The following is a 259460-nucleotide window of genomic DNA, read 5'->3' on the forward strand; positions in this document are numbered from 1 at the left end:
ATTGTACATTTTAGCTTCCAGACCCCTAATCCTCTTTGTTGCTCTTATCTGCACTCTTTCTAGAGGGCTTCCAACTTGACAGCTTTCAGACTGGTGGACTTCAACTCCCATAATTCTTCCTCCAGTCCATGTTAGCTCAGGAATTCTGGGAGTTGAAGTCCCACAAGTCTTAAACTTGCCAAGTTTCAAGACTCTTGAGATAGGCTCTCTTTGGTAATGGAGGTTTCACTAAAGAATTTGGAGGAGTAACTGAATCCCCGACCTTCATAAACCACTCTCAAAGTTGAATCTATAACAAATGTGTGTTTTCTCTATTACTTATGAGGGGGAAAGGACCCTTTTTGAGTGACGCCAGAGGGAGAATAAATTCCTACTTGGGCCGGCAATTCTTTTTGGCAACTCTACTCCCAGACAGAAAAATGAAACAGAAACGAAACAAATAAACAGCAAGCCTCAAGGCTTGGCAACTGTCAGGCATGAGTGCTTCTAAAAAGACCACCCAATGTGATCCCTACCACAGACGTCTGCCTCTGTGAAAATTTCGAGCTTTGGCTTAAAAAAAATAAACACATTTCCATCCCTTTTGATTGCAAAGATACCTTCTCCTGTGCAGGCAAGGATGCTTTGTTCCATTCTCTGGGCTTGATGCGACTGATTTCGGCTCTTCTAGAGCAAGGCTCTTCAAACTTGGCAAGTTTAAGACTTGAGGACTTCAACTCCCAGAATCCCTGAGCTTAACATAACTGGAAGAGGAATTCTGGGAGTTGAAGTCCACAAGTCTTAAAGCTGTCAAGTTTGGAGACCCCTGTTCTAGACGAGGATCAAGATGGAGAGTCCAGCTGGCCAGCATCTGGAAGAAAAGTCAGAGAAAAGTTCAATTTAAGACCCGTAATAGAAGTAGCAGGGAGGTATTGGTGTGTTCGGGTCTTTTCCCGTGTAAGATTCTTATATATATATATAATATATATATATACACACACACATGCATACATACACACATTCATTCTTGGCACATGTAAGCCTGATTTTATATATCAATATATATATATATATAGATATATATAGATATATATAGATTCTTATATATATATATAATATATATATATACACACACACATGCATACATACACACATTCATTCTTGGCACATGTAAGCCTGATTTTTATAAAGCCATCAATAATTTATATTTACTATGACTGACCCCTCAAATGCTGGGCTATGGTGACAAAAAGATTACCCCGTGTTAACAAGTTTGTGTGTCACTCGGGGTTCAGAGAAAAGGGTTCCCAAGGATGAAGGGTGAGGATTAAACAGCACGCCCTCTGCTGCCTGTAGCTGTTTGAAGCCTCCCCTGTGCTAGAGTTGTCTGATCTGGGCCCAAACACCCGTTGCAAACACTTGGAATGAAAGATGGTGTGGCCTCAGGGTCTCGTTCTAAATGTACCCCACACTGCCCCTCACAAATCTGGAGGCCTCCAAGGAGGGAGGGTGTGTGTGTGAAACATTTGTTCTTTGTTCAAAGGCATGAAAGGCTCATAAAATCACCGTCTGTAAAAAGAGTCCCTACGTAGAAGCTTGGGAAGAAGACCGTGATGGTGGGTCATATCCAAGTAAATTTTGGAAGAATTTACACAAGGCAAATTCCCAGTATGTTTTCCAAACCTCCTTGCAATCATGAGGGCTAGAAACTTGGCTTGTTTATAAATGCCCGGAGGGAGTCCTTTGATTGTTCCAGCATGAGGCACTGTCCTGTTATTCCCCACCCACCCACCCTGGATTGATGAAGGAAAGGACAAATTTGAAGGATAACAGATTAACAGAGTTGGGAGGGACCATGTAGGTCATCTAGCCCAACCCCCTGCCCAAGCAGGAGACCCTACACCATTTCTGACAGATAGGAGTCCAGTCTCTTCTTGAAGGTCTCAAGTGATGGCGCGTTTCTATTCAACAGCGGACAGATGAGACAGACTGCCTAATATTTAAAGGCGGTGTCCATTCTTTATTCTTTATTTTTTGGGAGGTTTTTTTTTTTTTTTTTGTGAGCAGGTTCCTGCCAAAAAAGCACATAATAAAATCAGCAGCTTGTCCATTCCAAGGCTGTTTTCCAGCTGCAATTTACAAATCGGGAAGACGTTGGAAAGAGCCGCCATCTGTATGGGAAACGCCTTTGTTTTTTTAAAAAGAGCGGTCCTCGAACCATTGAAGAGGAATTTGGAGAACTGGCTGGAGTGGGGCTCAATATCTTGCCCCCAGATGCTTTGTCTGGGCTGGATCTGGGGGCCTTTGCTGGGGTTGGGCCAAAATAATCCATGGGAAACTTTCTGAATTTGCAAAGCCCATATAAACGTCAAACTAACAATCCTCCTTTAATGTTCTTTAGCTCCTTGGATGAGCTCTGGGGAGGAGAGAGCCAATTAATTTTGGCGGTTGGGGCCTCTGAAGTCCACTGTCTTTGATTTATTTCCGGGATTAATCCAGGGAAGAAGTTCCCTTCTGGACAGTTGGTCACACAAGGATCCTGAGAGGTAAAATAGCAATTGCTCTGGGGTTCACCTACACAGGTAGTCTTCAAAGTACGACCACAACGGAGCCCAACATTTCTGTTGCTGAGTGAGACTTTCGTTAAGTGAGCTGTCATGCCCTTGTTGGAGTCTGATTCTGAGGGGGAGATGGAGCAGCTGACAGGGAGTGGGAGTGTGGCTCTGGGAGAAGGGCACAGTCCGGCTGGGCATTCAGAAGAAGACCCAGGGCCATCCTTTCTTCATCCTAGGGCAGGCAGGGAAGAACGGAGAAGGGACCAACATGGCTTATGGGAGAGAAGAAGGCCCTGATCCCTTTCATTAGTTGCAGCTGGGACAACAGGATATAAGTGGGGCGTTTGCACAGAGCTCCTTGCTGGAAGCAAAGCGTGCATTATTTTTTTGTCGAGTCCCAACCATGGGTGGTGCGTTATTCTTTGGAAGTCTGTAATTTATCATCCTGGCCCGCCGTGTTAAATACTTCAGTGTGGTTTGTGCTGGTTTTTTTAAAATTTCTAATTATCTTTACTTTGGGTTCGGACTGCATTTCTTTCCTTCGTAGACTGTTTGTGGAAGAGTTTGATCTCCAGCCGATGATAATGGGACATTGGGGGCCAAGTTGGAGGCATTAAAGGGAATATATTCTACTTTTGTGACTTTGTTATTTTTGTGTCATGCCCCAGGTCATCACATGAGCTTTGCCCCATTTTTACGACCGTTCTTGCCATAGTTGCAGAATGAATCACTGCAGGTTGTGATGTTAGTAGACACAATTATTAAGCAAATCTGGCTTTTCCGCTGACTGGTCAGAAGGTCGCAAAAGGGGATCACTGCAGCCGTCAGAAATATGAGTCAGTGGCCAAGCATCAAGCAATTTTGACCAGGGGGATGCTTGCAATGCTCGTAAGTGTGTGCAAAACGTCTGTAAGTCACTTTTTTTTCCAGTGCCGTTGTAACTTTGAACGCTAGCAAGTCGAGAACTACCCGGACTCAAATGGGAGTCTAAAACCTCACCCAACCATGAATGTTAGCCAGTTTCACCTGTTGTGCTAAGCTGTGGCTTGCGTACTTGTGGCCGATTGGAAAGCTGACCTCTAAACCTGCATGTCAGCAAAGATACTAGCTTACCCAGAGTGGCTTATAGGCAAAAGGGGTGTGGGTGGAGGGGCAGAATCCCAGTTTGTTCCCCATTTCAGAATCAGAATAGAGCTGGAAGGGACCTTGGAGGTCTTCTAGTCCAGCCTGCTGCTCGAGCAGGGGAGCCTGTACCATTTCAGACAGGTGACTGTCCAGTCTCTTCTTAAAAACCTCCAGTGATGGAGCGTAGTCCATGATTTCTGGTGGCAAGCTGTTCCACTGGTTAATTGTCCTCACCGATAGGAAATTTCTCCTTAATTCTAGGTTGCTTCTCTCTTTGGTTAGTTTCTATGCATTGCTTCTTATTCTCCTCTCTGATGCTTTGGAAAATAAATGGACCGGCTCTTCTCTGTGGCAGCCCCTCAAATACTGGAATACCGATATCACGTCCCCCTTCTACCCAAATCCTCCAACCGTTCTTCTTCGCCTGCTTTAGCCTCCAAGGCCTTTAATCCTCTTAAAGTTGCTCTTCTCTGCGCTTTCCTTTCCGAAGCTCCTCAACCTCTTTATTTTTGGGGTCCTTTGGACCGATTTTACTTCCTCCCCGGCCCCCCTTGGAGCTTGGAAGGATAGGGCTGGCCACCTCCTGGCTGCCATCTAGGGGAGGTGGGGATCTTTGCAACCCGGATCGGCGCGAGAGGCTCCCGGGGAAGAAGCGGGGCCGGGGGGGGGCTTGGATAATAAGGCGTCTCCCTCCCCTCCCCAGCCCTGGCCGCCCTTCGGGGGAGGGGGAGAGCTGGGCGGCCCCGGGATGATCTGCGCAAAGGCGGAGGAGGGCTGGGCGTCGCTGGTAGCCGGAGTTGGCCGACGCTCCCTGGGGCTGCTGACAGCTCGGCTCCGCAGCTCTTCTCCTGCCCACCTCCACCCTTCCCCACACCCCAAACCCAACCTTCCCCGCCTTTCTTCCAGGCGGCCAGCCGTGCGCCAAGGCGAGAGCGTGCGCGTTGCGCAGGGCGTCCCCGGGACCCGGCTGGCTTCACCGCTGGCTTCGCTGCAGCTCCTTGGGCGCGCGCGGTTGGAGATGCTGCGCCTCCCCGGCTTGTGAGCGGCCTCTCGCCCCGGTCTCTTCCCCCCGCCCCCCCCGCCCCCCACCCTTAACCCTCCCTTCCCCCGTCCCCTCTCGCTCCCTTCCCCGACGGCCAAGATGACGGTGGAATTCGAGGAGTGCATTAAGGATTCGCCCCGATTCCGGTAAGGCGCCCTTCGCCCCGTCCCCGCCTTTTGCAAAGCGGAGTGGGCGCCCGGGGAGGGAGAGAAAGGCGTTTTGCCTCGCCTGCATCGTTTGAGGTTTGGGGTTTTTTTGGGGGGGGTGGGGGGAGAGACACGGAGGGTGGGAAGGGCTGCGGGTTCCACGCGCAACGCAACCCCCCCCACGCGCGCCCCCGCCGCGCGCTCGCCCATTGTTAAGCTCCAGCCTCCGCCGGCTTCGGGACGACCTGGCCGCCTCTGCAGCCGCCGGGTTAGCAGCCGCGCCAGGAGGAGGCGGAACGGGGGCCGGTTAAAGAAGAGACTCTCCCCGTTGGGCTGCCCCTAAAGGTGGGGGGGTGGAGGGGGGGGGAGAAGGGGTCCTTTAGGGCTGCTTCCCTCCCCCATTGCTCCCTGGGGGGGAGAGGAAAGGAAGAGAGGCGGGAGGGGGCCCCGTTGTCTTGCAACAGCCGAAGCCTTCTAATAGGTCGGTTTCAATCCATCCATCAATCAGAAGGGCCCTTGGAGGTCTTCTAGTCCAATCCTGGGGAGAGTCCTGGAGGCCCCATGAGATCTAGTCACCTGGCTGGCGTCTCTATCTCTCTCTCTCTCTTTTTTTTTTTTTTTTTTTGCAGAGGGGGGCTCTGCTGGCTTGATGGACCTTGGTTACATTGGCTTTGCTGGAGGGGGGCAGAAAGGGAGAGTGGCATGGCATGGCATTGCAGGAGCCCCCAAGCCAGATGGACGGGGTGGGGTGAGGAGTGTCGTGGTGGAGGACCAGGGACCCTCCGTGTGTCTCTGCAGCTCTCTTGTCTGTCTGGCCGTGTGAGAACAAATAAAAAAGGAGCGGGGAGGGAAGATGGATGGTGCAGAAGCATCCCTCGAAAGCCAAGTTGGACCCTGTCCAGTGTGTGTGTGTGAGAGAGAGAGAGAATAGGGGGAGCAGCTTGGGTATTGACACACACACCACTAGCTGCAGGTGGGTTTTGACCCTCTGCTCCGAGACCTGTGGTGGTGACTTAGCAGTCGGGAAGGAAGGAAGGAAGGAAGGAAGGAAGGAAGGAAGGAAAGGAAGGGAAGGGAAGGGAAGGGAAGGGAAGGGAGGGAGGGAGGAAGGAAGGAAGGAAAGAAGGAAGGGACTGCTGCAATCTCCCCCTCCCCTCCCTTGGTCACATCAAGGTCGTCCATGGCCACTCGTGCATGCATGTGTGTGTGCTAGAAGGGTGGAGGCTGGGAGGGCGATACAGAGAGGGGTTGCCTGCCATTGTGATGCACATGGGCTGCTACATGGACAGGCCGGGGTGCGTACGCTGGCTAAAAATACGCTTGAAGGGCAGGCAGGGTGGCGCAGGGAAGGGGAAGCTGGAAGGGGAGCGATTGAGTGTGTGTGTGTGCGCGTGTGTGTGAAACGCTTGCTGGCGGACATGGAAGTGTGCTGCTAATGTATGTCTGTGTGTGTGTGTGTGTGAGGACCCAGTATCTATTATTTATTAGGCATTGATTGAAGCATGACGTCTGCTCCGCTTTTCAGCCTGAAACGTCCCCAGAAAGGAAGGAAGAGGCCTTGGGATGACACTGGGGAAAGACACAGCAGCAGCAGCAGCAGAGTAGTAGGAGGATCAAAGGAGGAGGAGAGGGAAGAGGAAGTCCCTGAGCCACCCTTCTTGAGAAGGGAAGGGAAGGCCACTGGGTCGCCTGAGAGCTGTAATTTGCTGTTCCTCCCACACACACACACACACACAAGCACACCTGTTAGTTTCCTCCGAAAAGGAGAAAAGCAGAGAAACAAGTGGTATGTAGCCTCTGAGCATGATGCGCTGAAGGCTACCAGAACTGGGCTGCCGCTGTCCAGATGGCTAGTTTCCTCTTTTTCTCTTGCTAGCTTTTTTTTTTGGCCTCCCTGTTGCAAGGTGCAAGGTGATAAAAAGAGGTGGGTTTTTGGGTTTTGTTTTTTGCTTCGGGCCCTGCCATCTGGATCAAATTTTATTTTCTCTCGGCGGTGGCTTCCCCTGCGGTCCTCCGGGATTAAGATTAAATATTAAGCACTGGAAGCTGACATTTGCTTATTTCAGGGTTTAGGCGCTTCTCTTTAGTACCTTGGAAAGGTACCGGATTAGGTAAGATTTGAACGCTCTTAATTCCTTGAGTCTCTCCATTGCCTCGGTTCCTTCAGCAGTTGGGAAACAAGATATTTCTTTCCTCTCTCTCGTCCATCCTCTGCTTGCATCACGAGCCCAAACTATAAGAGTTCTAGTTTCGTTTACTTTATTGCCCTTGCCCCTCGTACAACAAAATCAAGCACCATTTTCAGTGCACATCATGACCATGAAAATAAACACAAACACACATCCTTCACACTCCACACATTGAACCGAAAAACCCCGACACCACACCGACACTGTACTATACGGCAGAATTCAACAGAGCTCCTGCCCTGGGAGAGAAGCTGTTTTTCAGCCTATTTATCCTCGTTTTTATTATCCTGTACCGTCTGCCAGATGGTAATAGTTCAAACAAAGGGTTCCCAGGATGAGATGGACCTTTAAGGATGTTTTGACCTTTCTTAAGGCAGTGAGAGCTATAAAGCTCTTCCAAAGTGTGGAGAGGGCAACCAATGATCCTCTGGGCAATGACGTTCACCCTCTGGAGTGCTTTCCTATCTGCCACTGTGCAATTGGCAAACCATACAGAGGTGCAGTAAGTTAAGATACTCTCTCTGGTGCAGCGGTAGAAGGTCACCAGCAGTTTTTCATTCAGTTGTTGTTTTCTGAGAAGTCTCAAGTAGTATAATCTCTGCTGGGCCCTTTTGACCAGGGCTGCAATGTGGGCACCCCAGGTCAGGTCCTCTTTTTGGGTAACACCCAGAAACTTAAATCTGTCCACTTGCTCCACTCGGTCTCCATGCAACAGCAAGGGCTGGATGTCTGATCTGTTCCTTCTATAGTCTACCATAAGCTCCTTGGTCTTATTGGTGTTGAGGACCAAGTTGTTGTCTCCACACCACGAAAGCAACCGGTCCACCTCATCTCGGTAGGCAGACTCATCTCCCCCGGATGAGAATTTCTAGAACAGGGCTGGGCAGTTATGGCCCCGTTACCACCAGTGGACTTCAACTCCCAGAATCCTGAGCCAGCCATTCCTGATGAGCCACTCAGGAATTCTGGAAGTTGAAGTCCACAAATCACAAAGAGGCCATCGTTGCCCACCCCTGTCCTGGATCATTATTTAAGGACAACTTGTCACTGACTGTCGCTGTCCATGGTACTTGGGGTAATCTCCTTTGGATCCCCAGAATTTGGAGGTGTCCCCCTTCTTTCTCTTCAGGTGTGGCCAGCTTTCCCAGCCATATCTTACCAGGTGAGTTCGCAGAGGATGGTTTGAGTCTTGTGTGGGGTTTATTGATGTGTTCCAATCCCATTTTTTCAATAAGGCCAGGACGAATTGAATTTGCATGCTTCCACATATCCTGATCCATCCATGAGCTTGGATGCAGGCACAATTCTTTCCTAGCCTCACCTGGAGGCCTATCGCAAAACGAAATTGTTGAATCTCACATTTGCGGTATATGACTTGACTTCTTGCGGGTGTGCAAATATGCATTTCTTCCACAAGACAATTGTGGTTCGTCAGCTCTTGGGTGTCTCTGAAACAAGAGGTCTATTTGAGTGGCTTGGAGCCTCCGTTTTGCTCTGTTGGTTTGGAACAGCAAGCCAAAAGGATGGCAGGGCTTGCCTAGAAAAAACTGCGTTATACTTTTTGAGGGATCGGGGAATTTCTGAAAAGGAACCAAGAATTGGACAGAAGGCAACGTATCCGCTAGAAGATTGCACTGAAACTAACTTGACACAACTTGCTTGAGTGCAGTTTGGTTTTCCTTTCTGGTCACTAGACATAGCTGTGCATTGTTACTTGTTCTTTTCCCCTTGATGTTCAGTTCTTTGAATATTGGTTTGGGAAGTGTCCTTTGCAAACATCCAACAACAACAAACAAAATATAGGCCTGGATTGGGAAAACCGCATTCCGTCGGGATTACCGAGGCGCTCTGGATGTAAGTTAAGAGACGCTGTTGGCCCTGATGAAATCTGGAGCTTTCGGAGGGGCGGGGGGATCCTCCCTCGGCTAGTCAGAGTGAGCCAGGCTGGGGAGTTGATTTGCTAAACCTTTTGGATCTTGCTTTAAGCACCCCCCGCCTTCTCTCTCCTTGGGAAAGGAAGTGTTCTGGCTGTTGTTGGTTTTTTTGTTGTTGTTTGGCAGCTGACCTACTCAGAAACCAGAGATGCTGTTCTTACCTTGACCTTTGCACATTGCTACCTTGGCTGTGTGGCTTGCCATGAGGGGCCAAGCAAAAAAGGCTCTTTGCGAGGGCAAATCGGGGTTGTCATGGGGGTACGTAAAATAAGAGATGTAAAAAAATTAAAAAAAATAAGAGAGCATTTGGAAAGATGTCCTTGCATCATGTTGCTTTTTGCATGCATTTGAAATTTGGAAGCGAGATCTACACACAAGGGTGGTGTGAAATGGGGTGGGGGGAGGGATTTGGGGCTGAGTTTTGACCTTCCCCCCCTTCTCTTTGTGACCTTCGACAACCTAACCTGCCAGATCCGTGGTTGTGTTTCAGTTCTGTTACACAGAGGAGGGAGGAGGTGGGTGGTGGATGGGGCTGGAAATGCATCCTTGGCCTTGGGCCAGATGGGTGACCTCACCGATCAGATAGCCTCCCCACCCCCCCTGTGGCCGTGACTCTTTGTGGTGGGACTCGGAGGCGGAGCTTATGAGGCTTTGGGGTGTGTTTGTTTAACGCATCCGCTTGTGGGGGGGGGCAGCCATCTTTGTGGGATGTGAAAATCCCAGACTCCCTGGTGTGTGCGGTGGCAGCTACCTGTTTGTGCTGAGCTGTCCGCAGTCATCTCTTGAGTTCAAAAGGCATGGCAGGGTTTAGAAGGGTCTGCTTGGAAATTGGGTGGGAGATCAACAGGAAAGCTCGGGGCAGACAGATTGGCCAGGAAGTTGAGAAGACATGCTAGGAAAAGGCAGGCAGGAAATGGCTTAACACAACATCGTCGAGAGAAATGTGAGGGACGGGCGTCCATAAAGCCACCCAAGAATTAAACTTGGCCCAAAGGGGGACTTCATATTTATTAATGTTAAGGGTTGCCTGCATGGTCCCAAGACAAATTCAGAATGGAAATCAGTTGGCTTGGTTCAAGATCTGTGGATCTTTCAACACTGGATTTCAGGTTTTTGGATCAGATCAGGGCAAAATTGGGTTGTTAAATTATTGTTCCTTAAACTTTTTCCAATGATGGAAGACTGAATAGTTATTTCTTTTTTTCTTTTTAAAAAATGTGGAATGCCTGTGGTTGTTCTTTTAAAAAAAAACCTGGGGGAGTAAACGGAATACTGAAAGAAAACATGTTTTAATGATGCTCTGCTTTTTCCTAGCCTTAATGCACCGATGATAAATTTCAATAGAATGAATAAGTGTGTGTGTGTGTGTGTGTGTGTGTGTGTGTGTGTGTGATGGCCTCATTTCTTCTTGCCGAGCTTGTCAGTTGTCCAAGGGATAGTGGTTTTTTTTTTTTTGCAGTTTATGGATCATTTGGCCTGTTGGAAAGTTGATTTAAATGTACTGTGTGTGTGAAAAGCTTTGCAAACTTGGAAATCGGCTGTTTTCCTTATGGAAACATGGCCTGGGAAGGGAGTGTATCCATTTTAAAGTAGAAGTTAATGTAATATAGCAAGTCCTTGACTTATGACCAGAGTTGAGCCGGAAAATACCTGTTGCTTAAGCGAGGGACGCATATAAAGTTAATTTTGTCCCATTTTACAACCTTCCTTGCCACATTTGTTAAGTGAATCACTGCAGTTTGTAAGTTCGTTAAGTGAATCTGGCTTCCTTGTCAACCTTGTCAGAAGGTCAACCAAAGGGGATGACGTAACCCCGGGGACTCTGCAACTGTCATAAATATGAGTCGGTTGCCGAGCTTCTGAATTCTGGCCAGGGGACCATGGAGCTGTTGCAATGGACAGAAGTGTGAAAAATGGTCTTACTTTTTCCAGTGCCGTGGGTAACTGTGAACGGCCACTAAATGAACTGTCGTAACTCGAGGACTACCTGTAATGATTTGCTTTCTGGATGCCGGGTGTCTGAGAAAAGGTTTTGGAGTCGAGACGCTGTGGAAGCATCCGTGGAGGGTGAAACTGCCAGAAGCTTATAAAATACCCAGCCTCCTTTTTGAATTTAAAAAAAACAGCCTTTCCAATGTTCCATTCTCTGTTTCTGGTTTCTCTGCATATCATTTGCACTTCTTTGGGCAGATCTGGTGCTTGGGAAAAAGCCCTCCCTGCAATGGTTGAATTTTATTTGGAAATTTATTTGCAGGGCTTTGTGTGTGTGTGTGTGTGTTTTGTTTTTTTTGGTCCTCCCCAAAATGGGCTGAACCGAAGCCCAAATGAAAATGTTTAGAATGAATAATGTTTTTTTTAAATTAGACAAAAATCAACGTTTTTCTTTAACTGTTCTGGGTGCCTGATTTACCCTTCGCTTCCTAAAGCATAGCTTTGAAGGAAAATGAGCTTTTTGGGGGGGGGGCTTTTAATTTAACTCTTTGGTAGAGTCGGAAATGGTTTGGACCCTTTCTTGTTCTCTCCTTTGGTTCTGCAGTTTTGGCAGAAAGCTGCCCCTCCTTCACCAGGTTCCTCGCTTTGGAATCTGCCCCTTATTTCCTCTGATCTTTTCAATGGGTTGGAAATTGATTTGCAGACCTGATGCCAACGAACTGATTTGAGCTCAGAAATCACATGGTTTGCTTTTGGGATGGTTTGCTTGCTGCAGAAAATCAGAGGTTTGGAGGGGTATCTCCCTTCCTTTCTCCCTCCCTCCCTCTTCCTTCTCTCCATTTTTCCTTCCTTCCTTCCTTCCTTCCTTCCTTCCTTCCTTCCTTCCTTCCTCTTCCATGACCTTCCTTCTCTCCATTTTTCCTTCCTTCCTTCCTTCCTTCCTTCCTTCCTTCCTTCCTTCCTTCCTTCCTTCCTTCCTTCCTTCCTCTTCCATGACCTTCCTTATCTCCATTTTCTTTCTTTCTTTCCTTCCTTCCTTCCTTCCTTCCTTCCTTCCTTCCTTCCTTCCTTCCTTCCTTCCTTCCTTCCTTCCTTCCTTCCTTCCTCTTCCATGACCTTCCTTATCTCCATTTTCTTTCTTTCTTTCTTTCTTTCTTTCTTTCTTTCTTTCTTTCTTTCTTTCTTTCTTTCTTTCTTTCTTTCTTTCTTTCTTTCTTTCTTCTTTCTTTCTTTCTTTCTTTCTTTCTTCCTTCCTTCCTTCCTTCCTTCCTTCCTTCCTTCCTTCCTTCCTTCCTTCCTTCCTTCCCTCCCTCCCCTCCCTCCCTCCCTCCCTCCCTCCCTCCCTCCCTTCCTTCAACACCGGCTGAGATTTGTGAAAGGCCCAGCTCTGTAAAATATCCAGCAGGTGGGTCAATCTGAAGATAAACAAATCAAAGTCCTATAATGGCCTATTTGCAATTCAGGACTTCCCTGCAGCATCCAGGTCTCATTTCTCTCTCCTAATCCTCTTTCTGTTGTAAATCGGTTTTCAAAATGTGTATTAAAATGGGAACAACAAGGGGGGATTTGGTTAGCAGAGGGAAGGAGGCCCAACTCCTATAAGGACTGGGAATACACAAGGCATGGGAAGTAACATTTGTGGGGTTGGTCTGTTAAGAAAGAAAAGAAAGAAAGGAAAGAAAGGAAAGAAGAAAGAAAGAAAGAAAGAAAGAAAGAAAGAAAGAAAGAAAGAAAGAAAGAAAGAAAGAAAGAAAGAAAGAAAGAAGGAGAAAAGAATTGGCTTAAATCTGTGTTGATCCTACCCAGGTTCTCTTCCTGGTTGGTGCAACGTGGACCTTGTAGAGGCAAGTCTAATTTCAGGAAAACAAACCTAATTACCTGGAAAGACCTGTTTTGGAGTGCATTTTCCCCCCTTTGGTTCTGCTGGGTGCACTCACCCAATCGGCACGCCTGGTGCAGGCGTCACGGGCCCCTGACGTCAGCTGCCACGGAGCGGCTGGGCTGACTCAGTGTCACCTGTGATTGGGGATGCCGCTCAGATCGACTTTAGGGAAAAGCGGGAGGAGGTGGGTGTGTCCCTCGCCATCCCCGTCATACCAACCCCACCGCTCGCTTCGTGGTGGGCCGGTCCTGAAATCCATTACCTTTTTAAAAAGACACCCAGCGTTTTATGAGACTCTTGAAAAAGTGCAGAGAAGAGCAACCAGGATGATGAGGGCACTGGAGACTAAAATTATATGACGAACGTATGTTTTTTATTGGTCAAGTGTGATTCGACACCCAAGGAATTTGCATCCTTTGATCAGGGCTTCTCTGTGGATGTTCAGCCTCAGGGCTGGGTGTTTGTCAGAAGCATAATGACAATCCAGCAGAGTCCTCCTGCACCGAATGGCCCTTCCAACCGGGGTAGCCAAAAATGGCTGCCCGTTGAGCAAAATAGGGAGTGAGGGGCTTCTGGTTAGGAGGCTGAAGGTTAGGAGGAAGGGGGGAGGCTGTGTGGATTGGCCCAAGTGAATTCTCAGCTGCCAATCCCTGCTTCTTTAGCTGGGCCTCGGAAGCTCCTCCGAATTCCTGGCTGGGGGATTCTGGGAGTTGAAGTTTCCGAGTTGCACCAGTTGAGAAACGCCTCAATGCAGACCACAGAAAGCCGGACAGAAGTTACCATCTCCCTACAATCAGGTCTTTGTTCTGGGTCATGAGGACTGGGACTTTCACTTCCATTTGAGAGACGTTTGTAGGGGAAAATGTTTCCGTAGCCTTTGTCCGCGTTACATCGCTTTTTTTTTTTTTTTTAAGTTGCTCTCCACTCTGGAATTGAGCCAGGCTCAAAAAACTTAAGCCCTTTCTGTCAAAACCAATTGGATGGATTTAATTCTTGGGAAAATAAACACAAAAGCTGTCTGTCTGTCTGTGTACATTTGTTCCCCTGCTTTGGATCCCATTTTCAAGCCGTTCTCTTCAAAGAAAAAGCAGTCAGTAACAAAAGGAAGGAAGAGGAGCAGCAAGTGGATTACGGTGGGTTGCCTGAATTCAGAGGTGGCAGCCCCAGGGATGAAAACAATTGCTTGGCTGTTAAATAAGCACCCGGTTAGCTTAGCCTAAACAGATTTATGCGGTGTTGGCCTGTGAGATAATGTGCCTTCTTCACAGGTTTTCTGTAAGAAAGGATGCAGGTCTGGTGCCAATGGATAACCAAAAGGCAAAACTGGGGAACTTTGAAGGAAGAAAAGAGAGAGCTGTTCTCAGTACTTTGTACATTGATTTAATTGTTATAATGCAACCTCAAAAAGAAGAGAAGAGGAGAGAAGAGGGAAGGGGAGGGAGAGAAGGAAGGAAGGAAGGAAGGAAGGAAGGAAGGAAGGAAGGAAGGAAGGAAGGAAGGAAGGAAGGAAGGAAGGAAGGAAGGAAGGAAGGAAGGAAGGGGATTGTTTCAGTATTGAACTTTATCAATTTTTCTCTGGGTCAGTGTTGGTATTGTGCAATGGCACCCTAAGGTTCCAGGTATTGTGTGAATCCAGAAAATGGGTTAATTCCTAGAACTAACCTAGAACTACTCGTCTCTGACAGATGGATGCTCCAGCCCGACTCTCCAGGACAGTGAAAAGATTTCTAAAATAGTTTTTTGTTTTTTTTAAATCAACCCTGGCTGGGCTGATACATTGCTGTGGTTATAAACCACGGTTTGCAGTGAACTGGGTACCTATTTAGTCACGGGGTGTTTGAACCGCGTTCCATCGACTGCCTCGTGCGTTCAAAGCTATGGCTTGTTTGGAAACATGGTTTACTTTAGGGGGATAATTTGCAGTCGGATGAATTCAGGGATGACAGGTTCCTAAAAAGGGAGTTTTGTGTTCGCCCAGTAGAGGCTGACCAATCAATCACATCTAGAGGCATTGTGTTGTGTGTGAACTGAACTTGTTTGCTAGTCCCCTGGCGCTGTTTTCCTTCACCGGCAGTGGCTCTCTTCGGGCCAAGCTCTTAATTTTAATTTTCAGAGTCGGAGGAGTCACCAGAGGATTGCCAGACAGTTTGACTTTGGCGGTGCCGGTTGGGAAGCTCTCGAAAGTTTTGGGGTTGCCGTTTGCTTTGACTCTTGCTTTGGAAAGGTGTAGGTTGTCCACCCGGAGAGCGATTCTAAAGGCTCTTCCTCAAGTCCACAGTGGGTCCCTGAGGTCTCAGCCAGGCCCCTGTGTTTGGGGGGGGGGGGGCTTCCGTGGAAATTTCTAGCCAAAGCAGACACAACACCTGCTTTGTTCTCCCTGGGAATCTCTGGGGCCGGCAGGAAGTGGCGGCGGGGGGGCTCGCTCCTCCACCATGGCCATATCCTAAGGGTGCATGAAATGGCCTTTTGTAAGAGGCTGGCCAGCAAAGGAGAGGCTGGCTGAATACCACAGCTGCCCCCAGTGGCTGGTGGTTTGTACGGGTGGTCCTTGAATCAGCCCCACGTTTCTTGTTGCCAAGCGAGACACGCTTTACGAGCTTCCTCGTTGCCATCGTTGTTAAGCGAATCACTGCAGTTGGTGAAGTTGGTGAACGCGGCCGTTAGGTGAATCTGGCTTCCCTGTGGACTTGTCCGAAGGTCGCAGAAAGGGGCTCTCGTGCCCTTCCATAAATACGAAACAGTTGTCAGTATTTGCCACCAAGGAGATTGGCTGAAATGTACCCTAACATGAATCCGACATGATGGATATGCAAACAGAACCAAGGTACCTTCTATCATATGTGGTGGTCATGCCCAGAAGCCCCCCCAAAATGCTGGACTAAAATATGGAGTTGGATACAAGAAAGGGTGGAAAAATCGAATAGAGTTTAAACTGGAGTTGTTTCTATTGGGAATAATTCAAGGGAAATACAGGGAAAAGATTAAATATATTATATTACATATATTGACAGCAACAAGAATAGTATACGCACAATGCTGGAAACAAAACAATACGCCCTCAGAGGAATTAGTAATTCAAAAAATTACAGATTGTGCTGAAATGGATAAATTGATGTTAAAATTAAAAGATAAAGAAGAGTCGAAGTATTACCAAATTTGGGACAATTGGTATAAATGGTTGAAAACAGAAATAAGGATAACGGAGATAAGAAAATTATAGATAAATGTATATAAATGTAGATATTTACACGAGATTTGTTTATAATAATGATGGCACAGTACTGTTACTGTTCAGGTTAAAAATGTGTAAAAGATGAAAAAGAACAATAAAAAACATTTCAAAAAACCCAAAAAAGTTGTCAAACCATGGAGGTGCTGCATCAGTTGTGGGGAAAACGATAATGACACTTTTGTCACGGCTGTTGTTAACTTTGAACGGTCACTAAATGAAAGTGTTATAAGTGTGTGCATTTTACAGCCCTCTGTCGGCCTTCTAGGGATCCCCAGAAGTTAAAAACACCCCTTTGCAATATTCAGTTCTGCTCAGCTGCCATCCCAGAAAGGACCAGCAACAAGTGACAATGCTGGAGTGGGATGCACATTTATCAGAAAGAAGACTGGACCGGGGCGGGGGGGACGACCAGTGAGGAGAGGGGAGTCTTGGGGTTGTGCTTTGTTGTGTTGACCCCCTCCGGGTTTTTCTCCACATACCACAACCGTCCTCAAAGGCTCCCCTTGTTTGCAACAGCCCCTCCAAGAAGCCCTGGGGGCTGAGGTGCCTTGGCACAGGCACCTCCATTCACTCCTCTCTTGCCACTCACACGGCTCAGTCGCGGTTTTGAAATTTCTTCACGGTATTTGGCTTTTCGTCCCCCTTCCCGCCACCGGCCACAAATTCCTTTTTTCGGGGGGGTGGAGGAGAGAGCTGCTGATCAGCTCCGGGGATTGGATCATCTGGCCGGGTTGGGTGGGTGGGGAAGTTGTGCGGTTGCCGACTCTCCCGGGACGCCCCCTCTGACGGCCGCAGGACGAGGAGTGGGCATTTTCAAAAGCGGGAAAAGAGAGCGGCTGCTCCAGATATCTCCCGAAACCCCTCATTTCCACAACATCTTTGACAGCCCTCTGGTTCTCATGTGACCGTCCATCCGTCCACAGAACAAGCAATTCTTTCACCTCCCTCCCTCCTTCCCTTCCTTCTCTTTCTGCGTTAATAGTCATTGTTAGTTGCGAAATTGTGTCCAACCCATCCTGACCCCATGGACAACGTTCCTCCGGGCCTTCCTGTCCTCTACCATCCTCTGGAGTCCATTTAAACTCACGACAACTGCTTCAGCCCCCTTCTTCTCTGCTGTCCCCTTCTTCTCCTGTTGCCCTCCATCGTTCCCAGCGTTAGGCTCTTCTCCAGCAAGTCCTTCTCATGAGGTGGCAGATAACAGATAATCTGAGTTGGAAGGGACCCTGTAGGTCATCTAGTCCAACCCCCTGCCCAAGCGGGAGACCCTACACCATTTCTGACAGATGGTAGTCCAATCTCTTCTTGAAAGCCTCCAGCGATGAAGCTCCCACAACTTCTGAGGGCAACTTCTGTTTCATGGGTTGATTGTTCTCCCTGTCAGAAAGTTTCCCCTTTTTTCCAGGTTGAATCTTTCCTTAATCAGTTTCCATCCATTGTTCCTTATCTGGCCTTCGGGTGCTTTGGAGAATAGCTTGACCTCCTCTCTGTGGCAGCCCCTCAAATATTGGAAGGCTGCTCTCCTGTCTCCCCTGGTCCTTCTCTTCCCTAGACTAGCCAGGCCCAGTTCCTGCAACCGTCCATCGTATGTTTCAGCCTCCAGTCCCCTAATCCTCCTGGTTGCTCTTCTCTGCACTCTTTCTAGAGTCTCAACCTCTTTTTATAGTGTGGTGACCAAAACTGGATGCAGGACTCTAGGTGTGGCCTTACTCAGGCTTTATAGAGTGGTATTAGTACTTCCCTTGATCTTGACTGTATCCCTCTGTTAATACAATTTAGGATTGCATTAGCTTTTTTGGGCTGCTGCTGCACACGGCTGGCTCCTATTTAGCTGGTTGTCCACTAAGACTCCAAGATCCCCCTCACAGTTACTGAAGAAAACAGCTTTGGTCGAGTCCTTCCTATGAACCAAGTTAAAAGCCCAGACACACCATTTTGCTCTTTGCCAGGCGTCGTTGGATTCAGGGGGGTGAATCTGCTGTTTGGCCTTGACGATTCAGGCCCAACACCCATTTTTTTCCAGCCCTGGTCTGAGCTTGGCATGGCTTGAAAGGTCTGATCCTTCTCAAAGCGGGTTTTGAAATTTTCCTCCATCCTCAAGTCTTTTGTATCTGAAGCCACAGAACGGGCATAATGACAGCTTTGAATGGGAAGGAGAACGGCCAAGGGTGCGGGTGGATTTTTTTCCTTCCTCCATCCATCCTTTGCTTAGAAGTTTTAAAATAAAAATATAGGGGTGGGGAGATATGGCTCCAAAATGATGTGCACGGGCAAAGAAAGAGGGATGGTTTTTGTGTTCCATCACCTGTCTTCAGGAGAGAGAGGGGGAGAGAGGGAGGGACAGAGAGAGAGAGAGAGAGAGAGAGAGAGAGAGAGAGAGGCAGAAAGGGAGGGAGGGAGAAGGAGAGGAAAGGAGGAGAGAGAGAGAGAGGGAAGGAGGGAGAGAGGGAGAGGGAGGGAGGGGTGTGGGCTGAGTGGCTTGACCCACATATAGACTGGGCCATCCCCCTGGCCTTTCTTTGCCCTTCTCTTCAACTCAGCAAGGAAATCCCACCCCTCCTCTTCTTTTCAATGACCTGTCCTTGAATTTCCCAGGGATGAAATTACAGGAGGTGGAAAAGGGGAGGTTGAGGTGGGGAAGGTCTCCCTGCCAATCTGTCAGGAGGAGAAGGAGGGGTTGATGATGGTGTTGGTGGCTGCCAGTCCTCTTGGGAACCAGCCTTGTTTTTCCAAACAGCTCTCGCTCTCTGGGATCCAGTTGTGGCAGAACGGCCTTCGGGGAAGGGGTTGTCCTTTGCAGGAATTCCCACAACAGTTCTGTCGTTTTTTAAGGTTTTTAAGTATGCCCACCAGCCAGCCTGCCCCTTTGCAGAGACCCCGTTCCATGCCTCCCCATGGGGTCTGCACCCACTCCCGCCTTAATACTTAGCATTTGGGTTGCATTGTTAGGAATGGGAACAAATAATCTAGGTTTTAGACTGGAGAGAGAGAGAGAGAGAGAGAGAGAGAGAGGAGGGAGGGAGGGAGAGAAAGGGAGGGAGAAGAAAAGGAGAGGAGGAGAGAAAGAGGGAGAGAGAGAGGCAGAAAGGGAGGGAGGGAGAAGGAAAGGAGAGGAGAAGGAGAGAGAGAGGGAGAGAGGCAGAAAGGGAGGGAGGGAGAAGGAAAGAGAAGGAGAGGAGAGAGAGAGGGAGAGAGGAGAGGGAGGAGAGGAAAGGAGAGAAGGGAGAGAGAGGGAGAAGGAGGGAGGGAAGGAAAGAAAGGAGGAAAGAGAGAGGCAGAAGGGAGGAGGGAGAAGGAAAGGAGAGGAGAAGGAGAGAGAGAGGAAGGGAGGAGGGAGAAGGAAAGGAAAGGAGGAGAGAAAGAGGAGAGAGAGGCAGAAAGGGGAGAGAGAGGAAAGGAGAAGGAGAGAGGGGAGAAAGGGAGGAAGGAGAAGGAAAAGAAAGGAGAGAGAGAGAGAGAGAGAGGCAGAAAGGGTGGGAGGGAAGAAAAGGAGAAGAGAAGGAGGGAGGAGGGAGAGAGAGAGGGACAGAGTAAGGGAAGAGAAGAGAAGGAGAGAGGGAGGGAGGGAGGGAGGGAGAGAGAGTGAGTTTCTGGTGCTGCCTGCATCCCACAGATGGGGCTTTACTTCTTTGCACGGCCCAGTTTCTGGCATGCCACGGAAGGGTTCCGATCCATGGAAGGGTTCCGGGGTTTGGGGAAGGGTCCCCGTGGCCTGGCTGCGTGAAACCGAGAGTTGCAAACCTTGGATCGAGTTGCCACAGGCGAGGAAATTTCTGTACAGAAAGGGGAATTGTTGGGAGGACCCAGCTGTGAGTGTTAAAAAACACTGACAGTTCAGTTCCTGCAGCAGAGGCTGGGGAGAAAAGAGACAGAATGTTGTCTGGCAAAAGTTTGGGGTGGGGTGGGATGGAAAACCCTCCAGTGTTCCTGAGAAAGAAAGCAGTGAGCCACTCGGATCCCGTAAGCTTGAGGGGAAAAAAAAAAAGAGAGAGAGAGAGAGAGAGAGAGAGAGAGAGAGAGAGAAGGAAGACGAGGATCTGTCCCTTTGCCAAGCTGCCTCTGTTGAGCCGGATGATGGAGTGATGTGTAAGTCAATTGTTGCCCGGTTGATGAAGTCCAGCCGGGGGGAACAATCTCCCAAGTGTGTGTATGTGTGTGTGTGTTTCAGAGTGTGTGTGTTTTGCCTGCGATTTGTGAGCCCGGGCGTTAGTCCCTGCCCAAAGATCAGAAACACCTGCGAACTCTCTGGCTGGGAACCGCTGGGCTTGGGAAGGGTTAAAAGGCGCTTCCGCCACGGCCTGGCTGGGTTTTTTGAGCCGATGCCAGCTGCTGGCACGGTTTATGAATGAGGCTGGGCACAACTCCTGCCAAGGACCGGAGAGAAGGAAGTTGGCGTGAAAGCATCGAAAGTGCAGCTGTCGAAATCAATGGCCGGGGATCCTCTTCTCGCCCCCCCCCCTGCTAAAATAAAAAGAGGGGTGGGCACCTCAGCCAGAAGGAACTGGCAAGGACTCCCCATCGCTGGAGCAAACGCCAGCTGCAAATAGCCCCCCATGAGAAAAGAAGAAGTGGGGAAAAAAAAAAAAGAATAGAATAGAATTCTTTATTGGCCAAGTGTGAAAGAAAGTTTCTTTTCTAGTTTTAGGAAGAATCTCAGCTAGTCGTCCGCTTGAAGTGTGGAAAAAGCCCCGTGCTGCCTGGGGAATTCTGGGAGTTGAAGTCCCCAAAAGTCTTAAAAAGTTGGCAAAGCGGGACACCCCTCAGTCCCAACCAACCTTGCCGCTTCTCAATGCTCTTTGAAGAAAGCGGCTGAAACTCTTAATGGACCCTTCGCTCCTCCAAAGTTCCCCCATTTCTTTTGGCTTGGAAAAAGTGCACACCTCCTGCCTCCCGTGTGACATTCCCCTCCGAAAATTTTTTGGCAGGCTTCCCCCGTAGGCCTTGGCATAATTTAACGAAGGGGAAGGGGGGATTCTGGAAAGGAAAGGAGATTTCCGGAGCGCAGCTGACTTTGTGTAAACAACTACCCTGTTTCAGGAGAAGGGGTGGTTTTTTTTTGGGGGGGTGAATATTTTAAGAATTGCTTCGGTTGTGTTGCTGCACAGGGCGATTTTAGCAACGGCCTTTTCTGGGCTATGATGGGAATTTAAAGCATTGCTATTTGAAGGGCATCTGGCAAGGCAGTTGGTTTTATTTTATCTTTAAAAAGAGAGACAGTTCTTTCCTCCTGCCCTTTCGGTTCCAAACACTCTCCTCCCTGCTCAAGATTTTAGAAACTTAAAAAGCCACAGTTAAAAAGAAAGAAAGCAAAGGGCAGGCGGGCCTGGAACACACACACAGCATTCCATTTGAGTTTGAGTTGGATTGGTCGATCATCTAGTCAAAGAGGAAGTTAGGAAGCATTAATCTTTGTTGGCTGGTTTGTGTTTTGGGCTAGGGTGCAAATGGGGCTGGAGCTGCTGATCCAGTTCTGCAGAGGAATGATGGAGTCTGTCACCTGCACCTCTATAACTGTCTGGTTTGGTTCTACAACCCAACAGGACAGACACAGACCCCGGAGAGTAATTAGGACTGCAGAAAATAGCAATTGCTACCAACCTGCCTTCCATGGAGGACCTGTGTCCTGCAGGAGTCAAAAAGAGGGCTGGGAAAATATCTACAGACCCCTCACATCCTGGACATAAACTGTTTCAACTCCCACCCTCAAAACAAGGCTATAGAGCCCTGCACACCAGAACAACTGGACACAAGGATGGTTTTTCCCCCAACATCATCACTCTACTAAACAAATAATTCCCTCAACACTGTCCAACTATTTACAAAGTCTGCACTACTGTTACTATGACTCTTCTCATCACTCCTTATCACCCCTCCCCTCCCACTTATGATTGTATGACTGTAACTTTGTGGCTTGTATCCTTACTATTTATATGCACTGTTTCCTGGTATGATTTGATTGCTTATTGCACCCTATGACTATCATTAAGTGTTGTATCTGATGATTCTTGACTCTTGATGAATGTCTCTTTTCTCTTATGGACACTGAGAGCATTTGCACCGAGACCAATTCCTTGTATGTCCAATCACACTTGGCCAATAAAGAATTCTCTTCTCTTCTCTTCTAATTCTATTCTATTCTGTTCTGTTCTGTTCTACTTCTATTCTATTCTATTCTATTCTATTCTATTCTATTCCTATTCTATCCTATCCTATCCTATCCTATCCTATGTACACAGAGCATTTGCACCAAGGCAAATTTCTTGTGTGTCCAATCACACTTGGCCAATAAAGAATTCTCTTCTCTTCTCTTCTCTTCCATTCAGCCCAGCCCACTCCACTCCACTCCACTCCATTCTATTGGTAAATTTGCAGCTCAGTTTGGACCTGCCCAGAAAAACAGGCAAGGCAAGAAAGAATGGATGGAAACTAACCAAGGATAGAAGCACCCTGGAATTAAGGAGAAACTTCCTAACAGGGATGACAATTAACCAGTGGAACTGCTTGCCACCAGAAGTTGTGGGTGCTTCATCACTGGAGGTTTTTTTTTTTTTAAAAAAAAGACTGGACATCCTGTTGTCTGAAATGGTATAGGATCTCCTGCTTGAGCAGGGGGTTGGACTAGAAGACCTCCAGGGTCCCCTCCAGCTCTTTCCCGAATGATTGATTGATTGATTGAGGTTAATTCAGTAATCGGGTTTCATACAAATGCAGTCAAGGGTTGAAGTTCTCCATTACTTTTGATTGCAAGGTCAGTCAAAGGTGTTTCTAAAGACACTTTCATGAATCTGTGTCCATACACACACACACACACACACACACACACACACACTTTCTTCCATTGAAAAAAGAGATGCCAAAGCTACCTCATCCCATCAGTGTTGCAGTTCATTTACAAAGCGGTCTGTCTGCAGGTACTGTCGTCCGCAACTAAACGACCACAATTGAACCCAAAGTTTCTGTCGCTAAATGAGGTGGTTGTCAAAAGTGAGTTTTGCCCCGTTTTATGACCTTCTGGGTCGCAGTTGTTAAGTGAATCGCTATGGTCCTTGAGTTAATAACACGGTCGTTAAGTGAATCTGGCTTCCCCATCGACTGTGGCTTTTGGGGAGATCATAAAAGGGGAATCACATGACCCCGGAACCCTGTGACTGTCGTCATAAATACGAGCCAGTGTCCCAATTTTCATGACGTGTCTTATATGGGGATGTTCCAACAGCTGTGTGAAAAATGACCGTTAAGTCACTTTTTTTCAGTGCCGTCGTGACTTTGAATTTGTCACCAAAAGCAAGGTTGTAATTCGAGGACTCCCTTTATTCATAATATTGCAAGTCAATCTTTATTCTGTCTTTTTTTTTCTTTTTCTTTTTAATAACAACAGTTGAGATTCTCTGAAAATGAGGGCAATGCTCTGGAAATCCAGTTTAAATATTTGCCTTAGCTTGGAATGTTTCAATCCCTGGATTTTTTCTTTCTTTCTTTCTCTTCTTCTTCTTCTGCCAAAAATAATGTGGGGGGGGCACCCTGGGTGGGAAGGATCGAGTTCCCCGTTTTTCTCATGTGCCAAATGGGGTCTGATCTCGGGGAGGTTTTGCTTGCACACGCGTGGAGGGAGAGGAGGGTGATGGATTTGTGTATCTTGGCTGGAGGAAGAGAGCCACAATTAATTCTGGGCTGATCTGTTTTGTCTGCCTCGGCCTGTTTTATGTTCCCACTAGCCTGCAGGAAATGGAGTAATACTGTTCCACTCTGGGGTGGCTGATGGGAAATAATCCCTGGCTTCATAATAACTAGGGAAGGCGTCATTATCCCATAATTTGGAAACAACTAGCTATTTGGAGATACGGATCTTTGACCAACAGCTTATTGGAGCTATTGTGCAGTGATTCTTCAAGCTTGGCAACTTTAAGATGTGCGCACTTCAATTCCCATAATGGATGGATGGATGGAAGGATGGAAGGAAGGAAGGAAGGATAAATGAAGGGAAGGAAGGAAGGATAAATGGAAGAAAGGATAAATGGAGGGAGGGTTTCTCAACCTTGGCAACTTTAAGATGTGTGAACTTCAATTCCCACGATGGATGGATGGCAAAAAGGAAGGAAGAATAAATGGAGGGAAGGAAGGAAGTATAAATGGAAGAAAGGATAAAGGGAGGGAGGGAGGAAAGAAGGAAGGAAGGAAGGAAGGAAGGAAGGAAGGAAGGAAGGAAGGAAGGAAGGAAGGAAGGAAGGAAGGAAGGAAGGAAGGAGCCTCTAGGATGGAGGCGCAAAGGAAGTATTGGGATGTGTGCCAAATTTTGCAGGTTTAGGTAAATTTTTAAAACCTTGCCTTCCTCCTTCTGCACAGTACACTGAAACATATTCCTATTGCACTAAATGAAATTGATTTTTCAATGAATGCTTACTATTACATTGCCTTTTGTGTGTTTATACACCCCAAAGTTTTTTTTTATTTCCAAGTCAGGATAATAGAAGAAGGATGCCTCACAAATGCAAAATTCCGGTTTCAACCGCCAGGGAGAAATCTTCTGGTTAGGTTCTCTCTCTCTCTTTCTCTCTCTCTCTCTCTCTCTCACACACACACACATACACCCCGATGATTTGCAATTTTGACAGCCAGGTTTATATATATATATATATATGTCCCTGGCTGCTCCTGGCAGCCTCGAAATCCCAACGCGACGAGCTGGGTGCCACATTTGACATGCCACGCAAAATCTTAGAGCCTCTTGAGGGATGGGAGCAGATGCCAGCTGCGGTGGCCGGGCCTGGATCCCCTGAGCATGGAGACGGTTGCCATGGTGAAGGGTTGCCATGGTGCTGTTTTCTCACATGGGGAGAGAGAGAGGGAGGGAGGGAAGGAAGTGAAATGATGCTGCAAAGGTGGGGAAGAAGTTTTTTGCGAGTGTGGGAGGTGTGTGGAAGAAGAAGCAAGGTTGAATTTGTGTCAGCTTTGTGTTGGGTTGAATTTGTGTTGGGTTCTTAGGGACTGCAAGAATTCCCTCGGCAGATTAACCCCAAACTGCCCGGGTTTTCCAAAACATGCTTGAGAAGCACAAATAGGCTAACATGAGGGTCGATCCATGTTCCTTGTCAGAATTACTTTATAATTTTAACTTCCTCGCTCATGGTGGGCTGTTCCAAGCGATGCGAAGCCAGCATTAAGCTGGAGATCAAAGCGGGAATAAATCCTGGAAAGATGAGCTTTGCTTTGAACCCGAGCAGAAGCGGAGAGTGGAATCTGTTGCATTCGGTGGTTTCCATTTGCTAAGAAATTAGAAATTATTGCAAGGGTCCGTTTAGTGACAGAAGTGACAACAGCCCTTGAAAAAGCAACTGGTGGCCATTTTTCACACTTAACGACCGTTGCAGCATACTCATGTTCACGTCCTCAAAATTCGGACACTTGCCTCATATTTATGACGGTCCCAGTGTTCCGCGGTCGTGCGGTCTTCTCCTTTTTTTGCAACGTCCTGACGAGCAAAGTCGGTGGGGAAGCCAGATTGGCTTAACAACCGCGTCACTAACTTCACAACTGTACCGATTCACTTTTAACAACCATGGCAAGAATGGCCGTAAAAAGCGGCAAAACTCGCTTAACCAAGTTCTCACTTAGAAAATTTGGGCTCTATTGTGGCTGTAACTTCAGGACTACCTGTAATTTTTGTGTCTGGTCCCTATTCTAGTGAGGGTATCGGGTGCTGGTTATATTTTTGGCTGAAGGGAACAAATAACAGATTCCGTGGTCGGAGACAAGGGAAGATAACAGATAACCAGAGTTGGGAGGGACTTTGTAAGTCATCTAGGCCAACTCCCTCCCAAGCGGGAGACCCTACACCATTTCTGACCAAGGGCAGTCCAGTCTCTTCTTGAAAGCTTCCAGGGATGAAGCTCCCACAACTTCCAAAGGCAACTTCTGTTCCATGTTCTCACTGTTAGAAAGTTTCTCCTTATTTCCATAGTTGAATCTCTCCTTGGTCAGTTTCCATTCATTATTCCTTGTCTGGCCTTCGGGTGCTTTGGAGAATAGCTTGACCCCCTCCTCCTCTCTGTGGCAGCCCCTCAAATATTGGAAGGCTGCTCTCCTGTCTCCCCTGGTCCTTCTCTTCTCTAGACTAGCAAGGCCCAGTTCCTGCAACCGTTCTTCATCTGCTTTAGCTTCCAGTCCCCTAATCATCCTGGTTGCTCTTCTCTGCACTTTTTCTAGAATCTCAACATCTTTTTTATAGTGTGGTGACCAAAACTGGATGCAGTCCTCTAGGTGTGGCCTTACTAAGGCTTTACAGAGTGATATTAGTACCTCACTTGATCTTGAGTGTACCCCTCTGTTGATGCACTTGAGCGTTTAAAAACTTGAATTTTTAAAACTCTTGAGGTGAGAAAAGGGGAATGGTGTAGCCATTCTTATAGAGAAGAATCAACGCAGGGGGAGAAAAATGGATTCATGTCCACTTTTGGCCCCAAGAAGCAGAAAAAGCTACATTTCTAACGGTGAAGCTTGGTTGCTTGCTTAGCTGTTCCTTTCCTGCGTCTCAACTATTTTATATGCCTGATAACGCTGTAAGGCTTTCACCTCTAAATGGGAAGGTGCTTGATTTATGAGGTGCACACTCTGGTTAAGTTTAGTTTTGTGCCTTATGCTCACTCGTCTTCACTGCTCGGACTCTGCCCGCTTTCAAAGAGGGCATCCTTCCTGCCACTGATGAATTTCAGGCCAAGGCTGGGGAAAAAAAATTGTGCCCCTCTAATGAAGGCAGAGACGATGTTTTGCTCCGGTCCTTTGTGAGCTGGTGTGTGTGTGCGCACGCACGTTTGAAGTCATAAAGCACCGTGCTTTCATCCTTCGGCACAACGGGGCTGTGAAAAATTCTGCCATGCTTGCAGAATAAATTATGCAAAAAGAAAGTTGCAAGACTTGTGCAGTTGGAAAAATGGTAGAGATGACTGGTCGGATTTGGTTTTACGCTGGGCTCAGTAGAGTTACAATCCAATCCTGGTTATTTTATAGACCTGGGGGGGGGGGGATGTCACTTTTCCATGCTGGCCAGGTGTGGGGGGAGGAGGAGAGGAAGCCACAAATACTCCCTGTGATCCAACCAAACTCTCTTGTCGAGAACCATTGTGTTCGACGTGGTTACGACTCATTATTGGTCTGTTGGCCAAATGCCACCATGGCTCACAAAGCTCACAAAGCAATTTAGCCAGTGTTAATGTGCTTGGCGTGTGCCATCCCGTGGGTGGGTGGGTGGGAGGGAACAAGGCAACCCTTGGCAGGCCAAGAGGAAATTCACAGCCTCGCCCTCCTTCTTCCCCAGCCCTCACAAAATGATTGGGTCTTGGAAGCGGTGAGGTTTATCTTTGGTTGGGTTTTGCATCATTGGGCTGTGGTTTGTTGTTGTTCGTGTTTCTGCTCTGCTACCTCACTGAAACTTTGGGGAGAGAGCTCTGGAACTGGATCCAGCTGACTGAGGTGAAGCCCACGCGGGGAAGAGATTGTGCGGAGGTGTGGCGGGGGAGGGAAAGCAGTCCTTCAAATTCCCAATGAAATGTCTCAAAACAGAGATTTCTCTTGAATGACTTGAAATGCAGGAACATTGGCAGGTAAAATAAGTGCAAGGACATCATGCGATGCCATTATGCGAATTTCAGCACTGCCCATCTTGTCGTCCTCTAAAAAGTCCTTCCTTCCTTCCTTCCCATCCCTCCTTCCTTCCCATCCATTACTTCCTTTCCTTCCTTCCTTCCTTCCCATCCATTACTTCCTTCCCTTTCCTTCCTTCCTTCCTTCCCATTCACTTCCTTCCCTTCCTTCCTTCCCCATCCATCACATCTTTCTTTCTTTCCTTCCTTCCTTCCTTCCCATCCATCACATCCTTTCTTTCTTTCCTTCCTTCCTTCCTTCCTTCCTTCCTTCCTTCCTTCCCATCCATCACTTCCTTCCTTTCTTCCTTCCTTCCTTCCTTCCCATCCATCACATCCTTTCTTTCTTTCCTTCCTTCCTTCCTTCCTTCCTTCCCATCCATCACTTCCTTTCTTTCTTTCCTTCCTTCCTTCCTTCCTTCCTTCCTTCCTTCCTTCCTTCCTTCCTTCCTTCCTTCCTTCCTTCCCATCCATCACTTCCTTTCTTTCTTTCCTTCCTTCCTTCCTTCCCATCCATCACTTCCTTTCTTTCCTTCCTTCCTTCCTTCCTTCCTTCCCATCATCATCCTTCCTTCCTTCCCCTCACATTTGCGCCTCTCTCTTCAGCCCTTGCAGCTGAGATAAAACCTTCACGGAAGCATCGCAGCCAAAGCAGACAGGGAAAAGATTTCCATGCGGAGCCCACGTGACTTCCAGGCCAGGAGAATAAAAATAGCGAGAAGGAATCAGCCCAGGAGAAACACGCTCATTATTGTATTTCAGAAAAAGCCAGGCCTTGCCAACAATACAGGCGGGGGGGGGGGGGAGGAGGCTAAAAAAAGGAGCAGGCAGATGCAGAATATATCTCTTTGGAGCCAGATTCAAGAAGGATGGATCGGGTGGGGTCCAGATTATGGCTCTTCACTGCCAGCGGACAGGGGGATAACTCCTCAAATAGGTTTCTGAAGGAAGGAAGGAAGGAAGGAAGGAAGGAAGAAGAAGAAGAAGGAAGAAGGAAAAGGAAGGAGGAAGGAAGGGAAGGAAGGAAGGAAGGAAGGAGGAAGGAGGGAAGGAAGGAAGGAAGGAAAGAAGGAAAAGGAAGGAAGGAAGAAAGAAAAAGGAAGGGAAGGAGGGAAGGAAGGAAGGAAGGAAGGAAGGAAAGGAGGGAAAGGAGGAAGAGGAAGGAAGGAAGGAAGGAGAAGGAAGGAAAGGAAGGAAAGGAAGGAAGGAAGGAAGGAAGGAAGGGAAAGGAAGGAGGAAGGAAGGAAGGAAGGAAGGAAGGAAGGGAAGGAAGGAAGGAAGGAAGGAAGGAAGGAAGGAAGGGAAGGGAAAGGAAGGAAAGGAAGGAAGGAGGAAGGAAGGAAGGAAGGAAGGAAGGAAGGAAGGAAGGAAGGAAGGAAGGAAAAGGAAGGAAGGAGGAAGGAAGGAAGGAAGATGAACCAAACTAGAGGCAAATTATTTCAAACACCACCACCACCCCCGCTGCTTCACCTGGAAACTTTCCAGGTGCTTCACTTCAAATGATCCCAGGTGGGCTCAAAAGCTCATGAGAACTAAGTAGTCCTCGCCTTACGACCCCAATTGAGCCCATTGCTTCTGTTGCTAAGCGAGACGTTTCTGTTCAGCGAGTTTTACCCTGTTTTGCCAGTTTGTTATTATTAGTTGTTCGCCGTGGTTAAGTTTGCAACGCCGTCGTTAAAGTGAATCTGGTCCCCCCCCCCACTTTGCTGGTCACAAGGTTGCATGGCCCCAGCCGTCGTTGTAAATCTGAGTCAGTTTGCCAAGTGTCTGAATTTCGATCACGTGACCATGGGGGAGGAACTCTACACCGGTCGTTCAGTGTGAAAAATGGTCGTAAGTCCCTGTTTTCAGTGCTGTTCTAAGTCTGGGCGGTCACTAAATGAACTGTTGTAAGCCGAGGACTATATATGACATTCCAAGATCAAAAATGTCCGGCAGATAGAAATCTTCTTTTATCCCCTTGTAAGCTAGCAGGTATTTCTGCCCTGGTTTTGTGGGGAAGGGAGCTCAAGGCCAGCTGTCCTGCCTGGACCTCGTGGCTCCTTCTTCTCTTTGGCATCTTCCAGTTTGCTCCCTTGTTGAATGAAACCAGATCTCTCCTGTCTTATGTAATCCAGAATATGGTGATTAACAGCTTGGAAGTGTTTCCTCCTCTGTTTCTTTTTCTTTTTCAATAGTTTTGGTGATGGTTTATTTTATTTTATTTTTTCTTGGAAGTTGGGCTTAATGTGTCTGGAAGCCAAGTTGTCCGGGTGTGAGGGTCTCTCTCTCTCTCTCTCCCCTCCCCTTCTCTCTCTCCTCTCTCTCCCCCTCGCTCCTCTCTCTCTTCCCCTCTCTCCCCTCTCTCTCCTCTCTCCCTCCTCTCTCCCCCCTCTCCCTCTCCTCTCTCTCCCCCCTCCTCCTCTCTCTCTCTCCCCTCTCCCTCTCTCTCTTCTCTGTCTCCCCTTCTCCTCTCTCCTCTCTCTCCCCCTCGCTCTTCTCTCTCCCCCTCTCCCTCTCTCTCTTCTCTCTCTCCCCTTCTCCCTCTCCTCTCTCTCCCCTCTCTCTCCTCTCTCCCCCTCTCCCTCTCCTCTCTCTCCCCCTCACTCCTCTCTCTCCCTCTCTCCCCCTCTCCCTCTCTCTCCTCTCTCCCTCCTCTCGCTCCTCTCTCTCTCCCCTTCTCCCTCTCTCCTCTCTCTCCCCCTCTCTCCTCTCTCTCTCCTCTCGCTCCTCTCTCTCTCCCCTCTCCCCTCTCCTCTCTCTCCCCTCTCCCTCTCTCTCCTCTCTCTCTCCTCTCGCTCCTCTCTCTCTCCCCTCTCCCCTCTCCTCTCTCTCCCCCTCTCCCTCTCTCTCCTCTCTCTCTCCTCTCGCTCCTCTCTCTCTCCCCTCTCCCCTCTCCTCTCTCTCCCCCTCCCTCTCTCTCTTGAATTCTGGCACCCTGTCGTGACTCCGGGGGCTGCTGCCAACTGGGCCGCGGAAATCAAGTGGTGACGGCTTGTGCCCCGATTCCTTCTCTGACGTAGGAGGAGGAATTGCGGGCATCCGGCCCAAACATGCAGCAGGGTGCCAAAATCGATCTGGGTGTGAAAAGAACTCTCGGCTAGGTTGCCTAGGTCTCAGGGAGCCAATCTGGGCCTGCTGTGTTAGAAGACCCAGCCTCCAGAGCCTAAATGGGTACCGAGCTGCAATGGTATACAGTGATGGGATTCAATTTTTTTTTTACTACCGGTTCTGTGGGCGTGGCTTGGTAGGCATGGCAGGGGAAGGATACTCCAAAATCCCCATTCCCTCTACACCCAACTAACCTGCTTTCCAGCTCTGTTCTCCTGTGCAGGGCAACCAAAGGAGACCCCGCCGATCTGCTGGGACTCGATGGGAGGCAGAGAATAGATGGGGTTGGTGGGGCCAGGCGGGGGTGGCATTTGCCGGTTCTCTGAATGACTCAAACTTTCTGCTACCAGTTCTCCACAACCGGTCAGAACCGGCTGAATACCCACCTCTTTTAGTAGATCACTTGGGAAGTGACCAGACGCCTTACCAGAATTCAAGATAAAGATAATTTCTGACTTATGGTTTGCGAGGGTTCACGCGCAGACAAAATGGGCCATAAAGCATTTAGAAGCTTCCTTGAGGAGTCAGTTTCCAGGTTTTCTCGGGTGGCGTGGCTGTTTTTGACCTCAGTTGCTACCTCTGAATCTGCTAAGGCAACAATTTCTCTCTGTAGTACGTCAGGACAGTTGCGATTCCGGGATTCCGGAAGGCTCACGTCATGGACTATTTTTGACCGATAATGTGGCCAGGTCATGTTGGCACCTGGTTTCTTGAAAACGTCTTCCTTCGGGCACTGGCTCACCGTCTCTGGTGTTCCAGTCTGCTGTTCTACTTAAACTTAATCGTTCTTGGAAGCCTCCGCCAACTTCAACGAAAGGCATCTTCTCCAGCGTGCCAAAGCTTGTGAGGGGTTGGGGAAGAGGTCACGCAAACTCACGTGCTTCTTATCTCCCTGCGGATGCCGGGATAATGATGGCGGTCTCTGACTCACCTTCACGAGAGCTTCCAGGCGGCGTTCTTCTTGCCCCTGGGCCCTTGTTCATGTCGATGGGAATCGTAGAGTTCCCGGGTGCCAATCAGAACTGGCGTCTTCTCCTGAAGGAGTCCAGGTTCTTTTTTGTGTCTGCTTCTGCCCATTTCTCCCCCCATGGATCTTCGAGGTGCCGGTGGCTCACTTGGGATAACAAACTAGGATCCAAAGCTGGAGAGGTGGTTAGCTGAATCAGATGGGAAATGCGTTCTTCTGCACGAGGTAGAATGAATCTTTGGGGGATAATTGGGGGTGAGGTGTTTTGGAGGATTTTTTTTCTGTTCGTATGTGTGTGTGAGAGAGAGAGGGGGGAGGGAGAGAGGGAGGGAGATGAGAAAGAGATATGTGGCTTCTTCTAAACCTGAATTCAGGTGGAGAATGCCAACAGAGATGACAGACATAGAACAGAGAGACACATAATGTTCTACGGAACAACCGCCTAATCCAGAGTTAGCTTATGTACCTCTCTCTGCTGGTTCAGAAAACAGATCTGTACCTACACAGTTTCAACTTCCAAGCATGAAAACATCAAACAGCGGAGAGAGAAAGAGACAGTCCCTGAATCCTAGTTTACTCCTTGCCCAATTATCTTCTGTGGGGTGGATGGAAGTTCTGGATTCACACCACAAATGAGCCAGGAAGGGGCTCTGGGCGGCCCTTTTGTTGAACTGTGGACTTCAACTCAGGAATGATGTTGGCTCGGGAATTTTGGGAATTGAAGTCCACAGGTCATCAAGGGCCATAATTGCCCACCCCTGCCATAGCTCTTCCTACCTTGAGAGGTTTTCGTCTGCTTTGATGCATCCCTGCATTGTTCGGACCACACAGCCCAAGAGGTTCCTTAGCTCTCCTGGGAAATTGAAATAGAAAGGGGGGAAAACTCTACCTGGGAAAAACGGACAAATGGTTTGGCTGGGTGTAAAGCAAGGGGTCTTCAAACTTGGCAAGTTTGAGACTTGTGGACTTCAACTCCCAGAATTCCCGAGCTAACATGACTGGAGGAGGGGGAATTCTGGGAGTTGGAGTCCATAAGTCTTAAAGCTGTCAAGTTTGAAGAGCCCCTGAATGAGAGACCTTCTAAGAAAGCCAGCCCTTGGGACTCAAAAGAGACCCATCCACGGTGATGGCCCATCTACTCAACGGTCCTCCCTGTTCTGCTACGACAGATAGTATTTCTATTTAAATTCCTGGTGTGTGTGTGTGTGTGTGTGTGTGAATAAATCCAGAAAAATTGATACAGACTTCTTGACTTGGTTTGGCCAGTTTGAAGGGAGGGAAGGAGCCAACCCCCTTTTCAGCGGAGGGAATTATGCACTCGGGCGAAGCAAGATGGAGTTTGCTGAGAAGAAGAGAAAATAATCACAGGGTGGAAAGAAGAGGCGGTTATAGGATGTCGGAATACTTGGAAGGGAGCAAGCCAAGACATTTCGCAGTCTCTCCCCCTCCACCCGCTTTCTCTTCTGCGTCACAAACCACACAATTAGGAACTGCAAACCCCTGGGATCTGGCCAGGCTGGTAGGTGGGTGGGTGGGTGGATGGACAAGTTGGCCCCATGGTTTGCTGCACTTCCAGGAAACAGCTTAAAAGAACCATTGTCCTGTCCTGCCACCAGAATGAGCTCCAGAAGAAACATTTATTTTCTGTCTCTCTTTCCCCCCCCAACCCCTCCCTCTCTTTTTGGCTCACCCCTACTTCCAGATTGACTACATTGTAAGCTCCGAATCTTGGCTTATTCATATTTTTTTTCCCTCTTGAGTGCCTGGCTGTATGTGCGTAGTTATGGGGCCGGGGGTGGGGGGGGGAGGGCGAGTTAGCCTGCTAACTTATGCTGGAGATTATCCTGTACTGTATTTCTTGAAAAGCAATGTCTTTCAAACAGAGGAAAAACAGACCTTGACACCATGCTGTGGAACTCTGAAGCCATGGCTAAAGCCTTACTGTTAGACAGTGTGAGATTTGTGCGGTGCAATGTGAAATGAACTTCAGATACAAAGTGGGAGGGATCGTGGAAAAGGAACTTCCTTCCTTCCCTTCCCTTCCCTCTCCCTTTTTCCCATTCCCTTTTTCCTCCTAGTTGACTCAGTCTTGCATCCTTCCAAGGTTGGTAAAATGAGGACTCAGATTGTTGGGGGAAAGAGATGCAGTATATAAGTCTTAAGTACTATTGATATCTTCCTTCCTTCCTTCTTTCCTTCCTTCCTTCCTTCCTTCCTTCCTTCCTTCCTTCCTTCCTTCCTTCCTTCCTTCCTTCCTTCCTTCCTTCCTTCCTTCCTTCCTTCCTGTTAGAATGCAGTATTGCAGGCTGACTCTGCCCACTGCCAGCAGTTTGATCCTGACCGACTGACTCAAGGTTGAACTCAGCCTTCCATCCTTCCGAGGTCGATAAAACGAGGACCCAGATTGTTGGGGGAAAGAGGCTGACTCTGTAAACCGCTTAGAGAGGGGGCTGTAAAAGCACGTTGAAGCGGTATATAAGTCTATTAGATGCATTGAGGTCAGAGGACTGATGGGCAGGGGTTGGCGTTTGTGCACCCTGCTTTCTGCACTTGAGGCTAGAGCTAGGTAGATGACCTCTAAAACCTCTCTCCCTGGGCCTAACTTACAAAACAAGCCTCCAAATCGATGGAGAAATAGTTCAGAAGTTGACCCCGGGATAAAAGCAATGAGATGAAGATGCTAATTTAATAGTGGTTATCTGGAGACTCTCCGAATGATAATGTAATGTAGACTTCAGGCCAAAGGATGCTCCCATTCCTCTGCTCCCACCCTTTTTCTTTCTGCTGTTTTAAGTGTCACTTTCTCCTGGCTTAGCAATCGATGCTTCTGTCTGGGATGACAGGCTGGTGTTTTAATCTCCGTTTCCTCCCCCCCTCCCTTTTTTTTTTTTGCAGGGCGACCATAGATGAGGTAGAAACAGATGTTGTGGAGATAGAAGTCAAGCTTGATAAGGTAAGAAGGGAAAAAGCTCTTCTCAAGAACCCCAAATCAGTTGGTTAATTAATCAGAATAGAGCTTGAAAGGGACCTTGGAGCCCCCTAGTCGAGCCCCCTTCTCAAGCAGGAGAATCTACCCCATTTCAGTCCGGTCTCTTCTTAAAAACCTCCAGGGATGGAGCCCCCATGATTTCTGAAGGCAAAACTATTCCACTGGTTGATTGTCCTTCCTCTTAGGAAGTTTCTCCTAAATTCAGGTTGCTTCCCTCCTGGATTAGTTTCCATCCATCGCTTCTTGCCCTGCCCTCTGGTGCGTTGGAGCCTCTTCTTTGTAGCAGCCCTCCCAAATACTGGAATACTGCTATCATGTCTCCCCTAGTCCTTCTTTTCTCTAGGCTGGCAAAACCCAAATCCTGCAGCCCTTCTTCATATGTTTTAGTCTCCAGGCCTTTCATCCTCTTAGTTGCTCTTCCCTGCACTTTTCCCAAAGTCTTGAACGTCTTATCTGTAATGTGGAGACCAAAACTGGATGCAGTGTTCCAGGTGTGGTCTTTCTAAGGCTTTTATAAATCCTTGCCCATAAGCCTTGGCCAAGCAGGAACAACCAACAACCAGAGGTGGGATCGTCCTAAACGTCGAAGACGGGAAGGTTCAGGATGGGCTGCACGCAAATGATGATGACAATGATGATGTTGTGTGTGGGCAGTCAGGAAACACTTATGCGCTTAAGTGCAAATTGTGTGTGTTACATGTGGTTCTTCCAAACAGCACACCTCTGCCAAGCCTCTGTTTTTTGGGTAGTGGGAGATGGAGGTGCCACAATTAGTGTGAAGATCTAATTGCATTTCGGGGCTCCCACCCACCGCCCCACCTCCCAGCCTCAGAAGAGCTCCTGTTGCAAATAACACACACACACACACACACACACACACACAGCTTCGCTTAGCTTTTGGTCAAAACCAAACCGCATTGCAGAAACTGCCACGTTGCAAGAAGGAGCTTGCCTCCTCGCTCTTCCAGAGGCTGACTCCTCGGGAGCCTCCCTATTGCCCATCTGGCTGCCAGATGTGACCGGGAGCTGCATCTGTTTGCTTTTGTTCCCTGGAATCCGATGCAATAGTGCAGAGGAGGTTGCCAGCAACCTAGCCTTGCTTTGGCAGATGCTGGGAACAGAGCGAGAAGGGGGTCTATGCTCGTGTTTTAGTTCTTGTCTGGCCATCGCAAGTCCTTTTGTCTAAAAATCAAAACTTTCTGGAAGATTCCAAGCACTGGGGTCTTTTCCCCTCCGTAGTGGAATTGCAAATCTGCCTTTACCCCCAAAACACAGGACACAGCCGAATATAATTTCTGGTATATTTTGTCACTTATGCTCCAGGGGCAGTCACTAGAGGTTGAAAATTCAATTTCCTTTAGCAAGGGATTCTGGGAATTGTAGTCCAAACATCTGGAGTGCCGTACACAGGCATTGGCTGGGCAGTAAAGAATTTCAACCCCCATTCAGCTGCAAGCTTATCAAATTTATGTCAGGATTCCGGCATTTAACCCCAATTAAATCATGAGTCTCCAGTCAAACGTCCAAAACTTCAAAAGGATTTATTGGGAGATAACATATCCGGCACTGCCTGGGTGTAGCCGACTCTGAGGCACATCATTCCTGGTCACCCTTGACCCTAGTTTTTCCCTATCCCCTGGGTGTATCGTAATTCATATTCTCCAATGCGACACATCCATAGCCAAGAGTCATCAGTCACGCTCTCCAGTTAGAATTTTGTGTGGCAGAAACTTCAGTCACCTAGTTACTATCTTTGAAAACTATTTATGGAATGCACTTTCGATTTCCAAGCTGCCGCACTGCTTCCCCCTCCCTTTCTGTTGGCAACTCTAAAAAGGCCATAGAAATATTTTATGAGTTGACATTCGGCTCCCCTCATTTCTTGAAGGTGACCTGTACAACACAAAAAGAAAACTAATTTATTGCAGGTATAGGACTTAGGGTTGCGAACTCCCCCAGGCTTCTTCAACTGATGTGGGAACCGATGGGCTGGATGATGTCATCACCAGGTGATTTTCTTTCCTTTCTCAGCTGGTAAAGCTATGTAGCAATATGGTAGATGCCGGGAAAGCGTACATCATCACCAACAAACAGTTTGTCGGCGGCGTCCGTGATCTCTCCCAGCAGTGCAAGAAAGATGAAATGATCTCGGTAAGAAATGAGAACATGGAAATTTTTGAGGGTGTACGAAAGGCTGACCAAACTCAGCATGACTGAATTCAGACTTGCCTCTGCAGATTTGATGATAGGTTGTCTTTCTCACGGACTAGGGTGTCGATTATTACTCTATATAAACAACAACGGAGTAAACCTGAATGCTGGCTGGGGAATTCTGGGAGTTGAAGTCCAGACAACTCAAAAGTTTGTCAAGTTTGAAAAACGCAGCTCTGCCATTTCTGTCCTCCCAATCTCGCTGGTTTTTCTCTCTCGTTCCGAGGCAACTTTTGAATTTGGCAATACTGTGTTTGGAAGTGACAGAGCATCTCATTTTTAGCACAGAGAGACATTATTACATTGTGGTGTGTGTGTGTGTGTGTGTGTGTGTATCTTTTTAAAGAAACTTTGGCCAAAAGTGTTCACGAAAACACATTCTTCCAATGTGAAATCACAGGAGCTAAGAGCCTTGAGATCACCTAAGATTTGCTGATCTTGCAAGATTTGGGATTTGGTTCCATTTTGTCTTTACTGGAGAATACAGGGATAGAAAAAGAGGCACAACATGACAAATGGAAGATGGATGTTGAGATAGCCATAGAATAAAGGTATTTTCCCGCTATTGTTTCGACTGCCTGAAAAAGGATGGAATAATGTTATCTTTTATTCCAGAGCAGGTTGAAATTGCTACAAAAAAAAAAAAGATATTTTGATTAAGTATTTTAAAGGAGGTCCTCAGGTTTTCAGTTCTTTAATGGCAGGACAGGTTCCTTAGAAGCAGAGGGAATAGATATATTGCAGGAGGGTTCAATTTTTAAGTTCAACAGTATAGCTGTACCCACTTACTGAATTTACTCATTTCCTGTGTTGGCACAATGCAGAGAAGACAGATGGATATTTTTGAAGTGCTAAGCTACTAAAGATTAACTCTGGTTAGTGCAACCAAGGTTAGGGTAGTGGGTGAAAGCACCTGCTGGGTTAAATGTGTCATGTAAAAACAACATATGATTTTATATCTGAGGAACAGATTTGATGTTTGGATCGTATTTGGAATTGTTTGAACACACCCCCACTGGCCAAAATGAAAATATTATTCGTGTTATTAGTAAGCCAGCAGTGACTTAATAAGCATATTGGAAGCTTCTGTTTGGGATGAATGTTAAAAATGTTCTAAATAAGGGCACCAAATCAGACCTGAGAATTGTAAGCAAAAAATAACAACAACGACAACAACAAAAAAGGGTGGGGAACAAATCCCACATAACCACTTCTAGCTCCATGCATTTTGGGCCCAAAGAATAAATAGAAATGCAATGTTTGGCTTTCGTAACTCACAATTAAGCCACACACGCACGCACACGCAAACACATCCACAGATTCCGCACGTAGCTAAAAATATCCGAGGCATTGGATGTCTTAAGACATTGTGTTGTTTTTCTAAAAAGGCAGAACGCGGAGCTGCTGGCGGCTCTGAACTAGGTCAGCGAGCATCCGTTATTTGGGAGAGGGGAGACAGGCACGGGGGAGAAGAGATGGGCTGCTGGTGGTGGGGAGGTTTAGGACAAACAGTTCAGGGGAGGCTGTAGGTTCAGGTGAAATCACACAACCTGTATGGAACAAGCATTTGCAGCAGAATCTGTCCCATCGCTTGATGGAGGGGACCAAGTATGCCAGAGAGGAAATAATGGGAGCCGTACATCCAACACCCTATGGCCTCTCTCAGCATTGATTCCTTGCTTTTGTACCTGGACTGGCTGGGGATCAGTTCAGCAGTGTGTCTTCCCCTTATGTCTTGCCAGAGGACACCTCTATGGAGATGTTCAATCATCCAGGTCATGGTTGTCCTAAAGGTGTCTTTTTTTTTCCCAAGAGGCAACTGGGCTTTCCAGTTTTTTAGCCAATCTCATCGTACACTGTTGTACTCTGACAATAAAGGGAATAATAATAAGTTTTTCTTTGAAGAGGTTTCACTTCTCATCCAAGCCGCTTCTTCAGCTCTGAAGTCCCAAGAAGCTCCTTGGATGAGAAGTGAAATGTCTTCAGAGAAAAACAAGAAAGACCAGTTGCCCCTGGGGGGTGGAAAAAAAAGCACCTTTAGCACTGCCAGAAGAGACCTAATTTTTTTTTTTTTTTTCATACACTACAACAACTAGAAACCAAAGAACCGGCTAGGCAATTCTGGCCTCGGTTACGATCCATCAGTTCTACCAGGGATGTGCAAATAATGGTCCTTTCTCTAGATATCTGATGCGTGGAATTAAATGCCCTTGTATTTCCTCCCCCCCCCCCTTCCTTCTGCAGGAATGCTTGGATAAGTTTGGAGACAGTTTGCAGGAAATGGTCAACTATCACATGGTAAGTGGCATCCTTCCCCAAGTTGCTTTTCTGTGCAGATCAGTTCAGTGGAGGTTCTTGAAGTCACAAAAACCACACCTGGATGAGGAGTTTCCAGCACCTTGCTAGCCAACCATGAGATAATTTGGAAGGTGGTGTGTAATAAGAGATTCCCTTTGATCTGTAGCATTGTCCCTAGCGGAATTTTTCGCATCATATGAGGGGGGGGGAAAATATCCTACAGTCTTAAAAACCATCCTGAGTCTTGAATTTCATTCGCTGGTGTGGTGAGGCAGTAAGTTTTGAGTGTGGAAATATACATTTTTTATGCAGCTGTTTTAAAGAGATCCACTCTACCCCACCCCCATAAAATTGATATGGCCAGAAGATCGGCGGATTTTTATTTATTTTTTGCTCGATCCTACACTGGATCCTTTCCAAATCCACCGTTGAAATCAGTGAACCCACATTCTAGGTATGGTGAGAAAAGGATGAGGGAAAAGGAAGGTGATCTAATATTTTGGGTGGACAAGTGGAGAGAAATCCTCTCCCCAAATAATTTTAATAACATTCTCCTGGTTTTTTTTTTTCTCAGTGTCCCAGCCAGTATTCTAAACCAAGGGTCTCCGAGCTTGGCAACTTTAAGACCTGTGGACTTCAACTCCCAGCACTCCCTATGCATGGCTGGCTGGGGAATTCTGGGAGTTGAAGTCCACAGGTCTTAAAGTTGTTAAACTTGGTGATCCCAAGCTGTATAACCACAACTCTTTTTCTGCCTTTTTTTCACGCCCAGATAAAAAGGAAAATAAAAGGTGAAACACTTGGGATATTTTTTTCCCCCTTCCATCATTTTCCAGATTTTAATTAGTAGATTAATTAAAAATGAAAACCTCTCACAACCTGCTGAACTGTCCCCATAGTATGTTCCCACCTTAGCGCCTCTTCTTTGAAAGTTTGCCGCCGCCTTCCTCCTCTTTTTTTCAAACCCTTTGAATACTATTCCATAGCCTTCTCGGATTGAATTATTATGTGTCATGAAGCCAGGTGAGGACTCTTAATGACCAAATAAATAGGGGTTTTTTTTCCCCCACCCCCAGGAGAATCTGGTCCATCCGCTCTCTTCCCTTCTCTAGAGATGAGATATTTCTATTTATAAGTCAACATTTCTGCAGTGTCAGGAAGCCCCTCCCTCTTGATGTCATGGGGCATCGTCCCCTTGATCAAAAGATGCATCGCTTTTTATGGTCTAGGAAAGGGAGGGAGAGGGGAGGGAAATCACATCTAACTTTGGAAAGGGAACAAACAAAAAAAACCCCGCACAAAAGGCACAAAGTGTGTTGCATCTTGAACCCGAAAAGAATATTTGTGTAACTCACCCGTTAGTTCATCGGGGCAGGGCTCGATGGTGGTTCCATAGAAGCTGCTGACTTAGCCTCAGGCCTGGCCAAAACTTTTGCTTGCAGCCGAACTCATGACGGAGGGAGTGGATGGAGGGATTACGATGATGCTCCTCTCGGGAAGGAGGGGAAGAAGGAGAAGGTTTTGCTCCCAGGGAGTTGCTACGGGGAGAAGCCACCGAGAGAAGAAGTGGGATGGCGAAGAAGGGGTTTCCTTCTCTCGAGCGGATGCTGAAAGGGAAGGGAAATGCAAAGGAATGGGAGGCTTTTGGGAAAAAAAAAAAAAAATGTCTGCAGGCCTGTTTCTGTGCTCGCTGTCCGTTTTCCTCTTGCGACGGGGAGGAGGAAAAACCCGAGTTGAAAATTCTTCCCCCCAGGAGGAGTCCTGAGCATCTGTCATGGCAACAGTGGAGAGAAGCAGAATGCAGGGAGGGAGAGTGAGGTATCGGTAGCCCGCAGGGTGTTATGTGGGTGCATGGGTGAGCGCAAGGGAAGCCAGGATATTTCTTTTGGAACTGGGGGGTGGGGAAGCTGCTGCAGGAGGCCCCTGCCTCCTCCTGCCTCGGGCAAAGGCCAGCCATGCCGAAGAAGAACGAGTTCCGCTGTCCCCCTTTGGAGATACTGGTCCTACAGCTTTTCTTGCAAGGCCTCTTGTAACAATCCCTGTGGATAGCTTTGCTTGGTTTGCAGCCGTGGGAATTTTAGCAGGGAAAAAAAAATCTGGCCGCTGCGGTGAAAGGACAGGGCACAATTCTTCACACACACACACGCACACACCCTGTCGCTCGCTCACTTAATTCCACGAGGGGCCGATGTGCTCTTAGAAGAGGTCCGTAGGTTGACTTCGGCTTTGAAAACACTTCATTTGATTAGCTTGGGTGGGGCTCCTGCTTTTCTGGGGCTTGCTGGGAGGTTCTGCAGCTTGGACGTTCATTTTGCTCGTGGCAGCTGCTGGGATGAGGAAGGGGCTGGAAATGGAGAGAAGAGAAAGAAAAGAAAAAAAAAGAGACCTTAGCAAGTCCGCTCTGATATTGTTGGGCCTAACATTGCCAAGATGGAACCCAAAGATTGATCGGATGGGGAATTCTGGGAATTGAAGCCCACAAGTCTTAAGGTTGCCAAGGTTGGACACCCCTGGTTTAGACAGTAAAGTGGGAACCTAAAGGTAAAGGTAAATGTTCCCCTGGCATATGCGTGCTAGCCGTTTCCGGCTCTAGGGGCGCTGCTCACTTCCGTTGCAAAGCCGAAGAGCCAGCGCTGTCCGAAGACGTCTCCGTGGTCATGTGGCCAGCAGGACTAAACGCCCGAAGGTGCATGGAACCCTGTTACCCTCCCACCAAAATGCTCCCTATTTTTCTACTTGCATTTTTTTTTTTAACATGCTTTCCAACTGCTCGGTTGGCAGAAGCTGGGACAAGTAACGGGAGCTCACTCCGTTACACAGTGCTCGGGATTCGAACTGCCAGCTGCTGACCTTCCTGATTGACAAGCTCAGCGTCTTAGCCCCTGAGCCCACCGCGTCCCTAAAGTAGGAATCTATGACCAGATTTTAACTCTGGCTTGAGGAGAAGGATAGCAGAAACCTCTCTTTCTGCACTGTTGCTAAGAAAATCTTCCACTGAGGGAAGATTGGTCATTTCTAGCTTTACGGGCTTTTGCAACCTTGGCAGTGAAGCAATGCTGCGTGAGACATCATCTCGGAAGGAAATTTATGCTTCTTGTTCGTCTTCTAAAGCTGAAATCACTAACGCCGGGGACACACACTCCCAAAAGAATGTAAGAAACATGGAAGACGAACCATTACTTCTACAAAACAACGAGGGGTGTTTTGTTTTGTTTTGTAATGGAACAGCAAGCTTTCTAGTTAATTGGTTCCACTTTCAACACCACCACCCCACTAGAAAAAGGTTATGTGATGCAACCCTGAAATGTTGGCACCCCCCAAGACTGGTTAGGTTGACTTTATACTTGGGCTGGTCTTGGAACAGAGGCTTAACCCGAGAGGAAGATCTCCATCTAAAGTGACCAGTGATTCACATCCTGAAATCTTGGTGATTACTTTGGAGCTGGGTGGGCAGAAAGAGGCAGACTTTCTGGAAACTTTTATTTTATACAATCAGCTCCAAGCCTATTTGGGAAGCCAAGAAAACGACTTGAGAAATTTAAAATTACGGGGTTTTTTTTGTTTTTTTTAAGGTGAAGCCAAGTTCTGTTTAAATATAAATATTTCATTCTTTTTTTGGGGAGCGGGGGGGGGATGAATTTTGCACCTCTCTGCAAATTGTCTCTAGGTCAGGGCTCTTCAAACTTGACAGCTTTAAGACTTGTGGGACTTCCAACTCCCAGAATTCCTACTCCAGTCATGTTAGAACTCAGGAATTCTGGGAGTTGGATGTCCACCAGTCTTAAAGCTTGCCAAGTTTGAAGAGCCTTGCTCTAGGTGATCTTATCAAAGTTTGGAAGATGATCTTTCAAATAGTTGTTCATGTAACTTTTATCTATACGATGGATGGGAAATAGGATTTTTTTTAAAATCCCAGCATTTTTCACAAACCACTTTTATGAACTGCCCAAAACCTCCCCTTGAGCTGTCCCAGAACTGAGTTGAACCAAAGGACATCTTTACCCTACTTGCTAGTTTAAATCCTTCAACCTGGATACCATTCATTCCATTGTGGGATGGAGAGTTCCAACAAGTTGACTAAGAAGTCTAGGTTAACTGTGGTGTTCTGGTATTAACTAGGAAAATGTCCTCAGTTTTATTTATTTATTCATTTATTCCATGCCTAGTTGAACACTTGTGAACTTTTTCCAAGTCACCGTTTTCTTGAATTGTTGTCAAGTGCCGGGGAAATCAGGAGGTTCAAATGAGTATAAATATTTATTGCAAACTTAAGCTCTCTACAACTACTAACGGTCCAGGGAAATGAATGGGAATTAAGAATAGAAAGGAATTCAAGGTGGGCTGGACTCAGATCTCTTGTGGGCACGCAGGGACTCATGACTAATGACGCATTTGGCCCCTCCCTCCTGCTCAGCATGGTTGTCCACATCTGTCTTTGAATTAATTTAACATGGATCATGTTCCAAGCTCCACCATTAAAACCCCTCAAAAATGGAGTTATTCTCTTGATTGAGAAGAATCCCAAGATGGACTTTGGTAGAAGGAATCGATTCTGAGTAAGAAGAAAGGACTGGGAATTAGTGTGTGGAAGCAACAGGAATTTTTGCCTGGTGTCAGCCCGCCCGTTTTGCTGCCTGAAGCTGATGGATTTGTTGAAATCAAGACCCGCAAACAACAATTTTCTGCCCTTTCGCAACATCTTCAGTCTGTTGCCAGTCTGTGGTCTTCAGCAGCTAAGATGGGAGCTATAGATGTGGCTGTAGGTGGGTTGGATCCTGGGCCTCGAATCCTCCAGAAATGCAGGCCGGTAGATTCTCAATTTGCTTAATCTCCATCTCAATCTGAGCATGGAGTCTTCTGGAGAGGTCTCAGCCAATGTGGCTTGCCAGAAATCTTCATCCCTGGGAGTGAAAATGGACTTTCTCCTTTACGGTTGCTATGAACTATCTTGCAATCGTGTTATGCATCCCGGTGCTGTTGGAATCTTTGGGCACACACTTTGTGTATGATTTTTCGTCTGCATCACCAGGGCAAAAAAAAAAAAAATGGCAAAATGGCAAGAGAAGGCAAGCTGGGTGGTCTTTCATACTTCCCCAATGCTTGCATCTGTTTGCATTTAAAACCCACTCAGGACCGTTTTCGAGCTGGTACGTCCCCTTGGCCGAAGGCACCAATGGAGCTAAAAGTCTTCAAGGCTGGGTACCTGTTTGCCAGCAGGATGGATGGGGTGCTTCAGTCCTCTGCTTGCAAAAGGCTGCCTTTTGCAGGATTTTTCAAATCATATCGCAGGAAAACCACTCTTGGATAAACAAAACATTTATGTTATTTCAAGTGTGGAGGATGTGAATGCCAGGGCTGTGGGGCACGGGAGAGGAAAGTGTATGCGTGCACCCAGGGGATTTTCAGAAAGTCAAAGTATTTGTGGGAGGAGAAAGAAGATACTTTTCCTCTTTCTCTGAAAAAAAACCCCACAGATACAACTCGGTGTGGGTACTACCTCTGCGGCCAAGTTAGCCTCAAAAAAGTAGGACTAAAGGTTCAGTTTTGGGATGGAAAGCCAACATGAAGTCCCAAAGCTGCCAAAGAAACAGCTTGGAACAAGGCAGCGGGATACCACTTCTATCCTATTGCCAGACAAATGATGGGAGCCTGATGTGGGGGCTGGGGGCTGGTGGGAACTTGAAACTGGAGAATTGCTCCCACTTTCTTACAAAAGTTTTTTTTTTTTTTTTAAAGAAAGTAACGTATTAATATAAGAAGCAGAAGAAGACAGGATGGGGTAAATAGCCTTTGAAATTGCCTAGAATGTTAAGATGCTGAGAAAAGGTTTGATGGTCGAGTGGTAAAAATAATAACAATGAAACGGTATTAATACATAGTCAACGCAGATTTCAATAAAATAGAAGCAGCTGCTAGACATGAGTTTTCATGTTGGTGCCAGCAGAGATATTGGCCTGTTGAGTGAGGGTGCCCTCTAGAGGAACAGGTGAGGAATGCAACTGGTTTCTGTCCCCGTCCCCCCCCCCCTTCAAGTTTCTTGATTTATTTTTGTTTTTAAAGCTACTTTTTTTTTAAATTGGTACTTTAATTGGAGGCTTTGGTTTATTAGCTGGTTTGGCTTGCCTTCCAGACAGAACAGCAGCCTATCCTTCTTATAAGTAGACATACAAGTCAAATAGTTATCCAATGGATTGGGGGTATCATATATTTTGGGGTATGATACCTTCTTTTGCATGATTAACCAACCTATGGCTCTTCTCTTGTGGAAGGCAGAATTGATGACTGTTAGGTCTGGAACCTCCAGCCTTAAGAAGTAGTCTATCTTTTCAGTAATGCTGTGGGAAAATAAACCATGGAGCACTGCTATTAATTGTCCTACTTGGGGACTAGATCCAACAGGACATTTTGGGTGTTTTAGCTAATGGCTTATGTTAAGAATCCTCCGTTTAAAAAGTCATTGGATTGCTGGAACGATCCAGAGTTTTGATGGTCTTATGTGCTTTTTCCCCTCCCTTCTCTGCTTGCTCTCCCCTCCCCCTCCGTCTTTAGATCCTTTTCGACCAAGCTCAGAGATCTGTCCGGCAACAGTTGAACAACTTTGTGAAAGAGTGAGTATCTGGATTCCTGGCAAATAATTAGAAGACCCTTCCTCCCTTCCACGATTCTATGATTCTGTTCCTCCATCAGTTAGAAACTTCAGTCACCTAGAAACTATCTTTGAAAACATTTATGGAATGCAGGCTGCCCACTGCTCCCCCCGTTTCTGTTGGCAACTCTAAAAGACCATAGAAATATTTTATGAGTTGACAGGTTGTTGAGATGTTGCCAATGGCTGGACACACCCAATGAAGACCAACCTGGCCATTTTTGGGTGTTGAGCGGGCTGCAGATGTCAACAAAGCTCATGCCTGCCATCTTGCTTTGCTTGGCAGGGATGTCCGCAAGTTCAAGGAGACCAAAAAACAGTTTGACAAAGTCCGAGAAGACATGGAGATCGCTTTGGTCAAGAACGCCCAAGCCCCACGGCACAAACCCCACGAAGTAGAAGAAGCCACGGGCACGCTGACCATCACCAGGAAATGTTTCCGGCACTTGGCCCTGGATTACGTCTTGCAGGTAGGTGAGACTTTTTTTTTAAAGGGGGCTTCCTAGAATTAGGTGGAAAAAGCAAAGCCTATCAGATCAGATAATCAGAGTTGGAAGGGACCTTGTAGGTCATCTGGTCCAACCCCCTGCCCAAGCAGGAGACCCCTATGCCATTTCTGACAGATGGGACTCCAGTCTCTTCTTGAAAGTCTCGAGCGATGGTGCTCCCACAACTTACAAAGACAACTTCTCTTCCATGGGTTGATGGTTCTCACTGTCAGAAAGTTTCTCCTTATTTCCAGGTTGAATCTCTCCTTGGTCAGTTTCCATCCATTGTTCCTTGTCTGGCCTTCAGGTGCTTTAGAAAATAGCTTGACCCCTTCCTCCTCTCTGGGGCAGCCCCTCAAATATTGGAAGACGGTTATCATGTCTCCCTTGGTCCTTCTCTTCACTAGATTAGCCAGGCCCGGTTCCTGTAACCGTTCTTCCTATGTTTTAGTCTCTTCAAAGATGAGTCTGTTTTGGTTTCTCCTTGAATTTTCATTCTTCAGATCCACATTTGACCTCATTGGGCATTCGGTTGAAAATGGATTTTTTGGGGAGGAAAACCAAAGTGTTGCTTTGAAAAGAGTCCCATCTTTTTCGGGAAGGAAAAGTCCCCAGTTGGAAAATCTCCACTCCAAAGGTTGATTGAGCAAGGGAAAGGAAATAGGGCAGCGGGAGGAACACATTTTGCTTTGAATTGGGCTGAATTGGACTTCCTATGATTGCTTTACTTTCTCACTGTGTTTCCTCTTACATGGATGTATGTATCCTTACCATATCTGAAACTGGACTGAGCTTTCTTTTCCTGACTTTCCGCTACTTCAATCAAACCCCCCCAAATTCCAGGCTAATATTGATCCAAGCTGCTTCAGTGCCCTCCTTTACCCCACCTCCCGCCTTTGCAAACTGGAGCCATCTGCCAAGACCTTCTGTCTCGTCCTGGGACAGCATATGGAGTCATATCCTGTGGATTTGTAGGAATGAGCAGAAGAAGCTGGCTCTTGGGGGAAACCATTGGGAAGCCAAGAAATCAGAAACCTTGAACCGTTCTCTGCATCTGATGACCTGCTGGTGACCAAAAGGGAAACAGCTGTTTTAGCTCCTGGAAGCGTTTCTATTTATTTATTTATTTTTAAAAGTCCAATTTAAGCTTAGGAGTCAGTAGCTTGCTGGAAAGGGTTCCACTACTCCAACTGCCATCATTCTAGCTATTATTGGCCGTGCGGGCAGTGGCTTAACGGAGTTGTATTCTAGCTGGGTGGTTCCCTTTCCCGTTTTAAAGGCAGCCAGAGTAGAATCGATTACAATCACGTCCTCCTGCTCTTTGTGTGTAGTACTTGTTACTTAGATGTAACCTGCCTTTTAAACAGGAGGCTGTGCTATTTCTGCTCATATTTAATAGATGTTGATAGATCTGCCCCTCTAATATGAATTGCTCACTTCACGGCTCACACGCACACCTTCTTCACAGTTCTGCAAAGCCAGGAGGTCTTACGAACTTGGCCATAAAAATGTTTGTGTAGAATCTGTCCCCTTTGCTTCCTCCGGCTCTGTTCATTATAAGCACCCAAGATGGTATAGTGAAAACGTGGAACTAGTTTTTTTTTATTTTACAGATGGGGTATTAACATTTTTAATTTTATAAGAGTGATCCGACTCGCTTGTTTCAGATTTGTTAGTCGTGAAATTTAGCTCCACCCGTGTTTCTTTCGTTCTAGATCAACGTTCTCCAGGCCAAGAAGAAATTTGAAATTCTGGATGCCGTAAGAATTTTACTTAATTTCTCCATCCTTCTTGCTTCCCCGCCCTGCAACTAAGCTACAAAGGTTGATGGAGGGCTGATCGGTGGGGATGCTGTAAACCAGGTTAAATTTATCCCACACATGCAGGAGAGGAGGATAGTTTGGGTTGCCTTCTCGGAGAAGAGGGACATCCTCCGTGTCCTGGAGGGAAATCTTCTTTCAGCCTCACTTTAAGAGTGGGGGTCTCCCTTTCCCCCTTAGGCAGAGAAAGGGAAATGTCTCTTTTAATCCCTCTTGGAAGAGGCCTCTTCATTTCTTCCATGTACAGAGAAGGTCTCGGGGACACAGAAGTGCCCCAAAGGGCCCATAGGGCACGCAGGAGTGGCTCATGAAGGGACTTTCCTGTCTTCCTTCCAGATGCTCTCTTTTATGCACGCCCAGTACACCTTTTTCCAGCAAGGTTACAGCCTCCTGCACGAATTGGATCCGTACATGAAGAAACTAGCCACGGAGGTGAGGAAGCAATTGAGTCTTGTGTGTGTGTGAGTGAGAGAGAGAGAGAGAGAGAGAGAGAGAGAGAGACAGACATACAGAGACAGAAAGAATGTAGAAACCCAAAGCCAGGGAAAGGAGATGGGGAGGAATAAAAGTGGGTCAAAGCTGGGAGAAGGGTGAAGGGAACAAAGACCAAAAGAGAGTTGTAGAAGGAAAGAAGATTAGGAGACTCATAAAATCTCATTGATTGTTGAGCCGACCCCTTGAGACTGACTCATGTTCCTCACCTGAGTTCAAGGGAAGACATCAAGAAATCTTGAGTAAGATTGGCCTGGTAGTTTTTCCTTGGCAGCCGCCAGATAGGGTTCCTGGATTGCGGTTGTGGTCTTTGGGGGGGGAGGTCACCCAAAGGACAGCTCAGCTTGTTGGCATGCACTTACTTGGCTCCTGACGTAGTTTAATTAAATGGAAGCATTTTGCAGGAGACTGGGGTGTGTGGGGAAATCCAGTCAATGTTAAGTTGGTTGTTTTTTCTTCAAATCATCTATTTGTTTTGAATTATGAGGACTAGAATCTAAACTTTCTGACTGATGGTTGGTTTGTGATGCAAATATGCCTAAAATAAAGTGTGGCACTTGGTCTATTTTCCAGATGTTGGTTTGAGTTTGAGTATTTGCTTTTCTTTCTTTTCTTTCTCTTTCTTTCTTCCTTCCTTCCTTCTTTCCTTCCTTCCCCTCACATTTGTGCCTCACCTTTCTTTCTTTCTTTCTTTCTTTCTTTCTTTCTTTCTTTCTTTCTTTCTTTCTTTCTTTCTTTTTCTTTCTTTCTTTCTTTCTTTCTTTCTTTCTTTCTTTCTTTCTCTCCTTCCTTCCCCTCACATTTCTTGCCTCTTCCTTCCTTCCTTCCTTCCTTCCTTCCTTCCTTCCTTCCTTCCTTCCTTCCTTCCTTCCTTCCTTCCTTCCTTCCTTCCTTCCTTCCTTCCTTCCTTTCCCTCCCTACACTCTACTGCATGGGGGGAGTGAGAGAGAGAGAGTGTACGCTTTGGGCTAGCCCTACCTATGTGACTTTTAGCCCTGCCCACCATGTGGTCTCGTGTGGCCATTGGGAAAAAGATAGTTCTCTTTGGCCTCAGAGAGAGAAATTGAAAGCGCAGAAAATAAGCCTCGGCCTTAACGTGCCTTCTCATTCACCCTTGAAGCTGGACCAGTTGGTGATCGACTCGGCTGTGGAGAAGAGGGAAATGGAGCATAAGCACGCCCTTATTCAGCAACGGGTGAGTCTGAATCCCGAAGTCACACAAGCGGAGACGAGACACAGCATCCTGCTTTCAAAACTAATCAGCCCGGTGCCTCAAAGAAATGCAGCCAAGCATGACATGAAAATTCCGCGGCTCCCTCTCGTCTCAGGCCCAGGCATCTGGTTAGAGAGATTGGATCGTGCTTGGATAGGGAAAGGTGTTTGCTTTCTCTCCTGAACTAGAAGTTCCCTCTGGGTTAGAATCCCCTTTCAGACAAGAGCTGGCCTCGCTGCGCCAGGGAAGAATTATTTTTTTTCTTTGTCGTCCCAATATATATCAATGTGTTCTGACCCAAGCCTCGTTCAAAGCAAACAAACACCAAACAGAGATAAAAGCAAAACCTTTTCAATGCTTCTCTGTGAATTCCGTTCGTTCATTAAAATGCTCTTAAAAACTAATTGTCCCAGATAAGAACAAGCCTTTCCAAAGTTTTTGCAAGGCTGCCAAGAACACCAGGTTTAATTGCAAGGAAATAATCAAAACCAAAAGTCTCCAAACACAAACCAGGACAGTCCGAACTTCCACAAGACTTGAAGTGCAAGAACTTCCTTGCTTCCTGCAAAGAATCTCACCTCTGAGGGCTGGCTTTTATCCCTTAAGGGAGGGGCCATCACTTTGCAGCCTTACTCCCGAGTCGCCCGTGCTGCTGCAGCTGCTCTTTCCTTCGAGCAGCCCTGCGCGCATGCACACTGGGCACAGGCTCCTCGGGGTCCTCTACATCACTGCTGCCAGCCTCCACAAGCTCCGAAGGCAGCACTTCACTCCCTGATGGTCCTGGCCTCATCCCTGCATCACACGCAGGCCCCTCATTCGAGTCCTCGCTCTCCAAGACCTCAATGCTGCCAGCAAATCACAACACAATGGCTCAGTTGAGCTCCAAACGAATCTACTGTATATTGTCCATTGAGCCTCCTGTCCATAAAAAAATTAAAAATGTAGGCCAGAGGTCTCCAAACTTGGCAACTTTAAGACTTCTGGACTTCAACTCCCAGAATTCCCATGCTGACTGAGGGGAATTCTGGGAGTTGAAGTCCACAAGTCTTAAAGTTGCCAAGGTTGGGCACCCATGGCCTAAATATTCACCTTTGCATCCCTGAGGGGTTTTTTGTTTTTTTTTACAGACAAGCAGATTCCAATAACGCTGTTTCATTTTCTTCCTTTTTTCCTCGCTCCTCTTCAATGTTCCACCCAGACTCTTCTACAGGTGAGTACCAGGTGAAGAGTTCTGTTTCGTTTGGCTTGGGGAACTTATTTCAGATGAATCGAAACGCCTCACATTCTTTTTTCCTGTTCTGTCTTCAGTCAGATGCCGGTTTAGTTTATTGTTTCGGGGTTGAACAAGGGTGGCCACCTTAGCGGTGGAAGTTCATTAAATGGCTTGAGACCAATTCAAAGAATTCAGCCTTAAACGGATCATTTAAACAAGATGCAGCAGCACTGGCATCGTGGAGTTACCACAGTAATTGGTGTCGGTTAGCATTGTGTTCCGTTTGTAGCTTAGTGTATTTTGTGAGCTTGGAAAAAAACGGATAAATTTAGCACGTTGAGTGAGCGCAAGCTGAGTCTTTCAGCCTAACCAACCTTATGGGCTTGTGGTGGTAGGGGATACGTTGCTAGCTAATCTGCCTGGACCTCTGCGAAAAGGCAGGATGTGATTCAATGAAGGATTATCGAGTTTAAAGTGATAACTTCCAGGAATGGTAAAAAAAAAAAAAAAATAGGAAGAAACATGGGAGCAGGAGAATTGGAAGGATTGGCGATGCCTTAACGTTTGCCTACCAGGTAAGCGCCCTGTTCTAGACTGCATCTGAGCGCCGAGGCTGTATTTGGCTGTCGCAGCTCATACTACAATTCACTGCACCCAGCAGAGCTCTTGATGTATCCGCATAAATGTAGAACCATGATCAGCCATTACAAAATCCCAACACTGAGCAGCAGGGGATTCTGCGCCTCCCTTTTTTTTTCCAATTCCCAAAATTGCTTAAGGAGAGGTGCACTTTGATGCCAATAGAATCACACACACACACACACACACACACACACACACACACACACACACACACATAATAGGGGAGTTGGAGACCTGCCCGGCATGTGAAAGCATAAGGTGGGGAAAAAGAGGGAAAGAGAGAGAGAGAGAGAGAGAAGGAAAGTGAGGATACGAAAACTGGGCCTGTCACATCGATTTAGAAGAGAGAAGAACTGGGAAAGAAAATCAATATTGCCGGCCGGCCATATGGCCTGTTGCAGAGCCTCCAACTGGGCAGGAGTAAATTTGGGGGGGATCTGGGAGAGAAACACCCCCATGCTTGCAGGAGGCATAACCTCAGTAGGAAGCGGGCAGCCTTAGGGGCCCTTCACATCTCTGGCAGGGTCAGAGTTCTTTTTTTTGGGTGTGTGTGTATGAGAAGGCATGATATATTTATTTATTTTAATGGTGTGTAGGCTCTGCCCTGCCTCTCTCTCTCTTTCTCTCTCTCTCTCCTTTCCCCACTTCCATCCAGAGGCGACAGCTATATGGAAATGAGCTAATGCACTAAGCTGATTGATTCTGAAAGGGGAGCCGTGGGCCCTGGAGGGGAGGATCGGGGGAGGGTGGGGAAATGGGGAAGAACACGGGCAGGTGGTCCTCAGGCCAGCTCTCCCCTTGGTTTCACTCTCCCAGCATCTCTGGCTCCGACAGGACGCAGTGGGCCAGTCTTTGAGCAAGGGAGAGGGGAAATAATGATGATAATAATAATAATAGTGATAAAAGCAATGTAAGGAAGATTTTCCAGCACGCGCAGCGGGTGCCTTGAGGGTGGGCGGACGGAGGAAGGCAGGAGAAAACACACCCTCCTCACTTAGTAACGCCATGTAGAATTACCCGATTGGAGCGGGGCTGCTTATACACTTGGCAGAGCAGGAGCACACGGCACAACAGGGGCGTCATGAAGATTTTTGGAAGACTGGAGTATCTTCTGGTAAGGGAAAGGAGGACAGGGTGTGTGTGTGTGTGTGTGAGAACGGCATTTCTTGGGGTTGGGAAGAGGAGGAGGAGGAGGAGGAGGAGGAGGAGGAGGAGGAGGAGGCTGGGAAAGGTTTGGCCCCCTCCAGCTGGAGCTGCAGAAACAGCAGACCGTGTGACTCGATTTGGGTTTCGGAACGATAGAAGGGGCATTAGTGCAGTTGAGTTGGTTGGGTTTTCCACCCCTTTATAAATGGATGGCATGGTCTGGGGGCTTGGAAAGCACACTTGGAAAGCATGTGAGAAACCAGAGGTGGGCCCTTCCTGGGGTGCCTTTGGTTCAGGGGCTGCCTGTCAAAGGGGTGAGAGCATCTTTGGATTCCCTTTGGCAACCTTGGATGTGGGAAGACTTGGGGCTGAGAACCAGTCCCACCGAGCCAAGGTTTCTCCTTTGCTCATCTGAGGCCCTGGGCTTCCCCAGTTCCTCCCATTTCCCCAGGTTGGATTGGTCAGCTGGTTTGACTCTGATCATCCCGGCGGCCAGGGGAAGTCAAGAGGAGAAACAAAAGGATGGTGTATTATGTCGTTGTGACGTCCAACAGCGATTGGGGGTGGGGGAGGAAGTGAGTGAGAAGGGGAGCTTTGGCTCATATTGTCCCAAAGGTGTTCTCCCCACCCACCCCCAAAAAAGGCAACTGGACTTTCTTGGTTTTTTTTTTTCTCTTTGAAAACGTTTCGCTTCTCATTCCAAGAAACTTCTTCAGTTCTAACTGACTGGTGTGAAATTTTTCAAGGGGGAAAAAAAACAACCCAGAAAGTCCAATGGCCTTTTATTTTATTTATTTGATTTGATTTGTCAATCGCTTACAAGAGAATAGGTTTAAGTATAAACATGAGCAAGAATACAGGAAATAGGTACAAATAAATGGGGACAAAAGGACAGGGATGATGCCCTCATGCACGCTCCTTACAGGCCTCTTAGGAAAGGGGTGAGGTCAATAGTGGATAGTTTGAGGTTAAAGGAATGGGGGGGTTAGAGGATGTGACAACAGAGTCAGGCATTGCATTCCAGGCATTGACCACACTGTTGCTGAAGTCGTATTTCCCTTAATCGAGTTTGGAGCGGTTTACATGGAGTTTGCATCTGTTGTGTGCTCTTGTGTTGTTGTGGTTGAAGCTGAAGTGGTCATGGACTGGTAGGATGTTGTAGCAGATAATTTTGTGTGCTGTGCTTAAATCCAACCGTAGGTGGTGTAGTTCAAGGTTGTCCAAGCCCCAAATTTCAAACCTGGTGATATATGGTATTCTGTTGTGAGCAGAGGAAAAAAACAACAACAACACCTTTGGGACAATCCTGGCCTGGATGGTTGAGTATCTCCATAGATGTTTGGCTTACGTTTTGATCGCATCGAGGGTGCCAGAGATGATTGAATTGCAAGAATAAAAAGGAAATGCCAATTCCTCTTTTTCCAGGACATGGAAGGTGGAGAAGCTAGCTGGATCCTGTGCGGTCTCCAGATCCCTTCTTTGCAATCCTAACACAGAAAACTAGCAAACCAGGTCCTCTGCAAGGCAGGGTTTTTTCTCTCTGACAAGATCTAGATTTCTAGGTGCGAGGGTATCCCCCCCCCCCAATATTGGGAGGTGGGTAATATGCATGGTTACAACTGAAACCTACAGCATCTTTTTTTCCGCAATAGTAAAAACTTGGCTGTGCAAAAGAGCGCTAAATATAAAGGATATGATATACAGGGGGGGAAAAATACGGAGAGAACAAGGAAGCCCTCAAAAGTCACACCGCTGATTTTTGACCCCAGGGATGAAAAAGTCATCCAGGCATTGTTTTCCCTCTCTGACAATATTTCTCCATGGCCGGAAATCTCTGTTTTTTGTTTGGTTTTATTCTCTCCTTCATCATTTTTTGACTGATAACAGATTCTGTACTTGAGGGTGAAATTGGAAGGGAGAGGTGAAACTCTGGCAGAGGTGAAGGGGGGGACCAGAAGGGGGAAAAAATTGTGTGTGTGTGTGTGTGGGAATCATGTGTTTTCCTGCTAGTGCTTGAGGGGAAAACAGTTCCCTGATTTTTCCTCCTGTTCCTCTCTCCTTGAATTTCGCATCATCTCTGTCCTCTGGTCGCTCTCTTAGAATTTGCGGTCTCTTTGTGTTGGCATTTGATGTTTCCATAGAAACAATTGTCCAATATGATGGAGGGGGGGGGGCTGGAAACCTTCTCTATGCAAGACTGTTATATAAATTCAAATCAAACAGGAAAGGGGAAAGGCACTGGAAACGGCTGAGGCTGGGGAATGGGGTATTTAGTGCCTGTGATTTAATGACGTAGTAGGCAAAAAGGACTCACAAAAAGAGCTCTTAACACAATTCTTGAGGGTGCTTGTTATGGCCAATGTCCCTGAGCATATTGTGGCTGCATCTGAATTATCTGCAATTTTGGCTTCCTTTCCATTCGACAAATATATTTTATTTTACACCGAGAGCATCTGCACCGAAGACAAATCCCTTGTGTGTCCAATCACAACTGGCCAATAAAGAATTCCGTTTTGCAATGGAGGCTCCCTGCCTTCCTGTCAAATCAAGCTTGGTTTGTTCATTTCTTTTTTTTTTTTTTCAGTTCCCCAAGATAGTTTTACATCTCTTGCTTGTCTGAGTAATAAAACAGTTTGTGGGTGTGCAGAAAAAAAAAACTTAAAAACTTCCAGTGTTGGAGCATTCACAATTTCTGGAAGAAACTCATTCCACTGATTAATTCTTCTTCTCCCTGGCAGGAAATTCCTCCTTAGTTCTAGGTTGCTTCTCTCCTTGATTAGTTTCCACCCGTTGCTTCTTGTCTTGTCTTTGGTGCTTTGGAAAATAAATTAAGCTCAAAAGGCTGAGTTTATTTTTATTTTATTTTTTATTTTGCCAAACATCCAAATCCCCAAACGCTAAACTTGGACCAACTGCTTGTGGGGGTGGGGTGGGGGAATGAAAACTCGGTTTTAAATGTTCCGTGTTTGGTTTGGTTTGGTTTGGTTTTGTAAACGGCTACAACCAAAACAAAGCAATCATTTTCCCGCGATGTGTGCAGAGAAACTGATTCCAGGGAAGTCGGAGCTTGGTCGAAATGCCAGGAGGTTCCAAGCATCCCTCAGGAGCATTGGGGACACCGGTCATATTGCTCTGATTCTCTTTAGTGTGACATGAGCCGGAGGGAGCCAGCTTTATGGGTTGAGTGTGTGTGTGTGTGTGTGTGTGAGAGAGAGAGAGAGAGATGCACTCATCCTAAGCAGAGAGGATGGTTTTGTTGCCTAGCAACTGTGCATGCCGGAGGCCACGCTGCTCCCAATGAGCGAAAAGCCTTGCCTTGCAACTTTCTATTGCTTCGGCCTCCCGTTTTTATTTGTCGAGCCACCAAGATGGTTTTTCGTTGGGAAATGGGCAATGAATACATTCAATAAACAAACAAATCAAACGCCTGGAAAGGAAGAGGAGGAACCCCTGCAACGGGAAGGAGAGGCAGGAATGGATGCAGCCAGGAGGGAAGAAAGTAGTAGAGGTAGTCCTTGACGTGCAACGGTTCGTTTAGTGACCGATCAAAGTTACAACGGCCCTGAAAAAAGTGGCACTTACAACTGTGGCAGGCTCCAATTTTTCAGCAGCCCAAAATTCGGATGCTTGGCAACTGGTTCATATTTATGACGGTTGCAGTGTCCCGGGGTGATGTGATCCCCTTTTTCAATCTTCTGACAAGCGTGTCTACTAGCTTAACAACTGGAGTAATTCGCTTAACAACCTGTGGCAAGAGGGGTTGTAAAATGGGGACAAAGTCACTTGACAACCTTTCTCGCTTAGCAAGAGAAATTTGGGGCTCAATTGTGGTCGCAAGTCAAGGACTTCCTGTGTAAAGGGCTCAGCTTCAGTCTTCCGGGAAGTTTTAATTTGGAGGACTAATTTCTTTGAGATAGAGATTTGCGAAAGAGAGGGAGGGAGGGAGGGAGAGAGAGAGAGAGAGAGAGAGAGAGACAGAGAAAGAGACAGACCTGTGTTTTAACAGCATACACTGAGCAGGGTTTCCATATTGCTTTAAGCCATGGTTTCTAGAATAAATCAACTTTGCTTGGGTAACCACACTAGGCAAGATCATATATTGTGGTTTTCAAATGTGTGGTTTTCAAATGTGGGATGGCTGGATTCACTCAACACATGGACCCTAAACACACACACACACACACACACACACATACACATAAGCTGTTTATAAAGTAGGACAGACATTTTAGATGTGGAAACAAAAATAAATCAAACCAAACAAGCCACAATGTGGCTTAAAAAGAACCACGAAGCCCTCTGCTGGCTTTTTGATTTGCACATTTGGATTGCTCGTGGCTTCACTAGGATTTATTGAAACAAACCCACGCTTAATTAGATCAACATCTATTTTTTAAGGAATGGGGCATCTGAACCTTTCGTAAAAATGCATTTTGATAGAGAGTCATGGCTGAATGTTTTTTGCAAAATGAATGAGGCTGGGATTTTCCTGTTGTTGTTGATGTTCCCTTCCACCATTGTTGTTTCTATTGTGTAGACTTATTGTAGGACTATGGCTACCATTTTTGCATTTCCCTTCCCCCCCATGTGGCCATTGATTCTCAGCAATTGTGGTTGGGGGTTCCAATTTCCTCACTAACCCCAAACCAAACAAATCTGATGATGGCTTAGCATATAATGGATGAAGGTGGCCAAAGGGTTGCAGCCTGCTTCATTAACGGACTGGCTCAACGTTCATCCAGATTGTGGCTATGATCCCTACTTACTTGCTCAAATCAAGACAGCCTTGTTAGTGTAAAGATGTGGAGGGTTGCCTTGTTGCATCCAAGCAGCCCCCAACTACCTGGCTCCCTTTCTTTTTCCCTCCTCCCCGTACTTCAGGATTTCTCTTATGATGAATCCAAAGTGGAATTCAACGTCGACGCTCCCAACGGAGTAGTGATGGAAGGATACCTCTTCAAGAGAGCCAGCAATGCATTCAAGACTTGGAATCGGTGAGCTATGGGGAAGAGGCTCCAAAATGGAGGCATCGTGGATGGAGGGGGGTGTTTAGAACCAAGGATGGGAAGAATCAAGTCAGATTTTAAAAAAAAATCCCTTGTTATGGACTAATCCATTTCACTTCCCTGCCCTGCCCAGATCTATATTGAAGCTGAACCCATTCAAGCCATCCTTTTCCACTCTGGTTCCCCCTCAGATGGTTGCTGGGAGTTCTAGAAATCACCACCTCATCACTTGTAAAGACCTTATGAGGTTGTCCAGACAGGAAGCAAACAACCCCAGAAGTGCTAGCTCTAACTTTATTATAAAGGGTATATTAAGAGTGTAAGGGTATATCAGTTTCTCCTTCTGATAGCGCAATCTCCCCCCATAGCTGCCTGAGTTTCTCTCCACGCACCCCAGATGTTGGGGAGCGATCGGAGAGGCCGGGACCCAGAACCCCAGTAATATTGATTTATTATGAGAGTTGGCTTGCTGTCAGGATTCCAGCAATTTGCCCTAATTAAATCATGATTCTCAAGCCAAACTTCAAAAAACTTCAAAGGATTCATTAGAGGCAACATACTGCCCTGGTATGAAGCCAACTCTGGCATACGTCATTTACAGTCCCCTGTGACCCTGTTTCCCACCCCCCCACCCCCGCAGGTATGTCATAAATCAGATTCTCCAATTGAGCAGCTTCACAGGCTGGGTGTCATCATTCACGTTCGCCAATTAAATATATTCCAGGGCAAAAACTCTGGTATTTTAGTTACACTCTTTTAAAGGTAAGAGTTGGAATGTACTTTCGCTCCCCCCCCCCCTTTTTTAATGGCAACTACTAAAACAGACATCGGAATGTTTTATGAGCTGACGCTTTGCAAGTCTGAAAGTATATCTCCTTCCCCCCTTCCGTCATTGAAGAAACCTACTGAGATTCTTTTCTGCTGGCTCATCTGGTTATTGCCTGGTCTGTGGCTCTTCTTTCTGTCCTCCACCTACCATCACACCAGGTGGTGGAAGGCCATGCTAAATGGATGTGACAACTGTCTGTCGGAGCCAACACTGTACCGTACCGCAGCAGCCTCTAAAAGCTTTCTAGTTGTCATGTTCAGAATCTTTTCCAAGTCTCCCGTTTGTTCTGAAAGGCCAGAGGATGGCTGTCCATCCTCTTTCAAAGCTATTTTTGTTCTCCTTTGTTCATTTCTCCTCTGCCTGTTTGTTTCTCTTTGCAGGAGGTGGTTCTCCATACAAAATAGCCAGCTGGTGTACCAGAAGAAGCTCAAGGTTAGTTTCTTATTTTCAATGATTAGGGTTATCTGAGCTGATTGGTGCAATGATCCACAGGACTTAAGAATTCTATTGTATGGAGGAGGGCCATGAATCCCGTGTTTTGACTCACTATTCCAAAATATATTTATAATAAATGGACACTGTTTCAGCGCCTACTGCTGTCTTTAGCCATAGGAAATCCAGTTGCAGGGAGCCTTAACCCAGATGTTTTGTCCTTCCCCTTCCAGGATGTCCTCACAGTGGTGGTGGAAGACCTCCGCCTTTGCACAGTCAAGCCTTGTGAGGACATAGAACGGAGGTTTTGTTTCGAAGTGGTCTCTCCCACCAAGTAAGTGACGGGTTCCTTAGAAGAAGATGGGGGCGGGTGGGGAAACCCTTGTGTCGTTTGCTCCATCATGTCAATAGCAGTCTTGAAAAGAGGGAGATGGAGGGGAAACAGGGGGAGGCAGGTTTCTTGGGAAAGCTTTGGTGTTTGATGACAGGTAAAGTGGCCAGAGGGGCCGTGGGAGAGAAGAAGAAGAATGTCTGCTTCCTTGTGCATCCCTCTGCTTTTTTTTTGCTTCACAACAGTTTCTCCAGCTAAACAAGAAACCATGTCTCTCACATTTAAAAAAAGTCCTGATGGTCCTCGACCTATCTTGATTCTGTTTTAGTCCTTACACAAGAACTCATACGACAGGCAATTTGTCAGAAGGATGCCTTTAGAGTCCAGTGGCTTCTCCCTTACTCCCTCTGGCTTGGCTTGTTACAACAAATCATGATTTCTTTAACCATGGCTTGTTAACCAAGCTGTAATGGGATACATTCACACACTGCTCCAGATCCCAGTTCTGGAGGGGCACGGTGTAGGCATTAACCGTCAAGAGCTGTTGTGTTTAACCAAAGTAACCTAATTTGCCTCCAAATTTTATTTTATTTTTATTTGCTTGTCAAATATGTGCAAGATAACAAGTATGAACATAAACAAAAACAAGGGAGTAAATACAGATAAATGGGGACAGTGAGACAGGGACGGTAGGCACGCTGGTGCGCTTATGCACGCCCCCTTTAAGAACCTCTTAGGAATGGGGTGAGGTCCATGGTAGACAGTTTGAGGTTGACGCTGTGAGGGGCTGAGGCTGTTACAACGGAGTCGGGTAGAGCATTCCAGGCGTTGACCACTTTGTTGCTGAAGTCATATTTTCTGCAATTGAGCTTGGAGCGATTTACCTTGAGTTTGTAATCGGTTGTTTGCCCGTGTGTTATTGTGATTGAGGCCGAAGAAGTTGTTGACAGGCAAGGCGTTGTAGCAGACAATTTTGTGTACCAGACTTAGATTGAACCGCAGGCGGCGCTGCTGCGCCAGACGTAATCGATAAATAATAAGCGGAGGGGAAATGAATTAATCTTCTGGTGTCAAAACAGGACAGGAGAACCTCATTGGACCAGACTTTGATTCTCTTTCTCCTGGTAAGCAGCTTCTTCTCCTTTTTCCCGCTGCAGGAGCTGCATGTTGCAAGCCGATTCAGAGAAACTGCGCCAAGCATGGATCCAGGCTGTCCAAGCGAGCATCGCTTCCGCTTATCGGGAAAGCCCTGATAGCTGCTACATTGAAGTGAGTACAGTGGCCAGCCAGAAGGCTTGTAGGAGTCATACCCATAAATCTCTCACAGAGATACTGTCAGAGTAATGATGCAAGAGCTTGACCAGCTGTTATGATGGTGTCATGCTGGGAATGAGTCAGCAAGGTTTGGGGGCTGGTATCACTTTAAGAGCCTGTAATAATGAGAGGCCCTGATGGGCCATCTCTCTCTCTCTCTCTCTCTCTCTCTCCCCCTGTGTGCTTCTGTGCTGTAATTGCTGATTGCTGTTTGTTTGAGGTCTGACTAAAGTGCGTGTCTGTATATATTCTTTGTAGATAAAACCACACTTTAAATACAAACCTGTTTACTGTATTTGCTCCTGGGTTGTCTCACATAGTCACTGTCAACTAAAAAGATACTCCTTTGGTCTTTTTAGCTGCCAGCAGAAAGGGAGTTGGGGAAAACAGTGCATTCCTCAAGTGCCTAGATAATCGCCCTGGCAGCCCAAAGTTGTTGGAGCGCAAGAATATTACTGGAGACCATGATTGATGACTCTTGGCTATGGATGTGTCCCATTGGAGAATATACATCCATGTTTTATGAACTGACATTCGTCTCCCCTTGCTTCTTGAAGGTGACGACGCACATAAAAAAACAAATTGATGGCTAATTTTATTTTCTTTGAGATGTGGCTAGAGACTTATGATTTGAACAGGGGTGGATTTGTTGGAGTCGCGACGGTCACACTGTGCGCACTCTGACACATACTCATAAAATCTTCCTAGAAATTAGACAACAGATATGGGGCATCCCTTTCCATTTCAGAACAACGGGAGGCATTTGCATCCAATCAGCGTCCAGTTTGAAAATGAAACCAAAATATTTTTTTGGTTGTAATTAAGAGAAATCAAAAAAGCAAAGGAACTCCCCTTGAGAGATGCTTGACAAGCCGTATCCCTGCTTGGTATTTCGATTTTGGCTTTTCTCTTACTCCAGAAATTGGATCGAACAGCTTCCCCTTCGACCAGCAGTATCGATTCCGCCTCCGATTCCCGGGACCGAAGTGGGAAAGGGGAAACGATCCTGCAGAGGGTGCAGAGTATCTCGGGCAATGACCAGTGTTGTGACTGCGGGCAGGCCGATCCCCGGTGGGCGAGCATCAACTTGGGCATCTTACTATGCATTGAATGTTCAGGGATACACAGGTATTTTCCACACTATATAAGAGAATATTTGTAGCTCAGGGTTCAGTTGTGGGGTCCTTGGTGCTCTCTTACAGACGTTTCATTACCCAACTAAGTAACATCATCAATGCTAGAAAGGAGCGGAGTGTGACAGAGTGGAGGAAGAGGAGGACTGTGGGGTCCTTGGTGCTCTCTGAGTTTGGTGGTTTTCTTGCAGACGTTTCATTACTCAACTAGATAACATCATCAGGGCTAGAAGGGAGTGGGGTTGGAGGAGTCTTGTTGTTGTTGGTGGTCATGATGATAGTGATGGAGGAGGAAGAGGAGGACAGTGGGGTCCTTGGTGCTCCCTGAACTTGATGGTTTTCTTGCAGACATTTGATTACCCAATTAGGCAATACCATAACTATAAGGAAGTGTAGGGTTCACACCAGAGGTGGTCTTCAGCCGGTTCTGACCGGTTCTGGAGAACCGGTAGCGGAAATTTTGAGTTGTTTGGAGAACCAGCCAATCCCACCCCCGACTGGCCCCGCCAACCCCATCTCTTCTCTGCCTCCCATTGAGTCCCAGCTGAATGGCTGGGTCTTCTTTGGTTGCCCTGCACGGGAGAACAGAGCTGGAAAGCAGGTTAGTGGGGTGGGGAGGGAATGGATTTTGCAGTAACTTCCCCTGCCATGCAAGCCACACTCACAGAACCGGTAGTAAAAAAAAATATGAATCCCACCACTGGTTCATACTGATGAGGTTACTTAGTTGGGTAATGAAACGTCTGCAAGAAAATCACCAAGATCAGAGAGTGTCAGGGACCCCACAGGTACTTTCATGCATGCCTCCTTGAGTGCTAAGAAGATCAAAGTTCCTCCAGCTTCTTAGCTGGCCCAGGAGGCTGTTCTCTTGCCACGTGAAAGAGTTATTTCAGAACGAACGTGCCAGTTGAATCGTCAATTAGAACTTGACTTGGCTTAGCAGCAGGGGAAGCTGACCACTTCTCTTCCATTTTTGCCCTACAGGAGCTTGGGAGTTCATTGCTCCAAAGTGCGGTCGCTCACGTTGGATTCTTGGGAGCCAGAATTATTGAAGGTAAAGACCAAACCCCCCCACTACCTAAAAGGGATGTAGTCAAAAGAGGGAGAGGGGGGGAAAAGAAGGTCCAAGCCACACCTTGAGTAGAACAACAGTGCACAGATGCTCTTGAGGAAGACACTCCATTTTGCATTCACTTCAATAAATAAATAAAAGGAAACCATCTTGGCACCTCGAAGAAGCTGTAAGAAACCTGGGAGTTTGAAGTCCGCACCTCTTCGAGGTGCCAAGGTTGAAAATCACTGCATTAAGTCTTGCAGCTTCGAGGAGGAAAAAAAAACGTAGCTTAAGAACTACTATTCTATTTAAGCGCGTTGGGTTTGAACCGGGCAAAAAAAGGACCAGTCCTGAAATCAAAGAAAGGCACCAGAGTGAGCCCCTCTAAGGGGCACCATCCCAGAATGAGGGCATCCCCGACTGAGAAGACCCCATGATGTGATTTGAAACAGGGTGTTGTTGTATCTCAAGGGTCTTCAAACCTGGCAAGTTTAAGACTTGTGGACTTCAACTCCTGGTATAATAAAGGACAGTTTGAGTAAAAAAATAAATCAATCAATATATCATACTCCAAATGCTGAGGGCGGCCAGAATTGTTTTTCGCACAACAGTGGAAACAGACCAACACCCCCTACAGAAGATATGGTGTGCAGAGAATGTGCAGAGATGGATAAATTAACGATGGAGTTAAAAGACGAGGAAGAAACAGTAATATTGTAAGATTTGGGACATGTGGTGTGAGTGGCTAGAGGAGAAAAGTAAAGAATATGTATAAAAATTACTTAAAAGCTGCAGGAAATGTATATAAAAGGTAAATATAAATGTAAAAATATTAGAGAAATAGACCACGAATTGAGAATAAAAATGAAAGAAGCTGACTCTGAAGCACTGTCAGAAATGGAAATGTGGTGTAAATGTTTGAAAAATGTGTAATAAAGATTATTATTTTTAAAAAAGACTTGTGGACTTCAACTCCCAGAATTCCTGAGCTAACATGGACTGGAGGAGGAATTCTGGGAGTTGAAGTCCACCAGTCTGAAAGCTGTCAAGTTTGAAGCCCTCTGCCTTAGAAAGAGTGCAGAGAAGAGCAACAAAGAGGATTAGGGGTCTGGAAACTAAAATGTACAATGTCCAGTTAAGGGAACTAGGTATGTCTAGCCTTACAAAGAGGAGGACTAGGGGTGACATGATTAGCAGCCTTCCAATATCTAAAGGGGTGCCCCAAAGAAGAGGGGAGGCGTCAAATTATTCTCCAAAGCCCCTGAAGGCAGGACGAGAAGCAATGGATGAAAACTAACCAAGGAGAGAAGCAACCTAGAACTAAGGAGGGGTGTCTTAGAACGGGGGTCCCCACACTTGACAGCTTTAAGACTGGTGGACTTCAACTCCCAGAATTCCTCCTCCAGTCACGTTAGCTCAGGAATTCTGGGAGTTGAAGTCCCACAAGTCTTCAAGCTGCCAAGTTGAAAGACCCCCCTGACTGTACGTAAACGGAGAAGCCGAACGAGCAACTTCAGTTCACACGCTGTCCTGTTTTTTTTCTTTTCAACGTCCTGTTCAAAAGCTGATGTGTGAGCTGGGCAACGCTACCATGAACCAGATCTACGAGGCGCAGTGTGAGGAAATGGGGCTGAAAAAGCCGACAGCTGGTAGCTCAAGGTAAAGCTTTTCCTGTCTCTCCCTGCTACCCATGTTTTAATTCCGCCACGTGAATTAGCAGGCAAGCCTGCTTCCCAGCTTACAGCCAAACCAGTATTTTAAGTAACTCAAGTTTGTTGCGGGGGTTAAAGCGAACCAACTTTCCTTTCCTGCATACGCAAGTAACCCTCGGCTCATGACCACAACTGAGCCCAAAATCTCCCTTGCTAAGTGAGAGAGTTGTTAAGCGAGTTTTGCCCCGTTTGATGACTTTTCCTGCCATGGTTGCTAAGTGAATCACTGCAGTTAAGTTAGTAATGATGGCTAAGTGATTCTGGCTTCCCCATTGACGTTGCTCATCGATGGGGAATCTGTGACCCTGGAAGTCTGCAACTGTCATAAGTGTCAAGTCATAAAATATTTCTATGGTCTTTTTAGAGTTGCCAACAGAAAGGGAGGGGGGGAAAGGGGTTTGAAAGAGCAGTGCGGCAGCTTGGAAACCAAAAGTGCATTCCATACATAGTTTTTCAAAGATAGTAACGAGGTGACTGAAGTTTCTGCCATGCGAATATCTAACTGGAGAACATAATTGATGACTCTTAGCTATGGATATGTCCCATTGGAGAATATGATTTATGACACAACCAGGGGATAGGGAAAAGGGTGACAATGAATGATGTGTCCCAGAGTCGGCTGCACCCAGGCAGTGCCGGACATGTTAACTCCCAATAAATCCTTTGGAAGTTTTGGAAGTTTGGCTCGAGACTCGTGATTTAAATGGGGGTAAATGCTGGAATCCTGACAATAAGTACATGCCAGTTGCCAAGCGTTTGAATTTAAATCATGTGATGCAGGGATGTTGCAATGGCCATGGGAAAAATGGCTATAAGTCACTTTTTTCCAGTGCCATTCGTAACTTCGAACGGTCACTAAATTAACAGCTGTAAGACGATCTGTGCTGTTGCTGTGTTCAGACAACACACGTCGTGGATTAAACTGTTTTTCCTGGGGTATATCGAACCGTAAGTCGCCATGCCCAGTGACCAACAAAGAGATCGAAACCCCTAACCTACGTTCCCATTGTGCGTGTCGGTGTGCAAACTCAGACTTTGAGTGACATGAGGAATGGTTTCCTCACAGACAGGACAAAGAAGCATGGATCAAAGTCAAATACGTGGAGAAGAAGTTTCTGAAGAAGTTACCTTCTGGAGGGCCCCTGGCCGACAATGAGCAGAAGCCCCGTCGCTGGAGCGTGAAGAAATGCCAGAGGTGCAATAGCACCACCAAAGTGCCCACGACTCGTAGGAAGTATCGGCACGAGGCGGGAAACGCGTCTCCGGCTGCCCACTCCTCAGGTAGGGCAATCCACCTCAGGAGAGACTGATGGATGGTTCCGGCAGTGGGGCTTTCCCCTGATATCCCTAGAGAGAAGGGTGGGAAAAACAGGATTATACAATTATAGAGTAGAGTAGAGTAGAGTAGAGTAGATTAGAGTAGAGTAGAGTAGAGTAGGGTAGAGGAATAAAATAGAATAGAATGCAGAATATAGAATAGAGTAGAGTAGAGTAGAGTAGAGTAGAGTAGAGTAGAGTAGAATAGAATAGAATAGAATAGAATAGAATAGAATAGAATAGAATAGAATAGAATAGAATAGAATAGAATAGAATAGGTTTATTAGCCAAGTGTGATTGGACATACAAGGAATTTGTCTCAGTGCAAATGCTCTCAGTGTACATAAAAGGAAAGATACATTCGCCAAGAGTCAAGAATCATCAGGTGCAACACTTAATAATAGTCATAGAATACAATAAGCAATCGAATCATACTAGGAAACAGTCAATATAAATTGTAAGGATGGCATGCGGGGAAAAACTGTTCTTGTATCTATAGCCTTGTTTTGAGGGTAGGAGTTGAAACAGTTTATGTCTGGGATGTGAGGGGTCTGTAGATATATTCCCTGCCCTCTTTTTGACTCCTGCAGGATGCAGGTCCTCCATGGAAGGCAGGTTGGTAGCAATTGCTATTTTCCGCAGTCCTAATTATCCTCTGGAGTCTGTGTCTGTCCTGTTGGGTTGCAGAGCCAAACCAGAGTTATAGAGGTGCAGCTGACAGACTCCATCATTCCTCTGTAGAACTGGATCAGCAGCTCCTTGGGCTTTCTGAATTGGCGCAGAAAGAACATTCTTTGTTGTGCTTTTTTGATGACATTTATTATTGATTTCATCCTGAAATATGCGGAGCTGAGAATGCGGATGTGGCCCTCAACATACGGCCACGATTTGAGCCTAAAATTTCCATCACTAAGCGAGGCATGAATCTGGCTTCTCTCACTTGACTTTGCTTGTTGGGGGAAAGTTACGGACAGTGTTTGCACTGCAACCGTCACAGATACATGCCAATTGCCAAGGGGCTGACTTTTGATTACATGACTGTGGGGACATACTGCAACGGTCATAAGTGTGAAAACAGGTCATAAGTCCTTTTTTTTTCAAGTGCCGTTGTAACTTTGAACAGTCACTAAAGCCGACAATTATCTGTAATGTGATTTTTTTTTAGCATATTTAAGTTTATAGCACTTCCTGGCATACATACGACTCCTTTTAAGTCCTGTAGCTTGTTCGTCCTGATTTCAGGATTTGCCTTCGGTTCTTTCAAACATATTGACACTTAGTGAAGATTAGAAATTTGTTCTTACATTGTATTGGCAAGTAATGATCTTTTGACAATGCTGGATGACAACACGAACACAATAACGCAGAGTTCTTGGCAGTGGCATGGAAACAGAAGCAGCTTGCTATTGTTTTCTTGAAGAACGTCTTTTTTTCTTTTAAATTTCCAGTCTTGCCTTTGTGATTGCCTAGAGGTCTCTCATCCAAGAACTAACCAGGTTTGGAATTAGCCAAAGTCACTCCATTGCAGATTCCTGAAACACAAGCTGAAGTGGTTCACATATCATGCTGTGATCTAACGTGGTTTGGATATGGCTTGTTGGGCTCTGTCAGTAACAAGTCATTGTCAGCAAGCTACCCTAGCATTGTGATTTGTCCAATAAACCACAGTTTAAAAAATCCTGGCTTTCCAATTATTTCATAAATACAGCTATTTGTATGTGTCTCTATGTTAGAAAAATAGTAATCAAGTTATTTTTCAAATAGCTGCCACTTTGGAAAGGAAGTTCCGGCGAGATTCCCTCTTTTGTCCTGACGAACTGGATTCCCTCTTCTCCTATTTTGACACAGGAGCCGGTCCACGCAGTAAGTGTGGTAGATTGATCTGTGGTCCCTCGATGCTCAGCTACGAGAGGGCAGCAGTAAAGGGAGAAACGTGGATTTTTCTGGACTTTCTCAAATTCAGTAGCTGGGATTCCCCTCCTCTCTTGTTTTGTGCCGGATTTAAGCAGCTGGTTAGCTTTCTTTCTCCCTCTCCCCAAACTCCCTTTTTCTCCCTCCGCGAAGAACAAAATCTGTTTGCTGCATTTAAAAAAAGGGGGGGAATATAAATTGCAATACGGTGAAAATGGGCTCTGGATGCCCATAGCCATGTTTCTGACCTCCTTCTCCCAAGGTGGGAATCCGGCGTCAGCTCAACAGCCCGTGGGAGCCAGCCCATGGAGCGAGACCAGCAATGGCCCTGGAGGCAGCGCTTCACCCTTTCTCCTGGATGGAGGCAAGTGCCGCCTGGCTTTGTCACCGTGGATATCTAAGATCTTACTGTATGTCTGGCAACCTCAAAGCAAGAGGCTCTGAGGCCACCTTCCCAGAAATGCCTGGCTTTGAAACGGCTTCGGGGGAATCCATCTCTGGTTGAGAGACAACCCTGGTCTTTGAAATGTGCCAAGATGGGCAAGTGCAGCCCAGAGAAATGAGGGGGATCGGGACAGAAATTTTGATTAAAGTTAAGTGGAACTGTAGTCATTATAACCAGGTTGAAAATCTGGATGTTTCTCTCCTAATAACTTCTTAGCTTGCTAATTGGCCTCCTACCCAGACAGCTGAGATTTCCCTGTGGGACAAAACCAGGGGTCGGCTTCAAATTTTTTAGCAAGGGGCTCTCTGCCCTAATGACTAGCTGGGTGGGCATGTGGCTAGGTGGTCATGTGACTGGGTAGGTGTGGCCAACTCGATGTCACTTCTTTGCCCTAATTAACCCCCAAAAAAAGATAATATACCAAAAAGATGTTTTATTATTTTGTGCATTTAATACTTAAATAAAAGACTGGGTGAAACCAGGGTTAATAGCAGTGACTGTGAGAGGGATCTTGGAGTCTTAGTGGAGTTTCTGGCCAGTTATGTGATTCTTATTATTTGGGAATTAGCCCTCGACAAGCACTTTATCTAGCTTGACACTTTTACGAGGTGTGAAATGCTCTTGGCTAATCGCCCAGAAAGGAAAAATGCCTCGAAAAGGTGCTGGGTTTTTATATTATTCTACTCTTTCTGAGGTTATTGGGGGCACTCTAAGCCCCACAGAGTCTCCTGAGCCCCTGCAAGCCCCCAGCAGCCCACCCCTGGACAAAACTTAGTTCCTCTGGCAGATTTCTCTCTTCACTCATTAGTCTCCATCCTGATTATTAAGGAAGTCCCTTGAGGGGAAGGGATAACAGTAGTCCATTGCTCATTTCACTGATTTAAAAGGACAAACCAAGTACTCTTCTATATGGTGTCCCTGACTGAAACTCTTTCCTTTCAGTCAAAAAAGGTGTAGGGTCTTCTTGGGCATTGGGGGGTGGGGAGTTGAAGTCCACCCATCTTAAAGTGGCCAAGGTTGGAGATCCCTGGACTAGATGACCTACAAGGTCCCTTCCAACTCTGTTAACCTGTCCATCTTCCTGGCTTTCCCCCTGTTCCTTCTCTCTGCTAAGGACAGTTGTTTAGGGGTTGTTCGCCTGCCTGGATCCTTTTCATGAAGCTCCCAGGTTTTAGCACAATCTACAAATCCTTCCGCAAACAAAATCACACTGGTGGAAAGGGATTTCAAACGAAATGTGCGGGCCTGGGGGAATTTGGAAAAGATTGGTAGGAGGGTGAGGGGGAAGGAAAATGTTTTCAGGAAAGAGGTAGAGGTTCTTTAGGGCAGATATGTGGAGAACTTCTGGGCAACCAGAAGAGTTGACTAACCAAAACAGTGAAAGACTGGTAGTTTTATGGTACCTATATATATATATATATTAAAAGTTTAGTTGGTCCCTCCTTTGATTCCCATAGGTCTAAGCAGCGACAGTGGCCTGGGTGGTAGCACTGATGGGAGCACAGACGTCTTGGTGTTTGGCTCGGTGGTTGATAGTGTCACAGAAGAAGGTGAGATCTTCAGCCGCAGAGGGAGACGGGACACAGGAACTTCTGCCTTTGCCCAAGGCAGAGCGCAGCCATAGCATCTGCTGCCACATCCAACAGTCGTGGCCGCCAACTTGAGATCAGAGAAGAGGGATGATCCGATCAATAGCAATTGGCCACCGTGGCTAGCTGAATACCTCGCGTAGCAAAGTCGTTTTAACCTTGCTGGGAAGATGCAATGCTTCCAGAAGTCTTGGTCACCCGTATCTCATTCTTCCAAAGCTGGTTTTTTTTTTTTTTCCCCCAAAAGGCAACTGGGCTTGGTTTTTTTTCCCTTGAAGACGTTTCACTTCTCCTCCAAGAAGCTTCTTCAGTTTGGTTCGCTTCTCCTCCAAGAAGCTTCTCCAGAATGGATGAAGCTTCTCAGACACGGGAAGCGAAACCTCTTCAAGGGGAAAAAACAAAAACAAAAAGCCCAGTTGCCTTTTGGGGACGGGGGTGGGGGAAGCGGCTTTGGGAAAACCGTGACCTGGATGACTGAGAATCTCCCCCGTAGACGGTATCTCATTCCTTCCTCTTCCTCCTTGGCAGAGTGTGAAGTGTCGGAGGAATCCAGCGGAGAAGTCGAAATTGAACAGGAGGCCTCCGATTTGGAAGACTTGAGGGAGCTCCATCCTGGGTTGCTAGTTTACAAGGCTTCCAGGGCCAGGAACCTGCCAGTCATGGCGGAGGCCCTGGCCCACGGCGCCAACATCAACTGGGTGAATGAAGAGGACGAGAGCAAAACCCCGCTGATCCAAGCTGTCATGGGGGTGAGCGATATCCACGCATCGCCGGCCCAGTTTCAAGAGTGTGCCATCAGGGCAAAGCAGGTCTGAGCTGTCTTGGGGGGGCCATTAAGTGGCCTTCATCAGCTCCAGCTAGATTTCGCCACCTGTCGCTAAGTGTAGGCCAGAAGATCTACTCAGATGAGGAGAATCCCAAGTGTATCTCCAAATTTGGAGCAGAAGGGGATGGACTTTCTCCTTAAAACGATGATATATCAATAATCCTCGACTTACGACCACAATGGGGCCCAAAATTTCTGTTTCTAAGTCAGAAATTTGTTAAGTGAGTTTGCCCCATTATACGATCGTCCTTGTCACGGTTGTTAAGCAAATCTCTGCAAGCTGTTAAGTTAGTCCCAAGGTTGTTAAGTGAATCTGGCTTCCCCATTGACTTTGCTTTGTCAGAAGGCCTCAAAAGGGGATCACGTGATCCCAGGAGACTGCGACCGTCGTTAATATGAAACAGTTGCCAAGCATCTCAATCTTGATCACATGACCATGGGGATGCTTCAAAGGTCATAAGTGTGAAAAATGGTCATAAGTCACTCATTTCAGTGCTGTGTAACTTTGGACGGTCACTAAACGAACTGTGGTTAGGTTGAGGATTGCCTGTATAATGTAAGAGACGTCCAAGGCTCCAGAACTAACTTTTTCTTTCTCTGCTTCTTTTTCCAGGGCTCACTAATAGCTTGTGAATTTTTGCTCCAAAATGGGGCAGACGTTAACCAAAGAGATATCCGAGGGAGGGCGCCTTTGCATCATGCCACATATTTGGGCCACACTGGGTAAGTCACCTGCTGTGCCTTCAGCTCCCCCACCCGCAAAAAAAAGAAGGTGGTAGTTCAACATTCTGGACCCTGAGGAAGTCAACGGCTGTTTGCAGTAGATGTTGCCAAGGATCTTCAAACTTGGCAGCTTTAAGACTTGTGGACTTCAACTCCCAGAATTCCTCCTCCAGTCACGTTAGCTCAGGAATTCTGGGAGTTGAAGTCCACAAGTCTTAAACTGGCCAAGTTTGAAGACCCTTGGACTAGGGCCTCCTGCTTGAGCAGGGGTTTGGAATAGATGACCTCCAAGGTCCCTTTCAGCTCTATTCTGTTTGATTGATCAATTGAAATGGTCTAGGGCAAGGGTCTTCAAACTTGACAGCTTGAAGACTTGTGGACTTCAACGCCCAGAATCCCTCCTGCAGTCATGTTTAGCTCAAGAATTCTGGGAGTTGAAGTCCACAAGTCTTAAATTTGCCAAGTTTGAAGACCCCTGCTCTATGCTCTTGATTCTCTCTGGAAGGTCTGAGGCGCAACAGATGGGATATGCCACTTAGCTGGTTTTCAAGGCACTGGAGCGAGACCCAGACCCGTGCCAACAATAGGACCTGTGAGTAAATGAGGCGGAGAACACAGCTACTGACCCGGGTTAGTTAGAAGAGCAACTCCTGATGTTATCTGACCCAGGTGGTAGTCCTTTGCAGGTGGGAAGTCTAAAGAGAGGAACCAATCCAGTGTAACAGATAACAGATAATCGGAGGGGACTTTATAGGTCTAACCCTCGCCCAAACAGGAGACCCTATACCATTTCTGACCAATGGCAGTCCAATCTCTTCTTGAAAGTCTCAAGTGATGAAGCTCCCACAACTTCCGAGGGCAACTTCTCTTCCATGGGTTGATTGTTCTCACTGTCAGAAAGTTTCTCCTTATTTCCAGGTTGAATCTCTCCTTGTTCAGTTTCCATCCATTATTATTCCTTGTCTGGCCTTTGGGTGCTTTAGAAAATAGCTTGACCCCCATCCTCTCTGTGGCAGCTCCATAAATATTGGAAGGCTGCTCTCCTGTCTCCCCTGGTCCTTCTCTTCACTAGATTAGCCAGGCCCAGTTCCTGCAACCGTCCATCATGTGTTTTAATCTCCAGTCCCCTCATCATCCTGGTTGCTCTTCTCTGTACTTTTTCTAGAGTCTTAACATCTTTTTTTTATAGTGTGGTGACCCAAACTGGATGCAGTACTCTAGGTGTGGCCTTACTAAGGCTTTATAGAGTGGTAAAGTAGTTTCCTATGAAAGTCTGGCCTGACACATTCGTGCTTCTTAGCCTTGGTGTCACCCATCCCTTCAAACTCTCCTTCTCCGCCCCAGCGTGCTTCTTGGCCTGACCTACGTTTCCTCTCTCTGGTTTTTTCTCTCTTCCTCTTCCCTTTCAACCTTTGGCAGCCAGGTCTGCTTATTCCTAAAGAGAGGAGCCAACCAACACGCAGTGGACGAGGATGGGCAGGACCCCCTCAGTATCGCTGTCCAGGCTGCCAATGCGGACATCGTGACTTTGTAAGTGTGTCCTTCCTCCACCGGAGGTGAAATGCATGTTGGGGGATGGAAGTGGCTGACCTTGGAAACTCAACAGCCCAGGGATAGATTGGGCCAGTTATGGCCAAAAAAAAGAAAGAGAGAATTGTGGCTTAGCTCTGACAGACCACTGTCTTCATTGAGCTGCGGTGGCGCAGGGGTCAGAGTGCGATACTGCAGGGCTCCTTCGGCTGACTGCTGACTGCCCGCAATTTGGCAGTTTGAATCTCACCAGGCTCAAGGTTGACTCCGCCTTCCGTCCTTCCGAGGTGGGTCAAATGAGGACCCAGATTGTCCCAAGTGCTAAAGAAGGAAAGGAGAAAGTGGAAGGGGAGGGAGGGAGGGAGGGAGGGAGGGAGGGAGGGAGGGAGGGAGGAAGGAAGGAAGGAAGGAAGGAAGGAAGGAAGGAAGGAAGGAAGGAAGGAAGGAAGGAAGGAAGGAAGGAAGGAAGGAAGGAAGGAAGGAAGGAAGGAAGGAAGGAAGGAAGGGCTGGGGTGGCACAGTGGTTAGACTGCAATACTGCAGGATATTTCTGCTGCCTGCCGGCTGCCTGCAGTTTGACAGTTCGAATCTCACTGGCTCAAGGTTGACTCAGCCTTCCGTCCTTCCGAGGTGGGTCAAATGAAGACCCAGATGGTTGGGTGTTGACTCTGTAAGCCGCTTAGAGAGGGCTGCAAAGCCCCGTAAAGCGGTATATAAGTCTAGGTGCTATTGCTATTTGCTGTTCAGCCACTGTGCTGCTTCCCCAGTGCTGAAGGATTTAACTCCCGACTGCCTGTGCCATCCCTGTTTGAGCCAAGAGCCCGTTTCCACCGCCCCCACCACCCTCCCTTGGCTGACTAACATTCCTCTCTGGTCCTCATTCTACAGGCTGCGTCTGGCTCGGATGAACGAAGAGATGCGTGAAGCTGAGGGCCCCTATGGGCATCCAGGTCAATATACCAACAATAGCCCTACAGAGCTTCAGTACCGAAAATGTATACAGGAGTTCATCAGCCTTAACATAGATGAGTGTTAGTGAGAACTTCGGCAAACCCCGCTGCCTCGCCTCCGCATTCGGGTCAAAAATTTTAAGGAAGCTGAACTGAGCCCAAGGAAAAAAAACAAAAACAAGGAAATTAAACGAACTCTAGACGTGTGTTTTGGGAGAATGGGGAGGGGGGGGATTTGCTGACTGAAGAGCGGATGGATGGGCTGAATGCTGCACAGCGAGAGGAGGAGGAGGAGGAGAAGCGAGAGAGGACCCTTAAAAAACCAACTGGGATCAGATTTTATTTTTTATTTTGCATTTGGTTCAGGTGGAGTGGGTGCATCTGAGCTGAAATCGGCCCTTCGGTTTTCCCTCCCCAGCCCCCCTAAAAAACAGCAATTGACTGTCTAAATGGTCTCTCCAGGCCTAAAAACAGGAGGTGAAACCTGCTTAGGAAGGTGGGAGGAAGGAAGCGAAGCTACATTTGGAAAGCGATCCCAAACCGAATCGGATGGAGGCTTATTCTTAACCTCTCTCTCTCTCTCTCTGTCTCTCTATCTATCTCCCTGCATCTGTCTCTTTTCTTTGTCTTGGGTGCACTCTCGGCAATGCAGAACCGGCTTGCAGTAGGAATCCCAGATCAGATTGGAGGGGGGAAACGGACGCACGAGACACACAAGCGTACACGCATAATACACAGTTAACACATGGCCCGGAATGAGAGAGCCCCGTTTTGAGCGTGGACCAGGCAGGGGTTAAGTTCAGCTGGGCTGCCAGTTGGGTGTCTTCTCAGCACATGCTGCAGTTCGTGGATCAAGAAGCGTTGGGGAGGTGAGGGGGGGGTGAGAGGGACTTCCCTCCCTCCCTCCCTCCCAGGTTCCTGCAAGCCAAATGCTTCCTCTGGTGAGGACTGATGGGAATGAGGTTAGCTTAGCTGGTTCAAGCCATAACTCAGCCACTTCCAAGATGAGGACGCAATCCTTGTGGGGTGAAGACAGAGGTCAATTCAGGCTAATGTTGGGGAGAAGAAAACTTGGCACGTGCAGTACATGCTGGCCTTTGTCCCTGAGGAGGACAGAATCCTGCATCTTGGCAGGAAAGGTTGGCCAGTTGGCTGGCACCAGTGAAGCCAGTAGATCAGATGGTCCATCACAGAGTGTTCCTCCTCCTGGAAATAACAGAATGGGTGTTTGAGGTGAGATGACTTCTGAGATAACTTGATTTGGGCCTCTGTGAGATACCCCTTGGTCCAATCCTCAGAGCAATTCTCATCAATGAAAGACAGAGAGATGAATAAACCCGTCAGGCAGCTTGAAAGGTAACCTGATTTGGGGCTATTTTTTTGCTAGAGGCAATCAATTTGTTTCCAATGACTATCTCACCATAAAACACACCTCCATATATTTAAAAAAAAAAAAAAACCCTGCCCATAGAAAATTAGCATGTCTGGGACATCTCTTTCTTCCCCAAATGCTGGTTTTCTCCATCCTTGAATTTCCTTTCTGTATTGGAAGGAAAATGCTCCAATGTCATCATCAGTGGATATGGAGGAGGGAATACAGACCTCTTGTCTTTTATATACTGTCTTTTGTGCTACACACTCGGAGGGTGGGACGCCAACTCAAGCGCCTCCAGTCAGGGGACAAATATGGCCGCATATTCTTGAAAGAATACCTCTGTCTTTGTCCTTCAACCATTTGCGCTTATCTTCACCCTTGACTTCCAAAAGTGGTGAGGCTTGGAAGAACGCACTCGTCGCCGGCGATGGGTTTCCCCGTCCCTCTTTCTTTTTCTTTCTTTGTCCCCCCCCCCTTTTTTAAAAAAAACAAAGCCACAGCCAGGGAGCAGCGTAACATTTCTCTCTTCTCACTTCTTGAAGCAACATTTAGCTAGATAGTTAGATCAAACCTGGGGGTGGGGGAAGGGGGGTTTGATATCCCTAAGTAACTGAATTCCCTTGATCAAATCTCTTGGGAACTGGGAAAATTCAGAAATTGTCCCTTTTTTTTTTGCATGTGCACTCTTAACAAAGGCTGTGATTCCCCTTCTCAGCAATGCATGATTGCAGAGGGCTCACAGAATTCCAGAATTCAGGTTATTGAGGGTGGGGCGGGCACTATTTATTTTATTATGGGGTGGGGTGGGGTTTTTGTTTTTGCTAGAACAGGAAACAGTTGTTCTCGAAATCCACTCTGGGTTTTTAGATGGTCTTGTTCAGAAGACAAGATTTTGCTTTATAGAGTTAGAAAGTAGGCAGTTTCTCTCGAGGATTGGAAGTAAACTCCAAGGCAGGCACTGGTTCAGTGATACTTGGGAAGGGAGGAAGCAAGAAGGATGGAAAAAAGAGGTGGGGATGTCCCAAGGCATTGGACTCCACCTCATTCTGCGGCATCAAGTCATCGCCTTCTCCTTTTCAATCTTGTGCTAAGCCATAGAGGCAGGTTGCTTTGATTTGTGCAATTTGGGATTCTGCTTTGGGAGCCCTATGACTTAAGGAGTCTTGCATCAACGGGTGAAGTCAGCCATGGCTATGAATAAGGGTTAAGTCCAGGTGGGATTCTCGGAATTCTTCCTTCAGATATCCAGCTGGAATCTGGTGGTGGTGATGGAACCAGGGAGATAGGAAAAAGCTGGTGCATGGGGTGAAAGTGGAATATCCTTTTTTTCCCCTGAGGGGCTTTTAGGGCACTGAAGGGGTCTGTACTTGCTCCTTACCCCTAAGGAGGAATAGGGTCTAAAAGAAGAGTAGAACAGGAGCAGTTAGAAAGGCGTATAAAAGTGAGCCCTCTTGTTCCAAAGTTGGCAAATTGGGATATTCCAGAATGTTGAGTCGGTTCAAATGTGAGGCTAAGCTTTGGGGATTAGGTCCCTTGAAGAAACAGAGAATCTACTGCACACAAGGGTGGATTCTTTTGACTGGAATGCAGCTTTTTCAATTGGCTTGGCTTCATCTTGCTCGTCAATGCATGCTTGCTCCAAGCTACATTGTTCTCTTTTGCTTCCTTCCATCTGCAGCCACCATCCCTTGGCCAACTCAGGATCACCTGAGCATCCGGGTCTCCTCCCGTCCCTAAGTTTTCTTGCAACATCTGACTTATCCCATTTGTGTAATGGCGGTGGCCTCCTTCACGCGACTTTTATCTGATCATACTCAACCTGGGTTATGTAAGTCGCCAGCCTAGCGCTCTCTCTCTCTCTCTCTCCACTAGGAGGTAATCTTGTATGCGTCAAAAGAGAGAGAGAGGCGTTCTTTTAACCATCTGTCCTCTCAACTCCATTATGTGCTTGATCTGGGCTTCCGATTCCCATTTGCACCCCTTCTCCAGATAACTAGTGTGAAATGTAGGGTTAGCTGGCATATATTTATAGAATAGCCATACATGCATGGTGTCCGGCCCTTACGCCTTTTCCCTTCATGTACAACTTACCCTTGATCTATTTTTGTAAAAGCAGGAAGCCAGACGCCATTTGCGTTCCATTTTTGTGCTCAGGGAATGGTAGGAGGGGGCCTGCATTTTCCTCACCGCCATCCTGCAAAGTCTAGTTAGGCTGAGCTTGTGAAGGTTTGGCCTAGAGTATGCAAGAAGGTTCATTGCTTCTTCATCACTGTGCTTTTTCCAGTGGGTTCTTCTTTTTTTTTTTTTTTTGAGTGGGTTTTTTGGGGGACCATCATCAAAATTTTATCAATCATTTGATAAAATAGAAACATTCTTTACAAGAACAGTTAGTTCAGTCCTCCATCCCAAGTGTCTCTTCATGCTTTCTGTTGAGTTTGATAATACTTTGCTTATGAATTCTTGGTTTCTCCCATCTCTTGCTATTTATTTCCTCTCTCGATTCTTATTATTCCCTGATTCCAAGTCATTTGAGATCTGGTCTATCACAAGGTTAGATTCTGCTCCATTCCAGCCAAATAGGTAGAATCCAGGAGGAAATATTCCAATGCATTCTTTACCTAATCATCCCGCTGTGAAGTAACCCTTAGATATAACTTTTTTTTTAGGGGTTATATTTCTCATCTCCTGGATTAGGCTGTCCCAGTGCTTTGGAGATCCCCCCCCCCCCGCCAAAAAGAGTCTCATGGGGCACTTAGGCCCCCTTTTAGAAACAACAACGATGAAATTGGCAACTTGGATTTTTGGGATGGTGAGATGCTGTGTGGAACCCACAGTTCAAGCAAACTGGAAACCCTAACATCTTGAAAATGCTGTAAGCAGGGAAACAGAAATGGACGTTGTTGCAAATTGTGATGGCCAGACCAGCAGGCCAAGCTAAATTAATCCAGATGTTGAGAAGATGCCTTCCTTTTCAAGGCAGAAGGGGAATTTTACCATTTCTCAACGACCGTTGTGACCTCTGCTCGGGAAATTTGAAGGAAGATGAGGGATTTTTTTTAACCAGAGGTACCATTCTGGGTGAAAAGCAACAAGTTTCCCCTATGCTTCCAAGCAAATGTAATAATGCCTCAGGATTAACAGCTATTGCATGGTATTATTAAAGAGAAGGATCACAAATGAGAGATGACCAATGATGACAGATGTCCTTGGTATTTTAGGCCAACCAATCAAGAGGGAACTAGTTGCCCATCAGTTACAAGGATGTATATTCCTATTAATGATGCTCTTATTTTTCTCAATCATTTCATTTCCTATCTGTCCAAAACCAATTCTTCCAAATCTTGCGGTGATCCCTGTTTGAAACTTCTACATGACCAGATGTTCCTTCTCACCCAAACTCATCCAATTGCAATTCCCAAGATTCTTGGAGGAGGCAGGTCCCAGGGCCAGCAGCAGTGATTATTTCACTGGGTCCAATTCTGGCCTAACTCCGTTCGTCTGGCAAAAGTCTCTTTAGGAGCGATTGCGCCCACGTACAGGAAATGGTCGAAAGCAGTTTGAGATCCTCCAGAAATGACCTCTCTGGGAAAAATGTCTATGCTGTATGAAACTGTGCTGTGACTGGCCTGGTTGTCTTTCTCTCTGTCTCGCGGTGGAACACATTTCTTCAGTTTGAGATTGGCAAGAAAAGGCCCTGTGTGTAGAAAGGCGAAGGAGGACAGAAATGGCATGAGCGAAAGGGAGGGAGACCCCATCCTAGGGGCCCCTCTTCCAGGCTCTCCGTTCTATCCTAAGGCAGGACTTGATCTCTGCTCTTCTGACATGGTGATTTATGTATTTAAGATGTACTTTCTCTAGATGCAATGTATAAAATTGACTTTGTGCACTTTTTCCTATTTAACAGTATTGGGTTCTCTTTTTTTTTTTAAAAAAAAAAAAAAGATTTTTAACGTTCTTTTTATTATGAGTTATGTGCCGTCTTTTTAAAATGGGTGACATTGTTAAATATTTAATTTATTACTAAAGATGGCTGGGTGGACCATTGCAAGTATTTTTTATTTATTTTCTTCCACCCACCCTACATTCAGTATCCTTTTCGGTGTATTTAATGTCAGGAATTTTTTTTCCTTTTCCTTTTGTACAGTTGCTAGGGAGTGTATCTTTTACCAAAAGAAATAATAATCAGCCAATTTGCTTCATTCCTTCTCCCCTCTACATATTTATATGTAGAGGAGAGAAGGAAATATATGTATCATATACACACACGCACACCCCAAAACCAAAGAAAAGTTTCAAGAAAATTATATAATTTTCTTGAAACTTTTCTTTGGCTTTGGTATAAAGCCTTGGAGTACCAGGGATGAAACTGCATCACTACAGTTTCCAAAAATTTTCTGGGTTGCCTCTCAATTAACTTAGTTCATCCTTTGAAACTAAGTAGGATTTGGAGCCGTGCCTAAATGTGCGTGCACAGCTCAAGTGGCTAGTGGTTGTGCATTGTCCACTGTGACAGGTGGATGTGATTTAAGTTGGAGACAAAATGGCAGCTGTGCAGGGAAAACAATGAGAAAATAACACTTTAAGATTTGAAAAGTTGTGAATAATAGGCTGAGTGCTGTTTCCATAGGAATTTGGAGTACCCAGGGATGCTTTTACCCATAAGACTGGATTCTCACATGCCCCAATCCTAGGTCTGCAGGAAGTAGAGGATAGGTGAAACTTATGGCATAGGTTCCGTTATGGAAAGTTGACCCGAGTCAAGATAATTGGACCCGATTCAAAAAATAGGTTTTCTCTACAGGGAAATGTCGAAATGCCCCAAGCGTTGCAGATCTTCTGTTCAGCTGGGTGAGTGGATGGATTAAATCTCCTAATCGGGTCTCTGAGTTAAAATAAATAAATAAATAACCCCCCCCAGTCCTCTCTTTAGGACAGCATTGCCCCCATGGCTCAATGTCACTTTCCCTGGCTGCAGTGCAGAACTGTTACCACCGGGGGGCAGGAACACGGGAGTGTTTCAAGGAAGAAAATAAAGGAGAACGAAGCCAGCGTGGTTTTGGGTTGTTACACCTGGCACCCAAACCCCTACAGTGATGCAAGCTGGGAAAAAGTTATTTCCCTCCCTGGGGAAAACCAGGAATCAAGCTGCCCCGAGAAATGGGAGGTGCCGTCATCCACTTTCCCATCCCAAAGCGGAGGAAGAAGTCGGACTGAGTCAGACCTAGCATCTTTTCACTTTGCGTGTCTCAACCTTAACGCTGAGATCTTCCGGGGGATTTCTTCTTTAGATTAAGATTCAGATCCCGCCTCTCTTCAAGGAGTCCAAGGCAGCAGGTTCGACATGCCTGATTCGTGGTTTCCCCCATAACGAACCTTAGGCGGAGGGGCTGGACCGAGAGAGGGACGGTGGCGGGCCCTAAACCCATGGTACTTCCATAGCTGGGGCTGAATGCAAATTGGGGTCTTCCTACCCATTGTCCTGTGCCTTAACCGAGTGTTTCTCAACCTTGGCCACTTTTAAGACAGGTGGACTTGGAAGTCCCAGAATTCTCCCAGCCTACCGTGGGGAATTCTGGGAGTCGGAGTCCACCTGTCTTAAAATGGCTGAAATTGAGAAACGCTGCCTTAACCAGTGCAGTACGGTCAATCCCGTGGGACGGCATCGGGTTTAAAACCTGATCGGAGAGGCACACGGGGTTGTGCTTAAATTCTTTCTTTAGGAACTAAGCTGGAAACTAAACTTAGGAAATGACAGGTGGATGGTTTCTGCAACGCTGGGCATCCTCACCTCAAGGGAAAAACGTATTTATTTTTATACTAGAAAAGGAAGACATTTTTGTATTTATAAAAAGTTAGAGCGCCGTATATTGAATTCCGGCCCTTCCCAAGCCAGGAGTCCTACACTTCCTATTTCAACAGCACTGAATTAAATAAAACGGGAGCGAGACATGTAGTTGAGTTGTAGTTCTTGCTTTTTTCCACCCCTGAGCTAGGAGTTATATATATATTCAGCCAAATCACTCGATGATATTTGATGTCTTCGATACCAGGGGAGATTGTGGGAATAAACCTCGTAGCTTGGGAGAAAAACAGTAGTTTAGTGGAATAACTCAGTGGAGAGGGATGGAAGGGAATAATTTGACGTGCAGCTTTCCACCCTTGCACCCCAAAAGTAGCCACCTGTTTCAGTTGGATGCACAGAAACCTCTGAAAGCCACCAAATGTACTGCTCTCGTTTTCAAGTTCCAGAAATGGTGGGTTGAGAAACTGTAAATACATTCCCGCATCTTAATCCCTCCTTCTATCTCTTAGGCTTGCTTTGAGGACAGTCTTTGTAATACTGGTTCCTTTTTAAATTTTATTTTTTATTTTGCTCCTCTTTCTTGGGGAGAAAAAAACAAACAAAAAACCCCGATCTCTTATAACTTCCTATCTTCCTCTCTTTTTTTTGCCCTACCTGGTCTGTCTGCTGAGTGCTGCTTTTGAACTTGAATTCTCTGTACGTTGTTTACCTTTGTATGATTTTTAACAACAAGGAAAGAAAAGTTTGGCACCTACAGAGAAAAAGCCAGGGATGGGGGCAGGTGGGGAGAGAAAAAAAAATATCGGATGCTCTAATGTCTTACTTCCTTCCTCTTCTTCCTTTTATTGTCTCTTGAAACACTGTTAATAAAAATCTAGAGTAAACGCTTTTATCTCCTCTTCTTCTTGCATCTTGGTGTTTATTTTGTGATCTGTCACTTCTTCCCCCTGCCTTGCACCTGCATATTAACGCTCAAGCTTTGGGACCAAAAAAGAAAGAAAAAAAGATTGGCATCAGCCACAATGCAGATGGTCATTAGTGATGAAGCAGGGAGAGGCTTGGATCTTAATGGAATTATTAAAGCACCCCTCTAGAATTAACTAAGCTGTCCCTTCTATTGTTTTCTCCAGCAATTATTTGCTTTAATTTGATGAAGAGGTCTACCTAATTTGCAGCTGGAGACATGCGTAACTGGGAGGGGGCCTTCACTGGGAATTGCATAGCATCGTTTAATGCCACCAGAGGTTTCTGGGAAGCAGAGATGTTGAGGCTCCTGCTTTCCAGAGTGACTTCCATAAAGATGAAGGGTTTTGACTCTTCCCATTCGTTTTAATATCATCTAAGCAAAAGGTCCAGAGTCTATCTTGGCTGCGCTTCAGGGCTAGAAACCAGTGACGCTTGACTAGGGGGAGGTGTGTGTGTTTGTGTGCGTGGCCTGAGATGCAGGCTAAACTGGGCAGTCAAGAAAAATCTCCCAGGGACCTCCAACGGCAAAACTAAATTGCACAGAGGTGAAACTCAGGGGTGCCATTCTGGAATTAAATAGTCTGGAATTGGTTACGATTACGTTCCAAAACGTAGGCTGGGATTCAGATGACATTCTTGGGAAGAGTCCTCAAGTTTTTGGGAACTGTTATCTTCCAAAATCAAGCATGGACTTGCAGGACTGCTCTGGGACTCGCAGCGCATCTCACCTGGCCACAGTTTCGCCACAGGTGTAGTTTACGGCGACTTCTTTTTTTTAATTAAAAAAAAGGACACTAGGTCAAAAGGTTGAGCCGGGCCAACTGAGTAGTACATACCGGCTTTATCCTCCAAGGAATCAGCTGTAGACATGACTGGGGGCTACACTTCAAAGGAGTGTGAGAGGTGAAATAGTACCTCACCTCTCCTGCCAGCTTCCCCAGAGATAAGACATAACAATCTGGGCAAAAACTCCCCATTGGCAAGCAAGCTGCAGATAGCAGTTGGGAATGAGGCAAAGCCAGCCTTGAATTGAAAGCTCAATGCTAGGATGATTTGCAAAGAGAGCTAGCAGGGACCAGCCATTCAGAAGCTGCTTGTAACAGGGCCAACGGGTAGCCCTCAAGGAAATGCCTTCAAAAGAACAAACAAGATCGGTGGCCTTGATAAAGACCCCACTTTTTAATGCACGGCCCCTGTGTCTCCTTTTGCTCAACCCTGTCACACGAATGGAAATAATTTCAGGGCCTGGAGATAAGGTGGAAAGGAACTTCTGCCTACTTGAATAGCGGCAAAGACACTGCGCAACCCCTTCCACTTCGGTGTGAACTGAAGCTCCTATGGTTGTTAACCTGAAAATAACAGGAGTTTCTCCTCGGGGGGGGTGGGGGGGGGAGTGTAAAGATATAAGTTGAAAGGATTGGTGGCGATTCCTAGAGCCAAGCTCAAGGATGATGATGATGATGATTTGCAATTAGCCAAAGCTTCCTGCTGGTCACTGGGTGGAGAGCAACGAAGAGAGATAAATTTAGTTTTCTCTGCACCTTGCCTAACATTTAACATAAGGAGCTCTCTCCTCTTAATTATCTCTCTGCCAATTTAATCTTCTTGCTGCATAAACTACAACTGGCGCTATTTCCTTCGTGGTTCCTGGCTGCTCTTAAAAAATATTCTCAAAAGTGCCAGACCATTAGATGTGCTTCTCTTTCGTTCCTGCTCTCTAATGGGTCACAACAGGCCTGCTCAAATCTGTCCATTTCCAACAATGTGTTTCTGCTCCAAACTATAAGCCGAAAACAGGTTGTGATGTGTAAATTACTGTCTTTTTACAACGTTCATTGACGGTGATGGGGATATAAAGAAAGGTGAAGAATTCACACCTCTTTGGGGGCAGAGTCTAGCTGAGTTCACTCTGCAGCCAGAGATGCTGGGGATTGAAATTTTTGAGGCATTCCCGTTTTCCAAAAATTCTTCTGAAGCGTGGAAGTTCCATATCATTTGATCTTGTTTCCAGCTGGAGAGTGGTTTCTTAAAACTCCTGCTTGGTTTCCATTTCCAAGTTGTATGCAAAATTAGGGCTGTAATCATCTGGACGACTGTAACAAGCTGTTGTGTATGAAACATTTTGCTAATATGTTAAAAGAGTAACTCCAGTAACAGAAAGAACCTGCATGCACAACAAAACGTAGCTTTTATTCAAGTTTGTTTTCCCTTTTGCAATGTTTGAACGTTGTGGACATATGCATCACTGATAAAAATCTGAACTGGGAGATTTCAAAAGGAAAACAAAAAACCCTGCAACAGAATGCCGTGGGAGATACTTGCAACTCTTCGTTTGGGATTTAATGCTTGAAATATCCTTTTGATCAAAATTCAGGAGGAAACAAGAGCCAAGAAGAGATGTTAGGATTTCTGGAGAATTTCCCTGGACATTGTAACAACCTCCAGGAAATGACTCCAGGCTCTTGTGTGTTTCTACAGTCCACGGTTTTTCAGTCTTGCCTTCAAGATCTTTTGCATGTGCATGTTACTATCAAGTTCAGCTTTCCCGCTGCCCGTAATTTCTGCCTTTTCCACCCAAAGAATGGTTGGGATCTGTGGACACCCTGAAACAGAAGTGCTAGCGTGCTGTGCAAGAGCTTTTGCGTTTTACAACCTGGGTGGTGTGTGTGTGTGTGATGGGCCCCCGTCAAGAAAATTAATACTACTCATTGCATTAGTCTTAGATACCATACTTTCCGCCAGAGAGATTTACAAGCCACCGTTTACCATTTAGTATGGGACACAAACCCAGTCAGTGCAGGGTGGGATTCAATTTTTTTAACAACCGGTTCTGTGGGCGTGGCTAGGTGGGCGTGGCTAGGTAGGCATGACCATGTGACTGTGGGCGTGTCTTCTCTCTCTTTTTTTTTTTTTGCAGTACCTACCCCTGGTTTTTTTTGCCTTCTGGGCCTCAGGGAAGCCTTCCCGGGGGGGGGGGGAGTGATTTTGCTCCCAAGGAAGCTTCCCTGGGGCCCAGGAAGGAAAAAAAATGGAGCACCGGGGGTGGGTGGGAGGACGACACTCAGGGAAGCCTCCTGGGTGAAGCAGTACGACAGCGAGTGGGATTCTGGCACAGCTGATCAACGGAACAGCTGATCGTTGGGAGGAGGGAAAAAAGAAATACCTTAAGGCAAAGCTGGCTGAGGAATTCTGGGAGTTGAAGTCCACAAGTCTTAAAGTTGCCAAGGTTGGACACCCCTGCCTTAAGGAGTGACTGGGCGGGGAAGAATGCAGTCAGGATGTCGCGCATGCGTGGTGAGGACTGACTGGGCGTGGAGGGGAGTGGCGGGAGGAGAGAGGCGGGGCCAGCCAAGGGCACCATTTGCCAGTTGTCCGAACTGCGCAGAATTGTAACAACCGGTTCCATTGACCGGTGGAATCCCACCCCTGAGTCAATGTGGTTTTTGTACTAAATCACGCAACCTTCACGGGATGTGTGAACACGGCCAGTATTTTCAGGCATCCTCCCTTCTTCTTCTTCTTCTTCTCCCAAAAAAACTGAGCTTATTTGCCAGGAGGAAAACCAACATGCATGAAATCCCACCTTCTCCTTAAACCTGGTGTGATCAATGCCATTGTTGTGTTTTTCTTTCTCCCACAGGAGATACCACTTACCTTGACATCTTCCGGGACTTTTCCCACATGGCATCCAACAATCCTGAGAAACTCAACCGGCGTAGCCTTCATTTCCATCCTTCTTACCGATAGTTTTCGCCTCCGGCGTCTACTTCTGATGGTAAACCCAAAGGAGTAACCGAGAGATGAGGGTTTTTTTCCCCCCTGTGTGACCAAAACACAAAAACGAGGAGGGATAACTTGTAAAGAGCTGGGTCTGTCTGAGATGCGACGTCTCTACGCATCCTCTAAAACGCATGCCAGTTTCGACACACCTTCCCCAAGGAGGTTTTTCCCTCCATTCCCCAGACTTTCTGAACAATTAATGGCACGTCCTTGCAAATACATCTGCCAGAATGATTAGCCACAGAAATGGATCAACAAAAAACTAGAAGGTTTTTCTATGGTTTTCCTCCTTGCTGGCCAGGGAGTTGCCTTCTTCGCTAGCTCTTCGCTTTCTTGCTGGCAGCTGGCTGCCAGTTGCAAACATAAGACAAACAAGGCCATAATAGCTGCCTGACAGGGTCTGATAGGGAAGGATTAGTCCCATCTATTACTAGTCTTGGCTCATCAGGGGTTCAATTTAATTGCAGCTTATGAAAGAAAATACAGTTTGATGGGACCCATTCCAAGGGCAGTGCATTATGGTTTAGCCAACCAGCAGGCTGGGGACCACTGGTGGTCCATGAGAACATTTTGGTAGTCCACAGAGAGATGTCACCCCCAAACAATTAATCCAGGCTGCATGGGAATACAAGGCTGTGCCTCCCAAATGGCCCACGGGAACTTGCCCCACGCGCCTGGCCTGGCCACCGGGCTGCTTCTTTCCGCTTCTTTCTTCTTCTGCTTTTGGCTGCACACAAGGAAAGCAGCAAAAGTCTTTCTTTCTCTCCCCCAAACTCTGCCAGAAATGAGTCTTTGGGACCCTGCAAGGCATCCTGCTCCAAGAGGCTGCACCAGCGCGACAAGTCTCACAAAGACTCATTTCTGGCGGAGTTTGTGGGACAGAAAGAAAGACTTCTGCTGCTTCTGCTGCTTTCCTTGCATGAAGTCAAAAGTCTCTCTCTCTCTCTCTCTCTCCCTCTCCCTCTCTCCCTGAGAACGGAGCTGGAGATGGTATCCTGTGATCCCCCAAAAAGAACGATCAATTGTTAGGAAAACGGGGTGGGGAATTTTCCCAGGGTCTCTAATCCGCAGGATTTAAAATTATGAGTTTGGTGGTCGGTGAGGTCCAAAAGGTTGGCGACCCCTGGTTTAGCATGAAGTCCAATTCAGACAATTTGGGATCATTTCCTTCCTTTTCTTTCTGAATGGATGGATGGGGTGAATGGTTGGAAGAAAATATTGGTGGACTAGAACTCAAAGTCTGGCTTCCTGGCTAGCTTGTTGGCAGATGAAAACTTCGTCCCAGAGCTATGCCTTCAGATTAAGTCATTGCCAGGTTTCTGTCTTTTTCAAAACTGGAAAGGGAAATGTTAAGGCAATGTCTTCCAGGAACTAACTCATTGGCAAAATGGAACCTTTCTGGCGAAATCTGAAGTTTGATTAGGGGGAATTTGAATTTCAATTATGCACCAGAACACTTGATATAATCTTATTGTGGGGTACTGTGGGAAATTGAGACGGCTGGCCCGGTTCTCTTAGCCATAATTTGGCAAATGTGCCATAGTCACCCCATTGCTTGCTAAAATATTTTGATATCTTTTCTTCCTTCTCTTTTTTTAAACAACAAAAATTGATGGAAAGTGTTATTTTTATAAAAAAAAAATACTCACATCGTTTCATGGTTGTTGTTTTTTTAAAAAAACAAGGTTATAGGGAAGAGTTTGTACTGGTACAGACCTCTTCTTGGAAGTGCTTAATTTTTTAGTGTGTATAGAAGTCCTTGTTTAATATGCTAAAAATGTAATATATCTCCAAGCAAAATATAAGTATTTGTAAAATCTTGGTGGGGGGTGGGGCAGAAGAGAGAGAGAGTGGGAGAGATGGACAGCAATGCCTTATTTACAAGAGTATAAATAAACTTGGGGGAGAGATTTTTCTTCCAATAAACCAACTATAGTTTCCTTGTAATTTTTTTTCTGGTTTGCACCTTTTTTAAATTGATGAGAAATTATGTCATGCTATATTTTATAGGATAAAATTTATTGGGAACAGTTTTATGGCCTGGAAGCCAGGTGGCTTCTTTTTTGGTAAGCTAGAATAAGTACTTGGTGTTCTAAGGTTAAGAAGCCAAAATATTTTCCTTTGAAATGTTTATACTTCTGCTTTCTTAGTAATGCTATTAAATTATATGTTAGGGAGGGATTAATTGCAGACTTCTAAGAGCAAACAGTTCTGATGCTTTAAAAAAATGCACACTGCAACAGAAGACGTACGTAGAGGTAGTTGTCGACTTACGACCACAAATGAAACTGGAATTTCTGTTGTTATGTAAGGTGGTTGTAAAGAAATGTGTGCCCAGTTGTGTGACCTTTTTTTGCTGTGACTCTAAAGCAAATTGCTACAGTTGTTAAGTAAATCGTGTTGTTAAGCAAATCCCACTTGCTTTATGGACTTTGCTTGTCGTAAGCCAGCTGGGAACTTTGCAAGTGGCAATCACCTCTCTCTCTCTCTCTCTCTCTCTCTCTCTCTCACACACACACACACACACACACACACACGGATGTTGCAGCCACTGTAAATGTTTCCAATGGATGGAAACTCACCAAGGAGACCTGGAATTAAGGAGAAACTTCCTAACAGTGAGGACAATTAGCCGGGGGAACAGCTTGCCACCAGAAGTTGTGGGTGCTTCATCACCTGGAAGTTTTTAAGAAGAGACTGGACAGGCACCTGTCTGGAATGACAATAGGGTCTCCTGCTTGAGCTGGGGGCTGGACTAGAAGACCTCCAAGGTCCCTTCCAGCTCTGTTCTGATTGATTGAAATACATGCCGGTTGCCAAGCACTCAAATGTCGCATCACATGGACTGTGCCAGTTGTAAAGGTGAGGACCGATTGTCAGTCTTTTTTTTTTTACAGTGCCGTTGTAACTCGGAACGGTCACTAAATGAATAGTTGTAAGTTGAGGACTACCTGTTCAGCCGTTTTTCTTGCACCTTCTCTCTCTCTCTGTCATTTCTCAACCTGCAAATAGGGGAGGTTCTGCCTGTGAGGCTAGAGATGTGATGCTATATGGGTTGCACATTTGTTTATGTGTGTGCAGGTAGTCCTCGACCTACAACAGTTCGTTTAGTGACCGTTCCAAGTTACAAGGGCACTGAAAAAAAGGGACTTGCGAACCATTTTTCACGGTTACGACCTTTGCAGCATCCCCACGGCCATGTCTTGGCAATCGATTCACATTTATGACACCGAAATACAATTTTACCATATTTTATCTATGTCTCAAATTATTGCATTTTATTTCAATTTCATTTTAGACCGTGTTTTATTCCGATTTCATTTTACATTGTATTTTATTCCAATTCCATTTTAAATTGCTTTTATTTTAGTAATCATTTGTTTCTGGAACTCTGCACTTCGATATGGCCCAAGGGCTAATCAATAAAGAAAGATACTAAAGCCTCACGTTTACAACCGTTGCAGTGTCCTGGGGTCATGAGATTCCCTTTTGCAACCTTCTGACAAAGCGAATACAATGAGAAAGCCAGATTCACTTAAGAACAGGGTTACCAATTCAAGAACTGCACTGATTCACTTAAACCACTGCGGCAAGGAAGGTCGTAAAACGGGACCAAACTCACTTAACAACTGTCTTGTTTAACAACAGAAATGTTGGGCTCGATTGTGGTTGTAAGCTGAGGACTATCTGTATTATTAGATCTTATTTCACACCATGGGGTTTTGGAAGGCCCAATCCTGGACTGTTCAGTTTGCTTTTTCGAATCCTTTTGTCAGGATTCCAGCATTTAACCCCATTTAAATCACGAGTCTCGAGCCAAACTTCCAAAACCTCAAAAGGATTTATTGGGAGTTAACATGTCCGGCACTGCCTAGGAGTAGCCGACTCTGAGACACATCATTCATTGTCACCCTTTTCCCTATCCCCTGGTTGTGTCATAAGTCATATTCTCCAATGGGACACATCCATAGCCAAGAGTCATCAGTCATGCTCTCCAGTTAGAAGTTTGCGGGGCAGAAACCTCAGTCACCTAGTTACTATCTCTGAAAACATTTATGGAATACGCTTTCGGTTTTGCAAACTGCTGCACTGCTTCCCCCTCCCTTTCTGTTGGCAACTCGAAAAAGACCATAGAAATATTTTATGAGTTGACATCCTTCCCTTGAATGGGAATGGGAATGCCAACACACAGTCAGCCTTCGTTTGGCTCCGTTTCATGTTTGCTCAATCCCGTGTCGGCTTCAGTCTGGTGTTTTTTTTTTAACCAGTGCCAAATCAACACAATCTGCCCGAAAATGTGTATGTGTCTTTATTTATTTTTTTGAACGCCAGACTCAAACAGATGCATGTTTTCTACCATGGGTTTGATTCAGAGGTGGTATTCAGCAGGTTCTGACAAGTTCTGTAGAACCGGTAGAGGAAATTTTGAATAGTTTGGAGAACCGGCAAATACTGGCTCTGACTGGCCTCACATCCATCTATTCTCCGCCTCCTGAGCTCCAGCTGATTGGCTGGGTCTCCTTTGGTTGCCCTGCACAGGAGAACATAGCTGGAAAGCAGGTTAGTAGGGTGGGGGGGGAATGGGGATTTTACAGTATCCTTTCCCTGGACTGGGGTAAGAATGGAGATTTTACAGTATCCTTCCCCTGCCACACCCACCAAGCCACATCCACAGAACCGGTAGTAAAATAAATTTGCATCTCACCACTAGTGTGATTTTCACACACACACACACACACACACACACACACACACACCAATGTAATGCCCCAGGTGCCTTTAAGCCAAACTAAATTGTGTGCTGAAGAACAAGAGGGTAGGTTAATGACGTGTTTATTTTGCCCTAGGTTAATGCATATATATATACATATATGTATCGTATCATTGGCTTTTCTTACTTCTTATAAAGAGAGCTTTGGGTCTCCTTCGTGCGGTTCCGATTTTGCAGAGAAATGACTGAGAAAGCAGGCAGAATTTTGACAGGGAGAGCAGTTGCTTCCTCCACCTGAAGGAAATGATCTTCAACAGAATGGACGCTGGGCCCTGCAGTTGGCCACTGGAAGGTTTCTGAATTGAGGGTTGTACGTGAAAAGATGTTTCTGGAAGCAACTGGCAGCTTTCTGGTCACACTCACACACCATTTTCTCACAGCGGTCCCTTGATTTGACTGCGGAGAGGGAAGACCATGGCTAAATGCACATATGAGAACACAAACCGAAGGTAGATCAGCCTGATTTGGGCAGATTAGAATACTGTGGCTGGCAGGGTTTACCTCAGGGGTGTCCAACCTTGGCAACTTTAAGACTTGGGGACTTCAACTCCAAACTGGCTGGCTGGCTGGGAGGAATTCTGGGAGTTGAAATCCAAGAGGGATCTTGGAGTCTTAGTGGACAACCAGCTAAATATGAGCCAGCAGTGTCATAGAAATTGAGAGCCATAGAAATTGAACAAGGAGAGATTCAACCTGGAAATAAGGAGAAACTTTCTGACAGTGAGAACAATCAACTAATGGAACAGAAGTTGCCCTTGGAAGTTGTGGGAGCTTCATCACTTGAGACTTTCAAGAAGAGATTGGACTCCCATCTGTCAAAAATGGTGTAAGGTCTCCTGCTTGGGCAGGGAGTTGGACTAGATGACTTACAAGGTCCCTTCCAACTCTGATTATCTGTTATCTGTTAAATCCACAAGTCTTAAAGTTGCCAAGATTGGACACCCCAGGTTTATTTGTTTTTGTTTTTTTACTTTTTTGCCTTAAAATAGGGGTGTATGAAATTTAGGGTGACATCTTCCCTTGCAGGCCGATGAAGGCTACTTACAAAATCTAAGCCAAGTGAAAAGTGGCTGCAAATAGGCCAGCTTCTGGACTAAACTATGATTTATCAAGCTACCACAGTCTGGGTCACAGAAGCCCTAGTACTCATGCTAAGCCATAAATTACAGCTTGCAATGGCTGAGTTCCCAAGTTGCACAAAGTTTACATCCAAGTAATCTAGTGGCCTGCTTAGCTGGACTCTCTTCCCAGTTTGATCTTCTTGCAAACCGCTACTTTGATCCAATTCTCCAGTTTAGCGTCTCTTTAACTTACCGCACTTGACTTTATCTCTCTGGGCATAAAACTGGTAGTTGAGGACTTTGGGGTTGCAGCCGTACATCTCCGCCTTGTTGTAACAACAGTCATGGCTGTGGCAACACCTTTCGGTAGAAAAAGAAAACACACATGTCCAGAGCGATAAATGAATGAACAAGGCTCAGTCAGGAGGGCTGTGGCCACCGAACGCCTTTGCGCAGAATTACATAACGTCTCCAGTTTTGATTTCTTAATACGCAGCACTGAGACTCTAGGAGGTCCACAGCCATTTTGGACAAGGACTCTAGAATAAATATAATATTCTACTGAAATGGAATGAGAAAAGAATATAGCTCACTCCCTGCACCTTTGGTCACACCTCCTCCTCCTATCACAGGACAAACTTCTTGCGTTGCTCTGCTAAGTCCTGATGTAGTTTATGGTAGGGGGTCTCTGGCAACTTTCAGATTCGGGATAATGCCAGCGTCCACTCCAACCAAATAACTCCGAGACAGACATCCTCTCAAAAGTTCTGTTTTATTTGGATAATAAACTGGCACATCTGGGAAATCCTGAATCTGAAAGTTCTGGGTTTCCTTGCAATAAGTAAAACCTACAAATCCACCCCCTGCACTCATCATTGCATCACATGCCCCAATCACCATCCGTCCCAACTTGAAACTTCTCCCTCACCCAGGTGCAGAAATAACATGACCTTCACTTCGAAGAAGAATGCTATTATGTCTAACCACATACGCTCCAAGAAATTCCCTCCTCCCATTTTCCCTGACTCAAGAATGTGGCAGTGAGGAAGCGTCTGGTCTCAATATGGCTGACACTGACAGCTTTAAGACTTGTGAACTTCTTCTGTTGCTTATTTTACTGCAACAGAGAGAGTCGGAAGTCAAATGTTTCTTTTTCTTCTTCCTAATCCTTCCTCACTTCTTTTCCTTATCTTCCTCTCCACTGCTTTCCTATTTACTTTCCTATTTTGTATCTTATCTTATAACTCAATCAAAATGTTAAACTCGAAGACTTGTGGACTTCAACTCCCAGAATTCCTCAGCTACTCATGTTGACTGAGGAATTCTAGAAGTTGAAGTATTAAACTGGCCAAGTTCGGAGAGCCTTGGTTTAGGGAAGACGAAGTCCTTGTAGGTTAAATAAAATAAAAATAAAAATAGCAGTAAAATAAAACATGACGCATCTTTCTCACCTAGCCAGCCAGTATCTTATAGCAGAAAAATTTCCAAGGAATGAGATGAGATTAAAGCAGTGGAAGTACCAGCCTACTTAAACTTTAAAATATCTAATGCAGTTGAAGGCAATACGGAATGGCATACACCTGAGGGAGCTGGCTGGCAGAGTTCTTCAGTGCTTCGCATTGAAGGGAGACCTCCCTTATCTGCCAACCAATGACTGACTGTTTTTGCAGGGCAAATAATTCATTTTGACAAGGGAGCTACCTGCAAGACCGTGCCTGTTCCACATAGATGCCACAGCAGAAAAGAAATATCTGAAATCAGTAGTTCATTCTTACTTTGGAGCTGGATGTATAATTCAGCCAGAGGCTTCTTTCTTCCTTAGCACTGGCAATTTTTGGTAAGCAAATTAAATATACTAATTTTAATAGATAAATTCAAAAATACAAGGATGGGGTGGGTGGAAGTAAGCCTTTGCTGGCACATGTGTGCTGCCTGGAAAATAAATTAGCAGCGTGTGCATAAAACACGAGAAGGTGTTTTGTTTTGTTTTAGTTTTAATCTTGGTAACTTTCTTTTCTGGGTGGATTTGCATCTTGGGTGAACATCATCAGTTATTTTGTCAGTTTGTTCTGTCTATGCCGCCGCAATTTTCAGATGCTCAGCAGCCTACATGATATGAACCCAGTAAACCAAAAAAATAATAATCCATGGTGCATCTAATAAAAACATTATGTATCTAGGTGCTAAAATCACAAATGAACAAACCACATTAAGAATAACACACACACACACACACCCCAAAAAAAAGGACAAGCAAAAAAGAATAAAACCAATAACAAATTAACTTGACTGGAAAAACTAAGTTTTTTAAAAAACATCCTTCTGAAAGTCATTAGAGAAGGAGCTAATTTGAGCCATTCCAAAGCACGGACAATGCTTGGGATGATCTCCCTTCAAACATGGTACAAAGCTAGAAAATGGGCTAATTGACAGCCGAGTTAAATGAATGTGCGAACGCAGTTTCTAAAAACAGTAGCTGGAGTTCAAGAAAAAAAGACGGGTGTTACCCCGAAGGAGTCCACTCCAGCTCTGATTACACCCACCGATTTCTCGATTTCTCCCACTCCAGTGGAATCCTTAGGACATTCCACATGTATTAGGCCACTTTTTGAACTTCTCTTTTCAGCGTGAAATCCCGATGGCCCCTGGATTGTAGGCAAAGGTTGACACAGTTGGATGAAAAGGGAAGGTAACCCCTCACCTGTCGATGGCATCTACAGGAAGGCCTTGAGTCCCAGGTCCGCAGTGGCACCCATAGTTGGTGAAGTTGGCCAGGCTGTAGGTAACGGTGCTGAGTTGGATCATCTCATTGAACTGAGAAGGTGTGCTGGTCACAAGAGCCAATCCTGAAAAAAGAGGAATTGTTCATTTTAGGGAAGCAGAAAGGGGGAGTGCCAAGGCCATAGAGCAGAGGGTCTTCAAACCTGACAGCTTTTAAGACTTGTGGACTTCAACTCCCAGAATTCCTCCTCCAGTCCATGTTAGCTCAGGAATTCTGGGAGTTGGAAGTCCACAAGTCTTAACCATGCCAAGTTTGAAGACCCTTGCCATAGAGTCTGTCTTGGTTAGTCTGCCCGTTTCCCCTTCCCAGCATGCTTCATTCCCTCGCTCCAATTTGGCTTAACGACGGAGCCAACTCAGAAGGAAAGGCACTGTCTTTGAGAAAAAAAATCTCTCCACATCTCCCCCAAAACCACATTTTTAAAATAAAAGACATGGTAAAGAGCACCTACGATTCCACTCTTGAAAGCAGAGGAACGGCAGAGGAATTGACTTACCACAAGCCAAAACCAGCACGGAGATGACAAGAGGCTTCATCTCTGCCATGGAGCAACAACCCAAAACGAATCTGGTTCAGCTGCTGGAGGGCTGGTCTTGTACAATTTTTCTGGAGCCACCTCTCGCCCTTTATAGGCACCCAAGCAATCAAATCCTTGGATGAAATTACCTGTCCCTCCAGCCACTGTTCATAATAATTATACCCAAAGACCAAAACAAAACAAAGCTACGGACCATAATTACCAAGGAGGTCTGAAAACACTGGGATAATTGTGTTGGATGATACCCAAGGATGAGGGCGGAGTCTTTGTCTAAGCATTATTATTATTATTATTATTTTGGGGGCCACTGACCACTGCTTTTTATTTATTTAAAACCTTGAGGAAAACACCACCTGGAGACAAGAGCCTTAGTGAGAGGCGAAATCAATATATATTTTTGGTCGATATCATGCTTGTTTAAGCATATGCAGAGGTCCATTTGAGATTAATTTATATTTTTCCTTTTTTCTTAACCTTTGTAAATAATGTGCCTGAAAATGTGTGCGTATGTTCTACTTTTAAGTATTCCCCCGCCCCCTTCAAAATCTCAATTCTAAATCTGTTATTGTTGTGGTTAGCTGGCAGCCGGTGAGGACGATAGGCACATTTCTTTTGGTCAAGCACAGTGATGGTCTGGTATAACCAGAAGCCATTTTTCTTAGCTTACACACATCCTCAATTTATACGCCCGTGACCCACATGGAAAACCAATGAGACACTCTTTGTAGTTGAGATCTGCTTTACTAGGCCTTTTGTGAATACCACCTGCAATCTGCCACCTAGAAGGGGTTCAGATAATGAATGGTTGGGAAGAAGACAAGGGCAGAGTGCCCTGGATGACAAAGACCACTGTGAGCCACATCTGGACCCTTTGAATGCAGATTTTATTTTGTGAACACTGAGCTATGATTTGTCTCTATCTGTTACTAACATTTTCCTTGAGTTCTTGCTTCCCTTTTAACCGATTTCTGGCCTTTCCATATTATTGAAAGACCTTCAGTAATGGAGGGAATGACTTGCCACCAGAAGTTGTGGGTGCTCCAACATGGAGGCTTCTAAGAAGAGATTGGACAACGATTTGACTGAAATGGTTTCTTGTTTTGGACAGGGGTTGGACTATAAGACCTCCAAGATGCCTTCCAACTCTGTTTACTCTACTCTACTCTACTCTACTCTACCCTACCCTACCCTACACTCTACTCTACTCTACTCTACTCTACTCTACTCTACTCTACTCTACTCTACTCTACTCTACACTCTACTCTACCCTACCCTATCTTGTGGGAAATTATTCCATATTAACTGAAAGAGCTTTTTGTCTGGAATTAGATCAGGGGGGCATCCTGTCTAAGATTCATTCATTCATTCATTCTCCCTCCCTCCCTCACACACAAACACACTCACACACTTACACACACACACATTTGCCATCAACTCTTTTAAGACCTTAAAGACTGAATCTGGTTTCCTCCAGTGAAGGGCTACAAGTTAATTACAGAGTTCAAAAGAAAAGAGGCAATGGCACAGAGGGAACAAAAATAAAGTACAAAATATTATTATCTAAAATAAATGGATGGTTCTTTCATTTATCTGTACTTGATGACATGTTCATTACATCGGAAGGAACAGGGAGGGCCATCGTAAACGTTTCTTTGTTTTCTCTTCTTTGTCCGCTGATTGTCCCTGGCTCAAGCGTAAACACTGATGGAGAATGAGGTGATCTTAGGGTAATTTAACAGCTGAGGTCATGGGCCATTTCTCATCTCGAGGGACAGAAAACCACCCGCAAAGGCAGCAATTTGGCAACCAGAAGGAAGAGTTTAGTCAGAGGGGAGAAACTGGATTACATGATGTGGATAGAGGTGAAACTGAACATTTTGTCAAGCTAGTTAAGGCACAATAACATGAGAAATAGTCAGCTTGCCTTCTGACATGGGCTGATGTCCTGGAGATGAGGAAATAGTTCTCAAAATGTCCTGTTAGATGGTTTGATCAAAAGTGGGGGTTGTACAGTAAGGTGACCTTTTGATTTGTTAATAGGTTTGGGGTTTTATTTTTAGACTTCTGGTTTTTTTAGACTTCTGTAATCAAAAATCTGTTGGGTTTAATGACATCTTCTATTTGAAAAGGGGAATCTGAAATTATTCATCGTCTCAGACAATTCCAGGTGGCATTTTTAGTAGCTGGGCAAGTAGATCATGATCAAGTCATTCTATTAGAAAAACCAGGAAAGAAAATAAGATAGCTTGAGCCCATGTCAAACATTCAAGGAGGCTGAGCCTTTCAGAGCAGCCAATGGAGTGACTCACCACGTTATTGCCCCATTTTTCTTTCGCAAATGGAAAATTAAGAAGGGGAAAAAGAAGTATATATGAAAATACACACCCAGATTTTTCAATGGAGATGACCCTTCCCTTCCATGCAAGTTCATGATTTGTTTCAGAAGGAACAACAACGCCCTTTGGAATAAGATGTGCTGGATCAGGAATGCAAGATGTGGGACCAGTCACACAATATCTTTGCTCCAGCTAGGACTTTCAGCCAGTGACTTTCTCTGGCACACAACGTTCCCACTTGTCTTCATGTTCCTTTTTTTTTTTTTTTTCTTTTCTTAGAGGGCATCTATTCTCTTTTTCCTTCCATCCTTTTGCCTGCTTTACAAGGCAGGTTAGAGTGAAGATGTTATGGGATCGGATGGGATTCTAGGGTCAGGATGGTTATCGATGGCTCTCAAAAGAAGATGTCAACTCGTAAAGCATTTCTATGCCTGCTTTAGAGTTGCCATAAACAAGGGGGGGAAGGAGCAGGGTGGCAGTTTAAAACCAGAAGTACATTCCTACCATTATCTTAAAAAGATTGTAACCAAGCTGCCGGATCTTCTGGCCAGCGAAATCCCTTAATTGGAGAAAGTGATTGATGACACTTAGCCCATGAACGTGCTTCATTGGAGCATCTGATTTATGATACACCCAGGGAGGAGAGGTGAAACAGGGTCACAGGTGACTGTAAATTACGTATGCCAGAGTTGGCTTCATACAGGATAATGCTGGTCATGTTCCTAATAAATCTTCTGGATTCTTTTGAAGCTTGGCTCGAGGCTCATGTTTTAATTAGGGCAATTGACGGAATCCTAACAGAAGGGGGATTTAGATTACTGCTTCTGAAGTGACAACCACCCCTGGAAGTTCAACTGCAGTAAGAGGGAATAGGTTAAGTAGCAGGTGAAGCCAAGGGGCATTTGAGCAAAACAGCAGATATGTAACTTTAAAGATGTCTCATTGCTTCACTTTTTCCTTGTCTTGGCCAACTCGTTGTTTTACCCATGCCCCGTGTTCCTTTTCAATCCTGTTGACCTGAAATTCCCCTCACAAATCCAGTTTCGGTTCTGTAACCCCATCCCAAATGCAGCCAACCCTACCCCATGCCTGCCCTTCTGCTGAAACCGAGAAGTTCTGTAACTTTGGAAGCTTTTGTATCACTTTTGAGTTTGATTGAAACTGACATGTATCTCTGGCCAGTTTTAGTTCTGGAACAGGGAGCAGTAAATTACAGCCTTGGGTAATAGATGGCTATGTACGACTTTCATAAGCATGCACAGACCAAAACAAAACAAAAGTATATATTATGTATAACAAAAAAAATAGATTAAGACCTCACCGAAGATGCTTGCAAAGACAAATCTCTCCATTGTTGCATGTGAGGGACCTTCAAATTATTCTTCCAGAGCATAGTGATATACTCTTGGTTTGCCTCCAGATAAAGCTGGCTGGATTTTGATACTGCTGGAATCAATAAAATAAATTGGTCACAGAGAGTTTAATTGAATTAAGTGCAACTTGAGTTTACTGGGGATCTAACTTAATGGATGGTGTCCCACATACACACTACTATAAATCCATATTGTTGTGATGCTCAAAAATTATGAGTTATTGTCATGGCTTATACAATGGCTGAGCTTCCACAATGCATCGGATTGAAACTACCCCACCCAAACGTGTTCGGAAAATGCAACCTATATGTTTCTAGCAAACACATGGTGGTTGTAAGGGGACGAGCTGAGGATATCTTGTTTCAATCATGGAGTTTTTCTTATGGAGGAAATGCTATCCCATGCTGTCTTCAGCTTCTTAAAGAGATCGAGAACATAAATTAAAAACAGGGGCCATCCAGATAATTTTCTGGCAAGAAACAAAGACAATGCATTCCCCTTAAATGTTTTTTGGTTCTAACTTTTTCATATCATTAGTCAATGATATGTGAACCTCTCCATGAATTTCATAGGGTTTAGGGCTCAACAAGAACTTAATTTAGTTGTTTTAATTTTTATTCGTTTCTAAAATTATATATATATATATATGTCACCTGATTCCCAGTGACTCTGGGCTTGTGAAGTTCAAAGCATGATTTCATTTTGCCTGGGCAAGCCCGATCAGAGATTTTTAAAAATGGCACACACCTATACACCTTTCTAAGATGTTTGCGACTTCCAGAGAGTCCCAGCCCTCATCTTGAAGACCCGTGGGTTATGTGGTATTACAGAGGGATCATACATCATTGAGTTGGGATGCGCCAAAGCTCAGCATGAAGTCAGCATTTGACTCAGGGGTTCATGGTAAGGGGGGGGTTTGAGGTGTGGGGGGGTGAGTCAGAATTTTCCTGCGGAGTTTAGAGGTCTGTCTTTGAGTCCAAAGAGAAAAACTGGATAATCTCAGGCCACAAGTTTAGATCTTCTGTTGATTTGTTCATTCTTGATGTTTTCATGCTGGGGAACCATTTGCCTACATCCTTTCCATTAAATCTGTTCTGTGTATGGGGGTCCCTTGATGCTCTCTGAGCTTGGCTGTTTTCTTGCAGACATTTCATTACCCAACTAGGTAACATCGTCAGTTGGGTAAGGAAACTTTCCTCCACTGACGCATAGTATGCGGGTAAAATGTTGACCCTATCACGAACTGGGAGTTTCATCAAATACAACAACTTTCTTTTTCCTTTTCTATTCTTCTAGTATGGGACTTCAACCGAAGAAGGAAGAATTTCAACACACCACAACAGCCCTTACATCTACTCTGCAAAGCAAACCCATAATCAGATTGGGAAGAAAAATAAGTTACTTTGTACGTAGATTTTGCAGGGACTTTTTATGGTTGTGCTAAAGTAGCCAACGCTTAAGGGCGTGGGTGTGGATTTTATGGTTTTGTTGAGGAATTATTACGAATTTTGTCACCTGAGCCTGACCTTTCAGTCTGAATCCCCATACCATGAGGGTCACTCATGGCCTTTTCCATTACAAGAGACCACTTCTTGCCTTCAGTCCACCTATTTCTCATTGTCTTGTCAAACACTGTGGCTTTTATTGGCTTCTCAAATGGTTTTATAAATGGGTTTCATTTCGTAGACATTTGCTTCCATGGGCAGAGCTATAGAATTCCGTCCCTTCTCTGCAGAGATTTAAACTGGCAGCTTAGGCCAGGTAGTCAAGCCAGGAAGGACAGAGAGCATCAACTGGCACAAACCAAAACGATCTTGACTGTTTCCAGGGTGAGGGCTGCAACTGGGTTTGCATTGGTGTGGAGGGGGGAAGTCAAGAATCGTAAGGTAGAACACTTAATAATAGTCCTAGGGTACAATAAGCAATCAAACCATACTAGGAAACAGTCCGTATATATCGTTAGGATACAAGAGACAAAGTTACAGTCATACAGTCAGTCACAAGTTGGAGGGGATGGGCAGGCAACTTTCCCTCTGGTTTCTAGCCTCTTTTTGGGTTGTATACTGTTTGTGTCCTTTTTAATGTAGTTTTCCCCTTCAGTTTTTTTTTTTTTTTAAACGTGACTTCCCTTTAGATGTGCTTTCTTTAAATGTGATTTAATCCTAATATTTGAATCCTCACCGGCTCAAGGTTGACTCAGCCTTCCTTCCTTCTGAGGTGGGTAAAATGAGGACCCAGATTGATTGGGGGGCAAGAGGCTGACTCTGTAAACTGCTTAGAGGGGGGTGTAAAAGCCCTGTGAAGCGGGTATATAAGTCTAGGAGCTATTGCTAATAGCCTTTTTTTTTTTTAAAACGAAGGTCTTGCATATCTACCTGGTTCCGTATTCCCAACCACGGGCTTGTTTGTCCAAACTTTCCTTGCTGAGAAGGGCAACGAATGCCATTTTATTTTAATACTGTGCTGCCATATAATCCAATTTAGGCGTATTGGGCCGCTTGGAGGCCCAAGAAATCCATCTTGGGTTTCTTTTACTTCCTTGGGGGTGAATCGTCACTGCGATGTTATTTCTCCCTCTGCCAAGCATCTCCATTCACAGATTGGTTCATGACATGACCTGGGGGAAAACCTGCATTTCTACCCTGTCCTTTCTTTTCCATGCCAGTCGGTCTTTGGAGAATACTCCTTCCCTTCTTTTGTCTTCAGTCAGACTGATTCTTTCTGACAGGGCTGAATGGGCTGCCAGTCAATTGTTAGGACTGGCGCCGCTGTCTGGAGCTAAAGCCTTACCCGCTGCAACAACAGCTAAACCAAAAGTTCAACAGAGATGCAGAGGCTTAAGCGGCAGTCTGCCGTGCTAATTTGGAAAGCCGGTAGCAGACGGTTTCCTTGGTGCTGGGAAGTTGTTGTTCAAGGTTGCCCAAGAAACGAAGAGTGTTAACGCCCACGCTAGCTTAGCTTACCTCCTGGTCCATCAGAGGGGGTGGCAAGGAAGCCAGCATGTGGGGAGAGAGGTGTGGATATGAGCCCTTCTTCAGGAAAAGAAATGCATCCCTGGCTTTATTTGCATTTGTACGCTGCCCATCTCACAGAAATGGGACTCTCGGCAGCATTTAATAAAAATCGCTTTGAAAACCAGTAATTAACCGTAGACCGTTAGACTGTCCTAAGAGGTCTGCAAGGGGCGTGCATAAGCACACTAACGTGCCTACTGTCCCTGTCCTAATGTTTCTTTTTTATTTGTATCCATTTCATATATTTATAATCATGTTTATACTTGTATCTGTTATCTAATACATGCTTGACAAAATAAATAAATTATAAAAGCACTTTAGACTTAAAAATGAAATCTATTTATCCCATCTGTCCATCCATTTATCTATCCATTTATCTATCCATCATCTGTCTATCTCTATCCATCATCTATTTTCTCTCTCTCTATCAATCATCTATCTCTATCATCTATCTCTATTTTTTCTCTCTCTCATCTACCTATATTCTATTCTATCTATCTATCTATCTATCTATCTATCTATCTATCTATCTATCTATCTATCTATCTATCTATCCACCTACCTACTTACCTACCTGCATACCTACCTCCTAAAGGACTAGGCAGAGTACTAATAAAGGAGAACATTTGTAGCTCAGGGTTGACCTGAGGGGTCCTCGGTGCTCTCTGAGCTTGTTTGTTTTCTTGCAGACATTTCACGACCCAACTAGGCAATCTCATCAGTGCCCTTTTCCCAGTTCCCAGCACTGATGATATTACCTAGTTTGGATCATGAAATGTCTGCAAGAAAAAAAAACGAGCTCAGAGGGCTAGGGAGAGCGTTATATGTGACACACAAGGTAGGGAATTAATTTAAAACCCCGTGTCCTTCAGATGCCACCCCCCTCCAAGCCTATTGCCACAACTAGGTTCTAACTTCCGGAAGGACATCGAGGATGGGACCAATCGCAGTGGTGTGTGTGTGTGAGAGAGAGAGAGGGGGGGAGGTGGCAGGCAGGTTCCATAGGGTGGGACCCATGACAGAAAGGGTCTGTCTCCTGAGTCTAGATGTAATTCCTTAGCAGACAGGATTTGAAGCATACTTCTTCTACTTGATGGGATGGGAAGAGGGAATCAGAAAGCAACAGTCCCTCAAATAACCTGGGCCCATACCATGAATGGCTTTCGAGGCCAAAGCTCTGAATCAAGTGATCAGGGAAATGGATCTACCTTCATGTGTATATGTGTATGTGAGTGTATGGTTGGAGGGAGGCTCTGTGATACTGAAGGACAATAAAATAACCTGAACAAATTCCTGTTTGCCGGTTCAGCTTTCCAAAATCAAAAGAACGAACAAACCACGTGCAAGGAAAATAAGTTATTGAATCACACCAGGTAAACAAAACAACAACAAAAAAGCTTCAGTGTTTTTTTTTAATCTTCTCACTCATACCTGCACACATCCCAAATAATTTACAGTCAGATATTCATGTTTACAATTACATCCAAGTCTCAATAGCAGCACAACAGTTAAGAGGAAAAAACAAATCAAAATGAAAGGGGAGAGAAAGGGAAAAGCGACTGTGACAGGGAGTCTTATGACATCCTTCTATCCAGGCTGATTCAGAGAAGTCTGTCCATCCCCTGCTGGCCAAGAGAGCTTTCATACCTAAGGTTAACCACCTTTTGTCTACCAGAGATCTGACAGAGAGGAGGGGGAAATTGAAAATATTGGCCTTTCCAGAACCGCTGAGTTGTTTGCAGTTGGAAGAGGAGATTGGCTTGATCTAGAACAAGGTGTTGAATGTTCCTTGATACCTTTCTAGAAAGGTGTGTCGATTTCAATTGCCATTGGTCCCTGCAAATGAAACCAAGGCTGGACTGTCTCTTTTCAGGCTATGCTACTTTGCAAACTGACTCTTCGCATTCTTCTACTCAGTTTTCTGTCTCCCCTTTTCCCATCATTAGTCATTCCTTGTTCTTTGGCTCCTGGGTAGTATCCCTTCCTCAATTCTTTTTTAAAACTCTTATTCTTAAGAGATTCCCCAGCCTCCTGGAGATTTCCTCTCGTCCATGAATGGTGCCATTTCTGGCTCTGTTCAGAATCAGAAGTTAGACAATATGAATTTCACAGAAGGCCTCCACATACGTGTCAGTTGGGTATTCGACACAGGTATTGACTTGCTTTGTCTAGCAACATGTGAACAGGACTGACAAGAAGGATCCTCCCAATATAACTTGCCTTTTAGCCTCCGATAGCAGCGTTGATTCTTAAAAGAATTTAATGGCATATCCCCCATTCTCTGTTTTATGTCTACGGCAAAAGCTTCCTTAGATCCCAATGCCAAAGTTACCTCTGCTGAGAATTGGCAAACCTTCTACCACTGACATTTTGCTTGCAGACGTTCTTATTTCCTTCTAGTCTGATCTAAAAATAATCATGCTGATGTTAGGCATAATTGACAAAAGTGATCACTGGAGTGTGTTCAAGGCAGGGGAATCATAGTCAACCAATCTGAAGGCTTGTTATTGCCAGCGAATCACAGAAATTTTCGCAACTATTCTTTCTCGCCTGAGGGTCTGACTATATTCAGTTTCAGAAAAAGACTATAGGCTTAATTTCAGACATCGGTTGCCTTGCAGTGTGATAACTATTGCTTTGTGCCTGTTTGACTTAGGGAACACGGAACCTCACATTTTCAAAGAGAAACAGAACATCAGAAACACCCAACATAGATTTTTTTTTTATGGGTCAACTCAAGCACAAAAAGTCCTTTTGCTTGAATGAAGAGCACGGGTGACTGTTATCGCATCCTCCCGAGTTCCCGTTAATGCAGATGATACAGGACGTTTCCTCGTAATTTTAGAAAATATATATATATATATATATATATGTGAGCGGTTTAACATTTAACCTGAGCAAATCTGTGAAATGTCGAGGATCCAATGTGTTCTACTTGAGAGTGCCCAGCTGAATCTGGTTTTCTCGGGAAAGCTCCAAGTCAAAACTAAAAGAGATTTATTTATTTTTATAGGGAACTGGACAATGCCAGCCAGTCTCCCATTGCCCCAGCTCACAAAAAAATAGGCTGCTCAAAACCACACAGTGCCTTGCTGTGTTTCAAAGAGGCTGTGGAACAGCTCAAAATAAAACTTGAATTATCCGTAGGACAAATATTGCAACAGAAATAACAGAAGGAAGAAGAAACATTTTCAAGTCAATCCAGGAATTCATCAGCACGCAGTGTGTCAACTGCCTAGTCCGTGGGAAAAGGGGTGGGAGGGGTGTTGACCTCCGTGACCTCCATGAGCTCATTGAGGAAGTCCTATCTTCCTACAGGCATAGTCACTGATCTCACTCAGGACCATCTGGAAAACCTGAAAGAGGACCATTCCCCAATCCCGCCACCTGTTGAATGGCCAATCCCGTGAGTCCTCTCCTTTGGGCTTTGACCTTTCCAAAGGTGGAGAATTCACCGCTCCCTTCGTAGGCTCCACTTCCTCCGTTGGGAAGCTGTCCTTTTGAAAACAGCTTTGTGGGTCACTTCCTATGCCGTTAACTCTTGGGATCTTGGTGTGTCCCTTGGTCCTCTTGGTGCTTAAATCGGTGAAGAACCACAGGTGGATATAGCTCTGGCATCTGATACTTGTTATATTTGGAATACGTAGGGAGTCCCTCGTCGGGAATGAAGGATGGATTCTCGTAGCTGGTCTGAGACTTCTCTGCATCTTGGTCCATGGCCAAACCTTCTTCAATGTAGCGGTATTTCTCTAAAGTCAAACTCACACTTGGCACCTTAGGGGGGCTTGACACCTTGTGTCTCCTCTTGGCTGTAAGCCGCCGATAGAAGAAGATGAGAGATAAGATGGTGACGTCCACGAGGAACTCAAACATCTCGACCACCGAGAGGACAGAAGATCCAAACCAAAGACTCCATTGGCTTCCCATGTTGCACATCACCAGGGTCACCTAAACCCCACATAAAAAATATGAACCATACAGTTAGTGGCTTCAGACGTTGTTGCCTTCCTGGCATAAAATGCATACATGAAAGAGGAATTCCCCCAACTTACGTTATATTCTGGAGACTCATCCCAAGAATAGTAATCTAATTGCTCATAGAAAATATTCACCTTGGCAATATCCTTGCTGAAATGGAGGGAAAGAAAATGTGAGCAAACCAAACTTCTCTAGTACGAAGTTTGTCCTTGAACCTGTCTTTCATAAAAAAAAAAAAAATTCAGGAAGAAGGAGAGCCCTGATCAAAACAGAAAAAAATTGGTAAGTTCCCGAAGGAAATTGTTGTTCTTCCTACCAGGAAAGCAAGCAAGACACACACCACCTGCAAGTCAAGGGTAGGGTTTCTTCAACCAAGGAACAAGAAAATCCTGTAACTCACCTGTTTGTTGTGGTAATGTTGTACGTGTGGTCTGCCTGCAGTGCTCTGTGAATCCATTTCTGAAATAGAAACGCAGGGAGGGAAATGAAAATCTGAAAGGGAAGACACAAGAAGACAAGAAGCTGCAAGCTAGATGGGGAGAACTAGTAGGAAGAGGGAGTTCAGCCAAGAATTTTGACTGATCTCAGAACGATGATGTGGGAAAGGTTGCCGATGGGTGTTTTTTTGTTTTTTGTTTTTGAAAATCATACTCGAAGGAAGGAGCATGTGATACTTGCAAAAACATCTTCCTCCTTGGGCACAGATTTTTTATTTTTATTTTTTTTATTTTTGGGCTCGGTTGCACTGCAGCTCAATTGGCAGAACTTCCACATTGCAGTTTGCAGGATGCAGCTTCCCCCTGGGGTGGAGGAAGGATTCTTATCTCACTGTTCTGCGACCTGAATTCACGAGTTTGTGGTGGATTTCTTAGTCAATTTTATCTCGCTTCTTTATGCTATTTTCTCTGTTTCATAACCCCAGTTTTTTTTAAAAAAAAAACAAGTTTGGCTTGACTTTCTGTGCTTGCCTATGGGTATAACAATATGCATACATGTGAATCTCTGTGAATTGTTATCCCTGAAAGATATCCCATGAAATATGGCCTTTATCCCATTGGGAGCTATTTAGCTGGAACGGAGCCCTGTCTCTTCTCAGTGTAGACAGCTTCCATACCCTTTCAAAAATGGTGGGATGGAAGCAACTCAACGGGAGTACCTTTAATTGTTATGCTGTCCACTGTAAGTCATTACTACGTTCTTCCCCGTTCCCAGTCTGTGCAAAACAGCAAAAAAAAACAAAAAAACATTTACCTCGGATTTAGTTGACGGCCAGTTCGCATATCCCGCCGAGAGTTTATACCAAGTTTCCCTGCCAATGACATAGAACCTGCTGTTAATTCCATACCAATCCAATAGGTTCGCATTCATATTTACCTCAAATATTTTGCAATACTGCCAAGCCAAAGATTTGGGGTCGCTTTAATTCTGCAAGATGATGACAAATGAACTGGTTGCGTACAATTGTCAAACCTCTGTATGTGTGTGGGGTTTTGTTTTTTCCTCCTGCAAGATTATCTTCTTTTCGTATCACATCTGGGGCAATCAATACATTTATTTCGTGTTTAATTCCTCATTTTTCTTGTCCTCCCACTAGATCAAGGAGGCCTTCCACTTCCTTTAATGAGGATTTCCCTCCCCCCAAGTATCTTGCAACATGCTGCTCCTTTTTAAAAGGAGGCACTCGTTCACAGGATCTGAGGGAGGTTACTGGTGTTGGTCAATCAGGGCCCTGGACAGAAGGTTTCTGCTGGAAGCTAACAGAACATGTCCCTGGGGTGGGGAAAGGTGGCCCAGGGAGGATTCAAGTCTACAACAGCTTATATGTCTGCATGCATGCTTGGAGGCTTTGAAGCATGGAAGGAGATGAGATTTCAGACAGGGAACAGCAGAAAACGAGGGGAGGTAAACCTGGTCTCCCTCCATCCGCATGAATACTTATTTTTATTTATTTATTTATTTGGTTTGTCAATATTCCTCTGCTACTCACTTGCACAGCTTGGGGCACTGGCTAAAGCAGATTAACTGGTGGTCGGTGAGCTCTTTGTACAGCAGATAGAAGCAATGACCTGGGGAAGAGAGGAGTGAAGTCAAAAGAAGGCAACTGCCGCCAGTAAAATTGTAGCTGAAAATTCGCCAAAGTTGGAAGATCCCGAAGGGGCTGAGCCTGGGCTTCGAGAAACCCGCGTTTCCAGATGAATAGCTGGACTTCCTAGTCGCTTCCTATTTACAGCTGTGCAATGCCTGGTTTTCCCTTCCTGTTTCCAACTGAATAACTGAATTGGGTCAGGCTGCTGTCCAAATGCTAAAACCAAAATGGGCATTTAGGCTGCCTCATCCTCAGCGAGACTTTGTAAGAACAGATTATGGAACAGCTCTGTAGCAACTCTAAGAACAAAGCAAAGATTAGCTTCCTTTTTTTTTTGTTCTCAAGTATGAAGCCCACGTCAATTTCTCAGTAAATGCATCAGCCCTTTGAGAAAGTCCAGACAAGGAAGCAAAACTAAGAGGACTGACACTACTTTTATTGTAAGGTTACAACAATAATAGGCTCTTGCAGGACTGAAAGGAAGTCTCCCCTCTGTTGCTTTTACGTTTCAGAGGACTAGGGAGGGTTCCTTCTGAGGTGTTTCCTCCACCCCATTCCTTCTGTGGGCTGAGCTATCTCTTGCTGATGCTTTGCCTCCTGTCTCCCAAGGTTATTCTCACAGTCCATTACAGAATGGAACCATAATGGCAAAATAAACAGGAATAGAAAACTGAAAAAAAAAAAGGAAATGTCCTCCCTTGTCAACCTGTACAGAACAAAGGATGGTACTGAAGCTCTTAAAATGTATAGCGTGAGGACTCATTTTGGCGTCAGGTGGCACTGCCAAATTGAGATAGCACAAAGAAAAGAAAACTCTTGGAGTTTCGAAATGGTGGCAGAGGCAATAATGTACTGTAGCCTAGAGTGGGAGGTTGGCCATCTCCCCACCTCAAAATCTGACTAAAATACAGTGAAGCAAGACATCCAACAAGCTTGGGGAGAAAAGAGGCGAAGGACACCAGGCAGATCAATTTCCTTGTCCGTCTTGAATCCTGGGCACCCTTTTTTTTTTTTTAAAACTATTACCATCTGGCAGACGGTACAGAATAATAAAAACAAGCACAAAGAGGCTGAAAAAACAGCTTCTATCCCAGGGCAGAAGCTCTTTTGAATTCTGCTGTATAGTGCGGTGTTGGTGTGGTGTCGGGGGTTTCCTGTTCAATGTGTGAAGGGTGAAGGATGTGTGTTTGTGTTTATTTTCATGGTCATGATGTGCACTGAAGATGGTGTCTGATTTCCTTGTACAGGTGCAATGACAACAAAATAAAGTAAACTAAACTAAACTAAACTAAACTTACCCCAGGCAGGATGTTTATTGTAGTTGCAATACTCGGCTCCAGAAGGTAATGGGTAAAAATAATATCCGCAGCCACAGTTCTTCACCATATGATGCTGGAAGCAGGAATGCAAGCAGGCCTGCAAGACAATGTGAAAGGGCAACGCTGGTGGGAGAGCAGAGCAAAGCAGTGGAGGGTTGCTTTCCTCTTATTGCGCTGAACTCGGAACCTGAGATTGCATGAGGAATGTGGGTTAAGAGGAGCAGGGAGAGCGATATCCAAGCAAGGAACATGAAAGTGGAACTGCTCTGAGAGTGAGAGGGGAAAAGATCTTGTTGACAAGAGGATAAGATGCTGAATTTCATACCGGGATTGCAATTAGCTCCATAGTCCAGGCATTGGGAGGGTGGAGCCTGGATATTGTTTGAATGGGGCCCATGTTAAGCGTATGCTGGAGGGCTGCCTACTGGGAAGACTTGACAAATGACAAATGATCATAACGACTGTACATTGTCTCCAGCATTGGAAACTGTAAGCTGATCAATATCATTTCCTAAGGAGTTCAGTGACGAAAAGGATGCAGCCATCTCTGGACTTTCTAAGAGAAAGTCTAGGAATCCTGAAACTTCGTTTCTTGGTCGTAACCTTGGCCAGGATCAACTGAGATGGGCCGGGATTCAAAAATGAGACAATGAACAAATAAATACCCTCTTCACTTCCTCCATACCTGCAGTGTATACGTGCTGTTGTAGAGTAATTTGATGTTGACATCTTCCCCGTTATTGGTACATACGCCGTAAGCCCCACCCAAGCGTGACACCTCATCCTATGCCGTTGGGAGAGAAAAACAGCATTTTATTGCAAAATTCAATGTCTCCAAGCCCAGCTGCTGATGCCTGCTACTCTCTGGACTAAGTCGAAGTACTTTCCCTACATGTCTATTTGGGAATATGCTTTGTTCGCTTGGCTTGCCTTGTCTGGTGGTTTGGGAGAGTATATACTTGTAGAGGACGGTCTACTGCTCTTATGGTTAATGGGGTTCCTCAGAGTCAACACTGAACCGTACAGGTAGTCCTCGACTTTACGGCTATTCATTGAGTGACCATTCGAAGTTACAACAGCACTGAAAAAAGGGATTTATGATTGTTTTTCGCACTTAAAACTGTTGCAGGATCTCTACATTCACATGATCAAAAGTCAGACGCTTGGCAACTGGCACGTATTTATGACGGTTGCAGTATCCAGGGGTCATATGATCACATTTTGAGACCTTCCGACAAGCAGTCAACGGGGAAGCCAGATTCTCTTAATTGCCGTGTTACTAACTTAACAACTGGAGTGATTCACTTAAGGGCTGTGGTCAGAAAAGTCACAAAATGAGGCAAAACTCACTTAACAGCGGTTTTGCTTAGCAACGGAAGCTTGGGGCTCCATTGTAGCCCTAGGTAGAGGACTACCTGTCAATCACTTGCCGGGCATCTTCTAGACCAGGGGTCGGCAACCTTAAACACTCAAAAAGTCACAAAGGTCCTAAACCAGACTCCCCCCCGGTTCAATTCTGGAGCTGACCGGAAGTCCGGTTCCACCACCAGTCTCCTCCTATCGCAACGTCCTTTTTACTCTGCCGACTGGAAGTCCAGGTCCCCCACTATAGTCTCCTCCTAGCGCTTTAGAGTTTTCCTCTACTTGTTCTAAACAAGAGAGCTATCAATTGTGAAGCAAACCAGAGACAGAGAGGTGCAGCAGAGGGATGAAGGAGCCACATGCGGCTCCAGAGCCACGGGTTGCCGACCCCTGCTACAGACCTAAGAATCTCCTGCCAGCATTTCCAGCTCTTGAAAGTCTCCCTTGAGAGACCAGCAATCCCACCTGTTTGATTCCAATGGTACTTTTGGTCCCAGGCCTGATGTCGAAACCTTCGTGCTCCAAAAAGGGGGTTTGGTTGTGCCTGTGAATCATGACTCTCACGCCCGCCGTGGTGGACAGCAGAGGGATATGGTCTTTCTGCTCCACTTTGAGAATAAGGGATAGGCCTGTATCGGGAAGCAGGAGGCAGGGAAGGAGAAACGGGAGGTCACGTTAAAAATCAGGATTCGGCAGAAAAGGGCAGGGTTTGTTTCTATCATGCTCGGATTGTACTGCAGGTGAGGAGGCTGATAGAAACCGAATCTTCCCTGCACGTGGCTTGCCTCTGATGTTGTGATTAGCAAGTATGGGAGCAACACTGGCTGTGTGGGCTGTGTTTCACCTGTGAATTATTCACTGTGCAGACTCTCAGGTGAATAGAGGAGGGAGTATCTGCCTTGAGGAATAGGCAGTGGTGGAATCTCTTGTACAGATCGAGGAAGTTCACAGATTTTAAATAGGTTAGGGATATGGAGAAATGTTTGTTCGCATTTACTGTAAGTTTATATCATTTGTACCATCCGCACGTTTACCTGGACTGAAATGTTGTTATTCTTCAATATATTTTTTCTGACCACTTCTATATCAAAATGGCAGATCTCTTAATTAATGGCAGATCTCTTAATTAATGGCAGGTCTCTGTTTTGGCCTCCCTCCTTATTTTTGGCCATGCATAGAACCCTTTGATGGCGAACATTAGATTGTGCAAATGAATCCTGTCCCTCTTTCTGTTTTCAATGTTTTCATTTTAGTTTCCCTGAAGCTGCCTCTCTTATTAATATCTCTGGTGTGGTATATATAACAAGTACATCTTATATTGTTTTAAGCTCATTTAGCATGGTTTGCTCTGCTTTATTGTTTTACTGCCTTTTTAAAAAAAAACAATATTCTCACGAGTTCTACTGGGCATTTGTTGTCAATTTGCAAAAATAATACAGGACTAGGACTTGTAGAAACAACAAAAGCTCTGAAACACTCAGAGAGATTTAATGCCCGATTTGCACCGAAATGGAAAATCTCTTCCGATTCCTCCCATCCTCTTTTTTTGGCTCTCCCTAGAGTAACACATTAGTTCTAAAAACAACGTTAGCAGTATCTCATAAACTTGCTGTCTGCCTGTTTAAACACACCCTGTATCTTATGGCTGCTATGCTCAAAGCAACCTGTATCTAGAATTGTGATTCCCCAAATGGCTGCCCAAGGGTATAGCAGTGTTTTCATTCATTCTATCCACCCTGCCCTCCAGATTTTTTCACATTGCCTCTCACTTTCTCTGTTGTTTATCATTAAGGTGACATGAGGTCATATGATCCTGCTTCTCGACAGTTAAATTTTCCTTGATTAAAATCAGTTTTCATTATATATGTGTGAGTGTCTGTGTACGTATATGAGTGTGTGTATGTATGTGTTTCATGTTTCCCCAAAAATAAGATTGGGTCTTAGGTTAATTTTTGCTCCAAAAGATGCATTAGGGCTTATTTTTCAGTTAGGTCTTATTTTTGAGGAATTACGGTACTAAATGCATCTGTTTCGCTGACAAGCTTAACTGGGCTTATTTTGGAGGTAGGGCTTATATTATAAGCATCCTGAAAATCATTCTAGGGCTTATTTTCCAGTTGGGTCTTATTTTTGGGGAAACAGGTGCGTGTATGTATATATGTATGTATGTATATCTACACACATACTGTTTCCCCCAAAATAAGACCCAACCGAGAAATACTTTCTGCCAGGAAGTTGAACATTATACCTGGATTAAAAAGAAAAGATCCTCTTCCCTGACATTCAGTCCTAAACTGAATTTACTACAGGTAGTCTTCAACTTACGAGAAAAGTCATAAAATGGGGCAAAACTCACATTTTACAAATTTCTCAACAACGTATTAGGGGCTGAATTGTAGTAGTAAGTTGGGGACTTACTGGTACTAATCTTGGCTAACCCTGAGTGACTTAGAAGTGAAAGAGAGATGTGTCTGGTTAGAGAAGTGTTTCTCAACCTTTCAGTTCCCCGAAATCCATGTTGGCTGGGGAAGTCTGGGAGATGACACCTGCACACCTCATACTTGCCAAGGTGAATGAAACTCTGGGTTAGAGTATAGATGGGAAACAAGGTAATGCTAGAAGTTGGAGCTACTTTGGGAAGCTGGAGAAACATCTCAGAGAAGATGAATGTAAACCAATAACCCTGCCAAGAAAACTGCACCAACTTGTTTGTTAAGGTTATCTTGATTTGAAAGAAACACTTTTTTAAATTTTTTTGGAAAAACAGCAGTTGAGATCACCTAGCGTTTAAAACTCTAAGAACCTAAAGATAGCATCTTGTTTTCCCCCAATGGCCAATCAAATCCTGAAAAAAAAGAAAACAGAAAGCACAGCGCAGCAAAAAAAAAAAAAAAACCCAACCACTGGCATTTCAATCTAATTTTGCAAGATTTGTATTTATTTGCTTTTTGGGGATCTGTACATACCATAAACAATTCCTGGCTTGAAAGCTTTCCAGAACTCATCTGTTCCATTCTTGTTCAGGGTGAAGCAGCTTCCGTAGACTGGGTGGTGAAAATGTTCATAATCGCTATTGTGAAAAGACATCACAGAAAGAAAGAAGAATGAAAAATAGGCCCAGAATAAATTTGAAATGATATAAGCATTTTCTGAGCAAGGTGATTGTTAACAGTGGACCAGTTTTTTTCCAAATTGGGAAGGTTTTTATATTTCATTTGTTCTGGTTGTGATAAACGGGGTTTATGGACTGGCTTTGTGGACTGGCAGGGTGGGAGGAGATAGTTCCATGCGAGTGGCGGGCAAGTATCCCTCCCCACACACACACACACACCTCCATTCGCACAAACAGAGCTATGCATGCATGCTTGGCACTTCTGCAGCTGGTTCTGAACAGGCAGTAGCCAGGTCACGGCCCAGGGCTGGGTACCCCTGCTATAAACAGTCTTTTTTTAATAGGTCTCACTCCATATACGTCCTGGGCTAGGAAAGCAATTAGCCTCAAGTCACCCAGGAAGCTCCGTAATTAAATGGTCAGTTAAATTGGGCCCTCATGTCCCAATCCAAGACTTTAACTAATACATTACAATGGTTTCTCTAGGACGGCTTCCGAGCGATTTTAAAAAAAAATATCTTTATAGCAGTATGATCCAATTTAATCTAAATCTTGTGGAGACATTGTGTAACCTGTTATATTTACACCCTGCTCAGTGGATTGAGTAAAGTTCATGTCTGGCAACTCCTTAGCATATCCAAGCGTTTGTGAATGTCTTGCGTTTTGTCGGGATAAGCCTAAAACAAATGTTTGCTTAGCGGATATGGTGATCGTGTGATGGTTTTGCTTCTTGCAGTCTGTTCCTTTGTATCTAATTTCCAAACAGATTGGGCAGAGGTTGACGTTTCCTGCTTGAGCCCCACCAAAAGGAGGGGAATCTCCACCTGTGATTGTATCCGGGCCCTTTCAAATGGTGTTTTTATGATGTCAGTCAAAGGAGTTGGATGGGGGGGGAAGCAATTCCACACCGGGGAGGCGAGAATCCAGAACAAAACGGCCCCTCCTCCCCCAATAGATGAGGCAGGCGTCAGTTACCTTGTTCGACAGGGCTCCCCATCGTACTGGCAAGAATAGATCAAGTTTTTGATGTGATCATTATTTGGGGACATTTTGATAATGGATGGAATCTGTGACATGATATTCATGTAGTGGAAACGGTACCACTCTTGGACGGCATCCACTCCGGAAATGTAGAGCTTGTGGTAGCAATTTGCACCTGTTGTGTTGCACTTGGGAACAAACAAAAGAAAAGAAAAAGAAAAAAAAGGAGGAGGATGAATAGGCTGAGAGTCTAAGAAACTGCAATGCAGGTGATCCTTGGCTTATGACCACACCTGAACCCAGACCTTCCTTTTTACATATATATATATTTGTTCAGGTATTTTCCCCACGTCTTTATATTTGTGCTTTTAAAGTTGTAGCGACGTTTCGACAGAATCTCATCTGCCATCATCATCTAACCCTAACCCTACCCCACAAATAGGACACAAAGGACATTGTACCCTGTGCGTAGTGGATTATCTGTCCTTCTGAACTTTGATCATTCTGGTCTAGCTTTTCTCCCTTCCAGTAAGCATTATGTCCGAGAGAGAAGCAAAAAATCCATTTTTAAAAGGTGTGGTGGTGGGGAAACCTCTCTATTTTCCCCCTTTTAAATGACTTCTCTTTGTGCAAGCACAAGGCAGCGATGTTGACACTGCTGCCACTAATGTGATGTTGAAATTAGATGTATATAACCATCCATAAATCTTGAATCCAGACGTCAAGATACCACGGGATCTTCTCACCGAGCCAGTATCCCATGGAAGCTCTCAGCAATACACTTCTTGCCTTCCCTAAGCTCCTCTTAATTGCCAGGTTTGTTGCTGGGGTTTAACAAAAACACATGCCTTAAGCCCATGATTATTATTTATTTTACAGGTACAAAAGAAGCGGAGGCTATTGTGGGAGAGGCAAGAACTGAGCTGAAGGAAGTGCCTTGATGCCGGACTGAGTCATGGTTTTTAAAAAGCTCCCTCTTTCATCGTGATAATTCCACACAAGTAAAAGCTTGTCTCACGTCCTCCAGATGGGATGGCTCGGGCTCAGCGAGAAAATCCCGCAGTATCTTGACGTCCCAGATTCAAGACTTACGGGTGGCTGTGGGGTCCACCTACATCTAATTTCAACATGGCATTAGTGGCAGCAGTGTTAACCAGTGGTAGGATTCAATTTTTTTTTTTTAACTACCAGTTCTGTGGGCATGGCTTGGTGGGTGTAGCTTGGTGGGCGTGGCAGGGGAAGGATATACTGCAAAATCCCCCTTCCCTCCCCACCCCGCTAACCTGCTTTCCAGCTCCGTTCTCCTGTGCAGGGCAACCAAAGGAGACCCAGCCAATCAGCTGGGACTCAATGGGAGGCAGAGAAGAGATGGGGTCGGCAGGGCCAGTCAGAGGTGGGATTGGCCGGTTCTCCAAACGACTCAAAATTTCCTCTACCGGTTCTCCAGAACTGGTCAGAACCCGCTGAAGACCACCTCCGGTATTAATGTCGCTGCCTTGTGATTGACAGTAGAAGCTCTCACCCAAGTGGGGAGGGGGAGTATCTCCTTTTGATTAAGGGTTATCTAATCAGGGAATTAAGAAACTTAAGGAAGATAGCAAGGTTCCTGGGCAAAACGTTCTTTCTCTTTTCCAGATCAATGCACTGGGAATATAGGAGTCCTCAACGTACAACAGTTCATTCAGTGACTGTTCAAACTTACAATGGCATTTTAAAAAATGCAACATATGACCGTTTTTCCACAGTTACGACCTTTGCAGTATCCCCATGATCACGCGATCAAAATTCAGATGCAGCTGCCTCATATTTATGACGGCTGCAATGTCCCGGGGCCCTGTGATTTCCCCAAGCAAAATCAGCGAGGAAGCCAGATTCACTTAACCATCGGGTTACTCACTGAGTCAACTGCAGTGACTCCGTTAACAACTGTGGCAAGGACGGTCATAAAATCGGGCAAAACCCGCTTAACAAACGTCTCACTCAACAAAAGAAATTTTGGGCTCCATTGTGGTCGTAAGTTAAAGATCGCCTATATTAAATATGTTAAGTTCCCGTTGATCTTTTGTTCAGAGGATGATTTCCCCCCCCCCAAAAAAGTCTACATTGAGAATCCTTCGAACTCTAAAATTGATGCAAGCGGTCAATAAAGGAAGGTGTTATACAATTGGGGGGGTGGGGGCAGGGGGGCAGGTGTTCCACTTACCAGCCGAAACCCCACTTTTCCGCGCATCTTCACTAGGGCGATGTTACGATCCAGATGAAACTTGGAGCTGTTGACCTTGATGGGATTTCCTTCCGAAAAGTTGATGCTGACGTTTTCTTGAGTGTTCTTAGGAATGTGGAAGCCGTATAAATTATATAAGGTCTCCCTTGCCAGATTATCCAGTTTAGCTATATCTTGATTGACTGGGCTGATCCTGGGAAGATGGCAGAACATGATAAAGGATTATAAAAAGCCAGGGGAAAACTTCCAAGATCTTGTTTGGGAGGAAATATTATCCTATTCCCTAAACACTATAGTATGCTGGGTTATGCTAATTATCCCATTAATTATGTTTGATTAATCTCCAGGAACCTTTGTACTCATAGTCAACAGTCCTCAAGGACATCAGCAAGAGCCAAAATCAGTTCAGCTGTCTAGAGCATCATTGGCCTATTTACTCTCTGATCTCTGATTGGCTATGACACCCCTATAAATAATTTAACTAGACACAAGAACAGTTTAATCCCAAACGCCATCACTCTGCTAAACAAATAATTCCCTCAACCCTGTTCAACTATTACAATGTCTGCACTACTATTACGGTTAATCTTATCATCACTCCTCTTCACCCCTCCCCTCCCACTTGTGACTGTATGACTGTAACTTTGTCGCTTGCACCCTTATGATTTATATTGAATCAAATATAATTTGATTGCTTATTGTACCCTATGACTATCATTAAGTGTCGTACCTTATGATACTCGACTCCTGATGAATGTATCTTTTCTTTTATGTATACTGAGAGTATTTACACCAAGACAAATTCCTTGTGTGTCCAATTACACTTGGCCAATAAAGTATTCTAATTCATTTATTCATCCAATTTGTAAGCTGCTTCAATTCTCCCAGGGACAATAAGAGGTGAACAATACTGTGTTTCCCCGAAAAAAAGACCCTGTCTTAATTTATTTTTGCCACAAAAACACACCAGGACTTATTTTGGAGGGGGATGCCATCCACTGACTCACCTCACTTACACGGATCGCCCCTGGCCTCCTTTTCGCTGTCAGAGGCCTTCAGGAAAGCCTTGCCAGCTGCAGAATGGACCGGCAAGGCTGGTGTCGGGTTGTCCGAGGCCTGGCTGCAACTGTCCGGAGGTAAGTAGTAGGGCAGTTCCACCCCGCCATCCCCACCCCCGCTTAGAGAGGGCTGTAAAGCACTATAAAGCGGCATATAAGTCTAAGTGCTATTGCTATCTTGATTAGGGCTTATTTTGGGGTGTAGGGCTTATATTGGGCACACGTGTAAAAAATCAAGGTAGGACTTACTTTCAGGGTAGGTTGTATTTTCAAGGAAACAACGTATATAAAGACTAGACCAAGTAGAAAACAGTCAAAGCAACCCAGTACAGATTATTAAATCCGAGGAGGAAACACCAAGTCCTAACAAATAACATCCTTGGAACAATTGTAACCATTAAGATGGTAAGGAGCTTGCTTGGAGAACGGGAAACTACTTCGGTTCAATTTCCCCAAATTCAGAAGGGGGAGGGAGTGAGGCGGGAAACTTACCTATAAGGATTCAGATTGCAAAGAGTAATGGCAGGGAACATCTTTGGTTCTGAATGAACCGACATTGACATGACTACAGGGTAGGCCCAGTACTGGTTGAAGATCAGTGCAAACTGCCAGTAGAGCATAGCAAAGCTGGATAAGAAGAGCAGAGCCCAGAAGGCTGTTTTCATCCTATTACTGTTCGAGCAGACCAAGCGGACGGTGCCATGGATTGTGGTATTGAGACAGAAGAACTCAAAGAGATCCTTGAAAGAGCTGTAAAATTCAATCAGGGCCGTGTCTTCCTCCTTCGTTTCTGCCTCCGTTTCTTTGGGCAAATCTTCCTCCATTCTGTAAACCTGAAACAGGAGTTTGGAATTCTGAATTAGGGCAACCCAGGAGTCAGAGTCAGGCCCTTTTCAGGGCTTTATAATCTATAACTCCTCCTCTTGCTCTCCCCACCCCTCCAAGTTTGAGAATTCCCAAGCAGCGTGATTAATCCAGTGCATGGATTCTTTCTTGATGGCTGTAATAATTCCTCATTCTTACAAACCTTAAATAGGTTCCTCAAGTTCAATAATTGTCCAGGAGGAGTGAGGAATTTAAATCACAGGATACAACTTTCAGGAGGATCGTTCTATTTCCCAGATTTCAACACTGACTGGTTACATGTGTCAGTACCAGTAACAAATTGCAGTGTCACACAGGTGGGCTGGGTACAACACTTGTCAAATCAACAAAGGGAATACAGTAGCAGTCTTAAGATACAGCTGTTTCTTCACTCTTGGAACCTATGCTAAAATCTGATTAGGCAAGATTGTTTTTTTTAATTATCATTTTAATACAACTTTTTTTTTAAAGCAGTGACAGCTGAACTATGAAGAATAGACACCTATTTCCGAGAAGTCCTTACAACAATTTAAAAAACAGAGCAAAGTCTTTATAAGATACTGCTCTCTACTGGTTGCGACCAATGACAGCCGAATGCGTACTGGATGTTACACTGGGCAGAATGAGTAACAATATTCATATGCATATTTTCAAGGGTTTCCAAAAAAATGTTCCATGTCAGGCAAATTTGGAAGTTTCAGACTTGTATGAAAAAGGTTTTTCAGGGGATTTGTTCTAAAAAGCTGACAAGCAGGAATTTCATGACTCTGGAAGCTTGAAGAAAAGGAAAGGAGAGAAGCTATAAGGAAATGAACAGGAGAAGCATTTGTCTTTACAGATGTGTCTGTATTTTTGGATGTGTTTTATAGAAACATCTATATCTGGATTGCGGTTACTAAATTCATCTCATTTCCATTTGCAGTTATCATTCTTTCTATGCTAACAGCCAGCAAAGCAAAACTGAAAAAAACAACAACTTTTTTCTTGGTTTTGTGAGTGAGCAGAATTATGATGAATTCCTTGCAGAGAAGATCAGTGAAATAAAATAATCAACCAATATATTTGTCTTGGGAGGGTGGGGAGGGTGAGCAATATAGCCAAGAATTGAGTGTGTTGTCTTTATAAGAGTCCTTCTGCCTGGGAAATATTTTGAACAGCAGAGGAGTTCCTGGAATTTGCACAAAATCAGCATCCTAATTCCAAACTCGGATTTCATTATGGTTCTACTTTCAATATGCTTTCAGGCTTCATCTGTTCACCTTTTCACTGATCAAAGGTTAGTTATAAAAAAATTCAAAATTCTGCTGCCTGTAACACACATACAAAAACCCCGTCTCTGCCTTAAAGGTGGAAACACTCGGTTTGAATTCTACCTCTGTCCTGTCCATCGATTATCTGACTTCTGAAGCCATTCACGTTTCTGTGTTTCCTCAGTAGGAAAGTTAAGCCGGATTCCAGGCAGAAAAGGGTTACGTAACAGTTATGTGATGCAAGCAATGTAGTTATACCAATGTCATCATTGGGTAAAAAAGCCAAACACTTGTTATTATCTGTATTGATCAGAGGTGGTATTCAGCTGGTTCTGACCAGTTCTGGAGAACCGGTAGTGGAAATTTTGAGTAGTTCGGAGAACCAGCCAATGTCACCTCTGACTGGCCCCACCAACCCCATCTATTCTCTGCCTCCCGAGTCCCAGTTGATCGGCTGGGTCTTCTTTGGTTGCCCTGCACAGGAGAACAGAGCTGGAAAGCGGGTTAGTGGGGTGGGGAGAGAATGGGGATTTTGCAGTATCCTTCCCCTGCCACGCCCACCAAGCCACACCCACAGAACCGGTAGTTAAAAAAACCTGAATCCCTCTACTGGTACTGATGATAACATTGGGCCCAGGACAAGTAGCTCCTGAATCATCTCTGCATTTCCAACACCACCTTGCAGAAAATACAGTCATTCAAAGCCAGATTTTCTGCACTCATTCATCCAACACTGTAACTTCTGATGTAATGAAATCCCGTTGGGAGGATGCATGCCACCATCTGATCCACCCACCAAAATGCACTAGCTAACAGGAAAAGCCCTTGAGGCCATTTGGAGAGATCATAAAAGTCCCATCAAGGCAGTGAGGTGAAATCAAAGCATCACTCACCCATGATTTGAGGTTCAGGAAGTCCTCGACTTAAGAAAAGTTCATCTAGTGACCGTTCAAAGTTACGGCACTGAAAAATAGCGACTTATGACCGGGTTTGGTTTTTTTCAGACGTACAACTGTTTCTGGCATCCTCATGGTCCGGTGATAAAAAATTCCGGCTTTTGGCAACTGGGGTTCATATTTATGATGGTTGCAGTGTCCCGGGGGTTCACATGATCCCCATTTGCGACCTTCTGACAAGGAAAGTCAACGGGGAAAGCCAGGTTCACTTAACAATGGGGTTACTAACTTAACTACCGGAGTTGCTCACTTAGCAAATGTGGAAGAAAAATCATAAAAATGTGGCAAAACTCCTGTGACAACGCTCTCCAACTTAGCGAGAGAAATTTTCGGCTCAGTTGTGGTCGTAAGCCGAGAACCACTTCTACATGTCTAAACAACACATGCCTACAGTCTAGCATTCAAGTATCTTTGAGTCAAATCGTCTTCTCTCTGATCACAGTCTGTTGTTTCCAGAGGAAGAGGTACGAAAAAGATGCTGGTGCTTAAAACTGGGGAGAAAGGTCTACAGTTCTATGGCCCAATCCTTGCCTTCTGGGCACTAGATCCTGGGTTCAAGTTCTGGCTTCACTCTTTGAAGACAGGTGAGAGAACATTTGGTGGGAAAAGGGCCTGCCCCCGCTACCTCTTGACCTAGATAAATAGGATCTAGAGCAGCCATTGGTGAAACGGAAACCCTTGCGTACTGCTTTGCCTTTGCTCATCCTCACTGCCCATTGTTACGGGGAAACAGGTATGTTTTACGAGGAGTTTTATGCAAACTTTGAGCAAGTAAGTTCAGCTAGACAAATAAATTCACAACCATGCCTTTACTATGCAACTTGCCAAGGTCCATCTCCATTAAGAGGTCGGAAAGGTGCCCCCAGATGGAAAAGGGGACCTTTCCTCCTGCTTTGTAAGCCCTCTTGAACTGTGGAGCAGATTCATTCGTTTCTAAGAGTAAAAACAGAATAATCAATCTTCAAGGACACTTGTCAAAGGAGCCAAAATAGGAGAAAGCAGTCAGCCTGTTGTTTCTGGGGGGAAAAGAGGAGGAGGTAACACTACAGAAGCTACCTTGAATGATGTGTTAAGTGCAGTTAGGGGAAATGCTGAAGATAAACCGTGCTCCCTCCTCTCCCCGCATCTACGCTGAGTTAGATCCTTCGCTGTGCCTGTTCTCCTCTAACTATAAAGCCGAGGAGGGGAAGTTTTCCCAAATTGGAGAAGATCTGCAAAAAGGTTCGTTGCAAAAAAAGTAAAACTTGGAGCCGTTACTCTGTTCGCTTTTTTCCTCCCGCCTATTTCGCCTTCGCTCAAACTTTGGGTTTCATCTGTGCCCCCCATGTGTTGAAAATACTAAATGCTAACAGGTTTTGTGTGGGGCAGCAAGGTGAACTTCTGAAGTTCAACAGTCCGGCTGAAGTGTGTGTCTCCACCCCCCAAGACAAGCGTGAGTTAGTAAACACCAATTAATTTCATAGAACATATTCTCCTGGGACTCGAAGGTCTCAATTTAGGCTGCAGCGGATTGAAACTAAAAAAAAAACAACCCCATGTGCGGCTTTGATTCACGAGAAAGCACTTGTTTAAAGAGGTTAAATGCCGCCATCACCTTAAAGCCTCCTCGGGATAGACGACAGGATGTCAATCAACCAAAAGTGGTTTTAGAAACGCAAATGAAACAACTCACTAAAAAGCAGCCATTCCTGCCAGACAATTGATCAAAAAGAGAGGTGGATGAAGAAAAGCTGTATGTTGGGATCTGCTTACAATTGGATAAAGAGGAGCTTGCACAGGCTTCCCTGTTACCAGAGAATCAGCCTCAAAATAAGCTATGCTGGTTTTCCCCTGACAGTTTAGAGATTTATATATGTATGGAAATTCCTGGGCACAGGCAGAAGTTAACTATGATGCCAAGTTAACAAACTCAAGTGAAGAGATATGCATGCCATTAAGTGACAAGATATGCGTGTCATTAAGCTGATAAAGATAAAGCCTTAGATTAGAATATAACTGAGTAAATATATGAATCTAAATTTGCAAATTTGTAATCTTGTGAAAGGGGTTTTGGGGGAGAGGGGAATTCTATTGCTCTGTAAACCAGTGGTCCACGGGAGGGGGGGGCAATGTTATTGCAGAGGGTGCATGAAAAATTGAAATGTTATGATTTAAATCTTGAGTTAAGTCTTGGGGGTCCCTGGCCACAAAAGGTATTTAAAGGGGTGTGTGTGTGAAGAAAAGGTTGAGAATCACTGCTCTGAACTATATTTCATGCTGCAAGGCTTCAAATCCCGCAGCATAGGCTTAAAACCACTCTTTTCTACTGTTATTATTTTTGCTGATTTATTCTCTTGATTTATATCTGTTTTTAAAAATAATAATAATAATCGGGTAAAAGTTATTTTCCATGATTTCCTCCCCCCCCTCAAAGAAAGCATTCATGATCTGAGAGATGATGACCATGGCTGTGACTTAACAGTTGAGTGGATTTTGGGCTTTCTACCTGAAAAACTTTTTTTTTCCTTTTGAAGATTACATTCTTCTGTCACTGTGAACATCTCCTTTTTTGCAGTATTCTGGGATACTTAGGATGCATTAAAACTTAAAAATATTTTATATGTTCAGTATATATGAGTAAAAAAAAATATATTACTGTTTAGACCAGGAGTGTCCAATCTTGGAAACTTTTAAGGCTTGTGGACTTCAACTCCCAGAATTCCCCAGCCAGCCAATTCTGGGAGTTGAAGCCCACAAGTCTCTTAAAGTTGCCAAGGTAGAGCACTCCTGCTTTAGGCTGTCATTCCAAAAACTGTAGTCAGACAAAGCAAAGTTGATGTTGAGGGAACTGGGTTAATATGGTGGAGAAAATACAGGTACCTTGCATGTGGCAGATAATATATTTACTCATTCCAATGCTCTTGATTCATTTAGTTCATTCAGCTTCCGCTGGATCTATCCGTAATTGTAGTCAACAGTGCAAATTTTAAAAAAAACCCACCTGTACCCTGAAGCCACACACTCTACACTACAGTTAAGACATGTTTCACTCCACTATATAGTAGTTATAAACTTGTTTCGGGCACCAAACGGCGGGGCCGCACAATCAATGCCCAGGAAAGAGAGGAGAAACAAAATACCTCGAGTCTTGTGCCCGCTGTTATCTGTCTGGTACCTTAGGATTCTGCTGAGTGGAGTTTGGCAGAGTTGTGAGAAGGCGTTCTCTGGGGTTTGGCCTGAAGCAGCTGGCAAAGTCTCAGAAAGCGATCGGGAAAGCGGTCCTTTATAACCACAGATAAGGCTTTAGGAGCTGTCCAGCCTCAGTATGCAAATTGGGGCCGTTGAGTCAACTTCCCCAAAGGGCTGGAGTTGCTCAGCCTCTGGTCCATCCGCTGGGTTTCCTTGCCTTTTCAGAGAGAATCTGAAGCAATTAACTGACCAGAAAAGCCAGTTAAGAATGGGGGGGGGGGGAGTGGTGGTGGGGGAGAATGACAAATTTCACTGGAATGCCAGTGGTTTTGCTTTGTTTGGAACGATTTTAGATGGGGTTTGGGCCATCTTGTGCTCCTTTTCAGAACCGCCTGCTCCTGGGTTCCAAGTTCAAAGATGCTCTTTGAAAGTCCAGGTTCCCATCTTCTTTCATCACTCTAAATGATTTGGAGGTTTCTTCTGGTTTCTTAGGAGCTTTAGGATTTCAGGCTGATGTCAAGTCACTTCCTGTATCCTCTGCAGTCTCAAAGTGGCTTCATGGAAGAGCTGCTCTAGTATCAGAGAGAATATAATCAGAAATAAAGGGCATTCACACTGTTAACAGAACCTGAATGTTTCATAGAGTTCCAATTTAAGCAACTTTTAGTCCTTTGTCATATTTCCTCCTCCTCCCCCATGTGTACATACCAATGTCTAAGTGTGTAATAAAAAGCACACTGCAAAAAAACCCATATCCATATTCTATCAATTGTATTTCTTGTCTGAGAATCTAAACAACATACCAGGAATGTTTTTATTTCTTAGATTTTCATCCTGCCTTTATTATTTTTATAAATAACTCAAGGTGGCCGAATATACCTAATACACTTCCCTTCCTCCTATTTTCCCCATAACAACAATCACCCTGTGACAGATAACTGGCCCAAAGTCACCCAGCCAGCTTTCATGCCTAAGGTGGGACTAGAACTCACTGTCTCCTAGTTTCTAGTCTTAATCACTGTATATCTCAGATTTGCATACAGATGTAAATACAGGAAACCCTATAAAACAATGAATCTTCCAAAGTACAAAGTACATCTCAGATTTGCATACAGATGTAAATACAGGAAACCCTGCAATGAATCTTCCAAAGTACGTGGGAGATGCTTATGCACAATTATGCACATTTTATTTTCTTGAGATCAGGAGAGCCCGAAACAGATGAAACTTAAAATGTCTCAGACTCGGGATGTGAACACTGCTGACCAGGGAACAGAACTGAACCCAAAGATGTAATATTAAATATTTTACAGCACCTATCTTAGAAGTAACCCGCTGCTCCTTAAGTATCATGGTTCCCCTGGGCTATCTGCCCAACCTCTTTTGCCTTGTTGTTAAAAACTGCATTTGCAGATAAGAACTTAAGAACTTAATCTTACACACTTTCTATTTTATTGAATTCTCAGGTAAGGGTTAGGAAAGCCACACAGGGTGGCACTTCAGCAGTGCTGTGTGCTTAAATGACATAGATTTACTAAACAGCCCAACTGAACAGAGTTTCCTGAAAAAAATATTTAAAATATCGGAGTCAGGAGTCCAGCTTTGTTGCCGTTGAGAAAGTTGTCGCAGCCTTCTCTTGAACCTGTGGCAATGCTTGGAACCTATTTCAAACTCAGTTCCACTTGGAGGGCACAATCTTAACCTTGAGATGTGAATAAAGCAGTACTAAGCCATTCCTCATCAAGCGAAGTTACAGCAAATTTTGGAATGCGCGAGAAACTTCTTCCTTGTAAAACCGTATACCCATTGATCTGATTTAATGGGTATAAGGAAACGGTAGGTTTAGCAAAAGGGTGCACATTTTGAAAGAGAGTGAGACAGACTTCAACTTGTTGAATTAATGTGCAACACAAGCCTTTACTATAGGATATAAATATGGCAAGGCACACGCATGATACATCAAAATATATGGTCTTGAGGGTGAGGGTAGGAAACGGCTTGTCCAAAAGTACAGTACAAATGCTAGAAAAATGACAATGAGTTATAGAAATTGTTTTTAGTGTGCATCCGTGGAATTCATAAACTGATGTAGAAATGGAGCTGAACTGGGTTTGGCACAGGACAACTGAGAAACGAGTGAAATTTAGAGATAGAGATGTTACTGGCAAGCAACTAAATTGTTCACGCAAGAGAGCAACTGTACTTTTTAATGTAAACCAAGTATCTGTGAGGAACATGTTGCAAGGTGCAATGCTGCTGTTCAGGATTCCAGCCACCCCATTTCACCCCCTACTCCCCATCACCGTTCCCAGAAGCCACTAAGACAAATCTGCATGTACTTTTTTCTCTCCAAACTGCTTGGAGAGTTCCTCCCAGCCCATAAAGGTTTTGGTGCTTTTGCTACATTCGGGGATACACTTCCCACTTGTGTGCAGTTAGACCACGGTATCCTGGGATTTCTTTCAGGCACAGGAAGTGGCCTTGTAACATGAATTCTGTGTGCTCACTGCCTCTCTCACCTTTGCATCACAGGAAAGATCCAGCTTGTATGTCATCTTATGGTTCAGAGCTGGTTATACAAGCATGCAACAGTTAGATCAGTTATTTCATACACGTTATCTCCCACTTCTACACTGACTAATTTTTCCTTTGATGTAGCAAGTGCTGTTTACCCCTTAAGCAATACCAATTTTTCCCTTTGTATACTGTAACCTTTTATTGCTACTCATAACTTGTGCAAGGCTAAGACTAATTCTACATTTTTGGGGGTGGGGGTGGGGGGGAGAAAGAACCACGACCTTCTCTAACCTGTTGGTATCTCTGTTCCAATCATCTGCAGGCTAAACAAAATCTTCCAGCTTAAAACGTAATTACAGAAAAGTTAGCAAAGAAATTGGGGAAGTGATTCTGAATTCACACATGCTATCCCCAAAGAAAAGAAAACTCTCATTGTAATGTTTTGATGTCAAGATTTTCTCCTGTCAAAGACCAGAAGGCAAGGGGAATCATTCAATTTTTTGTGAATTTAAAGATGAACTGATTTGGACACTTTGAATCAAATCCTGTTGGATCTTCAGCTATCCATTAGTTTTTTTCAATTCAGCACTGAATCCCAAAACATTCAAGATTGTTTTAAATTGTTTTAAAGAAATGCACTTAGTTAAGTCCATAGTTCAAAAATGCTCATGTGGACATGTCCTTCAATGCAAAATTTACATGGGTATTTATTTGCAGGTTTATGCTTATCCTCAGTCGGGTGGTATTTCTTACTGAAGAGATTCATTAAGCGATTAACAAAAAAATTCCCCTTAAAATGTGATCACAATCGATTCATATTTTCTACCTATCAAAAGGATATCGTTTTCTTTATTGGCCAAGAGATAATCTCCTGCACTTAGGAAGAAAAAAAGGGACAAACTTTTGAGCAAAGAGGAAGAAATAAAACATGATTCATAAGTCCTGGTCTGTTGGATGCTAGCTTTGGCCTTAGATGCCTAAACTGGTGCTCTGGAGAAGGATGGAGAATTTATTTTGAACTGACAATCCCCAAGTTCCAGGCTTGACCATATCTTATCAGTCAGTGAAAATGTCAAATATTGGAGAAAGGGGTGGAATTCCTTTACTGAAAACTGCTTGCAAGAATGAACATCGATAAAAAAGAATACTTTGTAGCTCAGGGTTGGACTGCAGAGTTCTTGGTGCTCTCTGAGCTTGGCTGTTTCCTTGCAGACATTTCATTACCAAACCAGGTAACGTCATCAGTGCTAGTAGCATATCAAATAAGAGCAAACCCCTGTCCCTACTTAGCATCAGGGAGCCCTGAAGAATGAATATGCTGGGGAAAAGATGGCTGGAGAAGTTGGTTGAAAAAGAGTACACGTTTTCACATGCTTGAGGGGGGAAAAAAACACCCCTTGCAGATTGATTGTCAAAGTTTGTAAGATGAGAGAAGAAATGAAACTGAACTTGGCAGTTTCACCCGGGGTGGGGTGGGGTATGTTTTGTTTTGGTTTTTTTTGCATTTTTTCAGACAACATGTTGCACTGTCAAATCTCCCGCGCTTTTCCAGCCAAGACGACAATGAGTTCTTTGTGGCTTGGATGAAGCAAGTCATCCTCAAACAAACAAGCAACACGAGACTGGAAGTGACACATCACACCTGCATCTCAGGTGGCAGGAAAATGCAAGCAACTGACCATGTGAATTATTCTCCGACTAGGCATTTAGAGTGCCGTTGCAGACACACTTACGTGTCACGCTCAGGTTCATGATGCCTCCAAGAGCTTGTCTGGAGGAATGGAAGCATCCTAGGAATGAGGCAAAAAAACCAAACAAACCCACGAGCCACCTTAGCTGGGGGAAGCAGGTTAGATTTCAGTGCAGAGACAGCTACAAGCCAGCTGGTGATTTGCTTATCAGAATTCCATCAATAGAGGTGAAAACGAAGCCCTTGGCTCAACTCAACTCCATCGTGTTGCAGCACAAATTATTTGCCTCACGCTGATGATGATAAATGATTACTGCAGGTCAAAGGTGTATAGTTTGTATAACTGGCTATGTCCTGTAGCTCCTCAAGTGTCAAAGGGATTCTATCCTACTGCTGGTATTGAAAATTTATTGACTGGTTGACAGCTTCAGGACATGGAACAAGGTTATGGGGTTCTGCGGTGGCACTGTGTTTCAGCCTTTTCTTTCTCTCCCTGCAGGTTCACAGAGAAATCCAGGAAGAACCTTGCTTTTTAAAAGGTATATATATTCCCCCTTTGTTTCCAGGTTGCCTCCAAGAGAACCTTCAGTGCTGTATTACACCTCGGCCAAGTGCAGGTGAGGGAGAGGCTAAAAAGCACGATCCCTTGTGCCTTTCAGGCAAATTGCCCAAGGACTGGAGACATGTGTTAATCTTGTGTTGCACAAAGATGATTTAAACCAGGAAAGGCGGCCAGGTTTAGCCAAGTGTATGTAGCAGGTCCTGGCACCAGTGTATGTTTTCCACTGCTTCTTCCATCGAGGAGTTTCCCATGTCGTACTCTGTTCATTACACTTTGTTTGGTGGGGTGGAGAAGCAGTCTCCCACTTGCATGGCCATCCACAGGCACGATGCTGACCAGGAGAAGAAGCTATCTGGATGTACCCTAACTCTAACTCTATAGGAAGGATTATGCCATCTGACACTTTTTTAAAACTCCGGTTCCTTTGCAAATTCTTAGATCTATCCCTTACCCAGTCCCGCTGACCCACCGTTGGTAACTAGACAAATACGAAGGGGCCCTTGTAGTTTTGCAAACCTGATTCAGCAAACCTGGAAAAGCTCTCGATGACTCCAGCCTCTCTTCAGAATTATGAAATGTTCTGATGAATTATGAAACACCATTCTGATTAACTTGTTTACACTTGGACATTTGCCTTATTTAAATATCCTGAAGTTTGGGTTCACTGTCACTTTTATCTCTTGGCCCTGTTCCTATCTGTGTTACATAAGCTTAGTGCTCAAAACGAAACCAAACCAAACCGAACCAGGTGAAGGTTCTCCCACTGAATTTAATCATCTCTTCCACTGAATTCAAAACAGTGTCTGTACATCAATCACTGTCACTGCCTCTAGATGTTATGCACAGAACAGTCCTGTAACAGAGGCTGAGACTCAGAGAAACCAGTTCAATATCATCCTAAGATCTTTTGTGACGGGGTGGAGTTTTTAACATATTATCCCATTGCCATGATCTCCCCAGCAAGAAAAAAATCTCTCTATATAAAAGCGAAAGACCACTCATGCATCATCACAAAATCTCCAGAACCATAAAGCCTATAAACTTGAAATTTGGCACGTATGTTCCTCTTGGCTTCTAGTTGCTCACTAAGAAAGGATTTTTCGAAATGACCATCAGAGCCATTAGTATTTCCTATATTATTATTATTAACACGCTCTGATGCTAAGGAGTTCTACTCCCCCTCCCCACCTGAAAAGAAATCTGTTCCTGATGCAAAACACAAGCAGAGGAGAGGAGTTTCAGTTTCATAGCAAAGCACAGGTATCGAGCTAGAATAGAATGGAATAGGAATAGGAATAGGATAGAATAACAGAGTTGGAAGGGACCTTGGAGGTCTTCTGGTCCAACCTCTTGCTTAGGCAGGAAACCCTATACCACTTCAGACAAATGGTGATACAATCTCTTCTTAAAAACTTCCAGTGTTGGAAATATGCATTTGGTCATGGTCTATGTTAATACCCAGGAGAGGATACCTGGTAGAACTGCCAGCCCAGAAATGCAGATCCTAAATACATTGTATATAGAAATACAGTCATAAATAGATACAGGTAGTCCTCAACTTATGACTGGTTGCTTAGTGACCTTCTGAAGTTAAGATGGACCTCCTCCAAAAGTATTTATGACATGATTTTGAAATTCCAATGGAGACACACACACACACACACACACACACACACCACAGTCATGTGATCACATTTTGGACGCTTGGCAATCAGTTCACCTTTATGGTCATTTACAGCATTATATAAGTGTCTTTTTAAATTATGGTTGTAAATGGAGGAATACTTGTAAAATAAATCTGTACTGCCAACAGCAGTGGAACTTCAACAGCCTGAATTCTCCTCCTTCATGACATTAGAGTGTAATGGCTACAAAGGATATACTTTTTTTTTTCCAATCTGAATTTTGTAATTAATTATTTGAGTTCTGCTAAATGGTTCAGCCATTTTGGGATTAAACCAAAATACTGGTTATCATTAGAACGGATTTGTTTTTAAGCTAAAAATCAATAGTTATAATACCTAATTGTATATTTAGCAAAAAAAGAAAAAAGGACAAACGCTTAGCAATTCATCCTATGGCCATTACAGACTGAGAATTTAGGATATTATATCTTTGAAGGGCAACAGGCTGGGAGATTATGACAGTTTTTGAAAGTTAAATTGACCTATTTAATTCATGAGCGCTTCAAAATAAACCTGGTGCTCTCTCTAAAAGAACAAAGGTATACCGACGGTCCTCAACTTATGACCATAATTGAGTCCAAAATTCCTGTTGCTAGGCGAGACATTTGTTAAGTGAATTTTGCCCCATTTTATGACCTTCCTTGCCACAGTTGTTAAGTGAATCACTGCAGTTGTTAAATTAATATAACAGGATTATGAAGTGAATTTGGCTTCTCCATGGACTTTTGCTTGTCATAGTTGCAAAAGGGGATCACTTGACCCCAGGACACTGCAGACGTCATAAATATGAGCCAATTTCCAAGTGTTTGAATATTGATCACATGGACATGGGGATTTTGCAGTGGTCGTAAGTGTGAAAAGCATCCGTAAATCACTTTTTTCAGTGTTGAAAACGGTCAATAAGTGAATAGCTGTAAGTTGAGGATTACCTGTATTGTTTGATACTTTGGAGCTAATCATGATTCGTGTGCTTCCTAGCGCTAACCACCTTTCCTCTTTCTTTCAGCAATTAAACAACTTAAATTCAGGATTGGCAGTTTCAGGATTTAAACTAAGGCCCTGCCCAAAAATTACCTTGAAAAGGGCCTGTTGAGACAACTACCAGAAAAGCAAGAGCTCTCCAGCTCACTCAGTGAGGGAAGTTTTGACAGTATCAGTGGAAGCACATGCAATTCCCACTTTGTGCAATTGGACAAAAAAAACCAGTAACTCAAATGAGCCAGAGCCAGAGTGATTATTCTCCTTGCCTATGGAGATTCTCCGTCATCCAGGTGATGGTTGTCCCAAAGGTGCTTCTTCAAAAAGCAATTGAACTTTTTTTTTCCTTGAAAATGTTTCACTTCTCATCGAAGAAGCTTCTTGGATGAGAAGCAAAACGCCTTTAAAGAAAAGCAAAGTTCAGTTGGCCTTTTGAAAAAGCACCTTTCAGGCATTATTCTCCTGCATTTTCCACCATGCCTAGGAATACACTAATGCTGAAACGCTGAGCAGAAAACAAAACAACAGAACTGCATTACATCCTTCAGCAACCCAAGATGGTGGGGTGAGGAATTGTGCCACCTCATCTAGTAACATCAGTTCTCTTAGCTTTGCTCCCCATTTCTTTCAGTGGAACAGCAGCTAATGACTTCTTCGTGCACTTGTTTGACTGGAAAAGATTTGGGATGTGGCGACTGGAAATATCTGTGAGGGTGTCGCCCAGTCGACAAATATTTAGTTTATATTTAATTTATTTAAATGTTTTGATTAAAAATTTATTTGGAGCAAAATCTGAAAGGCCATTTTGCTGCGGGCTGATTCTTTTCAGCATAAAGAACCAACATTTAGATAAAGTCACAATTGTAATTCCTCAGGAGTTGAGCTCAAACTGAAAGATAATTTACCTCAGTTTAATTATAATGATATTTTGCTTACCTTCAGTTTTGACTCCATGTCAGCTGAGTGGACAAAACTCTGCACCTGGAGTGGATCCCTGAAGAAGGAAAGGACAAGATCCCAGGTTCTTTTCTGCCTTGGAGAAGTGCGTCCATCCTCTAAATGGCTCGGCAGATCTGGAGAGTTCCGGCCTTCCTTTGGGGAAGAGGAGTGATGCCTGATCCTATAGTTTGATTAATCTGCATGCAGGAGAAAACAAAGACGTGTTGAAATCTTTTTTTTTAAATGAGCCCTGGCTGCCCTAGTAATGCACATGGGATCACTTAATGGCAGAATTAAAATACCAGAGAAATGATTGTAACCTGTCAGGCAGCATTAGCTATCCCAAGGGGTGAGCTGGATAGTGGTGAGAAATAAGGCGTGTTCACTAAGCTACCCTGAGTTTGATGGATGCCTTTTTATCCTGACAGATGATTCTCATATTAGGCCAATGCAACTAAACAGGCTTTTTGTAGTAGAAAGGTAGGTAGGTAAGTTAGAAGATAAGTGGGAAGGGAGGAAAAGGCTGATTGCCCAAGCTAATTGCTACCATAGGGTAACAAATGCCCAAATTTTAATCATGTAACCATGATGCTGCAACAATCCAAAGTACGAAAAACCATCATAAGTCACTTTTTTCAGTGCCATCATAACTTTGAACAGTCACTAAACGAATGGCTGTAAAGTCAATGACCTCCCGTATAGGATGGAATAGAAAGATGGACAGGTTTTCAAGGAACTTTATGCCAACTTATTATAAAAAAGAACATTCCTGGAATCCCTGCTATGTCTGTTTCTTGCCTTAGTCTTCCTTGAAAGGCTGAAATTGTCAGAAGAAAACGTAGAGTTCCTTCCTTCTTTCCAAAAAATAATAAAAACTCTTTAATAATCAGTTTTTAACATTCCTTTTCATGCCCAAAATATCCCACCTATTAATTTGCTGTTTAGAATATTTTTCTCTTTTTCTTACAGAAACCTAGCAAGCTGTTCTTTTTTCCTGGCTCTGAGGCCAAAATACTGTATAGTCCATTTTATTTATTTATTCATGTATTTGTTTTGTCAAGCATGTTTTAGATAACAGATATAATTAGGAACATGATTATGAGTACATGAAATGGGTACGAATAAAAGGGGACATTAGGACAGGGATGGTAGGCATGTTGGTGCTCTTAAAGACCTCTTAGGAAAGGGATGAGGTCAACAGTAGACAGTCTAAGATTAAAGTTTTGAGGGGTTTGGGGAAGAGACCAGAGTCAGGTAGTGCATTCCAGGCATTGACAACTGTTGCTGAAGTTGTATTTTCTGCTATCAAGTTTGGATTGTGTTTCTTCTCTATAGAAACCTTTGAAAACTGCAGCTTTAAGATGCATTGGGTAAACATCTACATCACTAGCATATTATAATGCAGGTCATTATATATGTAAATCTAATAAAATTGTATATATAAAATTAGATTTACACATATAAATAATGTAATGACCTGCATAATTTTATTAGATTTACATGTTCCTGCAATCATGACTGGGCATGTTCTAACTCCCCCCATACACATATCTTTTTACTTTATATACTTTATAAAGCCCCCATCTTAACTATAACAGACCCCCTTCAAGGTAATACTCTCTATGTACGTTTTCTACGTTCTATTGAAAACTTTTTTTCTTTCTATGCATTATGGAGTTACATTATTCCGTTACCTGTTACCTACAATTAAAAGAAAAAGTTTGAAAAACATGTTCTGTGAGGCACCACAGGCACCTTCAAGTAAAATTGGTAGGTCGTTGGGTCACTTTCCATATTTTCTGGGTGTGGGCGGTCGAAAAGCTTCATTGCTACTTATTGGCACAAATGCTAGGTATTAAATATATAGTTTGTTCTCGACTTCTGAGGCTGGGAACCCGTATGGGAGCGGAGGGTGAAGCTTTGCGTTCCTCCATTGCCTGGCGCTGGGTGGACGCCACTCGCTTCATCCCGAGCGCATCCTCCTGCGGTTTCCACGGCAACGGGCCAGCCACGGGCGGGGAAAAAAAAAAAGAGGACCAAATCGTCGCGAGCGTCCCCGCGCACGCGCACTAAGCATTCCCAACGATGTGGGTAAGATCGGAGCTCCGCCCTGGAAAAAAAAAAGCCGAGCCGCTCATTCATCCCGACTACTAGACGACAACATACGTCACGGGGGCTTGAGGCGTCGTTCTAGCTAGCCCGCCCTCCGCCGGAGCTCTATGGCAACCCGCCCTTAAAAACCTTTCTTCCCTCCCTCCTCGGCATGGATCACTGGAAGTGCCCACCTTCTCGCCGGAACCGGAAGTGGCGAGAAAGCAGGGAAGCCGGCCTTTAGTTGGGCCTGCCCTGGGCAGCCATCTTGGAGGGTCGCGGTGGCCGGAGCTGGGCAGCCGCGTCTGAAGGAGACTAAGGCGCCGCCGGCTTGAGAAGCTGACTCCGGCGCCCAGCTGCCCTCCTCCCCCTTCCCCCGCCCCGAGCAAGAGGATCGGAGCCTAGCGAAGAGCGGTAAGGACTCGGGAGCCGGAGGCTCTTTTGTTATTGGAGTGCCGGACTCCGGCCCCAGGGTGCTGGCTTCCCATCGGGCACAGCCTACGGTGGTGCTGGCTTCCCATCGGGCACAGCCTGGGAGCCCTGGCAAGGGGGCATCCTTTACTCGCTCTCCTTCGGCAGGGGGAAGGGTGTGTGTGTGCGCGCGCCGGAGATCAGTCTCAAGAAAAGGGATGAATCCAGGAAGCAGGTCGTGTGAATGCAGCCGGGTGGAAGCCGAACACGTGTACATCAAACGGCTCCTGGGTGGTTAGCCAAGGACAATAACCGCCCCCCCCCTCGCCCCAAAGCCGGGTTGATTGCTTTGGGAACCGTAGCTTGGGCTTTTAGGATGCTAACTAGGAGCTAACTAGAACCCTGGATACATCTAAGCTTTTGAGATAGGCTGATGATTAACTCCCCTCCCCATCATTCCCGGCAGCAAGCAGATGGGACTTTGGGGAGTTGGCTGTTATAAAACTATTTGGTGGGGAGAGGGGTCGGATGGGATTTAGCAAAAGCAGACAGAAAGAAACTGGATGGTTTTTGGCTTTTTATCTATTGTGCTAAACTGGAAGTTTTGCTTTAGTAGTGGCTTAGCTCAGCTATTGTGGCTTATTGGCTGAATTATCTCTAAGATTTAACCTGGAAATAAGGAGAAACTTTCTGACAGTGAGAACAATCAACCAATGAAACAGCTGTAGTGCCATCACTTGAGACCTTCAAGAAGAGATTGGACTGCCATTTGTCAGAAATACACTGTAGGGTCTCCCGCTTGGGGGGGCGGGGGGTTGGACTAGAAGACCTCCAAGGTCCCTTCCAACTCTGGTATTCTGTTACGAGACTCTCATGACTTCCTTGTTTAGAGCAGACCAGTAGCAGGCAACTACAGAAAGAAGTGGGGAGGAAGATAAACTTCTTCTGCTGGGGTGCCTCAGATTAACTAAGCCTGCCAGCAGGATGGAGTAATCCCAAATTATTTCCTTGCAAAACACAATAGGCCCTTTTCTGAAGAATTCTCCCATTTCTCACACAGAAAATGACCTTGTGGAATTAAGCCAAGCCTCTATGTAACAAGGAAGCCTTTTTTTTCTTTTGAGGAAAGCTTCTCCACCACTAACATTCCAAAAGTCTCATTTTTGGAAATTAAACTGGCAGGCTTTTTGTGCCAGGGAAGAAAATTAATACATTTTTTTTTTAAATTTAGGGTGTGTTTGTATCTAAGCACAGTAGAGTGTTTCTTCTTTTTTCCCACAACAGTCCTTTGGGACTGTTTGATTTGTGCCTCTGCTTCCTAGCGTCTAGCCCAGCTCTCTGGTGACCTCCTCCAGATATTCAGTATTTGTGTTTATGATTCAGCTACACCTGAGCAAGGAACTGGTGAGGTGAACTGGATTTTGCCTTCCATCATCCTTAGTCAACAAGGTTATGACGTTTCTTTACCTGGTAATTCTGGAAGGGATTCCTGGAGGAGATAGGCAGGCTGTGGTATTTGGGTGCTGCTTGGGGTCGGTGGTACTTTGGAGCAGAGGAATTGATCAAGGCAAAAGTGGGAGTCGAACAAATTTGGGGCAAATTGAAATGATATTTGGATCCAGTTTGCAAGCCTAGAGAGAGTGATGAAGAAGAGGTCAGTGGGTTTAAACAGGAAGGGACTTGGGGGTTTTATCCAAATAAGGATGGTAGGATGCTCTCATGTCACCTTTAGGAAGCTCCTGGATGAGGGGAGGAAATTATTTTTATGACTATTACCTTACCGTGGTTAGAAGGAAATGATTCTTATGACCATTGTCTGATTAGAAGGAAATGATTCTAATGGCTGTTGCCCTGATTGGGTTAGCACTGTCAACTCTCACATGAGGCCGTTTTTAAGAGTTTCCCAGCTTACAACAGTTATTCCAGCAGAAAGTTTAGAAAGGTGAGTTTTCCCTCTGTCCCTTTGCGTATTTTTTTTTTAAACCCTAAGATTGCTTTGATCAGACTTTGGACCCTTAGCTGTACAGTCTTTCATCGGAACATGTGAAGCCTGTTCCCCATCCCTCTGCAAACGTTAAAAGAAGTGGGCTTGATTTGGCTTAGAAACGCTTTCCTGGCTGGCTCTTTTGCCAATAAAAGACAAGTGCATTGCAGTCCTGGGTTGCTTCTGGTGGCTGTCCAGCATTTGCTTTCTTCCCCAAGCTGGTACATCAACCCAAGATGCTGTTGGCTCAAAGGAGGATTTCAGAGTGCTTGCGTTCTTCACCTTTGGAGCTGTCTTATGGATGCTTGAGTGCCTCCTGATCTTAGTGGTGACACTGATCCAGTTCCTGCTTTGAAAGAGGTTCTACCATAGAGAGGTCCATGGAGTTATTGACAATCCAAGCAAACGTCTCTAGTAGGTTGTGTGAAGGTGGAGGCGGAGGCCTGTGTAGTTTTGAAAACTCAGCCTGGCTGTGTAAAGCAAAAATTGGAATGGTGGCAGTGGAGATGGAACGAGAGCAATTATACCTTTTTTTTTTTTAACCCCCTTAAACGCTTTGAGGCTTCCCTTGACCTTGCGGCGCTAAAAAATCCTTTGGCTTGGTTGTTCCTTATGCGCTTCCCCTCTCTTTCCTTCAGATGAGCAACTCCAGCAACAAGCGCGCCCCCACCACGGCCACCCAGCGACTCAAACAGGACTACCTGCGCATCAAAAAAGATCCAGTGCCTTATATTTGTGCTGAGCCCTTGCCATCCAATATCCTTGAGTGGTAAGAATGGGGGGAGAGGGGCTGAGCCTGAACGGCGACAGAGACTGGACCTCCTTAAGATTCTCTAGAACAGGGTTGTCAGATTCAAGGCCCATGGGATCGTCCTAGTCTACCCAATGCGGAGAGGAAAGATCAGGCCAGCATGGCTTCAACCCAGTCTACCCAATGTGAAGAAGTAAACATGCCAGCAGTTTGGGGAGTGGCGTCAAGTTGGCCACGCCTACCAAGTTGGCCACACACCCCCCCCCCCCCCCAAGGTCAGCCCCAGCCCTGAGTGAAATTGAGTTTGACACTTCTGCTCTAAGAGGCTAAAATTCCTGATCCGGCTCACTTTTCCCAAAGTCTCACCAGCCACTTTGTATTTTTCACACTATTGGAAGCTGGTGTATTATTTACCTGTGCCTTTTTAAAAACAAAAACACCTCTTCCTTTCTGTGATAAAACTCCCACGTCCACTGACAGGGAGACAAATCTGCAGGTAGCAGACACGAGAAAACGGCCGTCAGAAATGATATCGAAATTTAGAAACAAGGCTGTGGTATAACCAAACCTTATTACTGGACCCTGGGTACAGCAGAGCAGAGTTCCATCTGGGGGGGTCTTTTGAAAGGACAGGACACCCTCGTTCCTCACCTCTGCTTCAAAACATGACTTGTGTCATTGTACTTTTTGTTTTGTTGTTGCAGGCATTATGTTGTACGAGGACCTGAAATGACACCCTATGAAGGTAAATCATAGCTTGGCATCAGAGTAAACTCACTTTAAACACAGGCCTCCTTTATGTGTCTTAGTCTTGCTTTAGAACAGAGTTCTAGGGCTGTTTTCCCCCTTGTTCTCTTTGTTTAATGTTTTTATAGTCATATATATATCATAGAATCCTACGTAGTTGGTCAAGCATCAACTTCCAAAATTTATGGCCAGGAATGTTTCTTAGATGCCAGGTGAGGTTCAGGTGCTTGTTGAGAAAATAAAAAGAGGGGAAGGGCTGGTATCTAGAAGGAGGATAAAGGAGATGGCTGGAGTAACTCATCAAGCAGGGCTTGTTTTTAATTTCATCTGCATATTTCAGAGGACTTTCTCCTTTTCATCGAGTGGCTTGTAACAAAAAGGGCCCCGCAGTTAAAATCCAGGCGCTCTCTTCTTCTTAAACTCTGCTCATTAGCTTTTTTGGACAACATGGTTTGGTGTGAAATTTAAAAAACGGTTGTCTTTTCCCGCTATTCCTCTTTCAGGTGGCTACTACCATGGGAAGTTAATTTTCCCCAGAGAATTTCCTTTTAAACCTCCTAGTATTTATATGATTACACCAAATGGAAGATTTAAATGCAATACAAGGTAAGATGATTTGCTTAATTATTTCCTGGGTTTCCCCCCTTGGCCGGTGATTTGAAAGCACCTCTTTCATCTCTTGCTGTTAAGGATATTGAGAAATATTTCACTAGAGACGACTTGATCTCGTGGTACCATGTTTCTGAAGCAAACCAGCATCTTCATTTTGAACGTGGTTGCTTCCGCCCTGCGTATTCTCTTGGATATAGGTAGTCCTCAAAGTACAACCCGCAATTGATTCGCCTGAATTTCCTTTGCTAAGCTAGGCAGCTGCTAAGTTGAGTTTTTGCTCCATTTTACGACCTATTTTGTTGAATTTTGATCATGGGACTGGGGGTGCCGCAGCATTTGTACATGTGAAAACCGATCATAAGTCACTACTTTCCATTACCATTGTGTAACTTCAAACGGTCACTAAACGAACAGCTGTAAGTCAAGAACTACCTCTACGTTGGTCTTTACGTCCTTATGCCACAAAAACTCTTTTGTTTTCCTCTGTGATATCTCTTCCATCAGGCTCTGGGAGATTGTGCCGGGAAGTGCACAGGTAGTCCTCGATTTACAATAGTTCCTTTAGTGACAGTTCAAAGTTCCAACGGTACTGGAAAGAGTGACTTACGGCTGTTGTTCAGAGTTACGGCTTTTGCAGCATCCCTGTGGTCGCGGGATCAAAATTCAGGCGCTTGGCAGCTGACTCGTATTTATGATGGTTGCATGCCCCAGGGGTCATGTGATTCTCCAGGGGTCATGTGATTCTCTGCTGTGACGGAGCTTCGGTCTTTCTGCTTTTTTTTCCCCCCACCCCCTGTAGGTTGTGTCTTTCCATTACTGATTTCCACCCCGACACGTGGAACCCAGCCTGGTCAGTCTCCACAATCTTGACGGGCCTTCTTAGTTTTATGGTTGAAAAAGGGCCCACTCTGGGCAGTATAGAAACAACAGAATTTACGGTGAGTGAGCCTCTGTTGCCGGCTGCCGTTGGTTCGCTGCTGATGAAAAAATCAGCCATGAAGGAATCCAGAGGGAGATTTGGGGCTCTTGGTTTTTTTCCCATTCAAAGGGTAGTTCCAAGACTGACTCTTTTTTTTTTCTTCCCCTCTTCTTGCTCCCACAGAAGAGGCAACTGGCTTCGCAGAGTTTAGAATTTAACGTAAAAGACAAAGTCTTTTGTGAATTGTTTCCCGACATGGTGGAGGTGAGTGACAGGCTAGTCTTTTTTTTCCTTGGGCAATATTTCCATTTTTTAAAAAAAATTATACCTGGTCATTTGTTTGATTTGGAGATGTCCACAATCCAGGGCAATATTTGCTTCGCTTAGGAATCCAGCCCTCCTTGTGAAAGGGCCTCAAGGCTCTTGACCATTTAAAATCATGAGTCTCGAGCCAAACTTCCAGAACTTCCAAAGGATTTATTGGGAGTTAACATGTCCGGGACTGCCTGGGTGCAGCTGACTCTGAGACACATCATTCATTGTCACCCTTGACCCTGGTTTTCCCCCACACACCCCCTGGGTGTATCGTAATTCATATTCTCCAATGGGACACATTCATAGCTAAGAGTCATCAATCATGCTCTCCAGTTAGATTTTAACCCGGCAGAAACTTCAGTCACCTAGTTACTCTCTGAAGTCTGTGTCTGTCCTGTTGGGTTGCAGAACCAAACCAGACAGTTATAGAGGTGCAGATGACAAACTCCATCATTCCTCTGTAGAACTGGATCAGTAGCTTCTTGGGCAGTTTGAGCTTCCTGAGTTGGCGCAGAAAGAACCTTCTTTGTTGTGCTTTTTTGATGATGCTTTTGATGTTAGGGGTCCATTTTAGGCCTGATATTTGATCCCTCCCTGCTCTCTCTCTCTCCCCCTCTCTCTCCTGCCTTTCTCAGGAAATCAAGCAGAAACAGAAGGCCCGAGAGGACCTCCACAGCCGGCCAACGGCTCTCCCACTTCCAGATGTCATCCCCGATGGGGAAGCTCATCACGGGCAGAACGGCCTGCCGGTTCTTAACGGGCACCCGCCTTTGGCGGCGGCCAACAACCCCCTTGGCCTCCAGCAAGCTAACCGCCACCACGGACTCCTGGGTGGAGCTTTGGCGAACTTGTTCGTTATAGTGGGCTTCGCGGCCTTCGCCTACACAGTGAAGTACGTCTTGAGGAGCATCGCGCAGGAATGAGACGCTCTGGAGTTCTTCCTTCCTTCCTTCCTCCCAAGTCTGGATTCTGAGACCAAAGTAACAGGAGTGGCAGGAAGGAAACAAAAGGAAGCAAAAACATTTGGGACTCTGTGGGTCTCGTACTCCCGACTGTGGGCTTAACTGCTGTGATGTGTACAGGGTTTTTTTCCCCTCCCCCTTTTTTTTTTTAAATTACTGGTTTGGCCCATGGAATTGGTTTCGTCGGAGGGGAGAGGAAACCCTGTTTGGGATTGAAAAGGGTGGGATGGGATGGAGCGAGGAAGAGGACAAACATGCTGTCTCCCAAGAAAAGAAGAAGAAAAAGAAAAATACGCTTTCTGAAAACAGGCAAAAAAATTGTAGGGTCTAAATTGACCGGCCTACAAAATCCCCATGTTTCTTTTCCTTTTTTCCTTTTTTCTTTTTCTTTTCTTTTCCAGTGCAGTCTGAATCCGTTCTAACAATCTTGGAGCTTTTGAGAACGTGGGCGGAAGCATCCACTTTAAAGGCAACGTGGGGTTTGGGTGCGAGAGATAGAAGATGGGGTGGGAGAACATGGGCAGCCCTTGCCTGTTTTAATACGGGTTGGTAACTGAGGAAGGGGGGGTAGTGGAAGAAGGGGAGCTCTCGTTTCCTTAAGATTTCCCTCCCCTTAGATCTCCTCGCTTGACGTGTTGGTGTCTGCTGCCGAACAGGTTCGCAGTGCGAGCAGGTGTTTGTGTGAACACTAGATCCTCAAGGAAGCATTTCCTCGTAAGAAGCTGGCAATGCGGGAGAGTGAACTTTAAAAGTTCTTTTTAAAGTCGAGCCCAAACTCACCCCAAAGTACAGTTTTTCTCCTTGTTTAAAAAAAAATCTGGCCCCATAATAACTTGCCCAATTGCTCTTTAAAGAGAGAGAGACAGAGAGACAGAGAGACGTGAGAATTGAATGGCCAGGTCTAACCAGCTCTCCTGGACCTTTTTGATGAGCATTTAAAAAAAAAAAAAAGTTTAAAAGTTTGGTGTTCTGTGTTCTTTTTTTTTTTTTCTTTTCCCCAAAAGGACCCCCGTTTGATGACTTGGGTTTTGCAATCATGTTATGTTTTGTAAATTCATCTCCAGGTTTTGCTGCTATCAAGAGAAGGGAAATGAAAGAGCTAAGCCCAGATGGGTGGCGGATAAATTCCTTCTAGGTTTGACAACCACCCCCTCCCCCCCCCCACACACACCCAGGGGTGGGGTGAGAAAAAGACCCCTATTTATTCTCAAATAAGCTGGACCTTATAACATTCCCCATTCTGGGACAGGCAAAGAAACCCCAGAGTTATGCTTCTGGAATTAGTAGAATGGTCCTGTCCATCCAGCTTATCTGGCCGGCTTGGGGTTACTGATGCATATATCTTCCCATAGCCAAAAAAAGACAAGAAAAAAAGAGACCCCTGAGCCCAACCCATTTAGCCTGGTTTTATCAGCCCTCCTCCGTTGGTATTGCCAAGGTTTGAAAGGCCCTGTACTGCTAAATACATCTTTTAAAGCTTTCCTTTTGTTTGAAAGTATTTTAAAGATGAGATTTCTGCTTTCCGTTAAGGTCGGAGTTATTGGTTTTTATTCCAATTTTTGTATAGCTTGCTTTTTCTCCTCCCCCTGGAACCCATACACAAAAACAAATTGGAAAAGTTTGACTTTACGGAATGATAATGGAGTATCGACCGGGGAAAGGCAACTAGAAAGGATTAATTAAATCCATAAGCTGTTTAACTTAGACGAAGAATGAATTAATCTGCTTTCAACCAATTTCTCTGCCAGTAGGTGTGGTTTAGTTGTAATTCTCCCAGTAGCTCTATCAGTGAAACAGACATTTGTTAAAATAAATCTTATTGTCAGCGTATGAATGGGGCAGGGGGAGGAGAGAGATGACTACGATTGAAAATAATTTTAAGAAAGCCGCCTCAATATGCCAGACGCTGTTGTGGATTACATCTCCCATCATCCCTGGGCAACAGGGTTCAAGGACAAATTGGAGAAGGGTACTCGGTTGGGGAGACTAATTTAAAATATGTATTTCCATTTTTAGAAATACTTCAGGGATTGTGTGATGTTCTCCCCATCTCCCTCTTGTTGAAATTTTGTTTGTGATTTTTTTTCTCTTCTTCTTCTTCTAAAGCTTGGCCTTCTGTCCCATGTTTTGCACCCGCAGTTGTCACAAGATCTTAATGTACATATTCATGCAAAGGCATTTCTTTCTACTTGAAAAAAAAAAGAAGCAACAGCAGCATAGGTCACATTCTTTAGTACCTTAAAGGGGTGGCAAAGAGGCCTGTTCAGGGGCACGTGACTTGGTTCACAAATGGAGTTAAGCTTGGGTTTGTTTAACCATAGTTCGTTGAATAAATCACTGTCTTGAGTTCACACTTGTGCTCGATTGCGTGGGGTGGCTTTGCCAACTGCTATTGATGGGAGTTCGTACGCAGGTTTGACTTCCATCTGAAAGTTCTAGCTTAAATCGGCTTAATAGATTAATTGGTCTGCTGATGGCCAAAGTGGAATTTTTAGATGTATGCTTTCTGTAGCACCTTCAAAAGAGCAGAATTTTTTTCTGTGCGTATGTGAGTGTGGGGGAAGCGAACGTTGTATGGGTTCTAAGCCAGGCGAGAAACATTTGTTTAAAAAAATCCCAACAATATTTGGTTGGTCAATTGCAGAAGAATCCTCTAGTGCAGGGATGTCCAATCTTGGCAACTTTTAAGACCTGCGGACTTCAACTCCCAGAAATCCATGCTGGCTGAGGATTTCTGGGAGTTGGAAGTTCGTAGGTCTTAAAATTGGATATACCTGCTCTAAATTGGACATATCTAGTGCCTCAGTCAGAGAACCATTTGGGCCTATTGGAGTGGAGTGAAATATTTATTTAGGCAACTGTTATAGAGATTGTAGGGGGGAATTGGGACCAAACAGAATTTCTACTATTTGCAACCAGTTGCAAGCAAAATAAAGGGATTCATTTGGGTGGAATGGGTATTATTTAGCATGATCAACAGAGATGGAAAGATTATGTCCAGAAGCTTCCAAGTATGGGGTTCTGGGGACAAGTAATAGCAGAGGTCCGCTCCTTTGGGGCAGGTTTGAATATCTGCTGACCTTGAAGCAAAGCATGCTTGAAGCAGCTCAGTGTTTGGAGGAAGAATCTTTTAGACTCCTAGTAGAAGTGTAGTAGGCCACACTTGGAAGTTGAAACAGATGCCAGGAGAAAGCAGGGACAACCCACTTTCTATTGCTGCCAAGAAGTTACACTGGGTGAAGTACCTTTTTCATTAAAGACCTCTAACCGAGAAGGTCCTTTGAAATGGAGCTGCTGCGGACCACATACTCATTGATGCAACCACAGATGCTTCTGCCTTAGATTTTTTTTTTTAATGGGCTTAGATTCTTAGGCCTGGTTGCCACTTGATTGCGATAAGAGAAAAAGGACGAACAAACGATCCTGAGATATAGAGAAGCCAATGGCTTCTTTTCCCTATTTATGCCGCCTTCACCTGGCTAATATACATTGGATACAGGTAATTTCAACTGTAATGTAATAGGCTATCCAGCAGGTGTCGCTACAACACTGTTAGACAAATGGCGATTAAGCCAAGCTCTCTAGCTCTAAAGTTTTATTGGGGATGAATTGAGTCGAATCTTGGTCACGCATCCTCTCTTGTTTCTTGGGTGTAAAATAAGAGGAGGGGGGAGCACCTTGAGAAGCCCTAATCCTGCAGGCCCAGAATTTGAAAGCTGCCACACACAAAAAAAACAAGAAGGGCCGCAAGGGGAAACCAATGTTTACAATCACGTTTCCAGGAAAGTAAAAACTTTACAGGAAAAGCAATACACCGACTCAATTAGTGACTGGGTGCAACCTGGGGATCTCCTGTTGGTTTCCTATCCAATTACTAACCAGACTTTGCTGTAGTTCTGGCCCCTAAGGGTTAATAGGGACCCCTCCCTACCGAGACTAGACGTCAATATAAAGCAAGGGTCTTGACGCTTGGCAAGTCGTGGGCCTTTGCAACTCCCGGAATTCCTGAGCTAACGTGGACCGGAGGAGGAATTCTGGGAGTTGGAAGTCCACAAGTCTTAAAACTGTCAAGTTGGAAGGGCCCCTGATCTAAAGAAACCATTCTGAGAGAAGGCAGGGCCAGAACATCTCCAACTATCAGCCGATCCAAATGGCTGGGCTAAAACACCAAGCTGTCAATTGAAAACCATGCTGATTGCATCGACCGATAACCCTGGTAACCACTTAAGAAGCAGAACCTTCCCAGAACTACAAAATAGTTAATAGCCCATCTCTCTTCACAACTTATCTTTTTCCTTCTCTTCCCCCGCCGCCCCCCCCCCCCTTAAAAACTATCTTGCATTCCTTGCAAACTATGCTGGTAACCATTCTTCGTTAATAATATTTAACTTGCTTTGGCGTCTCCTTGTGCTTCAAGCCCTGTTTGGGGTTAGCTGCAGACAGGCTGCGAATCTGTCAGGGGGTGTGTGGACTTGATGACATGTTAATAGGACAATCTGTCATATGGCAGCTCAGCGGGCCAGACAGTTCTGCAGACCGTGGCGAAGGCAAGCTTTTCTTGTGGTTGCATTATACACTCCTGTCTTGTTTTTCTCACACGCTCCTTCCTGGCTTATTTCCCCCCCCACCCACCGCCCCTTTCAGCCTGAGCACACGGCATCGCAAACATGGGTAGGGTGCCAAAGAGAATCTCCTCTTCAATTGGGAAAACTTTTTTTAAAAAATAAAGACATCGTATTTTGCATCCCCCCCCCCATAACTCTATTCTGCACGAGGGAGAAAACCTCTCGCCTTGGGAAGAAGTTCGAACTATCTTCCAAAATGGCCTGGACAGAATGGAAGATGAAATCCTGAAATCTGAGGAGGAAGCCGAACAGCTGACAGGGAGTGGGAGTGTGGCTCCGTTGGCTATGGAGGAGGCTGGGGAAGGGCAAAGTCTGGCTGGGCAGAGCAGGGGAGAGATACAACAAGAGAGAGGGAGTTCAGAGGAAGACCCAGGCCCATCCCCTCTTCATCCTAGGGCATGCAGGGAGGAATGGAGAAGGGAGCAACGTGGGTTGCATGGCTTACGGGGAAGGAAAGGGCCCTGATTCCCTTCATTAGCCACAACTGGGAAGACAGTTGATAAGAAAGGCAGGCTGCGTGCGGCAGGTTGCTGGGAGCAAACGTGACTTTATCCTGTGTTGTCGTGGCTTATCTGTGTTCCTGGTATCTTCCCAACCATGTGAGTTATGCCATGCCTTCAAGTCTGAAATTCTTGCTCCTGCCCTGCCAAGCTACAGTGATTACTTCAGTTTGGCTTGTTTGGACTGCAAGTTACAGTTCGTGTTGCTCATGTTTTAGACTTAATTTTCTGCAGTCAAAGGCTGTTCCTGGGAGAGTTTCTCTCCAGCCAGAAGGTAACCTGGACATTGGGGGCAAAGTTGGAGATAATAAAGGGACTCTTATGGCTTATCTGACTGTGTTGCCTTTGTGCCATGCCCCGGGTCATCACAGATTTCAACATTGGGGTTTATGGGGGGGATCTGGGAAGGAAGAAACAGATCGATCTACTTGTTGAACTGATCTACTTTCCACTCGGGTGTTGCAAGCAACCGATTCAAAGACAATTAAATAATCCCGAAGTCCACCCGTGAACACAAATCTTTACAATTATTTTTTAAAAATGCAACATGCTAATTAAAACCAGCCCACTTACAGCAAAACGCAATTAATGGCAAACCCGGGGCTTAAACAATCTTGTTGATAAAAGCAGCCAATTAACTAAAGACTTGATAAAACAATTAAAATGTATAAGTCAGCATGCTACCTCTCTAAGGAGGAAAGTTTGCCTAGGTGATAAACTGCCAAGTGATTGGCAGCAGGCAAGCAAAAGAGTGTTTTTGGATACTTATTTTACCCTAATGTTCTCTTTCCTCTGCCCTTTAACACACATGTAAGTCTACAAACCTCTGACTTGTTCTTTCATTGCAGTGGAGGGTCTCGTATGATTAGGCCTGGCTTTCTAAGCAAGAGCAGCGCAACAAACTTCCAAAGTTTGGTCCATTTGGGGGAGAATAAATTAGGTAACAGATAACAGATAATCAGAGTTGGAAGGGGCCTTATTGGTCACCTAGTCCAATCCACTGCCCAAGCAGGAGACTACACCATTTCTGACAGATGGGAGTCCAATCTCTTCTTGAAGGTCTCAAGTGATGGCGCTCCCACAACTTGCGAGTGTGTTGTTGACTCTTAGCCTTGGAAGCCTTCATTATTATTGCCTACGTGTTTTAAGCTGAAGGACAATAGCACTGGATTGCCAATGCTTAGGGCAGGGGTCTTCAAACTTGGCAAGTTTTAAGACTTGTGGGACTTCAACTCCCAGAATTCCTCCTCCTCCAGTCATGGTAGCTCAGGAATTCTGGGAGTTGAAGTCCCAAAAGTCTTCAACTTGCCAAGTTTGAAGACCCTTGGCTTAGGGCAAAAGGCCTAAGATTGCAGGCATCCAGGTTCAAGAGCTTCCTTGGCTGGGGAACCCACCGTGGGGCTTTTTGCCAGCCCAGCCTACCTTCCTGGTGGGGACCTTCCGAGGATTAAAGCTGGAGGGGCTGCGTTACATTTTCCGATCCTTTCAAAGGTAAATGCAACAGGAACACCTGTAAAAAATGAGAAGCCATCGTGGGCAAGTCCAACAGGCACTAAATCCTGCTGCCTTGGCTACAGACAGGCGAGGTGGAAAGAAAGGACCTGCAAAGGGCTAAACAAGAGAGAAGGAAAGAAGTTATTTCTGATTTAAACTGTCTTTGGCACAGGGGGAAGAAGAGTGTTCTTCTCCGACAGCCTCCCCTTAATAGGAATGCGAAAAGACCAGCCTCAACAGCTCTTTAGATTGGGCCCCTCCCTCTCCGTACAAATTGCCCTCCCTTCTCCTCTTTCTCACTCCCCTTCCTTTCAAGTTGATGCAAAACTCTCCCACCAAAATTGTATTTATTCACGGCCGGTGGTGCAACTCCGGGGAGGTTTCTGCCAGCCTGCAGCTGCCAGGCAAGGAAGCAAGGAGCGGGCAGTTTTTGGAGAACCTGCCCTGCCAAAAGGCTCAGCTCAAGAGACAGGGGTCAGTGGGACATTCCCCTTGGGGGAATGTGCTCTAGGGGCTGGTGGAGAGAGAGAAAAAATTCAGGAGAAAAGCTGGTTTGGAGGGGAAAGCAATGAATGTCCGATTGTTTCTTAGGTGGCAGAAAAATTCAGGAAGGATTTGAGAAGTGTTTTGTTTTTTTCTTGTCTTGCTTTATTTTATTTATTTATTTATTGATCAGTGGGAAATTGTGGACTTTTAAGATCTAGGACATCCAGAAATGTGATTTTTATTATTAGTATTATTATTTTAAATCGTCGGTAAAGTAAACAACTCTGCCAAATTTCCGATCTATGGGTAGATTTGAGTGGACAGCTTCAGATATCTGCGCGTGGGACCTCAAAGAGACTAGCAGGAGCCCAGATTCTCTCTTCCCTTCTCCTGCACCTGACTCTCCAGTCCTTCCTCCCCTTTGGGTCTGCCCCTGTTTCGAAGGGGCCTCCGCCTGCAACTTTTGACACGTTTATTTTTTGCCCAAGGAGAAGGAGATGAAACGGGGAATGCCGGTCGACCTTCTGCTCTGAGCTGGCAAGTTAGCTCCAATTGTTGTTTTGAAGAAGCTGCTGGCCGAAGGGGAGGGACTTCTCAACGGTGGGTCGCTTTGGCATGGTGGACGTTCAGCGGGCCACCCAAAGACGAAGCGGGCCAAACTGCTGGCAAGGGTTACATGTTGCTTGCAAATGAGGTTAGCTTGGGGTGACTAGGAGAAGAGCCCGTTTGCAGAAGAGACCCAGGAAAGGCAAAGCCGGCATCCCAAGTCTGATCCATTTGCTGATTTCCACCTTGAGAAGGTGGCCTGTCTTGCTTGAAGATGACGTCCCCAGAAGAGAGGAGACGATACTGGGGTTGGTTTGTTCTGGCGATGCTGATCTGCCAAGAGTTCCCGAATTTCCCGCGGGTGGCGGCGGCCAAGAAAGAGCGGAAGAAACCTAAGGAGCCTAACCAATACGCGGAGTCTCTTTCCAACACCACTCTTTCCAACAGTGAAGAGTTGAACGGACACGCCAAGGTAAGGGAGCGAGGAAATCCAGGAGATTTGGGTGGAGTTGCTTTTCCCACGGGGGACCCCCCTGTGATCGGGGTTTCCCCAGATGAGACAAGGGAAGGTTGGGATTCCCGAGACTTTTCTAATCCTCCTAAAAGATAGCGGTTCTGCCCAATGGAGCCCTGTGGTTTTCCCCAAAGGCCTTTTTCAGCAGAACGTGGGTTTGGAGGGGGTGACGTTTTTGAGGTCCGGTTTGATGACGTTCAACTCTGGCAATATGCGGAGGATTGTTTCAGCTGTGGGTGGAAGGGCTGAGGCGGCTGTTATGCTCGGAGACCAGGAAAGGAAGCTTCTGTTATCCAAGACGGCGGATCTGACATCGGCAAGACCTCCATCGTACCCTGCTTGTAGGATTTCCCCCGTGATAATCTGCCGGGTGGGAAATGGGGACAAGGGAAATTGCTCTGGTCAACCCGAGCAATCTCGTCATAACTTTTGGAGAGATTTCCTCATGACCCAGAAACCTGAGCAGAAGAAGGGGAGGGGTGGAGAATTATAATTTCTATGACTCTCCTTTTGCCAGGGTTGTTGGTGATGATGGCCAATAAAGAATTCTACTCTACTCTACTCTACTCTACTCTACTCTACTCTACTCTACTCTATACTCTACTCTACACTAGTCTGCTCTAGTCTATTGTTCTGTTCTATTCTATTCTATTCTATTCTACTCTACTCTACTCTACCCTACTCTTATCCTTATCCATATAGAATAGAATAGAGAGTTGGAAGGGACCTTGGAGGTCTTCTAGTCCAACCCTACACCACTTCAAACAAAGGGTTATCCAACATCTTTTAAAAAAACTTCCAGTGTTGGAGCATTCACAACTTCTGGTGGCAGGTTGTTCCATGGATTAATTGTTTCTTTATCCTTATCCTATTAGCACAGCCGTGGGGGCAGCTCTCTGGGTGGGGAGTATTCCATAACTACCAGCCCCCCCAATCCCCATAGGCCAGGCTGCTAATTCCAGCCCGCTGGACTACAAACTCCATACTTGTGGGTTTGATGGGAGAGGGAATCCAAACCATCGCAAAAGGCAGGTTGAGAATGGAGGGGACGGCGGTTTAGAACAAGTGGGATTAATTCAGGGAGGGAGAGGTGAAGGGGGAGGTTTATAACATTACGAGCCCTCAAGGTTTGTGTTAAGCGTGCAAAGGGCAGAAGTAACTTCACCGTATCTTTCCGGCAGCCCCTCCCAAAAACCAAGCTGCCAAAATAATAATAATAATAATCAGAGTAGACAGAAGTGCTTATTTGCATCCAATGTCGTTAGGGGCTCCCTTCAGTTTACCTAAACTATGCTTCCTTTACCCCCTCTAGTTTCATTTGCTTACACCTTGCTTGCCTAATCTAGCCGGCAGTTTCTCCCCCCGAATCCTATGGAAGTCCCAGCGAAAGGAAGCCAAGGCAAAATAGCAGCAGTCAGCAAAGAGAAATAATTAGCCAACATGTCAGGGGCTAAGCCTGGCTGGGAAGAGAGTCCCTCCAATTTTACTCATCCAGGAGGAGGAAAACTATCCCCTTAATTACAGAAAAGAAACCACCTATAAGACCAAAATGAAGTTGAGAGGGATGGAAGCAGGAGGGGGAAAAAAAATCAATCAATCACAAAGAACTCGCAGGATTCAATCGTGCCTCTAAAAGTTCCACTCCTTCCTAAAAAGGAAAGTTTTCCCAGAGCAGCTGGAGGCCCTCAAAAGGAAGATTCCTATTATTTTTACTTCCATTCCCTTTATTTCAACTTCCCAAGGCGACTTGTGTGTTTAAATAAGAACAAAATTTACATTAAACTTAGACAAAGTTTAAATAGAGTTGGGTCTGTCTGGGGATGGATTGCTAAATGCTACGTGCATCCATGGTCAGAAGCAGTCTATCTCTAAATGGGATTAGGAGATAGGATTCAAAAGGATTTTTTTTCTCCCCCCCTTCCCGCCTTGTCAAATAATTTTCCACTCCTGAAGTTGATGATAGCAATGAGTGTTTTATAAAAGCATTTTTTTTTAAATAAAAGAGGATTTAACAAGCAGAGAAAAGTTATCCCCACCCTGTTTGGGATCTCTAGACTTCTGTTGCCTTTGTGAATGATGAACTGGCCTTGAATTGCAAACGCTAATCCTGCACTTAAGACCATAAAAGGCAAATGGATTTCTGGACGATTTGCATAAATCACGGAGGCTTTTTGATTTATCATCCCACACGGGCGCTACATTTATCCTGCTGAAGCCCTGGAAGAAGCCACTGCAAACCCTGCCCACAGTCATATATACACCGAAGAAGTCTTTCATTGATCTGACTGTCAGCACAAAAGAGACAGGTGGTTCCCAAGACTGGTGGTCCTTACCCCAAAACTGGTACGACGGTTGGCAACGGGGGTGGGATTCAACCAGTGCTACAACCGGTTTGGTGAGAGTGCGTTTTGACCAGAAAAGTTGTCGCAGCGAACCGGGGTTTGGTGTCAGCTGCTCTTTGGAGCTACCGGTTCTATAGAACCGGACCAAACCGGTAGCATCCCATCCCCTGGTTTGCAAGTGGCGATCACGCAACCCTAGGATGCTGCAACCGGCATCACCTGGTTGACGAGCGTCTGAATTTTGATCATGTGACCTTTGGGAGGCTGAAATGGCCGTAAGTGTGAAAAAAACGGCCACAAGTCATATTTTTTTTTACAACGCTGCTATAATTTTGAATGGCCAAAATGGTTCCTAAGTCAAGAAGCACCTGTGTTCTGACCTGGCTCCCAAACACGACAAACCCTCTGCAATTAACTAAATGTCCCCTTTATTAGAAACACCAACAGCCCCGGGGAAAAAAGTCTGTCCCTCCCTCCCTCTCTCCACAGGCTAACAAGTCTGTCTGGCCGGGAGATGAATAGTTGTCTGCCACATCTCTTCATCTCCGCCCCCTTCCTTTTATTCCCAGAGCTAGGGTAGGGCTTCACTAGCAGCAGTGGCTCTTTCGTCCCAAGGACCGGCCCATAGATTTCCACTGCTCTCCTCTCCTCTGCCTTCTGTGCATCCATGCATCAGGCACTGGACCCGGCTGTTCCTCTTCTTCCTCATCAGCCACCTCCAGACCTGGGGGCTGTTGACTCTCCATCTGAGGGCTGAAGGATGGCCCAGGCTCTGCCTCTGTCTCTCTCTCTCTGTCCTCCCTCTGTCTCTCTCTCTCTCTCTCTACACACACACACACACAGAGGCTAACAAGTCTGTCTGGCGAGGAGATGAATAGTTGTCTGCCACACCTCTTTATCTCCACCCCCTGCCTTTCATCCCCAGAGCTAGAGTGGGGGCTTCGCTAGCAGTGGTGGCTCTTCCGTCCCAAGGACTGGCCCATAGATTTCCACTGCTCTCCTCTCCTCTGCCTTCTGTGCATCCATGCATCAGGCACTGGACCCAGCTATTCCTTCTCTTCCTCATCAGCCTCATCACCTCCAGACCTGGGGGCTGTTGACTCTCCATCTGAGGGCTGATGGCTCTGCCTCTCTCTCTCTCTCTCTGCCAGCTCCAGTCCCTCTTCCCCCTTTGAGGCTGGCCCTGACTCCCACGCCTCCTCCTCCTCTGATTCGGCTGCTGGAGGGTCCGGAGGCCATCAGGCCACAACAACCTGTACCTCACTTGTGATTTGCACTTATGATCTTAATCTATCCTGGTTACGACACGGGCGTGGAAAAAAGTAAACTCAAAAACAAAACGAAAACCACACAGTTCTAGATTCCCAGCCCACAAAAGATTCCCCCCCCCGTTTGTTTTTTGGGGGACTTTGCAACCTGAACCTCTTAACTGGAGATGTGGGAAAAGCTCTGCCAATCAGGTGCTCTTGTCAGAGAACCAGAATGCTTTGATAAGGAAGGTTTTTCGTCCTCCATTTGAAAGGCCACCTCCGTTTTATTGAACGGCGCCACCCAACATTTGCAAAGTTGCAGAGGATGTGGTGTCCCACACAACTTGCAGGTGCTGTGTCTCTTGGCCAGCATGGAACTGAAAAAAAAGATAATTCCCCAGCTCCGAGGGGTGCGATCACAATAGTAGCAGTCTTTAAAACCCCTAATAGGTCCTTTGTTCCGACAAGAGTTTCAAAATACTTTAAAATGCCATTTATTGTTAAGCTGTGGTTGTCTGCGCAGAACTAGGTAATTATCCCCGGTGGTTAATTAACTAACTGGGGTAGGATTGGGAAGTAATTAACCTCCCGGAGGGGAAGGCAGGACGTATTCTCTAGACAGCCATGAAAGGCAATTTTGTCTACTGTACTTAGAGTTGTGGGTCAATTGCTTGGGAAGAGTGTAGTTTTATAACAACAACATGCTTTTCCTAGATCAGAGACTGAGTTTTGCTTTTCAGGATGGAGCTTATACGTGCGGTGAAAGGCGCTGTGAGCCAATGGTTGGAGAGGAAAACTTAGCAATAACAAAAGGGCCTGGTTGTGTTTATTTTGCACTTGGGTATGGTACCATCAGTTGCAGAGGAAGCAAGGTTTCTGCTAGATCAGAGAAAAGAGCTTGTGTGAATTCCAGCTTCCACAAGCTTTAGCCAACATGTCAACATTGAAGGATGATGGGATTGGAGTCCAGGAACAACAGTTCTTGGGAGGCTAATCTAAGTAGAGACGAGTTTTTGAGAGGCATGAGTATTAAAAATAAAAGTTTTTTTTTCCCTATCCCTCAATCCAAAGAAGAAAAACACACTGGCAGACTATAACTATTGGCTAAAAGAGTGTCCATCTCAGGCTTATCTCAATTGACCAGAGCGGGTTCCCCTCCCCTCACTTCTCTCTCCCTCTCTCCCTCTCCCTCTTTCACTCTCTCTCTGTCTCTCTCCCCCTCCCTCCCCTTCTCTCTCTCTGTCTCTGTCTCTTTCTGGCTGCTGAAGCCAACATTTGCCAAGATAAAGAGAGTCTGGCACATTTATTCACTGGATTGCCCATGCTGGGCCAAGAGGATTAAATCATGCTGCCACTAGGGCAGAGCGATCGTTTTAGCCATCCATCATGTTGCTGGTGGGGCAGTTGGGCAGTGGGCTGGCTGCAAGCAAAGGAAGCTAGGGACGCCAAAGCGGGCAGGCAGTCACCAGCCATCCAGAGCTCCCAAGCTCTGCCAGCCCTTGGCAGGGACACCCCTTCGGCGTGGATCAGGAGCCCAGTTTTTGTTCAACAGAAGAGCAGCTGCTTGGCTCATTTTTGCTTGCTTTCCCATGCTGTAACCCACACTTTGTGTAAGGGAGAAGTTGTTTGGGTTCCTCCAACAATTTTACAAAGAAAAAATAGAGTTGAGATGAGCCCCAGACCACTTTCTTCCTTCTTCCAATTCCTTCATTTGTCTGAAATGGTACCGGTATATATTCTGCATTCTCTTTTCTTCCCCTCTTCTGCATTCTATTCTATTCTATTCTATTCTATTCTATTCTATTCTATTCTATTCTATTCTATTCTATTCTATTCTATTCTATTCTATTCTATTCTGCATTCTATTCTATTCTATTCTATTCTATTCTATTCTATTCTATTCTATTCTATGTTCTACTCTGCATTCTATTCTATTCTATTCTATTCTATTCTATTCTATTCTATTCTATTCTGCATTCTGTTCTATTCTATTCTATTCTGCATTCTATTCTATTTTATTCTATTCTGCATTCTGTTCTACTCTGTATTCTATTCCATTCCATTCCATTCCATCCCATTCTATTCTATTCTATTCTATTCTATTTTATTCTATTCTATTCTATTCTATTCTATTCTGCATTCTGTTCTACTCTGTATTCTATTCTATTCTATTCTATTCTATTCTATTCTATTCTATTCTATTCTATTATTCTGCATTCTATTCTATTTTATTCTATTCTGCATTCTGTTCTACTGTATTCCATTCCATTCCATTCCATTCCATTCCATTCATTCATTCATTCTATTCTATTCTATTCTATTCTATACTGTTATCTTCTCTTCTTCTTCTTCTTCTTCTTCTTCTTCTTCTTCTTCTTCTTCTTCTTCTTCTTCTTCTTCTTCTTCTTCTTCTTCTTCTTCTTCTTCTTCTTCTTCTTCTTCTTCTTCTTCTTCTCCTCCTCCTCCTCCTCCTCCTCCTCCTCCTCCTCCTCCTTCTCCCCCCCGTTCCCTTTTGCCAAGAAGCTCATTTCACGGATAGCAATTTGGGGTCCCAGGGAAAACGGTAGAGAGACTTGATCCCGTGCCAGCAAAATCTGCCTGGCTACAGGGTGTGCCTGACGGATCTAACATTGACACTAATTATTCAATTACTGTGGAATGTGCTTAACGCTCCGCTGGAAGTGACTCGGGTTCCCCTCCTGGCTCACCGTGCAGACAGCTGTGGTTCCGCAAACATCTGCCTGGGGCAACAGAGGCCGAGGAACCCGGGGATCTCTTACCATTGCCTCCCCCAGTGGCTCTTTCATTTATGAAAGGGGAAGGGGGGGACGGTGCCTGAAGGGGCTATCAGAATCCAGGAGTTACCCTCGGAAAGAGGACTGTATCCAGTAGCGGGATTATTATTTTTTTTACTACGGTTCTGTGGGTGTAGCTTGGTGGGCGTGGCGGGGGAAGGATACTGTAAAATCTCCATTTTCCCACCCACCCCCCACTCCTGGGGGAAGGCAACGGCAAAATCCCCATTCCCTCCCCACCCCAGTAACCTGCTTTCCGGCTCCGTTCTCCTATGCAGGGCAACCAAAGAAGAGCCAGCCGATCAGCTGGGACTCAATGGGAGGCGAAGAAGAGATGGGGTTGGCAGGGCCAGTTGGAGGCGGTATTTGCCAGTTCTCCCAACGACCCAAAATTTCCGCTACCGGGTCTACAGAACCGGTCAGAACCTGCCGAATACCACCTCTGACTTTATCCTTAGCAACTTCTCAAATGGGAAAAATGACAGGAACCGTACTGAAAATGTGAAGAAGGAGCGGGGTTTTTTCCCTGTCTCTCAGTGCCCGGCTAATCATACGTAGGTTTTAAGATGACATTTGCACCCAAGATAGCAATAGCACTTAGATTTATATACTGCTTCACGGTGCTTTACGGCCCTCTCTAAGTGGTTTACAGAGTCGGCCTCTGGCCCCTCAACAATCTGGGTCCTCATTTTACCCACCTCGGAAGGACGGAAGGCTGAGTCAATCTTGAACCTTGGTGAGATATTTTTATTGAAGAGAAATAAATCTCATTTTAAGTTTTCGAGACTCTCCAGTGATTCTCACCAGGGAGCTTCTGCCTTCTGGTGCCAATCCATTTGTCTCCATCCTCACTCGAGAACAAAATAGTAACAGAATAACAAGAGTTGGGGGGGACCTCGGAGGTCTTCTAGTCCAGCCCCTTGTTTAGGCAGGAAACCTTATGCCATTTCAGACAAATGGGTGTCCAATCTCTTCTCGAAAAGTTCCAGTGATGGAGCATCCAGAACTTCTGGAGGCAAGTTGTTCCACTGGTTAATTGTTCTCGCTGTTAGGAAATTCAGGTTGCTTCTCTCCTTCATTTCTTTCCATCCATTGCTTCTTTTTCTGCTTTCTGGAGAATAGATTGATCCCCCTCTTCTTTATGGCAATCTCTCAAATATTGGAAGACTGCTCTTGTATCTATCACTCCTAGTCCTTTTTCCTCCCCATTAAACTAGACACCCCTAATCTCTCTTCTGCCTGCTCCCCTTTTTTCCCAAGGAATGCAAACCTGCATCCTTTCCGCTCCTTGGTTATTTCCTGCACATCTGGGATTGTTGCTTCATGGATTGTCAGCTGACAATTCCGTGACAGACGTCTGGCGGGGAAACTGTGATTGAGTAGAGCCCATAGGCTGGTCTCTGTGGGCACATCCAGCTGGCAGAAATAGATGGGATTGGTTTGACACCTTCTTTAAAGCAGACCCTGGCCTAGCCTGGGGTTAGCTTAAACAACATTCCCCACCCCCAATTAGTAAATAAAGTAGCAATAAATCAATTGTTGGACTACAACAATGCAGTTCTTCACAGAAGCCAGCCTAGATAATGGCCTGGATAATGATCCTTTAAGATAAATGGGTAACGATTTCCTGGATCTTTGGGACTAGCAGGGCCAATAAATGAAGCAGAGACCAAATGCAAGAGACATTAGATGCATTTGCAAAGTTCCAGCAAATTGATTGGAAGCCAAATCTAGTAGATGTTGAGAAAATGTTTAGATGTGGCCGGTTAATACGTTTAGCTGCACAGATAGTATCTTTTTCATCTATGTTTAAAGACTTGTGGTTTTATCTTATTTTTTCATTGGTTGGATTCTTCAGTACACCATTATATTTTGATGGCTTAATCAGAATTGCATTATGTCCTAAGGAAGCACATATGGTTTGTTCGTTTCTTTTCCTGGTCTGTGGGCCAGTGGTCTATTGTTCTCAAATCTTGGTGTTCCCCAGCTGTATTTTCTTTTTAAGAGCACTGGTACAAATTGCTGTTTTGTAAATTGATACAGCCACTTCCGTACGTCACGGCTGGCTTTTAACTCCCATGCTTCTTTCTACGGAGTGATCGCCATCTTACTTTTCCTCTTTCATCACTGATCCTTTTTCATTCCCACAGAGATGCAATTAAAAAACAAACAAACAGAAAAAAAAAGGACAGGGGAGGGAATCTGCAGGCTATGAATTTCATAACCCCTCCTTCCTCTGTGGAAATTTTGCTTCTTGGATTTCAGATCCAGAATTGGGAACAGGAAGGTTCATGAGGCAATCAAGGGGGTGGAAAAAATCTTTCTGCCAGCCTGAAGGATCTCAGTGTCACTTTTTTTTTTTCACTCTTGCTTCCTTTAGATGCTAGAATCCCCAGACCCACGCATCACTGATCCACGCAAGACATGGATTTCATTTGTACAGCGTCCAGGTGATGGCAGCAACTCCAAAAAGAAATGCAAAGGGAAAGATAAAAAAGTAGGTCATTTCTGGAATCTTTTGGCTTAGCTGGGGATGATAATGGTGACCAAGATGGTCGAGGCATTAAAATGTTGCAGCGGGGGGAGGGTCTTTGGACTTTCTAACTAGCCAGATGAGCAATTGTTAGCTATCCGTGTTTCCCCCCAAAATAAGATCAGGTGTTATATTAATTTTTGTTCCAAAAGACGCATTAGGGCTTATTTTCTGGTTGGGTCTTATTTTCGGGAAAACAAGGTTAATAATCAGTGTCAGACGGATGATGTAGGATCTGCAGAAAATGTTGCCGCAGTGAGTGATTGCCCTTAATACGACCCTCCATTGCACGCTTGCGCTCCTTCCCTAATTTTCCTTGCTGGTTTATTTTATCTCCACCAACTTTCCATGATCCGGGATTTTCATGGGCTCCTTCTCTTGAATCTCCCCTTTCGGTCTCACGTGGGAATGCATGCACACCAGAGAAGAAGGTTCTTCAGCCTTTCCTGCAGTCATTACTCAGGAGGCACTGATCTGATCCCTAAATGACATTTCCAATGTGAATCTGGTTTGTGGCAGATCTGTGAGGTCTCTTTCCTTCAAGGAGCTGTCGGTGCTACGCCGGGGTCCTTTGGGTCGCTGCCTTTCTGCTCATTTTCCTCAGCCATGATTTCAATCTGTCTCATTTCCGTTTCCATTTGAGAAAATCCCACACCTTCAGAGAAGCTTTCTTCCCAACGCTGTATACAATTCGAGGGATGCAGTTTTGCTCAATGGGCCATGTGGACAATTTTCTCCAAAATGGGTGCTATTTTCTAAAATGGGTGTTTTCTCACCGTTACATACATATTAGTCTCCAAAAAAACCCACTTTACCTAAAGATGGAATCAGCAAAAATAGCATGGATGTAGTCACCAAATTTGATTTTACTCGGATTAAGGGAAAATATGTTCAGAATGGAAGCTTTTTCATGAAAAAAAAGAAGGGAGGGTTTGTATGCACCATTACTTTTCTTCTGAACATCTAACAAAGCTGCTCAAATTTACACTTTTCTTTTCTCCGTTGTCCTCATCTTTCCCTAGATAGATAGATAGATAGATAGATAGATAGATAGATAGATAGATAGATAGACAGACAGACAGACAGACAGACAGACAGACAGACAGATATATAGATGTAGGGAGGGAAGGAGGGAGGGAGGGAGAAGTAGGCAGGCAGGCAGAGGCTGATAAAAAATTATAGATTCTGATAGATAGATAGATAGATAGATAGATAGATAGATAGATTGATTGATTGATTGATTTTTGGTGTTGCCATGCTGCTCCATTATGCTATCGATCCCAGCTGAGTCTTTGGCCAACTCTATGCCCAAACAATCCCTGACATTTTGTCATTTTCCCAGTTGGATATCCTGTATGCTGTGGGGAAAGACTGCAGGAAGCAAGCAACATTGACCAATTCCCTGGAGAATGGCTCAGAAGCAGTGGGGATGATCTTCAAAGTCTTTGGCCCAGCTTAACAACGTCCCTTGATTTTTTTCCGAACAGGTCCAAATCAAACCATGAATTTGGCATTTGACTAATGAAACGGCAAACTTCTCCTTCGGCATAAGAAAGTTTCTGAACATCTTCTATTTCTCTGCCTTTTTTTTTTTTTCCCTAGCGTGGTCTTGCTGGACCTCCAGGCCCGCCAGGTCCTCCAGGGCCCCCTGGCCTTCCTGGGGCTGAAGTCACCCATGAAGTCTTAATGCAAGAATTTAAAGACATGTTAAAAGGTAAAGCAGTTCTTTTCCGGCTCTTTGGCTTTAACTAGAAAGGGAAAGATCAGTTCCGGGGTAATTGCAATTGCATTTGCCATCCTTTTCCTTCCAGAAGCTACTGAAAGGCGGGCATCTCCAGTTCTCCCAGCCCATCCCAGTGAGATGCCGGTGATGTTGGTGCCCCTGGAGGAGCTGTCTCTCTACCGGCGAGTGGAGGAAGCCTTCCATTGCAAGCTCAAGGGTCAAATCATCGTGGACAAGAAAACCTTGATGGAACTCCAGAATTTTCAGATGGTGAGGTCAAACAGGAGCCCTTATTAGTTCTTTGGGGAACACACACACACACACACACACACCACAGGGCTTGATTACAATGCAAATAGATTTGGAGTTGGCTAGTAAGACTAGGGAACGCAGTGGCTCAGTGGCTAAGACGCTGAGCTTGTCAATCAGGAAGGTCAACAGTTTGGCGGTTCGAATCCCTAGTGTTGCCACGTAACGGAGTGAGCTCCCGTTCCTCGTCCCAGCTCCTGCCAACCTAGCAGTTCGAAAGCATGTAAAAAAAATGCAAGTAGAAAAATAGGGACCCCTTTGGTGGGAAGGAAACAGCGTTCCCTGCGCCTTCGGGGTTTAGTCCTTCCGGTCACATGACCACGGAGACGTCTTCGGACAGCGCTGGCTCTTCGGCTTTGAAACGGAGATGAGCAGGGGCTGGGAATGAACACAATTCCCAGCATTGAAATAAAAAGAGAGTTGTTGGGACGAAGCGTGGGCTTAATTACGGTCTTAGGAAGCCTTGGTCAGAACAATCCTAGAGTTTGTAGACTAGACTGGGTGGTCGGAAGTAAAAAGTCTCCAAAAAGTCAGTGGCAACCATTTATATAATGTTGCCAAAAAAACAACAACCTCTACACGGTCTGCATATCCATGTGGTCATCAGCAATCAAGGTTGCCCAGAGAAGATTTGTGGTAGGCCTAGTAGGAAAGCTGTGGAGCTGTATTGAATGGTGTTGGCTTGTTCCAACATTTGTTCTCTTTTGTGCCAGTTACATTTTGCCCTCCCTTTGTATGAGTTCTTATGAAAGATAGAGCCTCTGTTCCTGGGTTCTATAGCAGCTTAGCCTTTTTTAAAAAAAGAAATAATATATGGTGGAGTGGAGATTAGGGGGTGGAGTGGGGGGAAGTGTCTCTTGGAGTCCAGGCAGGGTCAAAGTTCCCTCCAAGGATAATGTTGGTGCCACTCTAATTGGCGTGGAGAAGACATCTTAATAGCCATCAGCGCACAGGCGAAGGTTGAATTGAGGCAGGCTGTGCTTTTCTAATTGAGCTTGGCAGATTTCTCAGACGCCTGCCCTGCCAGCCGGCACTCTCCGTGCCATCTTCGGCGGGGCTGAGCCAGGTGGGTTTTAGAGCATTTTTTTTTTTTTTTTACAATGAGGTATCCGAGGCACGGGCTGCCTGTGGGCCCAGCCAGCCCGACGACAGAGTCCTGGCTGGTGGCGATGAAAAGAAAACGAGGCCTATCGTCACCCTTTCGTCGGGTGGGCGCATCCACAGCCATCACTGCGCAGGACTCTTAATGGGCGTCTGATCCTCCTGCGTCAGCGAACTGCCTTTACGAAGTGCAATTCTGATGGCTTTGAAGTATGTTTTCTCCTAAGCCACTGGGACAACATCCCTGCAAGGAGACCACGTGACTGCCCAAACTTAAGAGAGGGGTGACAACCTTCATTCAGGAATGTCGATCTTTTAAGTCACCAAAAAAAAGGGAGGCGTCTGAAGCACGCGGAGAGGAATATCGGGAACTTAGCAGGCACCCCAACATTGGGAAAAAGAGTGTTTAAAACCAAAATTAAGCAGGAAGGGTTTCATACCTGATGCAGAACAGGGAGTTGGACTACTAGACAATCTTCTATTATCGCTTCAGATTCTAGCATAAACGGCAGCCACCCTACTATACTGATTTAATGCCACTTTATAATGTTAATAGGTGGTTAATACTACTTTATAATGCCTTGGTAAGATCACATTTGGAATATTGCATGCAGCTTTGGTCGCCTGGATATAAATAAAGATGTTGAGACTCTAGAAAGAGTGCCAAGAAGAGCCACAAAGAGGATTAGGGGACTGGGGGATAAAACATACGAAGAACGGTTGCAGGAACTGGGTATGTCTAGTCTAATGAAAAGAAGGACCACGGGTGACATGATAGCAGTCTTCCAATATTTGAGGGGCTGCCCCAGAGAAGAGGGGATCAAGCTATTCTCCAAGGCACCAGAAGGCAGGACAAGAAGCGATGGATGGAAACTAACCAAGGAGAGAAGCAACCTAGAACTAAGGAGAAATTTCCTGACTGAGAAGAAGCAATCAGAGGAACCAGTTGCCTCCAGAAGCTCTGGCTGCTCCGTCAATGGAGATTTTTAAGAACAGATTGGAGAGTCATTTGTCTGGAATGATATAGAGTTTCCTGCTTGGGGGGCAGGGTTGGACTACAAGACCGCCAAGGTCACTTCCAACTCTGTTATTCTGGTTTTTTTTTTTTCTGATTGTGCTCAGTTGTGAAATCTTCAGATGGAGGAGGATGGGAAAACTGAGGTTGGTATGTAATGCTTTGAGTAAGTGTAAGATAGCTGGTAAGAATTCTAAACAATGAATGTTATTCCTATTGTGATAGAAGAAGAATTGCATTGCATTCCTTCAAAGCAGCACTGAGAGAAGGAATCTTAGCTGACTTGGAAGTAAAGTAAAGTATTAGAATTCAGTAAGGGAGGCTTAATGCCACCTTCGCGGGACACTTTCAACCAGTCCTATAATTGAGGAAAATGAATATTTTATTCCACCCTCAGCATATTCTACCCTAGACCACTGGGCCACCGATTCCAAACACCAACATGTAGGTCTCTCAGACGTGAAATCAAAAGATGCTGGGGGTTTGACCCTGGGACAGATTAAGAGCAAAGCAGATAACAGATAATCAGAGTTGGAAGGGACCCTGTAGGTCATCTAGGCCAACCCCCTGCCCAAGCAGGAGACCCTACACCATTTCGGACAGATGGGAATCCAATCTCTTCTTCAAAGTCTCAAGTGATGATGCTCCCACAACTTCCAAAGGCAACTTCTGTTCCATGGGTTGGTTATTCTCCGTCAGAAAGTTTCTCCTTATTTCCAGGTTGAATCTCTCCTTGATCAGTTTCCCATCCATTATATAAGCAGCAATTTTACTCCTGAGCGACAACCATGGAAAAGAATAGCAAAGCATTCTGGGACAGAGGAATGAGTTAGAAGGCAAAGATGGCTCCAGGCTGAGATCTGGTTTGTGCTTCACATTTTTCTTCCTAAGCGCTTGGGGAGTTTTTAAAGAGAAATCAGCGAGGAGGTAGAAATAAGGAAGAATTTTTGTCTTGTCGCTAGGCCAGAATTAAACAAAGGATGGCAACTCCGTGTTGTAGCGTTTGAACCCAAAAAGATTCAGTGCTCCAAATGCAACACGTTGTGCACTTGGAAGTGTGGTGGTGGGGGGGAAATGTTCAGGGAGGCTCACATAAGTATCTCATGGCTGCATCCCCCTTCCCCAGCTATAATTAAACCAATTTTGCAATCTTTGAGGCTTAAGGGCTGTGTCAGGGAAACTGGCAGATTGTTCTAACCGGCCGAGCAGTTTAACCTATTAGCGTATCACGATTAATTCCATTCCTTCCCAGAGCACCACATTAATTCTTTCTCTTTGTGAGTGTGTTGAGAGACCGGGAGCGAGACGTGAAGAAACAGGAATGTTTTTTCAAGCGGCAATTTACTGGTGCCGGAAAACTGCTTTCTGTTTTCAAGTCAGCGGTTTTGAGGGGAATTAAGTCACTGCCTTCTGATTTTTTGTTTAATTGGTTTTAATGAAACAGGCAAAGGAATTGGGACTGTCAGAGAGCGCTGCCATCTCCAGAGAAGAGGGAGGAGTGAACCTTAGAAGGGGATCAAAGAACCTTGAGGAATATTGAGACAGAGAAGCCCGAGTCTAATTTCTTCCTCGTCCACTTTCTAAACCGGTATTTCTTTTTTAAACTTGGCCACTTTTGAGATAGGTGGACTTCAACCCCCCAGAATTCTCCATAATGGCTGGAAAATTCTGGGAGATGAAGTCCACTCGTCGTAAAGTTGCCAAGTTTGAAAAACACTCATCTGAGCTTATGCCTTCAGCACAGGAGCCTTTCATAGCCATCGCGCACATCCGTTGTAACCTTTTGGCAAACAGACATTATAGATTGTTTTCAGACTTCTTTTGTCACTTTTTTCCCCAACAAAACAAGCCCAGTTCAGTTCAGGATCATGAGGCAAGGAAAAGAAATGGGGGTGAGCCCAAAATTCTTGAATACCCAGCCCCGTTTTTCTGCTCCCACTAAAGTGGTTTGCCCCCCAAGTCTGCCATAATGTCCTGTAATCTTCCCCAGTCTGATTGCACGCCATGTCATATAATGGCTAAGCAGTAGTTAAGTAAATATGATCTAAAAGGCTAAAGTGAGGGTTTGGGGGGGAGGAAAATAAGGGGGGCAGAATTCTGCCTCTGCCTACCAGCATCCATTGGTATTCATCTGGCTAGCGTTCTGTCAAATGTGTGAGAGAGTTGAGGGCTGTTGGGAAACTGAAACAGTATTTGCTGTGTGAGCAAGAAGGAGACAGTATGGAGCCTCGGTGTGGCTTAGCTCAACTGTTCTGTACTAAAGCTGCTTGGTGCCCTCAAACTAAAACCGAAACTCCTCTCCTCTGCTTGTGTTTTGCATTTGGAACAGATTTCTTTTCAGGTGGGGAGGGGGAGTAGAACTCTTTAGCATCAGAGCGTGTTAATAATAATAATATAGGAAATACTCTAAATGCTCTGATGGTCATTTTGAAAAATCCTTTCTTAGTGAGCAACAGTTCTGGAGATTTTGTGATGATGCGTGAGTGGTCTTTCGCTTTTATATATATATATATATATAGATTATTATTAATATTATTATTATTATTGCCATGTCAGAATTGGGGAGGTGGCAGCTAACTTGGCAAGGTAAAATCGTGTCTCTCTGCCACCTTTCCAATTCTGACAGGGCAACAATAAGATGCCACATTCATAGATTTCCACCACCTCCCCCCCAAAAGTTCAGTAAAGTTCATTTCTCTTCCCCACCCCCCCACTCCCGAATTTGAGCCAAACCCGCATTGCATGAGCCAAAACTAACAATAAACATGCCACGCTGGGTTTATTTTAACTTAACTCCGATAATCTTCCCTGCACGCAGCCTGTCTAGAATGAGTCGCTAAACCAGTGGCTTTAGGCCTGCTCAATTGCCCCAACCGCTCTTTATAAAATAACAAAAGACCCCTGAGCTTTAGGCTCTGCAGAAGAAAGCAATTTAGGTTGCTTGGGGGAGGTGTGAAATTGCCTGGAGCACTTTTGGGCTAGTCATCTTTTCTTTAAATTTTTTTTTTTTAAAAAGACTTTTTGGGGGGCTCCTTTTGAAATCCCACAGATGTTTTGCAGACATAAAAACAACAACAGGTCTCCAAGTATTTGTCCATTTGGCTCTGCTGTTTTTCTTTCAAAGGTTTTTGGGGATTTTACACCCCCACACCCCTTGCCTTTCCTTTATCCTTCTTAAATTGGAAATGTTGGTAATTGAACCTGCAAACCTTTTGAACATAAAGATGTTCAAACCAGTGAGGTAAAAATCCCTCTCTGTGTGATGACCCAGAGTGTACCACCAACGTAACAAAATCCAAAACGTTAATAAATGTCCTTTCATGCCTCCAACTTGGCCCCGCTGTTCAATAATACTCAGTTGGAGATAAAGCGTACTCAAAAAGAGTCTTCAAAAGAAAGCAATGCAGTCCAAATTTAATGAGCAGATAGAGGTGAAATAAAAAAAACCAAACAAACTACAATGATGAAATTTCCACAACGGAACAGGAGAAGTATTTACCAAATTCAAAGGAGATAACAAGGCACAGTCTGTTGGAAGGACGCCAACCAAGATAACTTCAGACCAAAATAAAACACGCTTTGTTTCCAGCGTTCGCCAGTACGCAGGTCCAAACTCTTATGCAATTCTCACACCTGCAGCCCATGAAGAGGATCAAGGCCCTCTCCTCCCGAGTAGACCACATCTCTCCCTTATCCTCTCCTCCCTGCGTGCTCTAGGATGGATTGGGGATGGGCCTGGGTCCTCCTCTGACTGCCCAGCCGGCCTCTGTCCTTCCCCAGCCTCCTCCACAACCTCCGGAGCCACACTTCCACTCCCTGTCGGCTGTTCCTCCTCTCCCTCAGAGTCAGTCTCCACCAGGGGCATGACACTCTGCGTTAGCTGAGAGAGCTCAAGGCCAGGCTAAAGGTGGTGACCCTTTTGTAACTGCACAATAAAGATCTTTCCAAAGTTCTGCACACAAAAAATGCACCTAAGATTGTGCAAAATCTTGTTTTCTCTGACATGTTATTGTCCTGGGTTGCTTGACTGCATGGATTTGGCAGCTTCTGAAACAATTTTTAGAAAACTCAGTAGATATGTTGCCCTCAATGTCAATGCAAGAGCGAGAAGATGGGATTGTGGATAGGAGACCAACAGGAAATCATCATGGAACAAAACAACAGGAAATTACTTCAGTTCTGTTGCTAAGAGGTAGCTCAACACCATCATCAGAAGTTGAGTTTTAGGGTCTTACCTGTTCATGCAACACCAGTTATTCCTTTCCCAAAGAAGGCAAAGAGAAAGCTGAGAGGAAGCACAATTTGGTTTTCCAAAATTCATATAAATTCTGGGTGGGAATTTGTGAGCTGCTGCCATTCTGTCAAACTTGATGAGACAATAGAAGAACGGAATGGCACAATAAACAATGACAGTTCTGCTAAAAAATATTCCCAGTCTTTTTCCTTCAACTTTACTGAACGTACATTGTTTTGCATTTTTTTTCCAGAGGACAGTTCTCATTTCTGAGGTTCTACTTATGTAGTTATGAAAGTGACTAGGAGGGGCAGAGAATCTCATGACAGGTTCTGTCAGTGTACAATTCTCTCTCCTGAATTTTGCAGCCTGCTAGTCTCCCGAGGGAAATATATGTGGACTTTTTTTTTTTTAAGATCAGGAAGCATAGAGACTAACAGAGAGCAGCCATTAGCAATCCAGACATTGACAATAAAATAAACAAAAATACTTCAAGAAAATTTGAAAGAAATTTCAAAAAGCTTGCTTTAAAAAAAACCTCAGAAATTCCTTTTGCACAGGAATATAATTTTCAGGAACTTTAAAGGCATTTATTTATTTTTTTGGGGGGGAGAGAAAATTGGAAAGGCTGAAGACAGACACAATGTATATAAACCTAGCTGATTACACCTCTTGTATATGATGGAATGGGAATAAAGAATGGTTGAACTGGTGGGAATAACATTTCAATTCTATTTTCCCCCTCCCCTTTCTCACACAGCCTTTAGCCAAAGGATCTTTTCTCCGAGGATCCGGCTTAAATTTAACAACTGGGAGGTTTACAGCTTCAGTATCTGGCATTTATCAGTTTTCAGCCAACGTCCATGTAGGTAAGTGATAGAATTTATTTATGGTATGGGTTCAAAAACTATTTTTTTTCCTTTCCATAGGCAATTTTCTGGTTTAAGAGAATGAATATTACCCCCCAACCTCCCCCCCACAAATCTATGCCGCTAAAGATCAATGGCCGGAAAACACAAGATGCCTTTTGCTCAAAGAATGGACAGAATAAAATCAGTGGAAGAGTCTGGTATACATTTTACACTCAAACACACATTCAAAATTCTTCTGTGAGTTTATCCTGCATCATTATTTTCAAATACTGATAATTATTGGGTGCTGCTGATAATCACGGGCATAAAAAGCCTTACTAGCTACAGATCCTAATACATTTAAAGCTTGGGTTTTTACTACCAGTAACTTCTATGTTTAACATGTTGCATAAAGAACATTTTGTGGACAAGAAAAGAAACAGTGGCTAAATTTGTCCACTGTTTTCCTTTTCAGAGAACAGTGAGGAAGTGTATGAGATTAATTGATGCCGGAGATGGCCAAGCAGACAGGATTCATGCACGAGCTTAGTTACACAATGCTGTGGTGCTGAATCTTCAGGACCCTGGACAGCTCCAAGCATACAAATAGCCAGGCCTGTTTTATCCTTCTTGGGCAGTTTATAACAAAATGGTTAACATGAAAAACAATAATAATAAACATATAAAAATATAAAAGTTATAAGAATTATGATTAATAATACAAGGCAAGATTGAAATTCCAAAAGCCCCTGTTGGCAAACTGTTATTGTAATCTCTATATATAAAAGCAAAATACCCCTCACGCATCAACACAAAATCTCCAGAACCGTAAAGCCTACAAACTTGAAATTTGGCACGTATGTTCCTCTTGGCTTCTAGGTGCTCACTAAAAAAGGATTTTTTGAAATAACCATCAGAGCCATTAGTATTTCCTATATTATTATTATTAACACGCTCTGATGCTCAGGAGTTCTACTCCCCCCTCCCCACCTGAAAAGAAATCTCTTCCAAATGCAAAACACAAGCAGAGGAGAGGCGTTTCAGTTTTAGTTTCACAGCAGCAAACAGCTTTAGTACAGAACAGCTGAGCTAAGCCACACCCAGGCTCCTTGCTGTCTTCTTCTTGCTCACACAGCAAATACTGTTTCAGTTTCCCAACAGCCCTCAACTCTCTCACACACGGACAGGACGCTAACCAGATGAATACCGATGGATGCTGGTAGGCAGAGGCAGAATTCCTCCCAAAAAACTAAGCCCGATCACATAGTTTCATAGCGAAGCATGGGTATCCAGTTAGTCAATTCATAGAATATTTACCACGGCTTCAATCCCAAATCATTCCAAATATTAACCCCAATTGGTCCCGGATGGAAGATCCATGTTAGTTTCTTAATTCCACCTCTTTATCAATTGCTGATTAATTCGATACAATAAGCCCAATCTCCAAAGTCCATCTATCAATTGGCTTTCATCCATCCTCAGCCTTCCATCCTTCCGAGGTCAGTAAAATGAGGAGCCAGATTGTTTGGGACAATATGCTGACTCTGTAAACCGCTTAGAGGGGGCTGCAAAGCACCGTGGAGCAGTATATAAGTCTAAGTGCTATTGCTATCTTTCCCCCGCAAAAAAGACAAATAAGATCATTCCTCAATATTACATTTAATTTCTCACTCTCCTTCAAGACCCTTAAAAAGAAGAGAAGGACCAGAGGAGACAGGATAGCAGTCTTCCAATATTTGGGGGGGCTGCCACAGAGAGGAGGAAGGGGTCAAGCTATTTTCCAAAGCACCCGAAGGCCAGACAAGGAATAATGGATGGAAACTGAACAAGGAGAGATTTAACCTGGAAATAAGGACCATTTATTTCAACTGGGCCAAGAAATCGTGGTCAGGATGTAAAATCGATTGGAAGGCCAATGCTGGAAAATCCATTCCTTGTGCACTGAACGTTCTTGAATGCTCAAACAGAAATGCTTCCTTTTCAACATTTTTTTCTTTTCTCTCCAAGACCACAGTGAGCTGAAAAGTAAACTGCAGCTCCGAGCAAGAGATAATGTCCGAATCTTGATCTGCATTGAATCCCTTTGCCACCGATATACGTAAGTATATTGAAGTGCTCGAATTGTGGGTTTGTTTTATCCAGGAACACTGGAGCTCTACCACAAATTAGCTTTGACATTTTTATTCAGTTCCTCCTGCCTCTTCTTTCCCAGGTGCTATGAGCTCTTTCTTTATATGCTTTTCTATTTTCATGAGTGTCCTCTTCCTTATCCCATCATTCCAGTTTATTCCTTCCCTCCAATCCTCTGTTTTTCAGCTTTTTTCAATCTCTTTAGCAGCAGAATTCATTGGGCCCCTTTTGGCTCCATGGCCAAATGAAGGAATACATCACACACTTAAAAGAGTTTTATATTTCCGGGTTTTCACTAGCCTACTAATGTCTCTCTTTTGGATGCTGTATTTTAGTAAAAACTATAGCAGCCATTATCTGGAAGTCACAGACAGGAAAATGAGAGCATGAGGCAGAGACAATCAAAGATGCCCTTTACAATGAAACTGAAATCTCCCAGTTAAGAATCATGGTTTAGAATAGAATAGAATAGAATAGAATAGAATAGAATAGAATAGAGTAGAATAGAATTCTTTATTGGCCAAGTGTGATTGGACACACAAGGAATTTGTCTTTGGTGCATAAACTCTCAGTGTACATAAAAAGAAAAGATACATTCATGAAGAATCAAGAATCATAAGGTACAACACTTAATAATAGTCATTGGGTACAATAAACAATCCAATCATACTAGGAAACAGTCAATAAAAATCATAAGGATACAAGCGACAAAGTTACAGTCACAAGTGGGAGGGGATGGGTGATACGAATGATGAGAAGATTAATAGTAATAGTAGTGCAGACTTAGTGAATAGTTGGACAGTGTTGAGGGAATTATTTGTTTAGAAGAGTGATGACATTTGGGAAAAAACTGTCCTTGTGTCTAGTTGTTCTGGTGTTCAGTGCTCTATAAGCGTCATTTTGAGGGAAGGAGTTGAAACAGTTTATGTCCAGGATGTGAGGGGTCTGTAGATATATTTCCTGCCCTCTTTTTGACTCCTGCAGGATGCAGGTCCTCCATGGAAGGCAGGTTGGTAGCAATTGTTATTTTCTGCAGTCCTAATTCCTCTCTGGAGTCTGTGTCTGTCCTGTTGGGTTTCAGAACCAAACCAGGCAGTTATAGAGGTGCAGGTGACAGTTTAATAGCGACACGTACAGTATAGTACTTATTAGCATCTTTAAATCTGTTGATCATTGATTGGCCCACAGTAGGTGGCAGCACCCGTCTATTCACCTTAATTGATTTCAAAGCCAAACAGTACCAGGCCTGATTAATATTTGGATTGGAGACCACTTGGAAATCTTACGTTGAAAAGGGAAGGCAGAAAACGTTCCAGAAGAAGGCCATAGCCAATGATTTCTTTACAGTTGGCCAATAATCAAGATGGGCTTGTCTTGAAGTCCCTGGGAGCAGGGTTACTCTTCAACCCAAAGACCTTATTTATTTTATCCCTCAAAAACATTTCCACCCTTGGCTGAAATTATCCCAGAGTGGTTTGCCAGACTGAAAGGAAATGAGGGGGAAAAAATCAATTTGCTGGAAGAAGGAATGAAAAAAAAACCAGCAGTGGTTTTTTTTCCCAACAGTCTGATATCTACTGTAAGGCTGCACTGAAGATTGCAAATGCCCAGATTGCTCTTAAGAGAGGAGAAAAATTGGATTGTTTCTTTCTTTGAACTATTTTTGTGCAATGTTGGCATCTCCTACCCTTTAAGACCATGGGGAACAAAGACAACACAACTTACAGTTAATATTGCCGAGTTTATACATCTCTGCTCAGAAATAAGCCCCAATGTGCATAATAAAACTTCTGGCCAGTTTGGAAGAGGCTCCATATTTTTTCCCCCAAAACGAGGCTTGTAGAAGCCTAGGGCAGAATCCGCTAAAGAAGTCGTGAAGGGGAGGGGAGAACAAGGGCTTGTAGTACTTCAGTAAGTACTATAGTTTACCAGACTGTAACCTGTGAAATGTGGCCAGGTTTGTCAATCTGAGACCCTCCATCTTACTTGATGTCATCTCAGTAGTTGGATCCTGGCCAGAAAATGACTGTCTCCTTCATTTTGTCCCTGCCTAGATCTTTGGAGGTTATCACTGGGCTGGAAAGCAACAGTAAAATTTTTACCGTTTACGTTCATGGATTGCTCCAACTCCAGGTAAGGATTATGCAACAGATGGTTCAGATTAATTCTGAGATTTCCAAGAATTTTGCCCCCAGTCTCTTTTCTGTGTCCAAATGCTGCCAGCCACACACTCTCCAGGTGTGTCCAGTTGTCCTGTCCAGCGAGTCCAGTTCCAACCAGGGCATTCTAGGAATTTACACTAACTTAAAGGCTGGGTGTCAGAGGACACCGGGGTGGATGGTTATGTCAGAGATCTTTTGTCACCGAGTGAGATGTCATCAAGATTCAATTAGTTCTTCTGGATCCCCTGCTTGAGAAAGGGGCTGGACTAGAAGACCTTCAAGGTCCCTTCCAGCTCTGTTCCGATTGACCGTCACAAATATGAACCAGTTGCCAAGCACTCAAACTTTGATCCCATGACCAATGGGAATGCTGCAATGGGCACAAGTGTGACAAATGGTCATTGAGCCATGGTGGCCCAGTGGTTACAATGCAGTACTGCAGGCTACTTCTGCTGACTGCCGGCTGCTGGCAGTTCGAGTCTCACCGGCTCAAGGTTGACTCAGCCTCCCATCCTTCCGAGGTGGGTAAAACGAGGACCCAGATTGTTGGGGGCAAGAGGCTGGCTCTGTAAACCACGCAGAGAGGGCTGGAAAGCACTGTAAAGTGGTATATAAGTCTATTGCCCTTCCTTCTTTCCTTCCTTCCTTCCTTCCTTCCTTCCTTCCTTCCTTCCTTCCTTCCTTCCTTCCTTCCTTCCTTCCTTTCTCCCTCCTTCCTTCCTTCCTTCCTTCCATTAGAATGCAGTATTGCAGGCTAATTCTGCCAACTGCCAGGAGTTCAATCCTGACTGGCTCAAGGCTGACTCAGCCTCCCATCATTCCAACGTAGGTAAAATGAGGACCCAGATTGTTGGGGGCAATAGGTTGACTCTGTAAACCACTTAGAGAGGGCTGGAAAGCACTGTAAAGTGGTATATAAGTCTACTGCCCTTCCTTCCTTTCTTCCTCCCTCCTTCGTATCTCCCTCCCTCCCTCCCTCCTTCCATCCCTTCCCTTCCCTTCCTTCCTTGCTTCCATCCATCCATCCATCCATCCATCCATCCATCCATCCATCCTTCCATCCATCCATCCATCCATCCATCCATCCATCCATCCATCCATTAGTATTGCAGGCTAATTCTGCACGTAGCCAAGAATTTGATCCTGACTGGTTCAAAGTTGACTCAGCCTTCCATCCTTCCGAGGTCAAATGAGGACCTGGATTGTTGGGGGCAAGAGACAGACTCTGTAAACCACACAGAGAGGGCTGCCGAGCACTGTAAAGGGGTATATAAATCTAAGTGTAACTGCCATTGCTACTGTTATTACGTCACTTTTCCCAATAATGTTGTAACGTCAAACATTCCCTAAATGAATGCTGTAAATTGAGGGTTACACGTATACAGTTTTCTGCTTGAGCAGAGGACTGGACTAGATGACCTCCAACTCTGTTATTCTGATGTGTTGATTGAGCCAACAGAGGTTTGGCATCCATGTCCTGTACGTCGCACTCATTTTTCCTCTTCCTGTCTCCCGTTTTCCTTCGGCATCTACGGCACAGGCTGGACAATACACCTCCATCTTTGTGGACAACAGCGCTGGGGCCCCCGTGACCATTCAGAACGGATCTGACTTCATGGGCATGTTTGTGGGGGTCTAATTCCCAAGACAATCTGCCAGGGAGAAAGAGGGGGGGAGGAGAAAACGCACCCGGCCGTCTGATGGACAAGCTTGAACTCTGAACCCTGCCTGCCCAAAGGACCCGCCTTCTCTCCGCCATTAGCGTTCTGCAGCCAAATGAAGCAAATGTCTTCTACCCCCCCCCCCCCGCCTCCCCCAGGAGGCCTAGCAAACAATCCAAGAGAAAGAGAAGATCGTTTTCAACGCGGAACCCAAAACCCAGATCTACTTCCCTTCCAAGGACAGATTCCAGATTTTCCATCTCAGTTCCGAGAGCCAAGGAAATCTCTCCCTCTCTGATTCCAACGAGGCGGCATCAGAGTTTATTGGTAGAATCAGTGTTTCTCCCCTATATTGCATGCTCAGGGGATCTGCCTAGTCCTTGAAAAGCTGCTGCCAATGCACGTCGACAAGTTGATGGGCAAACACTCAAGTAACATTGCTTATGTCCCCCAGCTTGTGTTCCAAACCAGCCAACCAGATGGTTGTGAAAAAGGTGTCAGTAGGGCAGCCAAATCCTCTCCCTTTTCTGATTCCCAAGGAAACGAACAGTGGGTGATATGCTGAGAATGGCCTCAGAATTCCTCTCTGTTCCAATTCAAGGCAGTTCATTTTCTGATCCTCTTCTCATTCAGAGTTGGGACCCTTTTAGATTTACCTTAATATTTACAAAGGGCTTGCAACCTAGGGCCAATTTATACCTGGGCGAAGAATTCTTCCGGTAAGTCATTTTATTAGGAGCAGCTAATTTGACCTTGAGTGGTTTCTAAAGGGGTAACGCTGCAGGGCCTTCCATAAACGTCTTGGAAAGGAGCCTTGGAAAGGAAGCGCTTGCACTTTGGTTGCAGGAAAACCCGGTTTTAATTCTCAGATCTCTGGAAGGGCCAGCAAAGCTTCTTACCCAAAATTCTGGAGAGCAATCAAAGTGGCTCAGAAAAAAAAATGTTTCCCTCCAAAGGAAGTCTGAGATATAATGATTGAAATAATTATACCGGCCAAATCGAACCTGAAATGGTAGATTTTGATTTTGGGCTAGGAGACAAGACCATGTCAATTGAAAAAATGACATATCCACGCTGGCATAGTTTAAGTAGCAGATTCTCTCTTCTCACATTTGTCATTTGTGTTACACTCTTGATATCTGCTTCCAGTGGTTTTTCACAGTTTACTACCATGCCTTGGTACCAGGGTGGGCCTGCGTGTGTGCTTTTAAACGGACCCTCCTTAATTGTTATTATAATGGAAAGAAGTGTATATTATTTAAACTCTTCATGCTTGACCTTAAGATCCCAGCCTTAGCATCGGAAGGGTGTGCCAAACCAGATCAAAGTGAAGCTTCAACATGAACTGAGACAGAACTGCTGGCTTTGTTGAGATCAATTGCAAGTGAAGGGAGAAGATAAACATGATTCTCTGCCTCGCACAGACCCCAAAAAAGATGGACACACATGTACACGAGAACTGCAGGGGCGAATAATCCACTCCCATTTTTAGAGAGGGCTGAAATCAAGCGTACAACCTTGGATTGTTGGAAAGGGACAATGATGCGACTTGGGATGGTGCTGAAGAAGAATGGCAGGCAAGCCACCCCATTCGGACTTTCGTGGGATTTAAAGGGAGTTAGGGAGCTTGGTATGTGTTCCTTTTCCTTTTCTTTGGGGCTGCTGGACATCTTGAGAAACACACAATGTTCTCAGGATAACAGACGGAATTGTAGAAAGAAGGATCCATGGACATTAGGGTCCCCATTCTTTTCTTATGTTCATTCCTGGCCTAGATGATCAAAACAATGGACCTTTTTTCCTGCTGGCTGGGTGACCCTTTTTTATTTGATTTGATTTCGAGGTTGAAGAAGATGTTAAAAAAAAAAATGGAGCGGAGGGTGGGGAACACATTTTCAAAGCAAGTGCGACCATTATAGCGAAATGTCTTGGCTTTTCTTTACTGTCTTATGTTTTAATAAGATACATAAATAAATCTGTATATTTAGCCGCATTGTATATACACTGGAGTCTCCCCCCTTCCCCTCTCTCCCTGCCAGGGTGAGTCTAGGAAGTTTTTAAACAGATCACAGCACACCAGCTTGGTTGCCAAGCGGTCTGGCATGATACAAGCTGGCTGGCAAGGTCCATGTTGACTTTTCACGTAAGGATCCAAGAGGGCAAGGAATTGCATTGTGCTGCTTTAAAAGAAGCTTGAAGCTCTTGCGTAGGAGACGGGATCCTGGCTAGCTTTCCATGTCCCTTCTGAAGGCTAGAGATCCCTTTTGAGATTCAGACTGTGTCCACTCTATGCTGCCTCTTGCGCGTGGTTCTTCCCACACTTGAATTGAGATGGTAGCAGTGTTCCAATATCTAAGGGGTTGCCACAAAGAAGATGGGTGGAGGGGTGTTTCAACCTATTATCCAAAGCAGGACAAGAAGCAACAGATGGAAACTAATCAAGGAGAGAAGCAGTTTAGAACTAAGGATGAATTTCCTGACAGCAAAGAACAATTAATCCGTGGCACTGCTTACCTCCAGAAGTTGTGGAGGCTTTTAAGAAGAGATTGGACAAATGGAATATATGGTTTCCTGCGTGATCAGGGGAGGGGTTGGACTAGAAGACCTCCAAGGTCCCTACCAACCCTGTTATGCTGTTAATGAAAGACGAGGCTCTCAAACCCCACCCCCCCACATCAACTCAGCTTAACAATAACAGAAAAAGCATTGAAAAGATAACCCTGGTGAGGCAAAGAATAGGGTTAAAAGAGGGATTTTAACTGAAAAAGAGTTTCAAAATGAGGGAGGGACCACGATATACAGGAAGCTACCTGCTCTTGTTTCTTGTAAACATCCTCCACAAATATCGGTGGGGAAACCAAAGTCGCTTTGTCGCCAAACTGCCTTAAAAGGACGCAGGACCTAGAGCCTGCTTAGATCATCGATGGCGCACGTGAGAATGATCCTGTGGGAGAATGCGAACCTAAAATGCTGGGAGCATATCAGGGGTTGGTGCCGTTTGGGGTTGTGGGATTCGTGGCTTTCCCATTTTCGCAGGCTGGCAATGATCAGCAGCGACCAGTCTGGCCGGGAAGCATAGCCAGGTGACATCTCCAACTGCTCATCCGTGACCCGGATGAAGTTTTGTTTTTGTTTTAAACAAAGGGAGATATTTGGACTGAAGAAGTCTTGCCTACCATCAAGCCACGGATGGATTGTAGCAAATGAAAGCGAACAAAGCTACACGCGTGAGGAAGGTGCAATTTTTTTTTTTCCTGACGTTGCACGGATGCCTTTAGCATCTTAGGTCCCTCTCCTTCAAATCAGAACTTGCTGGCCATGTTAGAAATCAAATCAATACTAATACCGTACAGCTTACCTATTAGACAGTTCACCGTTGCTAATGCCACCATCAACCCATTTAGTACTCTGACAGCTCCGTGGCTCTCCTCTCCTATTTTCCCTGGCAGAGTTTCGAACAAGTTACATCGTTTTTAAAGCCCTCTTCAGATTTCAGGGTTTTTGGGGGGGAGTTTTTTGTAAATGAGTTTGATGCCACGTTCCAGACTGACTCCATGGGTATTTATGTTGGATTAGCAGCGGTTTTCTGCCTTCCCTCGCCAGAGAAATAGAGATGAAAAGCAGTGGGTATATAAACTTCTTCTGAGTGGCAGCGAGTTTAACCCTTTCTAAAAAAGAACTCTTTCCCTATCTTATTCATAGTTTGCAAGGAGCAAGTTAAGGAGTAATGATCCAAGATAAAACCATGTATCCCCATTTGAAGAATTGAGGAGCCCCTAATTTAAAGGCACACAACTTACACATTTGTGCACTGGGTGTTGCAGAAACTGGAGTCGTGAGCTTCAGAATCAAAGAAACTCTCCAGATTGCTGGGATCTTTTAAGCCAGATTCTTGCAGTGGCTCTCTTCACTACTGTTTCTTTAGCCCAGGTCTCTGGACAATTTCCTCCCAAAGAAATTAGTCTCCCCTAATTGGCAATATTCCTTCCCCTGCTCCAGGCATTTTTATTGGGTTAAATTGAAACAACTAGCATGTATGTGTGAGGGGAACCTTTACCTTTATATCTACCTTCATGCTGAAATCTAAGTGGGGAAATGCATGCGTTAAATTAAAACAAGCGTACATTTGCTAAGTTACAGCTGGCAGTTGTACAGACAACCAACCTGAAGGCAACTGGCGACCTGCTGGTTAGCTTGCCCTCTTTTCTCCCACGGATAGATGCTCTCATGCCAGGAATGCTTGCAGTACAGGCAGGAATGTTAACACTGGCCAGCTCATTCTCCTGCTGTAGCTTGCAGTTTCCCAAGCTGCATGTTTGCCTGCAAAAGAAATCAGACAACTATTTTTATCTCCAAGCTATAAAGCTAAGCATTTGTATATTGACTGCCGTCTGCGGCTTCCTGATTGATTGGAAGCCTCCGTTTGCCAAATCTGCCATTTTTCAGTGCTGAGGCACTCCGTGCAGGAAGCAGGAGAAAGATTATAGACTGATCCCTTTTCTTTGTGACACTCCCTTAGATATTGGAACACTACTATCATGTCATCCCTCGGTCATCTTTTCATTCAACTAGACATACCCAGTTCCTGCAACCATTCTTTGTATGTTTTAGTCTCCAGTCCCCTCATCATCCTGGTTGCTCTTCTCTGCACTCTTTCTAGAGTCTCCACATCTTTTTATATCATGGGGACCAAAATTGGATGCAATATTCCAAGGGCGGCCTTACTAGGGCATTATAAAGTGGTACTAAACTTCTATTTCTCTGTTAATTCAGCCAAGCATTACATTGGCTTTTTTGGCAGCTGCAGCACACTACTGGCTCATATTGAAGTGATTGTCCACTAGGACTCCAAGACCCCTCCCACAATTACTACTATTCATCCAGGTCCCACCCATATTATACCTGTGCATTTGGTTTTTCTTGCCTAAATGTAGAACCTTATTTTTCTCACCACGGCATTTCATTTCATTGATTCTTGACAAATGTATCTTTTCTTTTTATGTACACTGAGCTCATAGGCATCAAGAAAAATTCCTTGTGTGTCTAATCACACTTGGCCAATAAAGCATTCATTCATTCATTCATTCATTTTGTTAGTTAGGGCCCAGTGTTCACGTCTGGAACGGAGCGATGAAAAGGTGGAAAGGGATGGGCTTTGGTGTGGAATTGGAACAAGTGGCTTGTTGCATTCCTTGTCACTCACTTAGTTCCTTTTCTTTCACGCCCTGCTTATACAACACACTGTATGTGGCAACAAACACAACAATCTCCCTTCGTGTGCCAAAGGAAGGGAAAGTCTCTTCCAAAATGCCTCCTGCAACAGAAGAAGCATGCTCCCAACATTTATTTCGGGATAAATGCTGCCTAAGAAAAGGCCTTCTTTCTCATCAATGAAATAAAGGGGGTGTCTCTTTTATTGTAGCAGGCACCGCCTTCGAAGGGACATATTTTTTTTGTGGGATAAGGGGAAGAGATGCCTCTTCTACAACTTATGCCGTGGAAAACAACAAGCTGCCAGGCCTGGCTCTCTTTCTGACGGTGCCAAACGTGGTCTCTATCACCGTGAGCAGGTTATTCTCTTGGCAAGGCAGAATGGTTTTGGGAAGGGTGAACTGAGATGAACCAGCCCTGCAGAAAAAGTTGAGCAACTGCGCAGCTGGCATATCGTTTTTCAACACAATCTCATAACTGAATCTTTGTTTGCCTTCCACCTCTGATGACCTCCTTTGCAGGGAGTCCTTCTGCAGTACGATGCCACCAGGGCTCAAGCCCAACTCGGACGGATCTTTGTATGTTTGTTACGCGCGGAGACCACGGGAGTCAAAGTGGAATGCAAGTGTGGTGGCAAGGCTCGCTATGACCTGGTTCCGATTTGTCTTTCTCTGCTCTTGGAGACCTCAATATTCCATCTGGGACTTGGGTGCATTTATTTTTTTCTGTCCTGTTGGATTTTTTTTTTTTTAAGTTCAAAACAGACTTTTTAATCTGCCTGGAAGGAGAATCAGGAGGTGAAGGAGGAGGAGAGGAAAGATAGAAAAATATTGGGGGGGAGGGAAGAGAATAGGCCTTGAGTGAATTATTTGCCTTCTAAATTAGCAACCCTGCTGATATGTTGTTAAAAGAAGCTGTCTTTGCCTCCCAACATAACATTTATGACATACTATAGCTCTGAGGCATTTGGTGTGTTCTTGCTTACACTCTACTTACACACACATACATGGGCTTATTTCTTGTTCCTCCCAAAATTGTTTTTCTTTAAAAAAAAAAAAAAGGCATTCCTTCCTTCCAGTGACATGTCAGGACACATGGTCCCCAGGAATGACTCAATTATAAGCGGAAGGCTACATCCTCACAACCAAAACAAGGTGCTTGGAATTTAGCTGCAGTAGATTCTCCAGGAAATGTTTTTTCTTGCAGCAGGGAAATTCAGTTGCCATTGATATCATAAAGCAGGAAATTAAGACAAACGTCCAGCCCTCAAACAGATTAATTTTGAAGGCAGTAAATGACCACTCAGGGCCTGCTTTAGATTTCAACTTAGAATGTGGGTATTTTGAAACCCTGAAGGTCCTTCCACCTTGCTCTTGATTCTCACCCAATTCAAGCCACTTCAGTCCAGCTTAATTTCAATTGAGCAGAATCTAACAATCAAAGAAGCCAAACAAAACAAGAGAAGGTCAGATCAGGAGGTGGCCCGAAAGGATGAGCAGGTGTGAAAGAATGGGAGACTGCTATGTGGAAGCAGAGAAAAGACTATGCTTGATGGAAAAAGTAACCCATTTGGAGTATAATGTCAAACCAGCATTCTATAATTAGATGTAACTTAGCCCATGTGCCCAGTGCTGGCTGAACAATTGGAAGATATAATCTCATTGTATCTGGAAACCACTAAACTGGGGAAAGGCTTAAGAGTTAGAGGTTCATTGTTCCCTAACAAAAAACTTGCCACCATTTGTCCTTTTTGATGTTCTCTATTTAGCCACAAGAGGAATCAAATATGGTACTCAAAAGATTCCTCAAAGTACAAGTAGAGCTAATTGGGAGAAAATCCCTTCAAGGCAGGTCAAGAGAGGCAAAATCCGGTTCAGAACCTTGGTTAGCTCCCCATTGGCCCTAGTTTGGGGGAGATGTTGGCTGGGTTGAGTTGCCACACCAGACCATCATGTGGCTTGCTTGGATTCTACATTCTGTGTTGTGTGAATCCAGCCATGGTGGTTTGTAAATTAAGATTAGGTGTGCTGTCCAGACAGTTCATAGTTAATTGGGAATCGGGATAGTTAGTTAGGAATTGGGAGCTGTTCCCTTAATATTTAAGCCTGTCGGCCGTGGTTCATTTAACAAATCATAGTTAAAACATGGCTTTACATGGTATGTGAAGTCAGCTTGAGAGCTGAAGTTCTCATGGAGCAATGTAGTCATATATGAACAACCAGTGACTTTTGGGCTTGTGTGCTATCCTAAATTTCAGAACCCTTTGCAATTGGCCCGTTTAGATCTCTGTTAAGAATGAGCAGCTTAATAGGCAGACAGGAACAAAGAGATAGGAAAGGGGGAAGAGTTACCACAGTACACTTTGAGATCTATGCGTTTCCTTATTGATCCATACAAGTTGCGTCATCCCCAAAACATTTTCTCCCAACGGAGGACATAAGCAAAACAAAAGTCCTTCTATCTTAATTTGTGTAAGCTAGAAGGCTGTGCATTATGGGTAGGCCACAACTCTCTCTAGCACAGCTGACCCTTTGCTGTTGCTCCCTGGTTGTGTGGAGTCCTGTTTCCTAGATGATATGACCACTGATTTGAAATTCTAGGAATTGTTAACATGGATGGAGTGAGTTTTGGAAAAGGTGTTTTAGAAACTTGAAGGGATGGTTATTTAATTGTGGGAGATCTCCGTAAAGAGGTTTATCAGGAAGAGGAATGTCACTGCCCGAGTCTGGAGCAGATGGATGATCCATATTCATAAGGAGTAGCTGAGCTCAGTGCCTTCCGTGGTCTAGCACAGTGTCTTTCAAACTTAGCAACTTTTGGTCTAGCAGGTATTCCTCAGCAGCATTAGCTGGGTTAATGGCCTCTTAAAGTCGTTATGTGAGACATTGGTCAGGAAGTCTTGGACCAAGCTGGGAATGAATGAGCTGAGTGTTTACTGGCCGGATGCCCTTCCCTGTCGTCAATGTGGAGTTTGTTTCCAGCAGATATATTCTCATTGTGCCTAGAAATATCTGCCTCTACCTAGGATCGAACTCACAGCCTCCTGACTGTGAGACGAGAGCTCCACCTCTAGGCCACCGTACCATGTTGATGTATCCAGCAGATATTAACACCTGATTCTTTTTTCCCTTCTTCAGATAGGTGTAAGGGAAAGTTCTCCCATTCATGACACATCAAGGCCCCGTGCTTATACATTTCAGGCATTGTATTGTGTGTCATTGGAAGCCTCTTTCAGATTTTTAATATATAAGAACCATAATAGCCTTGTGCCAAAGGCTTATTCACTAGGCTGCATCTAGTTATCTAAAAGTCATTATTTCTTAAGAAAAAACAAATGAATTATTTCTCTCTCTCTGTGTGTGTGTGAATCCATTTTAGGGGATCGCTGAGGCAGGCTTGTACTTTTTAAAAGAGGAAAAAATCGGAAAACAAGAGGGGAAGGGAGAGGAGAAAACCAATCTAAATTCATATTGTAGGCTCCAATCGTGGAGCGGGAGGGTGAAAATCCACTAAGGCCAGCATAATTGGGTCCAAGCCCTTGGCTGAAAATCCAGAAGCTGGATGGATTTATGGCTTTGTGGGTGAAATTAATGAGCTCCCTATAGCCTAGCTCCTAAGTGCGTTCTCTAACCAATTTTGCTTCGCTCAGAGCCACACAATGGAGGCCAACGTCTTCAGATTTCACAAGGCTCCCCTGTGCCCTCCTGGCTTGGCAAAAGGGTATTTTTTTTTTGTTAAGAGAAAGACACTTTGTGTTCTATTCCTATTCCTATTCTATTCTATTCTATTCTATTCTATTCTATTCTGTTTCTATTCTATTCTATTCTATTCTAATTCTAATTCTAATTTTATTCTTATTCTTATTCTATTCTTCTCTAATTCTATTTTATTCCATTCCATTCCATTCCATTCCAATTCCAATTCCAATTCCAATTCTATTCTATTCTACTCTACTCTAATTCTATTCTATTCTATTCTATTCTATTCTATTCTATTCTATTCTATTCTATTCATTCTAATTCTATTCTATCCTATTCTATTCTTACTCCTACACCTATTCTACATTCTGGTCTATTCTATTCTAATTCTATTCTAATTTGATTCTATTCTAATTCTTATTCTTATTCCTATTCTATTCTTATTCCTATTCCTATTCCTATTCCTATTCCTATTCCTATTCTTATTTCTATTCTATTCTATTCTATTCTATTCATTCTAATTCTATTCTATTCTATTCTATTCTTACTCCTACACCTATTCTACATTCTGGTCTATTCTATTCTAATTCTATTCTAATTTGATTCTATTCTAATTCTTATTCTTATTCCTATTCTATTCTTATTCCTATTCCTATTCCTATTCCTATTCCTATTCCTATTCTTATTTCTATTCTATTCTATTCTATTCTATTCTATTCTATTCTATTCTATTCTATTCCTATTATTCCATTCCATTCCATTCCATTCTATTTTCTATTCCATTCCATCCCATTCCATTCTGTTCTAATCCACCCTCAATTGGGTTCCCTGGCCAGTCCATTAAAAGAACTGGGGGTGGGCAGATGGTTTAAGGCAGGGGTCCCCAACCCCCCGGTCTGTGGGCTGGCACCTGTCCATGGCATGTCAGCAACCAGGCCATGGAAACAAGTGAAATCCCATCTGGGGGATGCAGGCAACACACAAAACCACGTCCACCAGTCTGCGAAAAAGCCTCTCTATGGAACCAGTCCCTGGTGCCCAAAAGGTTGGGGTGGGAGGCGCTGTCTTAAGGCCAAACACAAGAACTGGATTTGGACTTCAACTTTTGGGACCATCCTTATCTCGTAAGGATTGCCCTTCAATCAAAGAGGCGCGATCTCTTCTCCCCGGACTTTCCCCAATTTCCGTCCCTCCGTTGTATTTGCTTTAAGTTTCAAGACCCAAACGAGACCCCTCCAAGCTGCGGTGGCGAGCGACTCCGTAGCTCAGACTGCAAATCTTTCAAGGGATTAGGGTTTAACTTCAAATAGAAGAATGTAAATGTGTCTGGCTCCACGGTGGCTGGAAACTTCTCGCCGGAGCCAAAGTTGGTCCATACTTGGCGAAGACGAGCCGTTCGTCTGCCTACCCCGGTTGCATTCCAGCTCTCGGGGCTGGAAAATGTTTTTTAAGACGGGCTGTGCCTGCCCACGGATGTCGTACGACAGATCCACGGGCTGCAGAAAAACAGGGAGCGAATTCGGGTTTTGGAGAGTGGGCCTGGAACGGCAGGCGTTTCTGTGAAGCAGATTGATGGCTCTGTTAACAAGCTAAAACTGTAGGTCAGGCCACTGGGGATTCAGATAGCGTGGCTGCCTGGAGAGGAGGATTTAAAATGCCTTTCACTGGCTTTCCCCAAGTGTGGAAAGCTTCACTTTTATTTTATTTTATTTATTTATTTGATTTGATTTGTCAATCGCTTACAAGATAATAGGTATAAGGATAAACATAGTTGTGAATACAAGAAATAAGTACATATAAGAAAAATAAAAGGACTAGGGGAGACATGATAGCAATGTCCCAATATCTCAGGGGCTGCCCCAAAGAAGAGGGAGTCAAGCTATTCTCCAAAGCCCCTGAAGGCAGGACAAGAAGCAACGGGTGGAAACTAATCAAGGAGAGAAGCAACCTAGAATGAAGGAGACATTTCCTGACAGGGAGAACAATGAATCAGTGGAACAACTTGCCTCCAGAAGTTGTGAAGGCTCCAACACTGGAAATTTTTAAGGAGAGATTGGACAACCCTTTGTCTGAAGTGGTGTAGGGTTTCCTGCCTGAGCGGGGGGGGGGTGGTGGTGGACTAGATGACCTCCAAGGTCCCTTCCAACTCTGTTATTCTTTTTCAATATAGGGCATGCGGATGATGGGGGGGAAAGATGTCGTTATATTTGCTTTTCGGAAGAGGGAACCCTCATGCATTTGGCCTTGGCTGTTCACAAGGGATCAAGCTCAGCCTTCTGTTCTCATTGATGGAGGAGTCTGTAACGTTTGGGACCACTGTAAAGAATCAACTCTCTCGTAACTGTGAACCATCCTGGACAGGATTCCAGAACCATCCCGGACAGGATTGAGCTGAGTACCCAGAACAAGCATCTTGGAATTGTCTGCTTCTCGGAGTTTTTGAAGGGGTCCACTTGCCAGCACGGAAGGGGTGAAGCTCCACACAGCTTCCCCCCCCATCCCCGACACACACACACAAACACACCCATCTGCATGCAAGCCAGCTCCAAATGTTGGACGGGAGTCTCCCATTTAGGTCAGGCTGGACAGCTTTACAAGAGGCTGTAGAGAAACCACAGAGCAAACCAACTGAGACAGAGGCTTTGCAACCAGTGAGGCTCTATGCCAGCCTCCGCTTTGGGGGATCTGGCTGGACGAGGCTACCTGGACTGTTCCAGCTAAACGCAATTTCTTTTTCTTTTCCTTTTTTTTCGCTGCGATGAATCAGTTACAAATAATACCTTGTGTCCTTGTGACAAACCAAGTTTCGGGTCACGTGATTTTGAAATCAAGGCAAAAAAGCAAACAAACAGATCCATCTAATCCAGCTTCCTATTTCCCACAACAGCCAGCCAGCTTCTTTTAGAAAGCTTGCAAGCTGGGTTTTCCCCCTATCGTTTCTCCCTGACATATATGGAGAGAGAGAGAGAGAGAGAGAGAGAGAGAGAGAGAGAGAGGAGAGGAGGAGAGGGAGGGAGGGAGGGAGGGAGGGAGGGAGGGAGGGAGAGAGAGAGAGAGAGAGAGAGAGAGAGAGAGAGAGAGAGAGATGAATGAATGAATTTCTGAAGGTGGAGGTATCTCAAGGAAGCTTGTGATTAATTTAACTAGCCTAGTTCTCTCTCCACCATCATTCTTGTTTGTGTCCAGCATCCCTAAGTACAGATTTGATTAACTGTATCATGGGGTATATTTTTTCGTGCACGTAAAGAAACTGATTCTAAACTACCAGCACTTCTACCACCCTAAACCAATTATTTGCTGCCAATGTAAGGTAGAAAATGTGTTTTCTTCTTGTCCCTCTTCTTTCTTTTAGTGTGTGTGTGTGTGTGTGTGTGTGTGTGTGTGTGTAGTTTTAATCAAATGTCTTCAGTGTTGTTTTTTCTTCTGTCTTTCAGTCCAATTCTTTCAAATCTTTCAGGAAGAAAACGAACCCTACCAAAACATATTTTAAACCTTGCAGCTAAAAAATGCGAGGATGGCTCAATTAGCATTGGCAGACTTCCCTGCTGCCCAAGGTCTCCCCCACTTTCTCCAGCCACTGTCTCCTTTTCAATGAGGGAAAAGGGGGTTTGGTAACATCAGCTTCCAGCTGCCAAGGAGAAGCTGCCCACGGTGTGATGAGGCTGATAAGCCTTGGATAACCTCAAAGAGAGAGGCACTGTAACGGTGGAGGTGCCAAACCTCAGTAGCATCTCCCAACTTTGGATATTCAATAATTGACCTGTTTTGCATCTCTGTCTTCTGCCAAGCCATCTGTTCACAGTGTTCTCTCAAGGCTAACTTCTGATATCACTAATTTCCCAGGAAAGTCAAGAACAGAATGTTAACTGCTTTTTTTTTTTTTTTTTAGTAAGGTCAGGGTTTTGGCTTGATTCCTCCCCAACGGACCCCTCCAAATTCTTCTGATTCCTGCCCAATGAAGAAAAGGATAGTCTGTGTTCTTCAACCTGGTGCCCGTGGTGTGGCTTTGAAGCCGATTCAGTTCCTGGGTTGGACCAAAAAAACAAGCAACGTGGGACACTGCACTGCTTGACCAGTTGCAACTCCCGAAGAAGTACGTAGCAAGGGATGTTGGGAAAGAAACTCTGGCAACATCTAGAATATTCGCCGTCACATAGTCTGGTTTGGGATGAAGCTTAGAAGCATGGAGGGTGCCAGGGATATTGGGTGAAGGTCTTCAAAGGAAGATCTCCAGGGAAAGGAAGTTCTGGATCCAAACAGTTAGAAGCGTGCATGATTCTAAGACTTTCTCCTATTAATGAAGTCTGCAAAGGCTGTCTTTCTAGGCCAAAGAGTCAAATTTGCTTGCGAGTGCAGACTTTCCTTGCTCTGTAGAGCTCAGTCTGCGTTTCTACAGGCCCCCTTGATTTGCCCCCATTCTTCCCCTTTTACTGCCATGTGTCTGAGATCAACGGTGGAAGGGGGACCGAGCCTTCAGAAGGAGCAGCCCCCTCCTCAAAGCTGACAGCAAATCCACATTAAACAGGATTAAAAGTGTCTTGAGATGGCGTCATCCTTGGCTCCCTCCCAAGAATCTTGGCTCCCCGAGTGCTAAAGTCAAGCTGCCCATTTTTTTTTTTTTTAAATGATAGCCTGGAATTTGATATATTTTCTTTGTAAAATAAACACATCGCCTTGTTGCGCATGGCCTTCTTTTTCATCTGGGCAAGATCATCGCGTCAAGCATTTTGAGGGGGAGAGAGTGAGTTACAACACCGGAGGAATATCCTTGGGCTTGGATGACAGAAATGGCAGCGTGGTCTGAGTTTCCTAATTTTTAAATCCAGGGGCCTTCATAAAGGTGGCATTACGGACTAACCTTGATTCAGATCAAAGGCCACTGCAGTCCACGCGCCGTTTCTCATAATTGTCAACCAACGTGTTAGATCTGGAGGAGTGGGCGTAATAAGGGAGACGAGGCATCGATAGTGACTCAACTCAACACTTTAATAGTGACTTCAGAACAGAGCAACAACAAGGGCAGCAGCAGCTCTTTTATAGAGCTAGCTGCTGTCACAACAACCAATGACTTTGAAGTTTATTTAGTTCGTAACACAACGGCTTCCATTGACTAAGCCCTCAATTGCTCTTACAGCTTTTGTCAATGACAATTCTATTGAGCTACAAATAAAAGCTGCGTAACTGCCAGGATCCTATATCCAAGAAGCACCTGATGCTCATTAGAATGTCTGATCTCTGCTACCTGGTGTGTCTGGAGATTCTCAGTCCTCCAGATCAGGGTTGTCCCAAAGGTGCTTTTTTTCCAAGAGGCAACTGGACTTCCTTGTTTTATTTCTTTTGAAGACGTTTCACTTCTCATCCAAGAAGCTTCTTCAGCTGGATGGTGGGGATAGGGAAGGATTACCTTGTATGGTAAAACTGTATTACTGCAGTCTCTCTGGAACTGGATCGACTCTACCCAATCCAGATTTAGATATGGGTTCCTTCACTGTTTGGCAACTCAGTTCCTGGCCCTCTCTGGATTGTTTTGAGGGCGTGGCCTTGACCAGGAAGCTCGGTAGAAGAAGAAAAAAGGCATTGCTGAATGTCTTCATTCAGACATAGGGTTGTCTCTGTTCTTCATGACTTCTAGTTGCTGACAGAATCTGCAAAGAATCTGGTTTAGAATCAGAATCTGGTTTAGGTGCCCGCATCAAGTGTCATGCTTGAAAACAAGAAAAGAACTGAGGAACTCAACTGATTTTTGAAGTTTGAGGTAAAGGAGTCCCTGTGGTGTCAACTAAAAAATACTTATTTGGTCTTTTTAGTTGCCAGCAGAAATTGAGTGGGGAAAGTAGTGCATTCCTTAAATGCTTCAGATAATTGCTAGGCAGCCAAAGCTGTTGGCGTGCAAGATTATTACTGGAGAACATGATTGATGACTCTTGGCTATGGATGTGTCCCATTGGAGAATATACATTTAGGGGGTGGGGGGGAAGACCAGGGTCAAGGGGGAAATGAATGATGTGTCTTAGAGTCAGCTGCACCCAGGTAACGCTGACATGGTCACTCCTAATAAATCATATTTTTTTTACTCTGAGAGATGTGGCTAGAGACTTTTGATTTGAATGGGGATGATTGGTCGGAGCCCTGACATGTGGATTTAGTTGTTGCCAACTGTAGGGGGTGGTGTTCATCTCCATTTCAAGGCCATTGAGCCAGTGTTGTCGGAAGACATTTCCGTGGTCATGTGGCCAGCATGATGTCATGGAGCGCTATTGCTTTCCCATCAAAGTGGTACTTATTAATCTACTCGCATTTGCATGCTTTCGAACTGCCTGGTGGGCAGTAGCTGGAGTGAGGACTTTGCATGGCCCTTGGGTCTCGCACAGCTGACAAGCCCAGCATCTTAACCGCTGAGCCACTGCACTGCCTTTTAGAGGTTTGGGGAGAAGGTCTGAATTCTGAAGCCATCGTAACATGTTGGAAGGAAAAGCTCATTCAAAGACACTGGTTTTCTCGGCTACGCATCATGATTTCTTGGGAAATTACTGGCCTGTTAAACAAGACTGTGATGTTGGATCTAGGACAGGTAAACATTCCAAAGTCCAACTGTGAGCAGGTTTCTTTTTTTCTGAATCCAGGTGAAGATTTAAATTCACTGAGTTGTAATTATTTATTTCATTCACTAGGCATCTGAAGGTTATGCAAAAGTGCATGTATAAATATTAAGTGTCCCGATCTAGATCCCACTGCTGACCCTTTTCTTTCTTGCTGCCATCATAAACTGATCAAATCATCACCATGGTGTTTTTGCAAAAAGCCATTCTAGAATGTTCCAGAAAGAAAAAGCATCTTTTTCATAAGAGTGTCATCTTCGGGGGAAGAGAGGCTGACACGAAAATTTGCTGGAAGTAACCTGAGAAGGAACATCTTCCGTACTTTATATACCCCATGGGAAGACCCTTCTCCACCACCACTGCACCCCAAACAGTAGCTTGCTACATGGAAAGTTGGCATCAGGAACACAGCACAGAGTGTGAAGACGAGGAGGAGATACAGATGGACCAACTCTCATCAAGGCCTTCACTATTCGGTTGCCAAGAACAGCTGCAGCGTCTGACAAGCCAAGAGTGGTGTCTCTTGGCAAATGAGGTTCCCCCGTTGGGGTGCCGTCTTGGACATTTTAGCAGAAAGACAGCTGGCTGGACCCCCTGCCTCGGGTTCTTAACCTTGCTGCCAAGGCCCCCTTGGGAACACAAGCATGGCTGGCAATGACCAAATGCTGTAGGTGGACATTTACAAAAAGGGAGTATTTTTGACCAAGAGAAGAGGACAAAATGCTGGCACTACAGGTCTTCTTCATTTTCCCCCCCTCTGTGCATTCCATTTCTGCAGTCCATTTCTAACCACACAAAATCCACCGTAGCACAGATACTCCGGCAAAGATCTACTGGTTACGTTTGTCCCCAAGCACTAGGTTCATCCTGGTTTGCATTTTTGTGGCTCCTGGTTCTGTGCTGAACCCAGAATAACAGACCGTGGAGGTCTTCTCGTTCAATCTTCCGCTCAAGCAAGAGACTCTAGTCTACATCATTTCTGACAACTGACTGTCCAGTCTCTTCTTAAAGATCTCCAGTGATGGAGCACTCACAAGTTCTGGAGGCAAGCTGTTCCACTGATTAATTGTTCTCACTGACAAGAAACTTCTCCTTAATTCTAGTCTTTCTCTTCATTTGACTAGACAAATCCAGTTCCCTGCAACAATTCGCCGTGTGTTTAACCTAGCCCTCTAATAATCTTTGTTGCTTTTCTCTGCATTCTTTCCAGAATCTCAACATCTTTTTTTTTTTGGTATTGTGGTGACCAAAACTGGACGTGGAATTCCGGGTATGGTCTTACCAAAATAGTATACTTTGGTTGGGATTCAACCCCCATGGTACAGAATCCGAATATGGCTCAGTTTGGGAATCCCTTTCCGTTGTGTGGAGTTTGTCCCAACTCTATTCAGAAATGAGTGCTTTCTTCCGGCATGGAAAGTAGGCACTGAAACTCTATCTCTTTTGCTTCCACAGAAGCTTTTCAGACAGAGGTTTGGGGTCTCGACAGTTTCTTATTTATGAGAACTCAGATTGCACGGTCGGGTCCAGGCTGGGCTACGTTGGCGACGTTTTGCTTCATTTACATTAAGATCACTTGAAAGTCTATAATAATACCGTGAGTTTATGTTGCGTTTTTCAATCACAACAATGCCTAGAGACTTGGTGGAGCCACACTGCTCTTTGTAGACGAAGGGCGAAAGGAGACAGATACTGCTGGGAGCCCACCAACTTCTCGGTTGATAACTCATTTGTTCATGCTTGAGAGGAAATTTGGATGGGTTGACTTGCAAACCAGGGGGCTCATTAATCAGACCTGTCAAGGGGAGCCAGCAGAGCAGTGGTTCGTCCCCATCTAAACCAAGGCTAAGCAGCCTTCCAGAAGGCAGGGTTTTCTTTACTGGACTGTATGGCCTTTGCCTAACTGGATTCTCACATTACTGGAACTCAAACCTGTGGGTTTACATAGTAATTTGAATGAGAACAAGCTGGGTTTATATGAATGTAGCTGACAGGCTTATTTTGCCAAATCAGAACCTCTTACAAGTCTGTGTGCAGAAACTTGGTCTGTAGTCACATGTGATATATAGCTAACTGAGTTATTCTCTCTTCCCACCTGCAGTTCCCACCTGTACACCAGCACCACACGACCCATTCAGTTAAGCATCCCAGACGTATTTAATAGGATAACAGAGTTGGAAGGGACCTTGGAGGTCTTCTAGTCCAACCCCCTGCTCAAGCAGGAGGCCCTATACCATTCCAGACAAGTGGCTGTCCAGTCTCTTCTTAAAAGCCTTAAAAGCAATGGAGCACCCACAACTTCTGAAGGCAAGCCATTCCACATGGTTAAAGAGGATGAGAAATGATGGTTCTTCCTTTCCTCTTTCTCCTTTAGGGAAAGAGATGGGGAAAGAGAACTCCACAGTGGTACAACTGGAATCAGTGCCAATCAGAAGGCTTCCTTCAAGAGTGGTACGGTGGCCTAGAGGTGGGAGTGTGGCTCCAGTGGTGGTGGAGGAGGCTGGGGAAGGGCAGAGGCCGGCTGAGCAGTCAGAGGAGGATCCAGGCCCATCCCCTATCCATCCTAGGTCACGCAGGGAGGAGAGGATCAGGGAAAAGCAAGGTCTACTCAAGAGGAGATTACCATGATCCTCCTTGTGGCTTGCAGGTGGGAGCTATGTATATAAGTTTGCAACTGCTCAGTTAGAATTGCTGGAGTCAATTAGTGTTTACCTTGAAAGAGGTTGTAAAGCTGCCGTTCTTCCCATGGACTTTTCTCAGTTATTTTTCTGGAGTTTATGATTAGTTATCTCGGCTTGCTTCAGAACTCTCTGAATCAATGCAGTTTGTTTTGGTTTTCTGTTTGCCTCCTTATTTACTTTTGTGACTTTAAACCGTGCTTAATAAAACAGTGAAGTTAAGTTGAAGGCTTTATCGGACTTTAATCTATGTTTGGGGTTATTTTGAGAGACTACGGGGTCATCACAGCTCCCTTCAAATTCTCCGCACTCTGGCTTTGAGATCTTCCAAAAATGTAAAAATTGGTAAAGTTTTGGATCAACATCAGCCTAGGAGCTGTCCAAGATCCTGCAACAACCCAAAATCTAACTCTTCAGGGTAAGTTTGTGGAGAGGAGGAGAAGTTACAAGAGCTAAAGATAGCATTGCGTTTGGCAAAGGAGTCCGATCAGACCATCCCCTGCAAAGTTAGAGCGACTTCACTTGGCCTGCCTCAGCTGAGAAATATGTGGTTTGAATGCAGAGAGAAAAAGGTGCAAAAAAATATGGAGTTGCAAGGAAAAACTCCCCAGGAGTAAACATCTATTCAACAGAAAGATTTTGCTTCTGGGTGACCTTTCTATGAAGTTAGCTTTGATCAACAGTAGCTGACAGACCGTGGAAGTATAGTTTTTCAATTGGAAGCAACTTGTTTCTGGAGCTTTCTCTATGATATTCTTCTTCCAATGATTCCTCATTCCCTGGTCTTTGGTTTGCCTGGTTTTATAAATAGTGTTTCCTGCTGCTAAATTTGGTCCTGGTTGCGTCTCTGTTGCCCTAAGACAGTATTTCTTCTAGCTTATAAACTTTTAACTGTTGTTTGACTCCTGAGTTTCTCATCCTGAAATCCCCTATAATAAAAATCCTCGCTGCTTTGAAATGGTGTGCAACCATTTAATTTTGAGGCCTTCTTTCTACACACTGGCTCTGAATCTATTTCTTCCATTCATCAGTCACACAGGGCAAAAAGTTGTTTCCTGGACAACCGGACATGTAGTTGTTATGTCAGCAATGGGAAGCATAATCGCTGAGCGATTCATCTTAATGAATTGTACACCTTCCTCTGCCTACTTTCAAAAGCCTTTTGCAAAATGTCAGTTCGGTTCTCTGAGAAAAAACTGGTTCTGTGGTCAGAGCAGAGGTGGCCTGCAGGAGGTGCATCTAAATAGGTGAGAAGGGGCTATGTTTCTCCTTCAGTGGCTCATTAAAGTTGGAACAAGCTCCTTCTCTATGTTGCTTTTAGGCAGTCCAACAATGGGCAGCTTGCATGCATATTTGTCTGCTCCTCAGCAGATCTGTAGGGGGCGTGCATGAGCGCACCAACGTGCCTACCGCCCCTGTCCTATTGTTTCTCTTATTTTTATTTTTTTATTTTTCTTATATGTATCCATGTATTCATAACTATGTTTTTAATTAGACCTATTATCTTGTAAGCAATTGACAAAACTAAAGAAATAAAAATAAAATAAAATAAAATAAACTGCTTGAACCGGTAACTACAATTGCTTTGTGTGCCAAGTTTAGTCAGAGACGTTGAAGGGTATGAACCACTTTGGACGAGGCAAAATTTGCTGTTGAGGTGGGTATGTTACAAACCCTTCCAGCCTGTAGCTGTGGGGAAATATTCCAGTGGAAATGTTAAGAATGTTTGGAAAGAAAGAAGCAGTTTGACAATGGAATGGATTACTGAAGAAGGCGGTGGGTGTCAGTTCATGAATTGGAACAGACATGGTAACAGGTCAGCCAATGGAGATTGTTTGGTGACCCAGACAGTTTGGAGCCTGGGCGTGGCTTAGCTTGACTAATTTGTATATAAGAGTTGCTTTGTCCTTGCAATATGGCCTCTGTATTTATATTGCTTCTGTGTTTATATTGCTTCTGAGATTCTGAGTTCTGGTGGTTCTGGCTTCTGCTGCATGGGCATTGTGTACATGCATCATGTTTCATATTATTGCATATAAACAAGTTTCTTCTATAAATGAATCCTGAATTATTTTACTTGCGTGCTGGTTTGGATTGCTGCAAATGTTGACACTGAGTTCCCCTTTATTGGGTTCGTTGAGTTTTTAAATTTGAATCTCTACCCTGAACAGGAGGTTGGGCCTGTTCTTGATGCTGTGAAGAAAACTATCCCACCAACTCTGGCCAAGCAAGGCTGGTGTCAATATTCAGACGGCTTCAAAACAAATGGGACTTTTTTTTGAGATTGAGTTGAAGTCTTGCCACTTCCCTCCAGTAACACACTTTTTGGCGTCAACCCTGGTCCCGTGGCTGATAGCAGAGCATCCAATTCCAGACATTGTTAAGCTACACTTCCCAGCATCCTTGGGAACAGTGTTTTTTTTTTTTTTTAATGAAACAAGTACTGGCTCTTAAAGTGATGATCAGAATGGTGGGGGTGGGGGAACAAGAATTTGAAAAGAAGGGTACTAGTTATCAGTTGAGTGAAGAGAAGGAAAATCTAAATACTTTCATTCCTCCTACCGCAGCCTGATGGAATCATGGCAGCTTGAGGAGGTTCCCCCGCGAATCTGCTGCCTAGAGATACAATCTTGACACATCTTTGCTCTGCTTAAAGTCTCTTTTTTGACATTTGGTGAAGAGAGACGAGGGTGGGAATGGGGGGGCGGGGGACGACACACGATGAGATGGAGACGATTCTGGGACAGACATTTGGTGTCACAATAGATATCCATCCTTGAGTTGAGCCAGGAGGTATCTTGCTTCGCTGCTCTTTCAGCCGGCTCGTCTCCAATCATCAAGGTGTCCCGTCTCTCTGTCTGCTGGGGAGGGGTGAGGTGGGTGGGATGAGTCATGTTTACACAAATTAATTTAATCCCCTGCTGCTTCTGGAGATGTCATCGGGCCAAGTGGAATGCAAGTGAATCACGGGGGTCTCTAAAAGTTTGTGCAAAGACAAGAGTGAAAGCTTCTTCTCTTGCTTCCAGTGAAGGCTTACGTAGGATTTCTTTTATCAGAAGATGCATTTCCAACACAAGCAAGATGTCAGTTCTCTCCATTTTTTCTTTCTTTCTTTCACCTTCTTCTTCTTCTTCTTCTTCTTCTTCTTCTTCTTCTTCTTCTTCTTCTTCTTCTTCTTCTTCTTCTTCTTCTTCTTCTTCTTCTTCTTCTTCTTCTTCTTCTTCTTCTTCTTCTTCTTCTCCTCCTCCTCCTCTTTCTCTCCTCCTCCTCCTCCTCTCTCCTCCTCCTCTCTTTCTCTTCTTCTTCTTCTTCTTCTTCTTCTTCTTCTTCTTCTTCTTCTTCTTCTTCTTCTTCTCTTCTTCTTCTTCTTCTTCTTCTTCTTCTTCTTCCTCCTCTTCTCTTCTCTCCTCCTCCTCCCTCCTCCTCCCTCCTCCTCCTTCCTTCCTTGTCCAACAGCTCATATAATGAGCAGAGAGGTGCTGTTCAGTTCAAGGACAGCATCAATTCACACCAGAGGCACCTGCGTGAAGGCCCACACGTCCATGCCGTAGGATTCTGTCCAACTAGAAGTGTGATGTGAGGGATCACACCTGGTGGCCACATGCTGATCCAACAAATGTTGGTGGTTGCAACTGGGGAGGTCTTTATTTGGGATGATAACACCTCCAGAGGACTACGGAGATGGACAGGAGAGGCAACTGAAGTCTCCTTGTTGGTCTTCCTCAACAGAGCAGCTTTGAATAGCCTCCCAAGGTGTAAAGCTTTCCCCCCCGCCTTGAACCCAAACAAGCGACATCTGCCCCTCTGCAAACAGGCTTGTGCTTTCCTGTTATTCAATTATTCTTGGCAGCTCAAATGTTTCTCTTCATTAATCGTCTCAGTCAGCTAAGAAAGATCAACACTCAACACTCTGACGTTTTCACCCCAGCGTGGAGGGATTTGAGCAAGTTCTGGAGAAGGAGAGGATCACGCTTTACTATTGGCTAGAAACTTAAACCTGAACAGTTCGGTTTCTGTTGTTGTCTGTGTTTGCGCATCTCAGCCATATGCCCGGCCTCAAATATGGGATCAGGAGGGCAAAACATCAGCTTCTACCAAGTCAGAAATATAGACAGCTGCCTTAGTGTCTTGGTACATCTAGTATGATGAAGGTCTTCTGCAGAAAAAGCCACCTGCTTACTAGCATTTTTTGCTGAAAATGATGGGGATACGCTAACATCCCCTCCATGTATCACTGAATTTTGATCCGTCCCACAGGTGAATCAATCCCTCTGCTAGAGTTTACATCAATAGTAGAAAGTCAATGGTTCTCTAGATATTGTTGACCTGTAACTCTACCTTCCTTGACATTGGCCATGTCCAATGGGTTTACTGTTCAATGTCAGCTGGAGAGTTGAGTCTTTGCTTTGAGTTGTCCGGTAGGCATGGAAGACGTTCTAAACATTGAATTCTACCCAGATGATTCATGGACCACTCTAGGTTGCGAAGGCCACTAAGAAGATTTCATGGGTGACAATGCCATTATGTGCAGCCCTAGGCTGTGATCACCTCACTCACTGGCAGGACCAAGGCAATATCTGGTATTGTCATTATCCCATCACCCTCATGCTGTGCTATTTTATTTTGGTTAAATGGCTTGATTCCCATTATAATTTTGCATGATCCTTCCAAGAAATTAAAAAGGGAAATGGTGTGGTGGCCTAGAGGTGGCGCTCTCGCCTCACGATCAAGAGGCTGTGAGCTTGATCCTAGCTAGAGGCAGATATTTCTCTCCCTGGGCACACTGAGAATACATCTGCTGAACAAACCTCCGCATTGGTGACAGGAAGGGCATCCGGCCATGAAAACACTCTGCTAGCTCCATTCAGTGGCCCAGACTCCAGCCTGCAAGGGATTATGGGTCACTAATAGATGATGATGATTCCAAGAAATTAAAAAGAAAGCTAAACTCAGCTGTCCAAACCATTTGGATCTCCTTTGTTTCTCCTTTGTTTTAGGCAAGCGAGACCACTCATTAGCGGAAAGGCTCACTAGAAAAATGCTTTCTCTGTAAGGAAAAATATCTGGGTGAGAGAGGATAGACTCTTTGCGATATTATTCATCTTTCCCAAGGATTATTAAAAGAAACAGTTCTGCTCCGCTGCTTTTCTTGTGTTTTTTTTTTTTTTTCAAAATTTTTCTCCCTTTCTATATTATTTCTATCTAAGGTGGTTTGCAGATTAGTTAAGGGGGAAAAGATATGTAGATATTCTCTAATCTGTGGGGTTTTGCACAAGAGGTGTAAACATGTACACGTGTGTTGAATTGCGAGCTATATCCTAGCATTCAAAGGCGTTATTGATGTTCCCTTTTGCATACGTTTCGTAAATTACAAAGAGAGTTTCTTGGTGTCCCGTCGTGAGCCAAATGAAGATCATTTATTGACCTCACCCCATTCCTAAGAGGCCTGCAAGGGGCACGCGTAAGCGCACCCACCTGCCTATCGTCCCTGTCCTAATGTCCCGTTATACGTTCCCATTGCATGTACTCTTAATCATGTTTCCAATTATCTCTGCTATCTAAAACATGCTTGACAAAATAAATAAAATAAAATAAAAATAAATTTGCTCAAAGGGACCAGAAATGCACAGGAAGATCAGGTGAGGCGTCTTATGTCATTCCTGCCCTTCATTGACAACCCTGCACTAGCGATGCTCTTTGGCGACACGTGGCCTTGTGTGAAGCCGAGGGCTCACTCTGCAAATCTGCCTACGTTTTCAACACCATAAATGTTAAATTGGTTCCACTGTCCTTCCCCCCCACCAACACACACTGAGAATTCCCCAGTTACTAAGCAGACAAGGGTAAATTCAGCAGCCCTGCTTTGGCTAGAGGGGTGAGCTCACCGCTTCCTCCAGTGAGCTGTTCACAGTCCTTCTGTTCTGTGCCCGTCTTCAGCCAGGGTGGGTTTTGCAGTCAGACATCTACCTACTCGTCTTACGCAGTTTTCTAGTCGGTCAGCCAGAAACGGCTCTGCCAGGAGTTGTTTTTTTAAAACCTATCTCCTCTGTGAGCTTTTGAAAAAAGCAAGCTCTGTAATTGAAGGCGAAAGTGTTGGCCTGTGGCAACGGCCCATGTAAAGCCATAAAGCTCAAAAAACCAGCGGGGACCTTGGCCACAACACCGTGGGTGTTTGCCTTGTCCTCTCCCCACTTGAAATATTATTTTCCAGTCTAGTGCTCCTAATATTACTAATGGATCTCAGGGTGGGAATTATTTTAAGTGCAGACTCCCAGGGCCACCCAGAGCACTGTTTGGACCAGTGGAGAAAGTGGGCAAGGAAAGGGCATCTGAGCCAGAGATCGGCTTAAAGAGGGATCCCTGACCCACAAAGAACCCCTATGCAGCGATGCAGTGGGGCCCGCTCATTTTAAGACCCAAATTGATGGGTTGGGTTCTCACTGAAGCACAGCAATTTGTAACCCACAAGGACTGGGTTTATTGGTTGCACCGAGCCAACAGCCAACAAACCATCTTATGGCTTAACGCAGCCCTGCACCACGAAGTTTATTTCTTCCCACCATGGAATGTGTTTTGCTTTCGGTGTCTGCGTATACGCTCCTTCAGATGCGTATATGAATGATATGGGAGGCCGTTCGGTGTTGTGGTTAAGGCAGCAGGCTAGAAACCAGGAGAGGGTCGAGTTCTTGTGCCCACCTTAGGCGGAAAGCCAGCTGGGTGACCGAGGGGCTGATTCTCAGCCTGAGGAAGGAGTCATTTTTGAAAAACTTTCCCAAGAAAATGGCAAGGACTTGTCCAGGCAGTCATTGAGAATCAGCACAATTGAATGGAAGGGCGGGGTGGTGGTGGTGGTGGGGTGGAATGGTATGGATAGGAATGCACACATGCATTCTCTTCTCTTCTCCTCTCTATCCTATTTTCTATTCTATTCTGTCTATTCTATTTTCTATTCTGTTCTGTTCCTATTTCTGTTCTATTCTATTATCTATTCCGTATTATCTGTTCTGTTCTACTCTACTCTATTCTGTTCTATATTCTATTCTATTCTTTAATTCCACTCCTCTTCTGTCTATCCTATTTTCTACTATTCTATTTCTATTATCTATTCTATTCTATTCTATTCTATTCTATTCTATTCTATTCTATTCTCTATTCTCTATTCTCTATTCTCTATTCTATTCCTATTCTATTATCTATTCTATTATCTGTTCTGTTCTGTTCTACTCTATTCTGTTCTATATTCTATATTCTATTCTATTATTTAATTCCTCTTCTCTTCTATTAATTCCTCTCCCCTTCTCTTTTGTCTATCCAATTTTCTATTCTATTCTATTTCTATTATCTGCTCTATTCTGTTCTGTTCTGTTCTATTCTATTCTGCCTATGGTATTCTCTGTTCTATTCCTATTCTATTATCTATTCTATTATCTGTTCTGTTCTGTTCTACTCTATTCTGTTCTATATTCTATTCTATTATTTAATTCCTCTTCTCTTCTATTAATTCCTCTCCCCTTCTCTTCTTTCTATCCTATTTTCTAATCTATTCTATTTCTATTATCTATTCTATTATCTGTTCTACTCTATTCTGTTCTATATGCTATTTTTTAATTCCTCTTCTCTTTTCTTCCTTGCTCTCCTCTGCTCTGCGATGCTATTGGGTTTGCCCTGTGGAAATGTCTCAGCCCTTATGTGCTTGGCAGCAACTTTAAGAGAGATATTGTCATATATTGACCCACACACACACCACCCCCTTTTCCTCTGGAAGCATCAGGGTAAGAAAATACTTGTGAAAGGCAGCCAGATCCCTGAGGGAAGAGCACTGAGAGATGCACAAAAGGAGCTCTTGCATTTGCGCAAACCCTAAATCAGCCGACAATCATTCCAGGAAATTTTGTTTGTGTTCACCGGATAACTTAATTAGCCATGGAAGAAGCCCTAATTACCCCCTCTAAAAAAAAAGAAAAAGGCCCAAAAAACATCACCCACAGCCAAATTCTTGTTCTGTTGTTTCTAAAATAAACAGGGAGGATAGATGGATGTGCGTTTGTCTTTGTTTGCGCGTGTGTAAAATATTACAAAATATAGATGAAATACCTCAAAAGGAGAATGACAATAACTCATTAAGCAGTCCTAAATATTTCTGCTCTTTCTCCCCCAGGATAAAACTTGCAGGCCAGTTTCTGATGTGAATCTAGACTTTAAAAAAAAATTACAAAGAAGCATTTTAATAGTGGAGCAGAAATAAAAATAAACTTCTTCCAGAAGCCTTTTAAAATTTAATTAAGATAGCGCTGTAGAACTATTTGTGCACTCTGATTTTAAGATAATTTAAATCTTTGTTATAAATTGTTATTATTTTTGCACCATTGGATTATGGGCGGATTGAACGTTTCTAAGTCTAGGTTGCTGGAAGAACCCTTTGCAAGATGTCTATGGAGATTCTCAGTCATCCAGGTCGTGGTTGTCCCAAAGGTGCTTTTTCAAGAGGCAAGTGGATTTCTTTGTTTTTCCTTGAAGATGTTTCCCTTCTCATCCAAGAAGCTTCTTCAGTTCTGACTGAACTTCAGTTAGAGCTTGAAGAAGCTTCTTGGATGAGAAGCGAAATGTCTTCAAGGAAAAAACAAAGAAAGTTCCATTGCCTCTTGAAAAAACACCTTTGGTTTTTGTTTTTTTTCAGGCTTTCTCTTTCCCTATCTTACCAGATCTCTTTCTCTGCTGGCTTTGCACACATTACTCGGTCTCTCTCTCTCTTTTTAGTAAGGTTGGACAAAAGAAACTGAAGTGTAAGGAAAGGTGCTGCGTGTAGCAGGCTGAGTCCGCCTAAATTCTGAATTTGGGAGTGTGTGGACTGTCAACTCTGCTTCAGTCTGGCACCTGTTTTTTTAATCATTCATTTTATCATCCCTCTCATTCTGTTTGCAGAGCATAGAAGGTGCTTCATGGGATATCATTTAAAAAACAACAACATGACTCCCAATTTGTTGCTTAGCTCTGTGATAAAGCTATGATGAAAGAAGAAAGGCACTTACCGGTGAATATCGCCAACAGATGCATGTCCACAATGGCCAGGCTAAAAGTTATTAGCCAGTTACTCAATTCAATCTTGATTCAGTGTGGAAAATATCACAGCACAGGTCCCACTTCCAAATTAACTGGGGTTCTCAGAATTTTTTGCCACGGTTCTTGAGGTTCTGCAGCCTAAAAAGGGGGGGGGGGGAAATATTTAGAACCACTCGAACACAATGGCCCAAAGAGAGAAATATTGTCCTATCCAGGCAGCAAAGGAGACCCAGGTTTCCACTTGACGTGAGAACCAAATAAACAGGAATAGCTTCAGGTGGCTCTTAAAGTTTGGAAGAGGGAAGCCATCCATCTGCCAGGCCCTTTAAGATCAGCCTTGTCTACACGTTTCCCACACTGGGAGCTCTGCAGTTACGTAAACATCGAACACATCTTCTCCCATCATTCCCAGCCTCTTCAAAGCCATCCTTTTAGTCACCCACTAATGGCACAGAAATCCAGAATGATGAGTTTGTTTTCTAAAAGGTTAGGCTGTGGTCTGCTATCAAATTGATATGGATGCCCGCCCGTCTCACAAAAAGCAGCGCCTGGCCCGGCTAGGCCATTCATAAGCTGTGGCTTTTTGTGACAACTGCTAAAACAAGCCCTGTGGGGGGGTCAAACCAGAGGTTCATCTAGTCTAGCCTTCCATTCCCAAACAGAAGACTCTAAAAAATGACACCCCCCCCCCCCAACAACAGGGTTTTCTATAGCCGCTTCTATAAACTGCCTCTTATAGTGGAGCTAACACACAGGCAGCAGAATTACTAGTCTGAATGGAATTCTGTATCCCATCGCTTGTTGCTAATTGGTGATGGTGGTGGTTGGGAACTGGGCCTCAGTTTTGCCTGTTGTCCAAGATGCACGACACAGTCCTAACCATGCTCCTTTCCACACACACACCCCCAAGCATTCAGTGTTCAAGCTCACGAGCTCCCTCTCTCGTTCAAAGTGAATCTGATGTGACGAGCCCCTGTTTTCAGTCTTACGACATTTTGAAAATGGAAAACAATATATTCCGATGATGGTTCAGGCAAGGAGCTTGAATTAGGGGGTCAATTTGATGGAAAGAGGTGGGATTTCTTAAACAATGGCTGGGGATTATTTGGGCGTGCCTATTTCCTGCAGAATGTCTTTAGGCTACTGCCCTCAACCTTTATGGAAATGTCAGAGAGAGGGCCCATCTTGTGAAGCCATATGGTACCCTATTATGATGGACGTTACTGTTATACGATTCAGCCTCCTGGCCTCAAACTTCGAAGCTAAGGGTACAACATCTGTTTTCTACTCTACATCTGGCCAGTAGAAGCTGTGTGTGAAGGCTCAGGTCTCCTGGAAGAATCTGATAGGTTGAGCTGAAGAAAGCTGTTAGACCCTAATAATGAACTTGTTTTCTGCAGGCAGGGAGAATGCTGAGGCAATCAAAACAGTAGGGGATATCCGAATAGCCACTGACAACAGAAGGAAAACACGAACAGTGAAGTGTCAAATCCAGAAAGAGGACAAGGAGTGGTCTTATCTGTAAATGTTCTTAAATTTTTGAGTGTAGAAGTTGGCATTAGGCACTCCTCTTGGTACAGTAGCGATAGATTTTTTTCTTTCTTTTGTGCAACGTGCTTCTTTCTGAGTGTGGATAAAAAAGGCTGCACACCCTTCAAAGTGCTTCCCTTTTTTACACACTTAGAAAGAAGCGTGTTGCACAAAAGACAGGTCAATCTGATGAAGGAAAATACCGTTTCTAGACTGAGGGTCACATCCTTACTATTTGCTCTATGCATTTCCTCCCTCTTGAATATTCTTATTCTCTTCTCTGTGGTTTCTGAATAATATACCTGTCCTGGCTAAGCCAGAGCTGAAATTCAAATATCCTAATTTTCAATTTGGTGTTGCAAGCAAGAGGTAGGGTGAAAGGCTTTACAATTCTGAGAAGTCAACTAAATTAGGGCAGATAAGCTGTGCAGAATTTCTTTTTCTTTTCATTTTACTTCCTCATATCATCACCCCTCAAAACTTATTTTTCAATTTTTTTAAAAAAGCAGGTAGCACTGGTAGTCGCTACTCCCAAAACCAGCCCCAGAGCCTCCCAATGACCCAACATCCAGGTACTTTTGAGGAAAAAAAGTAAAAATAGCTGTCAAGATTTCTGCCACCAAGGAAACTGCTAAAAATGGAAAAGTTTTTGCTCGCCTGCTGCCCCCACCCTTTGAAAACACCCGTTGTTCTTTTCCCAGAAATAGATCAACAAGGCGGGAGACATTAGAATTACCTGATAGTCAGAGCTAGTAAATATATTTGTAACCCCAAATCCCAGCATAGGTGAAACCAGAGCCAACTCAAATGCTGGAAACATTCCACAATAAACTGTTTGTGGTCTGGGGAACATTTTGTTTTACAGTCTCAGATGCTAACCATGCAAGGCAATGAATCCAAAAGATTCATAGATGCTCCAGTACAATATCTCTTTGGTGGGAGGCAAAATAAAGGCAGCCGTAAAATCAACTGGGAACTGAATCTTGGGCCAACAGACAATATTTATGTTTTATTTACTACTCTCCGGGATTTGTATTTTTGGAGCAATTAAGCTACTTGGGTGAAGCAATCTTTCAAATTTGGTTTGCCGGATGATTTTTAAATTGCATAAATATCTTCTCCTGGAAGGCATATTTTATGCACACTTTTCTCCAATTCCCGAAAGTTTTGCAAGTGTGCATTTTATGTATCTGTTACTGCATTCAGGTTGTTGTTTTTTAATTCACTAACCCAGTGAAGTTGCAAGCTGCATGGCTAGATGTCAAAAACAAAATTGGGTTTTGCTATTTACGTATGATGGTTTTCCAGAACATTTGGATGGAATACCTTTTTCATAGATTGCTCTGTAAGCCCACTGTTTGGTTAGTTAACTCTCTGGTTAAATAAAGGGGGCAGATTGCACCTTTCCCTGCGAAGTGGCAGAGCAGAAGAAGCCACCGATCTGAAAATCACATTTCCACACTGATCAGTTTTGAGGAGGTGACCAAGGGGAAGCATATCTCATGGATGCCCTGAAAAAAACAACCCGGATGTCACTATTTCCTTTGTTTTCAAGTCTCTGTTACAGCCCATTTAGCTGACCAAAGACAAGAAAATTGCTCTTTGATGGCTATAAGGAAATTAAAAAAAAAAAAAAAAGGCCAGAGGCCAAAGAGGAAAGGCATAAACAAACTCTGATAACATGGAAGTGGGAGAGGATAATGTATTTGCTTAGAGAGAAAGGTCAGTGAATCACAAATTGGCTTCAATCAGCAGGGAATGAGCGTGTCCAGAAGCAGTTCCATGGAGCCGATCCACTCAAAAAGTTCGCCCAAGGCTGAATGACTAAATATAAGATCTGGACTGGGATAAATGAAGACCCTGGAGTCTTTCCCGTTAAAGAGACCAGGCCCGGTTTCAATATTCTTTGAGGGTGCTCTTGCCTTCCACAAAGTGAGGCATACATTTTGGTGGGATTGCAACAGCAATCTTGAAAGATCCAGTTTTTTGGAATAAACTGTATACAGGTAGTCCTTGATGTTCTCAGTCCATTTAGAAATAGCGTGGGTCTGCTTGGATAAGGGGTGGGGGGTTGGAGTAGATGACCTACGAGGTCCCTTCCAACTCTGTTCATCTGTATCATTTAGTGACCGAAGTCACAATGGCATGGAAAAAAATGACTTATGACCTTTTTCCACACTGCATCCCCACGGTCATACGGCTTACATTTGGATGCTAGGCAACTGTTTCATACTTATGACCGTTGCAGTGTCCCAGGGTCATGCCATTGTTTTTGGTGACCTTTGACTTTGACCAAGCAAAGTCAATCGGGAAAGCCAGGTTCGTTTAAAAGAACTTGTTTCTAATTTAACAACTGCAGTCATTCCCTTAACAAACGTGGCAAGAAAAGCCGTAAAACGGGGCGAAGCTCACTTAACAAATTTCTCCGCAAACATAAATTTTGGGCTCAATTGTGACCGTTAGTCGAGGACTATCTGTATCCACCACACCAGGGTTTGGCTGGCTTTGTACCATGTAATGCCAAAAACCATGGTTCACCAATTGTTACATGCATTTGCAAACCAGACTAAGCCATCAAGAGCCAAGTATCCATTTGCAATGGAACCCATGCATGTGAAATATTGGGAGTAAATGGAAACAAATATATAAAAGAATGACATTCCTTCCTTCTTTCTTGGAATTGCACCTGGCTTACCTGGACATCTCTGCTGCCTTCCCAAATTATGCAATGGCAATGTTGAGAACTGAGGAAAGAAAAGTAGAAATGTGTGTTTGATGGGACATCTTTGGCCTCCAGTACCAGAAGGTCTCCTGCTGAAGGGGTTTGGACTAGAACAGTGGTTGCCAATCAGTGGGCTGGGGACCACCGGTGGTCCGTGATAAAATTTTGGTGGTCCGCAGAGAAATGTTAGCCCCAAAGCACCCCTCAAAGCAATTAATCCAGGCAGCATGGGAACACAAGGCTTGCATCACTTGCATTGTGAACATGAGGTAGTGAGGGGAGGGGGAAGGGGCGGAGGGGGGGAACTTGCCCCACTCACCCCATGCGCCTCACCTGGCCACCGGGCTGCTTCTTTCTGCTTCTTTCTTCTTCTGCTTTTGGCTGCATACAAGGAAAGCAGCAGGAGTCTTTCTTTCTCTCCCCCAAACTCCGCCAGAAATGAGTCTTTGGGACCCTGCAAGGCATCCTGCTCCAAGAGGCTGCGCTGGCATGACACGTCTCACAAAGACTCATTTCTGGCAGAGTTTAGGGGAGAGAAAGAAAGACTTCTGCTGCTTCTGCTACTTTCCTTGCATGAAGCCAAAAGTCTCTCCCCCTCCAGCCCCAGAACGGAGCTGGAGACGTTATCCTGAAATCCCAAATAAAGAAAGATCGATTGGTAGGAAAACGGGGTGGGGAATTTTCCTGCATTTTGGGGGGGGGATTTTCCCAGGGTTTCTGGTCTGTGGGATTTAAAATTATGAGTTTGGTGGTCCCTGAGGTCCAAAAGGTTGGCAATCCCTGGACTAGAAGACCGCCAAGGCCCCTTCCAACTCTGTTAATTCTATGAAAGAGAATAAAATCAATCTGGAGGCAAAGGCAAGAATTCAGCTGTCTTTCTAAGGCTTATACTGGACCTTGTCTTGCATACCTAAGACAAACACTGGTCCAGGAGGATAAATTCAGAGTCAAGAAAGTGATTAAATGCTCATAGTGACATCGCTGAGTTTTCCTTTTTACACAATTTAAAATTTGGAAGCAGGCTAGAACCAATGAGGATTCAAAACCAAGAATGTGCCTTTTTGAGGTCTGTCTGAACCTCTCGGACTAGCAGGGCCCTATTGACTGAATTTTCATTGATTATACTTGAGTTTTACAAATGAGGCCTAGTAGACAGAATGTGGCCAATAACCAAGCCTGGAAGTTGGGAGGCAAGAGGGGAACCCTTTCCATCTGTTATTGAGACCTTAAGGAGACATTCTCGGTGGCAGCTTGGAAGATAATAAGATAATAAGCAACATAGAGCCGCTGTAGCCTGGGACCTAGCTGAAAGTAGGAAAGGAGGCTGAGGACTAGATGGCAGGCCAAGCAGGTTGGAAGACAGGCCTAGTCTACAGGCCTGAAACCTGGTGGGCTGAGAGACATGACTGAGGCCTACTTGGAAGGCTTAAAGCCAGGAGGGCTGAGGGACACGACTGAGGCCTAGTCAGCAGGGCTGAAACTGAGTGTGCTGAGGGAAGCAACTGAGGCCTAGTTCTCAATCCTGCTGAAAGGTTTTGAGGCCTAGTCATGAGCAGACCTACTATAATGGACCACTGAAATATCCAAAGGAAAGGAATACCTAATTTAACAGAAGAGAACAAGATGAAGCCATTTCCAGCAGCTCTGCCTCCAGTTGCTTGAGCCAATGGCGTCCCAGGTTTTCTGAAGTATTTTGGTCTGAGGGCCTTGAAAGGGATGGCAGCTGAGGCCCTTGCAGGCTAAAAGGCCCCAGTGCGGCCTAGATGATTTCCCCTCCTCTGAGAGCCTTGGCCAGCCCTTGTGGCTCTCCACAGAAAACCTCAAGATTTATGTTGGGACTTAAACCTCCCTTTATTTCAAGAAAAGCCTTTTTTTTACCACCACCACCCTTCTCAATTTTCCCTCCTTCTCCAAAGCTGCTTCGGAAGTTGCTTTTATTCCTCAGGAACGTGAATGGCTTGCTTAACGTTTTTTTGCAGTGCAGCGAGAACCCTCCATCCCATCCCGGCTTGCATCTCCTCCGGTCTCTTGCAAAAAGGGCTGCCCCACCTGGCAAGGCAGATTTCCCCCCACCCACCAGCTTTTCCGAGCCGCGGCCCTTAATTGGTCTCAGCTTTTAAGAATTTATTTTCAGGGCCATTGGCGTCTGGCCCACCACCCCCAAGTCGATCTTATCGGAAACCATTACAAACACAGGCCGGTCTGTTATTTCTACGAAATCAGATCCAGGTTGTTTTAAGGCTTCTCTTCGCCTCTGGCTCCTCTTCACATCTCATAAACTTTGGAAACCCGCCTTTATACGGGAGCTCCCTCGGATTCTTATTCTAATAAGGCCATAAGTGGACTTTCAGCTTAGGGGAGGCTCGCACACATGGTGAATTATCCCAGGCCTTCCACCGCTGCCCCCCCTGCAAATAGCCGCCCTCCGGAATCCGTGGGAGTTTTTGCAAAAAGCTTTTTAAAAGCCAATGATGGAGGAGATTTGAAGGTTTCCCGGTGTTTTACAGCCCTCGCTAAGCGGTTTACAGAGTCAGTTTTATGGCCAACAATCTGGGTCCTCATTTTAATACCCTCGGAAGAAGGGAAGGCTGAGTCGGCCTGGAGCCTGGCGAGATTCGAACCGCCAAACTTCCGCTGACTGCCGTACTGCACTCTAACCACTGTGTCACTACAGCTTTTTAAACAAGTTTTATGGACAGTCACGGATGGGCATGCATATATATGCACATCCTGCATCAAGTTCTTAGCACAATTCACGAAAAGCAGCCATCAGGGCCCCAAAGTGGATTGCAATACCCTGGCGTGGCCTCTAGAGGGCTGCAATGGGTCTCATAGGGTCTCTTTGCAGCCATCTGGTGGTGATTTCGATTTTTGCAGCTCGGGATAGCATGAGTTCAAGAGAGAATGATGGTTTGTCTTCTTTGCAATTGTAGGAGCTGAGCTAAGAAGAGGAGGAGGCACGCACCAAATCAGATTGTCTTCATTTTCTCTAACCTGGTTCAGAGTCCTAGGTCTTGTTCTGGGCACCCCAGTTCAAAAAGGACAAACTGGAACAAATTTAAAGGAACCCCATGGAGATCAAGTGCCAGGAGGAACGGTTGAAGTATCTGGGGTAGGTTAGTGCAGTGTTTTTCAGACAAGACAACCTTAAGATGTGTGGACTTTGACTCCCAGAATTCCCTATCCACACATCCTAAAGTTGACTTAGTCTGAAAAACACTGCACTAGATAATGCTGAACTATAAAATTCCACCAAATGTGCATGTAGCACTCTTCTATTGCTTTCTGCACAAAACCCTCACATTTCTGGGCCTAATTACTAAGGTTGCAATTAAGCTTCCACAAAAGTACAAATTTATTATTGCCAAAAGTTTGTGGTGCTTCAAGTCAGTGCCCACATCCGATGCAAATAGTTGGATACAGAAACATCCCTCATTATTGGGTACTCTATTTTAATTTATTTTAAATGCTCTGTTCAGGTTGTCTATGGGCTTCCCTCACCCCCATCTCAAAGTCAGCATGTGTGTACAAAAAGAAGAAACAGCCACAAGAGGGAGACCGCTATTTAAAATGAAACAGATCCATCAATTATCATAAAAATGGTCTGAGCCCAATATATATATATTTCATGACAAAGATGGGATTTAAACTCAGTCTCCTGGCTTTCTAGCTTGATGCCTTAACCACTAGGCCAAATTGGCAATATAACTGTAAAGTCTAATAAAGAGTTCCAAACAAATTGTATTCCTAGCCATAGAAATATATTATTATACAAAACATATTTCTCCTCCAAAAAGTAGATCTTGCCATTAAAATACTTTTGGTTTCCCATGAAATCCAGACCCAGACGTATATTTTCTCATCCAAATCTCCACAGAATTTAATGTGCAATAAAATTTAACATTAAAATAAATGGAGGAAGTGAAACGGGTTGGTTTATCTTTTTTTTAGGAGCCCAGCAGTTCAGACAACGACAGCAAACGTCTTCTTTGTGATTTTAGAGGTCAATCAGAACCAAAAAAAGTAAACCAGTGTAAATCAACTGCTGTGTTTTGAGCTATGTTGATAGGAATAGAATAGAATAGAATAGAATAGAATAGAATAGAATAGAATAGAATAGAATGAGTTGGAAGGGACCTTGGAGGTCTTCTAGTCCAACCCCTTGCTTAGGCAGAAAACCCTGTACCACTTCAGACAAATGATTATCCAATCTCTGCTTAAAAACCTCCAGTGTTGGAGCATTTACAACTTCTGGAGGCAAGTTGTTCCATTGATTAATTGTTCTAAATGTCAGGAATTTTTTTTATTGTTTCTCAACATTTGAATTAATATGTTTAACAAAGAGAGAAATTAGGTTAGTCGCTTAACGGAGTGAGAAAGAGTTGCTTTCTTTATCATTTTTCAGCCTTTTCCTTTTTACTTGTAGTACAGGTAGTCCTCTATTTATGCCGACAACGGAGACTAAAGTTTCCATTGCTGGGCAATCCAGCTGTTAAGTGAGTTTCGCCCCATTTTACGGCCTTTCTTGCCACAGCTGTTATGTGAATCATTGCAGTTGTTAGGTTAGTGACTCCGAATTCCCTCTTGAGTTTGCTCGTCAGGAGGTCGCAAAATGTGACCCTGGGACACTGCAACCATCATAAATATGAGTCAATTGCCAAGCTTCCAAATGTTGATCATGTAACCAATCGTGGGGATGTTGCAACGATCGTTCTTAAGTGTGCAAAACGATAACAAGTCCCTTTTTTGAGTGCAGTTTATAACTTTGAATGGTCACCAACCAAATTTAGGTAGTCGGGGACTACCTCTATCATATCCTACACCTCCAGCCCTTTTTCATGCCAGTCCCCCCTTCGTCTATTCTATTGTCAGACATAAGACCCCCCCCCCCCCAATATCACTTAGAATTGCTTAAAATTCTGTGGCACAGAGAAAGGGCCTTCCCTGCTTTCTGCAAAAAAAAACAAAAAAAAAACCAACGGGATAGAGGTGTGTTTAATTAAAACCAATCGTGATTGTCAGAATAAATGGGATGCCCAGCTTGGCCAGCTGCTGCAGAGGATGGAATTAAAATTTAATCTCCCACTGAATTATTGAACCAAATGGAAAGCTGATCTCATACCTTGGTACAATTGCGGGGCTCCGGGGGAGTTTGCCTGCAGACGTCAGGACAATGCTGCATTATAAATTCCTAAGGCACCGTTCCTTATTCCTCCATTCTGGGGTTTTGCTCTTCACATTTTTGGAGAGATTTTAAAATCTGGCTATCCCGGGAGTGCTGCTGCAGATTAGTTCATTTATGCTGAAATCCTCTGAGAGCTCCGTTCAGTTTAGACAAGAGAAGGAAGACAACACACAAACAACTTATTTAACACATACTTCAGACTGCCAAGGTTTTCACTTCTATCAAGCCTCAAGGCTCTTGGAGAAGGGGGGGGAGAATTCACAAGTTGGGGAGGAACATGGGCCAGTCCTGGAGTATGGGGAAGGCTCTGAGGAGTGCTCTGCGTCGAAGGCAGAGATGGGGCCAGGGCCGTTTGACAGTTATCAGCTGCCTTCGGAATTTGGAAATCAGTGGGGCAGAAGAACAGCTGGAGCCTGTTCCCAATGTGCGCATGCACAGAGCTGTCAGGAGAAGGGAACAGTTAAGGAACAAGGGTCGACTCGGGAGTAAAAGCATAGGTGGATGGTGAATGGCCCCTCCCATAGGGAATAAAGAGGAGCGAAAGGGGAGTGGTGTTTGCAGGAGACAATTAGTTCCATTCGTTAGGGTGAAGATCTGTTCCTGACTTTTTGTCAAATAATTTCTGCTACAGCGTGGCGTTTGCAAGATATTGGCCCGGCAGCTCTCCAAGCCGGATAAAGGTCTGTAGTTGTGAAATCTCATGAAAGACTGTTTGCCGGGACTTTGCTGGAGAGGAATTCACTTTAACCTAAATAAAAAGGGTTTTATCAAAATGAGGAGTCTGCTTCATGATCTTGGAAAGCCCAGATCAGAACACCTTCTAAGGCTTGGCCTCGTGCAGACTGTTGTCCATGATGATTTGGAAAAACTGGAGATATTTTCCACCTCATCCTGTTTACTGGAGGTGGAGGCTCAGAGGAAGCACCCAGGCACCTTCCTAACGGGTACGGGAGGCGGGGAAGCAAAGAGCTCTCATGCATTATTCATCCTGCCTTCTAGCAAAGCCTCTCTTTAAAAATACGAAATTGAAAAGACATGCCTCGCCCAGGAAGGAGATGCGGTGAGCAGATTTGGAAAACCAACTCTTTTCTCCTTCCCCTAACCTTGGTTTCCTGAAAAGAGGTTGAGAAAAAAAGACTTCGGGAAGGACCGGGCTTTAATCTGCATCCAAACGTTGAGAGGAAATCAAAGGTATTTGTTTTCCTCTCTGCTCTTCCCAGCCTCAGGCTATCGATGGCTTGAAAGAATGCACTTGGCTGGGACTTACGACTCCTCTGAGTTTGGGTGCATATTACATTTGCAACTCTGAACAAAAGTTCTCCAAAAAAAAAAAAAGGAAAAAAAGTACAATAGATCGAAAAAGATGTTTTGAACATTCCAGGCGTATTCAATATCAACGCCTGGGAAGATTCTCAGTCATCCAGGTCTTAGTTATCTCAAAGGTGCTTTTTTTCCAAAACTTCTTCCAAGGAAAAAAAACTGGACTGTTTTTTTTTTTACCTTGAGGAAGGAGGAGAAATTTCGCTTCTCATTCATCTGTTCAGAACCGACCGAAGCTCCTTGGATGAGAAGCGAAACTTATTCGTTTACTTCCTCAAGGAAAAAAAATAATCAAATTGCCTTTTGAAAAAGCACCTTTAAGGTATCAAGTCAACGGCAAATCTGCACTCGCATGAAAATTCGCAGCTTTTGCACGGCTAATGGGGAAGATGGTGAAGTGAATATACGCCAGCCGCATGCACACTAATACATTAATTAATTTGGGTTCAGTTGCTCATGAACTAGGTCCATTTCGGGGCGTGGCGGGGGGGGGAGAAATTTAAAATTTGCTATGAGTAGGGAGAAAACCTGTGGCATTTCTGTCTTAACACTTTCTCCCCTTCATTCTGCTGAGGCTTAAAGTGGGTAGCAAATTATGCCAAAATCTCTGGCATCTCCTTGATTAGGCAGGTGGAAAATGGCATTAGGGTCTCAAGGCAAAGCGTTGCTGAATTATTAATTTCTTGGTTTAAAGTGATAGGACATGGCTTTTATTTATTAAACAACTCTTCACTGACACCACCTTAGTTCAGCAAATTCTTCAGCAATTATAAGTACTTAATACAGATGTCTAAACTCCCCTGAATGGCTGATCTAATTAGGCCGCGGCTATTCATAATTGCATTGCTCTCTCTTTTAATGCTATTTAGGAATCTGGTTCATGGATAAAAGCGGCTTGAGAGAACTTCCTACTTGCTAGGGAAGTTGTCACATTTTTTGTTTTTTTTTAAATGAAGCTTATGGCTTTATGCTTTGCTTTATGCTTTGCTCCTGCTAAAGCCGATGAAAAATATCTATAGCTTGATGTTGAAGCTCTTTGTATTCCAGAATATATTCATTGGCCTCCTTTAAATGTAGTGAAATAATGCCAGTTTGTACATAGCTTTATTTATTTGGGGTGTGTGTGTGTCAAATCTGCACTCCCTTTGCTTAGAAAAATCTTAAAATTTCATAAGCACTCATGCCCAGAACGAGAGGTCTGCTTTCCAGCTGTGAATCAGTTATAAAAACCCCTAAGAAAAGTCACAAGCAATACCAATATGAGCTTCCCACTGTCATATTTCATTTGGCATCTTTTCATTTCCACCCCGTTTAAAAATCCAATTGCCGTAGAAGAATTAGGATAGTGGTGTGTATTCTGCGCAGGTCATTGTGTGCAAATATATGGAGAACCGGGCAATTATAAATCAGAATCAGCAATATTTAAACAGCTTTCAGAAGCAGTAATATTTCAACCGAAAGGATCTATCTATACATTCTTTCATGCAAGTTTCAAAGATAAATGCAGCAGAGTCTGAATTAAAAGCCAGCACCAGAAATTTTAAATTAAAAACGTGCAGCAGAAAACAATGGCATTTGATAAAGGACCATTCTGAGCTTCAACACATTCCTTTAATAAATTAAAATTACTATGACATTCAACCATTTTCCTCAGGCCTGAAACTATACACAGTACATTTACAGTATTTATAAATAAATTATCACTATTATAAGCACGTAATTTTACATATAATACTAACTCCCCTTGGAGGGGACAAATATTTTCAATTGTTTCTGGTAACTAATTTCTCAAAGGAAGCTTGGACAACCAGTGAGCTGCAACATGGCCAGCAGTCCATTGTTAAAACAAACTAATTTTGCCCCCTGTAGCAAAGTAGCAGCTACTGTTTGGGCTAAAGTGATCTCTGAAAAAAACGAATTACGGTGGGTCTTGATAGAACTCGCATGGGAGACCACCAGAGGAAAAAAAAATGTAATTCAGCTACTCTTTCCTTAAAGCATGATTGGATCATAATCTTCTCTCCATTCAATCTAAACATAAATAGATATGAATGTCAGATTCTCTGCTATGAGTGCTTTGAGAATGAAAAGCAGATTAAGCCCTAAGGTTCTTTTAAGCTTTCAGGAGGGAAACATAGTTCAAATATCCATGGAAAAATGTAAATATTTAGAGCCAGGATTATTGTAGACATTGTAGGAAAAACAAACATAGTCAATGGACCCCCAACAATATAAAAATTATGAGTCCCTCCATCCAACAGAGCACAATTCATCCCTAAAAAGAAACAATTCCATCCATCTATAAGATCTTTCCAAAAATCCTTTGGCCCAGAACGCTTAACACCTTCGGCATCATGGCCACAATGAAGGTTTTTGAGGTGATTTTGACTGAAGGCTCTCCATACTATCATCACCAGAAAGGCAGTGACAGCTCATAAATTCTGGGTGAATTAAGTCCTGCTTGTCAAAACTAGGCCTGCTGCAAACAACCAGGGTGTGCAAATGAAATTATCATTATTTGCAACCTACTTGCTCTCAAATACTTCTCTTAAAATAAATTGATCAAGGAAGGCATCCCAATTTAGTCATCTCCCATTTCAGCTCATCATAATCTAGAGTTATAGCTCAAATGCTTGTCCCCAAGAAAAGGACATAATCCCATTTTAATCATCAACAGTATATTTGAAAAAAGTTAACAGCCACAATTTTAAAAACATCTAATTCCCTCAGGGACCAAGCACCGTGGATGTTCAAAATGAAGCTGTCTTCTTCAGCAGTGAAGCAACCACTTAAAAAGTAGCTGATCTTCCCCAGCCATCCAATAGGCCATTCGTAGTGCATAATGGCGGCTCCAGCATCCGATCAAGTGGATCCCCCTGAAATGCTGTTCTTACAGATTAAAACACCCCCCTTTTGAGTAAAGGGAAAGATGATTCAAAGAGCAGGCTGTAGCAATCAGGAAGTGGAGGATGTTGTAATAAACGGACATTCAAGAAATTATCCAAGTGAAACAGAAGTCAGTCGAGGATGTGCCATTTTTAAAAAACCTTAGTGTGGGAGAAGTTGCTACTTCAGTTCAGAAATGACATATATGATTGCAGCACCTTAATTTGTAATTCCATTGGGGTTCATGTCTCAATTGCTCTCTTGATAAGGGAAACTTTTCACGCATCAACAGCCTTGGTAGGGAAAAAAAATCTACATCCTTTTGAAGTAAGGAATAGGAGAGAAACGGTCCCCAGTACTAGCATTTTCCCAAAATGTACACGTATTGTCATGGAGAAGGGCTGTGTCACTTAACACTGGATTTTTGGAACTCTTTTTTTAAATGTTTCACATCCCATCGAATGATGTCCCCTTTATGAATGCATAATTTACAGTCCTAAGTTTTGGGGAAGTGCAGAAGGCTCAGTGTTCTTCCATAACTTTTTGTTAAGTCAAATGAAAATAGGATTACTCTGAAAGTTTAAAAACGACGAAGTATGATTAGGCATACTGGGTGTAAGTTCAACACAGGGAGAGCTTGGAGCGTGACACCTGTCCTTCCCTTGCGACCCACCCCTCCCAGTTCAGCTTCCCTTCCTCCCTTCCAGTCCAGGGTTTCAGGGTATGCCATCTTTTCTCTGGCAGCACTGGGAAGGAGGCACATTCCAGTCGTACACGTACGAGAGTCGGAGTTTCACCTCCTCCTTGCAAAGCTTCCCTTCTTTGGCCAGAGTCTGATGCTTCTCCAGCATGTCCTCCAGGCTCTGCTTGTGCGTCACCACGTACTTATTGTTGCAACCGCGCGACTTGTACTCAGTGTCGAAGCGAGGGTCATGAATCCTCTTGACGTCCACGGGGGCCAGCCAGGCCCCCAGGGAGACATCCTCGCTCTGCCAGAGGTTGAGATAGTCCTGGCTCAGGCGCAGGTAGTGCACCAGGTCGGCCGAGATGACGTAGCCACCGCCCAGGGCGTAAGGCAGGTAGTAGTCGCACAGGAGCCAGGCGTTTTCTTTCCATTTGCCGCCCGACTTCACCCGGCCGCGTCCCGAGAAGAAGCCCCAGTAGAGGCGGCGCGGCTCCTTGGACCGCAGTTCTTCCGCCAGGACGTCCAGGCGGACAAAGGTGTCGTCGTCGGCCTTCAGGACGAAGCGGAAGTCCAGGTGCTGGTCCAGCCAGACGTACATGGCTAAGACTTTGGCGGTCAGGTTCTCGTAGGAGTCCCGCAGGTCAGGGAGGAGGAGTAGGTCATGGTGGCGGCTCTGCTCCAGTTCCAGGCTGTGCAGCTCCTCGCTGCTCAGCCCGCCGGTTCCCACCACGAAGCGGCACCACAGGTCGTTGTGGGGCACCCGGCTAGCCGCCGAGAACCAGGTGCTCCGGATGATGCTCCGCCGCTCGGTGTACTTGGGCCCGCTGACCACCAGCACCGCCAGAAAGGTAGCCTCCTCCGGAGGGGGCGGAGGAGCCGCCGCAGGGGGGTGAGGGCCGCCCAGGGCCCCTCCCCGGGCAGGCGGGGGCTGCTGCTGCTGGGGTAGCCCCCACCCCGGGGAAGACTTGAGGCCCTCCGAGGTGCACCTGGCCAAGTAGAGCAGCACCATCCCGAAGAGGGACAGGCCCCCCAGCAGGGTCTTGTGTCGACAGAGCAGGCGCACCAGCTTCATGGCCCCCTCAGCGCCCTCTAGTGGGCGGGAGGAACGGGATGCTCCTTTTGCCCCCCTCCCCTCCTTGGAGAGGTGCTGAAAAGTGGCTCCTCCCCCCAGAAGGCGGCGCCAACGCCTCGGGGTTTGGTCTCAAGGCTCAGCCCCGCCTCTCCGCGGAAGCAATCCAATCCCTCGGCGACCGCTCGCCAAGGCTGGGTGCCGATTGGTTCAGAGCGGGGTTAGTCCCCGCCCACCGTCCCTGCGGGGCGGGCCGCAGGCTTGGCCACTCCCCTCGGCCAGGCCCAACTCTGCCTCGTTCCCCCTTCTCCCCCTCCTCCGGCACTTCGCCTCAGGTTTTCGGGGGGAAGGTTTTCCCCCTCCCGGCTACGGGCGGCGGGTTGGGACACACCTCCTCAGCCTGCGTTCGAAGATGCCGCCGGGTGCCTGCTGGATCGCCTCCAGCGGAAGGTTCATTGTCTTCTGGCGGCTGCTTCGGGTCGGCCCCGGCGAAAGCGGTGTTCTCGCCCGCGGCGCATGCGCGCTCGGGTCCTGACGCGAGTCTGTCCAGGAAGGCCTCGCTGCCTCTGAGGCGGAGAGAAAATGCGAAAGAGCGGGATCTTGCAGCGGAGGTGGAGGGGGGGGCCGAGCACGATCGCACCACGTGACTGCTTCTCATTTCCTTCAGTCGTTCCCCTGCGCCCCCCACCCCGTGTTCCTCACGCCGTCCCGTCTCAGGGCAACTGAGGCTGACGTCAAAAGAGGGCAGGCTCCCCGCCATGATGAATTAGGGCAGCGCAGGTCTGGGGGTTTTTGAGACGCGGTTAATGCCAGCCAGTAGGATAGCGGAACGGTGCTGGAGCAAAAAAAAAAGTCCCTTTTTAAAAATGCCCGATTGTGGTTCCAGATTTGGGCGCGGCCGCCTTAAAGATAGGGAAAAAGTAGGGGTTGTGCCCGAAACAAAGATGGCTGCGCCGGGTTCGCTTGCCGCCCAGGACCGCTTCCAACGGCGAAGCTCCCCGTCTCCTTTGCCTCCGTTGAGGGTGTCTAACTGAGCGCCTGCTCGTTCCGTAAATTTTAATTTAAAAGATAAAACGTTTCATATTTTTATTTATTTTATTTTTATTTCGCATTTTATTTAGTGAGTAGAGGAGAGGGAAATAAAACCGACCCGCTGCCTGCTGGGACTCGCTTCCGCGGGACGGGCGATTAACGGCATCCTCCGGGGGCGGAAGAGGCGGGGCTCTGCCGGTCCTCACAGCGCGGAGTGAAGCTTCCGGCTTCCGGTTTGAACCCGAAGAAAAGTCGCCGCTGCCCCGGCGTGGGGTCAGGCATGAGGAGGTTGGGCGGCCGATTGAGAAGGTCAGACCCCTCTTGGACAGGAAGGGGGGGGGGAGGGACGGCCGTCTCTGAGCATGCGCAGAGTACATAGATCCCGAAGAGAGCGCTTCCCTTGGAGTTCGGGCGAAGGTTCCTCTAGGCATGTGCGGAGTGCCGCCCTTTCAATGTCCCTTTTCACCTTGCGGGGAGTCCCCAGAGCTTCTTCGAGGGGTCCCTGGGGGCTTTTCTGCCGGTGGGGAGGGAGGGCGAGGATTCTGGGGAGCCAGGTTGGATCCATTGGGCAGTACAGGTACTCCTCGACTTACGACCGCCACTCAGCCCTTGCAGGGGCTGAGTTTTTCCCCCCGTTTTACGACCTTTCTGGCCACAGTTGCTAAATGGACAACTCTCAGTTCCTTATAGTGAGTAACAATGGCTTTCCCACCATTGACTTTGCTCGTTCAGGTCGCCAAAAGGGACATGACCCCCCCCAGGGAACGGTCATAAATATGAATCACTGTAAGGCAGGGTCTTATTTTGGGTGTCTATTTCTCAAAATGGGACTATAATGCTAATCGTCTGACCCCTTTGCCTCCCCCCCTCCCCCCTTTCCAGGTTATCCAGACACCACACGGGTCCTTCCTCCCGCTGACCACCTTGAAGCCATGGTTTCCAAACGCGTCTTCATCTGCAGCCTGGGCTCCATCTACCTGTCCCTCCTCTTCGTCTTTTTGCTCATGGATGTCTACGCCCGGCCGGCCAACAGCTCCGTCCTCAAAGAGAAGGCGGCCGACAGCAAAGACGAAAACGAGATCCTCCCTCCGGACCACTTGAATGGAGTCAAGATGGAGCTGGACGGGCACCTCAACAAGGAGTTTCACCAGGAGGTCTTCTTGGGGAAAGAGATGGAGGAGTTTGAGGAAGACTCAGAACCGTGGAGGAACCGGAAGAAACTGGTGGTGATTTTCTCAAAGTGAGCCCCCCTGTCTTGCTTTAACTTGAAAAATGGCTGCTGTTCTTCTAAAATAGAGGGAAGGGAGGCCAGCATTAGATAAATCTTGATTATGGCTTCCCTCTGTAAGCTGTGATTGTTCTAAGAATCTTAGAAAGTGCCCCCCACTTTCTAGGAAAATAAGGGGAGGAAATCTGCCTTGGATTCTCGCTGCTTAAGTGAATATGCTCTTTATTTATTCCTTCCACTGCCAGTGGGCTTATTGCAAAGCTTCAGTTAGAATGGAGCTGGAAGGGACCTTGGAGGTCTTCTAGCCCAACCCCCTCCTCAAACAGGAGGCCCACCCTATACTATACCATTTCAGACAGAGGGCTGTCCAGCCTCGTCTTAAAAACCTCCAGTGGTGAAGCACCCACAACTTCTGGTGGCAAGCTGTTCCACTGGTTAATGGTCCTCCCTGTTAGTAAATTTCTCCTTAATTCCAGGTTGCTTCTCTCCTTGGTTAGTTTCCATCCGTTGCTTCTTGTCTGGCCTTCTGGTGCTTTGGAATATAAGTTGACAACCTCTTCTTTGGGGCAGCCCCCTCAAATAGTGGAATGCTGGTATCATGCCTCCCCTAGTCCTTCTGTAGACTAGCCATACTCAAATCCTGCAATTGTTCTTCATATGTTTTTTGTCTCCAGACCCCTAATCAACTTCGTTGTTCTTCTCTGCATTCTTTCCAGTCACACACACACAAAAAATTGTAATGTGATATTGTGGGATTGGCAACGGCCGTGCCGATATCTTGCCCGCAAAGAAAAAAGAATTCTTGTTAAGGGCATATCAGGGAAGCAAGTGGCGGTAATAACATGGAAAAGCCATTGGCGGGGTTGATGGCCTTCCTTCATTGCTCTCGATCCTTGATCACCTGAACTTGTAGGCTGGTTGTTTCTTGGCTGAGCAAAGGCAGGATTTCTCCCTTTTTGCCGGACACTGGAGATTGGGAATCCTTTTTTTTTTCTTCTTTTTTCCCCCGCTGAACTTTTGCAGGGTTGACATCAACCGGGATAAGAAAATCAGCGCCAAGGAGATGCAGCGCTGGATCATGGAGAAGACCGAGGAGCACTTCCAGGAGGCCATGAAAGAAAACAAGATGCACTTCCAGGCTGTGGACCCTGATGGCGACGGTAAGAGATGGGGCAGCCATGGGGAAAGAATCTCTCTCTCTGTAATAAAAGCGAAAGACCCCTCACGCCTCATCACAAAATCTCCAGAACCGTAAAGCCTACAAACTTGAAATTTGGCACGTATGGCCCTCTTGGCTTCTAGGGGCTCACTAAAAAAGGATTTTCCGAAATGACCATCAGAGCCATTAGTATTTCCTATATTATTATGATTAACACGCTCTGATGCTAAGGAGTTCTACTCCCCCTCCCCTCCCCTCTGAAAAGAAATCTCTCCCAAATGCAAAACACAAGCAGAGGAGATTCAGTTTCAGTTTCATAGCAGCAAGCAGCTTTAGGACAGAACAGCTGAGCTGAGCCACATCTAGGCTCCTTGCTGTCTCCTTGCTCACACAGCAAATACTCTTTCGGTTTCCAAACAGCTCTCAACTCTCACACACTGACAGGATGCTAGCCAGATGAATACCGATGGATGCTGGTAGGCAGAGGCAGAATTCCCCCACCCCCTTGTTTTCCTCCCAAAAAACCGAGCCCGACCATGTACTTTCGTAGCGAAGCACGGGTATAGAGCTAGTCTGACTTTACGATTGACTGCATGGAGGTTGTTGAAGCTTCTTTCCTTTCCTTTTAGGCCACGTGTCCTGGGATGAATATAAAATCAAGTTCCTGGCAAGCAAAGGCATGAACGAGAAAGAGGTGGCGGAAAAGATTAAAAACAACGAAGAGCTGAAGATTGACGAAGAGAGTGAGTGTCTTTTTTTCCTGAACAGGATTCAAAGCCCATGGGTTCTGTGAAATTTAAAATATATATGCATATATATATATATATATGGATCTTTGGTTATTCGGGTTTCTCCCGCGTAAGATTGGAAGTATCTAGGCAACGTTTGATGAAGTCTCATTCATCATCTTCAGGCTTGTGTCTTCAGCTCTGTGCTTCTCAGAGTGAGTCACTCTGAGAAGCACAGAGCTGAAGACACAAGCCTGAAGATGATGAATGAGACTTCATCAAACGCTGCTCAGATACTCTCCAATCTTACGCGGGAGAAAACCCAAATAACCAAAGATCCACATACAAATACCCGCGAGAACCTCAGAAAACAAATATGTCTGTCTGTCTGTCTGTCTATCTATCTATCTATCTATCTATCTATCTATCTATCTATCTATCTATCTATCACTATTTTCTCTTGGTTTTCCAAGGAAGGCTTCCTAATTCTCGCTTGGCACAATGTACAGGGTCACCCACATCCCTCCCCTCCTTCACCCTGGCAACTGTATTGCTGCTATATTTTAATCTCTCAGGGATTAGTTTAATCTAGGTCACACAACTGAGATAAAGGAAGCTTTGTGTGTCCTTCTGGGAGGCCTGGGGTAACGCAACCGGTTTAGTGGTGTGTTGGCAAGAGCTGTCATGCCCCTGTTGGAGTCTGACTCAAGAGGGAGAGGAGGAACAGCCCACAGGGAGTGGGAGTGTGGCTCCAGAGGTTGTGGAGGAAACTGGGGAAGGGCACAGGCCAGCTGGGCAGTCAGAGGAAGACCCTGGCCCGTCCTCTCTTCCTCCTAGGGCACGCAGGGAGGAGAGTATGAGGGAGAAACATGAATGGCGTGGTCTACGGGAGAGGAAGGGGCCCTGATCTCCTTCATGAGCTGCTGCTATGAAGACTGTTTATAAGGACAAACTGTGCACGGCCCAGTGCTGGAAGCAAAGTGTGAAATAATTCTAGTCTTCCAGTTCTTATCTGAGTTCTGGAGTCCTTCCCAGTGTGTATTTTGATTTCTGTGGATGTCTTTAAGCCCTTATCCTGCCTTTTCTCACTAATTGAATGTGGTTTGTATTGGTTTTTGAGTGAAGCAGGGCATACATTGAATTAAACTGTTGAACTGCTTTTGGGGCCTTTAAAATTTGCCCGGCCTCCCCATGTGTCTGGAGCCAGGATTGATAAAAAAGATTATTGAATGGAAAACTGAGATTTTTCTAAAGAGTTCTGCAGAAAAGTGCCCCATTCTCTTATTTTAATCCTTGTGGGTTGTTCTCAAGCCCTCCTCGCTTCTCAGGGATTCGAGAGTCTCTTTGCATTGTTTTTCCTGACTTTACCAACCTGACAGAACCATGGTTCTTTCGAATTGGTTCTGTGGTCCTGAAGAGGACAACCCCTTGGTAGCAGCCAACAGAGGTGGTTTCCAAAACTCCCGGCCCACAAATTCTGAAATCTGTTTTAATCATTGGTGGAAAACAAACAAGTAATGTTATGTCTTAATTGGCCAAAATCTCCAACCGAGTTCTCTCCTTGTCCGTTTTAACCAGGACGGTAAACACACATTTATGCTTTTTAAAACCTGGACTTGGGAATTCGCTGAACCTCTTTTTTTAAAAAAAAATCTTTTCTACCCCACAGCCCAGGAAGTGCTCGATAATTTGAAAGATCGCTGGTACCAAGCCGACAACCCGCCGGCCGATCTGTTGCTGAACGAGGAAGAATTTTTGTCTTTCCTTCATCCGGAGCACAGCAGAGGAATGCTGAAATTTATGGTCAAGGAAATCGTCCGGGATTTGGGTACGTCCTTCCTCCCCCCCCTCCCCCCCAATAAATAAATAAATAAAGTTCTTCCAACTTGGATCGTCCCAAGCAGATAAGATGGCACAGAGGCTGGGTTGGCTTTGATGTCACCCAGGGGGTGAATGCCGGCTGGGGAATTCTGGGAGTTGAAGTCCACCATCTAGTTTGCAAAAAAAACTCTTTTGAGTTCAGATGTTCCCACCAGGGGCCTGTATGACTTGAGCTGGCCTGAGGCTTCTCAGCCCAACTCTGGATTGCTGGGGTGTTGGTGCCCAGGAAGGGGTGCTTTGAACTCACGTTTGATTGTGAAGACTGGCAATCAAACCCGAGATTTGTGCCAGGAAGTAAAAAAAAAATGAGACCTTTATCCAGTTGAAAGGGGAGACAAGCTTGCTTCTCTCCAGCTTTGAAACCTTAAAAATGGATTCCTCTTATATTTTATTGGAATTCCCCCTGAAAGAAAGGAAGGAAGGAGAAGGAAGGAAGGAAGTAATGTTTGAGGGAGATGGGCAGTTTAATTGAATGAATGAATGAATGAATGAGAAGAGGGAGAGGAAAGAAAGAAAGAAAAAGAAAGAAAGAAAGAAAGAAAGAGAAAGAAAGAAAAAAGAAAGAAGGAAGGAAGGAAGGAAGGAAGGAAGGAAGGAAGGAAGGAAGGAAGGTGTGTGTGTTTTTCTAAATGCTTGCCAAGGGCCCAGATTTTGATCACATGACCTTGGTCATAACTGCAAGGACCTTTAAGTCACTTTTTCCAGCCTTGTTATAACAGCCACTAAATGAAGGCTGGTTAAGTCGAGGACTACAGATACGCTTTGACTTACGACCACAATTGGGCCCCAACACTTACGTTGCTAAGTGAGATATTTGCTAACTGAGCTTTGGCTCATTTTAAAGCCATTTTTTTTCCCAGCGCCGTTGTAACTTTGAACGGCCCCTAAATTGAACCGTTGTAAGTCAAGGACCCCCTGTGCTTGTAAACGCCGAGCTGATGCAGCTTGGGCTAGAAGACGTGCCTGGCGGAGACAAAAGTAGAAGCGAGAAGATTTCAAAATCGTTTCCACCTGCAGCTTGTTTGATTTTGATTTTTTGTTTTTAATCTCCCGTCACTTCTCGCCCCAGATCAGGACGGCGATAAGAAGCTGACTCTTTCCGAGTTCATTTCCTTGCCGGTTGGCACGGTCGAAAATCAACAAGCCCAGGATGTGGACGACGACTGGGTGAAAGACCGAAAGAAGGAGTTCGAGGAAGTCATCGATGCCAACCGTGACGGTATCGTTACCATGGAAGAGTTGGAGGTAACCAAGCCGTGGCTTAATGTGTCTTCATTTCTCCCCGAAATTACATGTATTTTTTTTCCCCTCCCCATCCTTCCGCTGTGGTTACTGCCATGAGTGCCAGGCTAGCAATTCTTGAACCAAGCTGAAGCCTGCTAGATCAAGCTGACAATTGTCTGGAAACGGTCCAGACTTGAAGAAAAAGAGAGAGGGAGGGAGGAAGGAAGGAAGGAAGGAAGGAAGGAAGAAAGAAAGAAAGAAAGAAAGGAAGGAAGGAAGGAAGGAAGGAAGGAAGGAAGGAAGGAAGGAAGGAAGGAAGGAAGGAAGGAAGGAAGGAAGGAAGGAAGGCGAGGCACAAATGTGAGGGGAAGGAAGGAGAGAAAGAAAGAAAGAAAAGAAAGAAAGAAAGAAAGAAAGGAAAAAAGGAAAGGAAAGGAAAGGGGCAGACTGCATTACTTTTTAAATTTCCTCCTCCCACGCTCCGCTTTCTCACGGCAGGTGAGTAAACGGATGTGTGGGCACGGCATTCTTCTGCAAAGTTGGTTTGTAGTTTCAGCTTTTTCTTTCTTCCAAGTTAGCAAAAGGAGGAGTGGGCGAGAGGAAGGAGTATTCAATATGTCCTTCACTTTGAGTTAAAGGCTGGATGGTAAATAAAATAAAAACTTGAAGGCTGTTTAGTCCTCTCTTGTTCCGCAGGATGGAACACCTCCTTGATTAAATAGAGAAAGGGAGATACTGGCTGAATGTTAGGCAGTTGATTCAGACAAAAACATGGGTGGTATATAAATGTAATAATAAACTAAATAAGACAGTGGAAGCCCTTCCCTGGAGAGTTATTAATGTCTTTTTGAGGATGGAGCGCGTGGATTGAAAGCTGAACACCCCACCCCCCCCAATGTAAGATAGTTTTACCTTGAATTGCTGGTCATGGATTCCTCCACTCGTTTTCCTCCTAGGAGTACATGGATCCCATGAACGAGTACAACGCCTTGAACGAAGCCAAGCAGATGATCGCCGTGGCAGACGAGAACCAAAATCACCACCTGGAGCTGGAGGAGATCTTGAAATACAGCGAGTATTTCACCGGCAGCAAGTTGATGGACTACGCGCGGAACGTCCACGAGGAATTCTGAAGGCACGGAGCCCTCGGGTCCCCATCGCGCGCCGCCTCGTTTCCCCCCAAACACAACACGCGTTTTCCTTTTGCCGCTGGGTCTGTTGTGTTCTGTGCATCTATACAGTGTGGTGTTCTGGACTTTTTTCCTTTCAAAAGCCCCGTCCGTGTACACTTAAAATAATGCCAAATGTTTTTTTTTCCTGAACTTGCCAGGATAGAATCTGGACACGTTCTTGATTTTTTGCAGTGCCGGTTGAACAGCATTCACTACGTTCTCCGAAGACTCCCTGTTCCGATCCTTTGGTTTTTTTTAATTGGCGAACACCACAGGGGAAAGCTGGCAAAACCCTGGTCCTTGATCCCTGGAGAGGGAGGGAAGGAGGGAGGAAGGAGGGATATGTTAATTTTAATATCAAGTTAAATCATGGTGCGGTTGTGTAGCTCTTGTGATTGCTTGAAAAAGAATGTTTCGGAAAACATCGATTCACTGGAAACTGCTCCAACTGTGGTGTCTATTTTGGAGGGGGTGGCCTTGACAGGGTTACTGGGAGTCTCCAATTGGAACTGGAAAATTGGTTGTTAGGCAGCGGGGTCCTAAAGGGAGCTATTTTATGACCCTTTTGGGAGCATGGTCATTAAGCGAGTCAAACGGCCGTTGAGTTTGAATTCCTGGAAACAATGCCAGTGATGATCGCATGGCAGAAGGTCTGGGACTCATAATTGCAAGCCAGTTTGCCAAGCATCCAAAATGTGAATGGGGGAAAGTATGATGGGCGTAACTTGGAGGAGGGAGACGGGATAAGTTAGAGCCATAGTTAAATGGTGCGTGTAAAAGCAATCAAGACCAAATCTCAGGCAAAACCTGCCGTCTCTTGCCATCTCTCTCGGTCACTGCGGCCTCCAAGGAATAACAAAGGCCATTTATACACAAGGGTGTCAAACTGGCAGCCCACGGGCCAGATGTGTCACCTGGAAGCCTTGCCCACCCGACCTTCAGAAAGGCAAAAAATATTGTGATATGTCACGTGATGTGATCGAACACCAGTGATCCTATAGCACAAGGTATGAAAAGAGTGCCCTCAGGTGGCCATTTGGGATATTTCAGCCTGGCAGGGACTACAAAGACCATCTATACCAGGGGTGTCCAACCTTGGCAACTTTTAAGACTTGTGGACTTCAACTCCCAGAATTCCTCAGCCAGCCGGCTGAGGAATTCTGGGAGTTGAAGTCCACAAGTCTTAAAGTTGCCAAGGTTGGACACCCCTGATCTATACCAAAGGGTATGAAACAGTGCCCTCCGCTGGCACTTCAGGATATTTCACCCTGGCAGGCAATAAATATACCATCTATAGCAAAGGGAATAAAAACAGTGCCCTCCGGTGGCCATTCAGGGTATTTTTGCATTGCAGGCAATAAAGACACCATAGCAAAGGGAATAAAAACAGCGCCCTCCGGTGGCCATTCAGGGTATTTTTGCATTGCAGGCAATAAAGACACCATAGCAAAGGGAATAAAAACAGTGCCCTCCAGTGGCCATTCAGGGTATTTTTGCATTGCAGGCAATTGCATATAAAGAAAATTTGTATAAGATGTTTTACAGGTGGCATTTCCACCGACAAGAATAGCAAGAATGTTCAAGAATAAATCCAAAAAATGTTGGAAATGTCATCAGATACCTGGCTCATATTACCATATGTGGTGGATTTGTGCGGATGCTAAAAAATACTGGACTAAAATCCACACGTGGTTGGAAAAAATGACAAAAAAACATATAGATGTGAAACCAGAGATATTTTTATTGGGAATTTTACCTGAAATATATAGTAAAGACTTGAAATACCTGATTGTAAATGTATTAACAGCAGCTAGGATTGTATCTTGCTAAAAAGTGGAATAATAAGAAAATACCATCACAGGAGGAAATCATTAAGAAAATGTTGGAATGTGCTGAAATGAGCAGATTGACATTTGAAATTAGAGAACAAGAGGATAAACAATTTTATAAAATTTTGGGATCTATTCTATCAATGGTTAGACAATAAAATATAGTAATGAAATATGTAGACTTTTAGAAAATAATAAATATATAAAGATGTATTCTTTTCTTATTATATCTACAAAATGATTCTAGGATAGATCTGGGATGATAATATGAATTGTCATAAAACAAATTAAGTAAAATATGATCATTTTGTAAAACATGAATGCGTGGCATTTCAGGGTATTTTAGTCTGGCAGGCAATAAATACACCATCAATAGCAAAGGGAATAAAAGAAGTGCCCTCCGGTGGCCATTCAGGGTATTTTTTCCATTGCAGGCAATAAATACACCATCAATAGCAAAGGGAATGAAAACAGTGCCCTCCGGTTGCCATTCAGGGTATTTTTGCATTACAGGCAATAAAAAGACCATCCAAAGCAAAGGGAATAAAAACAGTGCCCTCGGGTGGCCATTCAGGGTATTTTTTCATTGCAGGCAATAAAAAGACCATCCAAAGCAAAGGGAATAAAAACAGTGCCCTCCGGTGGCCATTCAGGGTATTTTTCCATTGCAGGCAATAAAAAGACCATCCAAAGCAAAGGGAATAAAAACAGTGCCCTCGGGTGGCCATTCAGGGTATTTTTTCCATTGCAGGCAATAAATACACCATCAATAGCAAAGGGAATAAAAACAGTGCCCTCCGGTGGCCATTCGGGGTATTTTTTCATTGCAGGCAATAAAAAGACCATCCAAAGCAAAGGGAATAAAAACAGTGCCCTCGGGTGGCCATTCAGGGTATTTTTTCCATTGCAGGCAATAAATACACCATCAATAGCAAAGGGAATGAAAACAGTGCCCTCCGGTGGCCATTCGGGGTATTTTTTCCATTGCAGGCAATAAATACACCATCAATAGCAAAGGGAATGAAAACAGTGCCCTCGGGTGGCCATTCGGGGTATTTTTTCCATTGCAGGCAATAAATACACCATCAATAGCAAAGGGAATGAAAACAGTGCCCTCCGGTGGCCATTCAGGGTATTTTTCCATTGCAGGCAATAAAAAGACCATCCAAAGCAAAGGGAATAAAAACAGTGCCCTCGGGTGGCCATTCAGGGTATTTTTTCCATTGCAGGCAATAAATACACCATCAATAGCAAAGGGAATGAAAACAGTGCCCTCCGGTGGCCATTCGGGGTATTTTTTCCATTGCAGGCAATAAATACACCATCAATAGCAAAGGAATGAAAACAGTGCCCCGGTGGCCATTCGGGGTATTTTTTCCATTGCAGGCAATAAATACACCATCAATAGCAAAGGGAATGAAAACAGTGCCCTCCGGTGGCCATTCGGGGTATTTTTTCCATTGCAGGCAATAAATACACCATCAATAGCAAAGGGAATAAAAGCAGTGCCCTCCGGTGGCCATTCAGGGATTTTTTCCATTGCAGGCAATAAATACACCATCAATAGCAAAGGGAATAAAAACAGTGCCCTCCGGTGGCCATTCAGGGTATTTTTGCATTACAGGCAATAAATACACCATCAATAGCAAAGGGAATAAAAGCAGTGCCCTCCGGTGGCCATTCGGGGTATTTTTTCCATTGCAGGCAATAAATACACCATCAATAGCAAAGGGAATGAAAACAGTGCCCTCCGGTGGCCATTCAGGGTATTTTTTCCATTGCAGGCAATAAATACACCATCAATAGCAAAGGGAATAAAAGCAGTGCCCTCGGGTGGCCATTCAGGGTATTTTTTTCCATTGCAGGCAATAAATACACCATCTATAGCAAAGGGAATGAAAACAGTGCCCTCCGGTGGCCATTCAGGGTATTTTTCCATTGCAGGCACAAAAGACCATCCAAAGCAAAGGGAATAAAAACAGTGCCCTCGGGTGGCCATTCAGGGTATTTTTTCCATTGCAGGCAATAAATACACCATCAATAGCAAAGGGAATGAAAACAGTGCCCTCCGGTGGCCATTCAGGGTATTTTTGCATTGCAGGCAATAAAAGAGCATCAATAGCAAAGTGAATTTAAAAAGTGCCTCCGGTGGCCATTCAGGGTATTTTTGCATTGCAGGCAATAAAAAGAGCATCTATAGCCACAGGAAATAAAAAGAGTGCCCTCCGGTGGCCATTCAGGGTGTTTTTGCATTGCAGGCAATAAAGACACCATCTATAGCAAAGGGAATAAAAACAGTGCCCTCCGGTGGCCATTCAGGGTATTTTTTCCATTGCAGGCAATAAAAGACCATCCAAAGCAAAGGGAATAAAAACAGTGCCCTCCGGTGGCCATTCGGGGTATTTTTTCATTGCAGGCAATAAAAGACCATCCAAAGCAAAGGGAATAAAAACAGTGCCCTCGGGTGGCCATTCAGGGTATTTTTTCCATTGCAGGCAATAAATACACCATCAATAGCAAAGGGAATGAAAACAGTGCCCTCCGGTGGCCATTCGGGGTATTTTTTCCATTGCAGGCAATAAATACACCATCAATAGCAAAGGAAATGAAAACAGTGCCTCCGGTGGCCATTCAGGGTATTTTTGCATTGCAGGCAATAAAAGAGCATCCATAGCAAAGGGAATAAAAACAGTGCCTCCGGTGGCCATTCAGGGTATTTTTGCATTGCAGGCAATAAAAAGAGCATCCATAGCAAAGGGAATAAAAACAGTGCCCTCCGGTGGCCATGCAGGGTATTTTGCATTGCAGGCACCATCAATAGCAAAGTGAATTTAAAAAGTGCCCTCCGGTGGCCATTCAGGGTATTTTTGCATTGCGGCAAAAAAAGACCATCCATAGCAAATGGAATGAAAACAGTGCCTCCGGTGGCCATTCAGGGTATTTTTGCATTGCAGGCAATAAAAGAGCATCCATAGCAAAGGGAATAAAAACAGTGCCTCCGGTGGCCATTCAGGGTATTTTGCATTGCAGGCAATAAAAAGAGCATCCAAAGCAAAGGAATAAAAACAGTGCCCTCGGTGGCCATTCAGGGTATTTTTTCCATTGCAGGCAATAAAAATACACCATCAATAGCAAAGGGAATGAAAACAGTGCCCTCCGGTGGCCATTCAGGGTATTTTTGCATTGCAGGCAATAAAAAGAGCATCAATAGCAAAGTGAATTTAAAAAGTGCCCTCCGGTGGCCATTCAGGGTATTTTTGCATTGCAGGCAATAAAAAGAGCATCTATAGCCACAGGAAATAAAAACAGTGCCCTCCGGTGGCCATTCAGGGTATTTTTGCATTGCAGGCAATAAAGACACCATCTATAGCAAAGGGAATAAAAACAGTGCCCTCCGGTGGCCATTCAGGGTATTTTTTCCATTGCAGGCAATAAAAAGACCATCCAAAGCAAAGGGAATAAAAACAGTGCCCTCCGGTGGCCATTCGGGGTATTTTTTCATTGCAGGCAATAAAAAGACCATCCAAAGCAAAGGGAATAAAAACAGTGCCCTCGGGTGGCCATTCAGGGTATTTTTTCCATTGCAGGCAATAAATACACCATCAATAGCAAAGGGAATGAAAACAGTGCCCTCCGGTGGCCATTCGGGGTATTTTTTCCATTGCAGGCAATAAATACACCATCAATAGCAAAGGGAATGAAAACAGTGCCCTCCGGTGGCCATTCAGGGTATTTTTGCATTGCAGGCAATAAAAAGAGCATCCATAGCAAAGGGAATAAAAACAGTGCCTCCGGTGGCCATTCAGGGTATTTTTGCATTGCAGGCAATAAAAAGAGCATCCATAGCAAAGGGAATAAAAACAGTGCCCTCCGGTGGCCATGCAGGGTATTTTTGCATTGCAGGCACCATCAATAGCAAAGTGAATTTAAAAGTGCCCTCCGGTGGCCATTCAGGGTATTTTTGCATTGCGGGCAAAAAAGACCATCCATAGCAAATGGAATGAAAACAGTGCCTCCGGTGGCCATTCAGGGTATTTTTGCATTGCAGGCACAAAAAGAGCATCCATAGCAAAGGGAATAAAACAGTGCCTCCGGTGGCCATTCAGGGTATTTTTGCATTGCAGGCAATAAAAAGAGCATCCAAAGCAAAGGAATAAAAACAGTGCCCTCGGTGGCCATTCAGGGTATTTTTTCCATTGCAGGCAATAAATACACCATCAATAGCAAAGGGAATGAAAACAGTGCCCTCCGGTGGCCATTCAGGGTATTTTTTCCATTGCAGGCAATAAATACACCATCAATAGCAAAGGGAATGAAAACAGTGCCCTCCGGTGGCCATTCAGGGTATTTTTTCCATTGGGTCAATAGCAAAGGGAATGAAAACAGTGCCTCGGTGGCCATTCAGGGTATTTTTCCATTGCAGGCAATAAATACACCATCAATAGCAAAGGGAATAAAAACAGTGCCTCCGGTGGCATTCAGGGTATTTTTGCATTGCAGGCAATAAAAAGACCATCCAAAGCAAAGGGAATAAAAACAGTGCCCTCGGTGGCCATTCAGGGTATTTTTCCATTGCAGGCAATAAAAAGACCATCCAAAGCAAAGGGAATAAAACAGTGTTCTCCGGTGGCATTCAGGGTATTTTTTCATTGCAGCCAAAAAAATACACCATCAATAGCAAAGGAATGAAAACAGTGCCTCCGGTGGCCATTCAGGGTATTTTTGCATTGCAGGCAATAAAAAGACCATCCAAAGCAAAGGGGATAAAAACAGTGCCCTCGGGTGGCCATTCAGGGTATTTTTTCCATTGCAGGCAATAAATACACCATCAATAGCAAAGGGAATAAAAACAGTGCCTCCGGTGGCCATTCAGGGTATTTTTGCATTGCAGGCAATAAAGACACCATCTATAGCAAAGGGAATGAAAACAGTGCCCTCCGGTGGCCATTCAGGGTATTTTGCATTGCAGGCAATAAAAGACCATCCAAAGCAAAGGGAATAAAAACAGTGCCCTCGGTGGCCATTCAGGGTATTTTTTCCATTGCAGGCAATAAATACACCATCAATAGCAAAGGGAATGAAAACAGTGCCTCCGGTGGCCATTCAGGGTATTTTTTCCATTGCAGGCAATAAATACACCATCAATAGCAAAGGAATGAAAACAGTGCCCTCCGGTGGCCATTCAGGGTATTTTTTTCCATTGCAGGCAATAAATACACCATCAATAGCAAAGGGAATGAAAACAGTGCCTCCGGTGGCCATTCAGGGTATTTTTGCATTGCAGGCAATAAAAAGAGCATCCAAAGCAAAGGGAATAAAAACAGTGCCCTCGGTGGCCATTCAGGGTATTTTTCCATTGCAGGCAATAAATACACCATCAATAGCAAAGGAATGAAAACAGTGCTCCGGTGGCCATTCAGGGTATTTTTCCATTGCAGGCAATAAATACCATCAATAGCAAAGGAATAAAAACAGTGCCCTCCGGTGGCCATTCAGGGTATTTTTGCATTGCAGGCAATAAAGACACCATCTATAGCAAAGGAATAAAACAGTGCCTCCGGTGGCCATTCAGGGTATTTTTCCATTGCAGGCAATAAAAGACCATCCAAAGCAAAGGGAATAAAAACAGTGCCTCCGGTGGCATTCAGGGTATTTTTCATTGCAGCCAAAAAAATACACCATCAATAGCAAAGGGAATGAAAACAGTGCCCTCCGGTGGCCATTCAGGGTATTTTTGCATTGCAGGCAATAAAAAGACCATCCAAAGCAAAGGGAATAAAAACAGTGCCCTCGGTGGCCATTCAGGGTATTTTTTCCATTGCAGGCAATAAATACACCATCAATAGCAAAGGGAATGAAAACAGTGCCCTCCGTGGCCATTCAGGGTATTTTTTCCATTGCAGGCAATAAATACACCATCAATAGCAAAGGGAATGAAAACAGTGCCTCCGGTGGCCATTCAGGGTATTTTTTCCATTGCAGGCAATAAATACACCATCAATAGCAATGGAATGAAAACAGTGCCCTCCGGTGGCCATTCAGGGTATTTTTGCATTGCAGGCAATAAAAAGACCATCCATAGCAAAGGGAATAAAAACAGTGCCCTCCGGTGGCCATTCAGGGTATTTTTGCATTGCGGGCAATAAAAAGACCATCCATAGCAAATGGAATGAAAACAGTGCCCTCCGGTGGCCATTCAGGGTATTTTTGCATTGCAGGCAATAAAAAGAGCATCCATAGCAAAGGGAATAAAAACAGTGCCCTCCGGTGGCCATTCAGGGTATTTTTGCATTGCAGGCAATAAAAAGACCATCCAAAGCAAAGGGAATAAAAACAGTGCCCTCCGGTGGCCATTCAGGGTATTTTTTCCATTGCAGGCAATAAATACACCATCAATAGCAAAGGGAATGAAAACAGTGCCCTCCGGTGGCCATTCAGGGTATTTTTTCCATTGCAGGCAATAAAAAGACCATCCATAGGAAAGGGAATAAAAACAGTGCCCTCCGGTGGCCATTCAGGGTATTTTTGCATTGCGGGCAAAAAGACCATCCATAGCAAATGGAATGAAAACAGTGCCCTCCGGTGGCCATTCAGGGTATTTTTGCATTGCAGGCAATAAAAAGAGCATCTATAGCAAAGGGAATAAAAACAGTGCCCTCCGGTGGCCATTCAGGGTATTTTTGCATTGCAGGCAATAAAAAGACCATCCAAAGCAAAGGGAATAAAAACAGTGCCCTCCGGTGGCCATTCAGGGTATTTTTCCATTGCAGGCAATAAATACACCATCAATAGCAAAGGGAATGAAAACAGTGCCCTCCGGTGGCCATTCAGGGTATTTTTTCCATTGCAGGCAATAAAAAGACCATCCAAAGCAAAGGGAATAAAAACAGTGCCTCCGGTGGCCATTCGGGGTATTTTTTCCATTGCAGGCAATAAATACACCATCAATAGCAAAGGGAATGAAAACAGTGCCCTCCGGTGGCCATTCAGGGTATTTTTCCATTGCAGGCAATAAAAAGACCATCCATAGGAAAGGGAATAAAAACAGTGCCCTCCGGTGGCCATTTCGCCTTGCAGGCACTTAATCAATAGTCAAGCCACGCCCACCCAGCCACATGACCACCAGGCCACGCCCCACCCCGTGACATGGCCGCCAAGCCAAGCCCACACGGACACGTGATCACCCGCAAGCCACGTGCGCCTGCGCAGGGCGTGCGCGGCCTTCGGCGCAGCTGCGGGGCGGTGGCGGTTGGTGAGGCGCCTCAGCGGCTTGTGGGCGGCCTCTCGCTGCCTTCCGCGACGGCCCCGAGGACGGTGGGACTCGGGAAGGGCCTGGAGGGTTTCACGGCCCCGGTTCCGGTAAGGGAGGCCTCCTCCGTCCCGTCCCCTCCTCTGTTGGCCAACCGGAGCCGCTTCGGAGTGGCGCCCGGGGAGAAAATGGCGCTGGCTCGCCTGCCTCGTTTGGGGCTGGCGGGGTTTCTTTGTGGGGGGGAGAGAGACACGGAGGGCGGGAAGGGCAGCCACGCCAGGAGGAGGCGGAACGGGGCCGGTTGAAGAAGAGACTCTCCCCGTTGGGCTGCCCCTAAAGGTGGGGGTGGAGGGGGGGAGAAGGGGTCCTTAGGGGGCTGCTTCCCTCCCCCATTGCTTCCTCTGGGGGGAGAGGAAAGGAAGAGAGGCGGGAGGGGGCCCGTTGTCTTGCAACAGCCGAAGCCTTCTAATAGGTCGGTTTCCATCCATCCATCCATCAGAAGGGCCCTTGGAGGTCTTCTAGTCTGACCCCCAGCTCAGGCAGGAGACCTTCGACCATTTCAATCCATCAGTCAGAATAGAGCCGGAAGGAGGCCTTCTAGTCCAATCCTGGGCAGAACCTGGGGGCTCCATGAGATCTAGTCACCTGGCTGGCGTTTTTTTGCAAGGGGGCCTGATGGAGCTTGGTTACATTGGCTTTGCTGGGGGGGGGGAGAGGGGGGGGCATGCACAGGTGTGGGGCTGGGTGGGGTTTGCAGGAGCTCCCATGCCAGGTGGACGGTGGTGGGTGAGGTGGACCAGGGGCCCTGGGTGTGGGTGTGTGTGAGTGTTGGGTCATTTCTTCTTGCAGGCCTTGTCCAGGGGATAGTGGGTGGGGTTGTTTTTTTGCAGTTTATGGATCATTTGGCCTGTTGGAAAGTTGATTTAAATGTATTGTGTGTGTGAAAAGCTTTGCAAACTTGGAAATCGGCTGTTTTATTAGCAGTCCTTATGGAAACATGGGCCTGGGAAGGGAGTATATCTATTTTAAAGTAGAAGTTAATGTCATATAGCAAGTCCTTGACTTATGACCACAGTTGAGTCCAAAAATATCTGTTGCTTAAGCGAGAGACGCATATAAAGTTAAAGAAGTAACACCCTAGCCCATTTTAAGAGGGAAGAGCATGCTTCTAAATTCACCTCAGTAGATTGCAACAGCTCATTCAGAAACATTTGGAGAGGAGCCCAATTCCCCCCTTATTTCTAGGATGTGAGTTTTGGAAGCCTTTATAGAGTTGTTGTTTCCCCCCCCCCAACAAAATGGGGGGAAAGGGAAATAAAAATTTTCTTCTCCTTGATCCTCCATCCCCATTCTAAACACCCAGGTGCTTTGGTTTATTTATTGCTTTACTTATTAAACTTGTATCCTGCCCATCTCCCCATTTCCATCTCGCCCCCTCCTGTGCCCTGCAGGCGATCCTTTAATTAGCACCCAGCTGCCTTTTTGTGCCCCCTCCTCTCCCCGTTGTGGTTGGATTGACACCCCTGTTTTTCTTCCTTCCTTCTCCAGGAGGCGAGAGGGCCGTGCCCCAATGGAGCCACCACCGTCGGAAACCGCTGCCTTGGACAGAGTTGCAACGGCTGGCAAGAAGAGGAGAGGACGTGGTGGAAGACTTGGATTTTTCCGATGGAGACTGATGGATGGACAGATTTTGGGGGGGTGTAACTGGACAGCTGTTGCCACTTGTGGAGGGCTGAGGAAGGGGCTGCATTGTTCCAGCTGGCCCTGAATCAGTGTTAATGCACTGGAGGGACATGCCAGAAAATTTTATCCTCCAGCAGGGGAGCTTAAAAAGACCACGATGGCTGAAAAAAAAAACCCTGCCTCTTTAGAATAATAATAATATGGATTCTTAAAACCATCTCAAAACAAAACCTTCTTTAAAAAATAAAAAGCCAGGCCAGCCTTCCATGCTGCCCCTTCCTCTTCGGGAGGCCAATCCCACCCACCCAGCGCTGGAGACGCAGAGATGGAAGACCAATGTGCCACCACATTTTGTGGCTTGGCTCTTTTCCTGCAAGTGACATTATTTAAAACTCTTGGGACCAAACAACAGCAGGAAGAGTTGGACTGGCAGCACAATGCATGCTTTGAATCCCCCACTCCCCCCAATTCCTCTTATTTTTATTTCTGTATGGGAAGGGATCGTGTGTGTTTGGCTTGTAAAAACAGCCTCTTGTGCATTTCTTTCGGAGGCCTGGATCGCTCTGCACCGAAACCGCAGCGGGCAAAACGGCCAGATCCCGATGGAGAAACGTTCTTCCTGCGGCTTTTAGTGCATTGTGACCCACGCACGCCTTTCTTCGCCGCCTGTGTGGTGCCCACCAGGAACTGAGACCCCCCAACACACACACACTTGTTGCTTGAGGTCACCGGACAGAGCAGGTCTAGAATAAGGAGTTAGCAAGTCTTATTGTTGGTCGTGAGTGGATAAGGAGTTAGCAAGTCTTATTGTTGGTTGTGAGTGGATAAGGAGTAAGTCTTATTGTTGGTTGTGAGTGGATAAGAAGTAAGTCTTATTGTTGGTTGTGAGTGGATAAGGAGTTAGCAAGTCTTGTTATTATTATTATTGATCCACAACATAGCCAGGATCTCTCTGTAATTTGCAAGTTAGGTGAAGGGAGTCTTAAGTCTTCAGGTTGGCTATCAATGTTTGGTGGTTTGTGGAGATACGCTTGAGGTCCAAAAGCCCTTAAGTGGTAAATTTGATTTAAGTGGTAAGTTTTAAGCTGTGGCTGGTAGGGACAAGGAATCATGGCTGTTGTCAGCCTTTGCCTTGGGTAAGGACCATGAGGGTTTATCTGGTAGGATCATGTAGTTCAGGGGGTAGGACAGAGTTGAGGTGTCAGAGGAACTTAGATCAGCGTTTTTCAAACTTGAAGGTGTGTGGACTGCAAATCCCAGAATTTCCCAGCCAATCGGTTTGGGGAATCCTGGGTGTTGAAATCCACACATCTTGCTAAGGGTGGGAAACCCTGATCTAAGAGGGTCATCTATACCTCCCCCCAAGTAGGTCTGGACTTGCTTTCAGAAAGCCAATTGGCTTTTGGAAGGATGTGGACTTCAACTCTCAGAATTATGGGAATCGGAGTCCTCCAGAGGGGAAGGCACTAGATGTCTCCCACTCAACTCCCAGAATTCTGCAGGAGGGGTTAAGAGTTTTGGGAGCTGTAGTCCATCCACTGAAAGATGCAACTTTCAAAGGGAGGGATTTTTAGCTCCCAGAATCCTTGGCAATGGTGGCTAGAGAAGCTTAAGATGTCCCCTTTCTCCCCAAGACACCAGATAGCCGCAATTCAGTTCCCAGCGTTCTCCATCCCGTGGATTGGAGACTTCTGGAAACTGAAGTTCACCATTCTTTGGAGACCAGAGAGCTCCATGCCTTCACTTGGTGGTGGCCCCCAATTCTTCTCAGTTCTGTGTTCAGAAATCTGGGACTTGGGACAAGTGCCAGGCCCTGCAGGTGTTGGGTCTCCAATTCTTCTAGATTCTGTGTTGAGTTCTTCCCACAGAGGGCAGAATCCTATCTCCGTAGGATGCCCTAGAGTAGAGGTCTCCAACCTTGGCCACTTTAAGACTTGTGGACTTCAGCTCCCAGAATTCCTCAGCCAGCAAAGCTTGGGTCAGAATTCCTGAGCTAACATGAATTCTGGGAGTTGAAGTCCACAAGTCTTAAAGCTGTCAAGTTTGAAGAGCCCCATTTTGGGGTTTCCAGTGGTTCTTGGCCTTGGCAAACTTAGGTGGGTGGACTTCAGTTCTAGTCTGCACAACTTAAACTTGTCAAAGTTGAAAACTTTTTATGTGTAACGTCTTCCTTGTGGTTCATTGGGTGTCATGCATGCTCCCTCCCCCCAATCTTCCCTGCACCTAGGCAGGTGAGCCAGAAAATCCAGGTGTGTCTTGAGGCAAGTCTACAGTTCCTCCCCTTGTTCTAAGCAGGTGTGCACAATTTATTCCAAATCTTGGAGTTAATTTCAAATAATATACATTTGTGCATGCCTACTTAGCAATGGGTGCACAGAGAAAATATCTCTGCATGGTGGGTCACCCTCAGGAGGAGGGAGAAAGGCCAGGAGCCAGCCATGGCATCAGGGAGGCTGGCAGGGAGGCCCTAGGAAGGTCTGGGGCATCCAAGCCCCCAGGGCAGCCCTGGGCAACCCCAGAGCCTCTCTTGCCAGCTTCTCTTGTGCCATGGTTGAAGCTGAGGGTTGGTGGGGACTGGGGGAGGCCGAGAGATGGGGCTGGGGTGCAGGTGGGCTGGGCAGAGAGCGGCTGCCCAGTGTCCTTGGTCCTCAGGGTGGCAGTTTGGCCACTCCAAGCCAAGGGACATTGGGCGACCATTCTCTGGCCCATCACACCCACCCCATGGGCCACCCTCAGCCACCATCAATGCCTTTGGCTTCAATCCTGGCCTAAAAGGGGTCTGGGGGAGGGGGGGGGTCCTGGGAGGAGGGGGAGCACATAACCCTCCTCTTCCTGGGACCTCCCTCCCCTGGGCCCCTTTAAGCCAGGACTGAAGCCAAAGGGGGGGGGGGGTAGTGGGGGTGGGTGGGTAGGTGGGAGGGGCGGGGGATAGTGGGGGGTGGGTGGGCAGGGGGTCTGGGATCAGAGAGGGGGTGTATTACTTGTTTTCTTTGAACTTTAATAAAACTTGTCTCTTCTGCCATCCTGTGTGTTTCTTTCTCCCACCTACACCCTCCCCGCCACCCAACCCTCCCTCCCCGCCACCCAACCCTCCCTCCCCTTCCCATTTCCCTCCCTCCTTTGGCCCCTCCCATCTGTGGCCCCAAGGGAGGACCAGGAAGGGGCAGGCCCTGGGTGCCCCCCCAGGTCTACTGGGCTGAGAGGCCCCTCCCCATCTTCCCAGGGCTTTCCTCTCTCTCCTCCCCCAGGAGGTTGCTGGAGGAGGTGGGCAAGGCAGGCCCTGGAAGGACGTCAGAGGCAGGCTTGGGAGGGGCTCCTTGCCCACCTCCTCTCCTCTTCCCAGCCCCTTGGTGCCATGCTGGCAGAGACTCAGCAGGGAAAGGGAGGCCCAGAGAGGGGGATTGGCAGGCTCTCCCGGCTTTTCAAGGGGGCCTTTGCCCCTGGCCTGCCAATGTCCCCACCCTCCAGCCCAGGACCTCCCATTCCCCCATTGCCTGGCACCAGGGGAGCTGGGAAGGGAAGAGGAGGGGCGTTGCCAAGGAGCCCCTCCCCAGCCAGCCTCTAGCATCCTCCCAAGTGCCTTCCTCTCCCCACCTCCACTCAGCCCCCAGCAGCCCTCCTGGGGCAGAGGGGGAGGAGGAAGAGGATGACGGCCCTGGGAAGATGGCAGGGGCCACCCCAACCCTGCAGACCTGGAAGGGGGCACCCAGGGCCTGCCCCTCCCTACCTCGGTCCCCCTTGAGGCCAAAGATGGGGGGCAAGAGGAGGGAGGAAATGCAGGCGCTGGGAAGATGGGGGCTGCAGGCAGGCCAGCTCTTGGGGGCTCTTGCCAACCCACTCTGGCTCTCTAAGGCCTGCCTGCCCTCCCCCATCTTCCCAGCACCTGTGCCCTCCACTTACCTGTTCTTACCTGTTCTCACCTGTCCTCATTGTCCTCCTTGCCATCTGGTGGTTCCCACAACTGGTCACACTTTTATTTCATACTTACCCCTTTGCTGGCTGATGAGGCCAGGATTTCATCTAATAAGCTGGGCTGTTTACCCACCAATACTTTAATATTAGTCTCCCCACCCACCCAAAAAAGGAATTGTAAGTTCTGAAGGACGCACCCTGACACCCCTACCTGTTTTACAGTGAATTCTCTTTTTTGTTTTTTATTATTATTTGAACTGCTTTGCTGGAAAGCCTTGGGATGCTTTTAACAAGAAGCTAAGGTACCAACTGAGCTATCTTGGATTAATGCACCAGGGGAGGGGAAAAACACAGACACAGCAGGGGTGTCTTCAAAATTTGGCCCTTGCATTCTTTCCCCCACCCCAAATTGAGCAAACACACACAGACACACACACGTTGGTTGAAAGCTGGCAAGGGCTCCATGTTGGTTGCCTGGGTGTGGATACCAGGGAAAGTGCAATTCTGTATCCTCACCCAGGCTGCCCTGCCTTAAAATAAAACACTGCATTCTTTGGGCACAAAATCCAATTAAAACAGAGCATACCTGTGCATTGTATGCACACACACACACACATAGGAGAATACAGTTCAGGGTTGAACTGTGGGGTCTTTGGTGCTCTTCAAACTTGGGTCTTCTGGCAGGCATTTCATCACCCAGCTTGGTAACGTCATCAGTACCCTGATCATCCAATCCTCACTGCACTGATGATGTTACCTAATTGGGTAATGAGACGTCTGCAAGAAAACCAAGCTCAGAGAGCACCAAGGACCCCCCCCACACACACACAGAGAGACTTCCAGAAGGGAAGCAATGGGTTACCCCCATTCCCCCAAGCACAATATCCTTCCTGCTTCCTTTCTGCCTCCTTCCCAACAATTCCCAGGCAGCCAAACCCGCGGCTGATGGGCCTCCCTGCAGCCTCTAAGCTGCAATAGCACTTAAAAAGACTTAATGCCGCTTCACAGGGCTTTTACGGCCGTCTCTAAGCGATTTACAGAGTCAGCAACACATTGCACCCCCCCAAACAATCCGGGTCCTCGTTTTACTGACCTCGGAAGGACGGGAGTCCCGAGTCAACCAAATGCCCAGAAAGGCCAGGATGGAAACAAACAAGCGAGCAAACCAACCAACGATGCCCACACAGGAAGTCAAAGGAGAGGGGGAAAAAAGGGAACACAGACAGGCTGTGCTCTACCATCCAAATAAAAATCATAAAAATTAAAAAAAGGACATGGAGTTTGGACACTGGATCACTTTGTCGGTCTCAAAAGCTGCTAGTGATGCATAGATCTCCCCCCACAAGAAAAGAACACTGTACCGGTTCCAGCCAGGGAGGTGTTCCCCCTGCAAAAAAGGAAGAGGGAGGGGGGGTTCCTTGCCCCTCCATGGCCGGTTTGCAGAGCCGTTTCTCCTTCTCCAAGTGTGTCTTCCTAATAAATAAATTTAAAAAAAAAAAACCCATCCCGCCAAGTCTTTATTTCCTCCCCCCAATACGAATATTTTAGCAGATTTCCACAGGCCTCTTTGGGGAGGGAACTTCCTTCTTCAGTGAGATGTCCGACGGCGGAGAATCCAGGCGTTACGAAGGGGGCTTGGGGGCATCGCCCAGAGCCTCCAAGGGAGAGAGGTCCCATTTTCCTGCTTGGGGGAGACCCGGCTGGGGAGAAGCTTCCCTCCGTAGGGGGACGAGGCCATGCTTCCAGTGGAGGGTTGGGCGAAGCTCCGCGGGAGGAAGGTTGCAGTTGGCAGGTTGCACTGGGGAAGCAGCTGGGAAACTGGCTGTATGCAACACCCAGCCCACCTCTTGGCTACCTGGAGGAAAAAACAGCAAGGAAAGCAAATGAAGCACCTGGAGGGATTCGGGCACAGGGCTGAGAGCCGGGGATTTGGGAAACCGAGAGCCGAACCAAGCGGAGGGTGCAAACCATTTCAAAAAGAAAAGCTGAAATGCAACCTTTCTTCCAGAGCAGAGAGAAGTTAACAGCCCTGGCACTCAGGAGGAGCCTGCGTGGTACGTGCCACAGGCTTTAAAGCCTTACGCGTGGCCCCTGCAGGACGGGAAGCTTGATGGGAAGAAGAGGGAGGAGCAAACCTTAAGGGACTCAACCTCCAAGTGGAGAATGAGAGAAGGTCTCGATAGGACGTCGATAGAGCTGAAGAAGCTTCTTGGATGGGAAGTGAAACGTCTTCAAAGAAACCCCAGGAAAGTCCAGTTCTCCCTTGGAAAAGCAACTTTGGGATATCAATCAGAATATTTGTAGCTCAGGGCTGAACTATAAGGTCCTTGGGGCTCTCCAAGCTGGGTGGTTTCCTTGTAGACGTTTCAAAAAACCATGTTGGAAGGACATGGGGTTTGTGGAAAAGAGGAGGAGGAGGATTGTGGGGTCCTTGATGATCTCTGAGCTTGGTGGTTTTCTTGCAGACCTTTCATGACCCAACTAGGGAACATCATCAGTGCACTGAATGAAGTTATCTGCTTGGGTCACGAAACGTCTGCAAGAAAACTGCCAGGCTCGCAAATCAAATTTTGCACAGTGGTGTGTCTAAGCAACTAAACCGAAGGTTGCAATGTGGAAATTCAACGTGTGTGTGTGTGTGTGTGTGTGTGTGTGTCTTTGAAAAGAGGCCCAAAGTCTGGGCTGCAGAGCCAGGCATGCCTCTTGGGCCAAAAGGAGAATCTCCAGAAATTTGGGACTCGGAAGGATCACATGGCCACAGCCATCGCTCTTCACCCCAAATGCCTGAAGCATCATTTTGTGTTCCTGCCCAAGTCCTGCTGTGCCTTCTTGGGTCTTATACCTGAACAGGTGAAGGGGCCCTGGGAACTGCCACCCTTCAACGCTTGTAGGTGAAGGGGGGGCTTTCCAGGTCACATCGTACTGCCTGCACCTCAAATGGTGCATTTTTTGGCCCGCTTTAAATGGTTGCAAACCATGCATAGAGCAGTAAAAATTGTTTACCAATGCAGACCCCCTTTTTCTCCTGCCCACCCAATTCCCCACCCCCAATCCTACACATTTGTTTTATTATGTTAAACCGATAAGGGCAGCACTATTACTCCCCCCCAACCTGGGCTCTTTACCAGGGATCTCATAAAAAGGTTCTTTGGGCCATGGTTCCCTGCGGAACGATTTGTGCTGGAAATAACCCCGATTCAGAGAAAGGAGGGAGAACCAGTGCAATCCTGTGAGAGATCTACAGGATCTAAAACAGGCCGAGAAGGGAATCTCTGTCTGGTTTTGTTGAGGGGTGGAGAGGGACACGCAAAGGGACGGAGTGAGGGGGGGGGAAAGCGGGAAGAAATTTGGAAGCCAGAGCATTTAAAAAGAGAAATAAAGAGGTCAAAAAAACCAGAAAGCCCTTTTTTTGGCATGCAGAGATTGGCTCAAAGCACCTGCAGGGGTGGGCTTTAACAGCACAGAAGAAGAAATTGGGATTGTGGGGCAAAGGGCAAAGGCCTTGAAGATTTGGGGGGTGGCACCCTGAGAAATTCAGTCTTAAGACACAAAGGGAGGCCCTTCCAAGGTTTAAACCCAGATCAGACCAGACCAGACCACACCCCACCCATCCTACCCCAAGAATAAGAATAGAACTAGAATAGAATTAGAATTAGAACAGAACAGAATTCAGGAATATAACAGAATAAAATAGAATATAGGAATAAGAATAGAATAGAGCACAATAGAATAAGGGCACTTAATGCACTTGCCATGAAAAACTTCCATTTCTGGCCTCCATCCTTCCGGGTCTAACCTTTCTTCGATGTCAATCATGGTTTCCCTCCCTTGTGTGTTTCCACCCCCATTTCTAGTTTTTTTTTATTTCCCTCCACCACCACCCCCTTTTTTAAAGGCTGCCATGTGCATGCAAGCTGTTCACTTACCTCTATTTGGCCCCGAAGCCCTGGAAGAATATTAATTCAGTAGCGGGTTCTGGCCCAGTTCATTGCAGCTTTGCACCCCGCCCAAAAAAATAAAATGGCAATTTCGACTTGATAGTCGCGGTTGCAAAAGAAAAAAGAAAAGAAACTCGTGCCCAGGGGCGGCAGAAGCGGCTCTGGCTCAAGCAAAAGAAGTATCGCTTTGCAAATGTGGAGCCTCGCCTCTCAAAATGCTTTCCCCCCCTTTTTTGGCCTTAAAAGTGGATTATTAGCGAAGCCAGGCAATCTCCCAGCTGCTGCCTTTCCCCCTAATAGCACTTTTTTCGGCGCTCTAGGCTGCTGGAGAGAAAGGCCCCTTGCAAGGAGGTGTCTATCCGATTGCCTGCCCCGCTCGAATACACTTTTAGCTGGACCGTTTTCAAACATGATATTTCTCTCTCGTGGATGCTAATTTCCCTTCCCCTCCTCCCCGGGCCCGGCAATTGGATATTTTCCCTGCTCCAACCAGTTGTCCCTTGCAGGCAGTCAGCCGGCCGCCTCAGTTTGGTTCTATTGGAAAAGATAGGGCGATTGCAAGGGGGCCTAAAGGGGGGAGACGTCGCGTCTTGATTGCAACCTAAATGGAACGGCGGCCAGCTTGCGATTCCTTCCCTGCGCCTGCCATAACGAAAAACCTCCACCAGGTGGCAGGCTATTATTGTTAATGTGCAATTTCTTTCCTCCACCTGCAATGACGCAAAATGGCCACGAGATGGCGGACTATTATTGTCAATGCAATTTCCCATAGACTTTGAAAACCGCCGTTTTCATGTAATTTGAGGTCTATTTTCACCCCGTTTTCCCCCCTAGAGTGATGGGGGGACTCAGAGTAAGGCCCCTCGTTGGATTTCGCCACATTTGTAATCTGATTATTTTTATTTGGGATTCCTTTTACTTTTGGGATTCCTTCCCTGCACCTGCCATAACGAAAAATATCCACCAGGGGGCAGGCTGTTATGGCTGTGCAATTTCTGTACTTCACCTGCCATGCGCAAAATGGCCACGAGATGGCGGGCTATTATTATTAAGTTATTTCCTCCCCCTGCCATGACACAAAATGGCCACGAGATGGCGGGCTATTATTATTAAGTTATTTTCTCCACCTGCCATGACGCAAAATGGCCACGAGATGGCGGGCTATTATGATTAAGTTCTTTCCTCCCCCTACCATGACGCAAAATGGCCACGAGATGGCGAGCTATTATGATTAAGTTATTTTCTCCACCTGCAATGACGCAAAATGGCCACGAGATGGCGGGCTATTAAGATTAAGTTCTTTCCTCCCCTGCCATGACGCAAAATGGCCACGAGATGGCGAGCTATTATTATTAAGATCTTTTCTCCACCTGCCATGACGCAAAATGGCCACGAGATGGCGGGCTATTATTATTAAGTTATTTTCTCCCCCTGCCATGACGCAAAATGGCCACGAGATGGCGGGCTATTATGATTAAGTTCTTTCCTCCCCCTGCCATGACGCAAAATGGCCACGAGATGGCGGGCTATTATTATTAAGTTCTTTTCTCCACCTGCCATGACGCAAAATGGCCACGAGATGGCGGGCTATTATTATTAAGTTATTTTCTCCACCTGCCATGACGCAAAATGGCCACGAGATGGCGGGCTATTATTATTAAGTTATTTTCTCCACCTGCAATGACGCAAAATGGCCACGAGATGGCGGGCTATTATGATTAAGTTCTTTTCTCCACCTGCCATGACGCAAAATGGCCACGAGATGGCGAGCTATTATTATTAAGTTCTTTTCTCAACCTGCCATGACGCAAAATGGCCACGAGATGGCGAGCTATTATGATTAAGTTCTTTTCTCCACCTGCCATGACGCAAAATGGCCACGAGATGGCGGGCTATTATGATTAAGTTCTTTTCTCCACCTGCCATGACGCAAAATGGCCACGAGATGGCGGGCTATTATTATTAAGTTCTTTCCTCCCCTGCCATGACGCAAAATGGCCACGAGATGGCGGGCTATTATGATTAAGTTCTTTTCTCCACCTGCCATGACGCAAAATGGCCACGAGATGGCGGGCTATTATTATTAAGTTCTTTTCTCAACCTGCCATGACGCAAAATGGCCACGAGATGGCGGGCTATTATTATTAAGTTATTTTCTCCACCTGCCATGACGCAAAATGGCCACGCGATGGCGAGCTATTATTGTCAATGCAATTTCCCATAGACTTTGAAAACGGCGGGTTTCATGTAATTTGAGGTCTATTTTCACCCCGTTTTCAATTGGGCGTTTTTCCGCGAGGCTGAGAATTTTCCCGGAGTCCCTTCGGCAAAATCAGCCGCCACCCGCTAGTTTGCTGGAGATAAAGGCCCTTTGCAAGGAGGTGTCTATCCAATTGCCTGCCCCGCTCGAATACACCAGCTGGACCGTTTTCAAACATGATATTTCTCTCTCGCGTGATGTTGGTTTCCCTTCCCCTTCCTCCCCGGGCCCGGTAGCTGGACATTTCCCTGCCCCAACCGGTTGCCCCTTGCAGGCAGTCAGCCGGCCGCCTCAATTCGGTTCTATTGGAAAAGATAGGGCGATTGCAAGGGGGCCTAAAGGCGGGAGACGTCGCACCTTGATTGCAACCTAAATGGAACGGCGGCCAGGAGCGGGAGGGGGCTGATTTTGCCGAAGGGACTCGGGGAAAATTCTCAGCCTCGCGGAAAAACGCCCAATTGAAAACGGGGTGAAAATAGACCTCAAATTAAATGAAACTCGCGGTTTTCAAATATGGGAAATTGCATTGACAATAATAGCCCGCCATCTCGTGGCCATTTTGCGTCATGGCAGGTGGAGTAAAGAAATTGCACAGCAATAATAGCCTGCCACCCGGTGGAGATTTTTCGTTATGGCAGGTGCAGGGAAGGAATCGCAAAAGTTAATATAAATAAAAATAATCAGGTTACAAATGTGGCGATATCCGACGTGGGGTCTTACTCTGCGTCCCCCATAACTCTAGGGGGAAAACGGGGTGAAAATAGACCTCAAATTACGTGAAAACCGCGGTTTTCCAAGTCTATGGGAAATTGCATTGACAATAATAGTCCGCCATCTCGTGGCCATTTTGCGTCATGGCAGGTGGAGGAAAGAAATTGCACATTAACAATAATAGCCCGCCATCTCGTGGCCATTTTGCGTCATGGCAGGTGAAGTAAAGAAATTGCACAGCAAAAACAGCCTGCCACCTGGTGGAGGTTTTTCGTTATGGCAGGTACAAGGAAGGAATCGCGAAAGTTAATATAAATAAAAATAATCAGGTTACAGGACTGGTGAAATCCGACGAGGGATCTTACCCTGAGTCCCCCATTGCTCTAGAGGGGAAAACGGGGTGAAAATAGACCTCAAATTACATGAAACCCGCGGTTTTCAAAGTCTATGGGAAATTGCATTAACAATAATAGCCTGCCATCTCGTGGCCATTTTGCCAATAAGCAAATAACAGGTTACACAGTTACATAAATAAGCAGTTCCTAAATCAACCATTAGATGGCAGATTAAAAAAAAATGTGTTTGTACCCTCCGGTGGCCATTCAGGGTATTTCAGCCTGGCAGGCAAAAAAAGCACCATCTGTAGCACAGAGTATGAAAACAGTGCCCTCCGGTGGCCATTCTGCCTTACAGGGACTAAATAGACCATCCTATAACATCTTGTGGCAGTCCCTGAAATATTGGAAGACTGCTATCATGTCCTTTGTTTAATTAAATTAAGTAAAGGTAAAGGTTCCCCTTGCACATACGTGCTCATCGTTTCCGGCTCTACGGGGCGGTGTGCTTATTTCCGTTATAAAACCGAAGAGCCAGTGCCGTCCGAAGACGTCTCCGTGGCCATGTGGCTGGCAGGACTAAACGCCCGTTCCCTTCCCACCAAAGGGCTCCCTATCTTTCTACTTGCATTTTTTTATGTGTTTTCAAATTGCTAGGTTGGCAGAAGCTGGGACAAGTAACGGGAGCTCACTCCATTCCGCAGCATTAGGGATTCAAACCGCCGAACTGCCAACCTTTCTGATTGACAAGCTCAGCGTCTTAGCCCCTGAGCCACCACATCCCTAATTAAACTAGACATACCCAATTGCCTCCTGGCATTTTTTCCAGCGCAGAGCAATAGCAATAGCACTTAGATTTATATACCGCTTCACAGTGCTTTTTACAGCCCTCTCTAAACAGTTTACAAAGTCAGCCTCTTTTGCCCCCAACAATCTGGGTCCTCAGTTTACCAACGTCGGAAGGACATAAAGCTGAGTCAACCATGAGCTGGTGAGAATCGAACTGCTGGGAGCTGGCAGACAGCAGAAGTCGCCTGCAATATTGTGAGTCTGCATTAGTGCCGACAAGCCCCACATTGGGGGAGGCGCCAAACTGACGCAAACTTCTCACCTATGGTAAAGCACCTGATATTCAAAGAGATCTCAGATCTCTGAAGAGGCTCATGAAAGTCAGAGGAGATCCGGCCTTGCGGTGCTCACACAGGATTGTGGGTTTTTCTTCCTCCCCCTTCGAGCACAGCAGCGTTTGTGAGTTTGTGGCACGGGACATGAAGCGGAGTTTGGGGTTGATTTCACTGGCTGTGTCTCTCTGGTCCTCCCTGGGATGGGGGCTATCGTGTTCGAACAAGGAATATCTCCTCCCAAATGGGAAATGCTGCAAATATTGTCCACCAGGTTAGTGACGCTGGAGATTTTGGGGGGCATTTGAACTCAAATCCTGTTTGAATCCACCCTTTCTGCATTTATGGGTTCCTGGGCTGTCACTTTAGGAAATACCCAGGTTGTTTTTTTTTTTATCCTTTGCATTCTGGGGCTGCTCTATCCAAAATGGTTTTCAATTGTTTGCAAAGGGAAGAAAAAAAAAATCAGATTTTTCTGGCTGGCATAGGGGGAACTTGGAGGTGTCCTTGATTCTCTAGCACTTTAAAAAAAAATACTAATTTTAAAATTGACATCCAATGCTGACTCTGCTGTATTTTGGATTTGCCACTGACATTGTCCTGGATGTTTCTCAGCCCTCCCAGTCTAGCTTACTCAGTTAGAAACTCCTGGTGGTCTCCCATCCGAAGACTCTTGGGTGGCAGTTTGAGGAATGGTCCCAAATTAATTGGATGCTGTCTCTTTATTTAATAATCAGGCTTGGTGTGGTTTGAATTGCAATGTTGATTTCTTCTGAAAGGTTCAGTCAAGGGGTACGTACCTCACACGGGGGGCAGAAATTCCAGTCTGGCCAACCCTCCTTTGTAAGACTCTATAAAATCAGGGAGAGGCTGAATTTCTCCCTTTTTTCCCCCCACATAAATTTTCACTGTTCTGTCCTCATGAATATGCTCTCATTTTGAGTTTGGTGTGTGTGTGTGTGTGTGTGTGAGAGAGAGAGTCAGAGAGAGAGAGAGAGAGACAGAGACAGAGACAGAGAGAAAAGAGAAGGGAGACAGAGAGAGACAGAAAGACAGAGAGACAGAGAGAGTGAGACAGAGAGGAGAAAGAGAGAAACAGAGAGAAGGGAGAGAGGAGAAAGAGAGATACAGAGACAGATAGAGAGAAAAGGGAGAAAGAGAGAGACAGAGAGGAGAAAGAGAGAGACAGAGACAGATAGAGAGAAGAGAGAAGGGAGAAAGACAGAGACAGAGATAGAGACAGAGACACAGAGAGATAGAGACAGAGAGGAGAAAGAGAGAGACAGAGACAGAGAGAAGGGAGAGAGGAGAAAGAGAGAGACAGAGATAGAGACAGAGAGGAGGAGAAAGAGAGAGAGACAGACAGAGACTGCTGGGCTGTGGATTACAATTCCCATCCTTCTTGACCATGATAACTGACAGGTCTTCAGCAGGATGTCTGGCCAAATAGTTCCGCTGTTAGTCGAAGTGTCCAGCTAGCTGAAGAGGGCCCCGAGTTCTAATCCCTCCTCAAAGGAAGGTTGATGGCCACTCCTCAACCTACCCTGCAGGGTTGTTTGGAGGGTGACACGGAGAGGGAAACTGAGCTCCCCGGAGGATGGCCTGTCATTTGGGGGCGAGGGGGGGTTTGCATGAACGAGGCTCCGTTTCCATCTGCAAACATCGTCTTGCCTTTAGGAGAAGAACTGGTGAAACGCTGCACGGTGGCATCCCCGACCAAGTGCGAGCCTTGCGATGAGAATTACTACAACGACGTCTATACCTACTCGCGGTGTAAACCTTGCACCGACTGTAACACTGGTAAGGCCCCGTCGGCAAACGAGACCACCGCAACCTCCTTCCTGGCTTCCTTCGCAGGAAAAAGTGTTGTTTTGTGGTTTCACAAATGGTGGCTTAGGTCTGGGTTGGTTTTGAATGGCTTTTTCCTGTGTTATAAATCTAAAAATGTATGTATGTATGTATGTATGTATGTATGTATGTATGTATGTATGTATGTATGTATGTAGAGTTTGGCCCTGAAATGTTGGTTGCTGAGCTATCCAAGCCACACTGAAACTTTCCCCGTTTCCAGGAAGCTCCGCTAGACATGGTGCCTGGAAATTGTCCGAAATCTCACTCTTTGCAGTCCGGAATTGATGTTTTATTTCTCATAGACCGAGGCCTCGAGGAGATAAGACCATGCCAGAGGACTTCAAACACTGTCTGCACCTGTCTTCCTGGCCATGCTCCCGAAGAAAGCCAACTTGAGGAGAAAAGTAAGGACCGAGGATGGCATTTCAGGGAAGAGAGAGAGAGAGAGAGAGAAATGGGCCCATCCAAAGTCAAACCTAGTGGGATACATCAATCATTGACCAGGGTGCTGTTTTGGAAAAGGTGATGGTTTTTCTCAAATTTGTTCCCAAGTAGGAGGCTTCTTGATCGGTTCTTTTCTTCCCTTGGTGTGGGGAACATTTATCTATCCGAGAAAGGGTGCAGAGAAGAGCAACAGAGATGCTCAAGAGGCTAAATTGTACGATTGCAGTGGGAACCTGGCTAGGTCTGGCCTAAAGAAGGGTTCGATGTCAACTCGTAAAGCATCCCTGGCCTGCTCTCGAGTTGCCATAGGCAGGAGGGGGCGGGAAAACTGATGGAGCAGCATGGCAGCCACAACCAGAAGCACATTCCATGCATACCTTCTTCAAGGCTGTATCCCAGGCTACCGGGACCAACCGCAGAGGTGTGAGCTCTACAGCCCTCGAAAGTGCTCCGGTTGGAGAATGTGATTTATGACACACCCTGGGGGGGGGGGGGGGGAAACAGGGTCATAACAACAGGGTGTAAATTACATGAAGCAGAGCTGAACTTCATCTGGGTATGTGTCGATATGTTGCTCTCCTAAAATAACTGGATTTCTTTTGAAACTTGGCTCGAGGCTCATGCTTTAATTAGGGCATCCGTCGGAACCCCGACATTGGGGGGGGGGGGGGCATGAGCAGGTCTTCTGGTGCTTGAGGGGGCTGTCACAGAGAAGAAGGGGTCGTCTCATTCTCCAAAGCAGCAGAGAGCAGGACGAGAAGTACTGGATGCAAACTTAAGAGAGCCAGCGTAGAACTAAGGAGAAATTTTGTGAACAATTGCAGTTAATCCTTGACTTCTAACCATCCGTTTAGTGACCGCTCAAAGTTGCAACGGCACTGGGGAAAGTGACCTGTGACCCTTTTTCACACTTACGACCGTTGCAGCATCCCCCGTGGTCACGTGATCAAAATTCAGAGGCCTGGCAACTGGCATGTACTTGTGGACGGTTGCAGAGTCCCAGGGTCCCTTTCTGACAAGCAAAGTCAGTGGGGAAGCCAGATTCCGCTTCACAACTAGGTTGCTAACTTATCCACTGCAGTGATTCACTTAACAATGACTGGCAAGAAAGGTCGTAAAACGAGGCAAAGCTCATGTAACTGCTTAGCAATGGAAAATTTAGGCTCAGCTGTGGTCGTACGTTGAGGACGGCTTGCAATCAATGGAAGAGCTTGTTTCCTGAGGTTGTGGGTGTGCTCCATTACTGGAGGTTTTCGACAATAGACCTGACAGCTTTTTGACTGGAATGTTAATAGATCTCCTCCCTTGAACAGGGGGTTGGACTAGAAGACCTCTGAGGTCCCTCCCAGCCCTCTATTGTTCAATTAAGATGGATTTCCTGGCCCAATTAGAAGAGTGTGGAGGAAAGCTGGGATATAAATCAAACACACACACACACACACACCAACAAAATAGCCACAGTGTCTCAGAGTTGGCTATCTGTCAGGATTCCGGCAGTTACTCCAATTAAATCATGAGCCTCGAGCCACACTCCCAAAACTAACAAAGATTTATTTGAGGGTAACATTCTACCTCCGGCATTTACCTGGGCGTAGCCAACTCTGAGATACGTAACTCACTGTCACCCTTGACCCTGCTTTTCTCCCCACCCCTCTGGGTGTATCACGTCCATAGCTAAGAGTGGAATGTTCTCCAATTAGATTTTTGCGCCTTCAGTCATCTAATCGGTGTTTGAAGAAAATATGAATGGAATGTACTTTCGATTCCACACTGCCGTCTGCTCTTTGAAACTCTCCCCCGCCTTTCTCCTTTCTGTTGTCAACTATAAAACGTATATACAAAATGTTTTATGAGTTGACACACAGGGGCTCCTAGCCAATCAGCAAATTTTGTTCAAAGCTTCATTCGTTTCTCCTCTGCGTCATTTTGCAGGATGCAAACCCTGTCCTAGAGGGTATTTTTCCAAAGGAGGGAACATGAAATGTCGCCCTTGGACCAAGTATGTATTTCCTTAAGTGAACCTCGCATGAATGGTGCATTGAATGGAAAGGGGTGTGTGGGGTGTGTGTGTGTGTGTGTGTGTGTTAGCTCTTCCAGGTAGGTCAGGTGGAGAAACCATCCCTGATTCACCCCAAATGGAGTTTGTTGGTTTTGATGCATCCTTGGCTTGGTGGGACTTGTTCAGAAATAAGGAGAAACTTTCTGACAGTGAGAACAATCAACCCATGGAACAGAAGTTGCCCTCAGAAGTTGTGGGAGCTTCATCGCTGGAGGCTTTCAAGAAGAGACTGGACTCCCATCTGTCAGAAATGGTGTAGGGTCCCTTGCTTGGGCAGGGTGGGGTTGGACTAGATGACCTACAAGGTCCCTTCCATCTTTGATATTCTATAGTCAATGAAACAGAAGTTGCCTTTGGAAGTTGTGGGAGCTTCATCCCTGGAGGCTTTCAAGAAGAGATTGGACTGCCACTTGTCAGAAATGGTGTAGGGTCTCCTGCTTGGGTGGGGGGTTGGACTAGATGACCTATAAGGTCCCTTCCAACTCTGATTATCTGTTATTTGTTATCTGAAGTGCATCTTGGCTTGGTTTAAATCAGAGGTCTCCAAACTTGGCAACTTGAAGACTTGTGGACTTCAACTCCCAGAATTCTCCAGCCAGCTATGCTCCTGCCAACTATGCTATGCTGGCTGGAGAATTCTGGGAGGTGAAGTCCACAAGTCTTCAAGTTGCCAAGTTTGGGGATCCCTGGTTTAAATGGAAGTTTGAATGCTGGGGAGGAAATGCCGTTGGGTGCAGCTGCTCCTTTATGGGTTTAGAGGTCTTTCGCTGTTGCCCGATTGCAAGAGAGAGGCTGAGTGAGATAAGGTGGGTGCCAGATGTGTGAACGTTGATGTCAAAACGGATCCAAACTTTCCCCTGTATTCTCTTCGCTTGATAAAAAATAGGAAATGGGGGGGGGGAATTGGCATGCAAGATGGGGGTGGGTGGGTGGGAGCAGGTGCCACAGCGTAACCGGCTGGTTCCCAAAACAAAATGAACGGAAGTGACTGGTGGACGTCACGGACTGTGGGTGGCCAAGTAGGGAAAGAGGGAATGAACTAGGCCTGCTTTTGCGTTGGAAAAACCCAGAGCTGGTTTTGCTTTTTCGGTGCCAAAGTGGATTTATTCAGTAAAGCTTTATACTTTTGGAAAAAATAACGTCCCGGGGAGTTTCTTTTCCTGGATTTCGCCAAAGGGGCAGGTTGATATTTGAAAGGAGAGCGAACGAAATCTCAGCCCTTGGAAAGCGAGAAGTGTAAAGGAAGAGATTGCAACCTGTGGGGTGTTTTTTTTTTTAATCTCGGGGACTGTAAGACCTGTGCTTTTCAGCTCCCAGAATACCCATGCTGGCTGGGGGAATTCTGGGAGTTGAAGTCCACAGGTTTTGGCCTAGATGTAATCAAGAAATACTGATTTGAAACTAACCACCCTGGATTCTTTTTGGTACAAGACAGGATGAGTAGCAATTTCTACAAAGTGTCGTTGTTATTGTTATTGTGATGATGATGATGATGTTCAGTAACAGCACCCCATCCTTTGTCTTGAAATCTGGCTGCAAATTATTCCTTCCGTTTTGTAGTTGCACAGCCAGCGGCAGCAAAACCCTACGGCCCGGGAAGCAGGATGAGGATGCGATTTGTGACACACCATCCAGCAAGGTTCCCACCCAGGGCACCATCACGCAACCCACTCCCTTTCCAAAGACCCCTGTCCTCACCATGGAGCTGGGTTCCTCTCCGACGGTTGTGCCTACAAATCCAGGTAATTTACCAGGCATGTGTGAAGGGGCAAGGAAGTTTACTCCTTAAAATTTAGAAAGTCTGCAGGGGGAAAACAGCAGAGGTGGCTGCTTCCTAGAATGTGGAATAAGAGAGCTGAAAGGGACCTCGGATGTCATCTGGTCCAACCCCTTGTTCAGGCAGGAGACCTTATATAGAATAGAGTAGAATAGAGTAGAGTAGAGTAGAGTATAGAGTAGAATAGTGTAGAGTAGAGTATAGAGTAGAATAGAGTAGAGTAGAATAACAGAGTTGGAAGGGACCTTGGAGGTCTTCTAGTCCAACCCCCTGCCTAGGCAGGAAACCCTACACCACTTCAGACAAAGGGTTATCCAATTTCTTGTTTAGAACTTCCAGTGTTGGAGCATTCACAACTTCTGGAGGCAGGTTGTTCCACTGACTAATTGTTCTAACTGTCAGGGAATTTCTCCTTAGTTCTAGGTTGCTTCTTTCCTTGAGTTTCCATCCATCGCTTCTTGTCCTGCCCTCAGGTGCTTTGGGAATAGCTTGACTCCCTCTTCTTTGGGGCAGCCCCTGAGATGTTGGAACCCTGCTATCATGTCTCCCCTAGTCCTTCTTTTCATCAGACTAGACGTACCCAGTTCCAGCAACCGTTCTTCCTATGTTTTAGCCTCCAGTCCCCTAATCCTCTTTGTGGCTCTTCTCTGCACTCTTTCCAGAGTCTCAACATCTTTTTTACATCGTGGCGACCAAAACTGAATGCAGGATTCCAAGTGTGGCCTTATATAGACAAATGGCCGTCCAGTCTCTTCTTAAAAGCTTCCAGTGTTGAGGGACCCACAACTTCTGGTGGCGAGCCGTTCCACTGGTTAATTGTTCTCCCTGGCAGGCAATTTCTCTCCTTGATTAGTTTCCATCCGTTGCTTCTGGTCTTGCCTTTTCTAGCTTGCAAAGAAATTGGGGGAAGCCAGAGGAATGAACGCTTCATCGGACTTTCCTCTTCGGTTTTATTTTATTTATTTTAGGATTTGTATGGATTCTGATCACCTTTGTCCTCCTGCTGACCGTAGCTGGGGCCTTGGTCCTCCTGTTCTCTTATCGCAGGACGAAGAAAAAGAAACTGGACATTTTGTGCAACGGGATTTATGCCATCCCTTGCAAGGGTGAGTTTGGGGCCGCTGCCGAAAGGCGGGTTTAAAATGTGAGATTGTTGGCTTTGAGGGACCCCTTTCAAGGCCAGATGGGGCTGAATATAAGCCGATGAATTACACCCCTTTCTTATTTAATAATGTTTCTCCCCTTTTTATATTATTAATATGAGGAGCAGGAAGAGGAGGGGGGCGTTTTACTGCAGTTAGCTAATTGTTTTCTAGTGAAATTTGTTGCCATTCCTGCCAAATGACGAGAAGTCCTCAATGTACGACTATAATTGGGACCTGGCAGTTGTTAAGTGAGCCACAGCCAATTTTAAGACCCTTTTTTGGCATGGTTGTTGGGCAAATCACTGCAACTTTTAAGCGAACCACGCTTAAAACCAGTCATTAAGCAAATCCAGCTCCCTCATTTAACTTTGGCTTGTCAGAATTAGCTGGGAGGGTCACCAACGCAGGTCATATGACCCCAGGATGCTGTAACCATTGTAAACCCATGCCGGTTTACTAAACGCCCAAATTTTGATCACTGCGATGGACATAAGTGCAAGGACTGCCCCAGTCATCCGTCCATTGTGGGAATCAAAGCGTCTTTCCACGTTTGTGCATAAATCAAAGCTGAGCTCCAATTTCAGCTCCCACCCCACCCCCCCAAAGCCTTTTTCCATGAAACCCAAAAGAAAAGTTTCTGGTTTTATCTTTACACTTTGACAATCTTCTGTATCAGGATGCGAATCTTACTTACTGTGGATATTTCTCTGATGATGAAAAAGTCCCTTCTTGGCATTTGCATTTCCAACTGGTTGCAATTGGCTGCAAAAGTTGAAGGAGTTAGCAGAAAATGGCTAGAGGGGGCTGTTCTGATGAAAGAAAAGAAAACAAAACACACAACTACTTTTGTTTCTGCTTGGAAATTTTTGTGCTTGGGGTGGCGGGGAAAAATGAAAACTTTTGATTTTGGGCTTTGCTGGTTAGATAAATTTGTTGCTACAGAAATGACTACTTTACATGATTAGGCAAAAGTTAAAAAGTTGAGGTTTGGTGTTATTATCTTATTCTGCTGCACCCAACACCTTCTCTTTCTTTCTTCCCCTCTTTTGCTACACTTTTCCCTTCCCTTTCTCCCTCCCCTCTTTTTCCTATTCTTTCCTTTTTTATATTTTATATTATAAACTAATAAGCAAAAAGCATAGGTACGAGAACTGGTCGTACATCACTTTTTTCAGTCCTGTTGTAACTTCTGGCGGTTGCTAAACAAATCTTTGCAAGTCAAGAACTACTTGTAGCTTCGTTACAAGCTAAGAAATGAGTCATTAAAGATTATGCTTAAATTGCAATTTTCATATCATCTTTTGAGTTGCGTTCTTTGAAATGTAATTTTTCCCTCGTCTTTTTCTTTCAGAAGAGAACGATTTTCGAATGCCAATCCAAGAACAAGAAGTCGGGGATAAATCCGAATTTGTTCAGGGCTGACCTACGAAAAGGAACAACAACAACAATAATAATAAAAAAAACCACCCGAATTTTGACTTCTGAATCAGAAATTGCTCAGAGTTCATGTTTTTCAACCGTTCTTTTTTTTATTCTGAATGAATCAGCGTCTTTTCCGTATCTTTTTTTTTTCCGTTTCTCCCACCTGATGCTGTTTCCATTTTCTTCTTCTTCTTCTTCTTCTTCTTCTTCTTCTTCTTCTTGTGGTTCCTTTTGAAGAACCTGCCCGAATTTATATATTCATATATTTTTTTCACAGCCTTCTTTGTTTTAAAAAAAGAATGTGAAAAACTGCTTGCAGATCATTTTATTCTTCTGTTTTTATTCATCCAAAGATAACAGGAAGACTCATAGTAACCCTTGATTTCTTAGGAAACTTGAGGTATTATAACCAGAAACCTAAGAATTATAACAAGGAAGTTAGATGGGCCCAGCTGATATTAATATAATTATTACAATAATGTAATAATAACAATTATTATTAATATTTGTTGTTCAGCTTCTAATACTTCAGGCTGTAAATAAGAGCAAGCAATAGTGATTTTTTCAATTTACATCGTGGAATGCAACAGAATTCAAGCTTTGAAGTTAAAATACTTTAAAAAGAGAAGCTGGCAACAGATATCTGCTTTTATAAAAGCAATATATGCCATGTATTTTTTTTAAGTTGAATACCCTTCAACTTTTCGCTCTGTTTCTTGAAGGAAATATTAACTTTACTCCCCAAAAGGGAGCCTGATAGGCATAAATATATAGATGTAAGTCCTCAGTTAGATCCACTGGATCTCCATGGCTATTCAGGGGATTTTATTGGCGCATAAAATGCCAGGGCTGTAATACAAAGATTGGGGTTTGATCTTGCAAAAGACCATCTTACCTGTAGGTTGTTGTTTTTTAAAAAAAATAAAAATAAAAATTAGATTTGCCAGGCTCTTGGTCAAAACTAAGAACAGAGAAAGTTTTCCAGTTTAGGGCAAACTTGCCCAGGGAACTGTACAGTTCACAAATAAGGAACATTTATACAATTTGTTGCACTGTAGAATTTGTTCTAATTTCATTAGATGCTGCCTCCAAATGTCTTTAAGTATGACTTTCAAAGGGATCTGATTTTTGAAACGTCTGTTTGAATGGACTATTTTAAGATTCGGCCGATCATTTTTTTAAAATTCACCCACAACCATCTTGATGATACAAAATATCTGGATCTCCTTTGATTATTCTCTTGCCCTTCTTCAACATTTTGAAGAGAGGAAGAGGAGGAGGAGGAGGAGGAGGAAGAGGAGGAGGCCTGAGACCTGATGTAAAAATACTATTTTCTTTTTTATTACATAATGTTGAACTGTAAATGTGGTTCCTTTGTAAAATCCTACAAATGCTTTTCATGTCTGTTGGTCTGTTTCTGGCTAAGCTTGTGGGGTGGGTGGGGGGCAAAGTACACTGAAAAACAGGATGGAAATGTCCCCAAATGGAACCTCTTCTGAGGTTTGGACCAGAAAGCAGGAGAATGTGAGTTCAAATCTCGCTTCAGGCATGAAAGCTGGCAGGGCCAAACACCCTTTCTCTCAGCTCACCTCACCCCACAGGGCTGTTGTTGTGGGGAAAATAGGAGGAGGAAGGTGCATTGGATATGTTTGTCACCCTGAAATTATTTGTAAAAATAATAAATACAGGATATAAACTGCGTGAAATTTTCTGTGCTTCTTTTTCTTTGCACAAGCATAAAGGTGTATGTCACTTTGGCTACAGCCAATCTTCTTTTCCTTGATCATCTGATTTTCGTTTGCTTCTAGTAATGCTCCAAGCAACCCTAAAGGTTTGTAAATGAACCGCTGAGGTCATCTAGTCCAACCCCTGCGATTCAAGAAATTGGCTTCCCTAAATTCCTGGGCAGATAAGCAAATAACTGGCTTCAAACTTCTGAAAACCCATCACTTCGTTTAGCAGACCAGAATCTGTAAAGCCTCTGACTTGTTTAGCTTTAGCTCTTATACCCTCCACTGGCTGAGGAATTCTGGAATTGAAATCCACACATCTTAAAGATGCCAAGGTTGAGAAACCTTGCTATAGAGTCCATAAGGTAACTTGGGTAAAGAAAGACATTACATTATTGAATGGCTTAAATCTAACTTCAGAGAATGCCTCCACATTCTCCTTGTAAATCTGTTTTCCTCTACCAAGATTAGAGAGAAAGAAGAAAAAGAAAGAAAGGAGGGAGGGAGGGAGGGAGGAGAGAGAGAGAGAAATAGAAATAGAAACAGAAAGGGAAAGAAGAGAGAAAGAAAAGGAAGGAAGGAATCTATTGATACGGGAAAAAATTGTGATTTTCTTCCCCAGCTTTTGAGTTTTGATTTCTTCAACCTAAATTTCTTCAACTTAGCAAAAGGCCATTTCTCTCTTAAAATAAAGCAAGAATCGTCCAACCGTTTCTTACAGTTTCTTAAAATTGCCACAAGCTTCCTGAAAACTGATGGGCCATTTTCCTATTTTATAACAATTTTCCGTTCTTCCTCCTCCTCACACACACACACACACACACACACACACACACACACACACACCTTTTTTTTTTTTTTGAAATGTAACGCTCCCTTCTAGCATGCTATTTGGTACAAATCTGAAAAGAATATTTTGAAATGTCAACAAACCAATCAATAGCGGAATATATTTTAAAGAAAATAGGGGAATTCTCTCTCTCTCTCCTCCCTTTCTCTCTCTCCTCTTTCTTTCTCTCTCCCTCCCTTTCTCTCTCTCCCTTTCTTTCTCTCTCTCTCCTTCTCTCTCCCTCCCTCTCTCCTTTTCTCTCTTTCTCTCTCTCTCTCTCTCTCCCCTCTCCTTTCTCTCTTTCTCTCTCTCCTCTTTCTTTCTCTCTCCCTCCCTTTCTCTCTCCCTTTCTTTCTCTCTCTCTCCCCTCTCCCTCCCTCTCTTTCCTTTTCTCTCCCTTTCTCTCTCTCTTTTTCTCCCCCCTCCCTTTCTCTCTCCCTCCCTCCTTTTTCTCTCTCCTTTCTCTCTCTCCCTCTCTTTTTCTCTCCCCCCTCCCTTTCTCTCCCTCTTTCTCTCTCCCTCCCTCTCTCCCTCTTTC

The 259460-nt window shown here is 45.2% G+C and overlaps 8 protein-coding genes and 4 long non-coding RNA genes across 18 annotated transcripts; 7 read left to right on the plus strand and 5 right to left on the minus strand.

Moving 5' to 3' along the window:
* The first annotated feature begins 4455 nt into the window (after positions 1-4455).
* Positions 4456-102052, plus strand: ACAP3 (ArfGAP with coiled-coil, ankyrin repeat and PH domains 3). Of its 5 annotated transcripts, none has more exons than XM_087944609.1 (27): positions 4456-4847; positions 34605-34662; positions 36730-36849; positions 39154-39207; positions 45757-45815; positions 46140-46323; positions 48057-48101; positions 48498-48593; positions 49774-49848; positions 51065-51076; positions 57749-57861; positions 59083-59134; positions 59368-59468; positions 60623-60734; positions 61699-61907; positions 62897-62966; positions 64531-64625; positions 65745-65959; positions 67760-67858; positions 68169-68270; positions 69809-69901; positions 70469-70689; positions 71380-71489; positions 72909-73019; positions 73908-73969; positions 93396-93562; positions 100051-102052. In XM_087944609.1, the coding sequence occupies exons 1-26, from the start codon at positions 4801-4803 to the stop codon at positions 93545-93547; spliced, it is 2667 nt and encodes an 888-aa protein (XP_087800735.1). In that variant the 5' UTR covers positions 4456-4800; the 3' UTR covers positions 93548-93562; positions 100051-102052. The 5 variants fall into 5 exon arrangements, with proteins under 5 accessions (XP_087800735.1, XP_087800737.1, XP_087800738.1 ...); XM_087944611.1 differs by lacking the exon at positions 93396-93562 and adding an exon at positions 85754-85888 and having other exon boundaries at positions 4457-4847; XM_087944612.1 differs by lacking the exon at positions 93396-93562 and having other exon boundaries at positions 4457-4847.
* On the minus strand, positions 36221-40716 carry LOC148129393 (uncharacterized). The gene is made up of 2 exons (XR_015745500.1): positions 40563-40716; positions 36221-36591 (listed from the first exon to the last, which is right to left on the minus strand). It is a non-coding gene; the product is annotated as an uncharacterized LOC148129393 (long non-coding RNA).
* LOC113421295 (phospholipase A2 homolog otoconin-22-like) lies at positions 90711-95156 on the minus strand. The gene is made up of 4 exons (XM_026681596.2): positions 95004-95156; positions 94427-94571; positions 91979-92085; positions 90711-91060 (listed from the first exon to the last, which is right to left on the minus strand). The coding sequence occupies exons 1-4, from the start codon at positions 95050-95052 to the stop codon at positions 90915-90917; spliced, it is 447 nt and encodes a 148-aa protein (XP_026537381.2). The 5' UTR covers positions 95053-95156; the 3' UTR covers positions 90711-90914.
* Positions 102053-102857: 805 nt separating the features above from the next.
* LOC148129394 (uncharacterized) lies at positions 102858-117535 on the plus strand. Of its 2 annotated transcripts, none has more exons than XR_015745498.1 (3): positions 102858-103141; positions 115486-115765; positions 116242-117535. It is a non-coding gene; the product is annotated as an uncharacterized LOC148129394 (long non-coding RNA). The 2 variants fall into 2 exon arrangements; XR_015745499.1 differs by lacking the exon at positions 102858-103141 and adding an exon at positions 114871-115180.
* SCNN1D (sodium channel epithelial 1 subunit delta) lies at positions 103168-132646 on the minus strand. Its single transcript, XM_087944618.1, has 13 exons — positions 132495-132646; positions 118381-118721; positions 116810-117023; positions 114601-114794; positions 113480-113583; positions 110979-111142; positions 109837-109935; positions 109131-109248; positions 107734-107812; positions 106998-107055; positions 106147-106205; positions 105821-105896; positions 103168-105716 (listed from the first exon to the last, which is right to left on the minus strand). Exons 1-13 carry the CDS (start codon positions 132510-132512, stop codon positions 105303-105305), a joined length of 1938 nt encoding a protein of 645 aa, XP_087800744.1. The 5' UTR covers positions 132513-132646; the 3' UTR covers positions 103168-105302.
* Positions 132647-134559: 1913 nt separating this feature from the next.
* On the plus strand, positions 134560-143640 carry UBE2J2 (ubiquitin conjugating enzyme E2 J2). Its single transcript, XM_026681591.2, has 7 exons — positions 134560-135002; positions 137622-137752; positions 138439-138479; positions 138985-139087; positions 139893-140031; positions 140196-140276; positions 140963-143640. Exons 2-7 carry the CDS (start codon positions 137622-137624, stop codon positions 141248-141250), a joined length of 783 nt encoding a protein of 260 aa, XP_026537376.1. The 5' UTR covers positions 134560-135002; the 3' UTR covers positions 141251-143640.
* A 4601-nt stretch (positions 143641-148241) lies between these two features.
* C1QTNF12 (C1q and TNF related 12) lies at positions 148242-175547 on the plus strand. Its single transcript, XM_026681587.2, has 8 exons — positions 148242-149412; positions 158222-158338; positions 159977-160088; positions 160186-160367; positions 167517-167625; positions 169615-169705; positions 171792-171870; positions 173440-175547. Exons 1-8 carry the CDS (start codon positions 149215-149217, stop codon positions 173536-173538), a joined length of 987 nt encoding a protein of 328 aa, XP_026537372.1. The 5' UTR covers positions 148242-149214; the 3' UTR covers positions 173539-175547.
* Positions 175548-213158: 37611 nt separating this feature from the next.
* On the minus strand, positions 213159-216979 carry B3GALT6 (beta-1,3-galactosyltransferase 6). The gene has a single exon (XM_026681586.2). The coding sequence runs from the start codon at positions 216204-216206 to the stop codon at positions 215166-215168; it is 1041 nt and encodes a 346-aa protein (XP_026537371.1). The 5' UTR covers positions 216207-216979; the 3' UTR covers positions 213159-215165.
* Positions 216980-217478: 499 nt separating this feature from the next.
* Positions 217479-225070, plus strand: SDF4 (stromal cell derived factor 4). 2 transcript variants are annotated; one of them, XM_087944625.1, is made up of 7 exons: positions 217479-217662; positions 218118-218475; positions 219487-219623; positions 220252-220365; positions 222020-222178; positions 223301-223476; positions 224412-225070. In XM_087944625.1, the coding sequence occupies exons 2-7, from the start codon at positions 218168-218170 to the stop codon at positions 224586-224588; spliced, it is 1071 nt and encodes a 356-aa protein (XP_087800751.1). In that variant the 5' UTR covers positions 217479-217662; positions 218118-218167; the 3' UTR covers positions 224589-225070. The 2 variants fall into 2 exon arrangements, with proteins under 2 accessions (XP_087800751.1, XP_087800750.1); XM_087944624.1 differs by having other exon boundaries at positions 217479-217544.
* Positions 225071-233665: 8595 nt separating this feature from the next.
* Positions 233666-237104, plus strand: LOC148129395 (uncharacterized). The gene is made up of 2 exons (XR_015745497.1): positions 233666-233815; positions 235254-237104. It is a non-coding gene; the product is annotated as an uncharacterized LOC148129395 (long non-coding RNA).
* Positions 237105-239981: 2877 nt separating this feature from the next.
* On the minus strand, positions 239982-245715 carry LOC148129396 (uncharacterized). Its single transcript, XR_015745462.1, has 3 exons — positions 245653-245715; positions 243227-243605; positions 239982-241155 (listed from the first exon to the last, which is right to left on the minus strand). It is a non-coding gene; the product is annotated as an uncharacterized LOC148129396 (long non-coding RNA).
* A 2003-nt stretch (positions 245716-247718) lies between these two features.
* On the plus strand, positions 247719-258446 carry LOC113421266 (tumor necrosis factor receptor superfamily member 4). Its single transcript, XM_087944626.1, has 7 exons — positions 247719-247939; positions 249343-249465; positions 249819-249920; positions 251893-251959; positions 253580-253761; positions 254765-254902; positions 256293-258446. Exons 1-7 carry the CDS (start codon positions 247813-247815, stop codon positions 256361-256363), a joined length of 810 nt encoding a protein of 269 aa, XP_087800752.1. The 5' UTR covers positions 247719-247812; the 3' UTR covers positions 256364-258446.
* Positions 258447-259460: the final 1014 nt, after the last annotated feature.

This window comes from Notechis scutatus, chromosome 16 (genome assembly GCF_049901735.1).
Source record: "Notechis scutatus isolate UNSWTSFEM ecotype Mainland chromosome 16, rNotScu1.2, whole genome shotgun sequence".
NCBI classification, from domain to species: domain Eukaryota; kingdom Metazoa; phylum Chordata; class Lepidosauria; order Squamata; family Elapidae; genus Notechis; species Notechis scutatus.

Coding starts and splice junctions, on each gene's coding strand:
- ACAP3 (XM_087944609.1), top strand. CDS start 4,801: ATGACGGTGGAATTCGAGGAGTGCATTAAGGATTCGCCCCGATTCCG. Junction 39,208..45,756: donor AAATGGTCAACTATCACATG/GTAAGTGGCATC, acceptor CTCCGTCTTTAG/ATCCTTTTCGACCAAGCTCA. Junction 64,626..65,744: donor CCGACAGCTGGTAGCTCAAG/GTAAAGCTTTTC, acceptor GTTTCCTCACAG/ACAGGACAAAGAAGCATGGA.
- LOC113421295 (XM_026681596.2), bottom strand. CDS start 95,052: ATGGCAGAGATGAAGCCTCTTGTCATCTCCGTGCTGGTTTTGGCTTGT. Junction 92,086..94,426: donor CCTGTAGATGCCATCGACAG/GTGAGGGGTTAC, acceptor TTCTACCGAAAG/GTGTTGCCACAGCCATGACT. Junction 91,061..91,978: donor GAGAGATAAAGTCAAGTGCG/GTAAGTTAAAGA, acceptor CCCTCTCCGCAG/TCAAATCAAGGGACCGCTGT.
- SCNN1D (XM_087944618.1), bottom strand. Junction 114,795..116,809: donor GAAAAGTGGGGTTTCGGCTG/GTAAGTGGAACA, acceptor TTTGTTCCCAAG/TGCAACACAACAGGTGCAAA. Junction 105,717..105,820: donor ATGAGTCTCCAGAATATAAC/GTAAGTTGGGGG, acceptor TGTGGGGTTTAG/GTGACCCTGGTGATGTGCAA.
- UBE2J2 (XM_026681591.2), top strand. CDS start 137,622: ATGAGCAACTCCAGCAACAAGCGCGCCCCCACCACGGCCACCCAGCGA. Junction 138,480..138,984: donor TGAAATGACACCCTATGAAG/GTAAATCATAGC, acceptor TTCCTCTTTCAG/GTGGCTACTACCATGGGAAG. Junction 140,277..140,962: donor TGTTTCCCGACATGGTGGAG/GTGAGTGACAGG, acceptor TGCCTTTCTCAG/GAAATCAAGCAGAAACAGAA.
- C1QTNF12 (XM_026681587.2), top strand. CDS start 149,215: ATGACGTCCCCAGAAGAGAGGAGACGATACTGGGGTTGGTTTGTTCTG. Junction 158,339..159,976: donor GCAAAGGGAAAGATAAAAAA/GTAGGTCATTTC, acceptor TTTTTTCCCTAG/CGTGGTCTTGCTGGACCTCC. Junction 160,368..167,516: donor AACTCCAGAATTTTCAGATG/GTGAGGTCAAAC, acceptor TTTCTCACACAG/CCTTTAGCCAAAGGATCTTT.
- B3GALT6 (XM_026681586.2), bottom strand. CDS start 216,206: ATGAAGCTGGTGCGCCTGCTCTGTCGACACAAGACCCTGCTGGGGGGC.
- SDF4 (XM_087944625.1), top strand. CDS start 218,168: ATGGTTTCCAAACGCGTCTTCATCTGCAGCCTGGGCTCCATCTACCTG. Junction 219,624..220,251: donor TGTGGACCCTGATGGCGACG/GTAAGAGATGGG, acceptor CTTTCCTTTTAG/GCCACGTGTCCTGGGATGAA. Junction 222,179..223,300: donor GGAAATCGTCCGGGATTTGG/GTACGTCCTTCC, acceptor TTCTCGCCCCAG/ATCAGGACGGCGATAAGAAG.
- LOC113421266 (XM_087944626.1), top strand. CDS start 247,813: ATGAAGCGGAGTTTGGGGTTGATTTCACTGGCTGTGTCTCTCTGGTCC. Junction 249,466..249,818: donor TTGCACCGACTGTAACACTG/GTAAGGCCCCGT, acceptor TATTTCTCATAG/ACCGAGGCCTCGAGGAGATA. Junction 254,903..256,292: donor TTATGCCATCCCTTGCAAGG/GTGAGTTTGGGG, acceptor TTTTTCTTTCAG/AAGAGAACGATTTTCGAATG.